The 288,358-nt window shown below is 40.3% G+C and overlaps 7 protein-coding genes across 12 annotated transcripts; 4 read left to right on the forward strand and 3 right to left on the reverse strand.

Moving 5' to 3' along the window:
* Positions 1 to 41,506: 41,506 nt before the first annotated feature.
* Positions 41,507 to 48,128, reverse strand: barhl1b (BarH-like homeobox 1b). Its single transcript, XM_074689648.1, has 3 exons — positions 46,880 to 48,128; positions 44,327 to 44,549; positions 41,507 to 43,258 (listed from the first exon to the last, which is right to left on the reverse strand). The coding sequence occupies exons 1-3, from the start codon at positions 47,328 to 47,330 to the stop codon at positions 42,958 to 42,960; spliced, it is 975 nt and encodes a 324-aa protein (XP_074545749.1). The 5' UTR covers positions 47,331 to 48,128; the 3' UTR covers positions 41,507 to 42,957.
* Positions 48,129 to 95,430: 47,302 nt separating this feature from the next.
* On the forward strand, positions 95,431 to 109,216 carry stom (stomatin). Of its 3 annotated transcripts, XM_074691056.1 has the most exons (8): positions 95,431 to 95,623; positions 99,352 to 99,375; positions 99,734 to 99,843; positions 100,100 to 100,172; positions 103,333 to 103,415; positions 103,606 to 103,809; positions 107,561 to 107,695; positions 107,790 to 109,216. In XM_074691056.1, exons 1-8 carry the CDS (start codon positions 95,563 to 95,565, stop codon positions 107,976 to 107,978), a joined length of 879 nt encoding a protein of 292 aa, XP_074547157.1. In that variant the 5' UTR covers positions 95,431 to 95,562; the 3' UTR covers positions 107,979 to 109,216. The 3 variants fall into 3 exon arrangements, with proteins under 3 accessions (XP_074547157.1, XP_074547158.1, XP_074547160.1); XM_074691057.1 differs by lacking the exon at positions 99,352 to 99,375 and having other exon boundaries at positions 95,432 to 95,623; positions 107,790 to 109,213; XM_074691059.1 differs by lacking the exons at positions 95,431 to 95,623; positions 99,352 to 99,375 and adding an exon at positions 95,923 to 96,303.
* Positions 109,217 to 113,672: 4,456 nt separating this feature from the next.
* On the reverse strand, positions 113,673 to 140,696 carry gsna (gelsolin a). 2 transcript variants are annotated; one of them, XM_074690641.1, is made up of 17 exons: positions 140,504 to 140,696; positions 128,756 to 128,956; positions 128,273 to 128,427; positions 126,457 to 126,618; positions 126,218 to 126,367; positions 126,053 to 126,142; positions 125,761 to 125,893; positions 125,365 to 125,669; positions 125,124 to 125,257; positions 122,442 to 122,532; positions 122,179 to 122,205; positions 119,616 to 119,786; positions 119,260 to 119,434; positions 116,234 to 116,355; positions 116,075 to 116,152; positions 115,936 to 115,996; positions 113,673 to 114,032 (listed from the first exon to the last, which is right to left on the reverse strand). In XM_074690641.1, the coding sequence occupies exons 2-17, from the start codon at positions 128,949 to 128,951 to the stop codon at positions 113,863 to 113,865; spliced, it is 2,220 nt and encodes a 739-aa protein (XP_074546742.1). In that variant the 5' UTR covers positions 128,952 to 128,956; positions 140,504 to 140,696; the 3' UTR covers positions 113,673 to 113,862. The 2 variants fall into 2 exon arrangements, with proteins under 2 accessions (XP_074546742.1, XP_074546743.1); XM_074690642.1 differs by lacking the exon at positions 122,179 to 122,205 and having other exon boundaries at positions 140,504 to 140,695.
* A 3,696-nt stretch (positions 140,697 to 144,392) lies between these two features.
* Positions 144,393 to 158,792, forward strand: ppp2r2ab (protein phosphatase 2, regulatory subunit B, alpha b). Its single transcript, XM_074690650.1, has 10 exons — positions 144,393 to 144,828; positions 146,984 to 147,052; positions 150,947 to 151,044; positions 153,304 to 153,469; positions 153,784 to 153,896; positions 154,195 to 154,372; positions 154,568 to 154,732; positions 156,375 to 156,544; positions 156,927 to 157,018; positions 157,133 to 158,792. Exons 1-10 carry the CDS (start codon positions 144,822 to 144,824, stop codon positions 157,410 to 157,412), a joined length of 1,338 nt encoding a protein of 445 aa, XP_074546751.1. The 5' UTR covers positions 144,393 to 144,821; the 3' UTR covers positions 157,413 to 158,792.
* A 1,516-nt stretch (positions 158,793 to 160,308) lies between these two features.
* bnip3lb (BCL2 interacting protein 3 like b) lies at positions 160,309 to 175,849 on the forward strand. The gene is made up of 6 exons (XM_074690748.1): positions 160,309 to 160,728; positions 166,807 to 167,038; positions 168,708 to 168,786; positions 170,598 to 170,701; positions 171,036 to 171,185; positions 173,635 to 175,849. The coding sequence occupies exons 1-6, from the start codon at positions 160,671 to 160,673 to the stop codon at positions 173,681 to 173,683; spliced, it is 672 nt and encodes a 223-aa protein (XP_074546849.1). The 5' UTR covers positions 160,309 to 160,670; the 3' UTR covers positions 173,684 to 175,849.
* Positions 175,850 to 185,770: 9,921 nt separating this feature from the next.
* On the forward strand, positions 185,771 to 233,260 carry dpysl2b (dihydropyrimidinase like 2b). 3 transcript variants are annotated; one of them, XM_074690070.1, is made up of 15 exons: positions 185,771 to 185,917; positions 186,219 to 186,622; positions 207,630 to 207,718; positions 208,105 to 208,289; positions 210,676 to 210,840; positions 210,923 to 210,984; positions 213,406 to 213,486; positions 215,249 to 215,317; positions 218,316 to 218,436; positions 218,770 to 218,926; positions 219,020 to 219,161; positions 220,334 to 220,504; positions 225,468 to 225,647; positions 225,740 to 225,905; positions 228,060 to 233,260. In XM_074690070.1, exons 2-15 carry the CDS (start codon positions 186,356 to 186,358, stop codon positions 228,149 to 228,151), a joined length of 1,947 nt encoding a protein of 648 aa, XP_074546171.1. In that variant the 5' UTR covers positions 185,771 to 185,917; positions 186,219 to 186,355; the 3' UTR covers positions 228,152 to 233,260. The 3 variants fall into 3 exon arrangements, with proteins under 3 accessions (XP_074546171.1, XP_074546170.1, XP_074546173.1); XM_074690069.1 differs by lacking the exon at positions 185,771 to 185,917 and having other exon boundaries at positions 185,920 to 186,622; XM_074690072.1 differs by lacking the exons at positions 185,771 to 185,917; positions 186,219 to 186,622 and adding an exon at positions 191,897 to 192,205.
* A 21,358-nt stretch (positions 233,261 to 254,618) lies between these two features.
* On the reverse strand, positions 254,619 to 269,260 carry adra1ab (adrenoceptor alpha 1Ab). Its single transcript, XM_074690714.1, has 2 exons — positions 268,345 to 269,260; positions 254,619 to 255,094 (listed from the first exon to the last, which is right to left on the reverse strand). The coding sequence occupies exons 1-2, from the start codon at positions 269,258 to 269,260 to the stop codon at positions 254,619 to 254,621; spliced, it is 1,392 nt and encodes a 463-aa protein (XP_074546815.1).
* Positions 269,261 to 288,358: the final 19,098 nt, after the last annotated feature.

The following is a 288,358-nucleotide window of genomic DNA, read 5'->3' on the forward strand; positions in this document are numbered from 1 at the left end:
CCTTCCTTTAAATCTCCTTCAACTTTAACAAGCTCTAACTTCAGCTTACTTCCACTTACAGACTTCAATTAAACTTTAAAATGTTCATCTATCTTTCCACTCTTCAGGTTTTTATCTGCTCTTCAACAGCTTTTACTGTTTTTGAGATTTCACTCTTCAAGCAACATAAACTTTTCCCACTTTGCCCTAAATTTGAAGCTGCTAGACTGCGGAATGTTTTCAAATAGAGTGAGAGAGGCTGCTGCAGTAAGGTTGTGCGAATCTCGATCGAATTGTCATAACTTCCAAAATCTTCACAGCAGAAAAATAAAAAGTACATTAAATGGTTCACTGAAGGCTCCTGCTTCTTACAAAGGGAGTATTTTAGCAAAAAAATGTACAATTTTGCCAAAAAACGCCTCAGTGTGAGAGAAACCGTCACATCCCTGTAATCTGAAGTAATGTTAAAATCTGACCAATATTTCTCATCAACTTCATTCCTAACTACTTTTATACATCACCCTCCTGCGGTCAGTTTTAATCCTATCATCTTGTAAAGCATATCATCTTGTTCATCAGAGTCTCCAGATTCTCACAATGTTTTTGTTTTTCTTCTAGCCCTTAGGGTTTCAGCATAAATGCAGTTTGTTCGGACCTATGTCTAGCCCAAAAATCCAGCTTAAGATCAGTGGATACAAAGGAGTTCCAAAGTTCAACTGCCATTTCACACTCATTATGACATCATGATGATCACCATGGTAACCACACAGCTGTGGATAATCACTGATTAGGTCTTTGAAGGACAGAGAAACACATATGTTTCTTTATAATGCCTAAACAGCCAACCCAAACTGTCTTACACGAACACATACAGCCAACCCAAACACACACAGACCAACACACACAGACCAACACACACACACACACACACACACACACACACACACACACACACACACACACACACACACACACACACAAACATTTTACCATCCAAAACAGTGAAAAGGCAGCAGAAGATTCAAACATGACAACCTTTCATCACACACAGCTGTTTATACTAAATAATCAAAACATCCAGGAACAAAGACACACATGTACTTCAGTTACTTATAATACCATACCTCCCCCTTTGACTTAATCTACATGCTCCACTATTTATGCAGCTTTTTCCCACAACTTATAATTGACAAACTGCTACTTTTTCTTCTTCTTCCTTCCTTTCTTCTTACTAGTGCTGCATTAATCTCTGTACTGTTTTTCCCCTATTTCTTCTACTTCTTCTCTCCATTCCACATTTTCAGCTCTGGTTCACATCATAACCCCTTTTTTTAACTTTTAAATGATTAAACTTTATTTAAAACATTTAACCATCAAAAACAGAGACTGAAATAATCTTCTGATCCCCTGCAACTCCTTCAACTTCAACTGCTTCTACCTTTTGCAGACTTTGACTAGAGACTCTGTTCACACATTAAACTGGTTCTATTCTCTTCATCCCATTAACACATTAGTCATAGATTTCTGCTTTCTTCTACATTTTTAAGATTTCACTGTTTGGTTTCTGTCTCTTTATCTATATATTTTAACTTTTATAGGCTGATTTAAATTTCCACTGTATCCACTTTCTTTATCCACTCATTGTCTGTGCCTCATTTCCCTTACCATTTTTTCTTTCCTTTATTTTACATTTTCAGCTTTTTCCACATTTATTCAAACTTTTCCAGCTTCAGCATTTCAACGCATTTGCTGCAAGGAAATGCAACTTCTCTAGTTCAGTCTGAAATATCATCCACTGAGACCACAAAAAATTGGCAGATAATATCTTCTAGCATGCTAATCTTTCTTAAAATAGTTGTGTTGAATTAAAAATGAAAACTAAACACATACATTTTCATCTATTTAATCCATTACCCATCTTGATTTTGGAAAGCCGTGATGTCTCAAACAAAAACAGCACATGCAGCCTTGGACAGCGTGTCAGGACGTTCACATCCCTGTTTTAATTAGAATAGATTAGATGAAACTTTAATGATCTCCATGGGGAAATTCTGTAATCTGTGTGACACGTTCACTCAGAGACGGTTGGTCTGTGTTTAAATGACTGTGACACTCAGCAGTGACATATTCACCACTCCGAGAGAAAAAAGAAGCAGCCGACACTGACAGAGCCGACATCAGTCATTTCATCCTCACAAAGACGGATCATTAATTGTAATTTTTCACGGTTAATTAATTGAAATATGAAATCTGTCCTTCCACAGTTGATGGCTCACATATTTATCAGCATGCTTCATGGGATGAGTCACTGAACGCTCCTGGACAGGTCAAAGGTCAAACTGCTGCAGTGGGGTGCAGAGCTGGAGGTTCCCCAGCAGTCGGTGATTTGTCACAGCCCTCTCGTGAAAGCTCCTCTCGCAGTAGCTGCCTGACTCTCAGCAAGATGACAGCGGGATTTCAACAGGCAGAGTTATTTGTCACAAAACAAATCGTTACAAATCTGCGAGACAAATATAGAATAGCTCGCCCACCATGTTTTAATCTCCCATTTTTCTGTCTTTTGTTTCAATAATCGGGATGAATAAATGAACGGGGACCACGGTACGTTTCATTCTTAATGAAGCGTGTAGCGAATGAATATTTCACACACCTGCTGTGTGTCTTTGGTGGGTTTTGACTGGGGACCCAATCCCAGACCGGGATGTATGAATGTTGGATTAAACATTCATCAAATGCTGTCACAAAAACTTTATCCTCTCCTGTCAGGCGCACATGGAGATGGAAACAGGCCCCTCCACAGGCCAGAGTAGCCCGGCCATGTTTGAACCTCAGCCTCTGGTTTACTCAGAGTGCGGTGGAGGAATTATTTAGGCTGCGCTGCAGTCATGTCTGAGGGTGTGTAGGTTATGTTGTGTGGGTTTATGGATATAGATGGGGTCAGTCCGGGTCAATCCCCTGCATCTGTAATATCCTCCTGTATTGTTATTGCCTGCAGCTTCCTCCTCAGCCTTTCAACCCTCAGTAGACCACATCCTGCGCTGTTTGCTCTCTCAGAGTGTCACTGGAGCCGCTTACATGTTTCTTGTGAGGAAGCCCGCAGGGACGTTTTGATGCATGGTTCATCATACATGTTTTAATCATTCAGTCTCTCAGACACCTCCCAGGAGGGAGCTGCTGCAGCACATTACCGAGTACACACAATTAGTGATATAATCATGATGATGATAATGAAATGTATTTAGAGCATATCAGCGTGGTTCATTCTGTTCAGGGAGACATTAGCAGGACTGCAGCTCCAGGAAAAGCCAGGATGCTCGGCTCCTGGTGCGTCCTCTCAGGAGGCCGACAGAGCCCGGCAGGTTGCCACGTCAGAGATTAGCAGTCATAGCAGTCGACTTGGTGCTCCTTCTGCGCCATCAAGTGCGAAAGCTTTACCTGACAGGTGTTGCTCTCAATCAGTGCTCCTCTGCCCCCCTCCCTTCCCTTTCTCCCAGTGCTGTCCTTGGAGGGGACAACAAGCCTTCCCTTCCCCTTTTACACATCCTGACAGCTTCTCGCAGCAATGTGCTCTGCTTCATGCAGCAGAAAAGCAACAGAAAATTCCCCTTTCAACAAAAATAACTATCAATACCACATCTGTGACACCAGGAGATATCACAGCCCTGGCCTTTTACTCAGCTTGCCTCAGGGATGTTCAGTCACCAGTTAAAGGTCAAGATGATAGGATGTCAGGATCAGAAGGAGGACTTCAGTGCTGAAATAACAGTACAGCCTCTTTTAACACACTTACAGAATCCAGTGATCCGCTGATCACTGGTTAGACGTAATAAAGGAGGGCTAAAGGTTGGCTTGGAAGTGACAGAATACATGTATCGGCATTACGTAATTAGGATACAAAAAAATGTAACTGTAATCTGTTAGAGTACAGGAAGAAATAAAACTACTACTACGGTGGCTGATAGGTGTCAGCTAATTTGCAAAAGCAACAACACAAATATATAAAAGCCACCACAGAAAAAAATGTGAAGGTAAGTTAATGATTGTTTTCCTCTAATTTATCTATGATAAACATAGCTCTAATGCTAACGTATAAAGAGATATAAGTACTATGAAGGATATCACAAGGTGACACCCCTACCACGCTAGATTTATCATAGATGAAGTTAAGTTACTTTTACAACTTTTCTGTGTCCGTTTGGATGAGTAAGCTCTTTTAACTTGTGGCAGTACTTCCGTTGTGTTGTAGCTTTTGCAAATCGGCTGGCACCCACCAGCCACCATAGATTATTAGTCTATCCAATAGAATCAGAGATTATTTAGCAGGATTACATTTTTAAATCAAACTACAATGCAGCTGACAAATGCACAGTGAGCACGCATGCAACATTTTAAGTTGGTTTGTTTTGAAATTGCTTTAAAATTTTCTGTCAACTTTGTAAACAACACTGATTTGAAGGCAAATACTTGAATAATTTGGAATCAGTAGGTGCACTGCCTGAATTTTCTTTAAAGTGTAATTTAATTTAATTTAAATCAATTCAAAGGAGACTTGATTGTCTTATATTTCTCTAGAAAACAAACACTGAGCAAATGATGCATCTTTAATGTTGCCTTATCTTTGAGTACATGTTTGGTATTGAAGTAAAACAAAAGTAATTAAAAGTAATCAGGTACCTTACTTTAATATTGTGATACTTCAGTTACTGATTACATTTTTAACAGGTAACTTGTAATTGTACTGGATTACATTTTTAAAGTAACCCTCCCAACCCTGGCCATAGACGTACAGTACTGGTATAATCTGAGGACGTCTGACAATTTGTAATAACATGAGGAAAAGCCTGTGTTTTTAATCTCAGGAGAGATTAAGTACAAGAGACTACATAAGAATGAATTGGAAATGTACATAAAAAAGAATTGTGTCAAGAAAAGTCAAGATGTCATTAGGTTTATGCAAGCAACCTCAACTTTTTATAAGAAAAAAAAATGTGAAAAACCTTAATGTGTTCATCTATGTGTATGAAAAATCAAATATTCAACAATAAAAATAACGAAAACATAATTTGTAAAGTAAAACTCCAGGGCAAATCAAGTTGTTGGACACATTCAACCCTAACTCAAAATCTTCACTGACTCTAAAGGTGTTACTGCCATCAATACTAAATAGGTAGTGCTCACATCCAACCACCACTGTGCGTAGGGCTGTAACGCAGGGACAGAGCCAGGGCTTCAGTTCTGGGTGGGCCTTAAGTTACAAAAGTTGGTAGATTGTTAATTTAAAGATGACCCTTTTCTACATCAGATGGATCTATGCACCACTCTCCATGGTACTGACCAAAAAGTGGCGCTTTAATGCACCAGTAGGCTACACCGCTACGGTGCTCTGTTAATTATAAGCTGCAAGAGCAAGGACATTAACCAGGGTTATATAAAATAAAATAAATAAAAGTCCATAGACTTTCCCAAAATAGTTTTCTGATCCCGCCTACATGAAGCTGAATGTGTCATAATTTAAATAAAAAAAGTTTAGGGTGGGCCTGGAAACTTCAGGCCCACCCATAACACAGCCCCACAGAAACATTGTGGTGTAAACAGCAACCCTCATGGTTGGAGCCATGCTCTTATGTAGATATTAAAGACTCATTTAAAGTTATATTTAGGTGATTATTACACTAATAAAAACGAACTTACCAATACATTTCTTTGCTGCCAGATCTGTTCTGCTTAATACTGCTAATTACCTTTCACTTTTAGCCATGCTGCTTTTAAATTAGACTTAAAATCGTATGATTAATTAAATTATTATTTTATAAAAGTAGAGGCTGAAATTTCTGAGAAAACTTGTCTTTTAATCTAGATTATAGGCTGATGCAAGTTCTGTTAAATGGAAGACACAAACCAACTAGACATTCAAGCTGCTGCGTCTTGTCCCCACATTCTTTAAGCTTGCACATGTCCTTATTATCTTATCTTATTGACATGAGAAATTAACCCTGGGGAGGCAATTAACATCTCTACCCACTCTCTTTTTGTAACGTTTTGTTATGGTCATGAAATGTGACGTATTGTAACGTACTAAAGGTACAAATAATTTTAGGAACTGCTGAATCAAGGGACCTTTTGTTAAGTTTACAGAATCCTGCCACTGTCTGTTTGCGTGTCGGTATTTTACCTGGGGCAGGCCCTCATGTGTACCTGTGTTATTAAGGGAAACATGGAAACTGATTGGGTGGGACTCGGGAGTAAAACCAGCCCTTCTATTTATTCTTGGAGGTAATGGCTGAATTATTCATCCTGTGTGATGATTAATTAAAATAGGCCCCGGGTCCTGTGGCAGGTACAGCCTGCCGAGGAGCACGCTGACGTTCCCATGTGATGTGCTGGATGTCTCGGCCTCTTTCTGCTCCCCTCTGCATTTCTTTAGGGACGGTGCCCTCACACACGCTACAACACTTTAACCTAATTCACAAATACATGGGGTGAAGACTCAGGACGTGGTAATTACAAGAACATGTACATGTACATCACTTCTTCTGTCCTGTTTGGTGTCTATAGTGTTTTAACGGTATAGAATTTAAAAAGTGAAGCCAAAATTAGCCTAGCTGGTTGTTATCATAACACATTGTAGGGTTCCCAAGTGGAAGTGTATTACTGTGCTTTGGTTGGTCTTTCCTCCACATTGACGCCTGGTGTCCCAGTACAACCAGCGGCTGGTTACTGCCAGGCTCAGATAGCGGCTGTCTTATCCTCTGACCCAGTGTGGGCAGCTGGCAGTGGGCAGGACATGCCCTGTGGCAGTGCCAGGGGAAGGCCAGGAGGGCTGGGGTCCAGACCTGCTCTTGCCTCTGCTCCGGTCTCGCTAATGGAATGGGGCTGGGCTGCCCATATGGCACTTGTGAGAAGAACTGGGGGCTCTAGAGTTGGGTACGTAGGATCACCAGGCAGTCTCCCGTTAGAAATTAAACAGGACACAGGCAGACCTTCGTGATCAGCCCGCGACCACCAAGTGTTCTAGATGTGCTCACTGATGGGGATGGAGACACACCTGCACCAGAGGCTTCCATCTGCCACTACAAGAAACCACAATCTACAGACAATAACCTTCAATGTGATTCAGGGCTTTATGCACATAACTTAAGCAGGTATAGGCAAAGAAAATATGTCTCAATCTTAACTCCTTTTTCAAATTTATGTTAACACTTTTTTGATGATTTTCTCACAATCAGGCCAAGTAAGTTTTTATGACAATAGCAAAGTTTAGTCCATGACCTGATCAAAGTCATTGGCTATCTTCACATGCAGTCAGTAACCCTTTAATATTTGGAATATTAGCAATAACCTGGTTGCGCAAGGGCCGTGTGAACACCAACAACCCCTTTTAAAAATAGGAATATACTCATATTCCATTTTTTAAAATAAAAACAGAATCACTCCTGGGTTACTCATTTTCTTACCCAAATATTTGGTAATGTTTACGCCTATCCAGATATCCCCATCGAAAGGAACATTAGTTTGTGCTCTGGGCATGTTCTGTTTGCAAGGAAACTGAGGCTGTGTCCGAAATGGCATACTAACGTACTACTCATACTAAGTGTGACGTCAAAAATAGTATGTAGTGCGTCCACATTAAATAGTACGAAAAGATTGTGTGCGCGAGAATTACCCGGATGTATACTATATTGTTAAAAATTGTAAGTATGGGAGGTGGGCATACTAGTTGCACTGACACGCCCCACAATGCATTGCGAGCCCGAGAAGCAACTAAAATGGACTTACCTCTACAGGGACACATAAACGTAAGTACATAGAAATAAAGTGCCTGAGGCGACGGACGGATCGTCTTTGGTGTCTGCGAGCAGTAAACATTTTTTAATTTTTTGAAGAGTGATGAATTCGTCTTTAAACCGGTGTTAGCTAAAAATCAGCCATTAGCAAACTTTCCATTTTCAAAATAAAAGCATCTTTTGTTATCTCCTTTGAGTTCTTTAACCCTTTTGTAAATTGGGCTCTTGTTTTGGAGCCGACCGGAAGTTTCTTCGATAGCATATTGTCGCTCTTAACAGAGTGTCCGAAATGTCGAAATTAAATTTGTATCCGTGCGTTTTGTGGCCCAAATGACCACATTTTGGTTTTCTACGTGATGACTTCCTCGCCTAAAATGTTCTTAAAACTTTCAAATGTGGCGAATCAACAGAGATATTTGATAGCCTGGTGTGCTTCCATAGACTTATGTGTGCTTCCAATTTTTTTCGTCGGAGGTTTTGAAATGCATCATGGGAAACCGAGTAGTATACTACAGTGTAAACGGTTGGCACTCTTATCATACTTATAGTATGTAGTATACAGTATATACACAACGACCATGTAGTATGTAGTACGTTAGTATGCCATTTCGGACACAGCCTTAGTATTTTGAGTACAGGAAGTCTGCCATGCTGCTGCTATAGATACAGTAAGAAGAAGTGGAGATGAGGCACATTGCGTTGAGATGTTTTCTGTTTTTCGAGATGTTGTCCGCGTGTCACTGTGTTGATAGGGATACCATGGAAAAGGGGATAACCCTGTTTGCTTATGCATGTAACCTGGTAATTCCGAATGTTTCAGAAACCGGAATATTGACTGTTGTCAATGTCATGCCGCTAATTAGGTGTTGAACCCTGTGTTGGTAACACCTACAGGCCATGTATTGGTAACTACTCCACATAAGAAAGGTGATCATAATGAGAGAAGAACTTATTGACACTCTGGATTGCTTGTTTTTCTTTTTCTATTTTTTATTGGATAGATGGTATTTGGGGGTCTTTTTTACGATAATGGGCAAAAACAGCCTTAAGTGTGGAGAGAAGAGTTGAGTAGAGATGCACCAAAGGGCTGCAGCCGGCTGAGCCAGTGGCCTTTGTTTAAGGATTATGGCCTCTGTGTGAGGTGCCTGTTCTACCAACCAAGCTAAACCAGCACCACACACAAGTAGTGTTTGAACAGGAGTAGCCTCACTTTAAATATCAACTCTAAATACCTTTCATAAATTCAATGAGCTGAATGTCAAGACCCGGGATGGAAATTGATAAGTTTATAATTAAACCGATACCAAAACCAATTCTGCTGATTGATCCAGTTCTTGATTGGTTCCCAGTTGATTTGTGTGGTTTTTCCACATCCAGTTTTCTTTATATTAATGTGAACAAAGGTTAGGACTTGCATACCTTCACTGCTCTACTGGGACGAGGGAGCAGTTTTTTAACTGGGGTTTGGTTTGAATAGTAATCCTGTTAACAAGTGCCTTCAGGCTTTTTTATTCAAAAGGTATTTTGAGTATGTTTTATCATTATATTGAAATCACGAAGTAGGTTGCATTTCCAAAGGACCTTTTTCATGTTGCATTTACAGATGTTGTAATTGACTACCACCAATTCAATTGGCTGAAGGTCACCAGTTCACAAAGTTACTCTTCAAACTGAAACACCTGAACCATCTCAAGGTACCCCTAAGATTTAATGCATACTTTGTCAAGCTACATCCATAGATGTTTTATAATTTTGCCAGTGTTTTCATCCTTGCTTAGAGCCACAGGCAGTGCTTGTTTTGCTTTTGCTGCCATTCGGCCTCAAATTAAGTCATACTTTTGGCCACTTCGCTCTGAATCTTGGTTGTCATTTATGCCGAGTGCCTCTGGCAATGAATCCATTGTTTTGCATGGAAATAACTTTAATTAAATTATGATCAGGTCTATATCTGGAAAGGAGACTTCTTCTAGATCATTTAGAAAGTCCTAACAGTCCCTTTAAGGGGACCGTTCAGCACAAAGGCTCATGATGTGGATGCAGCAACGTTAGAAGCATGTAGAAGTAGTTCTTGATTCTGATAGAAACAGATTGTAAAAAGGTTTGAAGAGAAACACCAATTTTACGGTCATATGGGATAAGTAAAGGTCAAATTTACTGTACAAAAGGAGGGATCTATGCTTGTGTGGTCAGCTGTTCAACCCAGAGAGGAAAACACTACAAACCGCTGAAAAAATAATCAAAATTAGAAAATACGACCTGGACCTACACGGTAATTTGAGTAGTTAGCCAGTTGAAGTGCCGAAGGATCCTAAAGCATTGGCCTAGCCTCCACAACTTAAAGATGCTATGAGGAGGATCTGTTTCGCCTCCTTCTGGCTCGGAGCCTAACTTACACTGTCATAAAGACGTGACTTTTGGTCAGCTGTGTGTTTGTTTAGGAACAAATTTTCTTTGCTCAACTCAACTTTTTACGGGATAGCCGGCTACATGTAGCGCTAGAAGCCTGGAGCTCTGACGTATCCATATGCTAACGTGACAACAAGCAAACTGTCAGTTAGTACAGTAGTTTAGTAGCTGTCCATACATAGCGCTACAGATAGCCTGATGTATAAATCCTTGTCATGTCCTGCCAGTCATCTACCAATCAGAGCTAACATAACCACACTCTTCATTTTATTGATAGACTCTCAAGTTTGAACAGACCACTGCAGAATAACTGCTGACTGTGGGTTGGAATTAACATTAGCACAAACAGTTTAGCCCTTTTAGCCTTTAGCTCGTGCTTTATCCCTCTCCTGTTTAGCTTTCTTCTGCTCTTCTGTCCTTTTTCTGTCTGACAGCAAGGCTTCAGTGTCCACCATCACTACAAAATTAGTCACAGAAATTGTTTTTAGCGGAGAAAAACACAGATCTCTGTGTTTTATCTCTTCTCTCTATTAAGCTTCATCAGCTGGCGTGGTGTTGTCTTAGAGACTGGGATGTGCCGTAAATCAATCCGGTCCTGCTTGATCCGATTGGGCAGCTAAGAAGTAGCAATTTAAGATGATATGTAACCAGCAATATTGGCGCTGATAATCTCATTTTAAAGTGTGGATTGCAATCGTGCAAGTATCTAGAAGGGAGACTTTTTCAAGATCACTTTCAAACCCCTCACAGCCCCTTTAACTTATAAATTACCACAACTGGTGTCCCACTGAACTATTGGTAGTCGGGTCGATACTCCCTGCTGCTGAGGGTGTCCCTTATTTTTCTGCCTCAAAGGCGACGTGCTAACACTTTCAGTCTGACTTTCTGCTCTATTCTCGGTAACCACCTTTAAGGAGGCTTCACTCTTGTTTCTGTGGAGTGGGTCAAAAAATACAGTCCAGGCTGATGAGCCAACAACTTTAAGAACGTCCTCTATTTGGAGGTCAAGGAAGATCAGTTTGCCAGGATGTACGCGGTGTTAGCCTCGTGTTCAGGTGCTGGCCAGAGATGCTGTGTGTAGCCAATGAGGAGGACAGGGGGAGAGCTAGTAGCCCACCAGCCCTCTCTGGCACAGGACCGACCTGGCTCCTCTCTGAGCTGCGTGGGACCAGGAGAAAGAGCGCCACATGGGATGGGAGGAGAGATAGCAGTGTGTTGGAGCGTTGTACGGCACTGCAGTGTTAACAAATGTGCTCACATACTGTACTGAGATAATGCTTACCCTCTAGAATTACTCTGTGCTCTCTGCTGACTGTACCACACAGGCGAATGCAAACGGAACTAAAATTACCACTTCAGGATGACACCGGTAATTTGTACTGTGGACCTAAAAAGGAGAAAGAGTGAGGGTAATTACAGTCTGCAGAGGCGTACAGTTTGACGTCGCCTTGCCCTGGTTTTCTTTTAATACTCCATTAGAAAGTGAGGGCAGACTTTTAAAACAGGTCACTCCTGTTTGCCCTCCCTCCCATCTCCATTTCTTCCACCTCTCTTCCCTCCTTCACCGCGTCTTCATCCTCCTCCACCTCCTCCTTCTTCCACCACCCACCTCTCCTGGATCTGGAACAAAAGCCACCTCCGCCGCCACCACCTCCCCTCCCTGTCTCCTGCTTTTCCATTTTATTGGTGACAGCTGCCGTGAAACAAACTCGCGGAGTGAGAGAAATGATGTGTCAGTGGAAGGTCCTTTAGCCCGCGCTGCTAATCTGTCACATGCCGTTTGTTGTTTACTGTTTCCTCCTGCTCGCCGACTGGCCGGCGGCGTGCACCGCACAGTAATGGCGACAGATGCTGACCCGCAGAAGTGTGAATCTTGCCGATTTCTCCCCGCTGTCAACCTGTAAATTACAGCTATCGGGAGTAATTAGACCCGATAAAACCCTTCCAAGCCTCACCCCCCTTGACACACATGCAGACACTCACACACAGATCTGGCCTGTCAGTGACCTGAGCATGTGCCAGTTTTTAAAAAGAAGGTTCAAGGCCCTAAATCGTTCTAATATTTTCCCCCTTGCTTGTTATTTGTGCAGAAGCTTCTGTGAAATGTTGTGCCTCTTCACTGGCTCGTGCATTTCATCTCTCTTTTAGGTCAAAGTCTGACATCCAAACACTTCATGACTTTGAGGACTCTGAGATCGATGTTGGCAGCTCCTCTGAAGCTGCAGAGGTGAGTCGGTCTACAGCAAACTATCTTGGATGAGTCTGCAGACGCTGCCAGTCGTCCTCTACTTATCCTCACCGAGGTTTCGCAGTGACGGCAGAGAGCTGCCACTGCGGCCATCGAAGTCAGCATCTGGGGCCACCTCTTCTTGCCCTGGCATCCTTGTTCAGCCTACAACCACCACGGTGGCCACCACTGCCAAGCATGCTCTTATAAGCAAGGCATGTGCCCCTTTAAGTAACTTGCGCGATACCAAAGGTCACACAGCCAGGTCTTGTCATCCTCTCCCTGACTCTCTGCCCTCCGCCTCCACCTCCTTCTCCAGCCCTCAGTGCCCACTTCCTGGCCATCAGAGCCAATCACTTTCCACCCCTTGCCTCCTCCGCCGCCAATGCCGAGCGGCAATCTGTCACCCGGGCACTAGGAGATGCCACCCTGCCGGCCGCCTTCCGTACACTGCGGTAATGGCTTCTGGCAGCCCTAGAAAGATAAGTAACAGGCAAAAAGGCAGGAGAGCGGGATGAGCAGGGAGGGAGGGCTGAGGGCCAGAGAGCAGAGGACCCTCCCTCACATCCAAGCTGCCCCTTCTCGCCGCTGCCCGACCCTCCTCTACCCCTTTCGCCTCACCCCACTTTGGCCCGGTCGCTTTGCACGATACTTCAGTGAATAAATGAGTCGTTTTAATCCGACTGACAAGCTGGCATTGCCCAGCCCTGCCCTCCATCTGTACTGGCGGCCAGCGCAGCAGCAGGCCCCAGGCAGCCCGATGTGCCAATCCAACACACAGCTTATCCTGGCTGTAGCTTCAGGGACAGAAGGGTTAGAGCTCTATGCGGCAGCTACCCTCTCCACCAAAAGAGCTATTTATATAAGAAAGGGATTAGCCGGTGGAGGCTTTGATGAAGCGGAAAAAAATTATGATTTTGCTTCCATCTTGCTCCAGTGCACTTTTGAGATCCTTGCCTATTTAAACAGAACCTTCACTTCACTTCCTGGTTCTCCATGAGCTCAAATTATCACATTACGGCACTTTTTTAAAGTCATTTTCGAATTCCTTGTCTCTTTTCTACGAAGTGCAGTTTGTTTTGCATTTACCCCTGCAACAGATGAGTGCCTTCCCTCTGCCATAAACACAAAACTGAAAGTGAAACTAGCCTCATTTCCATCTGTCCCCACCACCGAGGGGTTAATTTTGCCCTGTCATCTTTGGCGCAGCGAGAGGCCAAATGCACTATCACTCACACAGTCCGCCGTCCTGACCGTATAAACCCAGAGGGAGAGAAAAAACTTGGCCGCAGGAGGTGCTAAACCCTCTGCTCCATTTCCTTTCTCCACAAGCCTCCTCTCCGCTCCCACACTTGGCCATGTGTCACCTCCAAGTCGTTTGGGAAGGGACCTGGTAACATTTGAGTGCCCAATTAAGCGCAGGGGCTCAGTCCGGGCCCCCCTCTGGGTTCCGTTCAGGCACGTCACTGATGAGCGGGCTGCCATCTTCGCTGCGAACCACACATATGCACAACTCTCCCACCCGCTTATTCTTTTCATGCCTACTTCCCCCGTCTGTTGTGCCTCTTTTTCGCACAAACACGCTCTCCTCTCCGGCTAAAGATCCCCTGCGGATGTGATTGCAGCTTACCTTTGGAACAGGAGGTTATAACTGTTTGATCCATGGCTGCCAGACCCTTTGCCAGTTATACACCCAGGCCTGGATGCGGCTTATTAACGGGGAGGGGTCCTCCCACTGTGCTGCAGAGGATCCAAGGGATGGGTGTTTTGCTGCTTTGGTGAAAGATTAAGCACTGTTTTCTTAAATTAGCCTGGAAAACATGAAGCATCAACATAAAAGGAAATATTCCTTATCTGCAAGGTCAAGTATGCGCTCATTATCATCCAGATTGAATAATTACTGAACTTAAGATGTGCAGAAAAAATAAAACAACACAGAGTTAGCGCAGTGGAGCCTTTTGAAGTGGTAAAGGAGTGCTTATTCCCTTAACTGGAGTGAAAGAGCATTGCTGGATAATTTAGGTTACAGACTCGGCGGTGACAGCTGGGCAGCATTGAACGCCAACCAAATCGACATAAATCACAGACTTTTTTTTCAATAAGTAGGTTAATATCTCGGAATGGTGTTTAATGTTTTATTTAGCGGCAAAGCAGGGACAGTGTTAAGGGACGGCGAGTGTTTTGACGGGAGGTGGAGGGCTGGGCAGGGTTTGGCATCTCCCGGCAGTCGCCTCCGAGCACGCCGGCCCTGTTAAAGGAGCGTTGAAACAATCGTCGCCCCTCTCGAGTCCTCTCCGTCTTAAACAAGTGCTTTGTAAGTGTGCCGTCATTACTATTCATCACAAATAAATACTTAAGCACTGAGAGCTTAGCACCCCACTGCTTTACAGTTATCCATTATTTCTGTCACCTGCTTGTCCTTTTTCTGTCTCCTCCCCTCGCCGCCACTCGTGACTGAATGTTGCAGTGCCCTTCAACTCAGTAGTGTGCTAGGAGTGAGCTAGTGGCTAGTGCCTGTGTGCCAAGCCTCCTGCTTTGTGTCCCATATTCTCTGCCCTCACCTGAGGCCTTGCACCAATAGGACAGCAGGGCCAGACTTCCCAGGATGACGCCCTTCCACAGTTTTTCAGAGCTCCCCCTTAGCACAAAAACGACCTCACGAGCACCTCCAAGTTCAACCACACCAGCTCCATTCCTGCCCCAGACACAGGGGCAAAAGTCCACCGCAACCCCGTCCTCTACGGCTGGTTTTTGGAAGGTGATCCCATCTCTTTTTCCTCTGCCACGGTGCTCTTGGCGGGCTGGCTGGCTCCGGTGCAACGCGGTGTGTGCTGGCGTTGGACTGAGGCCGGGCCAGTGTGCTCGGGAGCTGATGAATTGCGAGCGAGATGCGGGGCGGCAGCCGGTGAGGAGCTCCGTTGAGCGGCCGTCACGCGCTATCACCGTCTGCTGGTGTGATGAGGGAAATCGGAGAGACAGCGCTGACAACTTAATTTAACACCAGATCTGGAGGAAGCCAGAGTGCCACAGCGCTCTGGATAATTGATAACTCTGCCACTCCACCACACCTCGCCTCACCTCGTGCCCACCATGCTTCAGCTTTGCATCAACCCAGATCAGTGGTGGACACATTACTGTACAGGTTTTAAAGCTTGACAGGTTGTTCTGCTCTGCTTAAATGCCTTTTTAACTCCAGGTGTGGAATCTGAAAAACTACATTTCAGCCCACTCTCTCTGGTTGATCTAAGAGTGCACTGCCAAAAACTGTTTTCGTCTTATATGAAGTAAAAACTGTCTTATTACTAGAGCCCGACCGATATGGGATTTTTGGGGCCGATACCGATACTGGGGGCAAAAAAAAGCCGATATCCAATATATCGGCTGATATATATAATAAATTCATTGATATACACAGGATATATACTGTATATGAACACAAATTATTATAATACCCATATGATTCAAGACACAGACAGAACACTATTAAATTAAAACAAGGAACTTTTATTATAAAACTGTCAACATAAGAACTGTAGTGTAAACCAGTGATAACTAAGAACAAGCTGTCAACACAATAATAAATGAAGCAGTCAAACTTTAAACACAGTAAGTAGAAAAAAAAGTCAAACTGTAAACACACAATGAGCAATTTACGCAACATTAAAACACAGTATTATAGTCTTACATTAGATAATGGTGGACAGAGGGGGCGGGCAATCGGGCAGTGTGCAGCCAAACACACAGACACACAGGAGCAGGAGTGACAGAATCTCTGTAGAGCAAAAATTTTTATAATCGGCTACATTTTGGCCAATGTTGATTAATCGGTGACAGACATAATCGGCCCGACCGATTATGCTCTACTTATTACACTTGATATGAGCCACATTCAACTGACCAGTCCAGAAAAATGTCGTTTCAAGTTGTTTAAAGACAAAAATGAGGTCTGAATTGCTTGTAACAATTAAAAAAAATCTGCCAATGCTACAAGAAAAAATTGCTAAAACTAGATTAATGTCTGAATACAAGTAACTTTTCCATTTGCGGAATATCTTAAAATGATTGCAAAAGTGAGCTTTATCACTGAAAAAGCATATCAACAAACTTGGATCTCTTGCACCAAAAAATATCAGCCATAATTTCCAATAATTCTGCCCAATTTAGTTTTGTCCAATGGGATCAATTCACATATGATCGTGACATTTTTATTACCTTATAGTAAAAAAAAATCTCAAAATAATAAAAAAAAAATACCTTGGTACAGACTTTTTAAAGATCTGGGGCAAAAAGAAGAAAAAAACACACTTAAAATGGGTTTTTGTCAGCCAATAGGGCACTTTATTGAGTTTTGCCAACCATGAGGGCACCTTAGCGCATGTTTTGGCTTTAACAATTGGACCATGAGGGGCCTGACCACCCTTCCTGCCCCCCTTTGTGCACACCACTGCCTCAGAGGTAACATTTTCTCAAAGTTTATAAAATGAATTACTTTAAAAGAAGAAATTTAGCCTAATTCTATGGTTGCAAAATTATAAAGTCGTAAATCTACTATGCTTTTAATTGTTATGATGATGAGGGGGTCTTTGGGAAAATGCCTAACCTGATAGGGGTCTTCGGTCTAAGAAAGTTTGAGAACTCCACCTTTAAATAACTTGAAAAAAGACATGCTTCAAGACTAGTCAGGTGAATGTGGCTCATATTTAGTTTAAAAACACATTTTCAACTGAAAATAAGACAAAAACATTTGATAAGATTTTATTTTTTCCAGTGTGGTTGTCACTTTTGACACTGGAACAACATCAGTACAGTTTGGTACCGATGCTATGTCATTAAAACTCATTAAAACTAATTCAGAATTTTCAAAACCTTCAGTCTGAATAATGTAGACCTGAATCAAAATAACATAACTGTCAAAAAATAGGCAAGATGATCAAAGAATAAGGAATCAACTCTGGGTTAAATGTAATGACGTACATGTCATAGTTGTGTGAAAGGCAGAAGACCTTAAAAAGTAATGAGGTTAAATAACAAGTCCCAACTTTCTGTCTGTTTCAGAAACCTTGTAACTGCAGCCAGGCACAGAAGAGACACAGAGTGACTGTGATGCAGAAATTTCTCCTTGGGCCACAGCACTGCGGCGCTGCAGGGGGACAACGCTGCCTGGATCTCCTTCACAGGCTGCTGGAGGCTGCAGGGCACGAGCCTGGTTGACTGGTAATGCCTATTAATTACTAATACAAACTGCTAATTAGTAGACCAAACACTGGCATCTGTACAGTTTGTTTTCCCTGCAGCGATGATATTGAGATCTAACACAAAGAGGCAGTAAAACCTGAGCTGCCTGATGCACATCACAATCAAAGGGGACTTGCTGCTAAGCGCGCTTTAAGCCAGGATCAGACACCGGAGAGGTCAAGCCAAGTTTCATTATGATGTGGTGTAACTATTGCTAAAGTAGTGCTACAGTAATGAGCTTTTGTCACAAGCTTGAATATTTTAGCTTGGCACTGTCTGAAATATTTTGAAAACAGAAAGAAGTCAGAGAAATTTTTACTTCCTGTTCAGAATCAGGTAACAACGCTGCAAAAAAATGAAATCTTACCTAGTGTTTCTGACTTATTTCAGTAAAAAACGTCTTTTTAGACTTAATATGAGCCACATTATCTTGACCAGTTGAGAAAAGTGTCTTATTTTAATTTATTTAAAGAAAAATGACACTTGAATTTCTTGTAACCAGTAAAAAAAATCTGCCAGTGGGATAAGAGAAATGTAGATAATTTTTATTTGATAATAATAATAATAATAATAATAATATTAATAATAATAATAATAATAATAATAATAATAATAATAATAATTATTATTATTATTATTATTATTATTATTATTATTATTATTATTTATTTTATTTATTTATTTATTTTTTTAAGTTTATTTTTTTAAGGGTTTTTAAATTTTTTCAACTTACTGCTAAAAATACAGCTTTATTTCCTTTATGCATCAGAATTTTAAAGCACCTCAATGTGGATTAAAAACTGATGTTAACTGGATTATAATATCAAATTTGAAAGTTTGTTTCCTTTAAAAAGAAAAAAAACTCCTCCCTATCGCATTTAATTTTTAATATTTAAAGGGGCATTTAAAGTTTTATTGTTGAGTGTTTAGTAAAATTTAAATGGGAGGTAAATATTTAATTTTGTTAATTAGAATTTTTAAAATGTTTATGCAATTTTTCAAGCAGGTTGCATAAATAACAACCTAAGGAGAAATCATCTCCGAGGATGACAAACTTAATTATAATTTTTTCTTATTAGTGTATACATTTTTTTTCTGCTATTATTCTTCAGCCGCAAAGATTTCTGAGGCTACTGAATAATTTCAGACTGAACAAACTGGAAGTAGGGGAAAGAAAGTGAATATATTTTAAACAATTTTCGCCTCACACACTGTTTAAGATGCTAAAGTCTCTGTGTTTTAGCTCAACCAGCTAGCACCTCACCCCCAAGCCCCACCCAGCTCTCCCCAGCCAAGACGAGATGCCACCCCACCCCACCCCACCCCACCCTGCCACCCTACGCTTCTCACACACAAAAAATAAATGAGTGATCGGCCACAAAGTGTCAGCCAGCCCTAATCCCCTTTTAATTTCCTTGTGGGGCCTGCGCCAGCGCTCTGGCTGCAGCGTGGAGCTGGCCGCTGATGGCAGGATGGCCGCGGTGACAGGCAGGCAGGCAGCGCAGGCCTGGGGGTGTTTACTGGGATCCCAGCAAAGAAAATACAATAACCACACACTGCCACCACTGTTTGCCTTACACTTGAGTGGGATTTTGGTTTCCCCAGCACTCTGTCGCAAGTATGTGTGTGCTCACGTGCCCACACACACACACACACAGGATTGTCATGCAACCAGATTGTACTATGGACATATGCATGCTCTTTTTCTCCCTCATGAGAGCGCACATACACACTAACACACACCTATATGCATATATTAAGCATGTGCTGGAGCACTCAAGCACACCCCTGGTAATACTGCTCTAGATGAGGCTATTTATATCTTAATTTATACAGGTTGGTCTCAGCGTAGGGGTCGCCAACACACAGCTGCCCAATCCCGGGCAATCCCACAATGCCAAGAGTATTATCTCCTTTTGAACAGCAATTTATTTTCCTTCCTGCGCACTGTTATTCAAAAGTAAAGGTCCCGTCATTAAAATGTATGCTCTCTTTATGCACAGGCGCCGATAAAGGGCATCCAAACTGCATTCGCTCCCCGTTCACGTAATGAAGGGCGCAGAAGAAACGAGGCGCCGGCTGTGGAGACGGAGCGCGTCTTTGTAACACATTTGCCCGAGAGGTGGGTTCAGTGGAACAAAATGGAGAAGGTTAATGTTAGTCTGGCAGATGAAGGAATTTTTTATGACATTTACACACAGCAGAGCTTTTCTCTCCCTGGGAGCGCTCTCATAACACTTGACTATGCTGCGTATGAGCAGTGGCATATGGATTAAGTGTACAAAATATAAAAAGTGCCTCCTTCTCTTAGGAAACATGTCCTCTGAGGAACACACACACACACACACACACACACACACACACACACACACACACACACACACACACACACACACACACACACACACACACACACACACACACACACACTCACTCTCTTAATGACTTACTCTGCCACATAGGCACCAATCATTGTGTAGAGATGTGTGTAAAAACACGGATATCATGACCTTTTATTGTTTTACAACAGTTCAGACTTAAACAGAAATTTAGAACAGTTATTTTTAACAGTTACTCTTTCAAATATGCTAAAAACAAAAAGTAAGTAATATCAAACATATTTGATTTGATTTATTTATGTATCTCAAACATTTGCAGATTGCAAGTAGAAAAACAGACCATACATTTTGTTACCTAATAGCAGCGATGTCACATCAATCCAAATACCCATACACAACAAGAGCAACAAAACCATAAAAGAAACATAAATAAATAAATAAATACATTAATATGTAAAATATAAGATATAAGGCAGTACAAAATGGAAGCATATGCCAAATATATACTTAAATGCAGACCAGTTACGTGTCACACATAGGGATGGGTACAGAATCAAAAGTACCCGGGACTGATTCATGTAAAATCATCAATTTTCCATGCTGAACATGAACACAGTATTACAATATTATATATTGAAGAATGAATATGTTAAATTGAAAAAATAACATTTTTTTATTTTAAAAAATTGATATTTTTTACCACATAAACACAAAAAAAGTACCAAAATTTGGTACCATTGAGCACCAAAACCGATGGCCAGGTACCAGGTATTGTTTCATATGTGAAAGGTACCCATTCCTAGTCACACATCACACTAAAGGTATGACAAAATGTTGATACGGCAATATATCGCGATACTTTAACCTGTGATAAAATATCAGTATTTTAACTCTTAATATCTATATTTTTGTTAAAATAAATATTCACATTTTCAGTGAGTTGGAAGTACAAATTGTCTTCTGTACCTCCACTGCAGTAGATGGCGCCAAAGAGTGACCCTGCTGTGTGTTGCGCATAAACTGTATAATATAAAAATAATCTCAAAGTACATTCAAATCTTTTATTCCTAACTAAACATAATCTTAAGTTAATTTTTTACAGTGTAGTAGACTGATAAAATAATAATCAGTCATGTTTTGAACAGTATTATATTTTTATGAGTAACATTGGTTACACTTAGTGACATGTATCACTCATTTGTAAAATATCACAGTAGCTTAAACGACAAACTTGACACACTTTATGTTTTTAAGTTAAGTGTATGAAACATAAAAAATAAGAAAAATGGTTTCAATCAAATAGTTAACTAAGTAGAATATCACATCACACACTGACTAATTTTCTAATTAGTGAAACACATCTTTGTCAATTTGCCGAAACTTAATTTAAGTGTTAAGAGATTTGTCTGCTGCCAGAAGTTGCACAAACAACACATCAGTTGCCAATTATGACAAAATATTAGGGCTGTGTTAACTCAATTTATCAACCAGTTTTGGACGGAAAATGGTTTGTTTACCGTCTTGGTAATCAGTGTTTTACTTCTAAAAAAAAAAGGCTTCTCAGGGGTGAGACTTTGCCAAACTCTGCTTTTGTTTTAGGGGTATTATTCTGAGTATATGTGTTTTTTGATGTTTAATTTATAAGTAAGAATCATCATCAAACTTTCATGTTGGTATATTAATCTTAAGATGCAAATAGTTGTTAAAGTCAAACCATACCTTCAATCCGAGTCTACATCGTGAGGTTTGAGGTCTATTAAAAAACAACCGAGAGATCTAACGAGAGTAAAGCATCTCCTCTTCAACCTCATAAGCTGATATAAAAGAATCTGCCACGTTGTTTGATTATAAACGAAGCCCCTCCGAGCGGGAGGCGAATATTCATCCCTGCTTTCTGTCTGTAAGGCTTTTTCTCACAGCAAAGGTCTTTACGGCAACATAAGGGGTTAGCCTAGATTTCCAGTCCAGTCTCATTTAAGGCTAATTCCTGTGTGGGTCTGGATGTTTGATCCCATTGCCCATCTGAAGTAATTAAAGGGTTATTAGTAAACAGATATTCACGCTCGCCCGCTCTTGCCAACTGTTTCATGCCATCTGCTGCCGGCGCACGTGCTTTGACATTGGAAATATGCTGCTGAACCGACACGGGTGTTTCAACGCATAGGGAATGAACCGAGCTTTCATCAAGTCTAAACACAGTCAAACAGTGTCATCTTTGTGTCTGTGTGTCAGCGGGACCATGTGTGTGTGTATGTGTGTGTGTGAGAATAAATTAGGAGGAAGAACAGGAAATGATAAACTCACTTGTGCTATTTTAAAACCTTCTGGTTCATTTAAATCTCTTTTAACAGGCTCTACTTCTGATAGCAGCCGACCACTTCCTGTTCTTATATTTCATCTCACACCCCCCCTCCTCCAAATACTGTCTCCCTCCGTCTCTCTGCTGCAGCTCTGCCCTCCTGTCTGTTTTTATCCTTTTTTTATTTTCAGTAATATAGAAGGGATTAACCCTGCTGGCCCCTCGGTGGTTTCTGTTTCATTTTATTCTTATTAAAATCTTAAGAACCTGCTTTATTATTCCTGTTTGATACTACCTCAATAATCCTCCGCCTGCCTGCCTGTGCCTGTGTGTGTGTGTGTGTGTGACAGTGTGGGTGTGTGTGGCATGCAGCCACAGACCCATAGGTGTGCAGTGTGATGGATGTGTGTGCCCGTGTTTGGGGCTAGCAGGAAGTCCAGAGCACATTACGCACATTTTAATCACATGGAAGCAACATACAGATGCACAAACACAACCTGCTCCTTCCTGTGAAATCCCAAAGTTCATCTTTTTGCACATCGCATACTTTCATACATCGAAGGAGGCGTCATAAAAACGGTGCGTTTCAACTCATTGTCTGGCGTGTTCTTGGTCTAATTCTCCACTTCTGACAAACATCCTTTATTTCCCCCCTGTTCGTGTCGTGATGGCGATCACTGCTGATGGGTCTCAAGTGTTTGCTGTGATCTTCCTTACAGCTAGCTGCATTGATTTTGTGAAAACCTCTGATAAATCTCAGACAGAAACTAGACAGGAGTGTTGTCACAGCAAAGCTTTCCTGGATCACGCAGTGATTTCAGCTGCAGCTCCGCTGACCCGAGGAGGTTTATTTAGAGAAGCAGAGCAGAGAGGCACTGTATGGTGTCAGCTGTTACTGTTTTAATCTCATCTCAAGCTAAATATTCTACATTTAACTCCCACTTGATGTCTCTGAGAGATATGAGTGGGTGTTTAACAGTCTGATTAGATTTTTCCAAGCTTTTGGGTGCTTGTGAAAAAGCCCAAAATGAGGTAAAAACTCCTCCTGGTGCACCTTGAAAGGCGTTTGTTTGCCTCAGGTGAGCAGCCAAATTTGGGGGTAAAATTTAAGGCTGTGAGAGGAACAGCTGATGTGATGTTAACCTATCATTTAGTATGCTTTTTGGAGAGCATCTGTCCAAGAGCAGCTGTAAGCTCCTCAACCTGGAGACCAATCATCTCTTCATTAAAAGTGTGATACTGTTCAAGTGTCTCCGCAGGCAGCCCGCAGCGCTGAGGATTACACCATCGACTCAGAGAAAGGTCAACATTATTTGATTTTCTCAAAGGTTACTGTTTATACGTACTTATCGACTGCCGTTTCTTCATATCGTACTCGGGTTGCAGAAACATCACAGATTTATTCATCTTCTTTTCTTTGTCCTTCCATTTGAGAGCCATCTCTGAGTGGGTGCATGCTAATTTTTCATTTATGATGCATTAAATTCAGATGAGAGGAGGATTGTTGGGGACAAAGCTGATCACGCTGTGCACGATGAGTCAGATATTGAACCAAAGTGTTTCATTAAGAGCCGTTGGCGGGTGGTGTAATCCCCGCCTTACTTCCCTTTAATTTTTTCCACTCTTTTCCTACAGGTGCGTTTTGTCTTTACAGCCCCTCACCGCTGCGAAAGCTGCCTTTTCCTCTGTTTTTTCTTTTCTGTTCACTTTCTATAAGGCCTGTGAGAGCACCTCCTCCTTGCAAACAGAGACATAACCAAATCCCTCCTCCCCCCACCTCCCCTCCCTCCCTCCATCCTCCCGCCTGTGCACCGGGGTCACGCCGTCAAAATGACTCTTTTTATTACAGTTCATAAACAGCGACTCCCCCGGCGGCCCCTGGAAATTTCACATAAACTTTGATCAAACAGACGTTAGCCTCCCTGGTCTTCCACCACCTCTCTCCATGCGTGAAAATAGCTCTGCTCAATCACAGGCAGAGAAAACACGCCGAAAACAGTGCAAATAGCAAGGCAGTCACTGATATATCAAGTCATTATTGACCAGAACACCAGGGGAATAGATCTCATATAAAAACAATAAGTTACTCTTTGCCTGTTTTTTCTCCTCCTCCTCCTCTTCCTCTTCCACCCTCCTCTCTTTTAGTGGAGGCGGAAATGTAAGGCGCTCTTCTGGCAGTAAACTTCGTGGCTTAAAATTAATAGCTTCGCGGGGAGCTCAGGTGAGCGATCCAAAGTGATAAAAGCATCCAAAATAAAAAGCAGCGGTTGATTTAACTGTGTGTACGTAGATGCTGGGAGCTGTACGATACTTCTTTGCGGCTTCCTCTTCCTCTCCATCTCGCTTAGCGGAGCTGTCAGAGCCTTTTTCCTCAGCGCACGGGGCTCGCAGTGCTCCCTTGTCGGTAATCGTGGTCGAGGCTTGGTGTAATGGAGATGAGCAGCAGGAAAGCAGTGCGGTGTTTTGTTGTTCTGATGGGCTTTCTGGGAAGAGGTGCCACTGCTTTTTACGAGTGTGGCTCAAAGGCCCAAACACAGAGCAAAGCTAATCCTAATCCTTCAAATTAGCCGATGCTTCACCATTCGAAATCAAGCTTTTATTTGTTGTAGAATTAGTAGTTGTGTCTCTTTACTCTCTAGGGCTTAAGGCATGATTCTGCCATTAATAAGGTCAAATTTATGATATGAAATCACTGAAACCACTTGTAAACCTGAATCCTAAATGAGGTGTCGAGTGTATTTTTCTGTGGTGTGGAAGAGAAAGTCAAAAAAAGGAATCCTTACCTCACCTTGTGAGAGCTGCCGTGCTGAACATTTCATTGTATGAACACAAATGTATTTATTAGGGTGGTCAGATGATTATCTTTTTGAAAACAAGGATTACTTTCTGAACAACAAACCTTTATTGCAATGAAACTCTGAATAATATAACATAATTGTAATTAATTGCATTTTAATCATAATTTTAATCGCATTTTTAATCGCAATTTTAATCACAATTTTTAATCACAATTTTTAATCACAATTTTTAATCGCATGATTAAAATTCAGTCTTTTTTTTTTTCTTTTTCTTTTTTTTGCTCTCCTGGTCAAGCAGTAATCTTCAAATTTGGCAATATACATGAAAAAAAATATTTATATATATTCCAAAACACTCATAAAGAGAATCATTTTAAAACTCAAGGGGAGCCTTATACACAAATGTGTTCTGCACTATACGACAGCCAGACCATATTTCTGTTCAGGACAAGTTATTAGAAAAAAAAAAAAAATCAGGCTTTTTTACATTTTATAATACTGTCCATATTGGCAGTGTTAAGCCATCCTTACCAGTGTCTTGCTTTGGTAATCAAAGAAACGCCTTGTGATCGTGACCTTTTGATTTGAAAGTGATCTGAAACCAGAGCGTAAAGGAAGCAGACAAAAAACAAAACAAAAAAACATCTTATTAATGAGGACTGGCAAGGAAGACCCACATACACAACTCTTTTCATTTACAAAAAGCAAACAGGCAAAGGGAATCCAAAACAAAATCACAGCTCCAGCGCTGGAAGCAAAATAAAAAGAAGTGCTACCAAAAAATATCTCAGCAACACTGGCAAAACTGGAAAACTTAGAAACACAGAATCACAGCTCATGCTGGAAACAAAATAAGTTAACATGCTAGGACTAGGATTTCAAGGCACATGAACTAGCAATCTGGCACAAGACAAGCGGAAGACGCTGACTTTAATACTAGGTAATGGGACACAGGTGGGAACAATGAGGAGCAGGGATGACAGTCACAAAGACAGGAAAACACTGGGGCAGAAAGTGAAGTGACACAGTAAAACCAGATACAAAAAGGTGTAACTTAACATAACTGACAAGAAATTTAACTCATAGCTCTGGTGACCTGTTGTATTACTGACAACAATACCAACCACTTATTCAAGAAGTGTTGTAGATAACTTCATCCACACTCTCCAAAAGTGATGTTACCCACTGACATCAGTCTGACCACCTGCACCTGTATGCTTAGTTCAAAGGTTACTTTTTTGTAAACACAGCTTCAAACTGGGCTCCTCCTCCTCCTTGGCTCAGTGCCAGCGGCAGCCCACACCTACAGCCTCCGATCGAAGCTATGTGATCACACTCACTAGCCTGGCAACCACCTGTAGCATCGCGTTTCTACGTGGGAGAGACTGGAGAGTCATGCGCCAGACTTAGCATGTTAGCACAAGCTAATCATGGGTATCTGAGGCATACCTGGTTAGCAGAAAGCTAACTTTTATTACCCTTCATCCCCTCCCAAGTGAAAGTGAAAGTCACCCCTTATTAGTACAAAGCTTTATCTTTTTTTTTCACTTTGGTTGTATTTTTCTGTCTCCGTGCTATGTATGCTATTGTAGCCTTTCAGGATAGCTTCCTCCACTCGCTAATAGCATACAAAGTTACTCATGCACTGGGTGTGCTGTGATTGTCTGAGGTAATTACGCTTATTCTCCACCCAGAAACATCTTGACGCAATCAAAACATCAACATACAGGCTAAGGAGGGGGCGTCAGGGCAGACACCGACACTGACACACAGGTATACAGGCCTGTAGGAGACGATTAAACAGGATTATTCCTGCAGACTCTTACACCCAAATATTTTACTCATGCTCTTCAACACTGACACGTCAATCAAAAAGAAACAATAAAAAATAATTTTAGAAAGAAATCAAAATTATTTATTACTGAGAACAGTCACTTAAACAATATTTCCACTAATAAACACTTTGATGCTTATGGCTCAAATCCTCATCTTTTGCCTATATTTGTCATATGTTTTAGCAGATGCTGCTGAAAGTTTCATCTTTCCGTGATGAACTGCCAAATTTTGAAAGTTTGGGACATAGACCCGCCTTCCACTGCTGCACACTCAGCCTATCCTTCAGTCCGACGGGGACGGGGACGGGTGTGTGTCACTTTTCTATAGGCTCCACATCAGAACACGAGGCAGCCAGGCTACAGTTACTTCACTGTGTTGTTGTTGTGTTCGTGCCGTACCCACTTCGCCTGGGTCCCTCACATCTTTGCCAGTCTGTCTTCGCCCACCCCCCCCTCAGACTCCTCGCCTTTCCCTTCGCGGCATCTTATGACTCGACCTCTCCTTTCTTTAATACTCCATTATCTACGCCGGTAACTCTCTGAGGCATCTCCCCCCTGCTTCTTTGTCTCTGGTTCCTCTTGCTTCTAATCCTCTCCCAGTCCTAATTGAAGGGGACAGGAACCCCGCAGGGTCCCACGGTGGCACGGCGTTCAAATGGAGAGCAGTGGTGACAGAGTGACACGTCCCTCCATTCTGATCAGCCTCCATATATAGATACATACATATATATAAACCCAGACACTGTTATTGTCTGAGCCTCTTTTCCATTCCTCCACCTCAGGGTCAGGATGCAACCCAGAGAAGCTTCTACAAATTGTCAGAGAGAAGCCCAGGAGAAGAATTGGAGGCATGGTTTCTTTAGTTCATTATGACTTAGTGTGTGAGTTAGACAGCAGTGTGTGTTGACATTGTCATAGATATCACTGGAACATCTGTGTACGGCCTGTCAGAGGTGTTTGTGTGTTTGTGTGTGGGAGTGTGCTCAAAGCCAAGGCAGACATGTTTGTGTGCCTGCATGCATATACATCCAGCACACACATGTGCTCTCTGTGCATTTTTTTTCCCTTCCTCTGTTTGTTTTTCATGTGTCCATGTGGAGGCTGATGGTTCCAGGTTTGGATGGCGGTGTCTTGGCACCCTCGGGGTCTACTGAGACCTGCCTCTGCGTAGGATCAAGGGGGCGCAGGGGGGCTGCAGCCAGCCTGACTGCACACCAGCTGCAATCCCTAATGCCTCCACCACATCCTTGGCAGGCTGCGCCCCTCGCCCTCTTCCTCCCAGCTCTGCGTCTTGGCAAAAATCAGAGCTCCTTATGAATTTATTCCTTGTCTTCATACCTCTGAAAGTGTGACATACATTCACGCCCTTTGATGATCAGCGGACACCTGATCAGACATCATCCCCTTTCAGCCTTTAATTCTGCTAAAACAGTGTGTTTATGGATAATTACACTAGAAGTAATGGTAGAGTGTACAAAAATGACAAGCAAGATGGAGCTGGAGATTACAAATCATGCTGCCGCGCTGTGTAGAAAAATGTTTGATGTGCTGGATTTTTATAGGGAGCCTGTTTGTCTTTGTACTCGTGTCAATGTTTACAAATATGTTAGAATTATTTTGTATGGCTCCCGGTGTTTGTCCTTTACTGTGTGTAAGAGGATGTTGATATTCTTAGGAAAAAGTGTTATGAGAGCAGTCAGGAAAAGTTGATTCCCATAAACAGGCTAACTTGAGACATCTGTTGTGAGAGGCACTTGAATCACTATTTACTGTTTTGCAAATTTCCACTGCACATCACAACCTGTGTTTTTCTTTTTTTCTTTTTTTTTTTTATTATTATTATTATTCAGCGGCAAGTGGGAGAATTTGTTGTGTTTTCTTGGGGTGTTATTACGGTGGAGTTTGGGGACTGTCAAAGGGACGCGGCGCCGCACAGTTAAACTGGGACTCTCAGTACCCATCAGGCCCCTGTGAGTGTTTGTGAAGACGACACCACAGAAGGCGCCTTCCAGAGAAAGCGTCACATCCAGTTAGCAGACATCCGGCGTGCTAAAGAGGTTAAACTGCTGCGCCTGGCACAGCCAATTGTATTGATAACCGTTTGAAGATGCTTTTCTCTCCTACCTGGCATCACGCTTCACACGCTTTATTCAGCTTGCCACTCCAGACAAACTTCAAACCTAGGAGAGTGTGTTTTCCTCAGCACAGGTGTATATAGGCGTGGGTGTCTGTGGGCGTCTGTGTTTATAAGTGTGTGTGTGTGTGTGTGTGCAGAGCCAGGGGCCTTTGCTGTTGTTTGTTTGTGCTGACTCCATTCTATAAACCAGGCCTCTGATCTCCTAGGCAACATGCCTCCAAATTCCTCCGCCGTTCCCTCGCCATGTAAATATATCGGTGTCAGTTTGTCTGATGATGAAATGAGCATTAGGATCCACAGCAAGGCAGGGAAACCACACCGCTTCTTTTGCGATTAAAGCCATCCTCTCGGCAGTGTGAGATCTCCAACGTCTGCGTGTTAGAGAATAAAGTTTCTGCGAGCAGAAAAGTGTCTGAGCACATCTGTGTTTCCTCTTCACTTCCCGGTCTATTCCGACTTTTGCTCTACCGCTCCGCGCTGTCTCCTCCTCTCACACTCCACCAGTCTTTCCTTATCGGCTTGTTAGCCCGAGGTCCTCGCCTTGGCCTGGAGTTATAGCTCTGTCGGGCAGCTGCTCGGCCAGCCCTGGGGGTCCTCAGAGGCAAATGGCATGTCAAGGAGTGGTCACTGAGGTAGATTGTCTCCCCCACAGTCATCCTCACCGACACCAGTCTCGCTTGTCCAATTAGGGGCTTTTTGGCCCCCCTTTAAGGCCCCAGCCCGTCCACTCTTGACTTATTCTCCAGCATCTCTGGCCCCAAGATGAACACACCTGACACCCTGCAGGAGAGCAGGAGCACAGAAAGACTGCGTGGGGGAAAAAAATCAGACACACAGAAAAAAGGCAGCAGACCTCTCTCTACATACATGTAGGTAACACAGCGGTTTACACCTGCTTAGTTTTTCTGTTTTGTCAGCTATGCTTCATTTTAATATTTCAAAGGTCTTAAACAGAAATAGAAAACTTATGCCATCACATTTGACTGTAATGCATTATTTTTTTCAGTATTTTACATCATTTCTCTTCATGAAGTTAACAAGCGGTTAAACACGTGTCAGTGACCTCGGGGTGGTTTGTTTCAGTTCACTTTAGCACATTTGGGTCTTGTTTTTTGAACGTCTAGCATGTCGCTCAGTAGGAACAGGCTACAGCTGCAGGGCTAATTAGTAGTAATTAGCTTCTAAACCCTTGTTGATGGACTTGGTGACCTACAAGAGAAAGTCCTCTCTCTCTCTTTTTTTTACATAGGAAAGACAAATGACAACAAAAATTTCAATAATGTTACATTTTTGTAACATTTGTCTGGGTACCAAATTAGGTACCAAAAAGTACCATGTTTAGGTACCTAAACGCATCCTTGTGACTGTGAGGAAGTGGGAGAGTAGGTGATTTTCAATGCTGGACATGAACACAGCATTGCAAGGTTGTATATTGAAGAATAAATATGTTAAATTGAAAAAATATATACATTTCATTATCAAGCAGAGTGATATTTTTCACCACATAAACACAAAAAAGTACCAAAAATTGGTACCATTGGGTACTGGTACTGATTGCCAGGTACTGGGCATTGTTACTGTATCGATTCAAATGTGAAAGGTACCCATCCCTTATCCATAAAAAGACTTAAAAGACTTAAAAGGGGTTAAAGTCATGAATCTAAAGACAAGGCTTCAGATGGGCTTAAAATGTCTTAAATTAATCTTTAAATGTCTTAAAAAAATGTCAACACATGTTAGTATGATTGGAAAAACTTTGGATGTCACGATCTGATACACTGATTGGTATCAGCACCAGTTACGGCTACTTTTGTAAGATCGGATAGCATCAGAGTTTGTTGCGTGATCGGGGCCGATAAAGTTTTCATTTGTTTTCAGCACTGTCACACTTTACAGCTGCTGTAAATCTCCCTGTACTCTCTTTCTCTACTTTCTTGGTCAGTATTTTTTGTGTTTTCTTCTTAATGTATTGACTATTTTTTTTTATCTCTTTTGTAAAACTGAGTTGTATTATGGCTTTTGATTTTGAACTATTCAGGATTTATGTTATTTATTTATTTATTTATTATTATTGTTGTTATTTAGTTCTTTATCTTCTCAAGACCCAGCATCCACATTACATTTCTGCCTCTTCATTTCTTTAAAACTTTGACCAATTAGCCAAATTTATGGACACTGCCCACATCAACTTTTGGTAAAATCACAACATTACACCCATTTTAGTGAAAAAACAACATATTTAGGTATAATAACACTACTAACAAACAACTAATTGAGAACTTATAACATAAATAATCAAACTGCCCCACCACAAAAACCAAGTTTAGTTATTATACTTAAACAGCAAGGTGAATTAAAAAATGCACACCAGATAAAAGCCCAGGTCTTAAGAAGTTATTATGACAAGAGCAAGTTTGTTACAATAAGGTTAATAGTATAAAACAAAATAAAAAAGGATATGTACATAACACTGATTGCATTATTTTTAAGGGTCTAAAAATGTAGGTATTGAGTCGGTATCGGCAAAACATCATGAAAAAATCATATCAAATCAGAAGTTGAAAATTTTGTATCGAGACAGCCCCAGTAAATAGTCCCAAATCTCAAAATAAATGCTAACATCATACAGTCATGATGGAGGAACCAACAAACCTTGATGTTGTTGCAGCTGGGACTCTATTAACTGTCCCTAACCCTATATAATTAATATGGTGTTTTTTCCATTTGTGTTTATTGTGAAGTTGGTCTTAAATTTAATTTCAGATGGTATTTAAAAGTCTTGAATTTAACTTGCTTTACTCTGTAGGAACCCTGTAACAAGTTTTGATTATTCAGAAACAGTTAGCTGTTAGCGATAGCTGACCCAACTTGAGTCGTCCACTCACAGAGCTCGGTGTATGGTGGAGTAATTCCCAGTGCGGTTGTAGCTTGATACTGAAACACTCAGCTGTGATGTATCACTGATTAACTCACATGAACATTAAATTTTCAGAAAGCTTAGCACTTGAAGCGCTCTGTTGGTGGAGACACAGTCTACCACTCTAACGCCTGCCCGTACTTTGATAACCACGATAATTCAGTGAAATCCTGCTCATGTAAATCAAACCGGGGCCGTGTTGTTATTCCTGCCTGCCATCGCTGATTGAATCGATTGTCGTGTGCTTGCTCGCTCCCCTGGAGGCTACAAGCAACATCAATCATCCTCCTTCTTGCCAGAAAGCTCTCTGCCGCTCCCTCGGTATCTCTGCAACTTTCCCATAATTTATCCAGCGCTCAGACATCAATGCTTGATATAGCAATTGTTAAAAAAAAGAGAGAAATCAACAGTTTGTGTTTGGGTTTCTTTTCTTTTGGCAGCTACAAGTGTTGACAGGTTGACTTCTGCAAAACAGACCTATGATAAAAATATGCTTTTTGTTAATACACCTCCATGACAGGAGCTTCATGCTGATACAGTAGTTGCATTGCAATACAATATGAGGGATTGATCAATTATTAAATGTGTTATCCAGTTTGAGCTCCAACTTTGCAAGATTGAATATTTTTTCTGATTTGATTTCTTCTTTAAATTAATTGCTTTTGTAGATTTTTTAAAATCAATTTCCATGTTTGACAATGATTCTTGTTTTTTATCACCCAGCTGTGAGGTCATACAAATATCTTTCTCCTGGTTTGCTTAATTCCCATCAACACCGGCTCAGTGGTTTCAAACCCGCAGGTGCACCAAATGACCATGATAAGTTTATTTACTGCCAGATTAGCCCACAATCTGCTTTACATTGTGGCATTGTCTTCCTGTAATCCCGTTCACGATCTGCACTCAGACTGCTCCGTGCTTTGTTACGCTCGTATGCACACCCACAAACCTCAGTGACCCTGCTGGCTAAAGCAGGAACCTGTTCGCCATCGACATTATTTTCCTTTCACAAAGACCAGCTGCCCCCGCTGCCCGCCGCCTCAAACCCTCTAACCCCTCCTCTTCCTCACCCCGACCAACACACAGACAAGGAGGGAAGACGGCCTGATTCAAAAATGCGTGGTCCTCCTGTGCTCTCTGGCCTCCACCAGGAGACAGAGCGCCAGCGAGCTGCCAGACATCACACAGAGGCACGGTTAAAAATACATGTATACCACTCCTCATCATTTATTGATGGTCTCTTCCCCCCTTTATGTTTATGAGGTTAGAGGCCTCCCCATGGCCCCGGACACTGACCCCCAAGGGTCCAGCAGGGTGTCCGAGAAAGTGCCTGTTCCCTTTAATTTAGAGTGCTTTCAGATGAGACCCGATCACGGACCTTCTCCTCCTCCTCATGTATAAGCTGCAAGCTGGGATCACACATTAATAGTCAAAAGCTGCAGGGTGGAAAACTGGGAGTAGTTTTTGCTTTTTCAGGGTGTGATGAGTCAGTTTCATCAGGAGATAAATTAATGTAGCCAGAAATTTCAACAAAATCCAATCATGAAATGACTCGTTTATTCTATCACATGCATTTGATTTCACTGTGAAAAAAGCCTTGTTCGTTTATTTTTGTCAAGTGGTTGTTTTATTCTCTGCAGTCTTCTCTTTATTTACTTGATTTTTTCTACACTGCAAAAACTAAAATCTTACCAATTGTTTTTGTCTTATTTTAAGTAGAAAACGTTTTTTTAGACTTAATATGAGCCACATTTACCCAACCAGTCCAGGAAAATGTCTAATTTTAAGTCATTTAAAAACAAAATTGAGATATGAATTGTTTGTAACAAGTCAAAAATTGCTAAAAAAATTTGCATGAAACTGGAATAATGTCTTAATACAAGTACTTTTCTCTTGATTCATTGGCAGATTCAGGGATGGGTACCTTTCACATTTGAAACGATATGGTACTGGTGCCTGGTACTTGGCAATCGGTACCATACTGTTTATGAAAATGGCGAAAAATATCAATTTGTGTAATAATAAAATATATAATCATCAATTCAACATACTTATTCTTAAGTATATAACCTTGCAATGCTGTGTTCATGTCCAGCATGGAAAATTGCCTTCTCTTCCACCCTCATAGTCACAAAGAAGCATTTAGGTACCTAAACATGGCACCTTTTGATGTTATGTGAATCTGTACCCGGTACTTTTGACAGAATTGGGTTGGTACCTACAAAAGTACCTATATCGGTACCCACCCTGAGGCAGAATTGTTAGTCGAGGCAGATTTCTGTCTAACATGAGTCTGGTTCTGTCCGAGGTTTCTGCCTGTCAAAGGGAAGTTTTACTTTGCCATCATAACTTGCTGATTGCTGCAAAGTCCTGTACTCATGGTGGATTAAGATGAGATAAGACTCCTTATCTTGTCTTAATTGTGGGTTTCTGCTAATAAAATTTTATTAACACTAACGGGTGTAGACCATAGACTGTATATAGATAGGACAGTGTGGCTCCGCCATTTATCATTGTACGGTTTAGAAGCCAAAATTCCTCCATCACAGACGCAGCCATTGTAGCAGTTGTGCAGCCAGAGTCTGCACAGTAAAGACTGTGAGGGATTCTGGGAGAATCTGAGTGGAGCCGGGTGACAAAATTTTTTTTTTTTTTTCTTTCGAGAGTCTAATCACTTCTTGTCTCTACCTCCATACATATTTACAACCCCCGAAAGAAATACAAGAGAACAGCAGCTGTCAATCATCCTTAAACATTACGTAAAGTCTCATTTTTGACCTCTAATAACTCATGAAAACAAAACTTTTCAGAAAAAAGAGGACTGGAATATGAGACAGCCAAATGATATCTTAAAATCATCACAACAATCGGACGTGAGAAACATTTCTACGAGGTGTATTAATTTTTTAAAGTTTGACCACAGCCCATCTGGAATGACTGGAAAGACAGATTTTATAGCCTATATAGCGGCCAGCCACCAGGGGGAGCAGTTTTTGTAGAGACCTCACTTCGAGCCGAGCAAGATGACGTCCATTTTTTCACAGTCTATGGTCTAGACCTGTGTATGTTTTTGTAAAGTGTCTTGAGATAACGTTTGCTATGATTTGGCGCTATACAAATAAAGCCTTGTTACAAGCAATTCAGACCTCATTTTTATCTTTAAATAACTTAAAACAAGGCATTTTCCTGGACTCATTGTTTGCAGTGTAGAAAAAAAATAAGTAACAAATAAAAAGGTTTTCGTGGTTATTTACTAAACCGTCTTCCTCTTGAAGGCAGATCCTCAGATCAGTGTGAGATTTACTCATCGCTTCATGTTGTCGTCTGCTCCCAGAGGCATTTCCAGGGCCGCTTGGCTTGTGGGGGTCAGGGCCTCAGGGTGTGTGTGTGTGTGTGTGTGTGTGTGTGTGTGTTTTCTGCTGTGTTGTCTGGTAGAGGTGGCTGCTCAGTGTGGCAGACGGGGAAGCCTGCCGTTACACAACAAGTTATTGATTGAATAATCTCTGTGTCATCTGATAGTAATGTGGCTTACACAGGACCCCCGCTGCGAGCGACACAGCCTTTTATCGCTGCCTGGGAAAAGACGGGAAGTCGTACCAAGGAGAAATCAAGAGGTTGTCACTGGAGGGGCTGTTGTATGCTAAACGTCTGCTCTTAATTTCTCTTCAGAAGTATAATTTCCAATCCAATAATATTTCCTACATCAGGATAACTTATAAACATTTGGTAGTTTGGAGAAAGGTGTATGGATGCTGTGGCTCAGATACTTACCAGCCACCACCAGAAATCTTACCAAGTGTTTTTGTCTTATTTTCAGTAGAAAATGTCTTTTTAGGCTTAATATGAGCCACATTCACCTGACCAGTCCAGAAAAATGTCTTGTTTATGGAAAACAGCCCTCATTTTTGTCTTTAAACAACTTGAAACAAGACATTTTTCTGAACTGACAAGCTCAATGTAGCACATATTGAGTGTAATGTGACATTTTTTACTTAAAACAAGACAAAACACTTGATAAGGTTTCCATTTTTTGCAGTGCGGGTGGCGCTTGATGCTTCATGCAGCTTGTTTTGTAGCAGCTTGCTAAGCTACGATTGGAGCAGAGACATAAATGATGACTTCATGAATCAACAACTTGATTTTTTTCATAGATCAAATAACCATTAAAATCTACTCTATGATCTAGTTGTTCTACATCTAAAACCTTTACTCAGTGGTAGAACACAACTTGAGTGCTAACACACTTTTGTGATGCGGCTGCACCTGGATGCTTAGCTTGTGTGTAGTGGCTAAAACTTGAGGTAGTTTTGTGATTCTTCTGACACATAATGGCTGTTTTCCAATCCGCCTACCACACACGACATGTGAATGTAGTATGTAGTAGGCACTACATACTACCTACTGCTTTTGCTTGTAGTATGTCGTATGACTTTTCTGTTGGGTCTGTTTTGTAGTATACTACTCTGGCTTCCAGTCTCGGAAGGTGGGGGTACAGCTTAAGTTGTTTTTTGTCTTTAATAATATAGATATACAAAAAAAGCTACGGGCAGATCTTGGCATTTTGCTATTTTGTTGATCATATCACACAGAATCATAATTCTTGATTTCTAATCTTACACCAAAAGTTATATCTGTACTGAAAATAAATCTGAATGGGATTTTATTTTTTACAGCTGATGTAAAAAACACTTCTATATAATCCACATATGGTTACAAAAGGGCTAATTAGTCTTTTATATGGGCTTATGAATTTGTAGAAGTAAACATCTCTTTTAGGACTGGAAGCAACAAGATTTACCTATGTTTCTTTGCATCAATTCACCTCTCAGACTATCTAACATTAGTGTTGTTGTATTGTAGTTATAATGCTGACTCATTCCAGTAGATGCCAGTAATTCACCAAAACCTGCCACCGCATAGACAAACAGCTTTAGCACAGTGCATTGTGGGAAACAGTATGCCAGGTAGACTGGTCTGTAGCATACTGAGAAATTATCCTTGATCAGTAGGTTATCCGGGGATTTTGAGTATACTGCAGATTTTGCAAGTTTTCGCATACTGACCACTACATACTGAATTTCAGCCAAAATAGTAGGCACTGCTAATGTAGTAGGCGGTTTTGAAAAAAGTTTTTGTTTTTCAAACTAAAGGAGGTTCATCTTCTATGGTGTCCTAGGAAGGACAAAACAGCATACATAATAGGTTAATTTTAGACCTTAGTTGCAGCACATTAACCCTTTATCAGTAAAGTATCATACAGGCCACCTGGGTGCACTGCTATTATTACTAGTGTGAGTGCGCTGTTTGTGAGTGCGAGAGTGAACACACTGCAAGCAAATTTGAGAAACTTAATGCACGGGTTCATCTGCCGATTGAATGATTTTGTGGATCAAATTGTTAGGGCACTGTAAATATTAAGTATAGTGACATATGTTGCACATCCCAGTTTTGGGGGAATTGGTATAAGTGCCTTTTAAAATGAATTGATGGTCTTTGTTTTTGTTTTTGTTTTTTAATTGTTGCCTTGTTGGTTTTGGGGTATTTTTATTCTTTTTGTTTTCGTTTGTTTTTGTTTTCCTTTTTTTTTTTTTTTTTTTTTTTAAATTTACATATGGACCCTAAGTCTGACAAAAAAAAAAGCCTATCTAACTGTTCTACTTTTTAGTCTTTATTTTGTTATTTTGTCCCTCTGGTGCCCCTGTACTATTATTACTTAGTTTTACTTAGTTTACAGCTAAAAACAAACAAATAAAGAAATCTAGGGAAGACTGGAATGGAAAGTTGTTAGGGTGCGTTCTTTCAGCGCATGCTCAGATATGACGTAAGACGCAACTAGAGACGTTCCTCAATTTGTTTACGTTCCTTAACGGTTGTGTGCGCGCGCTCCATTGACTATTCTGTTATAGATTATAGCAGCGCAAGTAAACGAGAGATCGGAATATTCCTTTCCATGTATACTACTATTGTTTTCAGAAAAGTCATTCATGAATATTCCATTAGGAAAGACGAAAAACTCCTCATGTAACCGTTGCTAATAGCGTGAATGCACTGTAATAAGCCTGTCTGGAACTTACGTAGCACAACTTTAGCCTTGCTAGCAATTAGCAATGGCACGAAAAAGACAAACAGCTCTGATATGACAGTTTGGGATTTCATTCTCAAAAGATAAAACCAAATAAGAGTTAAAATGATGCTCACCAGTATTTAATTTTTCAGACAGTTATATGCACTGACCGATAAATGAGAGTGTGAGCAGCTTCATGGGCTGACTGTGTGTGGTTTTAAGGCAGCAGCCCCACCTCTCCCTACCCGGCGTCTATCCCCCTTCTCCTGCTCTCCTCTCCTGTCTCCCTCTCCTAAACCCTCCTTCTGATCCACCAGGAAAGCTTTCATTATTTGCTGAGATTGGGATGTCAATCCCTGCACCCCTGACCCAAGTTTGTAGTTCCTTCCCGTCATATTGGGGAAATGATTAGTGGGGTTATCTCCCTCCACTCCGAGGCTTTCATTCCTCCTCCCGGCCCCCCGTACCTCCAGGCAAGGATCGGATCTCTAACCGGGAGGCTGCATGCTCTCCTTTCACTCCTCCACACTCATCTCCTCTTTTTCACACTTGCTGATACTTCATCATGTTCTTCATCTCTGTAAATGTCTGTGTTCATCGCTGAGTCAGATTCGTTTTAAAACCAAGCTCTCTACCACCATTTCTCTCCTTTTCCTGTGAGCTGGAGAATTTTTCTCTGAGTTTGAGTTTTATTTGAATATAAAGAATTTTCCATATTTTCCTCTTTTTTTTTTAACACAGCAAAACCAACTTCAGCCTTATTTACGTTTTTACCTCAAAGACTCATTCACTTACAGTCTTTTTCAGTGAGAAACACTGCGTTTTTCTTTATCTAACACGTCTATAAAGACAGACAGAAAATCTATAAGTCTGTCTAACTCTTATATCCTCATTACACCAGAGGGTTATATGTGTAATAATGTAGTTTCTCACTGTTTTGTTCCACGTCTGTTCGCTTGTGATGGCTTCAAAGATGAGTTCAAAATGCCCTAAATACATTTTTTTACATTAAGACTTTAAGCATGTGGGAATAAGTTCATGTAATTTATTCTCTGGCTAACTGCAGATATTACAGCCCACATGAAGGCGCATTTGTGCGCATGAAACTATCAAATTAGTGCGTCTCATTCATGGCTATTGTTGGAGAAGAGGGAGAAAAAAAGTGCAAAATAGGCCATGCGATTTCTTGAACATTTTAATTGATCTATTTTTCATCTTCCCTGGCGGATTTTTTTCAACAAAACGCTGGCAGTGTGTTGAAACCGTCTTAATGCCAACAGCTGATTTGCCTCATTGGTTCATTAAAAGGAAGGAAAGCTGGAAGAGAAGCTCTCACATCAGAAGCACAATGCAAATTTACATTTTATTTACTCTTAATTTCATCAAAAGGATTTTTTGTTTTTATAATTTCATTATTTTTCTGTATGTTTTTGTGTTTTGAATTATCATTAATATTATTAGGAGACCATGGGATTAAGCAGAGTCAGTGATCCTCTGGGTGTAAGCCTTTTTTTGTCTGTCGGGAGCTCAACAAGACTCCATCCGCACTTCATTAACCCTGAGCCGGGGACAATCCGTGGTAAGAGCCGGGGGATTTACCGGCAGCCTTTCACATGCAAAGAAAAGAGGGTGAAAAAAATCTTCGAGTCATCCAACAAGACACACGGGGGCAGTTGCTTATATAATCAGCTGTGCACTTTGCAAGTATAACCCCCTTTTCATTAAAAAGGGGTCGTCGTTATCTGAATCGGTCACGGCTCCTCATGATGGGACTATAATGATCTTTTGGCAAGTTGGGAGGTGTTTGATTTTTCTCCCCCTTCCTCTTCTCCTCCCTCGCTTCACTTTCCCAGTCGGCCAAACTCGGCTCACTGTATTTTTAATGCAATTTTACGCATCATAAACGCGCCAGTTATCAGGCCGTCAGTCTGATATTTCACGGCGTGGTCAGCCTCTGAGTGGAGGCCCTAGATAACAGGTGCCATGCGTGGATGACAGCAGGGGGAGCTGGCTATCAAACCCATTATCGACTTTCAATTAAAACCTATTAAAGTCTTTTGTCTAATCGTTAACATCCTACACGCCAAGTCGTGTCCGTCAGCCTGAACTCCTTTAACCCCCAACGCGCCGGATAACTTAGGTCCTCATGGACTCGGAGGGGGGAGAGACGGTTAGGGTTGGTGGTTGGGTGAAATTTGTATGGAGGGTGGGAGGGGTGGTGGCGGAGCCGCTGACCAGCTGTCCCCACGCTGATCCCCGGTCTGCAGTCAGCTCCAGCCCGGTCACCAGCTGTTGGAGCCGTTTGGCACAGGAGCGCACATCCAGCACCCTCAAGGAAGAGAAGGATGGAAACAATCAATTTCCAAATGGGATCATTTAGGGCACTTAAACAATTGCGCACATAACATTAATATTTCATCTCCTGCATTGTTTATGGAAAACGAATTGGAGTCGCTGCTGTTAATTTAGGAAAGTGGGAATCGTGAGGGAGGGTGGGAATGGGGGGTGAGGAGCACAGGGGCTCCATTTTGGACAGAACACCATGAATCATTGGCGGGTTTGGAGACACTGGCTGGAATTGATCTTTGATTTCACTTTTGATCGTGTGTTTGAATAAATGAGGGGGGCGGACTTGTAGTGCGCATGTGCGCGCATTCTTTTTCCGCATCGAATTTTAAGACAAACTTTTACGCTTCTCTTCATTTAAATCTGAAAATTATGGATTTTTTTTAATCCAATAAACTTTTTTCCCCCTTAGATATATTAAAAATAAAAATATGTTTTATTATTGCTGCACTGGTGAGACCCCAATCAACTTTTCTTTTCTTGCTTTACACGCAGTCATTCCAGCATTGAACAAATTAAACCAACCACACTAACCAAACACTGGAAGGAGAAGTGGCAGACATGTTTAAATTCACTCCAACACGTTTTCCTCTAATAGAAACTCGCAAGCTCCTTAAAATTCTGTTTATTTTCAGGCTGCTTCTGGAAAGGTGGAGATGTTTAATTAACACTCCTCCAACCATCTTTTCAACCTTTGCTCATTGGCACTGAGATGTGTTCGTATCAATCCGAGGGAGGCCCACTTCAGACCAGCTCCTCACTGTGCGTAAAGACTTTTTTTTTTTTGCTAACCAACAAATCTTCATGTTAAGACCAAAAACTTGTACTTTTTAATTCAAAGTCTGACAGTTTGAGACTGATATAGGCTAATTAAATATGACGCTTTAAGGGTTTACTGCGGGGTGGATTGACACCTGCGTCAGCGTGACGCACAGCAGCTTCAGACACCATTAAAACACAGGCAAACAGCCCCGGAAGCCCAATAAAATGACACATTTCAAGTCTGATACTCTGCTGATTTTTCTGTCCACATGTAATATTGTATCTGACTAAGAGAGTGTCTGAAATCCACGTGTTGCTTCCGTGAGAAAAGCCCCCGTAGCGTCTCCGTTTCACACATTCAAGCAGCAGCCGCGTGAGTAAATGAAAGACTTTTATTTTTCACATTTATAAAAGTAATTCTCTTTTTACATCAAATCCCCCCCTTGTTTTTTTCTTGTCAAACTTCTGCTGTGAATGTTAACCCCAAAAATTCGCCACATGAGGAGAGGAGACAGAGAAAGTCTGGGTAAGCTAGAGAGAAAGAGGGAGGAAATGAATCCAAATAAAATTAAAATTAAAAAAAACGATCCAGGAAATATACGAGAACCACTCCACAAGTTTGATATCTGCAATATACATTTTTTCACCAAAGGAGAGCAGAACAATTAAGGGTTATCACGGCTTCATATGAAGTAACATAAGTAATGCACAACGTCTGTTTCAAATACATTTAGAGCAAATCAACAGGCAGGTTCACCTGCGCATGTGGACCCGAGTCCAACCGGTTTGTTTATCGAAAAATGAGAATAAAAATAAACTGTACTGAGGTGTTTGCGTCCCCCATTCTCCCTCTGCAGTGATAAAACTGTTCTTTTATAAATGACTCGACATTTGACTCCGCTAAAAGCTCAACTAAGAACAAGAAAAAGACTTTATATAGACTTCTTTCTGTACGCAGCTCCGCTATCAGTGCCTCTTCATGGGTCCACTCAAAAAGTCCTTCCTTATCAAATATGTTTCGTTTGATTTTTTTTATACATCATTTTAATTCGAGTCACTCATGTATAGTTTCTGATGGCTAATCTAGCCCATTATGTTCAAGTGGATGAGCGTGCTCTGAAAAAGACGCACTCGAGGATCAATTAAACACAACAAAAAGTTTCTTAATCAGTCTTTTTCGGAAAAAATAAAGTAAAATAAAATAAAATAAAATAAGAAAAAAAAAAATCTTATGTACAGGTTTATGACCGCCTAATATTATCGTGTTTCTCACCTGTAGGGGGAAAAAAAAAAGAAAGAAAGAAAGAAAGAAAAAGGTTTCTTTTGGACCGGAAATGGCCCTTTGGATCTATTTGCTACGTTTAACCCAAATTAAATGAAGGTAATTTCCAAAGAATTAATAATAATAATAATAATAATAATAGTAATAATAATAATAATAATAATAATAATAATCTAATTGGCATTGAGATGGAGGTCTGGGTGCCACCAATAATCTGTTGTTTTCGGGGAGAAACGTTGGAAATACTGAAACTGGAAACAAATAAATACATAACTTAGATTCTTTGATTTATATTGACAAATAAATAAATTATAAATAAAGCTGATGTCCCAAAAAGAGGGAGAGAAAATTCCTTCCACAGTCACACAGCTCTGTCCTCAGAGTCCAGTCTGTCCGTCGTTTTGCTCCATAAAAAAGGCCTTGATCAGTTTCTTTCTTCCTGCGCGTCTGTCACGTCTTCTGCGTGTCTCTGTCTTTGATTTCTTCTACAAGAGTCCAAAGCTGCCTTGGTCAGCGTGGGGAGAAAATAAAATCAGCAGGGGCCGGCTCACCGCTGCTGACCTGGCCGGGGTAGCACGCCAGACATCGGGGGGAGAGGAGGCGGAGGCGGCGGCTCGCTGCCCCCCTGCAGGCCGTGCAGCAGGATCCGCGGGACGAGGGGTCTCTGCAGGGCCGGCGGGGGCGCTGAGGGGCCTCTGTACAGGTAGAGAGCCGCCCCAGGGTCCAGATTGGACACCAGGCTCTGTGGGTAGAAGTACGGGGACGGGAACATCCTCTGCAGGGCGGAATAGTTTCCTGCTTCCGCCAGCAGCTCCAGTCCCACCGCCGTCTGCCTCTTCCACTTTGTCCTGCAGGAGAAGAAAGACGCAGATTTAGCCAAACCATGTGACACCAGGAGTCTGTTTAAACCTGACGCCCTAAAACAGCCCCCATCTGTTTACCTGGAGTCCAATTAGAAGTCAGGGATGCATCTGTTTTGTTTTTATGTGTCTTCTTTAAATCACCAAAATCTCCACCTGCCTCTGCTATTCACACCCAAGGACGTCTGCTCGACTGCCAGTGTGCACTCCATGCAGGTGAATAATTCATAATAAAGATAATTGAGTAGATATAGTGGTTTGTTTGAATTATTGATATGCACACATGCAACGATGCATTATTCATTCCTCAAAGTGTTGTGTTTTTACATTTATTTCTGTCATTTAGCTGCTTGAGAGTCCAAACTGCAGACAAATAAATGCGCGAGTGTATTCATGCGAAAAGTGCAGAAAACAAGTTTTCACGATGAGGGAGATGGTTTCTCTTTCTGGGGGAGCCTGTTGGGTTTGTTGGGAAAAGTTGACACCTTGATAACACAGTATTTGGTGCTACTGTTGCGTCAGGACGCAGAGACATAAAAGAATCAGGGCTAAAAACGTCCTCAAAGAATTAAAAGATCGAATTATAAAATTTTAAATAATCACTGGATGAAAAGAAGAAATCAAATTAATTTAAATGCTTGATGTTGGAGGCATTTCCGGTCCTTATCAGCGTGTTGTAAACAGCTGACAAAACCTGGATTATTTCACTTGAAATATTTCAAGCTTAGTTAAGTTTAATTTATCTAAAAAAAAAAAAGCCCCAGACATTATTTTTATTCCCTGTTATTGCTGACGTGCGTAAAACTGTTTGTCACTCCACTCCTGATAGGATGCGTGTTTTAATATCAAGTCAATAATTTATAAATTATGGAGATAATTGAAGGTTTAGGGGTCATTTTTTTAAAGGAAGTGCCAGGGACAGGGAGAGTAAAGTAGAGTGAACTCGTCTCCCCAACAGAAAACATGGCGTCCCTGGGTCAATCCATGAGCCAGCCGTGAGAAACCAGATTATCGCCCCCTCATCCCTTCCCTCAGCTGTGTGTTTCACGTCCTTACCTCCGGTTCTGGTACCAGGTCTTGACCTGTGTGTCGGTGAGGTTAAGGGAAGCCGCCAGCTCCATTCGGTCCTGGACGCTCAGGTACTTCTGACGCTCGAAGCTGCGCTCCAGCTGTGCCAGCTGGTGGTCCGTAAAGGCCGTCCGGGCCTTCCTGGGCTTCTTCAGCCGGACTTGAGGGCTGTCTCTGCTGCTGGAGATCTCCCTGTCACCCTCTTCTTTCACTAAACACACGATGACATGGAGAGATGAGGAAAGGGTGAAAACAAAGGTAGAGGCCTCCTGATGATACCTCTACACATATGTGGACGTGAGGCTCGATACAAGGAGACTAAACAGAAATGAATCTGTGCAGCTGCATCAGATGATACGGACACACGTTGGCTGATGAAATGCAAGTTAATAGGGGTTCAGTTTAAACTCTGGGAGAAGCTGCTTGCTTTAATAGGGGTTTGCTTCAGGGCATGAAGTAAAAAAAAGTGACTACAGTTAAAAAAGGAAAACCAAAGTCAGGTTTCAGTTTCAGTTTAAAGCACAACTAAGACTTATTATGATCTGATTCACCATAATTAACAACAAAATCAGCTGACTGATTATTTAATGTTGGCTGGCTTATAGCAAAATACATTTTAAAGCATGAAATCTTTTTTTTTTTTTTTTTTTTCAGATTTTTAATTTTCTTGCAAATTAATGTTAAGTGTTATCGTTTATTTTGTGCTTATTTCATCTTAAAGACAGAAGCTAGCCTTTGGATTGTCTGTTAGTTTTTTTTAAATAATATTTTTTAGTCTCTTTTTATTTTTTTCCTCTATTCTTAGGAACTATTTCAGTGTTGAATGTAAAATCGCGGTGACAGAAACTGCCTATTGGCGATGTGGATCTATTTGATTTGCTTTTAATTTGTTATGAGAAGCTTTTCCAATATTAACATTTCCAATCTGATCCTCCTGCCGTCAGTGCAGTCGCAGTCTTTGTTCTTCTGCTGCGTGGTGTCATGTAAGGGCGAGCAATGAAACACACTCCATATCATCAATTCTCTGAAAGGAAACAAAAAAGGACAGAACAAGAGGGGGAGAAGCGAGCGAGGAGAGGAGAGAGGCGAGAGATCTTTGGTCGTTGAATAGTTGAGTCGTCTCAAGAAGCACAATAATCCGCCTAATTGAGCCACAAGGGAAGGGCGAGCCTTTCAACCGCGACCGGAGGAACTTCACAGGACCGTGGAAATGAGTGGAAATCAAGAGCCGGGCGGCCTCGCGCGCTTACAAATCTGATTAGCGTCGAGGACAAATTGCATCAAATCCCTGCAATATCATAGGAGGCGGATTGAGGGGAATCAAAGCTGCCGTACAGGCGCTCAGAGGGCCCCGCGGCTTCTTCAATCAATCAGCGCGAGGATGAGCTGCTCCGTCCACGGAGTGGCACGCGCATGCACGCACTGTGAACGTCACGTTTTTATGTATAGTGTATTTAAAAAATTGAAGAAAATATTAATTCTTTGAGGGAAAAAAAACAAATAAAACAAATTTTGTTAAAAATAAATCGATACTGTACTTAATGTCAACACGTTTAAAATGTAAGTGGGATATTTCTCCTGCAGCCTGCAGCAGTCGTCCCCTTCCAGGCGCTGCTTCATTAAACTGTCAATGGAGGTGACATGTCTGTTATGGCTGACATGATTGGAAACAGAGAGGCCCTTGATGGCATTTATCTGGAGGCGACCCTGTCATCTCCCCGGCTCTTCCTCGCTGACATCAACAGATGCTTTTTGGATATTCTGATAACGCAAAGTTTGAAATGAGCCTCGAGTTCACACACATATATATTTTATTTTATTTATTTATTTTTCCTTTTTTATTTTTTATTTTTTATTGGCTTCAACGTTAAAAACAATCAGTTCAAAAGAAGTAACTGGCGCGCTAGATATGTCCACCGGTTAAATATATATATTTTATTTATTTTACATTGAAACCCCATTATGACATTTTAAATTATTATTATTATTATTATTATTATTATTATTATTATTATTATTATTATTATTATTATTGTTATTATTATTATTATTATTATTATTATTATTGTTCCTAAAATTAATATTTGGCTAATAACTAATAAAAAAATGCTTAAGTCACTGTCAGAGTTAATAATTTTAATTGAGAAAAAAGTCTATTATCTTGAATATTTGTATATACAATTTTATTTTTTAGATATAACTATATAATATTTTTTGTAGGAGTTTTGATTTCTTAACTTACTTAATTTCCTCATTCCACTTCCGGATTGCAATTTAAACGTCAGACCTGTCCATAATATTTAAAAGAGTTTAATTTAGTTTAATCAAATTAGAAATTAAAATCATACAAAAATAAGCAGGAGTTAAAAGTAGACATAAAAAACTACAAACAAAAGGTCAGACAGTTTTTAAGATAGAACTAAAAGTATTTTTGGACAGCAGCCAAAGGTCCAGAGGGCACATGAGTGTGCCTTCAATCGCTCCCCAGAGTAGACCTGCCCCCCCTCCCTGAGTCTACAGACTTCTGGTTTCTTGTCTTACCTTTATACTCGCTGTCTGACGACGAGTTGCTGTGGATTTTCTCCATAAAGTCGTCCGCTATCTTGGACACCAGCCTCCCTGCCTCCTGAGTCGGCTGTCCATTGCTGGAGTACGGTGCGCACGCGGCCAGAGGTTTACAGTCCGCGAGAATGTCTCTGATAAGGAACGAGGAGGTCACGGTCCGCTGCTGTGACCCTGCCGAGATCTGCGCGTGCTGCAGGTGCGGCGGAAGGCCGACGCCGTGACCTTGCCTCTGAGCCACCTCTTCCACGCACTCTCTCCGCGGTGATGGAGGCGACGAGCAGCCAGACTCCACGTCCGATCTCGGGCTGAACTCAAGAGGCGAGCGGCACTCTCCTACGAGACTATCCACTTTGGACACCGGACTTCCCGGCCTGTGGGACAGCAGCGAGTCGATGCCAAAACTGGACCCGTTGGCGGACGCCTCCATTGTCTCGATCGGGGCCTCCTCAAACGACCATTTGGTAAGAAGGACAAGTTTTATTTTGGGGAGGAGGGAAGGTCTTTTAGTCTTAGCTGAGCCAGAAGAGGATCACAAAACCCAATTTCCTCGCTCCAAGGAAATTTTTATGGATGCGCAACACAAAAGAAGATTCGTCCGATGTTTCCACTTCCTTAAATATCTCCAGGCTGAGTTGCGATGCTACAACCGTCCATGCATCCGAGTTTTTTTTTTGTTTTCTTTCAGATAAAAGCCGAGTCCTCCTGATATCGATGCCGTCAGTGTGGTTTGTTTTGGAAGCAGTCGGTTGGAAAAACTCCTCCTGCAGATGCCTCAGTCTGAATATGAACCTGTTATTGGTGAACTATCTCACCTGAAAGACGCCGAAGTGTGGACAAGCCTCTGTCAGGATTTTTGGAGAAGAAGTAGCAGCGCACCGGTGTCTTCGTGAAAAAGCTGCCTTTCAGCACCATGGACAGGTACGGAGGCGCGGAGGAAACGCGGAGGGCAGCTCCTCGCGTAACCACTCAGACGAAAACTGTTCAAATTCTCCGAAGTAGAGCAACAAAACCTAGAAAAAAAAAACTGGAAGCAAACAGAGGGAGGGAGAGAAAGTGAGAGCAGAGTCCGAGAGCTGCAGCAGCTGAAAGAGGAGGAAGCGGAAGACGCGGGACGAAAGCGATGCGCAAGCGAGGAAAAGCAGAGGTAAACTGGGTTAAATAGTCACAACTGGCAAGTAAAAGGACGAGATGTGATGGGGTGGGAGGGAATCCCAAAAAATTGAACTTGAGGAAAAGTCAGGAGCTAGGTTTTAAGAGCGCCTCGTCCACGTGAGTCCCCTGTGACAAGCCTTCATTGGCTGAGGAGAGCTGGAAGTGGACCTCCCTACACGCCCACTCCCCCTCCCTCCCTCCTTCCTCTCCTTTCCTCTCTGGCTCATCCTCACTTTGATAAAAGAGACACTGAATTCATCAGGAGACTCAGATCCAACTGTTTACAGGCAATTTTCACACTGTTTGCTTTCATTACATCATTGATGAGGCTTATAATGGGGTTATTATGTGGAGCGGCTCGCTGCGTTTTTCTCCTCCACTCCCTGTCTCCAACTGGATTTTTCCCCACCTCCACACTTCCTTTATGAACAGATTTTCTTTTTTTATACTCAGTTTCCACTATTTTCCAACAATAAAAACAAATATTTTAACGCGTTTTATTTTGAAATATTCTTAAAACCGGAACATTGTGTCGTGAGGATAAAAAGTAAAAATGCATTTATTGATTTTTTTTTCTTTCACTGACAAAAATACATTATTATTATTATTATTATTATTATTATTATTATTATTATTATTATTATTATTATTATTATTTCAAACCGGAAATGGGGGTTTAGTTGATTTTATTTGCGCAGCTATCGCTTGCTTCCTTTTATTTTCCAGTCCCTTAAAAAAATACTAGTTTTGTTTTAGCAATTTAATAATTTCAGATTTTTAAAATGTTGCAATTTGAACACCTTAAAGAAAATAATTAATCTTTGCCACTGATGCAGAATATTTCTGACGTTTTCTTTTTCAGAGTTTTTGTTTTAGAACAAAACGAATAAGAAATGTAGGAAAAGAGAGTATTGTTGAGAGTCATCACATAACCCTTATAACTATTTAATAGTCCCGGGTAATTGTGCACAATAGCCCGAGCAGCGTGACGCAAAACTTCCCGGCGCGTGAGCTGCCTTTGTGCGCACTTTTCCCCTTAACATGCGTGAAATACCATTGTGCGCACTTTGAGCCACAGTTTGCCCTGCGTAACGGCCCCGACAGCCCCTAATAATCTAACTAACCCCTCTCTCATCATCATCATCATGTGCACCCCCCTCCTCCTACGCCACCTCCACCTCCTCCTTCTCCCCTCATCCACCCCATGTGACCACCAGATTGGAGGCGCGCGCCGGTCTCAGACACCGGCAGGTTAGTGAATCCGCTCCCCGCTCCCATGGGGTCCCATCACGGCTGCAAGCTGTCACATGTTAGGCGGGGACAACACAGATATAAGGCGACACACACACACACACACACACACACACACACACACACACACACACACACACACACACACACACACACACACACACACACACACACACTCTGACTTAGCTGTTTCTTTCTCCTCTGCTGGTGCATGAAAAGCAGCAGTGGTTTGATGCTTTCTCTGCTTTCTTTTGTCTTTATTCGTGGAGGGCCGTGTGTCCACTGTCTGCAGTGGTGTCGGAGACCACAACAAATAAAGGCCCGTTAAACTGGATTCTTCCTCTTCTTACAGCCATCTGGCCTGCAAAACTTTAAAGACATTTTTAAAATTAAGTTTGTGAAAGACCCTTAAAGCGCTTTATCATTTTATCAGATTTAACTCTTTGCTACCCTTACTACTTTTTATTTTGTAAAAAAAACAAACAAACAAAAAAAAAAACGATGTTATAGATTTTAATATCAATTTCCAGATTACACACTAGTGTATTATTAAAACTGTTTTTCATTTTATAGATTATTTAAGAAAAAAAAATATTTTAAAAACTAAAAACTTTGCCTGAAACTAAAAGGAATTTCAAGTTTTTGGTTCCTTTTTTTTTTTCAATTTTTGTGAAAATGATACCTGAATCTTCAACTCTCGGAAAAGAGAAACAAAAGTAAAACTAATTATTTTTTGTTTTTAAATTAGTATTTACAAAAGAGCAAGTCCTCACGTAAAAACACTCAAATTTATCAATGTGATGTGTTTAATATTTTCTAACCAGAACCAGTTTTCATCCACAAGCAGCACATTTTAATTTTACAACACCAAGACTGACTTAAATTTTGAATAAAACTATTTGCATCCTGAGCTTTACACCAGTTTATATATAAATCTTCAAATAAATTTTTAAGACAATCTTTTCAAATCAAATCAAATCAAATTTTATTCATAGAGCACTTTTCATATAAAGAAATTAAGCACAAAGTGCTTTACATGTCTAAAAACATCCCTTACCCATTCCCACACCATCTAGATCCCCGCCGAGCACATACAAAAGAAAGAAGATTGAAGAAAAATTGTTTTTGGTTACGTTTATAATCAGATTATGCAATGTGCAAAAATTAAGTATGGTGCAAAAACTCCTTTTTGTGCAGTATTTATGGTGGAATAACTTTTGATGTGATCAATATTCCAGTATGTTACAGTGAAACACAGGAGAGTGACAAACTTTTTTCACATCTCAAAAAAATACAAAACATTTTATTGTACAATAAACCAAGACAAAACAAGACGGATTTTATTTTCCATCATCGAAAAATCTGATTTGTTTTTCTTTGTAGAAGAGTGAACGTGGACAGTAGCTACAGTGTGTGTGAGTGTGTGATACTTTTCAGTTGATGATGATGATTTTGGATGAAATCTCTCTGGTCAAGTGAAGCTAAAAATTTGTATCCACCTGTTTTTCCAGGAAGAAGCATCCCTACTGCAACAGTTTCCCCTACACACACACACAGACACACACACAGATGGACACACTCTGTAGGAGAAGGTTATTGATCCATGTTAAAGAGAGGAAACAGGAATGTTTCCTGGGAGCAGTCAGTGAGCAGTGAGGCGCTGTCTGTTTTTATCAAGTGTGGGAATGAAACTATGTTATTGATCTGCTTTAAACACACACACACACACACACTCTCACACACTTCATAACCAAAATAAAGTTGACACCATAGAGCTCTACTGTTCATTCAACTCTTTAATGTTAATATTTTAATCTAGTTTGTCCAGAAAACTTTAAATTATTCCAAAACAATCAATTATCTTTAACCTGGGATTAAATCTGATAAAGTGTGAGCTCAGAATAACACACACACTGACATGTCAGGCCTAATAATGTTTCTGCTGACATTTTATTTTGTTTCTATTCATTGTTTCTGCATTATTGAACCCAGGCCATAAGCTTTGCTGCTAATAGTGCCTGTTGGGCCTCCTCAGCTTCCAGGATTTTTATGGAGGAGGGAAAAAAAGGGGGGGAAACATTTTATTTACTTGAGTTAAATATATATCTGGATTTGTTTTGTAAAAACGTGTGTCGCCTTTGAATAAACTTTGGCATCTCTGTCGTTTTGGAACATCGAGGAAAGCATGTCTTTGGAGGGGGCTGTATGTAAAAAGATGACTCCTCTCAACAAACAAACAGCATTAAAAAAAAAAAGAAAGCAGAGGCAGAAGAGAGGAGGGAAGAAGGCGCTTGCTCTGGAGCTGGTGCTGCACCCTGGACCAGTCAGGGATGCAAATGATGCACCTTAACGCCATCAGGTAGTGGAGTTGACAGAAAATAATGAGAACCCGCTGAATCTTTTATAAGGTTAACACTCACATTTCCCAGTCAGCTGTCACACAAGAAAGAATTTAGCACATGCATGCGGGCGAAATAAACCTTCATCGTCTCATTAATGCTGACAGGGCCCTGGACCGGCAGCTCCCTGCGCCAGCGCCGCCACCACCTTCGTTTTGTGTCGGTAATTTGCAGCGGAGACAGACCCCTTCTCCTGGAGAGAGGAGGGAGGAAGAAGAAGAAGGAGAAGAGGGAGGAGGAGGAGGGAGGGAGGTATTACGGAGGAGAGAAAAAGTGAGAGTGCAGAGGAAGAAAAGGAAGGGAAGGTGGGCCTGGGGGGGAGGGTGGAAAGATGGCTAGCGCGCCAGGAGTCTGATTCTCCCCTAATTGGAAGCATTGGGCATTGTCAACGGAGGATTTTCAGCTGCTCACTGACAGGTAGAGCCGTCAGAATGATAGCCCACTTGTCAGCGCAAAAGACCAATAAAAACAAACCACTTTTGATTTAATTGGAGGCCTAACCATGCTGTGTGTGTGAGACGGAGAAGGAGAAGGAGAAAGTGTGTGTGTGTGTTGCCTGCAGGGCCAAGGGGAGGTGGGAGGAAGTGTGAGGATGAGTGGGGGCATTTGTGTCTGAGTGTGAGTGTGTGTGTGAAGGAAATCATCACTCCAGCCATCAACGCGCTGCTCTGCCTCCATCTTTTGCCATCACTCCTCTTCTCCGCTCTCATGTGGCGGCTCTTTGGGGGGCGAGTGGTCACCCGTCGCCCCCACAGAGAGGAGGGGGATTCAGGAGAGGCAGGTTTTGATTCTGTCCCAGGAGATCTGCTTGAGCAGCAACATCAGAGCCCAAACCAGTTTCTGCCTCTTCTTCATCTTTCCCCCCTTTTCTTCATCTTCCATCAGCCGAGCTGGGCTCTTCCTGCAGAAGTCTGCCCTTTTAAAACAGAATGAGCAGGGTTTGACATTTCTTTTGCACTTTTTGTCAGCTGAGACTCGGTGACCAGAGGAAACAGTGCATCGTAAACTTCTCTCCTTTCCAGCTTGTGTCACAGTGAGGTGAATGTGGAGTCTGGCTTTTCTGCAAATCTAAAGATAATCACAAAACTATAAAACAATGACACAGAAACAAATCAGGTTTGGGTTTGGGGAGAGTATTGAATCTGAATCTGACAGTTTAGGCCTCTCTAGAAAGGCCTGGGGATCTTTTTCCTGTTATTGTTCAAGGACATCCTCACCACAGGAGTCTTTTGTATCCTGGGGGCCCAGAAAATTGTTTTTTCTAAGATTGGTAGGAAGGACTTTACTCGCTGGCACAGAGTTCTGACCAACTCCATCCAACACCCTTTGAATGAACTGAAAACCGACTGTGAGCCAGGCCGAGGCCTCCAGTTGTGGTCCCAAAGGAGTGGCAGATTTTACAATTTTTAAAAAAAGATCACCTGGTTGTTTTTAACATTCCTCTTTGATAATGAACAAATTAAACCATACAGGATCAGGGAAATGAAAGGCTCTTTAAAGAGTTTCCTGTCACATTTGTTGAAATTAGGGATGTCCTGATCTCAGAATGATCACAGACAAAACTGGAAAAATGAAATAATGCTTCAATCAAACTAAATTCACCTCCAACTTTATTACACTTCACATACACCAGCATCACCAGCAGGTGGAAAATGTTCAATGGAGAACAAGTTGCTCTCTTAAGTTTCTGAGATACTGCCCAACAAACAATCAGGAGAGAAAAAAACTACTGTCAAATTTAATATAATCAGAACTTAACTTTAACCATACAATAAATAACCTAAGACCTTTAATGTTGTGTTTTCTTTTAAGTCAATGGCCACATGGCTAACTGACTCACTTGCTTTCTCCGTCCTGATGAAAACTGCAGGATGATGGAGGCATCTACATTTCCTGCAAACATGAATGTCCACTAACTCCCCATCTTTTTTTGCGGTAAACCGAAAATTTTGGACGAGAAAACTTTTTTGGGGATCTGGGTAGAGAACCTTGCCCTCATCTGTCGTCTCCTCAGATATGTTTTGTGCTGTAGCAACAGCAAAAGCATGGCGGGAGACAACTACGTAAATGACCACTACTGCCTCCCCCTTATCAAACCAGTAAACAACCAAATGCTTGACTCTATAAATGGTTTATCATCATTACCAGTGTATTGAGACAGCCTTGGTTAAAACTATTTTAAAATTTCCAAAAAATAAAAAAGGCACCAAGGACAACCCGACCTCATGTCACATTATCAAATCAATCCACAGAAGCTACAGCACATATCGTGTACTGTTTGTGATTTCACAACATGCTGGGTATTTTGAAGATTCCTTCTGAGATTTTGGGTGATAACAAGACGTTAAGTTAAAGGTGATTTGGTGACCAGTCAACAGCAATGAGAAGAAGACACAAAAGCCCTGTTTCCACCAATCAGTACGGTTTGGTACGGGTTTGCTTGGTTAAGCCTGGTCCTGTTCGTGTTTCCACAGCCAACTGTGCACCCTCGTGGTAGGCGGCGTGTAAGCCGGATACCGATAGCAGCATCAGTTAAATGATAGCGTGATGCCATAGCAGGGTGACACAGTGTATCCCGTTATTAAATCCAACGAAGAAGTAAAATCTGACACAGTAGACAAAGAGCAATATGAGAGACATCCAGCAATTCGTCCTCTCTGTAATTGGCATGTAGCTCTTTGATACAAATAACAATCAAAGTTTGTTTCAGAGAAGGCTGTGTGCCGCGGAGAGAAGTACTGTTGTGACAAAGTGACAATTCTTTCGACCAATCAACGGTCTGCAGTGTTGTAGCTCCACCTTCCAGGATCGGATCAGTTTAGTCTGGTACCCCTATGGAAGGGTCCAAAAAAGTGGGACTGCTCATCTTGGTTATTTGGGGATCTGTCCCGAGATTAGTCAGTGGAAACCCTGACCTGGAGCTAAAGATGGAAAACAGGGCGGAAGCTGGTGAAGACACAGAAGAAGTTGAACCAAATCGAAGAAAACAGACCTGAAAGACAAGAGCTCATTGGACAGGCTTCTCGTCTCACCCTGTCAGGATTCTAATCTGCATAACTACCAAATACCCATACACTATCCCTTATATATCCAGCAATATATCTGCTTACCTGCAAGAACATTGAACTTGTTCGTTACTACACACTAAGTAGTGAGATGATGATAGTTGGGGATAGTTTGATGACATCACTCCTCTTCCGAACACTGATGATCTTATCCAGCACCAGTTGCGAGAAGGTGTATATTCTTTATAGAAACATAGAGGCATTTGCGTTGCAACCCGACGACTGTCACATGGAAAGATGCTTTGTGTTCATTGGGCGATGCTTTATGTACGCAAAACAACAGTTGGAATTTTGAGTGTCTTGAAAGTTAAGCATGCTCTCTAGAAGTCCCTCAGCAACAGTGTGGTGAGGCCATTCGCTTTCATCAGTCAACGTTAAAGATTGTCATTAATCTCTAACATGACAGATTTGAATACTTACTCGAGACATCCTGCTTTAACTGCAGCATCATTCTCATGTTTTTGGCTCATACTTTGCCTCAGATTTGTAGATAAGACATGACATCAGTTATCGTCTGTTGTTGTCTGCTGGCTTCATCTGAAGCACATCTTTGTTTTTACCCAAGAGGCTGAATCAGCCTGTGACAGAAACACTATTTACACCACAGAGATCACTTAATTCATAGTCATAATATTAACGATGCCCAAATTGGTTCGCTTATCTAATACATGTGTGTGCCTGTGTGTGTGAGGACAGGTGCATATGATATGAACCCACCCTCCTCCTTCGCTGTCGGCCCTGCATGCCCCTTGCAGCCAGTGTTTTATTATTCTTGACAGAGTTCATTGAACACATCTGGTCAGGGGATGAGAGGGGATGGAGGGATGGTGCCAAGAGGCAGAGAGGTGAGTGAGGAGCCAATGGAGAGGGTTGCAAGCAGGCGGAGGACGAGGATCTACAACCATCCATCATAACCGGCCCTCATGAGGAATGCCAGCTCCTTCCAACAAGGGCCAACAGTACTTTTGCTGACCTCTGACCCGTTGGGCCGTGACCAGGATGATTAGAGCCATCAGATGTGAGGCAGAGGTCAGGTTTGTTTGTGGGTGTTTTAATAGGCAGAAAAGCATTGAACTAAAATTTAATCACAGATGTGGTACCTCTCTGTGACTGAAACAATGTTTGATGTACAAAAGTGATCTCCTGAGCTGGCAGTGAGCCACAGCTAGCTTTGCCTTCAATTAGTTTGTTAACCTTCAGTTAAAATACATGTGAAGTCCAAAAGTGGGGCTAAGCTAACGCTCACTATCTCACATCTTAGTGGTTGAATTGGTCACATTTTGGGGTCTGAGCTTTAAAGTGTCTTAAGAAAAAAACGCTGAACGTAGATCAGCTCTTAGGTCATGGTCACACTGGCCACCCACACTGTACTGTATTCAAGCACGGTTGCATCATATCGTATGTTTACATGAAATGGGATCTCTTCAGAGTCAGCACTGCTATGACTTCAGTGACTTTTTGGCTTATGTTGAGTTGTTTTGTCCAACACAGCCCTCCAACACCCCACTATTGTTCAAAATTATTGCTAAGAGGAACGGTCGCAGCGTGAATCGCGATACAGCCCACGTCTCTGAAGCATGGTAAAGCAGAGAAGTGAATTGTGCTCAAGCACGGCACACTTTCGGTCACACTGGCCAAACAAACTGGACTTTAGGGCTGAAGTACGGTACATTTTGCCTGTGTGACCACACCCTAAGTGGCACAGCCAGAGTGAAAGGAAGTATTTCTAAAGTGATAGTCGCATTTGCTAACAGTATATGAATGAAGAGGTGGACAAAAGATGGAATGGAAAACTTGACAATCTCTGGACTCCAGAAGTGCTATATGAATGTAGTCCTGTCACTAATTGGTGTGTACCTTGACTAACCAGCTGACAAAAACCACTGGTTGCTAATTCTAGGTTAATACACAATTGGTCATATTGTTGACAGACTTGCCGAACTCTGATGATCAGCTGGGCTCTGACAAAGTGAGAATATTAAACGCACCAGAACATAGAGTTTGTATAAAATGCAGTCTGGTTTTGAGGATCTCTCTGGGAAAAGATTTAAGCAGATTTTCTGAGTGACAACTTCTTCCTGTAGAGTTAAACATCCTGTTAGCTGCTGCTACAGTAGCTCAGCTCAACAAAAGGTCGAGTTTATAGTTATGATGGACTTTAAACCTCACACAATTTTCTGTGACACATTGATTATTTTTGTGGGTCACTTGTCTTTCACTTTGGGATTTTTCATTTCAAACCAGCCCTCCAAAAGGATTGTTTTCTCAAAAGTAAACTAATATTTTCTGCAAAATCATTGGTGTGAACTCATGAAGGGGTGTTGTAAAAGTTAAGTTCTGTTTTGCCGTTTTTCAGCACAAGTTGAAATGAAACAGGACAACAGATGTCTGCTTTTGTACAAAGAAGTGACATGTCTCTCTCAATGTAAAATGTAAACAAAGACACATCAATAAAACAAACGTGAAGGTGAATAAATAAAATTTTCTGAACATAAAGTAACTCTCAAGAGTATAAAAGGACTTCATCGTAAATGTTCAGCTTTGTCCTTGATTAGTGTTGCTGACACAAATTTAGTGGTTCCCGAATTGTCGTCAAAGAATTCATCTCGTCACTCAAACACCGCTCACTCTTCTTCTCCATTTCATTTGACTTCCCACTCAATAAATATCTACAGAATAGGTCACGCCCACCGATTTTTTTATTTTCCAGTCTGAACATGCTGGCCAGTTCAAAACTAGATTCAGGAACTGGAGCCATGCTGGTGTGAAAGCCCTTTTTATGAAGCAAGCAAAACTCTGTTTTCATGTACAAAAAGAGAAAAAGATGAAAAATAAACAAATCCAAGTCTCACAAGTATCAATTTTATATTTCGTTTGGGTAGTATCTTCATAGAAATAAGATTTGCCAACTAATTCTAAAGGGTAACTATGTTAAAAAAAAAAAAAAAAGTTTTGATAATGTTAGCAATTAATAAATGACTGAATGAATGCTTTATTTTGAACATGTATGTGCATAATCCAAGAAGTAAAGTGAAAAAAAAATCCTAAACAATAACAGATAAACCAATGAGAATAATCAAAACAACAATAACAGAATGCACCGTGTCTGAAAAGGATACTGGGACAAGAAAAAGAAGTCATTTCAACACAGCAGGTGTCAGAGTTCAATGTGAACCCTTTATTTAGACTCCTCTGACTTCTGGAGGATTTGTAGACTCACATTGGCTGGGGGGTTATTCTACAGCTGCCGCAGGGAGACACCCACAGTCTGGTGGGCAGAGTGGGGGGTGGGTTTGGGAGCACAGGGTCCAAGTTTGCCCCCTACCCTCCACTCTGCAAGGGGAGACCAGAGCAGGCCGAGCCCTTGGTCTTTTCCCTCTGCGTGGAGAGGTGGGGGCATCGGAGAGGCTGCTCTGAGGATCATAAATCACATCATGAGAGACGTTTGGGACACGTGTGTGCCCATAGACATGGAGGTGTAGCTCCTTCAAAACCAATGTTGGAGTCAGGGTGATGCATGTTGTGCTCTCTTTAGTTTTTATCTTGCATTAAAAATATGTAAGCCTTAGGTTGTTTATAATATGTAAGTGTAAGAAACAATTTGTGGCCTTTTTTTTGGCTAAACGTCAGTTTTAAATTCATCTTCCTACCCTCAAAGTCAAACTGTTTCTGGTTGCATGTTTAAGATCACCTATTTGTTTTGCGCCTTCTCATAATTAAGCAGTTGTTAGTACAAAAAAGACATCAGGCCTTTGAGTGACACACACACACACACACACACTCACACACTGTGGATCATGGCAGGGGGTCACCATTCTTCCGTTCCGGCCTTAAACTCGCTGCTTCCTAATTTGGCCAATATGCAGGTAATATGTGGGGTCGCAACATCTCAATTATCACACCTCCTGTCAGCAGCTCCCTCGCCTCTCCTCTCGCCTCTCCCTTCCCCTCCAACATGCCTTCACCCCCCACCCTCACCCCCTCCCGCCGTGACTTTTATTGCTTCATTAGTAGTCTCCACATGCTGCGGCGCACACCCACGCTCCACGAGCCTTCAAACCTTAACAAGTTTTGGCAGATCAGTGCGTGATGAGGGGATGATGAGGGACTCTTTCGACTAAAAGCCCACCTACGAGGCACTGTGGCCCATTTTTGTCCAAGTGTGCTCCAAATCTGGTGATGCAGGAAGTGGTTAAAACGACTGGATGAGCTGGGGAAAACTGGGGAAACGTACACCATAGATGACCTCCATATTTTTTATTTCATGATCAACAGCACAACTGAAATTTGTTGCCTAAACAAAGACAATGCTTTTGTTTTAGGAATACTCTTTATTAACAAATTCTTTAGAGGCCAACTTTTAAGAAACATGGCAAAGTTCAAAAACATAAAATGTGTCACAATGCATTTTTATACACATGTCTAAAATAGTAAATACACAGGAGTAACATTTTAAGGCACTGATTACATTTCCCAAAATAACCTCTAACCTAAAGCTACATTTTGCAAAAGTCGTAATATTTTGCGATATCTCGCGGTCAGATTCCAGATAAAAATGCTCCAGTGATGCATGATGGGTATTATCCTTTAAACCTTACATCAATAGAAGATGTAAACAAACCGCTTTCCTGCTCTTATTTGTCTCTCATTTGACCCAGCCTCTAACTAAATACATAAACATGTCTTTTATATGTCTGCAATATTTTCCTATAAAGTAAAATATCAACTTTTACAGGAATAATCCTGCTCAATCATCACTTCTGGGCCTCTACACATGTTTGTCAGTGTCTGTGTCTGCCTCAAACCCCCTCCTCTGCCTGTATGTTGATGTTATAGTTGTATTGGGATGTTTCTGGGTGGAGATTAAGTGTGGTTACATCAGCCAATCACAGCACACACAGTGTGCAAGTAACTTTGTGTGTCGATTAGCGAGTGGAAGAAGCTATGCCAAGTGGCTATGATAGCAGACGTAGCACGGAGCAAGAAAAACAACCCAAGTGAAACGAAACATCAAACAGATAAAGATTTTTACTAAACAAGGGTGAAGCTTGGCTCGTCTTTCACTCACTTTCAGGAACTTGGAGAGCAGCAACAATGAAGAGAGACGCAAATTATATTTCTGCTAACCAGATATGTGTCAAATACAAGTGATTAGCTTGTGCTAACATGCCAAGTCAGGTGCACGGCTCTCGAGTCTCCCCCACGTAGAAACGCACAATGCTATAGGTGGTTGCTGGGCTAGTGAATCAAATATCAATTTCTTCTCTGTTTTATTCTTCTTTGAGCTGCCAGTACTTCCACACCATGTGTAATAATCATTTACCAGATGTTGAGAAAATTTCAGGAATCTTGACACTTGATGAAAGAGACTCAGGAGACTCAGATGACTTAAGTTGAAATAGTTTATATGGCTTAATCCAGGAGAAAATGACAGACAGTATACATGGGTGTCCAGTGTAATGCAGAGTCAATTCTAACAGACCAGTTCGTGTGCCCAGTGTTTATCATTCTTGAGATTTGAGATTGCTATGTCTATCTATGAGCCAATGGGTTCAGACTAGCTCTCAATGTGTGAAACAGTGGTTCAAGGAGCCAACTTGGACTAGAAGCACCCTGTCTTGGTGTGCCAGTGGCGGCTGCTGGTCAGTCAAGTAAGGGAACCTCTTTTTTTTCCAGCCTACATCATAAATTTGTTTATTTATTCAAATGTAAATTCTACCCTCCGTTACTTTTCAAGAAAACGACCTGTGACCCTGTCGTACCAACCAGGTTTTTTTTTTTCAGGGATTTTAGCAGTGTTCTCTCAACAAAAAGGTAAACTCATTGGCTCACTGGCTCATTTCACTGTCAATCAAAAAGGGATTCGGCCTCAGACAGATCATCCAATCATCATGCAGAAGCCCAGCGTCCAGGCCAGCCCACTGCCTCATAGACTCCCAGAGACGCTGAGCGTCCGATGGGCGGGACAAAGCCCAGCGTTTATCCAATGACCGTCCAGTTTCCACAGTGGAACAACCCACTCTACGCTTCCCCGCTGAAGTCAGAAGACGCTCAGCGTCCGACTGTGTTAAAGCGCTGAGACGCTGCGGGGATGAATGAGAAGGAGGTGGAGCCAGTTACCTGTGATAGGAGCTGATTCTGAACAAAAGATGAAGGAATTCTAGCACAGATTTTGTCAATAAAATGTAAACACAGCAGAACATATCAACACTTTTTTGGGGACATTTTAGGGGAAGCTGAGCTTCCCTTGCAGTCTTAGAGCAATCGCTACTGATTGAGACACATTTAGAGTGAATTACAGAATCAATGAAAGAAAGTCATAAAGCAATAAGAAAATTCCACCACAGATCCAGCACTTACTACCAAATTAGCTAATACATCTAATAAGACCATCTGGAAAGGTCTGGAGAATTGAAATGCATACACCTAACATGACATGATGACGTTACAGTCATCTTGCAGTTATGATGCAAATCATAATACATGGAAATTAATTATGTAGATATTTATCTCCTTACTTATCAAATTAACCACACCAACAACATCCCCCTGTTTCAGTGATGAGGAATGGAGCCACAAGAGCTCCTAATGCCTCCTGCTTTAAAGTATGAAAATTCCACCTCACCAGATGTTTAAGTTTAAAAAAGGGGTCAAAGCACTCAGACACGGGATTTTCAGACCATTTTACAGCCGTAATAACAAAATATTTCCATAACGTTTTTTCATTTTTCATTTCATTAGACTTTTTTTTTAATTTCATTGCATACAGAAAGGAATCAGTTTTAATAATCTAGTATCTTTGGAAAAAATGTAAGAACAACACAGAGAACGTGACCAGTCATGCAGTATCTGATACTTGATGCGATGCTCAGAAAATATTATGGTTGGACACTTGTATCCCCACGTGGCTCAGCTCACACCTGACACAAATCACTCACCTTGTCCTGCTTTCTCAGGAACCGGCTCTCCTGCAGAGCTGTCTGGGTAAAATACCTGTTGGGATGCATGCGAGCATGTTATATCTCCTGTCACAAGCATCCATCCTACAGCTAAGCAGGTACGTCCAAGGTGTGTTTAGAGAGCGCGTGTAAGCTTGTGCAGGTGTGTGTGAGTACGTGTGTGTGTGTGTATTGGTGGGGGTGTTCAGCGTGGAGAATAAGACCCCAAGAAAATGCTCATTAGAGTTGACCTTGGCACTTGGAGCCGGCGTTTGATGGATCGGGTACAGGGCCAAACAAGCCCCTGGGGAGCCATGATCTTATCTCTTATTGTACACACACACCTCCTCCCCCGTTGACCCTGCCCCCCCCTCCTCACACTCCTCTGCTCTACACACATCACAGGCAGAATAAATCTGTGTCTGACACTACAGGAAAATAGAGGAAGGGAGGAGGGGGGAGGCCTGAGGGAGTAAAGGAGAAGGGAGGCAGCGCTTGAAGAGAAGGGGAGGAGAAAAAAAACACACAGAGGGCCGAGGAAAACCGATAGCTCACTGAGGTGTCATTACTGACACAAATCAGTGTTTAAAAAAAGGAAACTATGTGCAAAGGAGTGTGAAAGTGGAAATTGAGGGAGGAAGGAAGGAAGGAAGGAAGGAAAAGGGGTGAGGATCAGTGGCTGATGAGGCCGGGATGAAAGGTTAGACGTTCACAGCTTGTTCTCTTCCTCTTACCTGTCCTTTCCCTCCATGACACACACACACAGCACTGCCTGCGCCACCCACCCACATGCCTCCCCCCTCTGCTCCCAACCAGGGGACACACCATACACACAAAGAGACATGAGGCAACATCCACCTCCAGGATGGTAAAGTTTCTCCCCCACCACCCAGCATCCGCGGCATATTCACTGGGGTGGCATCACAGGCTTGTGGGCTCTTTGTGTTCGCGTCTTCTGCTGCTGCGCTACAGGGAGAAAGTGACACTCTGAAGTCTTAATTGAGGTTTACCTGGTGTTTTTTCCTCACTGTTGTCGAGCGTTAAAGTGTGCTTAAACTTTATAATCAAGCCTACAGGGTTTACAGTCTGAAGCGGGGAAAGCGGGGCGCGTGTGATGACATTACAAACACGCTTGTTTACCGGGCTGCTAGCAGAAGCAGCAGCAGCAGCAGCGGCGGCGGCAGCTAGCTCGCTACCTGTAACAACAACAACAAAACCCTGCCACCTTCTCGCTGTCAGTCAACAGCCCTCTAAACAAAGTGCCCCCAGAAAAGGAGTTTAAGCAGAATGCAACTATTTACTGAATCGTCAGGCCTGTTTGAATGGCTCCCTCCATCTTCTCTTTGCACTCTGTCCCCCCCACCTCCTGTCTGTCAGTCTGTCTTTGCAGAGATCTGGGAGGGACCCAGAGACTGATGTCTCAGCTCCTCCAGGATCCCACCAGGAACGCCTTTTGACAGTTGCAGGAGCAGCAGGATACAGCGCAAAGATGTTGCTGTAATTGCACCTGGTTGCGTCATGAAAAAGTAATAATTTGCTGTCAAGGACGTCAAGGTGTCAGCGTTCGGCAGGAGTTGATAAGGTATTGACTGCCTCCAGAGTGCTCACTCACTCACACTCACTCAGACTCCTTTATAAAGTTGACTCCCAGAGAAAGAGGGAGACAGCAGAGGTTGGGGAACAGGGGAGAGGAAGAGGGAAGCGAAGGAGATAAAAAAGACGAAAGTGGAGAAATGAGCAACGAGAAATAGGCTAAAGACAGTCGATCTGCATGCTCTGAGCTTCAAGACGTTAATTGCACTCTATTTGGCTCTTTGCAAACCCAGTTCATTTATAATACATGCACAGATTGGCTTAAATTATACATAAGCGATCAACAGGCTAAAGCAGCGAGGCGTGCTCCCCTTAAGTTGAATAATACACAATTACCACCTGGCTCACTCCTCCAGTCACTTTGATTACTGTCACACGGGTCGTGACTCGCCGCTGACTGACACTCGGAAAAAGAGACAGACTTCTTGTTGCAGGGTGGACCCTGTCGCTCCCACTGTACCTGGATCTTTGCGCGAACACGAGGCCTCAAGGGACGTTGACTTCCTCGCAGGTGTCTGGTGAACTGTTGCGTGTCCTCGTGTGGTTCTGCGTCGGGGTTGAGGCCTCGTAATCAAAGAGAGGAGTGTTTAATGTATGACGAGGGCACCAATGAACGCTGGTACACATAGGATTAACCTCCTTTGCATTTTAGTGTGCTCTTATCTAGAAAGACGGGGAGCAGGTCTAGGTAGTGTTGAAAGATTTTCTGTAGTTTTTCTTTCTTTACCAAAGGAATCTGTGTTATTACACTTGAGTTTGAGGAATAAAAAAGGAACAAAGGTAACAATTCTCTGAAATATTATCTAAACAGAAACAGCTTTAAGAGAAGTTTCACCTTGAAAATAGAAATTTGCTAAATTAGGATCTAGATCCAGAGCTGTTAGATTTCAAGAGCCGACACAAAAATATATGGAGCGTTTGATGCTTACAAACACATTTCCATCAGTAGCAGAAGCCATCGAGAGGTGATAACTTAACTCCCTCTCTAAAAAAAACATGACAAAGAAGTCAACACAACAACCTCAACAACAAAAAGATGCTCAGAATACAAATTAGATTAAAGCTTTCTCTGGCGGGTTAAAGTTTTCCTGAACTCAACTCACTCGATATAAGCCTGGGGTCTTCAACTCATGGAGGAGGAAGAAAAAAAAGAAAAAGCTACATGTGAAAGTCACAGATTAACTTCTGCTCGTAGTATGAAGGTGTTCGCGAGGGAAATGAATTAAAATTAAACTTAAATTGCTGCTGGAAATATTTCCTGATTTCTTTTTTGTACGGTTTCACCGGTTGCATGTTTTGTGAATGTGCAGATGAGATTACTTCACTTTCAAACCAGGTCTTCAATTCCTCTTGTAGTTCATAACTCAAATGACTCTTATATCAAATCAATTTGCTCCATTTAAATTAATTGAAATTCCATTAATCATTTCTGGACCCCGAAAATCCTCACATTTTTTTTGTTTTTTTGTTACCTATTTTCAAATAAGAAAAATGTAATTATAAATAAAGTATATTGCATAAAAACAGAAAACAATAAAATGTACTGCAAACTTTCTTCACTTGAATGAAGAAAAGGCTGAAGTCAGAATGTTTGGATGTGGTCCAGCAGATTTTCCAGCAGGTTTTCTGGAGCCCCCTCACCGTCATCTTCAGACTGAAATGTGATTGCCAGGTTAGCTCAGTCATCAAAAACAGTTTTTATCTTTTGAGGATTTTATTGAAAGTAAAGGGGTACCTCCCATACAGGGACTTTGAGACTGCAATCCATATCTGTTATACTGGATACCAGTGGTGATTGCTCTAAGACTGCAAGGGAGGCTCAGCTTCCCTTAAAATGTCCCCATAAAAAGTGGTGTTATGTTCTGCTGTGTTAACCTTTCATTGACAAAATCTGAGCTAGAATTCCTTCATCTTTTGTTTAGAATCAGCTCCTATCACAGGTAACTGGCTCCAGCTCCTTCTCATTCATCCCCGCAGCGTCTCAGCGCTTTGACACAGCTGGATGCTGAGCGTCTTCTGACTTCAGCGGGGAAGCGTAGAGTGGGTTGTTCCACTGCGGAAACTGGACGGTCATTGGATAAACGCTGGGCTTTATCCCACCCATCGGACGCTCAGCATCTCTGGGGGTCTATGAGGCAGTGGACTGGCCTGGACGCCAAACTGGGCTTCCATCGCCTGAAACTGGTTCAAAATGCAGCTGCTCTTCTCCTCACTGGTAAACGCAAGTCTTAGCTTCGTTTCACTGGCTCCCAGATGCTTTTAGAACAGATTTAAAAATGTTATTGTTTTTAAGCTCTTAATGGCCCAGCCTCTCAGTACCTGACCAAACCTCGTCATCATGACCCTGCCTGGACACTGAAATCAACCGGTCAGCTGTGTCTGGACACCCCCAAAACCAGATACAAAGAGATCAGACTTGACTTGAAGATGCTGATGGAGGTGGAGGAGAAAGGCTGAACTGAATAACAGAATCTTGTTGCTTGATTTTTGCCCTTTTCATCACTCTGTCTTCACTTTCACCTGCAGGTGTTTCCCTTAAAAACCTGCCCAATAAGATCTGTCTCATCCTCCCTTTCAATGTTTCTAAAGTCAGTTGGGTACATGTCTTTAAGTAGTGCTTTTGTGCATCTACTTTCAACTTTTTCTTGGTGAATAAAGTCTGAAAGTTTTGCAAAATATCTTTAAAAAACTAATGTGAGCACAATGCTAATGCTTCCACCATGAGTTAGCTGCTTAAAGTATATGAGTGAGATGCAGGATGTTGGTGCAGATGTTGCGGCATTTACTGTGACGCACACTGCACCAACCATGGGATGTCTGAGACTGGCATGTAACACGATAGACTCTTTGGTTTGGACACTCCAAAGTTTAGGTACGGCTGCACTTTTATCTGCCATTTTTTCTGAAATCTAATAAATGAGAAAGTGAATTCCCTTCACCCATGCTTCTCTCCATTCATCCAGTATCTCATCCTCATATTCATCAATCCATTTTTCTTTTACACACTGTTAGATGAAGTTTAGTCACTAACTGAGGTCACATGTTGCTCATGGAAGGATTGCTTCAAAAACTCAATCATGCCATGTTTTAATCAGAGAATTACTTCGTAAAAATGAAAAAAAAAAAAAAACAGTATGCATGTTCAGTTTTTTTTGTTCTGTTATGAAACAGTCCATTTGGTTCAGCGTTAGCCGCATGCACAACTGCAAACAGTGGCGGACTGGGACTGAAAAACAGCCTGGGACTTTGACTTGGCCTGTCCAACAACGGGACACATCAGTAGACCGGCAGCACAGGCCGTTCTGGTATTCTCCAGAACGTCAAGTTGACCAGTCCGCCCCTGACGTCATTAATTTAAAAAAAAAAACAAAAGAAATGCTCTGACCACCCCCCCTGACAGCAAATAATTGGCCATAGAAGCGACACAGGTGCAGATTACCTCACAATCAAGGTGAACCTCCTGGAAAACCCCATCAAACAAAGTCAAACTGCACATGACTAACACATAAACAGCGATAAACTTGGCAAACGGTAACAGTGTGACTGAGAGAAGATCAAGAAAAGTTTTTTTTAGCTGAAGAAATTGACATTTTGTTACAAGAATACACAAACAGCTGTTATCAGTGAGTCAATCAGGTAAACAAAGAGAAAGAGAAAGTTTGGTGATCTTGAACAGAGTAAATGCTTGTGGTGTTTCCGAGCTTACAGTAGCAGACCTTGAAATTAAATGGGCAATATGAAAGCTGGTTTGCTTCGATGAATAACTCTTAAAGAAGTTTATGAACTCCAACATTTCACCGCATACATCTTGGAATGACCCAGACGCATTAAAGCAAAGAGCGAATTAAAGTTGTGAAACTGACGGCAGTGAGCCTCGCTGGTTTGAAACTTCGATTGTCTCCTTATCTCATCTGTTCACTGAAAAAGTGTCTTGTCTCTTAAATCTAAAGTTGCTGTATGGCTTTACATCACCACCTTTCCAAAGGATTGTGTATTGTCTGTGCTGACACAACCGAACAGGTTGTTACCAATGGTCAGTTTTCCTCGCTAACGGCAGGTCATGGATACTGGATGCTGGAAACATCACCACAGCTTCAGCAACAGTTGGCAGTGGAGAGCAGTTCCCACCAAAGCAAGTCAAGGATGGTCTTGAAAACGGCCTACACCCTTCATATTCAGGCCAAACCTTACACTCAGCTGCTCCGCGGGGTCTCTGACCTGCTGCTCCACCTTTGATCAGGGAAAAGGCCTCAGGCTCCAACTTTAACATCCAAGCTCCCTCTTCCTCTCTTTGCTTGATGCCGTACAATCATTTCACTGTCATATGGAGATTAAAAAAGGATCAATGACGGCATATTTGACAGTTCCACATGTGTTAGAAGAACACCTGCTCCAGCCTCCGCCTCTTGAATGCACCATCTAAGCTTCACGTGAAGGGCCTGCGCTTCAAAGATGGGGTGACGTAAGCTAAAGTCTGGTTTCTCTGCGTCGTTCAAAAGCCACCAATTCACCAATGCAGCGGTTATCTGTCCTCATTGTTGCTTAATGAACCGTCAATGGAGCAGCTTGGAGCAGATTATAGACTTCTCATTGTTGCACAGGGGCTCCCAGGGTTCATAGATTCAGTTGTTGAGGGTCAGGATTTGTGGAGCTTGAGGCGCAATCCTTGGGATATTTCCCAGAGATCTAAAAGCCGGTTAATCAGCTCTCCCTTCATGATCTCCCTGGCTGTTCATCTTCCCATGGACGTATTCTATCAGTCTTTTTATCACCGGCCTACTCGTGCTTTCTCTGCCTTTCTTCTGCCGTGTTTGTGTTTGGGATTTGCCCAAGTGGCCCCCAGATCAGTTGACCTGACCCCCGGCTTGGAGAATGGTTTTGCGGTCTTAGCTGCAGCCTCTCTTACATTTTAATCACAGCTCTGAGGTTTCTGCCGCTGCCACACACACACGGGGGAAAACATGCTGGATGCTTTTTTTTTTTCGTTTCACTTTGAGGAAAACTGCACAGTAGATTTTACGATGCTTCTCTTTAACCTGTGCTTTAAAACCGCGGAGAAGATAAACTCATCTCTGGCGGTGCCACCTTGTAATGAAGCCGGCTGTCTTTATTTCCTTTGGATCACCTTGCATTAAAAATCTCCCTCTGGATACCTCCCCCCCTCTTCTCTCCCCTCCCTGCCTCCTTCCTGTGCAGTTTGTCAGCTGAAGTGATTGCCTCCGTCTCCCGCCCCCTCAATGGCATTTAGCTATTCTCATTTGCATCTACATGCCCTCGCTGTGCGGCCCATGGGCTGGCGAGATTGATCAACAATGCCACGTTTTACACGCCAGTCCAAAGGCTGGGTTGAGCGTGCATTGGTGTGTGGAAACTGTTGTGCTAACAAAACCAACACCGAGCTCGTCGCGTCTATTCCTGATTCTGACACTTTGCAAACAGACGTGCAGGCGTGCACACTTGAGACCTGGTTAAAAGGTATTGAAAACACACATTTCATCTCGGACTCTGCACCCCGCGGGAGTTGGCAGGCTGAACATGTATATTCTTGCTCAGTGAAGCCTGTGTTTACGGTGGTATTTTAGCGTAGCCTAAGCCTTCATCTCCTCATATTACACGCTGAGCTGACAGATATTAATATGCAAAATAGGAGGATGCTGAACAAAATGCTGATAATTAAGCGAAGATGTTCTGGGTAGAATCGCGCTTAAGAGTGTGCACGTGGGACCGAGCACATGGTAAGCCATATGCCTCCGCGCAGTTAGCACTATCCTTTGGGGTAGGGGGGTTGGGGCCTGTTTCAACACAGACACTGTGCAAATGGAGCCTGGGAGACTTGATCCGTGTCCTTATCACACTTTTATAGAGTCATCAGAAGAGGAGGAGGCTGCTAACGCTCTGATTAAGGTGGCGCTCTTCATGCAGAGGTCAAAGGTCAGAGGGAGCTGCCCTCAGACATGACAGCGTGGAAACTGCGCGCTCACAAAGAAGTATCTCCTCTCTACTCTCTACTCTCTACCAGGTTGGCTGCGTTACCCACCACTCCTTTTTCCTCCCTTCCCCTCCCCTGGCTGATCTCTCCCTCCATCCCCAGAGGGGGTGAGAGAAGTGGGGAGGATTTTCGTGCTGCCGGGGGCGACAGGCTCTCTGTGCCATCCACTTACACAAACGGCAGGATCAGCGCTCCACACAAGAATAATTAGAAGATAATGGGTAGTAATGCGGCCCGATCTGTCCCGATTATCTCCTGGCACCGACCGGCACAGCGCCATCTGGTGCCAGATCTCGGGGCAGCGGCTGCTCTGCCACATGAAAAGAAGGTGGGCTTAGGCTTAATCTCACACCCCATTCTGTTATTGACTGTCTGTGTGGTGCTGTACTCAAAAGTGAGGAGTGTGTGTGTTTGTGCATGTGTGTGAGCGTCTCTGTCTGCCCCTCTGAGATGGTCGATATATATATCAGAGAAAAAGTGTGATTGCATTTATTTTACATGTGCGGCTGACAGCCGGTGTTGCCGAGCGTCTTGGTGATCGACAGTAAAGCAGAGTGTTGTTGAGAGCCTGGTGTGAGTTTCTGCAGAGCTGTTACATGGACAAGTGTCTGTCACGCTGGGCCCTTTCTCAGCTTAACTCCCACCCTGCGTCGTCTTAAACAGCCTCCTTCCCACCGCTCTGGGCCAATTCAATATGACAGTCCATTGTACGGCCGGTGTGGCCCGAGGTTTAGTGCGTTAAGGCTCTTTGTGCGTCGTGTTTACAGACGCTTTACGTTCCCGACAGGATTCAAAAAGCCTGTGCTCACCCTGCACCTTTGGGTAAACCGAATGGCCTAGTTCTTCTAATGCCCCGGCTATTGTCTGCTGGACTGAACACAGGCGCTCTGCTTTATCAAATTATCCCATCATTTCACAGAAGTCATGGATTGACCCAAGACTCAAAGAGCTGCACACTGAGAAGCTTCAAAAAAAAGTCAGACGTCTGATAGGCAACAGGAGTGAATCAATTTAAAGCCATACATTTCAAAATATGATGACTGAATTGACTCCTCTTAAATAAGAGACTTGTATCGTTGAGATGTGCCCTCAGTTAACCTCAGATTATTCAGTATTATTTTCTTCAATCACAAATACTTAAAAAACACTGAATTTTTGTGTTTTCAGTTTGACTCGCTGAACAAATTTACATCAGAATGAACAAAAGTTATATTTGAGTTACTTTATTTCATTTAATATTTATCTAATTTTCATTTAAGGCTTTTAAAATCTATTTATGAAAATTAGTAGAGGTGGGAGAAAAGTCGAAAAAATGTATGTATCAGGATTTTTTTGTTTGAAATATCAAAATTGGTATTCTTAAAAAAAAAAATTGGACAAATACAAATTCTTTCGGTCTTTATTTATAAACTGGATTGGAAAACAGTTCCCACTTTTCTCCAGCAGAGGGCCGAATGTTTCCCTCGGACTCACCTAGTGAGCATTTTATGGGAAAATATGGCTCCTTTAATAAAGTCTGTAGACATCATCATCGTTTGACTTTTTCATATGATCTGCTGTAAAAAAAAGAAAATTGTAGATATCGAAGAATCGCAATTTAAATCAAATCGGCACCACAAAAATTGTAATAGAATCAAATCACAAAAAATTAGCAGTCATGAAATAAATTCTGGTTACACGGTTTTCATCAGGGATGCATGATACTGGATTTTTTGCAGATATCTGATGTATTAGAACTCAGCTAATAGCCAAAATCATCAACTTTCTCCTATATTGAAAGTAGCGTACAGCATACCTTTATTACATTCTTTTTGTAGTATTCATTTCTTGTACAAAATAAGAAAAATACACTTAATGTTAGAGCTGTCACTTTAACATGTTAATTAGATTAATTAATTAAACTGCAAATTAATGCTTATAAAATGAAAGCAGATTAACTCGTTGGCAGCCAGCCATTTCCAGAGCATCCTGAACGAACTTGAGACCCAAGAAATCTTGTTTTCTCTGACTATATAAACACCAAAACTACCTAAGAAGAGTGGACTCTCTTCTTTTATGTTTCTCTTCCTGTTTTTGATCCAAAAAAAAAGACAAAATGACCTTTTTTACTGCGTTCATCTCAGGTGCTTCATCTTTTGATCTTCTCCATGATCTCTGTCTTTTCTGCCAATGGCGCCGCTCTTTCTCTCTGAACTACCCCTACACATCCTCAGTTGGAGGGTGAGCTGCCTGAACTTTTCTGACTTACAGCGTCTCTCTTTGCCTCTGTCATCTCACATCTTCTCCTCATATCCATGCTGAGCTCTCATCCAAAGAGCACAATGCTCTCACCCACAGAAGTTTGCGAGCAGGATTTTGATTGACAAGTTCTGCCAGACCCCACCGCTATAGACATCAATGGCAGCAAATACGGAAATTATAATAATGGCCACTTGAAAAAATGTAGATTTACAAATCTTCTCTTCTTGGTGTATTCATTTTATTAGTCATGCTCAATAATTTTGTAAGGTCCTAAAATTCAGATTCTGTATTTGAGGACCTTAAGCAGATATGAGATTTAAATGTGATTAATTGGATTAATTAATTGAAATCCTGTAATTAATTAGATTAATTTTCTGATTGATTGACAGCACTAATTTATACTACATATTTGTTCATGACAGTCACTTTCAAACAAAATAAAACAAAAAGGTGCATCCTACTTAAAACTTGGATGATGCTCTCTCTGGGACAATTATAACAATACCCTCAATCAGGAAAATTTGGCCAATTTCACAACTGACAGAGTTGGTCAACATTCAAAGAAACATGTGAGAAGTGCAACTGTACAGAATTTAAACCCATATTTAGTAAAATGGTTTGCTTTTTGATGGTAAATGTAACTAAATGAGTCAGCTGTATGTACCGTAAAGACTGATGCTTAAACCAGGGGCGCCATCATGGGAAGGTCCAACGGTCCCAGGCCTACCTCAAACTTTTCTTTGAAAAAGATACAATTTTTTCTTGATTTTTTTAATTTTATTTCTTATTTTTACATCAGTTTTAAAGAGGAATATTATAAAATTTTGTCACTTTAAGCTCAGTTTGCTATTGTAAGTTACCCTGACTTCAAAAAACCAGCCAAGTTTGGCAATCTTTTAGCCTGTTGGTAAAAAAAAATTATGACTCATTCAGCCTCATGTTACACCGGTAGAACTAGAAAATGATTTTGGCAAATACTGTAAATTTTTGTCTTTTATTTACTGTGGTTAATGTTGCTGCTCTTACAGCCTATGATATGTGGAAAGTTGACGTTAGAGCGACACTCTTTGGCTGATACCATTGAGAGCTATTGCTGTCTGATGCACTAAAATTTTACCAAATATCAAAGGATCAAAAAGCAACTAGGTCTGCTTTAAAACATGCATGATAACATTAATATATCTTTATCTATATAGTCATAGTTGTTTATTATAGCGACTTCAGCTACTTTTTTCCCAACCAGACTGGAGATATTTTCTCTGCCCTCTAATGTCGTAGCATCAATTTTTGCACCTCTGTGTTTTTAATGAAGTATGTGCTTATCTATCTCTGTGAGCTCACTTTCAATTTAAAAAATACTTCAATGAATTAGTTTAGTTAATCAAAATTGAATAAAACTTTGAGAACAGACCAGAAACATTGAATTTCACAACATTAATTTCACCAAAAGATCCACAGAGCCCCCGATTTTTTTCTCAGGCTGTTGTTGTCACATGGTCTCCATCAGCAGATGGACTCGGTCAGCTGTCGGTGAATTTCACCTGTTCAAATATGAGCTGTTTCTGGGGACTTCAAACAATTCTTCTCAAATCCATTCAAAGATGGAGAATCTCACAGTTAGAGATGAAATAGATCTGATGAGACGGTGAGATTTTAGCGTGATGCGGTTTTGACCTCAGAGTCCATCCCTGACCAAACCGCCTCCTCACAGTGTCATCTTCTTTTCATATTTCCTCCTCCACCCTCCTACTGTCCCTCTAATTTGCTCTCTGTACACCACCTTTGCTGTTTATTGAGATGCTAACTCTCTTTATGAGCACCTAATCCCAAGGCAGGGGGGATAATTTATGAAGCATTTACATGAAGAAGCCCGGCTAATTGGAAGCATGTGTCTGAGTAAGCCTCGCCAATGCAGGCCGGGATTCTCGCTGCTATCAGAACATAACATCATTATCGTCACTTCATCAGAAAAAAAGAGGTTTTCTGCAGCACCAGCTAGATCCTGAAGTGAGCTGTAGAGGTGCCATATGTCAAAGAGGCCAGGCGAAGAGCGCTGGGAGAGTGGAAAGCTGTCTTTTGTTTGCCTGGACACGTATGGAGGAGCATTCGTCTCCGGCTAACCGCCCCATCAGCAGAGAAGTGAGCGGTCCAAGAGGCACTCAGTGATGGCTCTCAAGACTTGACCCCAAGTCTGGCGTGTCTTGGAGGAGGTCAGAGGTTGCCAGCTGAGCCAAGAGGGCACTGGCCATTTTAACGTCAGGTGACACCGCCTGATGATCCTGTGTTTTCTGTTTCCGTGGCCCTGTTCCCTCCAAAGCCGGGCGCTCTCCAAACACCCCCATCCTCATTTACATCAGGTCGTTTGTTATGACTTTATGATTATATATGGGGCTTTGTCTGGCTGTGCATGTACCTTCACCACTCCCAGCTGGTCCCCATTAATAACAGGGCCCCGGTGTAGACAGAGCTGGAGAGACGGAGGAGCTTGTTAGCGTCATAGCCGAGCGCAGGGGCTCAGCATGTGAGAGTGGTAGGGCCGACAGGACAGGAGGGAGATGTACAGTACACACACTCACACACACTCACACACACACGCTCGCAACACATACACAGAGTCACCTGGAGTATCCTTTTACACTCCAACCACAAATTTGAAGTACATGACATGATGTCCGGCATTTGTCCTAACAATTGCACAAAGCCATCCCGGTGTATTTGAGAGAAACTCCATGTGTAAAGGTGTCAGTCTGCTGCTGTGTGTGTTTGTGGGCCGTTGGGCATGTGTTGGGGTGAAAGCATAATGAGCCTAACTGGACGGAATGGGCCGCCATGCAGACGGGCTCCATTGTGGGTCCCAAACGGCGGCAGAAGCCCCTAAATCTGCGTCCCTGATCTACGCTCCAGGAGTCGGTGGGGAATAAAGGCGTGGAAATAGGATTTATTTAGCACGCCTCATCAAAAGGGAATTAGCAGGGTTTGGGGAGGGAAGACGGGGCTCTGTTCAGAGCTAGGATGAATGGCAGGATCAGCTCTGTAATCCCAGGCCCCCCTCCCTCCTCCGCGACTGCACCCAAGAAAAAGAAGAGAATCACCCACATTAGCTCCTAAGGTGCCTTCTGGAGCCCCGCTCGGCACCTCAAACCAAAGATCCTAAAAGGAAAACCAGTTTCTAAGATCTCGCAGGTTAAGTTCAAGCACAGCACCTGGATCCTTTCTTCCTCTCCAGCACCTATCTCTTTCTTTTTTTTTTTAATTCTTCCTCTCCCTTCAAAACATGGCCGCTGAGCTGTCAGACTCGATGATAGCGAGGCTGACGGCGGAGAGCTGGCGCGCCAACAAGCAACAAACAACGAGCGAGCGTGTAAACTAAAGCAAACAAAGCCCCTCTCCGCTCCTCCAAAGGCAGGATCCCTCCCACCTGCCACCCTGCGCCGCTGATGAAACATACAGTAACAGAGAACAACCATTAAATAGGCGAGCGGTAAAACCGACTTGTACATTGCGAGGGGGGCTTGTTGTGGAACATCCCGCTCTCAGTCACACACATACACAAGCTTGTTCATTATCATCTCTGCTCGTGTTTGTGTTCTCCGACTCCTCAGCCCAAGACATGGCGGCTGGGTGCATTGTGGGGGATTTGTTACCTGAGAAAAGGTGACAGGCTAAAGGGTGCTTGACTGGCAAATCTCTCTCAATGAGGCATTAAACCCAAGTTTGGGACAAATCTCATCACTATTCCTCCCAGTATTTATATAATCAGAGTTGGAGGGGGAATCAATAATTGACAGGGAGCTCAATTTCCAGGAGTTGGGAGAAATAAGGTGTAACTATGCATTTTTGAAATGTCACCGTACAAAAACAGCACCTGGAGTTTTCTCCCGTTGAGCCAATCTTTTAATTTCTCTGCAGCCACCGAGGCTTAAATGAGGCTAAAGTCCACACATTTAGACAAATGAAGTTTTAATTGTAAGATATGCAACAGTATTAATCTACATTTTCTCCTCCCATGGGCTCATCTTGCTCCGTCTCTGCCTCCCCCTCCTCCTCCTCCTCTTCCTCCTCTCAGGAGCAGAGTGGATATAATGGGCTCGGCCAGAATAAGCAATGCTGCTGTGCCTGTATATATCTCAGCGCCTGGGTAATTCCTGCTCAGTTTATGTGTCCTCGAGGCTGCGTCGGGCCCCGGCAGACCCATAGCTCCTTTATGTAACACCCTGGAGAATCTGCCCCCTGCACAGGTACAGGCCTGGGAGAAACAAACACCATCAGTAACCTGTCTGCCGTACACGAGGCTGCCGGGCCCTCCTCCTCCTCCTCCAATCCATCCGTCCCTTCTTCTCTCTTCTTCTTCTTTCTCTGCACGCTGCAACCTAATCATCGTCGGCCCCCATTCCCATGATTTATCGCCCCGTGCGTTGCTGGAAACCAATAGATCAGGCTGCGGCGGGGGGCCCGGGAGGCGAGTGGGACAGGGGATGGGGAAGGTGTTAGCGGGGCAGGATGAGAAGGGAGGGGACCTGGAGAAAAACCCACCTATGATGAAGTGCTCTGTGACGAAGAGCAGAAAGCAACAGAAACATTAGGGTTCGCAGTCGGTGTCCTGCCGTCCCTCTGTGCACATCCCTCTTTCTTTCTTCGCTTCATCTCTGCAGCCCTCTCTCCTGTGTCCTCCACTGCGTCTCTGCTTTTCTCCTCTTCTTCTTCTACGAATCTTTTCTTGTTAGAGCTCTTCCCTGTGTCATTGTTAGAGCTGAACCTAAACATTTGGGGGTGGTTTCAGGATTACTTTAGACCGGTCTTCTTGGCTCAAATGTTGCTGAAACTGAAGTGAGGAAAGTCTGGTATCGCGTGACATTGTTTCAGACTCCACAGATGGAAGAAAGTGGTTGGAAGTGACAACTTTAACTTTTTTATCAAATTTTGGGTATCTATACTTGAGTAATTGATTTTTTTTAGCCGACTTTTTACTCCTACTCCTCACATTTTCAGGCAAATATCTATACTTTCTGCTCTGCACGTTTTAAAAATAGCTGTGTTACTCCTGTTTCATTCCAGCTTGTCATTGTTTAAAATTCACACACCAAAAAATGTAAAAACCTATCCTAAAACCGCTGAAATCTCTCCATCTGAAAAAAGTGAATTTGATTGTGGATGAATGAGATGTATAAATGTAAAACCATTCCAACACCCTATTGCAGGGTTCTCCAATTCCCACCCTGGAGGGCCAAGAGGCTGCAGGTTTTCTTTCCAGCCTAAAACTCCACCAGCTGATTTCACTGATTACCTCACCTTCATATAGAGAGCAGGGACTAATCAGTGAAATCAGCTGGTGGAGTTTTTAGTTGGAAGGAAAACCTGCAGCCTCTGGGCCCTCCAGGGTAGGAGTCGAAGATCCCAGCCCTACCGGTTTGTATGCGATTCATCACACCTGCAAAACACAAATCCCGCCACACTTCAGCAAGACGATAACAGACATATGTAGCATAGTATGAAGCACACACTAAGCTTTTGACCTTTATGGCATTTTTTCCCCTTTAAGTAACTTTCACTTTTATACTTTAAGTAGTTTAGAGACCAGTACCTTTACACTCAAGGTAAAAAGCTTGAGCTGATACTTCAACTTCTACAAAAGTCTCTTTAAACCCTAGTATTTAAACTTCTACTTGAGTCATTCATTCACTTTCTGTACAGCTTATCCTGTTCAGGGTCGCAGGTGGCTGGAGCCTATCCCAGCTGTCATTGGGCGAGAGGCGGGGTAAAACCGGTGACCTTCTTGCCATGAGGCTGCGGCACTAACTGTTGCACCACCATGCATGCGCAACCCCACTCTTTATTTCACTGGCACATATTTAGTTGTGAATTATGAACAGGAATGTTTTAAAAAGGAGAGTACACTCTAAAACAGGGGTGGCCAACCATTCAGAGACTAACAGCCACAAAAATGACCATGGTACTACTAAGAGCCACATCACACATGAGGTCTCACAAACGCACTTCCTTTCACACACAAATGGAATGACATTAAAAGAAAATCAATACGTTTTCGATTTTCAAATCCAGATTTACTCTTTTAGTGTGTTTAAATTCATACTTGGAGCTCTGTTAAAAACAAATCTCTGTTTTTACAGCAGAAAATGTATGTATGTATCTAGCTATCTAGATAGACGGCTATAAGCACATGAGTGATTGAGAGGAGCACATGTAGAGAAGAGAAACTGAAACTTAAGTATCAATCTCGTCACATTATTTTAGATTGATCAGCACAGCACTAGTCATAACAATACATTTATTTTTTTATTTTTATTTTTTTGTATGAATGGATTGAAGAACCGCACTCGGAAAGGCAAAGAGCCACATGGGGCTCGCTACCCACAGGTTGGCCACCCCTGCTCTAAGAACTTGCCGTAAATTAACAAGAAAACTGTGTTTAAATACAGGACAATCACGTACAATAATGACTTAAAACATAATTTACCATATCACTGTTTCAAGGAAAGAAAAAAGTTATTTCTTGTATTTTTTTGGATTGCATTTTGGGAACAAGAAGGAGAGCACATGCTTAGAAGAAAAGTAGAGTTAGATGCCTCGTTGTCATCCAACTTAATCCTAACAAACAGGTGAGTACCTTACAGCTAGGCTTAAAAAATTAAAGACTTAATAAATTTTAATTCATTTGTAAGATCAGGATTACCTAGAGTTGAACGTGACACGGACGCAGGTACACAGTGAGTAAAGTCTTTGCATGCTAGCATTATAGTTTGATGTCGGGAAACAAATATTTCTAGGGTGCATTTCTGCTTCCTTGACTGTGCAGTTGTACACAAGTTAACATGACAATGTTTTGTCCAAAAACGCTAAAACCCAGTGGAAAAAATCTGCATTTACACAGAAATGCTGTAGTAAGCATGCCAGGCCTGTAGTTGGCGCTGTAACTGTCTTGTCTAGAAGCAGCTTTTGGTAAATCTCCACTGAAGTAGAGTTTGGCTGATCATTTGGTGTATTGGTAAATGCTTAGAGCAGAAGTGGAGCTGTTGTATGCACTTGTGTGAAGTGGAGCATGATTCAGCATTTTCACAGAAAACGCCAGCTTCCTGTTTACACGGCAACGGTGGCAGCGTTTCATAAAAAATCTACTGTGGAGGCTGTTTCCAAAAGTTTGCGTTTTTGGTCAGCTAAAATGTTGTTTTAGGCTGAAAGGCAACAATACTTTTACGTTCCACCCTAAAAATGTTGTTGTGTAGACTTGTAATGTCCCCAATGGGGGCCTTTAAAGCAGTGACCCCCACTGAGGAATCACAGATTTGTGGCACTTGTATTCCCAGCATCTTTTAACAAACTGAAAGGAAAAAAAAAGTTGCTTTTTAGGTTTTCTTTCAATTTATTTTAGAGGTAGACCAATATATTAGCCGGCCGATATATCGGGCCGATATTTGGACATTTGTCTCTATCGGCCATCGGCTGTATTTTCTTTTAAAAAGCTGTTTTGATCCGTTGTTTAAAATGACGCAATTTTTGATTAGGCACAAAAAAGATTAACACCTCAAACTTGTGGAACCACTTGGATACATTACATACTTTTGTTCAAAGTATATTAATAAGTTTAAATTTCTTTTTTGACATTTTAAGAAGAGTGTGAATGTTTGAAAGCTGAATAAATGTTCAGAGGACTGGACACGACTTGTTGTAATAGATTTCTTTTAGTTGCTCAGAAATTGCTGCGTTTCACAAAAATGTGATAAATATATATTTATTTAACAATCGGCCTGAATATCAAATTGGAAAAATCGGCTATGCATATCGGCATCGGCTGCCCAAATTTGGAAAACATCGGCATTGGCCCCCAAAAAACCCATATCGGTCGACCTCTAATTTATTTTTCTTGGCATATCTATTTCCTGACAGACTCAGCTAAAGAGGCAGGAAAGGCAGGGTGGAAAGCGTGAGGGGGAAAAAAATGCACTAAAGGTCCCTGATAGGAATCCAATCCCATGTCTGCTGCACGGCTCCATGTTCAGCCCTGATCCATGAGGTGTGCGCACTACCAGGTGAGCTACCGGGGTGCTCCAGGCAGGTGTAATAAATGTTGAGGATGATCAGTGTATTTTCAAAGATGAAAAAGGGGAAAACATCACGAACCTCTTCCTAACCTGAGAGTTGACGGCACATTTCAGCTGAAACTTCCCGTCCTGATACGGACTCATTAGACGACAGAATGAACCGTGGAAAGCTTTGACTCACGCAGGTATGACCAAACACTTGATCCTGTTGCCACCTGGCCTTCACGTTGGAGGGAACACATGGCGTCAGTCCTGAGAGGGTACACTTCATTAAAAACATAGATTGGATTATGTCTCCTCAAACAGACTGACCGTGTCCAATCACTCCACTGCAGCTTTGAATCAAGAATATTCACCTTATGTCTGGGCTGGTGGGTCAGTAACGCTGATGCTGACACTCACACACACACTCTTACACACACACAGAGTGACTAGCCCTCCTGGGGACTGGTACATGGGGCTGACAGGGGAACAGAGTAGCATGAAAGGAACAGAGGGGGGAGCGAAAAAGAAAGCGAAATGTCTTTTAAATGACATCCCCATTGTGAGCCGGAGCAGGACGATGGCACTTTGCAAAACTGCTAACAATGAGCACAGGAGAAATCCCTTATCCTACAGGGGCCCGGCAGCATGCTCGCCATTACCATAGTCATTTAAATACAGTAATCTCATTTTCTGCCTCAGCCGAGGGGGCATGCTAAATTTCGCAGAGTGAAAGGAGGAGGGGGGTGAGCATGGCGTCCAGGGTATGCAGGATTAGTGACTTCTCCCAATCTGTGTTCACGTCTGAGTTTGCAGGGTTGTTTTGGTGGCATGCTGCAAAATAAAATCAACTTCATCAACACATTTTGTAAGCTAGTGACTCTTTAAAATCTGATCTTGGTTTAGTTTGACTTTGGCCATATTTTTATGCAATAAAAACTGGACATTCTTTCAGAAAACTTCAAGTAGTTGGATCTTTTCTTCTGATGTGTAGTAGAATAATGTCCTGCCTTACATTTACAAGTTGGTAGCTGTTAAAGATGGAAGTTATTACTACAAAACAACTGACAGTTAATGTTGAAGTCGAACCACTTAATTATGACGAATGAAATGCCAAATAGATGCAAAATACTCCACCAGCACCCAAAAACAGTCGCCTCATTGCAGTTTGGCAGATTTTTAGATCTCGTAAATAAGATCAGGTGTTTGAGGACTCTCTACTATGTGAAAAACATTGCACAACAAAGACCACAAAAATGGTAAAAACCACCAACCTACACCTCCATCATTCTCTAGATTTCAAAGGGTAAGGTGTAGTCAAGTTTATTTTCCCTTGGGAGAGATTAACAACAAGGCTGATGGTTCTTCCAAACTTTTTAGATAGTATCGCTATGTTGCATTTTTTTTTGGCCGTGATAACTGTTATAAGTGAAAACTATGACAGCCACAGTTGCCTTTCAAGTCGTAGGTTAAAATTCTAACAGGGTGACCAGATGTTCATCCAGTAACTGAGAGAGGGCTATCACCATCACCTGTGTCCATTGGCAGTCAATCAGCGTGGGGTCAAGAGTTCATCAACCTGTCACCTGTGTTCTTCTCACCTTCTCCCACTGATACAAAGAAAAAAACAAAAGGCAACAAAGCCTCGAACACCAGGATTTTGGTGGAAAAACAGAAATTACATCGTGCAAAAGAAGTATGGGATCATGTCGATTCATGGGTAAAACCTGTTATTTCTCCATCGTGCATTGGGGCTTATGTGTGGCACACAAATCAGTTAATCTTTAAAGGTAGGCTCTGTAGGAATTTTCGTCACTTGTTAGTAATAAACACAACCTTCAAAATTGGGCTCCTCCTTCTTGGTTCAGTGCCAGCGGCAGCGCACACCTGCAGCCTCAAACCATGACTCCGTGAAGACACCCACCCTCATCGCTCTTCTCCCCATGCTGCTCTCCAAGTTCCTGAAACTGAGTGAAAGTTGTGCCAAGTTTCACCCTTGTTTAGTAAAAAGCTTTATCTGTTTCTTTTTACTTCAGTTGTGTTTTTCTTTTTTCGTGCTACGTCCACTATCATAGCTGCTCTGATTAGCTTCTTCCATTCACGATTAACAACACACAAAGTCACTTGAGCACTTGGCATGCTGTGTTTGGCTGAGGTAACCACGCGTACTCTCCGCCCAAAAACATCCTGACACAACCAAAACATCCACATACAGGCTGAGGAGAGGGTTTGATGCAGACACAGACACTGACACATGCAAAGAATGTTTACAATCACAATATTTTACAAGCTCTGTGAAACTTCAGGTCTCTTTTTTGAATTCTTACAAGTAGATTTTTTTTGTTTTTATTTTTTATTTTTTTCACAAGTATCATATTCCTGTGACAAATGCATTTATATATAAAACCGCAGTTTCATGTGGATGACAGGGCATAAATGTAAAAAAATTATATGCAGTTTCCCAAATACCTGGTTAGATGTGGACATGGTCTAAATCTTTTAGCCTCCCTGCTATTGTTAACAGTTAGGGTGACGAGATACAAGCTGCGTTGGGACAAGGAGTGTGTCCTAAACCTGTCATCTAACTCTAAGATATAAACTTATAAATAACTATTACGCTTATTATATGAAAATCAACATTTAGATTTGGGTGCAAATAGTAAACACATTTGTGCATTATTTTGTTTACTTTTTTTAAAACTTTTTTTTTTTCTTTAAGGTTTTCTTTTCTCACTTCATTAGAGAAATAAACGATGTTTACTGAAAACTCCGGCCAAAGTGAAGATTTTGGAAAACTTGCATTTTCCGTTTTCAAATGCCACCGCTAAATGACGAGGGCTCATTTTAATTGGCTGGCACAGGTTTTCCGTCTGGAAAACTGCCCAGTATGGGTTCGGCATGCCTTGAGCTGCACTTAGCGAGTTTTCCCGCTGCATGGGGACAAAAGTATTTTTAAAAACTAACGATGAGGGGATATTCGTTTTTGAAAATAACTGTCTACATGTGGACATACATAACCCAGGTGCCTGAAACTGGTTATGTAGACTTTAACTTGTTAATTCACATCCAGCCCAGCATCTTTGCCCCACAGTATCCTATTTGTTCTGATTGTATTGTTTTAACATGAGCTTGTGAAATATTTTGATTGTAAACATTCTATACTTGTGTGTCAGTGTCTGTGTCGGCCTCAAACCCTCTCCTCATTCACAATACAAGGGAAGTTTGATTTTGTTTTGTAACTCGCTAAATGCTGCAAAGTGCTGAACTCATATTGGGTTAAGATAAAAAAAAGACTGAAATGATTTGCTGCTTTATAAATAAATATCGATCATGAAATTAGTAAAATTCTTATCTTAACTGTCAGACATGTAAAGGAGCGTTTTTCTTTTTACTTTTACTTTTTTACCCTTAAATTTTAGGACTACTGACAGTTTACTTGGTAAGGGTTGAGGTTGGACAGTGAAATATATAATGTAGAATGTGTGTGCATGTGTGCATGTGTGTGTGTGTGTGTGTGTGTGTGTGTGGGCGTTGGTCTGGGTTCCTGCTGCAGCTTCGGGGAATATCATATCAGATCGAAGAACAAAAGAGGAGCGGGGGAGAGAAAGCTGTTTCCACATAAGCTGTTTTCATTCTTCTCTGCTTCCGGTCCAGTGGAACAGTTGATGAAGTTTAAATGAAGCAGAATTAGGAGATCAAGCAGACACAGGAGCTGGTGCTGATGCTATCTCTGAGGCCCCCTATCCCCCTCCTGGCACCAGGGGAATCGAACCGGGGGACAGCTGACCTGGATGAAATCGAGAGAAGGAGAACCGCACAGGGAGGGGGGGAGGAGAGGGTGAGGGCGAGAGGGAGGAGGGGAAAGGAGGGAAGGAGGAGGGAGATGAAGTATCTCCTAAACGTGATAATCTCCAATCACCTCTAACATCAATTCTGCCAAGGCCCGGGTTAATGAGCTCACAGCCGATCAAGCGTTATGCCCCGCCACCCCCATCTCCCCCCTGACTCCCCCCTTTTCTCCTCCTTGCATCGCTCTCATCATCACTGTTGTTCTTTTGATTTAATCCCTCTTACTTCAGCTGATTTGAGCAAAAGGGGAGAGAGGGATGGAGGAGCGGGAAAAGCCTATTACCCAAGCTCCTCTGCTCTCAACTATCTAAATGCTAACGATGTGAGGGGGCGCGAGAGGAGAGGAGAGGAGGGGAGGGGAGGAGGGAAATGATGATGGGAGAAAGACACGGAGGGGAAATAGGAACGGGAGCGTGTTGGCAGGAGAGGACACAGCAGAGGGGGGCTAATCTGTTGCTGCTCGGGGTCTCGGGGAGCAGTTTGGTTATTTTGAAAGCAGGTTAGGTGAGGAGACAGCTCCGGCCTCCTGCGAGCCGACCCTTCGTCCCCAGAGGTCAACACACCTGATCTCTTCTCTTTACTTTCACTCGAGCAGTCCGAACGCCCCGACACCTCTGCTGTAATTTCTCCTGCTTTCTTCCTCCTATTGATTAAAACAGACGAGGAGCGTGTCTACCAGGGAAGCCCGCGTTGTGGGTGTGTGATTCTCTTTGGCTGGTGCATTTGGTCGGAAAAGTCTGGGGTAAAAGCTGAGGGTCACCTTGAACTGAGAGTAATGCCTGTTTCGATCGTGTTCTTGGCACCCAGGGACCCGGAGGCGTTCTCGGATAGTTTGGTTATGAGTTTCTCACTCTGCCTCCTGAACAATTGTTTTCTTAGTTAGGCTTCTTGATACAGTACCCAGAGGCCTTAAAAACAACTGAGTAAATATTTGGCAATTGCTCGAGCTGAAATGATGATTATGAGCCAAGGTTTGGCACCAGCGTGTGCGCCACCACAATTCAAACCCAGCGAGCTGTAATTGGACTACAAATTCTCCAAAGAGCCCACATGCAAGCCACTGTTTGCCTTGTTTAATTTCGCTTTTTGTGAACTTTGCAATTACTCGGCGGTAGGTAGCGTCGCACCTGTGTGCCACAAATTAATTGCCTCGCAAGTTCACAAGTTGGCTGGGCTAATTTACACGGTGATATGAGGGAGGGAAACATGGGTGCAGCGTGCCACTCTTTCAGCTGTAACAATCATTTTGATTTGTTTTCGCTGCCTGGCGCTCAGCATTTCAATTCATCTGGAATACACAGGAACAATGGGAGGACTTTGCTGGAAATGCATGTGCACACTGGGCTCCTTCACGTCTGCCTGAGAAGCTCAGTCACTTATTCTGTGCATAACAAGTCTACTCCTCAGATTCTCCTCTTTCAAGAAAGCCATTTGATTTCATATTGGCCAATGAAACAGCGCAGGGTGAGAGGCAAGTGAACAATCAATCTTTGTAATGTGATCCACGGATTGAGCGCAGTGAGTAAATGTTTGCTCAGGCAGCCATCCAAGCCTGCAGTCAAACGAATTCTGCAGAAAAGGAATCTATCCAGGGCAGGCCTCTGTCTTTATCCCTCGCCTGCCCGACAGCAGCAGGGTATCAAGCACATTATATTCCAGCGCTCTGTGCATTTTTCATATAGGCTCGCCTTTTATGTTTTATGTACGCCAGCTCAGGGGAGAACAGCTGTGTGGGCGCCGCATCCTCTGCAAGTTTTCGAAGGAGAGATAGGGAGAACTCATTTCAGGGGGAGAAGTGGAGCAGAATGCCAAACGCAGCGAGCGCGGTACCTGCGAACAAACAGGAGCTGCAGACCAAGGCCTGCCTCTGCTATTACATTACCATAATACACAGAAACAACACCTCGCATGCTGTTACTGCAGTAATTTGAAAACAGATTGACAGGATTTACAAGTTCTCAGCTTATCTTCGCTCTGACCTCTGTGACCTCAATCTTCACTGTCAACTTTTGGAGTAAAATCATACGTCGCTGGCTTATTCGCAGACTTTTCCAGGATAATCTGGTATTATATAAAATAATGGAAATTGTTTTCTTGTTCCATGTTGTGTTTTGTTTCAGAAAGAATAAAAAAACACACACAGTGTGATTTTATAATTGACCCTACTTGCTCCGCAATGTCGAGTTGATAAATCCCTCAGGCCTGTTCTGCATGTGACTTCCTGCCTGACGGGATTACGCTCAGCTGTCTGAGGCTGCACTGTGGATCACTTCAGGTGATGCTTGTTCAAAGTTTGATAGCTTTTCTGGGTGCACAGGTGTAACAGAAATTAAACAAAACTGTGAATTTAAAACAAAATCTGAAAGACATACTTATTTAATGCACTTTGATTATTTTTGATATTGATAATTATTTTTGACAGTTTTATTTGTGAAGTAAATCACCTCTAGTCTACATAACGTTTTATTTGTGCATATGAAAATATTTTTAAAGCCATTTTTTCCTGCAACATAATGGTATTTTATTCCCACATCCTTAGTACATAATCTGTATATTTTTTAATTATTTTAATTTATTATTCTTTTTTAATTTAATTTAATTTAATTTAATTTAATTTTTATTTAATTTAATGTAATTTTATTTTATTGTTTTATTTTATTATCTTTATTTTTTAATTTGATTTAATTTAATTTAATGCAATTTAGTTCAGTTTAGTTTAATTTAATTTAATTTAATCTAATTTTTATTTAATTTAATGTAATTTTATTTTATTGTTTTATTTTATTATCTTTACAATTTAATTCAATTTAATTCAATTTAATTCAATTTAGTTTAGTTTAATTTAATTTTTTTTTTAATTATTATTATTATTGTTATAATTATATTTCATATTTTTTTATTGATTACAAAATAGTGTTAAAACTATTGTTTCCAGCGGGATTAAATTTTTAAAGCCTTTCTTGAAAGGATATTACAGAGAAAAAAAATGAGTTTATTATATGCATCATATACCTATAACTTCAGAATCTCAATGAAATCAAGCAAAGAAAGTTAAATTTGAAGTATTTTAAATTTTTGTCCTATATTTTAATTTTAGTGTTTGTTGAAGATGGACATATTTGTTTGTGTGTTCAGTGCAACCCTTCGTCCAGCTGCTCATTAAGTGGAAATTGTTATGACAACCAATAAAAAAACAACACGATAAATTTAATTCACCTTCCTCCTTAATAGATAGAACTGAATCCAACTCTTTTCAAAGATGGAGCACCACAAACGGATCAAACCCAGTTAATTTTTTGAAGTAATCTCAGAGACACGTCTCCCAGACTGAGCTCCTCTGCTGGAGACAGGAGGTGAAATCCTTTTGTTTAGAGGGACACACTGCCACCCAGTGTTACAGGTCCTGAGGCAGGAAGAGACATTCACCCAGACAGTCACTAAGTTTGTCCATTTCTGGAAGCAACCACTCCACATTCTTCTTTTTTTACAGCAGCCCTGATCCTGAACCTGTCTGCAGAGGGAGGAAAAACAGGCTGGTGCTGCTGACTACTGGTGAAACATTTACAGCCTGCTGAACAGGATGTTTCCTCACACAGAGATTTAGTCTCTCTGCTTAGAATAGATGGTGATTCAGCAGAAGGATTGTGAGGGTATTCATCTTCAGGCATGTGCCCTTTAATCTCTGAGCTGTGCATTGCTCCAAACAAGACAGTGTTAATCATTTTATTTCGTCAAATCTTTTTTCTTCTTGTTTGATCAGTTTGGTAATGAGAGGCTACAGTCGCTCATGGTCTGGATTTTCTGTCAAGTCATTTTTCTTTGTCAGGAACTGTTACTCTATCTGAGGACACAGCGTTTAGAGCTCCCCCTGGTGGCTGCAGTACATGTCCTAAAGCCTAACTCATACATTTGACTGATGCTATCACACTGGTTAAGGTGCAAGAGTTAATTTTTCTGACAATGAATGATTTGAGAAAACTTAACAAACACCAACACAAGTGTCGTTAAACTTTCCTTAACTGTGAATGCCTGCTTCAGATCTCCTCTGCTGCAGGCTTGACTGACCTGAGGGGTCTTTAACATTTTATTGGTAAGTCCAACTGCTCTGACCAGTCAGGTTACATCTTAAAACAGAGGCGACAGAGGCGTTAAGCCCTAAGTCAATGTCACAATTCGTGGCACTTTTTGGCATTTTAGTTTGTTTTCAGTGTTTAACACGTCCTTTTCAAGAATTACCTCCTGCCTATTGACAGATCTACTAATTAAAAGGATACACTTCACCTGTGGAAAATGTAAATTTCTCATTGCAGGGTACAATTATGTTTTTTGAAAGTGATTTTGAACCAATGCGGTGACTTCCACTACAGAGCCACATGTGTTTTTTGATGTAATAGTCCCTGAAGCTTAAAGATTACTGCCTTTGACCTTTTTTTTCTTCCAAGATCTATTCAAGTACACTGATTTTTTTTTTTTTAATAGAATGACATTTTATTGATTGTTGAACTGTGTGCTCACTAGGGATGGGTACTTTTTATATTTGAAACAATATGGTACCAATACCCAGTACCAAGTAATTGGTATAGCTACTCAACAGAACCAATTTTTGCTACTTTTGTGTGTGTTTATGTGGTAATAAATATGAATTTAATAAATAATGAAATCTCAAAGTTTTTCCAATTGAACATATTTTTTTCCCAATATATAAAATTGCAATGCTGTGTTCAGGTCCGGCATGGAATATTGCCTACTCTTCCACTTCCTCACAGTCACAAGGATGTGTTTAGGTACCTAAATATAGTACAGTTTGATTTTCAGTGAATTGCTAGTTGATTCTACAGACAGATTTAGGTGGGTACCAATAAAAGTGGTAAGTCTCTTCTCCGACTCTTTCCTTTTTGATACCAAGTCTTTTTACCCATTTGTCACAAAATAAACTAGTTACAGATGATCTTAAAGGTGTTTTTTTTTTTCTTTAAACATCATACTAGGTTCCTTTTTTGGTGTTTCATTGTCAAATTTTGCTGGTATCCAATTTTAGGGGGAAACCTATATTTTGAATGATTTGTACCTTTAAAAGTTGTTTTAACAGTATTTTATGTTATGTATCAACTTTTTGGTTTTGGGGTTGTGATTTAATAATTTTTTTGTTGTTGTTTTATATACACTATTGAACATAAAGTTCGAGAATAAAAGTTCAATTCAAATTAAACAGAAAAGGTAGAAAATGTTTTGTCCAACTTTAATGGGCAACAGTGTATTTTGATATTATTTTTCCTGTTCTAGATGAGTAACAACATTATTAACCATACTTATCAAAGGTCAAAGGTCAAAGGTTTCTTTATTTATACCTTGCGGTAAATTTGGTTCGCAGGCAGGAACTCAGTAGTCCAGACAAGACACACAGATAAACAACAATACACAATCAAATACAGTATAAGAAATGCCAGTCGTTAAGAGCCATAAAGTCACAAGTCACAAGTCCAGATCCGAAGGTTCAATTCGACTCCCTCATCTTTTTGCCTCGCTGTTGAGCTTTGTAATAGCTGCTGGGACAAAGGATGTTCTGTATCGCTTGGTCCTGGCCTTGGGGACCACGAAGCGACAGCAAGAAGGAAGGAGCTGGAACTCACTAAGGACTCCGAGAAACCCCCCGCCGGTCGCAGCGTGTGCATGCGCCCAAGAATGAGCAAAATGGCTTTTACAGTATTGGATACTAAGCCTACTTTTGTCCAATCAGTAATTTTATTTTAAAGTTTCAGTGGAAGAATCAGGATGAAATCTGAGAAGAAGAATCATTCTCACTTTTACGTCCATGAACAGCATCTGTCCTGTTAGCTGACTGTGTGTCTTAGTGTCAGTCTCATACGTTTGAATCTGTAAAAACCACCAGCCCACAGACTTTATCGTCAGTCAGTAAAATGTCTGCCACCTTTTACAGGTTTTCACCCCGCTGATCTCCAGGGAAACCTTTGTAGTTTAGCACACATGTGTCACAGATGCCAGAGGTCTTCCGTGAAGCCTGATAGGCTCAGGTACAACCTCCCGACAGCTACGATTCCTCAAAGTATATCATGACAAATCCTGGGGTGTCACAGCTTGATACGAGCATTTTCATATTTTCATCAGCCTCAGCATCTGAGTTGTCAAGATTTTTGTCAATTTTCAGAGTTGTAAATCCTAGAGGAGTTGCATTCCTGAGATTGAACAGAATGTCCAACGAGAAACGCAGGAAGAGACACATTCCTTCATCAGTGTCACAACAACAAGTCAAAGTCTTTATCACACAAGTCCAAAAGTCTCCTCAACACGCCAAACTGGTGATGTACTTTTATTGTGTCATCGTAGATCGATGGAGGAATGATGATTTCATGTACAGTCATGTTGTCAACTCACAAACTTTTTGCTGAGTCAACTGAAGAAATGATGCACCTGGCAGAATCTGTTTCAACAGAGTTTTCATTTAAAATTGATCATTATTGGGATCAAAATGGAGTGATGAAAAGAAAACAGTTGGATTATAATAGAGCCTTTAAGATTGTGTGTGTTTTATGGAGTTACCACAAAACATTTCATGCCAAGGGGCATATTTCTATAGTTACGTTCGTTTTTCAGTTGCCTGCTTTCAGGAAAGTCAAGGTCTGGAAATTGCCCCAAAATTATAATATATGTATCAAACCAACAACTGTTAAGACCACAAATGAACAGTTGTTGACACTTGGCACCAATGAATTGCTTTTGTGTGTGTAATACTACCTTTAATAGCTTATCACTGCTTGTACACTCAAAAACGAAAATCTTATCAAGTGTTTTTGTCTTATTATCAGTAGAAAATGTCTTTTTAGACTCAATAGGAGCCACATTCACCTGACCATTTCAGAAACATGTCCTATTTCAAGTTATTTAAAGACAAAAATAGGGTCTGGAATGCTTGTTAAAAGCAAAAAACTGCCAATGATTAAGAGAAAAGAGAAAAGTTACTTATAGTAAGACGTTATTCTAGTTTCAAGCAAATTTCTCTTGTTCCATTGGCAGATTATTTTTACTAGCAACAAGCAATTCAGAGCTCATTATTGTCTTTAATCAACTTAAAGCAAGACATTTTTGGACTGGTCAGTTGAGTGTGGCTCATATCAAGTGTAATAAGACATTTTTTATTTAAAATAAGACAAAAACACTTGATTAGATTTCTTTCTTTTTTTTTGCAGTGTATGTATAAAAGTATCACTGCTCTATCATAAGTCTATCTCTTCTCTCTTCTGCCTCTGATTTTAAAACCTTTTTTTTTATTAGTTTAGTTCAGCCTAGTGCAGATTAAGCTGCAAAGACCCCCTTCCTGCACACATCACTCACTGCTGTTGATTACTTTGCTCCATGAGGAACTCCACTGAACCACCTCAGTGACCCCCAGTGGTCACTTGGCACTTCACAAACATTTATTTAATCTACTCATCAGATATTTTCACACAACACAAAACCAAAAGTGATGCTTATTGAATTTTAAGACTTGTTTTTACACAAGCAGTGTTTTTTTTTTCTTAACATTTTTTTTAAACATTTTTTTTACATGCACTTCTTTGAGAAAGTCTGAAAGCCCAAAATCGTCACCCTATTAAAATAATGGCCAACCAGTGAGAGACGACGACCCACAAAAATGACCATAGTACTACAGAGAGCCATGTTACGCATGGGGTCTTACAAACACACTTCCTCTCACACAAAAACGAAATGATAAAATGAAAATCAATACATTTCCAACTTTTAAAGCAAGATTTATTGTGTTTTTTAGTGTGTTTAATGTCGTACTGGAGAAGAGAAACTGAAACTTAACTGTCAGTCCCATCACCCAAGTATTGATCAACACTGATCCCAACCTTGGCATCAGTATATCAATATGTTAGATTGATCAGCACACCACTACTCTTAACTATATATTTATTTTTATGAATGGATCGAAGAGCCGCACACTGAAAGACAAAGTCCCAAATGCGGCTCCCGAGCCGCAGGTTGGCGACCTGGTCTAAGTCATTTTTTGAAGTTTTGGGGTAAACACAAAAAAGTTCACCAAATACAGAGCGTATGATATTTATTAATCATTTCAAGCAAAAAGACCCTCACAGTGGAAGATTGTTGACATGCAGAGGAGTGTCAATCATGTAACATTGAAGAATAAAGTGACTTAGACAACTTTAAACCTGGCTTAAACTGCCCTTTCATTCCATAGTGCAAACTCAAAACTGAAATAACCCTGAGTTAAATTAAACAAATGTCAGGAGGCAGTCCCTTCCCTCACCTCTCCAGGTCTTTTTTGCTGTTTTTTTATTTAACTTAACCCATTTCCAACATCCAGTTTTGACAACTTTTTGAGCCCTGACCATTAACTGTTCTTTAATTCCATAAAGCAAACTCAAAACTTAAATAACTCCAACCTATATTGAACAAATGTCAGGTCAACCCTACGTTGAGTGAGTAGGCAGACTGATACATCTCCTACCAAAAAGCAAAAACATTTCTTTGATTTTAAAACTTTGAGGGGTAATTTTGCCTTGTGCTCATTTATGTTTGGTTACAGGAATAAGTGGGCTAGCCAGGAATAGGTAGCTAGCTAAAAGGAGCTATAATTGTAGTTGAACTATAACTTGTGAAATTTGAACTAAAATGCTACACAAAATTATCCCCTAGCCTTTATGATAGTGAACCTAATCACTCACCAGCAGAAACTGTTTCAAGAAGCATGTTTTCAGTTTCGTCTGCACTTAAGTTTCAGTTTCTTCTTGAAGCAGCCGCCATCATGAAAGCTTTTTAAAATGCCCAAGTCACACATTTTATCCTTAATAATCCAAAATTTTGACTTAAGCTAGAAATAAAATGGCTTAAATCACCCTCTTGACATAGGCCATTGTCCTATAGGTTATAAAGAATGTGATCCTTTTAGCTAAAGCTTTAAGCGATTTTACCAGTGATGGCCAGCATTGTTCAAAAATGACTTAAGCCATTATTTTACCTCCGAACCTGATAACAAAATATTAAAAACAACAAAAGTTTATTTTAAACGTGTGACACCCTTTCAGATTTTTCTGCGTGTACGTGAAGCACTCTAGCAACAAGTAATCCTTTCTTGATCTATTAAATCTTTGTTCTGTGATATCAGCGACTGGCCTGTGTCGGCCTTATCTGTACATGTTCAAAGATCTAAGTGAGCAGCTCAGACTATTTGTCTCCTGATTGATTCTTTTGTTCATCTCAGTTCCCATCAGCAGGAGGCTCAACCTCCATTAGTGGCCAAGAAAAGAAAGAGGAATGAAGAAATAGATGCACAGACCATGGAGAGGGATAGTTAGGGATGGGCTGAGATAATGAGGATGGCAAAGTACCCTGTAGGATTAGCAAAAAGGGTGGATAATAGGGAGCAAGTGTGACCGCAGAAACAGTAGCCCATCAAGTGAGAGTGAAAAATGGGCAAAGGATTGGAAATGAGCGAATCATATGCTGTAACTTATCCTCCTGGTTCACCAGAGACCCAAGACACTTTGGTGCATGGAAGCAGAAAGACCTAACTTCAGGTAGCCGCAGGGAGATGGGAGCATGTTTCTCCACGCTTGGAAGGGTTCTTGCTGTACCTAACTGGCCAACAGTCCTGTACACTGGTCCCAGCTTGGTGCTTTGTCAATTTGCTGTGACTAATCCAGGAGGGGTCTCGCATCTTCTCTCACCCTAATTAAAAGAGGATTAGTTGGGATGGAGCACTGGGCCACTCCAGCATGCATAGCCACCGTCCCTTCACTTTCACGGGATAATCGCACTTACTGAAACTGCTCGGATTTTCTGTGCAGGCTACCACCTGAACTCAGCTGAGAAGTCTGTCACTAAAATGTTTGGAAAGATAGGTCCAAAAAAACCCAAAACAAAACAGCAATTTCCTACTGTTGGAGTTTGCTTTATTTTTAGCACTTTATCTCATGAACTAATTCTAATAAAAGAACAGATTTTTTAGGACAGGATCATTTTCCTCTTCTATTACTATGTATGTGACTGCTGCAAAAGCTTCTGGATGAGTTGAATTTCAAATAAATGTTTTACATCTGAAAATATCCACTTTTTAACATTTGCAGATGTAATAACGCTAGAAATGATGACAGAACACAGCAAAGTTATGCTTTTATGCCAAGACTTTCCTAAGACTATAATGTCCCTCATAGAATTAGGCTGTTCCCCTTCCTATAAGACCATTGGGAGCAGAATGAGGTAATCTACACACATAATTTGAGTATTAACTGAACAAAACCCAAATGCCACTCATCACATGACTTGTTTGAGGGCAAGCACCTTGACTTGCAGGCAGCTACATGACCTGTCGAGATGTCAAACATGGGATGTATTTGATAGAAATGCCTCTTACTGTCCTCTTCTAAATGAGATTTAGGTTTCATATCAATTATGGCAGTAAGATACAAAGTAAAGGGTTTAATCACTGACTCCAGGAAGTCTCCCACACTTTATTTCTTGAATAACTTAATTACAGACTCAGTGTGAGTATACTGTTTATCCAGAGCGAGCCAGAACGTGTCCTAACAATTAACCGGTGGGAAGCTGCCTTAAGTTGATCACATGTCCTGCACTGTGTGAACTATAAATTTCTAGCTGAGATTAGCCTGTTAAAAGCACAGACTAGTTTAGATGCCAGCTGCCACAGCTGAGGCAGCTCTGTGCTGTTGGAATCTTGGGTAGCCATAAAAATCTCTAGGGCCCTGACCAGAGGCGTATTTAGTGGTTTGGGGGCCCAAGGCAAACCCAGTCAATGGGGCCCTCCATGTCCTTGTAACTCATCTTCCTCAGAGCTAGACTGGCCTTCCCTGGGTCTACTGTCTCTTTCCGAGAATCAAGGCACGAGACAGTGCTAATCTTGTACATGGTAACTTAACGCAACTAAATGTATTTCCTTAAGTTGTGTACTTTAGTTTGATTTTGAAAAAAGTGAATACATAATTCAGTTCACTTTGATGATATTGCAAAAAATAATTTATTAGAGAATAAATATGTAAATATCAAGCACAACATAAAACTGGAAAAAAATCTACTGAAAGAGGTGATTTTTACAGTTACCATACTTTTTGGAACTATTATTTTGAAGTTAATGTATTTTTATTTGACCCCCTGTCCAGTGAGTTATGTATCCAAAAAAAGAGATTTTGTATAATAATGTTTATCATTGACTCAAGAAGTTTGATTTTGAGAAAATAACCCTGTAAAAGTCTTATATGTTTATCTCAGATCTCAGAGCAACATTGTTTTCATTTCTGACTTGGTTGAAAAATAAGAAAAAATTGGGAAAAAAAGTTTGTTTTACCACTTTCTTCCTGAATTAAATTTTCAGATGTGTTGTAACATGGAATAGCCCATTGAATAAGAAGGGGGGGGAGTACCCAAAACGATAATTAAAGATTAAGCCTTTTGATGTATTTTGAAGCATGTGAAGTAAGATTTAGAAAAAAAGATATGCTTTCATTGAAGAGAACTTCATAAATCAGTTTTTAAGAGATGCTTTGGGGGCCCCAGGCAACTGCCCGTGTTTGCCTAATTGTAGCTACACCCCTGGCCCTGACCTCAGTATACATCTCACCATATCTAGTGTGTCTTCTTTGCAATTAGACATAAATGAATTGCAGATGTTAGTTATCATCACACAGGTTTAAAGCACTGGCTTATACTATTGTTTTTTTATTCAATCTATGGTTTGGTTTTCAAAACACCACCAGACTTTACACTGTAAACATCAGAGGGAGGCAACTGTTGCTCTTTGGTCATGCAGTGACTGAACAACTCAAGGAAATGCTTGGAATTTAAGGATATTTAAAACTAGCCTGACTAGCTGGTGGTGAAAAGAGTGCAAAATTGCGTTTTTTGTCGTCAAAAGGGTAAAAAAAAAAAAAAAAACAGTAGTGCATTTGTTGTAACAATTTGAAAGCTGGACCACGCCCGTTTTACCGTGCCTTGGCGGACCGTTCACTGGGTTATAAAACTACAAGACAAGATTTAGGGCGAAACTCGCCTGCTCCAGGGCTGCGGTGCACATGAGGACACAGCGAGCCTAGTAAACACAGGTCGACCGTTTCCGCCTGCAACTGAGATTTTTATCGGTCCTAAAAATGGGAAGCGAAGATGAAACACTTGCAATGAAAGAAACCCGTAGACGGGAACGTCAAGCTGGTAAGAATGATCTTTTGATTATCGTGTTTTGCCTGTGAGATGGTATATTTTTTACGATACTAAAGCTTGTATGGACGATGATGCATTTATTTATCGAACTTTTCTGCAAACGACTGAAAACTTAGCAGTGAGAGTTCACTGTGGTTCAAATATCTCCAAAACAACACCAAAAGTAGCGTTAGTAATAAACGTTAGCATATGATAGCAGCTAACGTGCACCATCCTAAAGCTAACGTATATTAGCATTACAAGCTCGCGTGCTGATATAGGCTGCAACTTGTTTGGTCACGCGCTAATGCTGCCTGGGGGAAGCGACTTGTATTCGGCAGAAAAGCAACCATAGATAAGATATGAGTAACGGTTTCTTTTGGGTCATTCAGGTAGCGAACAATTCAAGCTGAAAAAAACGAGGGGCGTTGATTTGGTTTACCAATTTGAACGCTGAACCACGCCCGTTTTTCCATTCCTTACCGCACTATAATTCCCTGCGTAATAAAAACCTACTAGCCAAGACTCAGGGGGGGAAACGCCTCCAGCAGTAGAGCACACGGACACCGTGATAAGTAAACACAGGGCGGTAGTTTCTCTCTACTGACCGAGATATTTCGCTGCATATATAATGGAAAACGATGATGAAACCGTTGCTTTGAAAAAAGCCCAAAGACGCGAACGTCAAGCAGGTAAAACTTGATATTTACAATATTGTATTTTCCAACAAGAAGCGTTGAATGGAGAAGTCATGACCAATAATGCCAAGTTGGATCAAACTTTTCTGGATATGATAGGAAACTTAACACTCTGAGTTCACAGCGGTGCAAATTTCTCCAAGTATTACCAGAAGTTGCGTTAGCAGTGAACGTTAGCTCATAATAGCAGCTTACATGTACCATTCTGAAGCTAACGCATGTTAGCATGTTAGGCTAACGAGCTGTTTTCGTGACCTCCATGTGTTTGGTATTGCTGCCCTAGTTTTAGCTCTTAAATCTATCCTGCAATGTATGAAATAAAACATCAGTAACACCGTTTAGTTAAAATCTGGCTCCTTGAATTTGCATATTTCAACTCTTCCTGTCACTGGGATTAAGATTAAAATTATTGAACAGATTAACCTCATTACATTCATGTGATTATTGCCATTTGTGTTTCTTTCATGGATAAAAACGTGCTTTTTTTCCTGACAGTCATGGGTTGGTATCAGTTTGTGAGGCCATGTAGTAACTAGAAAGTCAGGATAAGATAGGTGGTATTCTGTATTGATCCCCTGCTGTCATTAAGACAGTTAGAAAATCAGCCTGCTGTCACTTCAAGAATGTGTCAAGGATTAAAGAACTAATATATGTCAGCAGGACCTTGAAAAGCAGGTCCATGTGTTTATCTTTGGTAGACTTGATTATTGTGGCAGCGTCTTTACAGGTCTCCCTAAAAAACCTGTTGACTGCATGGCTGCAAAACCCAGACAGCTGCAGTACGAGACCTTACTAAGACCAGAGAAGTGGATCACATAATTCCATTGCTGAGGTCTTAACATGTACTCCCTGTCTGCCAGAGAATACTTCTGCTGGTTTATTAAGTAATGTGTGGTTTTTAGAGGCCATATATCAGTCATCTTCTAATTCAGAAAACCATCAAGACCACTCAGGCCATGTGGAAGAAGGTCTGCCTTCAGTCCCTGTATAGAATGGACAGGGTGGCTGCGTCTTTTACCATAGCACAGTTTTTAAGGCCGCCATTGTGCCATTTTCCCTTTCCCTTTGGGGGTTAAAGTACATTCTATTCTATTCTATTCCTGAAAAAAAAAGTACATAAGAACAGCAGCTGTCAATTAGTGGAGCTTTCTGCAGAGCTTCAGGAGCAGAACCACACCTCAACCTCACCCTTTCTGGTATTTAAACTCTCCTAACCCACTACATCCTGTTTGCTCTCATTTTGTACACCCCTCCTCCCCCTTTCTCTTGGTTCCTACTGCTTTTAGTCCCTTGTTTACGTCTAAACCATTTAAATGCTATGTTAATGTGTGGTTCCTACTAGTAAATTATTAAATGTGATGTAAAACCCAAGCGGCAATCTCTGGTGTACAAATATGAGACAAGTGCTAAAACCTGCTGTTTCTCGAGTGTCTGCTCAAAGTGATACTCGGGGATGGAACAAGTTGGGTCCTATCACAAGGTTTAGGGCAGAAATGACCCCTACAGCAGTGTTTTTGTGCAGCAGAAGCCCAGAGCGCACGCACCAAAGACCCCCTCCCTGCTCCTCTGCCGGTTTCCTCTGCACTCAGATGGGGCCATATTTTACTTGACCAAAAACACAAATTAACAGACTCCCACCAAAAAAATGTGTTATCGGTCTGCAATCTCGCTTTATTTAGAGAATTTTCAGCGTGATACTTTCACACAAAAACACCGCTAAATAAGGCTCTAGTTCTCATCGTGTCTCTTCATCCTGGCAGACTACCTGCGTTTGTTTATATCTGGCACGCCACGTGCGCGGACTGATACACTAAGTGGCGAGCGTCTCGTAGCCAGCTGTGGCTCTGCCGCAGAGGTAGCGCCGTTTTACAACACGATGAGAACTAGAGCCTTATTTAGCGGTGTTTTTGTGTGAAAGTAACGGGCTGATAATTCTCTAAATAAAGCGTGAATGCAGACCGATATCAGATTTTTTCGGTGGGAGTCCGTTTATTTGTGTTTTTGGTCAAGTAAAATATGGCGCTATCTGAGTGCAGAGGAAACCAGCAGACGAGCTATCTGTATACACTGTACAGTGCTGACAAGCTCACATGACTGACATGCGCCCTATAGCTGTACTCGCGGCCCCCCACCACATCCAATATGGCCATGATAGCCAATATGCTTCAAAAATCTGTTTCAGAAACAGACGGGTGATGTCAGGGAGACTGCACCCATTAATTATACAGTCTATGGTGAAATCTTGTTTTTAACCTCTAATAACTAATGAAGAAGACACTTTTTAGACAGAAAGAGGACTTCCACACAACACGGCCCAATAGTATCTTCATATCGCCACAGCATACGGATGTGAGAAACATTTTTATGCTGTGTTTAATTTTGATAGTTTGACCACAGCACATCTGGAATAACTGGGGAGATGGATTTTTTTACCTATACCGCAACCAGCCACCAGGAGGAGCAAGATGATATCCATTTTATATATTTTTTTTCAGTCTGTGGTCAGATACAATCATGGAAAAGCAGAATTCAGCTTTTGTGCTCCAAATATCAGGAATAAACTCCAAGTCTGCTGAAACTCCCAGCTCTTTTGAACCAAAGTTGACGACTCACCTTTATACAGCTGCTTTTTATCAAAAGGTTTCAACTAAGTCTAATTCTCCAAGTCTGAATAATTTCATTATCTTCCTAATTGCACAACTCTGCGGTGAGACTTTTTGGCTCATATTTTAAAATCTGTTTCAATGTTTTTCTCTGACTTTTTAATGATGATTTGTGTGTCTATATGTACCACTGTGAAGTATCTTTTTGTTGATATGTGCTTAAAGAATTCTTCTTGTTATAAACTCCCTAAACATTGTTAATTGAGGAATAGACTAAGAAAAGTAAAGCACATAGACAAAACCCAAACAACAGTTAAGTTAGAGAAGCAGTATTCCACTGAGTGTTATTGCAACTTTGATTTAACTTTGAAAGCTCTGTGTCTCTACAACTTCATTGCAAGTTGTTCAACAGAGTTTTGACATCTAACTCTGTCTGTAGGTTCAAGCAGAAAAGAATTTGAAGGTATGTTTATCGGACAGTTGCATGCCAAAATCAGATTTGGCTGAAATAAATGTTGCTTACAGGGGAGGTGATGCGGCTGCAAAACAAACGCCTGTGTGCATCTTGTGTGTTTGTGTGTACATGTGGACAAAGGTGACAAGACAACTAACTCAAGTTTTTCCACAGATGTGTTACAGCTGTTCAGGTGTTTGACTGGATTTGGTCTTAAGTCACAGCAGAGTAGACTACATATGAAAGAACATGCTTTTCATCATCTGTTGGAGAAGTTTCCCAGAGTTCAGCATCTCTCTCCTGTTCATGACTTAAAAGAATGTATCTTATTTATCTTAATGTTCATGTGTTTGTCTGCTCCCCTCAGCTTTGGAGGCTTCAGATGCTGAGATTGGCGCGTGCGGCTGGCTGCTGATTGGGCTTTCTCTTCTGTTCGTTCTGGTGACACTGCCCATCTCGATATGGATGTGCATTAAGGTCAGCTGCTTGTTAGACAAAGCCTCAACTCCCCAGTGCGCTTGTAGAGCAGGCTTGTATTGTGGATGTTATTACTGAAGATGCCCTCCTCTGATAAGTGCTTGGACAATGCTTTATACTTGCAGACTTATTCAGTTAGGATGTATGTAAATGTATCTATCACCCTTTAGAGGCCAGTTAATCTACATGTAGCATTTACTTTACTAAACTGATCCCTTTGAGCACAATTTACTGATGTTTTTTTTTTTCTACACAGATTGTGAAAGAGTATGAGAGAGCAATTATCTTCCGCCTGGGGCGCATTGTGCGAGGTGGAGCCAAAGGCCCAGGTGAGAACTTGATACATGCACCACCCTGCAGTTTTATGGTCCTTCAAACATGGCCTCTGATCGTCCTCTCCTTCATTTTTTAAAAACATGTTAATTGTCTTTGTTTATTTAAGTCTAATGTCCAAGGTAGGTATCGACAAGTCATAGCACAGTTACTTTTAAGATCCTGGATTAACGATGAGCCAAAACTTACATCAGCAGCTAGTGACATTATGCTCTTCCACTCCCATCATTACTGAGACCATTATTTACTCCAGAAAGAAAACTCTGCTCTGGGAAGTGGCACTTAAAAAAAGTAAAAGAACTCTAGTTCAACTTTAAGTCTGTTTAGCACCTGGGAGTTTTTTAATGGACAGGCATCCATAGCATGTATGAACATTAGAATGCTGGTTCTGTTTTGTTCATCACATTTTGCCAAGTCAGTGCAGTTTCAGAGAAAATGCTAGAAGGACTAGCAAAGATCAGCCACAATTCAGCTTTTGATACAGAGGATGAAATCGAGCTAGAACAGTCAGTGCTTTTATATTTTAGGTTTTATTTTGCCATCTCATTTTTCTTTTTTTTTCTTTTAAATCGTTTTTTTGGACGGCTGTGAAAAAGCAGAAAACAAGTTGAAGGAATTTTCATCACAAGCAGTTTCTTCGTTTTAATTTTAGGGTTTCTATTTTGGCCTTCAGGCTTTTAATTGGACAGGAGAGAGGACCGTGGGTAGAAAACAGGGTGAGATTAGAGAGTGACATGCAGGAAAGAGGCCACACTTCAAAAAAATGAAATTTTATCAAGTGTTTTGTCTTATTTTTCAGAGGAAAATGTCTTTTGGGACTTAATATGAGTCACATTCACCTGACCAGTCCAGAAACATGTCTTATTTCAAGTCATTTAAAGGCAAAAATGAGGTCTGAATTGCTTGTAACAAGTAAAAAAAATCTGCTAATAAGACATTATTCCAGTTTCAAGCAAATTTTCGAGCAACTTTTTCTTATTTCCTTGGCAGATTATTTTTGTACTTGTTACAAGCAATTCATACCTAATTTTTTGTCTTTAAATAACTTGAAACAAGACATTTTTCTGGACTGATAAGTTTTAAGTTGCTGATGTTGGGTTTAACAAGACAAATTTTACTTAAAATAAGACAGAAACACTTAATAAGATTTCAGTTTTTTGCAATGCACAGTTTGGATTTAAAACTGGGCCACCCACATGAGGGCGCGACCTGAACCGCTTGGCCATCTGCGGCCATCTTGGTATGAACTTAAAGCGAGTCATGTACGGCATGTTTACATGTGCAGTAATATAGTGGTGACGATCAGTTTATTCAGTGTTTTGTAGAAACACCAGTTCCTGTTAGAGGAGGAACTTGATTATTACCTCCACAAAGGAGGTTATGTTTTGGGAAGTTTGTTTGACTGTGAACAACATAACTCAAAAAGTTTACGAACGGATCTTGATTAAAATTTCAGGAAACAACATGGAAAATGTACTGGGTCATCATAATTTGCAACACTGTCAGGTAACAAATTATTGTGCAAACTGCAACTAACACCAAATTGTAGCAGACAGTCTGCTGAAAGGGAGTATAACATTAAAGTAAGACTAAAGTGTTGGTGACAATCACGATATGCTTGGAGGAGGTCTGCGCTCTCTGAGTGCTTTTCTAGTTTTATTCTGTTTCTATGAAACCTGATTTGATCTCTGTGGTTTTCCTGTGGAAACAAAGCACTACTGCATGCAAAACCTCCACACAGTATGCGATACTTGTTGTTGGTCTGAGTGGTGATTGGACTGGTCAGAAGAGCACAAACAGCAGAAGCCTGGATACTGTTATGATCGTGGAAACAGGAATATAAATAGGCTCCATGTATCTCCCCACCCAGTCTGCCCCTCAGGGATGCACATTAGATACAGGCTTAATATTAAAAATATTTTGGCCCAAGAAGAATCCCCCTCTCACACACACACACACACTTCACAGTAGATTAGCAGCAGTGTATCCAAGTTCACTGAGGCCTTATTTATCAGGGTCCACAGAGCCATATGTCTGGTGACGCCTCTGCATTTCTTTTTTTACATCTGAATACCCTCATCACTCGCTCCTCAGTGATGTGTCCTCTGGTTTGAAGCCGGTTTATTTGTTTAAGTAAAAAAACAAAATACGGCCTCCCATGAGCAAATAATTTGCATACATCTCATAACTCACTGCCTCTGCGTCTTTGATTTCTTGTTTAACGGGATCTAAAAACCAAGCAGTGTCTTCTCAAAATGCTGAAATGTGACTCCTCTCAGCGCCGAGGGACTCCTGTTTATGACAGAGTCGGGTAATAATAGCTCTCCGCCAGCAAACTTCGCATTCATCAGAAGCCAATGCCAAAGTTGAATTCAGCATTTGGTTTCCCATAATGCCCCTTACCCTCACGCTCACAGTCTGGCTCGAGCTGCATCTCTAACAGCTGTTATATAATGGTGCCTGAGAACATTTCTTTGTATATTTAGTTGGGAAAAGGCTTGTGGGGATAGATTGTTATAAAATGATTGTGTTTGTGGAGCATTTTCCATCTGTAGACGCTTGTCTTCTGCCATCAGCAGAGAGTTTTATTGATGAACAAAGGTTTTTGTTTTTTTCCAGAGTGGAATTTTCCACTGCACCATATGATGGTTTACAGCCTCTGTGAGAGCAACCAAGGCCCTGCTTCTTGTCTAACAGGAAATGTGATTGTTCCTGGAAATGTCATAATAAAAGTGGCACAGGGAGACTGCTGTTATCTTCCTTTCCCTCCCAAACAGATGGCTGTGATCTCACCGTTTAAATACACAATATCCTGACAGCAAAGGCAGCCCACTCATCTCTAACTGGTGTGGCAGCATTAATGTTTGCTAAATGATTGCACACCTAGCACATGTCTGTTTCACTCAGGCACATGCCTCGTATTGTTTAATGCACTAATCATTGTGACTTGAAAGAGGCTTATGAAAGCTGCAAATATCCGCAGCTTTGCCTCGCTGTCAGCACAGCTGCAGACTTATAAAGAGAGCTTGACTTGGCCCCGTGCCCGACTTTCATTCATCCCGGTGTTTTCAAACATTTGTGTAGAAGCTTCCTCATTATTGTGTGTACAGCAGCTTTAGTCTTTGTTAAACTATTTGCATTCTTGTGATTCCACAGGGCTGTTCTTCATCGTGCCGTGCACTGACAGCTTTATTAACGTGGACTTGCGCACCATCACCTTCGACATCCCGCCACAAGAGGTACGACACGCACACTTCCAATTAGATTAAACAAATACTTTGTCACATTCAGGAGGATTCAAAGGGCGTCAAAATAATTGTGCAGATTCCAGATAAAGCTCATCACTGATTCATGCTTTGACAGAATAATACATCTTTCTACAGCATCACTTAACAATTTCCTCCGCTGTTTGATTTATTCTGCTCTCAGGTTTTGACCAAGGACTCTGTGACAGTGAGTGTTGATGGTGTGGTCTACTACCGGGTCCAGAATGCTACTCTGGCTGTGGCTAACATCACTAATGCAGATGCGGCTACCCGGCTGCTGGCCCAGACCACCCTCAGGAATGTCCTGGGCACCAAGAACCTGGCAGAGATCCTGTCTGACCGCGAGGAGATCGCACACAGCATGCAGGTACAGTGAAGTCGCTTTTATTTCATACGAAATGATGAGCAAGACTTTGAGAGTCCTCCCTCATAACATAAAAACTGACACCTCAGGGCTCCAGAGTGTGACCTAAAATTTTAATAGTATAATACCTGATCAACTATGAGTAAATATGATTGTGTAGATACTAAATTCAACAATGATTATAATGTAAAAATGTTTTAAACATCAATATGCATCAGACAGTTTAATAAACTTAAAGCAGTTTTTAAGCCCGGATTAAAAAGTTAAACCTTTCAATCACACAAAAACAGGTGGGGCCAAAGGAAAACACTAATATTGTAATCAAAAAAGCCAAAGAGGAGTTGTCGTTCACCAAATGGAAATAAGAAATTCTCCTCATGAAGAAAAATGGATAAATGTCAATCCAGTTCAGTGAATTGTCTCAGGAATGTTTTATTTTTCTTCGTTTTTGGGTTTAAAATGTTTAGTTTCAGCTCAGCAAAGCACTTTAAACACTTGAAGTGATACTCTGGGATGGAACAAGTTAGGTCCTATCACAAGGTTTAGGGCAGAAATTACCCCTACAGCAGTGATTTTGTGCAGCAGAAGCCCAGAGCGCTCGCACCAAACACCCCCTCCCTGCTCCTCTGCCGGTTTCCTCTGCACTCAGACGGGGCCATATTTTACTTGACCAAAAACACAAATAAATGGACTCCCACCGAAAAAATCAGATATCAGTCTGCATAGTTCTTATCGTGCCGTAAAACGGCGCTACCTCTGCTGCAGAGCCACAGCTGGCTACGAGGCGCTCGCCGCTTAGTGTATCAGTCCGCGTGCGCGGCATGCCAGATATAAACAAACGCAGGTAGTCTGCCAGGACGAAGAGACACGATGAGAACTAGAGCCTTATTTAGCGGTGTTTTGTGTGAAAGTAACGCGCTGAAAAATCTCTAAATAAAGCGTGAATGCAGACAGATATCAGATTTTTTTGGTGGGAGTCCATTTATTTGTGTTTTTGGTCAAGTAAAAAATGGCCCCGTCTGAGTGCAGAGGAAACCGGCAGACGAGCAGGGAGGGGGTGTTTGGTGCGAGCGCTCTGGGCTTCTGCTGCACAAAAACACTGCTGTAGGGGTAATTTCTGCCCTAAACCTTGTGACAGGACCCAACTTTTTCTCCATCCCGGAATATCACTTAAAAACATTTTTTTTAAATATTTAGTTGTGTTTCAGATAAAGACAGACATTTCTCAACACCCTATTCTTGTTTAAAAATTATTAACTAAATGTCCATGATGGAAAGCAATGAAAAGGTGGCCTGATGGAATTTAAGGTGGTGCAATTTAAAAATTTGGGTGCACCTTAAAAAAAAAAAAAAAAGTTAGGCGCACTGATGCAGCCAATGCAGAATGTGAGTCTGGGGCCCTGCAGCTGAAATACACCAGATATGTCTGCGGTACGTTTGTGTGGCTGCTCTGCCATGTCTCAGGTAATGCACAGCCATCCTGTTTTGATGGAGCTGTGACGCATGAACTCAGCGTAAGGAAGCTTGAGCAGGACAGGAAGTGGTGACCGGAAACTATCCAAAAACACCCAGTGACTTGCACAATAAAACAAACTGTGTCAAAATCAGTTCGTATTTAGTTTGACTGCAATGACAAACAGATAAGATGAGTGGAGCCAGACCAGGAGTCAACAGGTTTGAGGTTTTACAGCCCAACATGAATGAAAAGAGACTTATCAATGGAGCGGGAAGTGTGGGGACTCCTCGGTCTGTGACTCCAGTTGATAAATACAGTCATGACCCAGTGCAATGGAGTAGGACTGTAGAGGTAACGGGTGTATTTGAGTCATTAGATTGACATAATCACAGAGCAGGGTGAGTCCACCGTGTATCAAGCTTCAGTCTTTCATAGAGATGAAAAATAATAGGAGTAGGAGAAAAAATAATTGTATTTTAGTATCAGGATTTTTTTTTTGTTAAAAAAGAATCAATTTTATTTTTTTCAAATTTAAGTCCTTCATCTCAATCTTTCTTTTTACGATGGGTTAGAGAAAAGTTGAGATGTCAGATACCCTGAATAAATCCTTCAGTCTGATTAGGGACGGGTACCTTTCACATTTGAAACAAAATGGTACTGATGTCCAGTGCCTACTTTTTGTGTTTATGTGGTAAAAAAATACCAATTTGTTTTCATAGTTAAGGATAACATTTTTTTAATTTAACATATTTATTCCTCGGCATATAAACTAGCAATGCTGTGTTCATGTCCAGCATGGAAAATCACCTACTCTTCCACTTCCTCACACTCACAAGGATGCATTCAGGTACCTAAACATGGCACGTTTTGATTCTACGTGAATCGGTACTCCATTAGTTAGGTAGTTTTAACAGAATTCGGCCAGTACCTATAAAAGTACCCAATTTGGTACCCATCCCTTAGTCTGACTAATGTGATATTCATTTTTTGAGAAAATATGGCTCCAGATATCTGCAGACATCATCATCATCATTCAAATTTTTTACTTGGTGTAAGTTAACTAAAAATCGCAAAATCCGGAATATCGAAAAAACGCAATTTAAATCAAATCAGAGAAACACATTTCATCCCAGCCCTAAAAAATAATGCCTTTTATCACACAAATGTATAAAACCTTTCAATTCAACAGCAATTCTACAGTTTCATTTAGTGGACGCTTTTATCCAAAGCGACATTGCAACATTGTTGAATCACTTTCCAACAATTTATGAATCTTTTGGCTTACAAGTTCACATTTTTAAACTCTCTGGCAAAGCACCAGGTTTTATTTAAAAGAAGATGGCCCCTCAAGTGCTGCAGGGGAAAAAAATGCTATGATGAAGACAGTCAACATAAATGCAGCCAGTAATAAGGAGCTGCAATAAGACACAGACTGGCTGGAAGAAGAAACAGAATGCAGGATTACGCCGCCACCTTGCCTGCTCAGAGCCAGGTTTGCCTGAACTCAGAGTGAAACTAACAAACTGTCATTTAAATGTGTACAATCTGTATATTTAGAAAACCTTAGGTAATCCTGTGTAAGATGTAAAGCTCAGCTGTTCACTCGAGTTCGATCAGTTATTTATTTAATCATCAACTCTTACCTCCAGTTTAGCCTCCTTAAAGCATCACGTATTGATCTTTACTTGGCAGCTATCAATCACTTCTTTGTTTGATTAGACAACATGTGTTCAGATTTATGATACACAGTTGTCTTAAAGAGCATTTACAGTTTATTCTCTCAGAAAAGGCTCAAACGTTTCCTTTCTTTCTCTTTCTTTTCCTTCCTTTCTCACGGTGCGATGGGGTTTTAAAGGGGCTTGGCTTCACTTTGAACTTACTCACATTAACAGTGTTTAACGTCATTTGATTTATTTGTTTATATCTTGGCTGACATCGAATGGATTGTGCCGTCATGACTCCTTAAAGCAGTGGATTTGAATAGCAGTGACTGATTTCCTGCCACTGGGTTATAAATGTGAAAAGAGCAGCAGCACTCTGCATGTGAGGCTGTGGTTACATTAATGCAGTGTCTGGATCCATTTTTATTGTGTGAGGAAGCTTTACTACCATTATCCATATGTCATTAGTTGTTTTCCCTTGAGATCAGCTCTTTCACATGAGAAAACTAGCCTTTTAGCTCCACCTGCTGGACAGTTTTGGAAGAAAATGTAAGGTGGTTTATTTGCATGGAGCCATTAAAGGGAATAGTGGTGTAAAAAGGACTCATATTGAAGCCTCTTCTCTTCGTCTCCTCAGTCCAGCCTCGATGTTGCCACTGACGACTGGGGCATCAAGGTGGAGCGAGTGGAGATCAAAGACGTCAAGCTGCCCCTTCAGCTCCAGAGAGCCATGGCTGCTGAGGCAGAGGCCACCCGTGAAGCCAGAGCCAAGGTACGCACCCTGTTCACCCCTTCAGATTTTTTTTTTACAACACTGCTCAGTGCTCCTTTGCTCATCACCTCCTCTCCTCTCTTCTCCTCTCCAGGTGATCGCAGCAGAAGGAGAGATGAACGCTTCCCGCGCGTTGAAGGAGGCGTCTTTGGTGATCGCTGAGTCTCCGTCTGCCCTGCAGCTGCGCTACCTTCAGACCCTTAACACCATCGCTGCTGAGAAAAACTCAACCATCATCTTCCCGCTGCCTCTGGAGATGATGCAAGGCTTAATCAAACACTGAGGGGAGTTTCAGAAACTCTCTAACACTCACACACATTTTTTTGGGTTCTGTGTCTGTGGAGCGACTTTTAAAAATAGCTGATTGGCATTTTAACACACCGTTAAGACTCCGTCAGCCTGCTTTTGCATTTGAGTTGAGCAGAAATCTGTGTTTGTAAGCTAAAGAAAGAAGACGACAACACAAATTGAGCAAAGTTACTTCTTTCCAAATTGATATTTTCTTTTAGATGAATTAGTCGGCTTAGGATTCTGTCGAAAAATGAAATGAAATTAAGTGCATTATGACATTGCACAGATGGGCCTAAAATCCAACCACACCTTGTGTAATTGGGAGTACATAGTTAAATGGCTGCAGAGGTGGGAGTCAGCATCCTCTGAGAAATTTCAGATATTTTATGAGATTTAACAAAAAAAAAGCCACAGTGCAGCCGACGGTTTAGCTTTTATCCAGCAGTTTGATTTTGAAACTTTTTTAAGCTTTAGATGTGCCAAAGTGGGAGAAGAAGCCTGGAAATAATCCCTTTCTTTCAGTTTTAGAAGCATTTAAGCAAAGTGCCTGTTGGGTATGAGGCCTTACCTTACACACACACACGCACTGCCTCACATGGATGCGTTCATATGAAGAAACACACATTTCTTTGCATTTGTATTTCAAGTTATCTTCAGCTATAACCACTGCCACGTCATCATCATCATCATCATCAAATGCTGCAACCATTTGATAACTAAAGCTATAGCAAGTTACCTGTAAATATAACCTAATATACTGAAGAGGATTAGGGACACTGAAAAAAAAAATACATCACAATTTTTTTTACTGTTTTTTTTTTCTGAACAGTTCTGACTCTTTTCTCAGAATTCTAAGATTAAGATCATAATGCTAAGAAAAAAATAACTCAGGATTCCAACTATAATCTCAGAGTTCTAAGAAAAGCGTCAATTTTTGGACTTTTTTCCTAGAGCTCTAAGGTTTAAGTCAGAATTCCAAGATAAGAGTCAGAATTCTGATTTTTTATTTCTCAAATTCTGACTTTTTACTCAGAATTATGAGATTAAGGTCAGATTTCTGAAAAAAATAATCAGAATTCTAACTTTAATCTAAGAATTTCATCAATATTCAGACTTTTTTTTTCCCAGAACCTGAAAGTTTAAGTATGAATTCCAAGATTAGAGTCAGAATTCTGATGTTTGATTTTTCAGAATTTTGACTTTTTTTCTCAGAATTTTGAGACGAAGGTCATTATTCTAAATTTAATCCAGAAATTAATTTAAAAAAAAAGAAAAACAGAGTTCTGACTTTTTTTTTTCAAAAATTCTGATATTTTTTTCATAATTCTCTCTTTTTGCAATTCTAGGAAAAATATTAGATTTTTGACTTGAATATGAGAATTCTGGCATTAAAGTAAGAAGTCCAAGATAAGGGTCGGAATTCTGATTTTTATTTCTCGAAATTCTGACTTTTTTTTCTCAAATTTATGAGATTATGGTTAGAATTCTAACTCTAATCTTTAAATTCTAAAAAAAAGAATCAGAATTCTGACTTTTTTCCAAGAATTCTGATTATTATTTTTTTTTATTAATTCTGACTTTTTGGAATTGAAAAAAAAAAATCTGTTTCTTACTTTAATCTCAAGATTCCGAGATTAGAGTCGGAATTCTGCAAGAAGTTGGAATACTGACCTCAATTTTTGAAATCTAAGAAAAAAATCAGAGTTCTGACTTTAATCTCAGAATTTTGATATAAAAGTCGGAATTCTGAGATTAAAGTCAGACTTTTGAGTTAAGAGTCAGAATTCTGAGAGAAAAGTTAGAATTCTGACTTCTATCTTGGAATTCTAAGAAAACAATCAGAGTTCTGACTTTTCCCAGAATTCTGTTTTATTTTTTAATCAAAAATCTGATTATTTTCCTTAAAATTCTAAGGAAAAAAAGAAAGAAAAAAAACTGATTTTAATCTCAGAATTCTTAGAAAAAAAGTCAGAGATCTGACTTTAATCTCAGAAATGATGTAGTAATAATGAAAACAGTGGATGTTTTTTTTTCAGTGGCTCTAATCCTCTTCGATATATACAGCTGTATTCCCCCTCCCCAAATTTAACCACACCCATGTCAGATGGGCTATTGCATGCTTTTATTGATTTATTGTGAAGATATTCTGCTGGTTTTGTCGCCTCAAAGATCCTAACACATCAGGACTGAACGTACATCATACTGTACTTCAGCCCTCACACTTTTAACTGTTGGAGATACAAAGCATCAACAGACAGATCTGTTAACATCTTTGGTGCCATGAGATAGTTTGATGCAGAAGCTGGGATGGTGAAGCCTTGGTGGATTGTGTTTGGTTTGCTTTTTTTTTTACAATCTAAACTAGCAGAAGAGGTAGATACAGATCTTTCAAATAATCGCATATTTTAGATTCACGCACACTTTCATTTGTCTACACTGTTGTCTCAGATCTCATGCTATAATCGACGAAAAGCTTTACAGTCTGACTGACTGACAGGCTGGATGTCACTTGTTTACAGTATCCTCTCTATCAAACACTATGCTATATTGGGAGGCTGGGCAAATGATGAGGCTCATCACGGATTACCGCAGAGCTGGACGCCTGTCTGTAACATAATCGGCTGCACAGGCGGTAGGTGCTGTGCGTATTCTCGTGATGCGCCAATGATTTGTTCCCCTTCACTGCCGAAATGCAGACAGTTGGAATGTAACTGATTGCAAATCTATCAGCCAGAAGCCTTAACTTACAGCCACGAGTCATTTGACCACTACTGCATTTGTATGCACTTTCAAAAGGAAAATGTCTTGGTTTTTATTTTTCTGGAACAACAGTATTCTAATTCATGCTTTCTTAATATAAAAAAAACAAGCCAAATATTTAAACATCCTTGTATCCATCGAATTCCTGACATGGTATAGTATATTTCTTTATATTAACGTTCATAGACAGGATTATAAGCCAATGTATGTTACACTGTCTGCTGTGTCCAAGTAGTATTAACAGATACGCATATTAATACATGTATATCTATATAACATATCTGCATTCATGTGTGGTAAACTGTAGTTTTTCTGTTACTCTTTTTCTTTTTTTTTAACTCGTCTGTTTTGTGATACTACTGCTGTTACATTCGTGAATTTATGAATCAGTTATTTTGTTTGTATCAAGCTCATTTTGTGAGCTGCCATTGTTAAGAAAAGAGCCTGAAGTCACAGGCTAACTCTGTGACAGTTATTTTTGATGGCTGCATCCTTTCTGAGAAATCTGCTCAGTTTGGTGCAAGAAAAGAAAAGAAGTTTGTTCAATCAACACCTGTAGCTGTAAAAGATGTTACACAATGTTTAATATTCTTTCAGTCTGTTTCGGATTTGCTGAATTAGTTTAGTGTTTTTCACTTATCAGTGACTGTTTTTATATTTTGCCCTGCTTCCATAAAGTATTGTCTTGAAATAACCTACACTTTAAAGACTATGAATAAACAATGTTAGAACAACTTTTGTCTTCTCAGCTCTTTTTGTACAGTGGGACAAAAAAGTGTTGAGTCAGCCAATGATTTTGCAAGTTCTCCTACTCAGACAAAATTAGAAAAAAATCTGGGAAATCCCATTGTAGGATTGCATTTTGTGATTGTGATACAACACTTTAGTCCTACTTTAATGTTATACTCCCTTTCAGCAGACTGTCTGCTACAATTTGGTGTTAGTTGCAGGTTTGTATGATAATTTGTTTCCTGACAGTGTTGAAAATGATGATGACCCAGTACATATTTCATATTCCAGATCTTAGAATCCAGAATATTGTCAGGATCTGGATCGTACTTTAACATCTGACAGAAATTATGGTGACCTTGTCTTGTTTTGTTTTGCAAAGCAATCCGACCATTTATGGTGGAGTTGAATACACATATGGTGAAAACAGCCCTATCTCACAGTGACAAAGAATCCTTAAAAAAAAAGCTGGATCCAGACAGTGATCCAGATCACCACCAAAATTTAATCAGTCCTTCCTTATCCTATTTTGAACATTTCCTGAAAATTTCATCAAGATCCATTTGTTACTTTTTGAGTTATGTTGTTCACAGACAAACAAACTCACCCAAAAACTTAACCTCCCTGGTGGTATATAAAAGGTGGAAAATAAGGATTTGGTCAGTTCCTTTCTTCACTTCTCCAGGTCTTCTTTGCTGGATTTTTTATTGAACTTAACCCATTTCCAACATCTAGTTTTTACAACTTTTTGAGCCCTGACCATTAACTGTTCTTTAATTCCACAAAGCAAACTCAAAACATAAATAACTCCAACCTAAACTGAACAAATGTCAGGTTAATCAGACGCTGAGTAGGCATACTCACACATCTCCTACCAAAAAGCAAAAACATTACTTTAATTTGAAAACTTTGAGGGGTGTTATCACCTTGTGCTCATTTATGTTTAGTTGCAGAAATAATTGGGTTAGCCAGGAATAAGTAGCTAGCTAGAAGTAGCTAAATTTGTAGTTAAACTATAACTTGTGAAATTTAGACTAAACTACTACACAACATTATACCCTAGCCTTAATGATAGTGACCCTAATCACTCACCAGTAGAAACTGATTGAAGAATCATGTTTACAGCTTCTTCTGCACTTAAGTTTCGGTTTCTTCTTGAAGCAGCTTCCATCATGAAAGCTTGTTGTTGCCGTGGATTTAAAGTCACAGCTTTATCATGGTTTTCTTTCTATCACTTGTGTAGGAAAATGAGATAAAAGTAAGTGTTTTTGATTTATTCAACATTGTGACTACATCATTCAGATATTAGCCTATCGCGTGCATCACTTTTAAGTGTCCTCTGAAAACACTTCTGTTCTGTTGTGGTGCATTTCCAGCGTGTTTGTCAAATTGATGATGTTTTCTCAATTTCCTTGTTTTGTGTCATTTTGAATTTGTTTTCTTAAGTTGCAACGCTGTGAGCTCTCAGGGCCACCGTAGTCATTACCAACAAAGGTCATGTTACAGAGTACGTTTGTTACCGACCAAAATGTTTTCTCTCTCATAGTTGAAGTGTACCTCTGATGAAAATTACAGTCCTCCCTCATCTTTCTAAGTAGGAGAACTTGAAAGCTTTTTTTCCACACTGTATGTCAGTGTTTGCAAAGAGACAAAAATCACTTCATGTGTTTTATTTGTTTTTATTGAAGGCATCACGCAAACCTCTACAACAAAGTGCCAAAGGAGACACAGAACCAGTTTGAGAAGGTTTGATTGGAAAAGCAGCAAAGCGATGGTTTCCAAAATATAGTTGGCTGGACCAGCATCACACAAGCTTCCTGGGCAAGAACCTGTGGTGTTAATAACAAATAAATATAAAAAAGGTATCTAAACTAAAGGTGCATTAACAACCCGCCTTTAACGCATCCTTAAACTGGAGCAGTACCTCAAATAAAATCAGGATGGTGTGAACTCATTTTTAGAAGCTTTGTTTTCCTGGCAGTGATTTTTCTGACCCTTCACTACGCAGAGCCCTGACAGTTATAACCGGTAAGTGTGTTTTTGCTACTTCATTTCACTAGTTAACAGGTCTTACTGTGAAAGTATGAAACAATAATTGTCTAATAAAACTCCTAAAAGCAGATTCTATATAGTGCAAATCCCTACAGGAAGCTTGCGTGTCTTGCGCTGCAACTCTCTTTCTATTGGCTGTTTAAAAAAAAAAAGATATAAAAGCAACAACGCTGGATTAAAACTCTCCTTCACCAGCCTCTATCCCTTAAAGTAAAAACAGAAACCTCTTATTTTCAGGGTGTATTGCAGTTAAAAAAGTCTGATGATAGAGCTCAGTGCTTGCAGGAGCTAAAGAGGGTGGGGAGGGGTCAAAGGTCAAGGGGCCAGGTGAGCCCTCACACAGAAAGCTCAGCCATGGCGCGCTCCAGGGGGTCGGTGGTCCAGTAATCGTGGTCCCAGCCCAGGAACCAGCCGGTGAAGGTCGGCGGCTCGAAGCCCTGTTTGATCTTGACGATGGGTGTTCGGCGGTCTCTGTTAGCCGGATCCGTCTCGATGTATCGGACCGCTGAGGAAGATCAGGAGAGGTCAGAATTAGAGTTTGACAGAGAATAAAATACTTAAACAATGTGTGATGAGAAATATTGTAAGGGTTAATTTCCAAACTCTGTATGGTAAACAAAGTGATGCCAATTAGACAAAAAATGTTTTGAGTGTTTTTTTGTCTTAAAATAGATCCAATAACATAACCTAAAAGGTTTTCAAAAAAACATATTTGATAGATATTTTGGTTGCCTTGAGGCAACACTGTACCATATTGGTCAGTAATAAAAAAAGAGCCATTTATCTATATTTCAACTAGTGCTGTCAGGTGATTAAAAAAATTAATCAAATTAATTACAGAATTTGTAATTAATTAATCTAATTAATCTCATTTAATCTCATATCTGCTAAAGGTACTCAAATAACGAATTTGAATTCTAGGACATTACAAAATTTTAGTGCATGACTAATCAAATGAATACACGAAAAAGAGAAGATTTGTAAATCCACATTTTTTTTCAACTCCCCAATATTATAATGTCTGTGTTCGCTGCCATTGACATCTATTGTGGTGGAGCTTGTCAATCAAAATCCTGCTCGTAAACTACTGTGGGTGAGAGCGGTGTGCTCTTTGGATGAGAGCTCAGCAGGGATATGAGGAGAAGATGTGAGATGACAGAGACATAGTGAAACGCTGCAAGTTAGAAAAGTTCAGGCAGCTCACGCCCCAACAGAGGATGTGTCGCAGTAGTTTAGAGAAAAAGAGCGGCGCCATCGTGAGAAAAGACGATGGAGATCATGGACAGGATCAAAGGATGAAGCGCCCAAGATGAACGAGATCAAAAAAAGTATGTTTTGTCTGTTTTTTGGATCAAGAACAGGAACAGAGCCATAAAAGAAGAGAGAACACTCTTCTTAGGTAGTTTGGGGTCTTGGAAAGATTGTTCAAGATGCGCTGAGTTAATAGCGTTATTTTTTCGAACGCATTCATTTTTAATGCATTAATTTGCGGTGTAACTAATTGATTAATGTAATTGAAATGTTAAAGTGACAGCCCTAGTTTCAACACATTTTATTTCAACAACACATGGATAATACTTGATAGCCACTAAAGGGGGAAAAACTTTAAAAAATAACTCCTTTTATCAGATTTCATGTCTATACGTTTCCTGCAGGCAACACTGTACCATTAAGGAACGTCCCATTGAAATGAATGGGTTAAGGAGTCTCAACATATTTTATCTAACTTTACATGCACATCCTCTGTTTTCTCATAATTATTTTTATCAATATTATTTCATTTTTCTATGAATATTCTTTATTTTTATTTTATTCTATTTTTTATATACTTTTATATTCTATATCTTAACTTTCTCTATGTTCCATTTCACAGAATGTACAGCATGAAATTTTGTATTATCTTCTTGTTAATTACTAGCACCAACACACCAAGTAAAATTCCATGTATGTGCAAATGTACTTGGCAATAAAACTCGATTCTGATTCTGATGAACAACTAAAGACTTCCCTTCTGAGGCTTTCAGGGGATGGACTTTTCATTATTGGAAAAATGTGTGGAGGATAAAGTTCAACCTACCGTTTAAATCTGAACTTTACTAAAACTAACATCAAATTTATCCAGGTGAAAACTTTAGAGGTCCAAAAAGAATTAATGCCCAGTTTGCTTTTGAACAGTTAGTAAACCCAAAGACAGTTTAACCAAAATGTTTCATGGTGAATCCGTAATGAGACAGTGTTGCCTCAGGGCGAAATTTGCATTTTTACACGTTTCCTTAAATTAATTAGCAAATAAAGTAAATTGAAACTTGTTGTGGGGTTTTTGAGTTACCGTGTATATAAATCAGGGCTAACATTAGGAGGATTGTACCACCTAACTTCACGTGATGTTATCTTATTTCTGTCCTTACCAGATGCCATCGATTCAGTCTTCTCCTCCTCTTGGGCCTCGTTTCCAATCCAGACAAACACCTAAAACAGAAAAGTTTTAACCACAACTCTTTCTGTCATTACTGTGTCTGAGCTTCCTGATCTCTAAAGTCTCCTCACCTGCTCCCATGTGTCCAGGATCATAACGTCATCAGTAGCGAGGTCATCCTGGGTCATCTCTCCAGGCACCTCCTCGATCTGAGGGAAGAGAGGAATGACTTAGGGGACATGTTTGGTGCCGTGTGTCACCTTTAGAGAAAGCTTGAACCGCAGACTTACGATGAAGTTGCCGGTCTTGTTGGAGCAGGCGAAGAGTCTGGGAGGATGAGCGTCCATCTTGTCCTTGAGTCTGGTTGAAGTGCGATATTCTGATTTTCCTCCCAGAGCTTCCCAGAACTGATCTGTGAGGAGAAAAGACACTTCACGCTCATTCACTGTAATCTGCCAAAATGAAATCACAGCAAGAGACATATTAAGCTTCACTGGATAAACTGAAGCTCTGTCAGAAGTTCAAACCATGTTGGAGCATTCAGACAAAACCAAACACTTTAACAGCCTGCTCACTGGTTGAATTGGGTTGACTTTGATAATCTCCAAATAGCTCCAAATTGGTTGATTCTCAGCAAGAAAACCAACGGGTGTGTTCCAGACAAAAGCCAAAGAGAGGAAATGATGATTAATTTCAGGGAAAATGGGATAAACTGAGTGGAGTGCGCAAACTTTATAAAGGGTTGTGGTGAAAAGAAAAATAGCCACATACAGTTTTTTGTCACTGTAAAGGGCAGTTTATCATGTTAAAACCAGCCAAGGAGCCAGTTCAGTAAGTTAAGAGTGCACTATAGCACATGTCTTGGCTCCCAAGGCAAAACTTAAGCGTGTTTTGACTCCCAAGAGGACACTTTAGCTACATTTTGGCCCTGAATAAGGCACTTTGGCACATGGTTAGCTCCTAAGAGGGCACTTCAGTGTGTGTTTTAGCTACTAAGAGAACACTTTGGCTATATTTTGACTCCCAAGGGGTAACTTAAGTGCATTTTGACTCCCAGCACATGTATTGCTCCTAGTAGGGCATTCTAGCACACATTTGGCGCCTGAGAGCACGTTTGGCTCCTAATGGGGCACCTTAGCACACCTATAGCGCATAAGGGGGCATGTTAGCACACATTCAGCTCCCAAGAGGAGACTTATGCACGTGTTTAGCACCTAAGAGGGGACTTTAGCATACGTAAGGCTCCCAAGATGACACTTTAACACATGTTTAGCCATCCAGAGGGAAAACTTTTGGCTCCTTAAGAGGGCACTCTAGCACAACTGTAGCACCTAAACAGGCACTTTATTTCACGTTAAGCTCCTAAGAGACGTCTTTAGCCATGTTAAGCTCTTGAGAGGGCACTTTAGCACATTTTTAACTCCTAAGAGGAGACTTAAGCACACGTTTAGATCGTAAGAGGGCACTTCAGCACACGTTTGGCTCCTTAGAGGGCACTTTGGCACAAGTTTAGGTCCTGAGAGGGCACTTTAGCACAGTTTTAGCTCCTGAGAGGGCACCTTAGCACATGTTAAGCTCCTGAGAGGGCACTTTAGCACAGTTTAAGCTCCTGAGAGGGCACCTTAGCACATGTTAAGCTCCTGAGAGGGCACTTTAGCACAGTTTTAGCTCCAGAGAGGGCATTTTAGCTCAAGTTTGGGTCCTAAGAGGGCACCTTAGCACATGTTAAGCTCCCAAGAGGGCACTATATCACACATTTCGCTCCTAAGAGGGCACTAAAGCACAACTTTAGGTCCTAAGAGGGCACTCAAGCACCTTTCTTGCTCCTAAGAGGGCACTATAGCACATGTTTTGCTCCTCGTAGGGCAATTTTACACGTTTAGCTTCTTAAAGGGCACACTTTCACATTTTTAGTCTCTAAGAGGGCACTTTAGCACAGGTCTAGCACCTAAAAGCGCACTTAAGCATATGTTTTGGCTACTAAGAGGACACTATAGCACATGTTTTTGCTTTTTTAGGCTGGCAATTTTGCAATTGCTTTAAGTGCTAAGTTGGCTCTTGAGCTACGCTTTTGGCACCCAGAGTGCAGTTTTGCTGGCTGTCACTCAGTGGTAGAGTAGTTGTCTCCAAATCAGTAGGCTGAGAGTTTGATTACAGCTCCTGCAGTTACCTGCTGAAGTGTCCTTGAGCAATACACTGAACCCTAAACTGCTCCCACTGTTGGTCAGTGGTGCGTGGATGGGTGTAGGTTAACATCAATGTGGTGTTGAGGGTGAAAGAGGTCACAAATGTAAAGCACTTTGAGTGGTTAGAGAGACTAGATAAGTGCTTTGGAAGTACTGGTTCATGTACCATTTTTCATTTGCTTTTGCATTTGATTTTCACACCCTTAAGGACAGTTCAGTGTGTTTTTTCCACCCAAAAGGGCAGCTAAGTGAGTTTTGCCAATAAGGAGGGCACTATAGTGCATGTTTTGGCTCCCAAGCAGCCACTTTAGTGTGTTTTTCAACAATTGGGAAACCGTCCACGCTTTAAAACTCACCTTAACTCAGATGCCTAAAGCTCACACAGAGCAACTTTGACACTGATTGGGCTTCTTTAACACCTGAGGAAAATATCTGGCTGTCTTCCTGCTCAGTGTTGAAATAAGTATTTACTCAGTCGTCACTAACTCTACATATCTGTATAAGAAAAATAATGTGACTAAAGAACAGCTCGGCTGCTACTCCAACCTTCACATTACACCTTTGATTAAATGTTGATGTAACATACCAGTTACTGTGGTTTGAAAGGCGAACAAAACACATACAAATATAACGCTTTTCAACTTTTATAAATTTTGAATCGCATGTGAAAAAGTTTCACCGGGACCATCTTTGAAATCTTTCTACACATCACAGCAGTTAACGCTTTGAACTTTGAAAAACAAAGGCCATAAACTCTGAGCTTAGGCTCCCAGTAATACAAATGTAAAACTCGTCTTTTGTCTCTGGCAGCCTGAGGCTAGCCCTTAAAAGCAGAGTGTTTATAAAAAATTGAGTCGTTTTTTTTCCGAGTTGCCAGAGGTTTTATGTTTGAAACTGCTGACAGAGAATCCAGTTTCTCCTCGAGCTTTGCCAGCAAATTGCAAGTTACTGAAAACATCTGAGGAATGATGCAATCAAGCCTCCTTTGTTTTAATATAGATGAACACAAGCACTCCTTTTAGCTGGAATACAAAAAGCTGGATAAAGACTTCTCTTAAAGTGCTATTTGAGCTTCTCCACCACATCAGACAGGGAAGTGAATTATTCTGTATTCATCGTTCGTTTCCTACCAGCCTCTCCACCCTCAGAAAGCTCAGAGGTCGACACTCCCAGGATGGCACACAGCTGCTGGGCTCCCTGCTTCTCTGTGTCACTGGCACCCACTCCCACCCAAGTGAAAGAGTCACCAGGGGTCACCAGGACGAAGGCGTCGTTGGAGTTGAGGTTGCTGGACACAGCATCGAGCTGCATTAAGAGGAGACAGGTGAGAAGTCAACCGTTACTGTGACGGGATGGTTGGTCACAGGAAAACATATAAGAGACTTGAGACAACACATGCTGAGTGTGTGTGTGTGTGTGTGTGTGTGTGTGTGTGTGTGTGTGTGTGTGTGTGTGTGTGTGTGTGTGTGTGTGTGTGTCCTCTTACCTCCACAGCTCTGGTGTGTCCTGCTGAGTTGGAGCGCACCTGGAAGAGTCGAGTCTCTGCAGGAGCAGACTGACCCCCCTCCCTGGACGTTCCTCCCTTGTAGACCACCATGGGCTGTCCCCCAAAGAGGCTCATGAGGTGAGCTGGCTCCTTACCCTGCACCACCCTCACCTGGAGCACAGATTGGGGAAAAAAAACAGTTGCAGAGTTTTCCAGTTTAAGATATAGACCAAGCTTCACTTAATTTTGGTGCACATAGCGTGTAGTGATGCACACAACATGTGAAAAATCTCTGCTGCAGTACCAGCTACAGACACAGGGTGGCAGCGTTGGGCTGAGTGATGTGGATGTCCAGGTTTAAAAACAAGGACAGTGTGACGTTGCTCTCTGTGTCTTAAAAAGTATAATTAACATGTTTTGTTTGCAGCTTCAGTCATAAATATTTATAGCAGAACCAAACCTGTCATCACAGTGAATTATACTAATCCTGAGTTTACAGAGGAGAACAGAGGCGAGCACACAGTTGTTCACTCTTTATGATGCTGCGAGGTTGTTTACTCCTTGTTTCTGATGCTACTTACCCAAAATGTTTTGAAATATGACAAATTTTAAGCATTAAAGGAAAAAAAAATGCTTGTGTTGTTAGTTTTGTTTCAGTATTTCTAAAAACTATTGGATGAAAATCTTTGCTCGAAGATTAATTCCGGCATTTTTCTCCTTTTCATTTATTCATAAAAACATGTTTTTATAAAATACTTAATCTTTTGTTTGATAAGGTTAGTGACTATTCAGGGAAAGTGAGTAATATTTGAAAAAAACGTTGCCAGAATTTTATGAAAGAGGATAAGGGTCACTGAAAAAAAAAAAAAATCATTTTTTTAATCACCATTTTTTCTGAGAAAAAAAACATTTTTTTTCCTCAGAATTTCTTTTTTTTAATTAAAATTTTGAAATATTTTTTTTTATATTTTTTTCAGTGGCCCTGATCATCTCCTGAAGATTTTTGTGAGGTACTAGTTTGGGAATTTTACGGAAGAGGATAAGGGTCACTAAAAAAAAAAAAGAAAAATTTATACTTCCTTTTTTAATTACTATTATTTCTGAGGGAAAAAATCTGTTTTTTTTCTTTTAAATATTTACTTTATATTTATTAATTTTTTTTTCTGTCCAGTTGCCCTGATCCTTATCTGAAGATTTTTGTGACGTACTAGTTTGGGAATTTTACGGAAAAGGATAAGGGTCACTGAAAAAAAAACTTTTTTGATTATTCTTTTTTCTGAGAAAAAAATCAGAATTATTTTCCTTAGTATTCTCTCTCTTTTTTAAAAAATAATTCTAAAAAAAAAAGTTTTTTTTTCCGTTTTATTTCTCAGTGGCCCTGATCCTCTTCTGAGGATTTTTGTGAGGTACTAGGTACTAGTTTGGGAATTTTATGGCTGAGGATAAGGGTCACTGAAAAAAAAAAAATCCTTTTTTTAATTACTATTTTTTCTGAGAAAGAAAATCTGATTTTTTTTTCCTCTGCATTTTTTTTAATTTTATTTTCAATAATTCTAAAAAAGTTTTCTGTTCTTTTTTTTCCCAGTAGACCTAATCCTCATCTGAAGATTTTTGTGAGGAACTAATTTGAGGGAAAAATAAATAATGACATGTGCAGCTGTTTAAAACAGTTGATAATAAAATATGCATCCAAATGTTTTTCAGTTTGACTTTGGGCAATATTCAGATGCAACAGCTGTCACTGCTGAAATGTTCCTGTAATCACACTGGACATTTAGACGTGCATTTATATGTGAAGTCCAACACTCGTGACAGAAAATACAATCCAGAAACGGACAAATCAAGTGAGTTTTTTTCATGCAAAACTCCTGTGTTTAACACGGACACAGAAATGTTCCACAACAGAGCTCAACTTGGATATGAACATGCAAAATGAGGACACTTCAAAAAGTGGAGTGAAACACAGAAATGAATAAATTAATGACTAAAATCCATATGTACAGAGCCAGGACTGATCTGACCTGACTGAGTGCGGCAGATTTTTGGAAACAGGATGTTTATTTATGTGGAGCAGAGAGATTAAACATCCCAAACTCTAATCTCCTATTTGTTTGATTGTGATTTAAATAATTATCCTGATCATTGAGTCCTAAAGTTAAAGAAAACACAACTTTCACAATTAAGATTTTATCTTAGAAGCTTTTTGTCCCTGGCTCTGGACAAAACTCGCTGCAAAAACTGAAATCTTATCAAGTGTTTTTGTCTTATTTTCAGTAGAAAATGTCTTTTTAGACTTAATATGAGCCACATTCACCTGAACAGTCCAGAAAAATGTCTTATTTCAAGTTATTTAAAGACAAAAATGAGGTCCAAATTGCTTGAAACAAGTAAAAAGTTCCACTAATGGAACGAGAGAAATCAGCTTGAAACTAGAATAGTGTCTTAATACATGAAACTTTGCTCTAAAAATAAGGGACAAAATAAGACAAAATCACTTGATAAGATTTCCGGTTTTTGCAGTGTGACTCATTTTGGAGATGGGAAGCGCAGGCAGGGGGAATACCTGAGTGGTGATAGGAGCACCAACAACCTGAAGACAAAGGAAAGGAAGGAAACGGAGGAGGACAGAAGCAGCAGCAGCAGGGAAACAATTAGGGAGAGGAGACAGAGTAAAAGGATTTAAAGGTCAGGAAGGAGGTGAGAGCGCCGAGTAAGCCAGAGGACAGTAAAGACTTAAAGAAAATTAATGGTGAGATGAAAATAGATTCATGAAATGAACTGGATCAACAAGTGATGGAGGAGTGATGGAGGAGTGGTGAGTTTCACCTGCACAGGACCACCGCCAAGCTCTTCATCCAGCTGGGCGCCGAGGATCGCTGAGGCTCCGATCTCATCCTGACTGGAGTCCATTCCCTGCCTGGGAGTTACATGGATAATTTGATCATTTTAACATAGATACAGAGTTTCTATCTGTCTGATCATGATGGGACAGACTGTAGCTCAAAAAGCACCACCTTTCCTTTTTACTACTTTTCAGGCTAGGATCAAGCTTGGTTAAATATTTATCTCTGCTGCGTTGTTGAGGGATTGATGCATGTTAATGAGCTTTAAAAAGTCAACACAAACACCAAAATAAACCATCATGGTGCACATCTAACCACTTTAACACTTTTCCTGCTCCTTATCGTGGATTGTTTACCTCTAAACTGCACTCTTTAACATTTTTTGCAGAGATGCACGTCACTGTTTTTTATTGGCCGATATTCAATATGCCAATATTTAACAACTCATTTAGCTGATATCGATACCAATAGCGATATTTTTTCTGTGCACATAGTTGCAGAGATTATCAACTCTCTTCTATATTGGAAGTAGCATACTGTATTATAGTGCATACTCTTATCACATTCTTTATTTAAATCTTCATTTTTTGTGCAAAATAAAAATATATATATACTTGAAACTGTAGATTTATTTATGAATATTGCTTTCAAACCAAAAAATTCCAAAAGATTAATAATACTTAAAAGCTGGATGATCCTCTTTCTGAGAAAATCACAACATTACCCACAACCAGGGCAAATTTGGCCGATTTCCTAATTGACAGCCAGTTAAGATAGCCTCTGTTCAAAAGGAACATATGAGAAGTGCAACCATAACAAAATCACAAAAAGTGCAAAAAATATATGCAGTTTATTATTTTATTGGTTTATTGGTTAATTTCGGTGGAATTTGATGTGTCGTTCAATAACCGATATTTGATTTTCAAGGCAATATCAGCAGATAACGTGCCGATAATACCATTATATCACCATTATTGCCATTATTTATTATTGAAAAAATGTGAATTTTTCTTATAACCTTCACTGAACAAGGCTCAAGTGTCCAAGGAACAGGTACCCAAAAGGAAAATTCCCAAACCTCCAACCTGTTGCCTCCTGGTCTGGCTTTGTTCATTATGTCAGTTTGCTGTCGTAGTCAAGTGAAATATGATCTGGTTTGGACATGGTTTATTTTAGGCCCCGTTTACATGACAACGTTTCATCTGAAAACGCTAAAACGCAGTGAAAAAGATCTGCGTTTACACAGAAAGGCTGATGGACTGAAAATGCTGTAGCAAGCATGCCAGGCCTGTAGGTGGTGCTATAACTGTCTTGTCCAGAAGCCGCTTTTGGGAGATCTCCGCCGAAGTAGAGTTGAGCCGGTCATCTGGTGTATTCGGGAATACTAAGTTAAAAGGGTGGAGCAACAGATGCATATTTTGTTGAATGACAGTCAGCAGATTCAGCAGCACAAGCACAACATGGTAGTTCGCAACAATAGTAGCAACGGTACTGTTGTCCTGTTGTATGCGTGCTTGAGGCGGAGTGTGATGTCAGCGTTTCCACTGAAAACGCCGGCTTACTGTTTACACGGCAACGGTGTCGGCAGTGTTTCAGAAAAATCCCACTCTGGAGGCCGTTTTCAAAAGTTTGCATTTTAGGTTGGTTGAAACGCCGTTTCCGTGCAAACGCGAGGCTGAAACGCAACGAAACTTTTGCGTTCCACCCTAAAACCGTTGCTTTTAAAAGTCACTGGGTTCAAAATTCCCCGGTCAGATTAACTTCTGAGGCTTTAGTCGTGTCTTTATTGAGAGAGCAGAGGTGGATAGGGTGGGACACTGTGATGAAAGTGGCCACAGGTTTGAACCATGGCTGCCAGCTTTAAAAAAAAAACTCTAGCCTTTGTGCATGGGGCGTACAGCTTTTGTTATTTTTTCTTTAAAATCTGATACATTTCATTCATATCAAACCTAATTATTCGTGATATCCCTTTGTCTTAAAAATCTAGGCCTGCCTGAAAGTCTATCAGGACACCAGCAGATCAACGGATGGTTAATTGTTTTCTTTGTAGTGCTGCACGGACCAAATTCCACATTACATCTTCAAGGTACAAGTATGACTATGTTCCAATTCCTTGATCTGATATTCAAATTGTAACAAGATGTTAAGCTAAAGCCACTAGCTGATGTGGTTTATGTGGTTTGTATTTAGCTCTTTAAAGTTACATAAGGATACGGAAATGGACAGAGCCTTTTGTCCATGCTCTGCGTTCATTTTGTCTGTATTTCTGCATGTTTTCATAAACCTTACGGAATACGACCACTGCCTTCTACAACGCTGCCTTTATATTTGTCTTTTACGCAAGCAAACATTATTGATACCTCCTTCCCAGTCGCCATGTTTGTTTTTGAGTTTCATTGCCATTAACCTTTGACTCTAGGCTAACCCCCCCTGGTGGACGTATTGGTTAACTGCAGTGCCAACATAAAGGACGTATGGAAGTATGTGAGCAGTGACGATAACATCGTTTGAAACAGACAGAAACATTTTCGTACGTAAAGGGAGGAGATAAGGGAATGATACTGAACATCCTGACTCCAATATTCCAAGGCAGGAATATTTTTGACATCTAAACCTGTCTGCTTCGTCTTCATCATCCATCTGACAGCAAACCTGGAGTCCTCACCACATATAGATGATGTGTCCCTGACGTCCTCCGTGACGGTAGTTGTAAAGGATGATGTAACTGTCTCCTCCATAGAACTGTCCGTAAGTGGACGGATCCACCGCCACTTTGTCCGAACCTTCAATTCGCCAGATCTGTGAAAAACAAAAACTCACTCACTAATGCACAGATTTTCTAGACCCTTAAAAGCATATTTCTCTCAAGACAGTTGAATACCGTGCAAAGGTCTCCTTCCTCTCACCTGTTTCTCTCCACTGCCGTCATCCACCATGCCGTGCTGGGCGGCCATGGCTGCAGAATCGTGCAGGCTCGCTGCGTCGAACGGCACCTTCTCGATCTTGGCGATGCTGTTAGCGATGTAGGCCACGCCCAGGCCCTCGGTCTGATCTTTGTCGCGCCAGTTTTTGAAGAACTGTTTGAAGAGCGGCGTCTCGCCCATCTCTGGCAGGATCTCCACCTGGGTGTGTTTGGGGTAACCCATCTTCTTGATGAACTCATCCGCTGCTTTCAGCGCCGCCTTGCGCTCGTCCATGTTGGCGTCTTTGCCTGTGGGCACGAGTAAAGACAGCTGAGCAGGACTAGTTGTTTTCATACCTTGAATCATTCAGCATCTACTCTCTGCACTGTATGCACTGACCTTTCCAGACGAAGATCTTGCCATCGCTGCCGTGGTCCAGGATAAAGCAGTCTCCGGACTCCAGGGCACTCTGCGCGAACGGGTTCTCTGATGCCACCAGTGCCATGGTCATGTCTCCACTTGCATCGGAAATCTGAAGGATGGGAGGGAAATGAGAGAAAGACAAGAGTTGATAGAGATACATACAACCTAAGAGCTCTGCTTCATCCTTCTCGAAGGTTTAACCCTCAACTTTATGTGAAACTAAAGTTTTTATTTTAGAGACAACAACTCCCTGCTCTTCTACTCTCACCTTGTAAAGTTTGGCTCTCTTCCTGTTTGAAGCATCGGCTTTGGTGTCATCTGAGGATCCCGGAGGCAGATCTGGTTTGGGACCCAAAACCTGAAAACAGAAGCAGAGTTTTAATACAGAAGTCCATTTGAGATTTGGTTTGGTTTCGCTGATCAGTGGCCTCACCTCCAACATCTTCTCCCGCTCCACACCCTCCTCGCAGACGTACACTCGGGCCCTCCCGCTGCGCTCATTGTCACGGATCCCCTTGGCGACCTGAGTGGCCTTCAGCTTCTCGAAGCGGTTACTCTGAGAGCCACACCACTGATAAATCTCCTGAAAGAGCAGATTGAGAAGAAGGTGAGCAATGCTGAAATTGAAAGATGAGTCCGTTCTAGCTTCATGATTCACTCAGTGGGACTCACATTTCCCAGGTCCAGGATGAAACAGTCACCCTGGTTGAAGCTGTCCCAGCTGACAGCCACCTCTGTTGCCCTGACGACCCGGCGACCTTTGACCTGGAGTACCCGCTGCACAGACACTTCGTTTGTAACCACATGCTTGAACCCAGATGCAACGCCTCCTTTCTGTAAGACACAAAATGTATTTAAAAAAACATCTGTTTGAATTTTAAAATATTAAAATCCTCACAGATTAAATGTCGTCACAAATACTGGTCGGAATTTTGTAAGTACCTTTTTTTAAATATCAAAATGTGAGAGGGGATGTAAAGTTAAACACAAAAAAACAGTATTTTATTGAGCCAACAAAGAGTTTACAAGGACAAAGAAATTGAAATTGGTCAATAAATCCGGATATCTCTGTACATAATTAAATAAAGTATAAGTAAAAAAAAAGCATGTCACTGGACGTGGATTTCATTGTTTTGTTATATGTTATTGACTGAAGTAGGCCATCTAGTGTCTCGAAGTGGTAATAGCAATAATTTGAGCCATAGCCTGCATGTAAGTGTTATTTTATTTTCCTGTTTCAAACATTTGTCTGATAGTATTTTGACATTAAGAGTTTTGAGTAATGAGACTAAGGGTCTTTGGACACTGAGTCTATTTATTTTTTTCGGATGCATTTTTTGGATCTGTAATCCCCCCAAAATAAAAACCCTCACGCACAGACACCTTGCACACTGACTCTGATGCGTTTATTTTGTAATAATTAAAAAATTTTGCAGAAAAAAATTGAATCATCAAGCAATTGATCCAGAGCAGTGGCCTTCAGTATGTTTGAGGTATGCTTGCGGGGGCACACACACACACACACACACACACACACACACACATAAAGACACGCTGTCACACACATGTACACAAGTCTTCATTCATCATCTAAACATCACCCAAAATGTGTAGAGAAAATATGCTAAAAAATGCAAAAATAGGATGTTGCAAATAGCCTACGGTGTCTGTGAAGAGTCAAACTACCCAGGAAATGAGCTGGGCAGATGCAAATAAATGCAAAACTGTTCTGAAAAAAAGTGACGGACAAAAGTTTCAGAGCGAGTGTGCAAACATGATTGACATAACATGGGATTGAATAAATTTTTTAACATGCAAAAATTTCAGACGAAAAAAAATGATCTCAATGTGCAAAGGCCTAAACTTTGATATGGTTCTGTGAAGAAAGTTGAAATTCTGGCTAAAAACCAAAGTTACATCAATATATGCTAACCGCTAGCATATAAAAGCGAATTCCCATATACGTTAGCATCAAGCTAACGCTATTTTTTTTCCCATGTTGCTTTTGGTTTTTAAGAAGCGGTATAACATGTTTAATTTATGATTAGGAATCTGGTTGACATGTATTTTATACATTATCTTTTCTTAATGTAACATTACTGAGGAATCAGGTTAACCAAGATAATTTAACATAGAAAAAAGTAAGACGCAACTTTGAAAGCGACTTTTGTTTGAAATTTCTACTTCATTTCCTTCATATGTGAAGACAACTTTTTTGTTTGTTATGAATACATTGATGTATTAAGTTAAAAATGCCAAATTTTGATAGATGATATATTTTTAAAAAAATTGGTGTTTCTTTTTTTTTTAAAATAATTCTCATCAACTTTACCCCAAAGATATGACAAACTCTCAGTTATCACATGCCTTAGGTAAAATAACAGACATTTGGTCTGTGGTTTAAAATACGCCAAAAGAAAACCTCCTTTAAAAACTGTTTTTGTTGCTCTTAGCAGAGTAAATATTGCAGATTAAGTTGATTCCCTACCATGTACTTGATTCCAGTCTTGAAGTAGCCAAGAAAGGTTTTGGACTCGTGTCCTTGCACCTCTCTGTACTGGATGGGTTTCCCTCCCAGGAAGTCGTCCATTTGTACCGTAAAGATGGCCGCCGAGCCGCTCTCATCCTGGCTGCAGAAATCACCTGCCAAATCGAACACGTCAACATGCTTCACATCAGTCATGCTCTTCTTTTATTGTTGCATGCAAACTGTACCCGGAGTGTTACACAGACTGTGTTTGAGGGATTCCCTCTGTGTGGACTCGGTGGGTCAGGAGATCAATATGTGGGAGCAGCAGGGGTCCAATCCCAGCAGAGACACACAGTCATGAGACGGTATTTGACTTTCTGACCCACAGAGGAGGGTTATGTAATACCTGCTGTTTCCATTATCAATCAGGCTGACCTGCTTCATATACATAACAATAACAGAAACATAATAGATTTCTGACTGCAGACCCCCTGTACTCACCCAGCCAGAAATGAAGGTCGTACTGCAGGTTCCCTGAGCGCTGCTTGATGGTGTTGAGGACGAGGTAGGCGTCTCCGGTGTAAAACCCCCCGTACAGTTTCTCTGGGACGGGCACCAGGTCGAAGTTCTCCACCCTCCATATCTGGAGGCCTGGATTCTGCCCGGCCCGCTCAAACTCTGGGTGGTGAGCCGTCATCCTGCCTGCAGGAAGAACCAAACCCTGAGATTAGATGATTTTCTACTTCACAAACAAGTGGTTCAAACTGCAGATTCAGAAAACTGCGTAATAACCTTTTCAAAGTGAGACTGGGACTGTGTGTTTTTGATGGATGTTAACTCTCAAAATAAAAGCCACTCCCCTTCAGGCTGTGGTAAGTTTCCATGGATACAAAGATAAAGTTTAGGATTATAGTTGGGTATGAATACTCAGCAGAGTGAGTCAACGATGCCCTGCACTCGGGGTGTTTCCCCTGAAACAGGAAAAGGAAGTGCCGGCTGTGGTGGTGATGAATCAGACGTTGCCATAACTGCCAGCGACAGAATAAAACACCCTTGTACTGTATGAAATTATAAAAGGACCACTTCCTGGTTTCACACAGCACAGCTTTGTTTCACAGGTGGGTAAATTCACCAACTCTCAGCTGAACATTCATACAAACACATACCATACACTTGAGCAGTATCTGGGAGCATAAAGACATGTGGCGCCAATGAAGGGTTTCAAGTGGGTGTCTGTGCCTCGGTGGATTATGAGCAGCTGGTTTCTGCAGCATGTGGACATGTTTAAGATGTTTCAGAGGGGAGTTGGGCATCCTGTTATAAGCTCTTTAACGAGAGTCTGGGTAGTCTTTGTGCACCAGAATTTACAACAATAAGGTCAGATGTTCTGTTTTTCAGGGGTGGAAGAAAAAATCGATTAGGATTTTTTTTTGTTTTACAATATTAAAATCAAGATTCTTAGGTGATTTTAATTTTATTTATTTATTTATTTTCAAATTTAAATCCTTCATTTCAGTTCATGTTTATGAGATAGATTGAAAAAAAAGTTACCATACTTCTCCAGCAGGGGGCGATGTTCTGCTTTTTAGGGGTGGGAGAAAAAATCGATTGGGATTTTTTTGTTTTACGATATTATAATCAAGATTGTTAGGTAATTTTTATTTATTTTTATTATCATTATATATTTTTTTTTAATTTAAATCCTTCATTTCAGTCTTTGTTTATAAGCTTGATTGGGAAAAAAAATACCATATTTCTCCAGCAGAGGGCACAATATTTTTCTCTAACTCAGTGATGTGCATTTTATCAGGAAAGTATGGCTTCTTGTATAATCTGTAGACACTATCTTCATGATTAAACTTTTTTACATGGTCTGGTGTTAAAAAAGCGAACAAAAAATCACAAGAAACAGAAAAGATTAAAGAATCGCAAATTGAATTGACACCCCAAAAAATCTTAATACAATCAACACCCTTATCCAGATAAGGATAGAAACAGTGAGTTATTGGTATTATACTTTCGTAACATTTTACTTAGTAGGGCCCATTTTACACACTGCTTCCTATTCCTGCCAGCAGTGACACTTTATTACTCTACTTTACAGTTTGTATTTAATGCAAACATAGCTTTGTTTGTTAATCAACCTCTGGGTCTGTTTTTTATCAAACCAACTAAATCGGTCCATTGAGCTCTGACCCTAACTGACTTCACACCACCGGTTCACCTCTCCTTAGTCAACACTGCAAAGACAGAGCAAACAGTTTCTCTAGAGTGAGGCAGTGTTCCCAAAGTAGCCTGGACTCTCTTTAATAAACAGCAAACTTTTCATGATTCTTCATTTTATTTCTCCAATGGTGTTTAATTATTGTGTGAAGGAGGATGTACTGTGAGCAGGTTATTAAAGCAGAAACCTGGCATGGAGCAGCTGGGTGTTGTTTTCATCATATTTGAGGTCTTCCACTAACCAGGGATGGGTAAATCTGAAACAATACTGTACCAATGCCTGGTACCTGGCAGTTGGTACCAATTTTCTGTACTTTTGTGTGTTCATAGGGTAAAAAAGTATTAATTTGTTTAATAATAAAATCAAAGTTTTTCAATTTCATATACACTAAATGCATAAACTCGCAATGTTTTGTTCATGTCCAGCATGGAAAATTGCCTACTCTTCCACTCTCTCAGCACTACAATTGGTACTAGAGATAGACCGATATTGATTTTTCCAGGCCGATACCGATTATTTATAGTCAAGGAGGCCGATAACCGATATTTAGGGCTTATATTAAATTTTAGTCAAAGTGCAAATATTGGTGTCAAGATTTTGAATACTACAAACTCAAACACTTAACTTCATTCAAATACCTTTAAGCATGAGTTTATCAAACAGCTTCCAGGCTCAGCAGCACGTTTTCTAAAGTTAAATGAAAGCTTAAAAAAATAAATAGCTTAAGTTTTCTTCAGTAAATAAAGTTTTCCAAAATTTCAATGCAACTGCAATAAATGTAATGGCTGCACTGCTGATTGGCTGTTTCCCAAGCCATGGCTCTGCTTGTAACTGATCAGATGGTACTGTGGGTAGGACAGTGCCGGAGACTGAGTAGTGACTGCAGACAGTGGAGCGGTTGCATCAGAGTCGCAACAACACAGTTTTAAATTTGTTATCGGCCATCAGATCAAAAAAAGGCTGATGCCAAAATGCCTCAAAATGCCAAATACCGACCCTGATAATCAGCTCCGCCGATAATCAGTCTACCCCTAATTGGTACCAATAAAAGTACCTAATTCTGTACCCATCCCTACCACTAATGCACACAGCAGAGCTGACCCAAACTAAGCGCCTGCTTAGGGATCCACTGCAAACTAGGGGCCCCTAAGAGCAATTAACAAAATAAAGTAATTTCTTGGATGGATGAGTGATCATTTCCCTACAATTGATGATATATTGTTGTACAAAAATACAGTGTTGTATCAACACAGTGCTGCTGCTGCTGATGTAGGCCTAGTGATTCTTGTCTGTCTCTAAAATGTCAACGTTCCACTGCATCTGTAATATGAGCCTCCTGCCGTGCAGTGCGCACTGTGGATCCAAAATACATGTACATAAAAAACAAAACAATGCAAAAAGGGACTTATCCTTCAGGGGCAGAGAAAGGAAAGAGGAAGAAAGATGAAGAAAGAAGAAAGATAGCTGACTTGATGTTGTCTTGTCTCAGAGTCTGATTTGTCAGATTTTCATGAGAAAAGAGGAAGATAATCATCAATTCTACAACCAGTGCACCAAGGACTGTCACCTCTGTACATGGGGCGCCTTCACTTCTACCAGAGCAGCACTGACACCATAAACTGACTGACCTGTGTCTGCGATTAAAGTTGCATCCCCAGCTACAACAACACTCTGCTTTTGCTATATTAAACACATTCTAACTCTACACATCTAGAAGAAACTCCTAACAAACATCAAGCTGTTGTGAATCAAATCCTCTAAAAACAGAAGGTCATGCAGTTCAGCATCAACAGATTCCAGTTTTCCACAGGAATGCCGCTCCATCCAGTTGCGTTTTAATTTTCTCGACAACACGTCCCCACTGAAGCGAGCTACATCCATTCTTCTCGGCAGCCGTCTGTCCACAAACACGGAAGGAATCTGCTCCCGACCCTGACTGAGGGAGGAGGCTCAGGATTCATGTAACCAGGCAGACAAATGTGGGGTTCCTGTTTTCCCCTATTTCTGCTCTCTTATGCAACAGTTTGATTGACTGAGCAGTAACGCCAAGGAATGTCTCAGGGGGGTGAATTTGGCAACGTATATTTAAAACCTCAGAAATCTATGAATGGGAGGTTTGTCAGCAACTAAGACTGAAATCTTTTGACTTTAAAACACAGGGATAAAAATCTGACACCATGCTAAAAAAGATCTGATTGGGTGCAGCTGTAAAGATCTTATATTAGCTTCATTAGAAGTCACAATAAATGCATTGTATAGAGTGAGTGAAAAGGCAAATATGCCAAACAGCTGGGCACCCTTAAGTCACTCCAGGTCATGCACTGTCTGAACTTCACTGCTTCCATGTTTGGCCAAAAAACGGGGAAAATGGAGCTGACACACAATCCCATTGTGGTCTTTAAAACGTGGAGAATGTGGAAAGCTTCAATTTTCCTACAGTGGCTCTGAAGTTGCCTGGTGGAGTTTCCAGTCTTGAAAAGCTTGAATGCTGTAAAGTCAGACACCAGATCTGCAACGTCTGTGGCCACCCAAGGAAAAAGAGCCAAAGCTTAGAAACGTGGGGTGAGAATTTGAAATGTTGACGGAAAACAATGGCAGCGACAGAAATCAGTTTATTGATTCACAAGTAGAGGGAGAAATGCATTAAATGCAGCATTGCAAGGTAATATACTGAGGAATAAATGCTATGTCTCATTGATTTAGTTAAATTTGCACTTTTTACTTTACATTTTCATATTTGTCATGTCTGGTTTTATTTTGTAGTGACTCTCTCTTCTAGTTTCAGATGACTTCACTTCCTGCCTTGGTGATTGTGGTCCCAGCCCCTGATCGTTTCCATCTGTGTTCCATTACCTCCCTTTGTCCAGTGTCAGACTGTTGGGTCATTTTCTTTCTGTTTCGTGATCTTCCCAGCTTTTCTAGAGCTTTTTGGCAGTTTAGATTTAGATTTTGTTGTTACCTCTTTATCCCAGTTTTGCTGTAACTTTCAGTTCCTTTTTGTGTTCCTTGTTCCAGCCTAGCTGTGAATTTTTGTTGAATCTTTTTGCTGACTAGGGGCGGGTACCTTACACATTTGAAACGATACGGTTCTGATGCACGGTACATGGCAATCGGTACTGGTACCCAACGCTACCAATTTTTGGTACTTTTTTGTGTTTGTGTGGTAAAAAATATCTATTTGTTTACTAATAAAACATAAAAATTGTTCAACTTAGCATATTTATTCTTCAATATATAACCTTGCAATGCTGTGTTTATGTCCAGCACGGAAAATCACCTACCCTCCAACTCTCTCACAGTCACAAGGATGCATTAAGGTACCTAAACATGGTACCTTTTGGTTATATGTGAATTGGTTTGCAGTACTTTTGACAGAATTCGGTAGGTACAGATAAAAGTACTTAATTCGGTACCCATCCCTATTGCTGACTGAATTTAATAGTTTTCAATTCTGGAAGTCATGCGTTTGAGTTCTTCCTGCTAATCTTGTCAAGAAATTTGTAAAATTGGAAAACTTTGAGATTTATAATTAAAAAAAAAAAATTTTATCACCACATAAAAACACACAGAAGTACCAAAAAAACTGGTACCGTTGAGTGCTGATATCGATTGCCAGGTACTAGACGGTTTTATGGTATCATTTCAAATGTGAAAGGAACCCATTTCCTATAAGGAAGTGAGGAAGAGGTAAAGAAGAATTAGTCAAAGTTGAAGTAGAAATAGTAGAAGTAGAAGTGAAAGAGGGCTGCACAGTGGTGCAACGGTTGGTGCTGCAGCCTCACAGTAAAAACGTCACTGGTTCAATTCCCAGCTTGGCTGACGGGAGTTTGCATGTTCTGTACTAGTAAAAAGTAGCAAGTGTAGCAGTAGTAGAACTATTAGGCCAGGCATTTTCAAAAACAAATATCCCCCTCATTTGTTTTTCAAAATACTTCCATCCTCACACAGCAGGCAAATCTGTCAATAAGTGTGGCTTGAGGCATGCCAAACCTATTTTGGGCAGTGTTTTTCAGACATCATTCAGCTAAGAAGTTTTAGAACCAAAAAACTCTGTTTCCTGATGTCTACCCAAAACCATGACACCAGAATTTTCCAAAATCTTCACTTTGGCCGAAGTTTTCAGAAAACATTGATTTTAGTGACGTAAAACTGTGGTTTTGTGTGGATGACAGGCGTAAACATATAAAAATATATGCAGTATCCCAAATACCTGGCTACGTGTGAACATGGCCTTAGTTGCAAAGGTAGGAGAAGAAGACAATATGCTATTCTCACGATTTGATTCTATAACAATTTTTGGGGTGCTGATTCAGTTGTGATTCTTTGATATTTACGATTTTCGCGATTTTTAGTTTTCTTTCTTAACACCAGACCATGTGAAAAGTTAAATGATGATGGTAATGTCTACAGACTATATCAGGAGCCATATTTCCCCATAAAATGCACATAACATGAGTCAGAGAATAATACTTCGCCCTCTGCTGGAGAAAAGTGGTAACTCTTTTCCAATCCAGTTTATAAACAAAGACTCCTAGCAAAGCATGTGCTATTTTATAAAATGACTAAAACCAGAACATAACATGGACAATGAACTTATACCTGACATAATTTAACTAAAACAGCAATACTTTCATATAAACTATATTATTAGGCCGTTTCTATGAGATGCCAGTGTTTTAGCTCGGCTGTTTGAACAGTTGTTTCTCAGGATGTGGTTTCAATCCATTATTATGTGTTTTTACCGACTGTACTTAGTCTCTTTTTGTTTCTTGTCTATAACTTTGTGTTTTTGTGGCTGCCTGTCTTGGCCAGGTCTCCCTTGAAAAAGAGGTTTTTGAAATAAAATAAAAAATTCAAAACACTCCTAAAGGTAAATACTGATGCTGAACCATCCCTTTGAGAAATGTCAATTAAATCGATGACAGTGATGAGTTGGGTTGAACAAATCTACTTCCTTTGAGCTTTATTTGTACAACACAAATATGAGGGAAGCATCTCAAACTACTGCAGAGGGAGTACAATAACTTCGTTTTCCAAGAAACTGATGATAAATCAGTAACTTCAGCTTGACTTGATATACAGCCATTCATTAACTTAAACTGACACACCCAGCAGTAAGACGGCAGCTTGCACGAGCACAGGAGCCCTCGTTAACACTGAGACTGATTCACAGCACAGGAAGTTTAATTTGAGTCTGAGGCAACAGAAGACGTATTAGCAACTAAAACTGTGCAGACAAACTTTGTGACAGTATTGAGAGCAAACGGAGAGGCTGTTACTTCAGTTTGCACTTCACTTGAAGTGAAGTTTGACATCATTGCCTCTTGTGCGAGTTTCCCAACAGAATGTAAAATGTAACCGGTTCAATCCCCATGTATAATGTTCAAAAACACACTGCACATGTACCCCTGTCTGCCTGATATAGAGCTGCTATTGAAAAGCAGATCCTGAAAAGTTGACTTGTTCAAGAAATCTTCTCATCCAACAGCAGCTGAATACCTTTCCTCTCAAGCACTCCTCAAAAATATCACATCTGAGCTGCTTCATAGTCTGAAGATTTTTGTTTCTGTGGCACTAAATAAATATGACTTCTTTGACTGTGATCTTCCCCTCTGATGGAGAGGAATACTGTGTCTGTGTCTGCACTTCAAAGCTGTTTTATCCCACTGTTAGCTTCTTCTTCTTCCGTCTCTAACTTCATAACGGAAACAGATGAGAGGGGAAACACTGCATCTGAATCAGCTCGCGCTTTGAAAAAATCAAAGCCGGCATTATAAAACGTATTATCAACTGCGGGGAAGGCAGAGAGGGGAGAGTTTCAGGTTCAGTTTTGTACAAATAGGAATATTTTTGTGCAAAGTTTTCTTGAATGAAAGGCAACAGCTGACTTAAATAATGTTAACTGTTTCTGGAAGCTCAAACTTGGATGAAGTGACTCATGGAGTGTCAGTGTTTGACTCAACGACTCAAGTAAACACAGCTATGATTTTAAATAGAACAGGTCACATGATTTTTTGCTTCTTCAGGGGCATGCTGGGAAAAGCAGATGGTGTCTGGAGCACACCTCTGCAGACTGGAGCTAACTGTGGACTCTTTGTACCCCCTTTGCCCCAAGCAAACATGGCTGGACTCTGTCATTCCAGCCACAGCTATCCGATCCCCCTCCCCCACTTTTTGCGAGCTTCTCTTTTGTGCATGTCACCGCTTTGGGGGATGTGTGAAAACTTGATCCCCTGTGCTGATACAAAAGTGGATTCATATGATTATCTGGCCTTGTGATGTGTCTGCTGGTCTCCCACCTCAAAAACAAGTCCTTGATCGTTTATTCTGTGAAATCTTGTGATCTGAAATCCTTTGCTGAGTTTCTCCCAGATAAGTGATTCCTCCTCCAGGACGGAGATTCTTGATGACTCATTCTGCCCAGGCATGCAGCTCTCAGTCTCTCGGGGCCTTTCAGCTGCCCCTCTGCTCACTCAGGACTGATAACGCTCTGCACAGACTGAGCACTTTTCAGTAGGAGCTCAGCTTCCCTGTCATTTGTTTACACGGTGTAGACAAAAGCAATCAGAATAGCTGTTTATGACTTGGAAATAACCTGTATAGATGGTTATTAAAGGATATGAGAGGGTTGTTACAGGTGCAATCTACCTGAGTCTACACAACCTTATGGTGGTGTGTTTTCATCATGTCACCACCTTTTTCCTTGACTCAGACAGCGCAGTAAAAACACCCATAATTCATCTGATAAAACGTCACTGTAGAAAAGTCATAAACACAATGAAGCTTTGAACGGGTGGGTCTTTTTCACTCTGGACTGCAATAACACAGATTATTTAAAAATAATGGAAAACCCTCAACTTTCCCCTTAAATACATTGTGTGTACATATTTTCCAACAGAGACTAATGGTCTAGGTTTCTGACGTCATCAGCTGGGAATTTTGGAAAAAATATTCAGTCGCCGGCTCATGCAAAACATATTAGAGCTTAAAAGAGTTTTTTTAAGGTTTTGTTTCAACGCCAAACCCAACCACATGGCTGTGCACATGAAAAATGACACATAAAGCATTTTTGATGGTTGTGGTTGTGGTGTGGTTTAGTTTCAGCAACTCAGTGTACTTCAACGTTGTTAGGGATGTTCGATACCACTTTTTTCAGACCGATACCAGTACGAGTACTCACCGATACCCTCAGTCCAAAATAAAACACAAACAAATCTCTGAGTTTACGATTTGTTTTTAATAGATTAATAAAAGTGCAAAATAAAACTAACGACTTTTAGAGTTTTAGATTTTTTTTTAATAAACTAAAACTGAAAATAAAACAGTTTAACTTAACCCTCCCTGATTCATTCATATTGTCTGAATGGGACCTTACGTACATCAGCTGTAGTGTCAAGTGGCGCCAACTACTGGTAAGGAGGACTTACCACATGTAAGATTTTTTTTTCTTGAGTATCAGCTGCTTGTATCGGCCTGATACCGGATACCTAATTATTTTCAAAATCAATACTGTCAAATTGACTTGATGCTTTAAAGAATTGGGGGTTCACATTGATAACATGCTTAAATGGCAGACACATGTATCAAACGTATGCTCGAGGATTCATCAGCGTCCTGATGACGTCTTGTGCTTTGGGGTAACCAATTGGTTTGGGAAACTGACAGTTAAACATAAAGCTCAAATATCCGATATGGTTAAGGCAGCAGAGAAGGTTATAGGGCAGCCCCCACCCCCTGCCCCCCAGGACGTATATGACCAGTCTGTTATTCAACAGGTCACCAACATCACAGATCATCCATTTCATGTGCTGCACTCCCAATTTGAGCTCCTAAACTCAGGAAGGAGGTATAGGACCTCTTTGTGTGCACTGGACTGTTACAAAAATTAATTTATCCCACATGTTATAGGCTTAATTAACAAGCAACTAGAGGGACGCAGACAGACAAGCCGGAGGACTTGAGGGCCCACACTACGGAAACCATGTAATGTCCAGGGATGGGCAGTGTGGGGTGTGCATGTGCCTGTAAGTTTTTGTGGTTTTTGGGTGGGTGTTGTGTTTGTCTGCACTGTATCTTGTTTACACTGTGTTGTCTATTGTATGTAGCAAGACATTTTACTGGTTCCTAAGCATGCTTGACTCAGTAGGTTATATTTTACAACAGCAAGGATCTGGTAAACAGTGAAGGGCTGCACAATAAACCATTATTACATTGTTATGCCAATAATTACACACCCCAGCACTACTGGTCTCTAACCAGCCCAAAACAGCATGTCACCTCGCTGTTAATCCCTCTTCACTGGCTTCCAGTGGCAGCTCCAATCAAATTCAAAGCTCTTCTTCTGGCTTACAAAACAGTAACCGGGACAGCTCCTGCCTACCTGGGGTCCCTCATTCAGGTCCACACTCCTTCTCGCCCACTACGCTCTGCTTGTGAAAGACACCTGATGCTCCAAGCCCAGTGTGGCTCCGAATCTCTAGCCAGACTCTTCTCCTCTGTTGTTCCCAAAAGGTGGAATGAATTACCTAACTCTATACGATCCACAGAGTCCCTTTCTACTTTAAGAGATGTCAGAAAACTCATCTGTTCAGGAGACACTTAGGCCCTTAATCTGATCCTTCCCCTCTTTGTCCTCAGGGGTGTGTCTGCTTAATGAAACTGTAGAGCTGTAGAACTGCAGAAAACTATCTCCTGCACCCAGTATGGGTTATAAGATGTGTTAAAGGCTGGGGGCGCTGCCAGAAGAGGCTCAGACTAGTTTTAATTTGGCCTCAGATTAATTGCTGTGGATTTAAAGGTGGAAGAAAAAACAACACTGGATTTAAGTGAGGGACACTGAAAATTTGAGTATTTCATAAAACGTCGAGAACAGCAGACACAAACACTTTGTTATAGTTAATGTCCAGCTCTTAATACTTGTTTATGCATCATTATATCAACATGGAACCATGTAAAAATGTCTTGTACACCGATGTATCATTGATTCCATCATCAGTGTGAAGTCTGAGCTCAAAACAATCAATAAAATATCAGTGGGACACTGTCTAAGACTGTTCACACACTCAGCCATGATGTCACACTGATAATCACAATAAATAAAAACAGATAGAGATAAAATCATGTTCAAAGGTTAAAGACCCACTGTTGTTTTATTTTACGTAAGGACAGACTCCAGATTTGGATTGGACACATGGAAAGACAGCACACACACGATTGTTTGAGGATTAAATCTGAAGAGAGGGTTAGCACAGTCAGGGGCCTCGACTGTGCTAACCTTTAATCTAATCTCTGTCTGCCTGAACCACCGAGAGTGGACCCGACAAAGCGCGTCCTGATTGGCTGGCAAACATTTTCCTTCACCTCTTGCTCATACAGTGTGGTGTCTGACACACTCACATCACAGCTGCTGCAACTTACAGCCACACACAGGATGTTGAGACCAACTTCCTTATTGTGGGGCCCTATTATTTGATTGTCTGTTGCTATAGCGACCAAAGATGTCTCTAAATAGAGTAAATGGCTGCTGAGGTTATTTACAGCTTTTCGATGAGACGTTCAATTATTTTGCCCTGACTTTTCAGTGTGTTTTAGTGATTCACAACCAAACCCTCAATGTTTTTTTGTTTTTTGTTTTTTTGCACATAGTGGCAGCCTGGTGGAAATCTAGTCTAGTCAAAGAGGCAGCTGGCAGCATTTTACTCATCATCCAGGGTTTCCACTTCTTCTCCATATATGGCAGCAGAATGGTGCACTTTTGACTATAAACGCTTAGTTTACTCTTCCCAGTCTGAGCTACTCAGAAAAGCACTTACATCAGAGTAAAGCACTCTAACGTGAAGAAAACACCAAAGTACTTCCCCCTCTGCCCACTGTGTCCCCCAACTCCACAAGCCTTTGTTTCAATCTGCGTGGAAAATAACGGTTCATTCCTGTGCAGCTTTAATTAAGGTATCAAATTACCAGGCTGTAATCTGTGCTACATGCTGTGCTGATTCACGGGGAGGAAAGTAGTTTTTTTGACTTACCTTTGATTTGTATTAGGGGACGGATGAAGGGGACGGACTGGTCTGGACCGAAGAGAGCCGCGGTGAGCGCTTCAAGCTGCAGCGGGGCAGAGAGGCGTCGAGTCGGTGGGGCGGCGCAGCACACAACCGCTGTTTATGCTAGTGGACCGGGACACTCCCCGTTATGACACACCCCTGGTCCGGCTGCTGCACCGCCTGCAGTGGCATGACACATGACACATGGCTGCGCACATGAATCTCTCATCTCTGTATAAATCTGTGTCACTACCCCTTTAACGAGCTAGAACAACTGCTAAAACTACCTTTAAGATTCTTTTGATGTCTTTTTATTCTAAACATTTAAGGTGTGTCTTAAAAAGTTGGCTTCAAAGGCCTTCATTTAATTATTAATTATTCAATTAATTGAAAAAAAAAAAAAAAGGATAAACCCAAAGTGTAAAATAAAAAGAGGCAGAGATTGGATGTGGAATTATAGCTACAGTGTTGCACTTTCATAAGTGGGCGTTTTTTCCAAGCAGGGGGTAGTTTTCAGCTCTGCCAGGGTTTAGAGTCTTGCACTTCCGGTTTCCACCTCCATACTGTACATCTTGTGCAACACTGCCCCTGCATGGTCCTGCTGTACCACCAGATTCAGTGAAAAACTTTTACTGATTTTTCATGCATGTTGAGAATAGTCTGCACTGGAGGACCAAAGACTGTAAAAGACTCTCATTATTATTATTATTATTATTATTATTATTATTATTATTATTATTATTATTATTATTATTTGTTGATACACTAATTGCTGTTTTACTGTTTAATTGGTCATGTTCAAAGCTTTTTGGAGTCATCAAAGACTTTCTTTACTTGATGTAGTCCAAAATAAAGGCCTGTGAATTGAAACTTTTTTTAAGGAAAAGTTACACTTGTCCACATTTATCGGGTCATGCCATACTGCTTTGGACGTCACATAACCAAAGGTATGATAAAAAGTTAGATAAGCTAGTTCACAATTTGTTTCTAGATCTGATACATGTCTATTCTAAGAAAATGGCCCTCAAAATCAGAAAATTAAATGCTCAGGCCAGACATGATACAGGTGTTACACAATTATGTGGACTTTACACTGTACCATCTTAATTTTGTTTGCAAAGGAAAAACTCTATTCTTGCAAAAAAAAAAAAAAACTTTTGAACTTTCAGTTACAGACTTCTGTCCTTCAAGTTTAACTCGTGCAAGATTATGATTGTTTAAAAATAAAATTAAATAGTTGCTTCATTACAGTTCTATTAATGAATAAAATTGCGACAAAAATATTACAACTCTGACTTCTGGAATGACAACAATGGACATAAACAAGAAGATAAATAAATAATAATAAAAAACACGACCTATAATGTCTCTTATGATTAGCGCTTGATGACAATAAATGTGCTCCACAACAGCTCAAGGATGTGTACTACTAGTATGAGGCCTACATCGGCAATCTACTATCATGAGAGGTGGTAAGAGGATACACATGATAAACTATTGTGAATCTAAGGTCTCCCCATTTCCTTAACTTGTAAAAGTGACTACTGAGTACTGTCTATAAATAACTAAGAGAAAGGGAGAGAAGTTATTTGATCCCATAATACTTAACTTCCTGGCTTCACTTTCCTGGTATTCAAAACTTAAAACTCTGATCTTGGTGGCCCTCTAGTGGACAAATAACATATTAGAGTATTGTAGTAACAGTATACTCAGCAGGTAAAAATGGGACAGTGGCAAAATGGTAGTGTGTGTGTGAACTGGTGGCTGGACCGAAACAGTTATTTGATCTAGATGTTGTAAAATATAAACAGTAGTTACAAAAGTCACCATATGTACTTTTTTTCTGTAATACTATATGTTGTGTATTACTTATTGCATATTACAAAATGTATGCTGTGTTTATTGTTGTTGTTGGAACAGCTATAGCAATTCTTTTTGTCTTTGTTTTTCTACCATGTTATTATGGCAACGACATGCAGCATGAGGACATAGGAAAATATTTTATAACTCCTCAGGGAAAAGATGTTTTAAAGACATTATTGGTTCACATGGTAGATCTGCTTTGAGAAACTCACTGATTGATGTCCATGTGAATCAGTTCTTCAGACAAGAAACTTTTCTTTGTAAACTCGTTAATAAGCGTTCATACTTGACAAAAGAATTAGACTTGTTTTTGCATTTTGTTGTATCAGACAGAATATGAAGCTTCTGTCAGGCTGACAGGAAGTCCAGTAAACCCCAACAGACCAAGCTGTATACTTGAGAATAGGCCAATGAACTTTAAGTGTTTTAGTCTCCCAAATGACAAATAACATAATAACATCATCATGGTGCAGCTGATACTTTAAGAAGCAATGAGCAAGCACTGGGTAGTTTCCTTTTTAGTTAGCTGTCCATTTCCATGCACTTCTCAGCTAGCTGTAGTTGTTTCTTGTTTGACATTGGGTTTGTCTGCAGACATAAAGCATCTGAAGTGTTCCTGTGGATGGCTGAAACTAGTACTTACATATCTGTAGGCTCTTTGTGTGTAGGTTAGATGTATTTCACATTCTTCAATCCCCTCCAGAGTCCACCAGCAGGCCATGGTTTCACCACAGTGTATATGATGAACTGAAAATCATGCAAGAAGAGAAAATTTTAGAAATCTGCCAGCTGATCCATGGTAGTGGTGCGTACGCAACAACAAATCACATTAGTATTTACAGCAGAAGTCAGCAGCTTCAAGTCTACCTTGTTTCTCTTCTTGCAGTGTATTACTCAAACTCACAGACTCCAAAATGTTTTTAATTGCTGTGGTTGTCTTGAAAATATTTTTGCAACACAAAGGGTTTGTGTTGCAAAATTTCAACTTAAAAAAAGTCTGAAGTTGATGCTAAAACTGATGCAGAGAAGTATTTTGAACGTCATCTTTGCAGCATATTATTCATGTTTATCACATTATATGCTGTTTTGTTGAATATGAGCTCAACAGCCTCCATGTCAGGAACACTATCTCAAATAGAGAGCTGTGTTTTCTGTGCCTGATTCATATGGAAACCTGCAAAACTCGGGTGTTTATAATTTGTGTACTTCAGTGTCACAGCCTGAACTAGGAAGATGATGGCTGGACTTCTATTTGTTCCTTTGCAAGGATCAAAATTACACTTAATTGACTGCTAATCGATGCTAGCTCTTCTACGTACATTTAGTGGGAAGCTATAGCTTCCAGTTCCTTTTTAAGTATTTAAATAAAAGTTTGTTTTTTTGTTCTTTAACACTTTTTTGAGAGTTATGAATAATTGAAGACAAGAGCCTGTGAAAGGAAGATCTTTTTTAACATTGTTTTGTACCTGTGTATTTTAACTTTAGTACAGTGTCCTAGGGTGTCCTGAAAGGCAGAATTCAAATGAAATTTATTCTTATTCTTATTCTTCTTCTTCTTATTATTATTATTATGAAACAGAACCAACTTTGTCGGAAGAACAGTTTTTTAAAGGCATGCAATTACAGAAACTTGCAAGAATACATGCATGTGTTAGGAAAACAGTACCTGCATAGTCATCTTATCATATTACACTGGACACAGTTGTAGAAGGCTAACTGGAAGTTAAAAAAAAATTGTATGTGTGTATTGGTTACTGTATTTACACATGGGGGTTATTTGCATGATGGTAGAGACAGTTGTTTTTCCCATAAAATGTCTGCTTTGTTAACATAGAGGGCTCAATTATGGAGCTTGACATCACAAAATCTAAAATGAATCTTTTCAATACATTACAATTTCTAAACAAACTGATAAATACATAAGATTGACTATTTTTCTGGTGAGTTTTCGGTGACAAAAATATTAAAAGGTCTAAAAGTTTGTATCAAGAGGAAGTGTCCTCTCAACACCCATGATGCCTCTGTCTCCAGATCAGCTTTTGATGTATGTGTATGCGCGTGCCTGTACAAAGGCCGTCCACGGTTGAATTATGATGCGCCCACATTAAAAAAAAAAAAAGACCGTGGTTACATTTGGTTCACGTGCGGAAAGAGACAAGAGAGGGGTGGGGAAGAAGTGACTTGTGGGATGCGGCAGGAGAGACAGAGGGGTAGAGTGGGTGACATACAGAGGGAAACAACAGCGACCAACGCGTGAAAGGAAAGGAGGGGAGCGATAAAATCATCTGGGTTACCGATCGTTCAGTGCCTGAAACTCAGGTTTGCGCAGACGGACGGCGGAGATTCAGCGGAAGGAAAAGTTGAGATCCCACGAACCAGTGCGTGGGAGTGGGAAGCAGGATCGTGACTGACTGAGACAAGCTCCACTGTCTGTCTCGTCATGGCAGGTAATTTAATTTAACCATTACACACTTTAGCAACACGACAGACTTGTGTCGTTAATGCGCGACTCTACCCCACTGAGCTCCCTACTCCGTGGATTGGAGATTTGTGTTAACCCAGTGACAGTTAGCCCCACGGTGGCTAGCTAACAAAACTTAGCTAATGCTAACAGTAGCTAGCCAGCAAACTCAAGTGTCATCGCCCATCTGGCCTGTCTGCTGGTGTTATATCGAGTTGTGCTACTTTGCTGGACTACGCTACCGGAGCACTCACCAGAGGCATAGCTGTTATTATTTTTTTGATGGAAAACATGGATGAGTACATAGTAAGAATAAGGCTAGCATGTTTTTGTACAATGCTAAAATGAGAAAATCTCGTTCTAACGCTTTTAGCCCATTTCACATGATGCTTCCAGCACATATATCTATGTATTTCACCACTTCTTACTCTGTTAGTACCGTCTACGCGAGATTTTATACCGCAGCAAAATATAATTTGTCAGATTTCAGGAAAGGCATATTTGTTATCATTAATATTTAGTTTGAAAGAATTCTCCTAGTTGTGTCTCTGCGCATGCGCCGACCCGCTAAGTAACAACTTTGAGGGATGCAGTATTCAATAGAACACCAGCTAAAGCTAGTTAGCCAGCTGCAGCTAGCAAATGAAAGCTGTTTACCATTATCACCGGCCCAGGACCAGCATGCTAACCACAGCAATCCGCTACTCCATCCTAACGCTAACTTGTCATAAATAAACGCTGTTCCTAATCAAGTGCACGAGAATTTCAACATGCATATTAATATATTTTTACAAGCGGTTAATATTAAATAAATGGAAGGACGTTAAACAGGCGGTTTCCGCTTCACTGCACATATTTCTCAAACATGCCATGACTGGCTTGACAAGGCTGGCTAGCTAACGTTAGCACAAACTTTGACATTGCCTACATGCAAGCTAGTACTTAAGGCCTGCTGCAGACTGACCAAGCTGTCATTTAGCATCTTCTTTGCGCTTTCAACATAAAGGTGGGGAAGGCGAAGAGAGCCAACACTGCTGGGTTCAGAGTCATACCACAGGGAAAAATCCCATCCCTCAAAGAAGACCCAGAAAGTGGATGACTTGTGTAGCCTAACGTAGCATTTCACCTTCCATTCAAAGGCTGGTACTCTTGCAGCTCATGTAAAAATGTTAGAATAATATTCAAATGTAGTTTCTCCACCGATATACTTTGATTGTTATTTTATTTCTTCGACAAAAAAGGTCACTACTAACAAACAGTGCGTGGGTTCAGACGGTTTGGGCGGGGAAATAACGTTGGTCTTTAAGCAGACGTATTGCACATCACTCTCTTTTTAACAGAGACCACTGTAACCAGTAATAAACCTCATATAAGTCTGTGCATTTCTACAGCAAATAATGCATATGACCAATGAAAATGTTACATTTGTATCTGTCCACTGCTGGCCAAGCCTGTCCTAGTGTTTTTTTTTCGTTTTTGTTTTATACCATGATTCACTTCAGAATCCAGTGTGTATGATGAATCCTTGGTGACTCATAACTGTCCTTGATTGTTCTGCAGAGCTGTTCCACAAGGTGTTGGACATTTTTATCACAAATCAGACCAGTTTTTTTATTGGGCAATAACGGAAATAGTCACGTGTAAAAATGTGTGGAATTTATGTAGATGTATTGTGCAATGCGTAATGATGATTGAGAACCTGTTGAGACCGGTGATGGAGTTCATTATCAACCGAGGCAGCGTGTAAGTTCTTGTTGATGTATTTTTAACACTGGAGCTTGGCGGTATAGCATCTCCTGCAGGTTTGACAGCTGCTCAGGCTTAAAATTAAGGATGTTCAGATTCTCAATTCACCTGCTGCAATAGTGATCCAAAGCAGAGTCTGTATTTTCAGGCTTCACTGAATGTTTTATTCTCAAAATGAACAAAAAGTGCAACCAAAGCTTGACCTGACTTTAAATTTTGCAGCAATAGAAGGAACTTATTGATTTCAAATGTTATTTTGGCACTTTAATGTCCCTTTTGCATAACTGGTTTTCAGATTGTGTAGGATATATGTGTCTATTCTGTTCTGTTCTATTCTATGTGCTGCTCTAAATCTTTGAAGTATGAATCAATGTTGTTTGCTTTAATCTCTGCAGGACCTGGAGGTGACATGCAGTGGTGCTTTTCTCAGGTGAAAGGAGCCATTGATGACGACGTAGCTGAAGGTATGAAATCTGCAAAAAGTGATTTTTTTTTTTTAAGCACGGGGGGAAATATCGAAGCTCAGAGGTAATACACAGCAGTGATTAGATAGCAGATCAACAGCTGAAATAAATAGCATTGCCTCATTTATTCTGGCAATGACATTTATTTCCACTCTGGGTCTCCCTGACTCAGGATATTGATAGGTGACTTGCCGGGTATAGCTGATCAACCAGCTGATGACTATAGAGAAAGTTGTACCTCTGGCGCACTCACCTTGTTTAACATGTCACTCCCATGACAGATTACCTTTTGTTTTCTGAGGCTATAAATGTAAATGTATTTGTGTCAGACCCTTCTGCTGCTGAAGCTTCACATTAAAATCGTATGCCTGGCCAGTCATTTCAGTTCTCTTACTGCAGCAGGACACTGAGGTTGGTTACTGACCACTGAGCTCTTGTATAGATCAATACCAAACCCAACAGAAACACAGGGACTAAAACTTTGATCAGCCACAAGGATCTGGATGGATAGAGAGCTGCAGATGAGAGGCGCCATCCTGGGCACAGGTGCAGGGACAATAAATTAACCTGTATTAGGCCAGATGTTGGGCAACAGACAGGATGTTTGAGAGTCATGTCTTTTTCGACTCTACAATATTTGAGATATTTTAATAAATATTGGTTGTTTACTTCAGATAGCCTGGGTTTTTTGATGTCATTAAAGCAGCTAAAATTTTAACACCTTGGTACATTAATTTGGGTGGCCAGAACTAAACTTGGCTTACTCAATTAGTTACTATATAAAGTGAAATAACGAAAAGTTTTTACTTAAATAATTTTTACTAACAGGTCCAGACTGTATTCTGTTAACCCATATTAACCCTATAAAAAAGTTTTTATTTTGTTGAAACAATGTAGAAAGTAGGGGTCGTCTTATAATTGGGGTCATTGACACATGCTGATAGTTGTCAAGGGTCACGACAAGACTGCAAAAAACAGAAGGTGCCAGCTTTTTGTAAAGCCAGAGACCTCACAGTGGCTGTGGTCATCTGTCAGTCACAGCAGAGACACAGCAGGGATGAGTACTACAATACTCAACTACTGAACAAATTCAGTCAAAAGTACCGGATACCGATTTACGTAAAATCAAAAGGTACCATGTTTAGGTACCCAATTGCATCCTTTGACTGTGTTCATGTCAATGCCGGTCATGAACACAGCATTGCAAGGTTATATATTGGAGGATAAATGTGTTATTTTGAAAAAAAAAAAAAAAGATTTTATCATTAAACAAAATTATGTTTTTTTACCACATAAACACAAAAAAAGTATCGAAGTTGGTACCGACACCAATGGCCAGGTACCGAGCATTGGTACCACATTGTTTCAAATGTGAAAGTTACCCATCCCTAAGACGCAGTGACAGAAGATGAGACAATTAATGATAATTAAGAACTTTGAGATAATGATGGTCAGTGCAGAAAAGATCTTGAACAGCTGCCAGGCAGTCAAAATGATTGAGTTACGGAGAGTAATGTCTGAAGATAGTGCATCCAAGACCATCTGAGTAATGCGAACAGTAAAAGAAAATGTTATTGTAGTATCGTTGCATTTGGAACATTATCTTAGCTGAGTGTATTTGGACCCAAAAATTAAAATTAAAACAGTCTCAATTATTATTTCAATGGTTGTCTCAGAATATTAAATAAAACAATAGTTAGAAAGTAAAATTTGGTTACAAGTCTTTTTCTAAAGATTGGGCTTGAAAAGATGGAAGTCGTCTTACAATCAGGGACATCCTATATTCAGGTCAGTACGGTATTATATTAACGGAATAATGTTGATGAGTTCTGAAAACCTGTTGCTAATTTGTTAAAGCTGTCTGAACTCCCTCCATAAAGATTGCATTGATTTAACTAAGCAGCCTAGGGCTGTCACTTTATTGTGTAAATTAGCAAATTAATGCTTTATAAAAATTAACGCAATTAACTCATTGACTGCCAGCGCATCTTTAAACAATCTTTCAAGACCCAAATAATATTGTTTTCTATGACTATGTAAACACTAAAACCACCAAAGTAGAGTGGACTCTCTTACTGTTTTTGATTCAAAAACAGATAAAACGTAATTTTTTTGATCCAGTTCATCTCGGGCGCTCCATCCTTTGATCCTCCATGATCTCTGTTGTCTTTTCTCACGATGGCGACGCTCTTTCTCTCTGAACTACCGCGACACATCCTCAGTTGGAGCGTAAGCTGCTTGAACTTTTCTGACTTGCAGCGTCTCCTTATGCTTCTGTCATCTCGCATCTTCTCCTCATATCCATGCTGAGCTCTCATCCAAAGAGCGCACCACTCTCACCCACAGTAGTTTACGAGCAGGATTTTGATTGACAAGCTCCACCATACCCCCACTTCCCCCTGCTGAAAAACATAATTTACTTCTATAGACGCAGTGCTTTGTTGTTAATCCGCACCATAAATGTCATTTAACTACATGGTGGTAAATCTACACCTCTCAGTTTTTCTTACCAGAAGTCTTTACCTGGTTTCACTTCTTCAAAGCACTCAAGGTATTTTTCGTTGTCTGGCATATAGAGCAACTGTATAGCAAGCGAGTAAAAGAAATGCTCCCCTGTGCATAGCATCTCCCGTTAATGTTCTGCTTTTGGGAGGCGATGTGTTGTCCACTGTGTGATCCTGAAGCCATCATTTCTATAAAGCTGGTGAGATGTCATTCAGTGCTGTTAGAATGATGGTAGTTTATTTTTGACACCCCGTGTCATTAAAAAGCCTCCTCCACATGCTGCTCAATCGCTGTTTTATACTTGGTCTGAAAAATGAGATCCAGCGAGCAGGTGTGTTAGGAACCAGGGGTGTAGGTGTGTGTGTGTGGGAGACATTTACTCTGTCATTCTATGGAAAACACTGAGTCATGCTTCATCTGCCTTTTGAAAGAATATTAAAAAACATTGGCCTCTTCTTTATTTTGTCATATTCTGTTTCACTAAGCCAGAAAGTTATTGAGTCATGGTGATTTTGGTTCTCAAAGAGGCAAAAAAAAAACCTCTTTTCACTTCTTGGGCTGTGTGTTTAGTGTCTCGTTGAGGAACACACTAATGATAGTCATTTAGCTGAAATGAAAAGAATGGTAACCAAGCTTTGGTGAATGAATATCATGACCCCTGGTCTTTATTTCTACCCTCACTGTTGTTGATTTATGCATTTATGCATCATGTTAATCTTAAAAAAAGACATCCATTAGCTTATAATAATCAGAGCTGCTATAGAAAGCAGGTAGTGTTCACCCGTATTAGAGCCATTTTTTATTTTGTTATTGAATTTGATAAAGAAATGCATGAAAACTGGTGGATAATGACAGAAATGTCACTGCCCGTACGGAAGCCTATGTTATTTTGAGTACGTCTTGTAAGGAAGCCATGCATGTGCTTCCATTGTATCACCCTGTACATCGAGCCCCAGGGAGCACGATGTACACAATGACCTCCTACTACAACCTCCAGCGGCATTGTCCTTCTGCCCCACTGGCCAACAAAGGGTTAAGTTAGTGTGTATTTGTGTGAGGAACATATTCAGTTTATAAAGCATCATACTGCTCCTGGGTGAAACTATAGCGCTGTCTGAATAAGCGAGGAGGGAGAAACTAGGTTACTGATCATTTTTCATCTGCTCTACATGCTCTGACATCTTTCTGCTTCTCCGGCCTACGCGCTCACTTCTTCTTCAGATCTCTTTGATTCCTGTTGATATTTCCAGGGTTAGATGGGATGGACTGAGTGGTACCCAATACGCTCAAGTATTGGAGACATTTCTTTTTCCTAATTGAAAAAAAAAACTTTGATGTATGTTTGTACATTTCTGTAATGTTTTCTTGTGTTTTTGTCTTCTTTTGCAGCGGATATCATTTCCACGGTTGAGTTTAACCACACAGGGGAGCTGCTAGCCACAGGAGACAAGGGTGGGCGCGTAGTCATTTTCCAGCAGGAAATAGAGGTACAGCTGCAAGTTTGTCTTCCTTGGGTTTATTCCCTCGTATTATCCATCTCATGAAAGGTCACCATCTGTGCACAGCTCTGTTACTAATACGGATGTGGATCACAGCGTGACTCACAATATGATCTGTTGCTCACAGCGATGCTGCGATAATCAATATATTACAAGTTAGTCGCATTCTGCTCCATGATTAACCGAAGAGTACAAAATATCCTCCACCAGGCAAAGTTCAGGGTTTGTGTTAAGTCACTGCACTTTGGTTTTAGTGGCATCAAACAACCACTGTTAAGCCTGTAAAACATATTTATAAAAAAGTCTTAAAAACATCTATTTGATACCTTAAATATGAAAAATAACAACTCCTCTTTGTTAACCTGTGACTGTAGATGTCACAGCTGCTCTATTACCTCTGTAACATCCGTAACAGCTGTGTCTTTTCCAAGCTTTCATTCCTTCATAGCCTTCAGCAAAACTTCTGTCATATGAGCACCAGTCACCCATCGTACTAGTTTGTAGCCTGTAGGATTTTTTTTTCCTCTGTCAGTAGAGTTGGTAGTTATTGTAATGTAGGACTCTGTGGCTTCAAAGTCCTAGGTTCAGTTCTCAGATTTGATTGCATCCTTTACCTTTCCTCTTGCCCAAGTTCAGACAGCTGAAATAGCTTTTTTCTTCCTTTGTGCTCATTGGCTCTGAAAGTAGCTGGTACACTTCTTCACATCTTTGATATTCGGTTCTCGTCTACTGGCAAAAAAACATAAAACCTATCGATTATACCTTCACCCCTTGATTTCAGTTTATGCAGGATTGTTCCACTCTCAACTCAGTTTAAATATTTGTATAATTTTTGCATAATTTTTACACAAGTAACTAGGGCTTAGATGATATGCTTTTCTCCCGATTCGATTCTTTAATGATTTGGGGGTGCCAATTCGATCCAAATTGCGATTTTTGTGATTTTTCGTTTGCTTTTTCAACACCAGACCATGTGGAAAATTTGAATGATGATGATGATGTTTCCAGGCTATATCAGGAGCCATATTTTCTCTCAAAAAATGCACATCATGTGAGTCAGTTTTTAGGATTTCCTCAAGGGATCAGACATCTCAGCTTTTCCCAATCTAAATTATAAACAGAGACTTAGAAGTAGCATTTAAATTTGAAAAAATAAAAAACAAATAATAAAGATTTTTGAAAAAAAAATCACGATTTTATATTGTTAAACAAAACATCACAATACTTTCTCTCGCCCCTACAAGTAACTGAAATTAACATTCACAGATGCACAATGAAGAGTTACTTATTTAAAAAATTGAATTAGAAACATAAATTAGCTTTAATGGAAATTTTCTGTGGAAAAAAGATTACTAAAAAAGAAGAAAGTAAAAGATGTTTTTCTTGCAAACAAAGTAAATATTTTTTTTATTCTGTGGTGTTAATGTAGCGTATACTATCTACCATATCTAAAAGGTACTTCACTGCTTTTTGGTCAACGCCAAAGTGCGCCCAAACAGCTGCTCGCGTTGTTCTGTTCGCTTGGTGTTGGAGTATTCATCCATGAAGCTTTCGTTCCAAGACATTCTCAAGTTCTGCTGAATCCAGCACTCCAATAGCAATCTCATTATCTGCATGTGTCTATCGAGCTATGCATAGTCTGTGCTCGATCTAACTAAGCTGTTTAAATGCACTACAATAGTCTGATCTTGTGCTGACTAAGCTCATAGTCCGGTTTTTAATGTGCATGTAAACGTGCTGTATGTAGTGGACTGGATGGAACAGTGTCATGTGGCTTCTTCTTCTGCTGCTGGTTTTCTGGCAGCCTTCACACATTGGGACACCTATAACTGCACAACCTGTAATGTATTTTAAGTGGGGAGAAAAACTGACACAGTAGTTCTACTCCGGTTAGAAGCTCTTTTTGGGTTTTGATTATTTTTCAATGAATCACTCAGCCCTTGGTCCGAACATCCTCGACCGATAAACTGATAACACTTGAATTGGTGAGAAAATATGTTTAGAGCAGCAGATTTTAATTACACGTCAGGACCATGATAGATATGTGAAATAACAAAAGTTTTCTTAAAACTGCTCTTTGAGAGGGTTACAATAACATTAACATTATGTATTGTCTCTCACTTTAAAAAGCTGATAACTCTTCTGTAAAAGTAGACATGTTGTTTTGAAATAAAATGTGGTTACTTGGGGCTATTCCTCATCTGATGTCTTCTATTTCTGTCTTTATCTGATACATTTTTCCAACAGAATAAGAGCCAGCCCCAGTTCAGGAGTGAATATAATGTTTACAGCACTTTCCAGAGCCATGAGCCCGAATTTGACTACTTGAAGAGTTTGGAAATTGAGGAGAAGATCAACAAAATTCGCTGGCTTCCTCAGAAAAATGCTGCCCAATTCCTGTTGTCAACTAATGGTAAGCTAGTCACGTTCATAAGCCAGGACTTTGTTTCTGAAAAGCTTAAGTAAATTTTCAGTACTAATTGTTCTCATTAATGAGGATCATTACACCCCACTTGCCTCAAATAAATATTACTTCTGTCTGTGTGTGTAACTGTGCGCCATTGACTCGATCGACTGATTAATTGTGCTCTTGGTCCCTTATCTTTTCAGTATCCCTTTAACTGTGTAGTGCTAATTCTTAATATTATAGAGTTGTATTCAGTGCATGCATGCTTTTACATGTAATTGTTATTTGTGTTTTTTACATTTTTTATCTGTTTCTGACAGATAAGACAATCAAGTTGTGGAAAATCAGTGAACGAGACAAAAGACCAGAGGGCTACAACCTGAAGGAGGAGGATGGACGTTACAAAGACCCAAACACTATCACGTCACTGCGGGTCAGTTCAAAACAATGACGGCAACTGGCAGCCTAATTTTTTTGTCGTACAAGACAGGTCAAATTATGGGATTAAAGAGGTAGTTCTTTTTTGTTTTTATTAGTAGTATGACCAAAAGAAGTAGTTAAAATCCATCCAGTTCAGAGAGCAGATAGTACTTCCTAAGTAGCTTGTTAAATATAAAACAGCATCATAGTCTGGATAAAAGTTAGGGTTGTCAAGTATATTAAGCTTCTAAAAAGAGAATTTTCAAGCAGATTTCAATCTCCTTTAAATTTCTGTTGTGTTCTGTTTTCAGGTACCAGTTCTGATACCCATGGACCTCATGGTGGAGGCCAGTCCACGGAGGGTGTTTGCCAACGCTCACACCTACCATATCAACTCTATCTCTGTCAACAGTGATAATGAGACCTACCTGTCTGCAGACGACCTCCGCATCAACCTCTGGCACCTCGAGATCACCGACCGCAGCTTCAGTATCCTTAATACACACAGGCCATTTATGACCGTCAGCATTAGCCAAAAATGTAGATAACACTGCCATCACTCAACCCTTGAGTATGACTCTCAGTGACTTAAACTCAGATATTCGAAGCATCTGGATTTATGTGTACCTTTACATTGTTGAGCCATTTGAAGGCTTTATTCTCCTGAACTCCTTTGTTCTTCAGATATTGTTGACATCAAACCGGCCAACATGGAGGAGCTGACAGAGGTGATCACAGCAGCCGAGTTCCATCCTCATCAGTGTAACACGTTTGTGTACAGCAGCAGCAAAGGGACCATCCGTCTCTGTGACATGCGGGCCTCAGCGCTGTGTGATAAACACTCTAAATGTGAGTTCACATGTTCATGTGTATTTCTTTCACACATTTCCAGTGTTGAGAAAAAATTATTACAATTTTTTCAGAGATAGAGCTGTTTCTTGTAGACATGGTAGCTTTGGCTGGCTAATCTGACGAGTGAAGCTTTTAGCAGCAACTGTTTAACCATAGACTGTATCTGAGTGGAGCCAGGAAACAAATAATGTTTTTTTTCTTTTTAGAGTCTAATTTCTTCTTGGCTCAGCCCTCTGACATATTTTACAATCCCTGAAAAAATATACTAAGACTGCAACTGTTAAACGAAGCCTAATTTTTAACCTCTTATAACGAATGAAAACAAAACTTTTCTGAAAAAAGGGGACTTGAATACAAGGCAGCCAAAAGATATCTTCAAATCACCACAAAAATTGGACGTGAGAAACATTCCTACGAGGTGTATTAATTTTTTAAAGTTTGACCACAGCCCATCTGGAATGACTGGAGAGATAGATTTTTCGAACTATACTGCAGCCAGCCACCAGGGGGAGCAGTTTTTGTGGCAATCGCACTTTGAGTCCGTTTTTTTTTTTTCAGTCTACGGGTTTAACTGAACCATTGCTGTCTAAAGTGAATGCTTTGTGTCAGGTGTTGCTAGATCAGTCTTACGAAGGTTTCTAATTTAGTGTTTTTAGTACGCGTCTTATGTTTCTTTTCAAAAAACAGTGAAAATCAGAAGCACACCAAGCAGTTGTTGGCTATCAGTCCACAATCATGCCTGCAAGGACTAGATTTTGATGTGGCCTCTTTAGCCCTGAGCTAAAATAGACCAGACCCAGCCAGACCACTGGACTTATAAATAAACAGAGCATCAACTTCTCATTAAAGACGGATATTCACTCTGTTGCCATTGTGTGCATGTTTACACCAGTGTTTTAGTCTCACAGGGGAGTCACAATCAAATAATAAATAAAACAGCATCAGTTTTTTTTTGCATGTTAGATAACTTCACATCAATAGGGTAAATTCCCTACTCGCTTGATCATTGGATGATGATAAAATAAAAAGGCAGTTTGACCTCTTCTTTAAAAGTATCAGGACTGAAACGCTTTGATCTTTGTTCTCTTCTGACCTTTGCCATTTACAATACATTTGTAGCACAGGAACTGAGGCTTTCAGACCTTTCTCTGTTAACCTCAGAGGAAGCTGTGTGGATAAATCCCTGTGGATTATACTCATCCAAATCCAAAAACCAACTTGTTTAAATGTGGCACGGCTAAGACCCTACAGTCATCGCCCTCTTCTGTTAATGTTTTACACGTAGGCTATGTGCATCTTCCCAAAGTCATGTTTTTACTTGAGTTTGCAGTAATGCATGATAAAAAAGTCTGCTGAACAAAGTCATTTAGTGAGTGCAGAAATACCAATTAGACTGCAGTGTAAACAGGCAAAGCTTTGCTCCAAACACTGTAAATAAAAGCACCAACTTTGACTAAAAAGCAAACCAGGTTAAGGAGTAAGACCACACCTTTTCTTCTATAGTATCAAGTTTCATTATGTAGTGCTTTGTCTTATTCAAAACTATCAGATTACACTTTCCTCATTTAAGATATCTCAATAAAAAAATATTCTACTACTAAGAAACTAACTAAAACTTTTAAACTCTTTTCTTTTCCAGTGTTTGAGGAGCCAGAAGATCCCAGTAATCGATCTTTTTTCTCTGAGATCATATCATCGATCTCGGATGTCAAGTTTAGCCACAACGGGCGCTATATGATGACCAGAGACTACTTGTCCGTGAAGATCTGGGATCTAAACATGGAGAACAGGCCAGTGGAGACTTATCAGGTGAGAACAGGTGGCTACAGAAGAGTGGAGAAGCCGATTCGGTCAAATGAAAGACCCACAGTCTATAAACTAGACTTTGCATTTGGTTTCTATTTCTTTTTTTCTTGGTAAAGTTTATTATTATTTTGGTATTTGTTGTTACGTTTTGGAAATAAATTTCTGAAGCTAAAACAGAAAAACTATGACTAACTGTCTGACCACACCTTTATCAACTTATGTCTTGCAGTTGCATGTTTCAGCCACTAGAGGGTGCCATAAAGTTTTGATTTGCATCAGCTTCCCTGTACAGAAAAGTTGCTTTAAAGCTGCTGGATAACATAATGAGCATGTTGGTAAATTATAAGTTTGATCACATTAATACATTTTAATCTTTTAATTACAGGTTCATGAGTATCTGAGGAGCAAGCTGTGCTCGCTCTATGAAAACGACTGCATCTTTGACAAGTTTGAATGCTGCTGGAATGGTAACGATAGGTGAGTTCGAGGTCGGACTTTGTAAAATGGCAGCACAGTTTCTTTTGATCTTGAACATACTTTAAGATGATGTGAGCTTCAAATTTCATCACTCCTCTAATCTTCCATCCTCAGTGTGGTGATGACGGGCTCATATAATAACTTCTTCCGGATGTTTGACCGCGGCCAGAGAAGGGATGTGACCCTGGAGGCGTCCCGTGAAAACAGCAAGCCCATGCAGGTCCTAAAGCCTCGCAAAGTGTGTGCCGGAGGGAAGCGCAAGAAGGATGAAATCAGCGTTGATAGTTTGGACTTCAACAAGAAGATCCTTCACACTGCCTGGCATCCCCAGGACAACATCATCGCAGTGGCAACGACCAACAACCTCTACATATTCCAGGATAAAGTGAACTAAGTACAGGGCGAGCTGATGTGAGATCTGGCATGGGTGACTTCATGTGTACCATCTGCAGCCTCTCAGGCTCATCCAGGGTGATCTGTGGTAACCACGACAACCAGCATCCCTGTCTGTTGCTACCAGGTGACCGGACTTTGCCACTTTGTTCGAGATGTGGACAGAGAAAGCCTCGCTCTTGCCCATCATTGGCCTGTCTGTGGCAGAGAAACACCCGCCTTGTCGTTTAAGTGATGTTGTGCCAATTTTTTTTCCCTTCACCATTTTGTTTTAGTTTGTTTTGCTTTGCAAGGCCACCCACCCTTTCCTTCCCCCAGGGTAACATGGGTAAAGCGGTTTAATTTCCTTCAAATTCTGAATACAGACACTTATTTTTATAACTTTCCCCCCAATGGCTCTGTGGTAGAAAACAAAAAACACTTATTTAGTTTGTCCCCTTATTGTCCTGTGCCATTCTAGTGTTTATTTTTCTAAGAAAAACTTTTTTTTGTGTACACCTTATTAATTCATCTGTCATACTGTCATGGTATTCTTTGAGTCTCTTCACATGTCTCCGCTCTTTAATTAAACCACGCAGACTCAGCAGTCACAAATGTATTCTCACAGTTTTCTCTACACACCCGTGGCTCAATCTGGATGGTGACTCTTTAGCAGTGACCTCCAGGAGTTTGAGAATCAAAGTGTCATCTCACAGATTAAAAGCCTGGCCCTCTGAGGAGTTGTCTGACTCACTGTCACTGTGCCTCAGGCTCTGGGTGCTCAAAAGGTCCTACAGATAGATTTTTTTTTATTACTATTATTTGATTGGCTCTGTCTTTACTTCTTTTGTGCATTGGTTCCTCTTTTTCCTTTTCTTTGTGTTGAACAATAGTCAGGTATAAGAGATAGCCTATTCAAAGAGAATTATTATGATTGTCATATTTATATTAAAAAAAGATAAAAATGTCACCAGATTTGTTCCGTCCTATTTTGTGAAATGAAGCTGGACCTTGGACATAACTTATTCTGTGTCATCTTAAGTATTGTCTTCCCATGGTGTACCACAGTTCTGAAGAAGCACTTCACAACAGGGAAAAAACCTTTGATTTGACACTGGACTCTTGATGCACCAACAAAAGTACTTGGATGTGTTGAAAGACTGCAGCTTAAAACAAAACATTATTTGAGGCATTAATCACTTAAAGTGTTTGTTGAAACTACTGCAGACATTATAAATGCTACTGTATGTGATGGTACAATAAACTGCAACATGATGTGCAGCAGTTGATGTTCCCACACCGTATTTAAAATGTGGTCCGTTAAGACTCTATTGATGCCTCTAGTAATGTATAACTACAATTTTAATCTATGACAGTGAAGATAATAAAGGAACTACTTTTTGCATCCTCGTTATTGCCTGATTGTTGATGGAGCTGTTGTGCAGAATGATGTGTTGATACTTCTACAGTAGCAATACTAATCTATAACCATCATGGTTGTAAAGCTGCTGCTAAGTGAATCACAACATATTTAAGATGCATGTAAAGCAACAGTAATCGTTTTTACATATATCTGTCCTAACTGTGGCAGAGGTCTGTTGAGCCAGCAGTGCATGGATCTTTATAATAATAATAATGCTTGTGAAGTCAGGGGCGTATTTAGTTGTTTGGGGGCCCAAGGCAAACCCAGTCAATGGGGCCCTCCATGTCCTTGTAACTCATCTTCCTCAGAGCTAGACTGGCCTTCCCTGGGTCCACTGTCTCTTTCCGAGAATCAAGGCATGGGACAGTGCTAATCTTGCACATGGTAACTTAACACAACTAAATGCATTTCGTCAAGTTCTGTACTTTAGTTTGATTTTGAAAAAGTGAATACATAATTTAGACCACTTTGTCCTGGATTTGAAATCTTTTATGGTCAATTGACAGCTTATTTATCCCACGGTGGGGAATTTACAGAGTAACAGTAAGAAACAAGAAAGTATGAAGTGAAAAACATTACAATAGGTAAATATTGAAAAAAATAATTTAGTAAAGAAAAAATTCGTAAATATCAAGCACAACATAAAATGGGGGAAAAAATCTACTGAAAGAGGTGATTTTTACAGTTACCATACTTTTTGGTACAATTATTTTTAAGTTAATTTTTATTTGACCCCCTGTCCAGTGAGTTATGTATCAAAAAAAGAGATTTTGTACAATAATGTTTATCAACAACTCAAAAAGTTTGATTTTGAGAACATTATCCTATTTCCTGGGCTAGATAAAGTCCTTAAAATCATAAAAGTCTGAAATGTTTATCTCAGATCTCAGAGCAACATTGTTTTTATTTCCCACTTGGTTGTAAATAAGAAAAAAAATGGGGGAAAAAAGTGTTTTTTACCACTTTCTTCCTGAATCAAATTTTCAGATGTGTTGTAACATGGAATAGCCCATTGAATAAGAAGTGAGGGAGTACCCAAAACGTCATTGGAGATTAAGCCGTTTGATGTATTTTGAAGCATGTGAAGTAAGATTTAGAAAAAAAGAAATGCTTTCAATTGAAGAGGACTTCATAAATCAGTTTTTAAGAGATGCTTTGGGGGCCCTGGGAATCTTGGGGGCCCAGGCAACTGCCTGTGTTTGCCTAATTGTAGCTACGCCCCTGTGTGAAGTGTGCCTATGTGCAGTGTGAAAATCTGCGAATCTGACCCCGATTTGGTCATGTTCGTGTGTTAAAAAAATATGTGCGGGGCAAGGCAGTGGCTGGCCGTTTGATGAAATCAGATGATGTGGTGTGTGGCAAATGTGAGCTAGACTTTAGCACACATCTTCCTCGTGTCTGCACTGGCATGTGCTGTGTACGTGGTTGCAGTCACGCCTCCCCTTGCATGGGGAACTGGGTTAACCCGCACTGACATGTCACATAATATGGGTGAATATTCCCAAAAGAAGAAGTAATTCGTGTTAGTAATGGCCTGTGCTTGTTTATTTCTCTATCACTCGTTATGTAATTCGCCGTCCTCTCCGTCTTTTGTTATCAACGGGACAGTGTGACGTCAGCACCCAGCTGCAAGGAGGGGGGTTTGAGCGGCTCGCGGCTCCTGCCTTCAGACTAGCTAACAGACGGAAAAACAAACGGCAGCGGGGCTTTAGCTGAGCTCGCCGCTCGCTGAAAACCAGAGCAGAGGGCCGTCGGAGTCAGTCGTACTAACACACGTCTGAATGTGTGAAAAGGCAGTACGCGTTTTGCACTGACTTGAGCTTTTTATGCAACCCGCCCTGCTCACCAGGCACCACCATGTCCGACGCTGCTAACGCTACTTCAACAGACAACAACGGAGACTCTGGGCTAAACGGTGAGCTAAACGTTTCTAAATTGCCGGAATGGGGCTTTCTTTCACAATAATGAGTACGTAAGTGATTATTTTCAAGTTCATGTAGGGTGTTTCTGTTTTAAGTAGTTTATTCACATGTTTTTTGTCTCCTGTTCGTCGCCGTGAAGCTACATTGAAGAGGAACGCTATGTTCCGTGTGTTTATTGACAGTAGGGTGACCAATGGGATTTCGCCATTTTTGAATGACAGACGAATTAGCCAATCAGCAGTCTAGGCACAGGGGTGGAGGTGGGTTAAAGAATTGTCAACAAGGCGAGATGGAAGAAGGCAGAAGTAACAAAAATGGAGCAGGGAAATTGACTATTTCAACTGTGATGTTTATCCTATCTATTTAGGTTACTGTAACCAAAGCAGATAACCGTCGTTTGAACACGCCCTTATCTTTTTTTATCTTTTACAGTATCAGTCTGTGGTTATAAGTGTCAAATGATTTCATTTTAAGAAATATGTGTCAATATTTTACTAATACTATCAATATTTTTCAGATATCAGACTTGTTAAATGCGTTTATTTCATAAAATGAGCTATGTAGGAAAATCAGACACATTTTCAGTTGTTGAAATGGGAGAGGCTCCATAAAACTCCTCGGCTTGCATAAGCTGTAAGAGACGTAAACAAAGGCATGTTTATTACACTGCTCGGATGACTTGGGGGGCCTGCACGTAGAGCCGCTATGGTTAGCGCACCATGAGGCCGTGACTTGGCATGCTATTTATGGCAGCGGTGATAAGGGGACAGACGTTATGGACGTGAGTAAAGGGGGGAAAGTGTTACAGCTCACTGTTAGTGGTGTACTACTGTGGCAAGGGTTGGAGGCTGGGGGTGCACTCATGGATATCTCGAATAATAAATAAAATGGTATTATATGCCCTCTCTTGTACCCTGTCAGTGAAAAACATCAGGAAAAACTCCAATGTTAGTGTCAATTTAGTTGTTAAAACATGACAAAGATCCCTCTTAATGCCTTTCTTGGTAACTTGTGTTAATGTTGGGTTGTTTTGAAATGTTTGAGTCTATTTTCATAGACTCAATTTGTCATCCTTGATTAGTCCAAGGACATACTCAGTTTTAACCTTGTGGAAACCAGCATTGTGCAGAAAATAGCACTCATATTGGAATGTATTTATTAATAACTTTGCTTTCCTTTATCCTCACAATATTTCCATCACAGCTGCTTTAAAAAATCCCCAGGTGTAACCTGGGTGTTACGTGCACAAATTGCCCCAGGGGAGAGTCCCAGTCCCCCTCTAATCACTTGCGCCTCACCATGCGAAAATGAACCCTGCTCTGTGGATAACATGAGTTTGAAAGCAAAAATTACAATTCTGTAGCCTCCAGGCTACTGTTTGCCTGTTTTTCCCAACTCAGGAGTCACTCACCAAGCTGCTCCAAGATGCAGATCCACATTAGTCACAATGTTCTGTGCCCACGGCGCCTTGGCATACAGCAGCTGCCCTTAGCACAGTATTACTTTCACCCCTGCCCCTCAGTCAGCTTGAGTATGCCACTGCTCACAGCAGCAGTAGAAACATGTGAGCAGGCTGTGCCATCCAATAAAGTGGGGAAGTTCAAGCTTACTTTTGCATTTAGAAAGAATCAAGAGATCCACTGATGGATAATACCTTCAAAATTAACCCAGTTTCCAGCACTTAGCTTCAGGGTTGTAATTGGGTATATATTTTTTTATGTTTCATTTTTTTTTTCTAGAGATAAACCAATATGTCTTTTTCAGGGTAGATACCGATTATCAGAAGTCAAGGAAGTGAAAGTGAAAATATTGTCAAAATTTGTGATAATACGAACCCCAACACTTGACTTTATTAAAACTTCTTATGTTTACAAAACAGCTCCCAGGTTCAGCAGCTGTCTTGTAAAGTTAAATGAAAACTTAAGAGGGTAAATAGCTCCCTAAAGGTTTCTACAGTAAGACAGGTTTTTTTTAAACCTATCAGATAGTACTGTGGGTGGGACAATGGTAGAGACAGAGTAGCGACTGCAGACAGAGAGGAGCAGCCACTGTAAATGACACAGTCTCAAATCTTACCGGCTGCTGGATTTTTATTTATTTATTTTTTTTAAATTTATTAAAGATTTTCTAGATGCATAACATAATATAATAAAAATATGTTGAAAGTAAATAAATAATAAAATAAATAAATTAAATTATTAAAAAAATAATAGTAATAATAATAGTAACAATAAATTATTAATAATGAATAAAAGTATACATTCTACACATAACCAATAACAAGTCAACCCAATTCTGAGGAAAAACAAAAAAACTGTAAAGCATATCCGTGCCGATAACCACCTTGGCCAATAATCAGTCGATCCCTATTCTTTAACAAAATACTTTGTATATTTGTTTTTTTTGCCCTTAAAGTGATTCTCCGGGATAGAACAAGTTGGGTCCTATCACAAGGTTTAGGGCAGAAATTACCCCTACAGCAGTGTTTTTGTGCAGCAGAAGCCCAGAGCGCACACACCGAACACCCCCTCCCTGCTCCTCTGCCAGTTTCCTCTGCACTCAAACGGGGCCATATTTTACTTGACCAAAAACACAAATAAACGGACTCCCACCGAAAAAATCTGATATTAGTCTGCATTCAGGCTTTATTCAGAGAATTTTCAGCGTGTTACTTTCACACAAAAACACCGCTAAATAAGGCTCTAGTTCTCATCGTGTCGTAAAACGGTGCTACCTCTGCTGCAGAGCCACAGCTGGCTACGAGACGCTCCCTGCTTAGTTTATCACTCGGGCGTGCCAGATATAAACAAACGGAGGTAGTCTGCCAGGACGAAGAGACACGATATCAGGTTTTTTCTGTGGGAGTCTGTTTATTTGTGTTTTTGGTCAAGTAAAAATTGGCCCCGTCTGAGTGCAGAGGAAACCGGCAGACGAGCAGGGAGGGGGTGTTTGGTGCGTGCGCTCTGGGCTTCTGCTGCACAAAAAACACTGCTGTAGGGGTAATTTCTGCCCTAAATCTCGTGATAGGACCCAACTTGTTCCATCCCGAAGTATCACTTTAAGAGGACAAGAAGTTCAGGAAGACTTTAGACAAGAGCCCCATAATCTATTGCGACCACTACATTAACTCAGCACCTTTTATCAAACAGTATGTTTGTACTTGTTTGATATAAAAAGGCCGCAGCAACTTCAGGAAGTATAAACATTCAGAGCAGATTTTATAGTGCTGGAGTTATTAGACTGTAAATGACATGCTGAGATACAGCTGGGGGGACAGAAAGACCTTGTACAGATCAGATGAAGAAGCCAGCAGTGTGGTCTGTTATCTGAGTCCATGTTATTTCTGGCGTTTCCTGGAGCCCACACTCTTCTGTCATAAATGTTTTTTCTAATACCTCAGATCTTCAGGGAAGACACATCCCCAGCCCTCCTGTCTGAACCTCAGCATCGGTGGATCAGATAGGTCACATAACGTCTGTGTTCTCTAAACCCCTCCAACAGCTGATGACCACTCTGTGCCCAGAATGTTCGGGAGCGTCAGAGCCGTAGTGGTTTTAGCCTATGAAGTGAAGACAATGGGCTGTGGACAGAGGTTTGGCCCACAGACAGACGTGTAATCTGCAGGATGAGTGCGAGCGCTGAGTCGAGGCCCATTTGGGAGGGGGTGCATGGGTTAGGTGGAGGGTATTACAAGCCTGGTGCCTGTGAAACTCAGTCTTCCATGTGTACACAGTGTTTACTCACTGTTATTAGGTCATTTGACCTTTTTGGCATGACTCTCTTTTTATTATGACGAGTTCAGAACATGTTTTACGAAGCTGCAACAAGGAAAGTGTTGCTCTTTATGATTGTCCAACATACTGCCCAAACAGCTTGTTCTTTTTCTTTATTTTCAACCTGAGCTCTGTCATGTTGTGCCTTCTCAGCTGCTGGTCCATGCCCGGGCTGCATCATATATCACTGTCAAGGTCCACAAGAAACCACACACACACAGACTGGCATTTACAGCCCTTTCACCACACAGCAGTAAATAGAGCTGTACGGGTGAACTTCCTTGACTTTAAAGCTCCGCCTGTCCGCCTCGTCTCATCGCAGCTTTGGAATCGAGGAAACATTGTGACATTTCCTCCTCCTCTTGTTGTGTATTTTTTTTAACCTCTTCCTGGGATGATACACCAAAATGACTCAATGTTGAAGTAGAGAAGTTGGTCTTTTGCAGAAGACAATTTCAAGAAACACAGCTGAAGTTCTAAAAGTGTGTTTGCCGACTTGCTTTCTGTACTTAGACATTTTAACATTCCAGTTTCAATTTATGGTGTTAGTTTCACATCTGCTTTTTCCTTCCATGACAGAACAAAGGGTCTTTTATGAGAAAACCTTATCGGATGTTCCTCAATCACAACTAGCTAAAACGGATGCACTAATACCAATCCCGGTATTGGATATCGGTGTATTGGTGTCTCTCAAAGCTGGATTGGTGATTTGAATATTACCTCTGATATACTTTCTTTATTTTGCTGCATTACCAGTCTACAGTCTAATAAAGTTTACATTTAAATGACATTTCTGTACAGTTAAAACATTGTTTTTTATAGTTTAATTAGATATAAGCTTCAGTAATTCCTTCTACTAATTCTTTTTTTATTTTTACCCAAAACATTTCCAGTCTAATCCCACAGTAAGGCATAGGGATGCACAATTTTAGAGTTTTTGCCAATATCCAAAATGCAGATATTTAACAACTCATTCAGCCAATATTGATACCGATATTTTTTCTGTGCACATAATTGAAAAGATGATCAACTCTCTTCTTTGTTGGAAGTCACATTTTGTATTATGGTGCAATCTCTTATCACATTTGTTTTGTAATCTTCATTTCTTGTGCAGAATAAGAAAAAGATATACTTAAAACTGTATATTTAATTTGGGAGCGCACGATCCGATCCTGGTGTCTGGTATCAGTGCTCATCCAACCCCTCAAAGCTGGATTGGAAATGGGTGAGAAAGTCTCAGTCCAAACTTGACACTAAGGCTAAACTATGATTTAGTCTACAAGGTATGAAATTTATGATCAAATAGTCATTTCTGTAAATTCTGAGGCAGTTATTAAACCAAACTGCTGTTTAACATTTAAAAACTTATAGTTTAATTAAATATTAACTTTAGTAAATCATATGTGCTCATTTTTGTCTTTTACTCAAAACATTCCCAGTCTTATCCCACAGTAGAGCATGCAGGTTATTATCTAACACTGGTATCGGATCAGGATCAGTATCACTCGATACCTAAAGCCCAGGTATCCGTATCAGTATCAGGACCAGAAAAGCTGGATCAGCGCATCCTTAATTTAGTTTTGACAATTGCTTTCATACAAAGAAAAGATCCAAAAGATTAGTAATACTTGAAAGCCAGATGATGCTGTTCCTGAAAAAAAAACACAACAATACACACAACCAGGGCAAATTTGGCCAATTTCATAATTAACAGTCAGTAATTATAACCACTGTTTACAGGGAACACGTGGGAAGGGATTAAACCTATTAAATCAAATAAAATGGTTTACTTCTACCTTACTGATTGCTTCTTAAGTTTAACTTAAAACAGGAACCAAATATGGGACTACAAAATCTGAACTGTGCAAACAAAATCACAAGAAGTGCAAAAAAATATATGCAGCTTTAGCCTGTTATTTTTTCGTTTGATTTTATCAGCAAAATTGGTGCGTTGGTCGATATCTGATATGTATTTTTCACGCCAATATCAGCCGATACCAGTAAGGTGCCAATACCCAAAGCCCAGTTATTGGTATCGACATCGAAACCAGAAAAGTTAGATCGGTGCATCCCTACAAGCTAATGTGTTTTACTGCTGTTTGGTGCATTTAGAACCTGAACTGAGAGAGATAATGACTTTTATGTTTAATGAACCTGTCTAATTAAGGGATAATGCTCTTTGTATCAGACTGTGCCGGAATAGAAAAAATAACAAAAACAAGGATACATTTTGAGTGATTATAATATTTACGTTGTAACTTAGTGTGAAATTGAACGTGTGTTTGTTTCTTCCCTCAGGGTCCTGGGTGGAGTTAGGGATGAACAGAAGTGCAGGTGGTGCGACCCATCCATCCCCCACAGACGGCACCACCTCGGCCCTGCTGCCCCTCCCTCAGGTGGAGGAAGAGGAGGCCATAGTGGGGGGACTGGAGCATGTCCCATCTTCATCCTCCATCCACAATGGAGACATGGAGAAGATTTTGCTGGATGCCCAGCACGAGTCGAGCCGCAGCAACTCCTCCTGTGACAGGTAGTGTGCTGTGTTGTAGTTAAGAGGGGGCTGCATGACATCTAACTGATTGTCACCTGTCTGCACTTGTTTCCTGCAGTTTGAGGCCTCATTATCATGTCACAGCAGATTTTCCTGCAGATATGTCTATGTATATGTCCTGGTTTTAACACGATAGTTACATGTCTTGCTGCGCTGGTTAAGATATTTTTTTTCCCCATCCAGCAGTCATTCATAAATCTAAGAGTTAAATTTTTTACCATCAAGTTCTCATTAAAAAAGCCCTCTTTATAATTTCTCACCTTGAATTTCTGCTGTAACTCAAAGCTTAGCAGTTTATTTTGCACCCATACTTAAAAAGAATTACAAACATTTGTCCAGGAATGTAGTGAACCACACATATCGAAGTTATCTTTGTTAACTTTGCCACTGGTTTGGATGAAAAGACTATACGCTAATCTGCTTAACATTACATACAGATGAGGGGACAAGAATTTCTCCAACAACATGAAAGCTCAAACTCATGTGGGTGAATTCTTGTGGAAGATTGAGGCAGAGAAGTGGGGTTGGTTTGGTGTCTTGTATCTTGTTGTAGCTGATGTTAAGTAATGAGTAGTCTTGAGGTTGTTTGGGAACAAACTATCTGAGCTGATTTTTCTGTTCCACACACTTTTGGTTCCTGTAATCTTTTTTTTTTTTGCTTAAATGTCCCATAACTTTATCTCCTAAAAACTCACTACCTTCCTCAGAATTTCATTGGTTAGCAAAATCCACCCATCAACCAGGGTGGCCTCTTGTTCATCATTACAACATGTTGAGTCAGCATTGACACTGACTTGACTGTTGCTCAGGACCTTAAATAGCTCCTAAAAACAGAACAATGTCTTCCTGCTGCTCTTTTTATCAAGCATGTTAGAAAATCCTGACCCCGTATCTCTGGGTCACATGAGCGTGTGCGTAACGTTTTAGACTGTGATAAAACCGAGCTTATCAGCAAGCGAGGGAGTCATCTGAGGATGTTTATAAGCATTCAGGCCAAAAACTCTGTGTCAACAAGCTGCTCTGGTATAAGAAGAAACACAAATAGTAACACAATGACTCTGTGTTTACACTTTGAGAGCAGTCAAGGTGTCCTATTGCTGCTCACACTACTTAACTTGGCCTTACACAACTTAGTCCACATTTCATAACAGAGACCAAACATCTGCAGAACAGGAGATTTCCAGCTCAGTGGAAACATTGAAACAGAGCTGCTAGTTTTATGATATTAATGGATCAAGAACAATAATTTTTTTCTTCAAGTACCAAAAAAACTGACTACTGTTAGTGTCAGAAACAAATGCAGCTGCAGTTTTCTTCTTTAAAAGTTAAACTAGAAATCCTGCATGTTGTAAGTCAGCAAGAAGGAAAGGAAACATCTTCCTTTAATAAAAAAGTTTATATCAAATAGAGGCTTACTGCGTCTTCATTGGTATTGGGTTTATTAATGAGAAAAAAAGAAGCTCTTAGGATTATTCAACCCCAAAGTTCAGTTTTTAAGCTGTTCATCACATGACAGTGTGAACATTAACCAGTCAATCAGGAAAAACTTCCCATGAAAGACCGAGGATTCAGGATCATATGAGGCTCCTCAGGAGTCACGAGTTCATGGAAAGGCCTCTGATTTGTCATTTTTTGACTTTTCCCACAGCCCTCCACGGCCCCACAGCCCCCAGGATGAAGGCCAGATCATCTTTGACGTGGACCTGACCAGTAGAAGAGACAGCCAAGTAAGAGCTCAAATACCCCCAGGTCTATCCATTAGTCTGTCACCATGACAACCTCAACTCCTGGCACTACAGGGGACGTACACCCGCTCCCTGTCTCTAGTTTCCATGGGGATGGTTGCCACACCCAGAGTAGATAACGGTGCTTAGCTGTACACATGCTACCACCTTTTGGCTTCTCAGACTTTTTTTTTCAATTTTTTTTTTAAATTCCCACCTAGTCTCTTTTTCTTTCTGTATTTTTATAACAACTTTTTAATTAGAACATCACATTTTACTGACATAGTGAATAAGCTCTATGACAAACAGTCTGTTTTTAACTTTTTTTTTAAAGTCTTCAAACACATACAATTTAAATCTTTAAGCATTTCCACAGACTTTGAAAAAGGTTTGTCAAAAAATAATTTCAGATTTCTGGAATATTAACAGAAGTTTTTATATTTCCAATGTAAAATAAATTTGCATAGATTAAATCTTGTATTCATTGACTTGTTTGACGTTTAACGAGTCTAATTAAAATCTCTCATTGCTCACTTTACATGAGTTTCCGGGGAATTTATTCCTTTGGTTGTTTAAAATATGTCACCATTATGTCAGGGTCTTTCAAGGCACAATAACTGCATAATCTTTGATTGTTTTTAAGACATGTAGATATTTTATTGTATTGGCTCTTTGGCTTTTACTGATTTCTATGTCTGAAGAAAAACTGGAAATTTGAGAAGTAGAGAACATGGAAATGTTCAGCAAAGGATCATGTCCCGAAAACAAGCCAATGACTGTATATCCTCCTGAGACCGGGAATAAAAAAATGTCACAATTTCTGGGTTTTTTTTGCATTATATAATTGTTTTGGTTAAAAGTAGCATGCTAATTTTTTTAAATAAACTTTTAATATTTTTTTTTTTATTAAATGTCCTTTTCGGGAGACAGCGGGACTTCCTTATACTGAAAAATTGTCTTTCTCCTGTCATCTTTTCTACAGTTTTATAGGGGGAACCAGAAGTTTTTTTGTTGTTTAAACCAAAAATAAATCATTTACTATCTTAAAGCTAGCTTGTAATAGTTGTAGCTTGTTTGCTTTCCCTTTTCCAGGTGTTTAAATGTCATCAAATCTGGAAAAAAACACTGAAAACTTTACCTCGATTGAGCTATGTTGCTGTGTATATATGTGTATATATATGTGTGGGTATTGATGGGTGATATAAGGTCAGTTTGTCTGTATGTCAATCATCTGTCACCTGGACTTCCCTGCATTTCACATGAAAAAAATTGATCTAGCAAGTTCCCCATGTCCACCATAGAAGACATGATGAAAAAATGTTTTAAGTAAAAAAGCAAAAACAAAGAATGACTTCAAAATTCCTTGATATATAGCTTAAACAAAATTTGCATAAACCTGACAACTTTCTTTTCTTACAGTCATAAAACTCACGGGTCAGTCGGATGGCCATTTGAGAAAGACAAATCTTTTGTTTCATTGGATAAACTCCAACAAATCAGATATTAAAAGTCCCTGATGAAAATTCTTCTTACCTGTAATTAAAATGCAAAATGTTTTTTTAGTGAATTTATGACTTCTAACATAATTAATCAAAAGAAAGAGATGTTTTTTTCTATTTGCTGTCCTTCATTTACTCTGAGCCAGTTTTTCTGGTTTGTTACGTCTTTCAAACTTGTCAAAAAACTGGTTTCAGACAACAAGATGAGTCTCTGTAAACACATATTCTACATTATACAGTTTAGCCATCTTTAACGTCAAACCTCAGGCCTGCTGACTTACTGCTGACTTACTGTGCTTTTGTTTCTGTCTCCAGTCAGAAGAGGATGCCTTGGAGAAAGAGAGGGATATGGACATCCTGATGAAGGACGCAGACTGGGTTGCTGACTGGTCCAGTCGACCGGAAAACATTCCCCCCAAGTAAGTCTCACCTCAGTAAACATTGAGCTTATTTCCCCATGGCAACCAAACACATAAAGCTGCTTGTGTGTTTTTTTCCTGAGTCAATGGTTAGTCATTATGGAAATGAGGGTGGTCCAGAGCACAAATATAAATCCAGGTGCCTGAAACTGGAGCTGTTAGCTGCAAACTGTGGAAACTGATGTCAGGATCTTTGATTTTTCATGACGTATCAGCATAAATTTTAAACAAACAGTGATTTCCTTTCAAAATCCCCTCTCATATATCTTCAGATGAAGTTGTTATTTGTATGTTGTTGTATTTGCCATGCTTGACCTGTCGTTTGTTTGTGCAGGGAGTTTCATTTCCGTCACCCTCGACGTTCAGTAACACTTAGCATGAGGAAGACTGGAGCGATGAAGAAAGGAGGCATCTTCTCTGCTGAGTTCCTCAAAGTCTTCATCCCCTCGCTGCTACTATCACACATCCTCGCCCTGGGGCTGGGGTAAGGAAGAAACACCACACTCACTGAAGCTGGAGCTCGTAACGTCCAGTAGAGGGAGCCATTTGCTCCTGTCAGCTTTTTCCTTCACTTCATATCAGTCTGACAAACATGTGGAGCAGCTGCTGACTGAGGGGCTGCACACCTGCTGTCTCACAGCCAGCTCAGACCCTCAGAGGAGCACTTTTATGTGATGATACCTCATGTTTACATAATCCCTGCTCCTCAGTCAGATTACATCCTGCTGTTGATACCTCCGACACCTCTCATTTTTGACGCGGTATGAAATTAGTGTTGTTAACAAATCACAACATCTCCATTGGCCTCTTGGGAGTTTTCTTTGTTCAACAATAATTACTGTGGTGTTTTCACTGAACCAAAAGTGTTGTTTCACAAGGAGCTTAATTAGAAAAGCAGCGGTGTGTCGCCTTGTTTATGTCTCAATACCTCATATTGTCACTCCTGTACCAGGATAAGTATTGTATCACTTTCAGGGAAAACAGGTGTTTCCATTGTCAGATCATTTTTTGCACATGTGGCTGTGTTGATTTTGGTTTGAATTAGTTTTTTAGCTCCATATTTTTTTAACATTAGTCCTCCTTAGACATAGAGGGATATGTTTCTCAGGGCCGATAACCGATTATCAGTAGTCAAGGAAGCCGATAACTGATATTTGGGGTCGATAATCATTTACAGTAAAAGTGGAAATATCAGCGTCAAAATTTGGGATAATACAAACTCCAACACTTAACTTTATTTTAACGTCTATAAGCACATGATTATTTCACAGCTCCCAGGCTCAGCATCGTGTCTTATATAAATCAATTAATCAAACTTTATTTATAAAGCACTTTTCATACACAACAGTGGTAACACAAAGTGCTGAACAAAAGGAAACAAGAAGTAAATAAAAAAAGTGACCTGATATACCCCACAAAGATCAGTGTACAATCCTCCACCTCCAATCCACCAACCCACAACCCTATTGCACAAGATGAGCACGATTCAGATAAAATCTGTGCTGATAATCTGAGCAACTGTGGAACCATGCAAACGCTATTTGGAGACCTTAATGAGGAAACACTGAAGGTAAGTTAAAATGCTAAACTCAAATTAAGAAAATAAAACAACCAAATTAAAAGAAACAGGGGTCCCCCCCTGGGGGGCAGTGCCCTTGGGGTGGCCCGCCTGAGTTAGGTCCCTGGTGGGCACTGGGCCGGTGGTTCTGGTGCTGCAGTCTACTGGTGGGGGGGTGTTCGTGCTGAGCGCGCCTGCTCACTGGGGCTGGATTGTTGCTTGTGGGTCTTGGGTCCTTCTGTTCAGGGAGCCGTTCGGTGCTACTCCCGCGCCTTTGCGCTGTTTTGGGTGGTTTGGCCCGGCCCTTACTAGCCCTGCCTCTTAATTGCACTTCAATCAGGAGAGACTTACACCAGAAAGGATTATGAACAGGTTTAATGATATAATGTATAATAACACATTTGGCGGTTAGACCCCATCAACCATTTGAATGATAAATGTACAGGGGAGCAGAACTCGTGACAAATTATGAATATCCCCCCATGGGGCCTAGACACTGGTGGTGGTACAAAGTCTTGAGGAAATGGGACTTGGAGAGCCGATGAAGACTGTAGAGCTGTGAGCTGACAGGTGAGGAAGATCCTGAAGGTGCGTCGGAAGGAGGAGGGATGAGACCTGGAGGTGCATGGGGAGGAGGTGGGACGCGCACAGAGCCTGAAAGACAACTGACAGCAGACGAGGCAAAATTTAAAATTTGACAGCTTCGTGATGATTGGCTAACCAATGAAGCAGGGAAGTTGTGATTGGATAGAAAGAACTGGCACGCCTCCCTCCTAGACAGCTGTTAAGAGAGTGAATGAATGAAAGGAACACCCAGACAGTCTTCCTGACTGAACTTACGTTATAGCTTCATTTCGCCACTCACACATTGCACCTTTGTTTATATTATCACTTTCGGGCACATTCATAACACTTGGGTTCTGGGGGTTGGGGGTAACAGGGGGAGCGACCAGCTCGACCCCTCTGTCTCTCCCGTCCTCCTGTTTTAAAGTGTCTTATCTTATCAAGCTTGACATATTGCAAAATCTCTTGAATCCAATGAGAATATTCAGGAGGAAGAGGGTCTTCCCACCGAAACAGCATAAGGCACCTGGCTATCAAAGTACAAAAAAATCTTAAACCTGTTGACTCCTGGCCTGTCTACTCTCAATATAGTCAAGTAAAATATGATCTGGTTTTGACATGGTTTGTTTTATTTGAAAGTCAATGGCTGTTTTGAGGTAGTCTCATGCATGATTTCCTTTCCTTTTACTGGCAGAGTAGTATTTTGCCATGTTGCCCAGAGTAGACTTTCTTCAAGCTGTACCTGTTGGGTTCTGAGATCTGATGACGGGTGTTTATTTGACTTTTTGTCTGTCTACCTTCTCGTCCACAGAGTCTACATTGGAAAGAGGTTGACCACGCCCCCTGCCAGCTCTTTCTGAACCTGAAACTGAAGAAAAGTGCCTGGGAAGTGGCCTAGAGTCGATGGAGAAAGTTTTGCTCTTGCAAGAAGAACGCCCGTCTCTCCTCCCTGTACCCGCCTGCCCCCTGCTCCCCTCCTGAGATATGACATGTTCTCAGGAGAAAATATCCGCCTCCTCCTTCCTCTGCCCTGTTCTTCTTGATCTCTGTTCTCTGACTGTCTGTAGATATCTGCCCCTCCCCTCCCTTAAACCCTTCACTCATTTTTAAAAAGCTTTTCAAAGAACGAATAAGGTCCCCGTTCCCTCTGAGATTGGGTTCAAACATTTGTAAGTGGCTGGTTTTCAGGTGAAGTCACAGCATTAAACCAAACTCTTCTTCTCTACATATGCTGTCCCAGTTCCCTTCTCATGATGTGACGACTTGGGGGACTGCCCAGTTTTAGAGCTGACCACAGATTGTGCCACTTTCATGGGTTGCCCAACACTCGATGTCAAAAAGGGTGTGGGACTGAATTAAAAATTTCAGCATGCCTTTTTGAAAATACCCGTTCTGTCAAATCTCTTTAGCCTATCTTGTTTTTTTTTTATTTATTTCCAAACAGTGGTGGTTTATCGAGAAGTTGTAATGATGGAAAAAGTTACCGTAGTGGCCATCCTGAACCGCAAGCGCTCATGACTCACCCTGTGGAAGTTCTGCCAGACGAGAAATTTGCGTGACATTTTCACCTTTTACAAACTAACCTCTTCAGAAACTGGAAACCTGGGCATAGGTGTGAGTTGTGCACACAGGCACAAACAGTATTTCGTGGTTTGGTCTTGGGTAACGGCGCTGTATGGTCCGAAAAGGTTCAGTCATCTGTCTGGTCGGTGTCTGTGTTGTCTGTTCAGCGAGCTTCCTGTTTGACTGCGACATATCAAAGAGACTCCTCAGTTCTCGCTTCTGTTAACTCCAGATTGGGCTGGATACATCGTGTTTTTTAAATGATAATTGATTTTTTTTTTTATAGATCGAAAGACATCTGTACCAAAAAGTGTACAAAGGTTGGAGACTGTAGATTTTAATTTACAGGAAAAAGCAGGGAGGGTTGTCTGATTCAAAGAGTAGAATGAAGAAAGCTTCCCGTTTTGATTTTAATTAAACATTTCTTTTTGGAATTGGAAGATTGTATTAATTTTTTAGTTTTTATTTAATGGAAAATTGTCCAGTGGTGGCCAGCCCTTCGTTTTACACTCCATACAAAACAACCAGGATAAACTCATCAAGCTGCAGATGGAGAAAACTGACAACAAGCGCGCTAAGCTAACGTTCAGTAAAGTCTGAAGCTGGTGGGAAAGCTTGTCATATGATTGTAGATTCAAACTTAAGCGGTGATACCAGGGTCAGATAATATTTGCCTGAGATGATCTTTCAAAAATCTGTTCCCCAAAAGATGCGTTTTTGATTTAGCTGGACACAAAATGATGTTAATTTATCACTCCGTTTATTTTGGAGTAAATCAGATCTTGACGACGGAAGTTCCCATAAAATGAATCCTAGTAAGCGCTCCTAAAACTTTAGAAAATATTATGTGATATTTGCACGCCAATAAAATAAAAGAAAAAAACTACCTGTCAGAAAAATTGCTGGGGACACTTAAATAAATAAACTTCTCTATAGAAATGATAAATCTTTGGCCCAGCATCTCCACCTGTTTTGTTTCTCTTCCCTCAAAGGCTCGGGTGCGATAAGAAGTGCTTGTGTCGTCTCAGCTGCAGCTGCAGAGGTACCTCTCTGTTGTTTTGTGCCACACTCACGTCTCTACCTGTCTCTGAACACGCAGCGTTTGACAGCAATGTTTTGGATTGTTCTTTCATGTTCGGCTCGTTTTTAGTCGTCTTTCTTGTGTTTTGTTTTGTTTTTTCCTGAAGTTGAAAGATTGTGAATGCACAGAGCGGAAGTTGAATTTGACGCAGAGGGTGTTTCATAGTGTTAAAAGTACAACCCCCTTGTTGACGATGACGATGATGATGATGATGGCAGGGCCTAATGTGAATAGGAGAAGAAGATGTGGACAGAGATTTCCCTCAGACTGAGACAGTCCAACAGTAGTTATTGTAATTCTACATTTGCTTTGATTTTTCTTTTCCCCACTACATTGGAAAAGTTAATGAACATTTTGTCATTAAAGATTACCTGAATTAAGATATTGACTGCGTGGGCTTTTCTGTGACCTCTTCTTTTTATTCTGAATATGCTATCCACAAAACCTAAACCCAGTTCAGCTGTTTCTTCACCCATGATGTTGCAAAGCCATGTTTCATCTGGTTTCATTTGGTTTCATTTGGTTCATATTTGGTGTACAGAAAGTGCAAAAAGATCCATAACAAAATAGATGGTGACAGCTTGTCCATCATTGTCCAGTCAGCCAGTCTCCACCTCCACGGGGTCCAGGACTGAGCTTCTTCAGCAGTCTGTTCAGTCTCTGTCTCCTGGATCCTGTCTGCTCACAGCAGGTGAAGCTCTTCCAATGTGGCGTTGGTGTCTGGTGTTAGCTCTGTTAGCCATGTCTGTGAATAGCATGATGCTACTCTGCCTTCTGGTATTCCCTCTGTTGCTGGGTTAGCATGGCTAGCTCGTCCATCTTATTGAAGATAGATCTTACGTTCCCAATAATGATGAATGGAAGGACAGGTCCATGAGAACCATCGTGTCATTCTCACCTCCTTCTCCTCATTTGTGGGGAAACATCAGGCCTTGCACCAGTTAGCATTGACATGCTACAGGCTGCTAACAGCTGATTTCACATTTAAACAATGTGGCCATGGTTACATGTAGGATCTCCAGACAAACACAGGAGCAAAAATCCTAAAAATATCACTGAAGACAAAACCAGTTTGGTGTCCATGACCAACAAATGAGCCATACAAAGTAATGTTTCACTCCAAATACAAAGGTGACCATTAAATGATGTAAAAATCACAAGAAACAGACAGAAAAAAAGACAGAGTTGCTGCAACAGGCAGATACAACCAACAGGTTGGCGCCTTGCAAAAATTGTCCTATTACACTTGATATGAGCCACATTCACATGACCAGTCTTGTTCCATTTGCAGATTGTTTTACGTGTTAAAAACAATTCAGACCTCATTTTTGTCTTTAAATAACTTGAGCAAAAACACATTTTTGATCTGGTCAGGTGAATATGGCTCATATCAAGTCTAATAAGACAAATTTTACTTAAAATAAGACAAAAACACTTGATAAGATTTCAGATTTTTGCAGTGCATGACGTGTAAACTTCGTCTGAAGATTTCACTTTAAACATGCATCACTGGATGTTTTAACTACCACGTCTGTGCCAGAACCTTCATTGTTTTGTTGTTGATATTCACTCAAGTTTTTGGCTGAAATCTTTTTCTGTCCTCTTTTCTCCCCTTTATTTCTACACTGCAGAAAACTGAAATCTAAGTGTTTTGTCTCATTTTCAGTAGAAAATGTCATTTTAGACTTAAATTGAACCACATTCAACTTACAAGTCCAGAAAAATGTCTTATTTCAAGTTATATAAAGATGAAAATTAGGTCTGAATCGCTTGGAACAAGTAAAAAAAATCTGCTAATTGAACAAGAGAAAAGTTTCTTGTATAAAGAAATTATTCTAGTTTCAAACAAATGTCTCTTGTTCCATTGGCAGATTTTTTTTACTTGTTACAAGCAATTCAGACCTAATTTTTGTCTTTAAATAACTTCAAACATGACATTTTTCAGGACATGTCAGTTGAATGAGGCTCATATTAAGTCAAAAAAGACATTTTCTACTGAAAATAAGACAAAATCACTTGATAAGATTTCAGTTTCTGCTGGGTCCCTATGCTGTTGTCACAAACAACATTTTTCTTGGACAAGTTTCAGGTCCAGCATCAGCAGAAGCTTTGTGTTTGCCGTGTCAGCACACATAGCTGAGGAATATTCCTCTGAGCGCTTGTTGACAGCTTCAGTCTGATCCTTCAGACTCGGATCATTTTGGAGAGAAATAGCAGCCGAGGTGAGCAGAAACTGGACTTATCTTTAATTGAATGTGTTTATTAGCTGACAGGCTCATAGCAGCTCACACAAACAGACCAGTGATGTAAAGCAGAGCATGTGTAGGCTGAGATTGTTTACCATCTCTGCCGCTCTTCCAATCCTCAGCTGCTCTACTGTAACAAACCCGTTTGTTTGTCTGCTGTTTATAGCCCACCTGTCAAATCTAGCATTTCAAAGGTGTTAAGTTCCTCTTCCCAGAAGCCTTACCAAACAGACTTTCCCCCACCGTGACCCGGATGTGTAAGCAACTTGAAACCAGAGAAGAAGGACCTGAAAGTGCTGTCTGTGGCGAGGTGTCAGTCACATGGATCAACAGTTATTCTGCTGTGAGAGTCTGACTGGAGGAGCACTGCACTCCAGTGGTGAACACCCTGCAGTGCTGATGGCGACCGTCTACTCCTGATTGGTCCTGGTAAAAGATTTTCTATGATTAAACTGTCAAAAACTGTGAAGCCAGAGTTTCTATTAAGAGACACCCTTTTTATTGCTATGCTTCATATCTATTTAAAAGTTCAGATGCATAAATGGATAAAACAAGGAACCGAATGCAGGAAACAGATGTGAAGATACAGATTCTTAGCCAGGAAGTGAAGATGCAGTCCTTCAGCAGTTCGATACACTCTGCAAAAATAGATAGATCAATCATTTTTTTGTAAATAAAATCTGAGGAGTTACACTAAAATTTCACACATTTAACGTGTTTAAAAGCATTTTTTTGTTTCAGTGATGGGTTTGTAGAAATACACAGTAAAGCTCACATAGCAGAAAACGTTTAGAGGAGACCACAGGTGTTTGCAGCACTTCCTTCTTTGAAAAAACAAAAACAAGCCAAAAAAAAAACAAACAAAAAAATGTCATCATGTTGTGAATTTGAAGTTATTTGTGTTTCTCTGTTATGAAGTTTGGTACAAATTGTTTTATTATTATTATTATTATTTTTATTATTATTATTATTATTATTATTATTATTATTATTATTATTATTATTATTATTATTATTATTATTTTCCAAATGAACTTTTTTATGGATGACTAATTTAATATCACTTTTGTAAATAGTATGTTTAGATGTTGGTGTCATCTCATTGCACTCTTGTTAATTAATTAATTAATTGATTAATTAATTAATTTATTTATTTATGGATTTAATTTATCAATATATTTATTCATGGATATATTAATGAATCAATTTATTTATCTATCGATATATTTATGTATCTATCGATATATGAATTATTAATTTATCTGTATGTTTTTAATTATTTATCTATATATGTATTTATCTATTCATGGATTAATTAATTTATTTATTTATTTCAATCCATATATTTGGTTATTTATTGATTGATTTATTTGTTTATTTTTTCATTTAGAATTAATATCAATAATATTATCAATAATATTTTTTTTTACTATGTTATTCAAAGACTCCAAAAAAAATTCCTCCAGTTTCAGGAGAAACATCGTTTTTACATTACAAGTTTTAGCGATACAGCTGTGCAACTTTTTTTTTTTTTTTAAATATATGTGATTATTCTTTTTTCAGGTTTATCACAATTCTATTTTATTTACTGTAGAAATTTAGGCATAAGCCAATACTTATTGTTAAAACTTGGGATATATAGGTTGTATTTATGTGAATTTAAAGATGAAAATACTTTTAAAATTACTACAGTGGTGGGTCTTAGAAGGCTAAAGGTTATTAGTTCATATATTGGCTAAATGTTTCTTAAATACAACTCTGAACACTTATAAGGGCCCTTGTTTTTCTTATATGGAGACAGTTGGATCTGGAGAAAGTTGATATAATTTGATGTTACTGGCAGCACATATAGTTATTAACAGAAAAATATATATATATATTAGACAAAAAGCCCTACTCAATGTCCATGTGAGATTCTTTCAGAATCAGCACAGTAAATAAAGATAGAAAGAGCAGATATAATCCTGATCTGAGGGTGAAACAACAGATGATGTCACTGTGTTAATCAGTTTAACAATAACTGATCTGAACCCCCCTCCTCCTCTTCCTCCTCCTTGTCAATAAAGCCTCCTCCAGTCCTGCTCCATCCTCCCTGTGTGAAACCTCAGCACACCTGTTCCTGTCCAATCCAGACACAGTAGACATGTAGCTCCTCCCACTGCAGCTGATGGCGTTACCATGGGTTACAGGGTGGTGGCCAGCTTCATTCTTCTGGTGAAGAGACTCTCCTCCTCATCCTCATCTCAGGACTCACTGCAGCAGATTTCTCTGCCAGATAAAGACAAGGAGTGATGAAATGTGAAATCCTGACAGCTCAGGTCAATAATAAGAAATAAATCAGAAAATCAAAGTGATCATGGTTTTTAAATGAGGAGCATCAGCTCTGCTCAAACAGCTGACACAGACTGCAGACACACAATATTAGAAATATAGAAACATCTAGAAATTGATATTTATCCATCAAAAAGAAAAGGACATGCAGGGTGTGACACTTTCTTGTTGTTTCTCCCATCTTCAAGATCCAAATTATTATATGATTTTTTTTTCTCTCAAGAATTTGAAATGTACATTAAAACTACCCATCCTTACAAGTGCACCTTGAAACTCTGTGAAGAATTATTTTGCAGTAGCTGTCACCAGATGGATTTCTGAGAGGAGAGTGCATACTTCAAATGATCATTTACAACCTTCCCACATTAGTTTTGCCTCTGGAACAAAGTGACAGGGAGATCAGCTGGGTTAGCATGGCTAGCTCGTCCATCTTACTGGAGATAGATGTTACGTTCCCAATAACGATGAATGGAAGGACAGGTCGATGTCGTCACTTCTTAGCTCACACCTGAGAACCAGCACGCCATCCTCACCGCCTTCTCCTCACCTTGTGGGAAAACATCAGGCCTTGCACCAGTTAGCACTGACATGCTAAAGGCTGCTAACAGCTGATTTTACATGTAAACAATGCAGACATGGTCACATGTAGGATCTCCAGACAAACACAGGAACAAAAAGTAAAAATATCACTGAAAACACAAAACGTTTGGTGTCCATGACCAACAAATGAGCCATACAAAGTAATGACCCACTCCAAATGCAAAGATGATGAAAAAAAGTGACAAATAAATCACAAGAAACAGACAAAAAAGAGAGAGCTGCCAAAACAGGATGTCAGAATTAAAACTTTCTTCCACCTTTCACTGTTCCATGTTTGGTGCTCTTTTGCAAAGTCTGAACAGGTAATTTTGTGGCGTTGAAGGAGACAAGACCTTTGTTGTTTTTTTTTCTTATTCTTAAAGTCCTGGCAGTGCTGTCAGATGACATCTGATGGTTATTGGGCCGCAGTCTACTACTTGACTTTTTTGATCTGTAACCTTCAGGATCTTCTCAGAAATTCAAAACGACTGTCTTAATGGGTCCAGCTTCAGCTGTGATGACACGTTGCAGGAGGCCTTATGCCTATGCAGCTCAACAATCCAACTAACCATGCCTTCACCCAACCATCCCACCAGGGGCGGGGTGGCCATCGGGAAAGCGGGACTTTTCCTGAACGACCGGTCTTTTCCAGACCCTAACCGGCCGGTGGTCTGAGCGTTTTTATCTTTTCAGTCCCAGTCCGCCACTGCATCCAACCATCTGATTGACCCCTCTTCTAGCCTGGTTGTTGTAAAATGCCCTCTTGGAAGCTTAAACACACTAAACTGCCCTTTTGGCTGGTTAAACATGATAGACTGCTCTCTTGAGTGGCAAAAATATGCACTAAAGTGCTCTCAGAAACAAACCTCTCGCTGTATTTGCCTTTTTTAAATTTTCGCCCCTACCCTTCAAAAATGTGTGGATACCACTGATGCTGGCTGTGTTTTGTCCACCAATTGGTACCGTGGCCTGTGAGTGTCAGACAATTTGTAAAAGCGACAACACAAATGCAAACGTCACATCACAACAGAAGTTAAAAGAGGTTAGTCATCCAAAACGACACAGAAAAGTTGTAAAAGTAAGTAAATGAGTAGTTATAGTAGTTATATTTCTCTATGTACATTAGCATTAGAGCTATATTTATCATAGCTTATCAAGGCTTAAGGAAAATTGTCCTCTTAACTTCCATTGTGGCTGTACTTCAGTTATGTTGTTGGTTTTGCATTTCTGTTGTTGGTTTTGCAAATCCACTGACACCTACACTGCAAAAACTGAAATCTTGTCAAGTGTTTTTGTCTTATTTTAAGTAAAAATTGTTATATTCGATATGAGCCACATTCAACTACCCAGTCCAGAAAAAAGTATTTTTTTAAAAGTTATTTAGAGACAAAAATGAGATCTGAATTGCTTGTAACAAGTGAAAAAAATGTAGACCTCATTTTTGTCTTCATGTAAATTAAAATAAGACATTTTTCTGGACTGGTCAGGTGAATGTGGCTCATATTAAGTCTAAAAACAACGCATTCCACTGAAATCAAGACAAAAACGCTTGGAAAGATTTCAGTTTTTTTTGCAGTGTAGCTTCTCCAGTAGCCATATCCTTTGTAAAAACACAATAGTATTGAACAAACATTGCAGTAGTGCGCCTGTTTCCTTCATATTTCATTGCATGTCAATATTTTAAGATTTTTATAAAACAAGCACATATTTGTCAAATAAGAAATCAGGGAGCCTATACTTCAAAAACCTGATGTGATAGAGAAAAAAACGAGATCAGTTTTGGGTTTTGCACCCAAAAATTGGTCAAGAAGTCAGTCCTGAGTCAACAAAAATTGTGCTCCCCAGTCTAATGTCATGGACACATTAATATTTGAAAGAACAAACAAGAGTGATCGCCAACAAGGAGTTTATCTTCATCTTTACGGTCTATAAAACATAGAAGCGAAGCTTTTTAGTAGCTTGAAATTCCCTAAAAATGTGGTGTGACAGGTTGTTTGTCTCTTCCTGCCACCCTGTGATGGACTGCCACATATCCAGGGTGCACCCCACTGACTGCCCACTAACAGCTCTGACACTCTCACTTCTCTTGATGAGGTTTTGCCAAAGCCTGAGCCACTAAATAACACAAACAGACAAATTTCACTGAGATTTCCTCTGGACCTGCTTTCTCTTTTAGCTCAGGGTTTATTTACGTGACCTTAATCGGATTGACAAACTGCCGTGTAAAATCAATCTAGTGGAACTAACATTGTTATCTCCAGAGAAGTTCCAGTACTTTCTCTCTGAGAGCAGCAGATTACAGCGTCTTCTCATTCTGCTGATCTCACAACTTGTCCTACATCTGTTCCTGGATGCCAGGACCATGCCCTTCCTGCACAGAGACCCGACTCCCCCCTCCCTGCTCCTGCAACTGTTTACCAGGCATGATGCCAACTTTCCCTCCTATTATCCCACCCCCCCTCATCGCTCCATCTCTGCCCGGCTGGGGAGTTTTTTTTTTTTTTTTTGCTTTTGATTCGATGGACAACAGATCAACTGGGAGGGTGTCAATGCAGTGTCTGGGCCTTGGGGCGTGGCGACACCTCTGACATTTTTATCTTTGACATTCAGACATTAGACTCAGTAACCCTTTCCTGCAGAGATGAAGAGAATGACCACCCACACACTCTCATACACACCATCACACACACACATCAGCCCCTGGGAGAGGAAACAGAAGCAGCAAAGCCATTTGCTGCCCACCACGTTGTTATGGAAACTGGGCTGACATGGGCTCTGTGTTAAAATGTTTTCCATGGCCACTCTTCGGGGAGGGTTCAGTCTGGTAAAATCTGAGTCAGGAATTAAAAGTGTGTGTTAGGCTAAGCTGCTCCATCACTGTATTGATCACCATGCAGCACTGTGGTATTTATACCGTACAGCCCAACGTCCTCTGCTGGGCCTCAGTAAATAAAGACGTCCATCGTAAACCACACACACATTATTCTCTGACTTTACATTGTCACTTCATTCATTATTTAGTTACTTAGTGTGTGAAGCTTAGTAGGAATTTTTTGAATGTGCACACATGTTGTTTTATGTATTGTTATAAACTGATCCAACTAGTGTTACACAGGATCACAAGAACTATTGATTAAACCTCACCTTTGTATGAAAGACTTTGGATCCCTATTTCTAAGAGTATGGACCAAACAAAAAAGTCTCACACATAAAGAATACAAGAGATATCATTATTATTATTATTATTATTATTATTATTATTTTTACATCCCTGGATATGGAAGTACACTAGTCCAAAGGGTACCACATATTGTTTGAGCACTTTGATTTGTGAACCGCACACACTGAAAGAGTAAAGTTATATCAAAAGCTAGAGAGGTGAAATGGAAGCTATATAATATCAGAGACTTATTAGAAAATGATAGTCATGCGGGAAAAACAAACAAAGAAAATAGATGAAGAAATAAAAAAAAAAAAAGAAAAATAAAAACAAAAACACAAAAAACACACAAAGATATAAACAATACCAATTAAACATTACAAAAACTGACAAAAACAAAAAAAAACCAAAAACTAAAACTAACAAAAACAAATAAAACAAGCAAAATACTACCAAAAAACTAACAAAAAACAAAATACAACAAAAATAAAAAAACAAGAACAAACAAATGAAAACAAACAGAAACAAACATCACTAAAAAACTAACAAAACCAAAACAAAACAAAACAACAAAAAAAAAAAACAAACGAAAACACACAAAGAAACAAATATCACCAAAAAACTAACCAAAACCAAAACAAAACAAATAAAAAAAGCAAAACAAAAAAACAAAACAAAAACAAAACAAAACAAAATAAATATAAAAACAAAACAAACAAGAAAACTAATTAAAAAAAACCCAAAAACAACCCAAATAAAAACAAAAACAAAACAAACAAACAAATACAAAAACAAAACCAAACAGGAAGAAAAAAACAACAACAAAAAAAAAAAAAAAAAAAAAAAAAGCACACAACAAAAACAAACAAAAAAACAAAGAAAACATTAAAAAAATCCTTTTGGAAAGTATCAGCAAATGTTTCCAGGGATGAGGAAACACTTTTCTCAGATTGATATTCCTTGTTTGTAGAGCATAGTTTCCACTTCCGAGATGGTTCTCAGGCTCACTAAAAAAAAGCTGGGACTTGTTTTTTAAGAACAGCAGCTTCAAGTTGTACAGTTTTACAGACCCTATCTAGATCAGCCAAACATAGTACACTGATCATTGGAGCAGACACCTGGCCCTGTATGGGAATATGATTGATAAGGATCTTGAGCCCATTAGCTACTCCAACTCCAACTCCTTGGTTTGCATTTTGTGTCAGCCATCTATAACAGCAGTTTACTATGTCTACATACAATCTGTAGAAGAATTCACATATGAAATATCAAATCCTCACTACATATGGGTCCTTCAACATCTGAATGTGTTGGGGATCAATGAAGTATTATCATATCCCATGGTGAAACAATCTAACACACTGCGTGAATAATGTGTTAAAATGACAGCTCTCCTCTAACAAACAACAAGATGAATCTCCTTGTTTTACTTATAAAACTGTCATTTCTACTCATATTCAAGCATTAAAAACTACAGCTTACAACAGATGAGTCTGGTTGAAGAGAGGAGAAGCTTTTATTCTCCACCATAACTTTTAGTTTAACAATGAAGGAATGAGTCAGGAGGAGTTACAGTCGCCAAAATCACCCACATTTTTCTCTAACAAGCAGTTAGAGTGAGGAAAAAAATCATCGTGAATCTTAAATTATGGCTTTCCACACATATTGACATAAACCACTCAGCAGCACATGACTTAAAGTACATTTTTACATAGAGCTGAACTGTGTGTGTGTGTGTGTGTGTGTGTGTGTGTGTGTGTGTGTGTGTGTGTGTGTGTGTGTGTGTGTGTCCAAGTCAAACAGCTGAGACTCCATCAAATATTTAAAATGTGTGAGTGTGTGAGTGTGTCTGCAGGGTGTGGTGCTGAAGGGACAGCGCCCCTCATTGTTGTACTGGGTGTGACAGTTGTGGGAGCTCTCCAAGGTGCTGATCCCCTCCTGACCTCCAACTTTGATCAGACACGCCCCTCAAAAACCACAGCTCTGTGTCATCTACTTGTCAAATTACTCAACTCTCACACTCACAGACTCAGAGGCAGATCTGTAGTTTGGACCAGGCAGGAGCGACAATTTCCGGACTGATCGCATCTGACGCGCTCCAGTCCGTCTCTGCGCGGGTTCCCACGGGCTTCAGGTAATCCCTCCTCGGGGAGCATCCACCTTCTGTTGCCTATTGGATATTTATAGTGGCAAAGCTTCACTGTGGCTCTCATATGCTGACTTTTAACTCAGGATTGGCTGCAGGCTAGAAGCTGGTGTTGACTCATGAGTAAGCAAATCAAAACTGTTTGCAGATCTGTAGGAGGATCATAGACAAGGGGAAACAACGGATTGGTGTCATTACGCAGATTTACCGCGCCTTTCTCCTCACTGTGGGAGAAATTTCATGCACCATTAGTCTAAGAGATTCATTTGCGTTTTTTTTTTTGTCACAGAGCGACCACCTGCGTTTGAAAGCAGAAAAGGCGGTGGCTCCAGGAGGGAAAAAATAAATAAATAACAGAAGCTGAGTCTGAGCATCTGTGCATCCTCTCCCCGGGAACCTCAGCCTCCAGCCTCCAGCCACACAGGCATGTCGACCGCCGGGGAAGTACCATCCTTTTTCCGGAGCATGGGCTCTGACAGCCCTGCCAGGCCGAGGCAGCAGTTCTGTGGCATGTTCTGCCCAGTGGAAGGCTCCTCGGACAGCAAGACGCTGGACTTTGATGCGCTCTCGGCGTGCAGGGGTAAGAGTGACGGCCGAGTCATTGACCGGCAGACCGACATCTCTACACCGAAGAAGGTGGAGATCCGGCTGAGCACAGGGAAAGAAGCTCTGCAGAATCTAGACGATAAAAAGGTAATTTCCTCTCAACTCTTATTGCTTCTCATATCTTACATTTGGCCATTTTTTCATCCAGCTTTTCACACCTACGCCATCTTTTATTAAAACTGTTTTAATATTCTTGTTATTGCAAACCCTGCCACCCACACACATGAGTTTATTTTGTGCAGCCAACGCACAGGAGACCAGACAACTTGCTCGGACTACATTTCCCAGAAAGCCTTGTCATGTAGCAGAGTTGATAAAGGGCCCACCATGCAGAGCTGCTGCCAGAGGGAGTGGCTCCTGTTAGCTGGTTTGATTTGATCCCCTCTTTTAACCAAACACAGCACAGTGTGAATCAACCAACCTGTGCATTTCTGATGTGCAAACACCTGCAGGGCTAACCAGTCAAAACAAGCACAGACCTGGTTTCAAAGGGACCTATACATGTGCATGGGCAGGGTTGCAGCATCATGGTGCTTGTGCATTTAGGACCTGATGTCAGGGTGTGGACCCAGTGAAGATGTAGCAGCATGACTTGCAGGAACTTCTCCACTGCTTCAAACTCATCATCCATTTTTTTTTTTTTAAAGCAGGGGTAGGTTAACCGTGGCACCAGATGTACAAGTGTTTCCTTTACTCATTATTTCTGCACTCAGGATGTTAAAAGCTTTGTGGAGAGTTTTGAGCCCTGGTATCATGTAACATTATTGATTAGGAACCACATGATCCACCCTTTACCTCCCCTCTTTTATCTCTCTTATATATTTAAGTCTAACATGCACAGTTTGATCTACTGTACTCTGACAGAAGAATGAGCATTTGATATGATTTGACAAGAGATGCAGCTAAACTGATAGCATCCTCCTTAGAATAATGTTTTAAAGGGTGGTTAAAGAAAACTGCAGTGATGATATACCTTTATTGCTCGACAAGTTAGTTTGAATACCTAGTTAACCCCTTACAGCCTGAATTAATTTACAATTGTACAACACATGTTTAAATGTGTTTTTGCATTCTTACAGAATGCTAAATTGAGCGGTATATGAGCTTTTTTACTTGGCTCGTTTTTTTTTTTTTTTTTTTTTGGTCACTTACACAATCACCACTGGGGGCACTTTAGGGTGGACCACACGGTTTTTACTGCTACACCTCTCGTTTCTAACTCATTAATGGAGTAAGTTGTCTATTTGTGTGTCCTGTGGATAAAAAAACTAAAGAAACGAGGCAACCACAATTCTGAATTGGACAATCTTTAAGAAGCGCATCAAAAACAACTCCCTCCCATACCCCAGTGACTAAAATCCAGACAGAATAGTCTCTACAAGTGAAGAATATAAATGTAAATATAGCACATACAGCGGTTATTGATATGACATAAATGGATATGATTAATTCACCCTCTGGCCAATGTTTTGAGACATAGTGCATTTGATACGACCCTTGGTTTGTGTAGAATATGATTCAATACAAATTAGTGGGGCTTTGAGTCTCCACACTAACAGCTGTAGGTCACCTGCCTGTCAATCAGCTGAGCTGTGCCTCTGATTGGACAAACTCGTGTTCTTAATATCCTCTAAACTGCTGAGTTAGAAAAAATTCAGCCCCTCGCAGAGTGTATGCTGTCAGAGACACAGACTTTTCAGACTACCAGGCTGTAAATATGTTTATTTCTGCTGTGAAAATGGCTTTTTTTGGGTGGGTGTGTATGTAGTATCTGGTGCTTCCAGAGCCAGCCTCTAGTGGACACTTGATGAACTGCAGATTAAAGCATTTCTTCATTGCCTCATATTTTTAGACCAGAGGTTTGGTAAAGACAGAAAACACGTCCTCAGAGGAAAGAAAAAACTAGACATCCACTCATACCCATACAGACTGAATACAAAGAAACACATCTACCTGCATTTGCAAAAATCTTTTTGTGGCTTGTTGGCATGTAACTAAGTCTGCTGGTAATATTAGCTTCCTTTTACTCTGTTTGTGACATATTTGGGAAAGTCTTCTGACTTTTTGAACCATTTGCCGCTGTAAAACACAGGTTGAACAAAGTAGTTTAAGGGGCCGTTTGCACGAAAATGGTTTAAGGGTAAAACGCAAAAGTATCATTGCATTTCGGCCTCATGTTTACATGTAAACAGTGTTTTAGCTGATCTGAAATGCAAACTTTTGAAAATGGCCTCCTGCTTACATCATTGCCATGTAAACAGTCACGCTGTAGTTTCTATCTTTGCGGGCTAACATGTCGTGCTTGTGTTGTTCAATCTGCTGACTGTCTTTCCACATAATGAGCATCTGCTCCTCCACTTCTGTTCTTGGCGTTCCCCAATACACCAGATGATCGGCCCAACTCTACTTCAGTGGAGATCTACCAAAAGCTGCTCCTAAGCTAGACAGTTATAGCGCCAACCACAGGCCTGGCATGCTTACTACAGCGTTTTCAGTCTGTCTGTGTTTTTGTGTAAACACAGATTTTTTTTTCACTGTGTTTGAGTGTTTCTGGTTGAAACGTTGTCGTGTTAACGGGCCCTAAAGCTCCTGTGATAATTTTCTCTTTGAGTCATTTTTGGCGCCCCCTGTGGCTAAAGCAGTACCTCTTACACCTTTGTTCGTTTCGATCCTGTACAGGAGCTAAAAGTGTTTTCTAAAAATAAAGTAGGGGGTAGGATGGCGTTAAGAATTATAAATACACCCCATAGCTATGATAAAAATACTTACCTGAGGTGAGCCCAATGATTCTAGTGTTATGACCCAGTCTAGGGGTGCTGGGAAATAACATAAAGTGACCTCTCCTGTCTCACCACCAGAGCGTCTCAACACAGAAACGAAGAAATAGAATCAAGTTTGCAGTCTTAACCCGATATTTTATTCTTTCAAAAGGTTGTTTTTTTCCTTTAGGTTACCTCAGGGAGGAACAGCAAACGAACAAAGAAACAAACAAAAATCACTCTGGTAAATCAAAATAACTTACCTAACACTAGAGTTTAAAAAAAAACATACAAACCCTGGGACTGACTCCCTGAACATAAAACAGGAGAAAAATCCCCCTTCCCACGCTGTTCTCCCCTACTACCGCGACTGCAATCGTAGTCTTCAAAATCTGACAAAGTCAGATTTATACTGACTGCACACACACACAGATTGGCAACGTTCTATTACAGCTCAGACGAATGGCGGTGGTGAGGCAGAAGGGCCAGCGTCCGAACTACCGGAACCCCCTTTGAAAACCCCGTCATTCGAGTCCGGCCAATCGCTGCCCGCCATGTGACGTCCTCCTCCAACCAGAAGCCGGTGCGTCCCCACACCCCTCAGCCAATCATAGGTCACACCTGCAGGAGAGCGGCAAGTAGAACTAGAGAGAGACAGAGGACAGAGAGAGAAACAAACAAAACAGCGCTTCTCCATCCGCGCTACAAACATATGACTGACAGTCATAACACTAGATAAATTCAAAAAGAAGACACAGAAATAATGTAAAGAAAATACAAGTGAGGGGTAACCACTGGTAGAGATAGAAAGGAAATATGACAATTATAACTCAGGCTTCCATGTCAGCAATGACAGACGATCTAATGTCAGCAATGACACTAAATCTAGGTCTGATAGCAATAAATGTCAGTAATGATAGTTTACCCAAGTACAACAACAAAAAATGTCAGCAATGACACTAAACCTAGGTCTGAAGACTGCTAATGTCAGCAATGAAACTAAACCTAGGTAGTACGACAATAAATGTCAGCAATGACACTAAACCTAGGTCTGAAGACTGCTAATTTTAGCAATGACACTAAACCTAGGTTGTTTGACAATAAATGTCAGCAATGACACTAAACCTAGGTCTGAAGACTGTTAATTTTAGCAATGAAACTAAACCTAGGTAGTACGACAATAAATGTCAGCAATGACACTAAACCTAGGTCTGAAGACTGCTAATTTTAGCAATGACACTAACCTAGGTCGTATGACAATAAATGTCAGCAATGACACTAAACCTAGGTCTGAAGACTGCTAATTTTAGCAATGAAACTAAACCTAGGTAGTACGACAATAAATGTCAGCAATGACACTAAACCTAGGTCTGAAGACTGCTAATTTTAGCAATGACACTAAACCTAGGTTTGAAATAATAAATGTCAGCAATGACACTAAACCTAGGTCCTCTGACAATAAATGTCAGCAATGACACTAAACCTAGGTCCTACGACAATAAATGTCAGCAATGACACTAAACCTAGGTTTGATAACAATAAATGTCAGCAATGACACTAAACCTAGGTTTGATAACAATAAATGTCAGCAATGACACTAAACCCAGGTCCTACGACAATAAATGTCAGCAATGACACTAAACCTAGGTTTGATAACAATAAATGTCAGCAAATACAGTAAACCTAGGTCGTATGACAATAAATGTCAGCAATGACACAAAACCTAGGTCTGAAGACTGATAATTTTAGCAATGACACTAAACCTAGGTTTGATAACAATTAATGTCAGCAATGACACTAAACCTAGTTCCGACAACAAAAAATGTCAGTAATAATACTGAACCGAGGTTCGACAACAATAAATGTAGGCAAATACACTAAACCTAAGTCTGACAACAAAAAATGTCAACAATGACACTAAACCCAGGTCAGATAACATATTCTGAGCAATGACACTAAACCAAGATCTGATGACAACAGAAAATGTCAGCAATGACACTAAACCTAGATCTGACAACAATAAATATCAGCAATGGCATTAAACTTTGGTCCGACAACAATAAATGTCAGTAACGACACTAAACCTAGGATCTTAAATGGACTTTTCTGTGTCTGGAAGTAAATAGCATCAGTGCAAAGTTTTTTCTTTAGTTTTTGGTCTCTATTTCTTACTGTACATCTCATTTTACTATGTAATCACATGAAAGACCATTATTTTCCATGTTCAAGGCCCAAATATATCACAACAAAGTCAGGGTTTTGTTTTCAGTCAAATCTACAAAGTAAGTTGAGATTGAGGGAAGCCAAACTGTCTGACAAACTTTATTCACAATCTAGAAAACCTGCACTGGGCATGACCACACCCTGTGCTGATTCTGATATTTAACAGTTTTATTGATAGTTAATTATTCAAACAGGAACTGAAGGAGTGAGAGGAGTTAAGATGGCTGCTGGCTGTTCCTCTGTTCACTTGCTGCACTCTGCCTCAACTAATCCAGGGAGAGCAATTGATGGCATTAGTGGCTCTCTCCTGTCAATGGAGCAGGGCGAGGCTCTGCGCATGCTCCGTAGGGTTCTTTTATGGGAAGAGGCTCGCGAGTGGTCTTTCCCTCCCCTCTTGTCTGACTCCGTCTGGGAAGGAAGGCTGTTGGTGCATCGGCGGGGACCGGGAGGCTGCTAGGACGCGATCCGGAGCTGAAACTGAGTTTGATTCTTTACGTTTGTGGATCAGCTGCAAGCTTCCCGGCTTTTTCTTCACATTCTTCATCATCATCCTCCTCCTTTTGACCCGGCGAGCGGCAGTAATCCGCACATCCCGTTACACAGATTGCGGTTCCAGGGCGCAGCGCAGGACGAAGCACCGGTGAAGATGTCTGGCTATCAGGGCAAGAAGAACATCCCCCGCATCACAGTGAGTGTTGGGCTGCTTTTAGATAGGAAGTGGCTGAGATTGGACCGGGTCTGGTGTCCGGTGTCTGGTCGCGTGGGCCTGCGGGTGTGGGTGCAGGATGTCACCGGGGCGGCATGCGTCGCTGCGCCTCTCCGTTTATCTAAGCAGGAGAAAATCACTCAGTTTGTAGATGCATGTCTGCAGATGCGACTTTATTTTATTCTAACTTCCGGGAGACAACACCCCCCTTAGGATCGATAAATCAGCGCGGCTACAGAGGCTATAAAACGTGATTTTGCAGCATCTTTGCGCCAAGTGCTCCTCTCTGAGTTGGACTGAGCTGACCTAAAACTGCTCCTTTCTGTTGCAGGCTCACTCAGTCCTCTCGTCTTTGTCTTGGTATGCTTGCATGACAGTTGAGATTTCACGCCGGTGGTCTTTGTTAGGCGGTGTGTCTGGTGGCCGGGTATCACTGCACAGCGACAGCTGGGGCAAATGCTTCCCTGCATCCGCTCTAACGCTCACTTCCCGGCTGGATTTCCTCCTCCCAAGCTTTCCTTTCACTTTAGAAAAAACAGCCTTTAACTCCGATTGAGTTTTACGCATTTAAGGAAACAGTTAAGGTGACACTGGGTCAGGGATAGATTGTTTCCCTGGATTCATAGCGGAGCTGCAGGGATGGTGTTGGTGGTTGTAGTTCAATGGAAAGTAGAGAATAGGGAGGGGAAGGGAGGGGGCCAAGGGAAGGGAGGGGACATTGGGTCCTATTTCCTTCCACGCTGCCCTCTCAGCTGTGCAGGGAAGATGCATTGAGCTACAGAGGCAGAGAGGATCAGAAAGAAGTCTAATTGATGTGAAATCACAGGATCAAATGTTTCAAATTGTCTCATTACAAAGCAGATGGAGCTGTGTCTCATGACTCAGGCCTCTTTGTAAAGTTAAGAGCAAAAGGACGCATGACTGAAAAGCTAATCTGACTCCAAAGTGAGTGCATGACAGTGCTGAAAAAATCTGATTTCATTTGGATTCTTATTTTTTTTTACTGTAAGAAAGAAGTTTGTCACCAGATTGTCCATGCAGGGACAGATAAGAGTCAATCTGCAAAGTTAAATTAGTGTCCCAGTACATCTCTGCAGAGAGAGGCGTTCAGGGTGGGTGGCTGACACTCCCAGGGGTCCTTTCTCCACGCCTCCTATGTCTGAGCGCTGTGTGCTGCAGCTCTGCACATCAAACACTCTCGCTTAATATTCAAATGTTCAAGGACAAATCTGGTGGAGGTTTTTATTTATGTTTGATTTCAGCAGATCACTCAGTTGATTAACTTTTTCATATGATTACGAATGGAATACATTTATCAAATACAGTTCATGAATAATTTATTGTGAAAGGAAGTCAGAACCTAAAGAAAAAAAATCATGACATGAAAAATCTAGGGATGGGCGAGTCCAATACCAGGGACCAGTCTCCGGCCGATACCAGCGTATTTTCAGGGTACCAGTACTCTTGAATGCTGCCGATACCAGCAGCCGATACTCAACGCAAGAAAATCTTACATGGAGTAAGTCCTTCTCGCCAGCAGTTGCCACTACTTGCTTACACCAGGTCAGGTCCTGTTCAGGGATGGGCCCCTTTGACATTTGAAATGATACAGTACTGATGCCCGGTACCTGGCAATCAGTATTGGTACTCAACAGCACCAAATTTTGGTGCTTTAGTGTGTGTTTATGTGAAAATGAATACTAATTTGTTTAATAATAAAATCTGAAAGCTTTTTAATTTATTCTTCAGTTTATAAACCTGCAATGCTGTGTTCATGTCCAGCATGGAAAATTGCCCAATATTCTACTCCCTCACAGTCACAAGGATGCATTTAGGTACCAAAACAGGTACCTTTTGATTTTACGTGAATCGTGCTTGGTACTATATAGGGATATGTACCTTTTCCTAGTCCTGTTCAGACAACATGAATCAACCAGGGAGAGTTAACAGTTGAACTGTTTTATGCTGCACTTCAGTTTGCTTTGCTTTGACAGTTGTAAGTTTGTTAGTGTTTTATTTTGGACTTAATGGCCGAGTGAATGTGTTTTCTTTAATCAAAATAATCTGTCACTGTTAGGGGTGGGTACCAAATTAGGTACTTTTATAGATACCAACTGAATTTAGTCAAAAGTACTGGATACCAATTCACATAAAATCAAAAGGTACCATGTTTAGGTACCTAAACGCATCCTTGTGACTTTGAGGGAGTGAAAGAGTAGGCGATTTTCCATGCTGGACATGAACACAGCATTGCAAGGTTATATATTGAAGACTAAATATGTTAAATTGTGAAAAAAAAGAGATTTGATTATTTAAAAAAAGATATTTTTTTACCACATAAACACAAACATTTTGAAAATTGGTACTGTTGAGTACCGATAATGATTGCCAGGTACCGAGCATCGGTGTCGTATCGTTTCAAATGTGAAAGGGACCTATCCCTAGTACCAACCAAATTTAGTCAAAAGTACCGCATATTGATTCATGTAGAGTCAAAAGATACCATGTTTAGGTACCTAAATGCATCTTTGTGACTGTGAGGGAGTGGACGAGTAGGCGATTTTCCATGCTGGACATGAACACAGCATTTCAAGGTTATATATTGAAGAATAAATTTGTTAAATTGTAAAAAAATATATTTTATTATTAAATAAATTGCTATTTCTTACCACATAAACACAAAAAAGTACCAAAAATTGGTACCTTTGAGTACCGGTACCAATTGCCAGATACCGGGCATCATTGCTGCTGTGAAACATGGGTTCATCATTTCAAAAGTGGAAGGTACCCATCCCTTGTCACTGTTAATTTAAAATTTATGTATCAAAAAAACTAGCGGTATCAGTACTCTGTATTGGTGAGTACTCGAGGGAGTACTTGTACTGGTATCGGTCTGAAAAAAGTGGTTCCAAACATTCCTAGTAAAATCCTTGATGATAAAATTAAAAATAAAAAAAACTTGGGTTATATGTAAACAGTTTTCAAATGAAGCAAATTCAAGGAGAAGATGTAAAAACACCAGCTCTGATTTGTTTGATGTTTGTTGTGGTTTGCTAGGACAAAAGTAACAATAAGGTGAAAAGTCCCGTCTCTCTGTTTCAAAAGCTCATATTCAGTGTCTGGCACTGTTGCATACTTAGATGACTTCACTCTGTGGTTTGGACTGTGGCGATGGTTTGATTGGTGTCTGGTGAAAGCAGAAATCCTCTTAGGTGAATCACTCTCCTCTCAGCTCCCTGGAGAGTGCAGGAGGAGGGATCAGAGGATTAGAAGGAGGGTTGTAGTCCCTGCAGTGATTAAGTAAGACCTAAATAGATGGAGGATTCTCAAACAGCGTGTTGAAGAAAAAGGGGGTCAGAGCCAGGAATGGCCTCCAAAAAGTTTTTTTTTTCACGCTCGTCTTGGTTACATCATGCCGTGATTCCAGCTAGTTCCACTTCTGTGCTTCATCACAGGACAGACTTCAGAGTGAGGAGAGGATGAGCCGTGGAGGCTGCAGAGGATATGAGCTTAAATTGAATAAAATCTGAGCAGGAAAGGCGGCAGCAGGGACAAAGAAACTCTCTGTGTTCTAATCCTTTCTGAGTAAGCCAATCAAATTAAGACTTTAGATCCTCGTAATGCTGAAATTCATCGTTCCATCCATCTATCTTCATCATCATCATCATCATCATGGGTGGGGTTCTTGTGCAGCACACTGTGTTTTCTGGAGCAGATGGAGTCAGGTCAGCTGCACAGGCAGGGACTTACTTACAGCAGCTCTTATCAAATATGAATGAAGGACCATGAGTTGACCACCTGCTTTGACTCAGCACTGTTTTATATTGTGAGCAAACGTCCAGTCAAAGCTCTAGTAAAATACAAAGTAAGAAAGACAGAAAGAAGCCGATCAAAAAACGCCTAGAACTTTTGTTTTCAGAAAAATTCTGATATTTACAGTATGTAAAACTTGATTCAATTTTCTTTGGACGGAAAGCCCCTGACACCCTGAGGTGGGTACAGCCCCCAGCTTAACAGATCCTTGTGTTGGTTTGACTCAGAGTCATGCAAAGTTTATTTTTTTTCTGATCTGAGTCTGTGTCTTTTCCTCTTCTGCTACTCATAGATCATGTTAAAATAAGGTCTGCAGGAATTTTCATTATTGTTATTAAACACAAATTCAAACTGGGCTCCTCCTCCTTGGCTCAGTGCCAGCGGCAGCCCGCACCCACAGCCTCGGACTGTGACTACATGAACACACACTAGTCCAGCAACCATCTGTAGCATCCCATTTCTTCGTGGTAGAGACTCGAGAGCCATGCACCTGACTTGGCATGTTAGCACAAGCTAATCCTGGCTATTTGACACATACCTGGTTAGAAAGCCTTCACAGGCTGCTCTTCATCATGTGCTGCTCTCTAAGTTCCTGAAAGTTCCTGAAAGTCAAGCCAAAGCTTCACCATCACGTCCACTAATAAACACTATTGGTGGAAAAAAAAAAGAAAATCAGTATATTTTTTGTCAATTTTTTTTCCCATTTCAAAATCTTGATTTCAGTCTTTGTTTATACACTGGATTGGAAGAAACTTCCACTTTTCTCCAGCAGAGGGCAAAATATTTCTCTCTGACTCACGTGATGTGCAATTTATGGGAGAATATGGCTCCTGATGTAGTCTGTAGACATCATCATCATCATTTAACCTTTTTCCCATGGTCTGGTGTTGAAAAGCAAACTAAAAAAAGCAAAAATCATAAATATCAAAGGATCCAAATTTAAATCAAATCGGCATGCCAAAAATTGTAATTGAATCGCATTTTGTGCGCAAAGTTACTTGCACACTGGACGCTCTGTGATTGGCTGAGGTAACCATGCTTACTTTTCACCCAGAAACTTCCTGACACAACCAAAACATCAACATCCAGGCTGAGGAGAGGGTACCAGGCAGACACAGATACTGACACACATATGTATAGAGGCTCGTAGGAGACGATTGAGCAGGATTGTTCCTGTAAAAGTTGACATTTTAATTTATATGGAAAATCCTGCAGACTTTCTTTGGATCATCATTAAAGATATATTATTGAATATTATGAAAAAATTCTCTGGTAAATTGTTGATAATGTTAGTTTGAAAGTCACTTCTAACATATTAAGCTCCAAGTAAGAGTTTGAGCTCCTGTGTGGAACACTGATAGATAAAAGAAAGTCTATAAATAACTGAATGAAGACATTAAAAGTAAAAAATCAGGCAGTAAAAACATCTCGTATGTCCACAGTAAGTGAAGGTAAAAATAGACTGTAGCTATAAAAAGACGGTCCTGGATTAAAGTCTGTGTGACTACAATCCCCAGAGGATGAGGGATCAGTGGACGCTCTGCTCGTGAACCTGTAGTACAGTAGTTTTCCCCCGGGACTGCTCCATGTGTTTGTACTTACTGTCAAAGCGGCCTCAGTGTGCTCCTGCTGTTATCTCACAGTGTGCAGCACCTCGGGGCGATGCCTGTTCACGCATCAAACACAAACCACGGCGCTCTCCAAATCACCCACCCAGCGGCCCTGCCTCATTCTTTCACGCTCAATATCTCCCAAATCGCTCCATTTAGAGCAAATAATCAGTGTGTGTTTTAGCCCTGTGTGTACAGTGAGTGAACTTTTTTATCAATCAGCGCTTGGACAAAGAGAATTACTGTTGGATAAAATCAGTAACAGGACCGCCATGCCTCCAGCTGCACAGACACAGAACGAGGTCAGTGAGCGTTGATTCATCGGGAAAGAGAGAATTTATGAGGGATTCTCCAACAGAGAGACAGTTAGAGAGTAAAAGTTTAAGATTGGTGCTTTTAAGTAGCATTAGTGATTTTTTCTTTTCACAATTTCGTTACTGGCAGCAGTTGTGCCTTAAAAAAAGGAGTAGGTACGTTTTTGTAAAGCCAGAAACACAAGGGTTAGTATTAATTTATGTATTTCTTTCTTTTTTTCCCTGTTTAATTATGCTTTTTTTCACTTTTCTACTTTTCTTTTCTCCCTTTCTTTGTTTATTTGTTTATTCTAGTTTAATTTAACCCTTTCCCCCATTTTCTTTTCTTTCAATATTTTTTTCATGTATTTTTTATTACTTTCTTATTTCACTTTAACCATTTTTATAATTTTATTTTTTGTCCTTACTTTTCTTTCTTTTTTCTTTGTTTTTATATTTTTTTTAATTTTCCTTTTCCTTTTTTAGTTTATTTTTTTTCACTTTTCTCCTTTTCTTTTCTTTTCTTTTCTTTTCTTTTCTTTTCTTTTCTTTTCTTTCTCGCTTTCTTTCTTTCTTTCTTTATTTGTACTATTTTTTTTCTACTTTTTAGAGTTAACCTTAACCCATCTTGGTTTCTTTTCTTTTCTTTTCTTTGATCTTGTTTTTCTCTGTTTTTTGTTCCTTTTTTTAAGTATTGGTTTTTAATAAATGTAGCTTTTTCCAAGTTTTTTTCTTTGATTACTTTTTCTTGTTTTCTTTCTTTTTCTTTTTTAATTAACCTATTTTTTCACTTTTCCCCTCTGCTTTCCTGTGTTTATTTGTTTTATTTTGTTATTTTTTTACTCTTCAATTTTACCCTTTTCTCCTTTTCTTTCGAGCTTTGTTTTTGTATTACTGTTTCAAATTTAACTGTTATTTTATTATTATTTTATTTTTTTTCTTTTCTTTTCTTTCTTAATTTTTCCTTTTTTATTTTATTTTATTTTATTTTTTTTACCAGAAACTTCCCATGAAGATAACATAAGTATTTTGTAAGAGAGTCCTGTACAAGACAACATAAGAATACCAGCTACAGACAGTAAAATGTAACCATCAGATTGGTCAATGGATAGTTAGCGTACAGCAGGAGGTCATCTGCGTACACTGGTCAAAAATTCCTTTTATAATCCCCCAAACTTGTAAAATATCCAGTTTAAGGATTTAAGGTTTTAGGACTTTGTAGCTGACCATATTGAATGCAGCAAAAACACTTTTACCAAGGACAGATTGAGGAATGATAAACACAATATGTCCATGAAACCGAAGGTTGCAGCAAGCTGAAGTTTAGAGCTCAGTAAAAAGAAAAATGATGAATCAGGTCACGTAACATAGCGAGAAATCAAGACATGTTTACCAATGATCAGAACCTACTTCCTTATAAATGACACAGTGATGTGGGTAAAACCCCAAAACAGAGTCAAAGCTCAATGTTCCTTAACAGTGAAGAGGAGATAACATGCATGTGAAGAATATCACTGAGGTTAAATATAGTGGAGGGAAACTTTAAATTAGTAAAGGATTAAAAAATAACTTTAAAGTCAATGTCAGAGGCTTTTCCATTGGGAGTTTTTATATAATTTTCGGAGTGGTGCAGAAAATTCCCAGTGAGGTAAAGTGCATGGAAAAGTGGTGCTATTTTCCCATCCAAATCCATCAACATCTGCAGAATACACATCCACGAGATCATCAATTTTAAAGTTTATTTTTTTATCTGAAGTTGTCCAGATCTCATCATTTTCTGAGCCAAAGATTCAAACTTCACTTTTATGCTCCAGGGAAATTAGTTTTGTTGATGCTCGGCCATTTGTCTCTCAGCGAGTGTTCTGTTTTAGCGCTGAAAACACAATAAATACGGTGTGTGAACATGTACTGAAGTGATTTTGGTTGAAGTCTGGTTTCTCAATAATCCAGGACACACATAAATCACGGTGCTGAATGCCTGACCTGGCAGCGTTTTACACCTGACTTCATGACTTTTTCCCAGTATACTGTATTTTCCATTTAGACCACAACAACAACATGACGTTGCTGAGTTACGTCGAACTCTGGCCAAAGTTTTCATCGCACCCACTCCAAGTTTGCCCTGGATTTCTGAAAGTTTGTTTATACAATCACTGGGTGTCTCTTTTCTTCTGTTCAGAGGGAAAAAATGCTTCAAGCTGCCGCAGACACCTTTTTCTTTGTAAATAGGATTTTTTTAAGCTCCCAGTTTTTATGTGAAGGTCACATGACCATGCATGACAAAGTGTCACTCATGTCAATAGCCCCACAAAAAAACTTTGACTCAACCTGCTTCTGCCTTTGTGGAGGACATTTTATCACCCTGGAGATTTTTTGTATGTTTAACAGAAGAGGAGTTCAAATGAATGTATATGTGTCTTCTGTATATATGCCAGTGTTGCCAACATGTTAATCCTAGATCATTATAAGTCAACACAAGCTTAAAGGTTTGTAAGGTTGCTCCAAAGTTCGCCAAAATTTCAGGGATGAAATCAACAAAAAAAAAAAAAAGAAAAAAAAAACAACAAGAAAAAAACATACTGTGGTTGTATTTTAGATTAGTAGTTTTCAAAGTTGGGGCCACGGCTTCTTGGGGGGCCACCAGGGGCACCAATCCAATCTACTTCAGTTTCCCAAAGTGTTGCATAATAAAAATCCAATAAGAAGATAAATAAAACAAATAAAATGAATTAAAAGAAAACATAGAAACCAACAAGAGCCATAAAAACGAAGGAGTTAAGACCAAAAAAGACACAATTTAGAAGCCAATGGAGGGATGCCAGGATCAGGACTGTGGGTGCTCGGAAAATTCGAGGGAAGGGAAAAGTAGGATCTTTTTATTCTATTATTTGATTTGATTTGATTTTGTTTTGGTTAATTCTTTTATTTTAATTTAATCTATTTTATTTTATTTTAGTTAATTTTTTTATTGTATTTTTTATTTTATTTTCTATTACTTTTTAATTTATATATTATTTTTCATAATGTTTTTTATATTTTGTTTTATTTTATTTATTTTATTTTATTATATTTCATTTTTTATTTATTTTATTTTATGTTTGTTTTCTTAATTTATCTTTATTAATTTTTTTCATATATTATTTTTTATATAATTTTTTTTATATTCTGTTCTATTTTATTTTATTTTATTTTATCTTATTATATTTCATGTTTTTATTTTTATAACTATTTGTCCTGAACACACAACACGTAAAGTACCGTAAAGTAACATTGAGGCTCTTCCCTTGTCTAACTACTGGCTACATGTAAGGAAGCAGTATCCCACCTTGGATAACAGAGCCCTGAAATGCCTTCTTCATTTTGCAACAACCTACTTGTGTGGGTCTGGGTTTTGTTTAAAAATTTCCTGTTCAAAACAAATGTAATAATTTTTGAAAAGTGAATAAAAGTGAGTAAATACATTCTTTAAGTCAACATTTCTTTACATATTTTGAAATGTTGTCTGTTTCCAAAGGGGGTCCCTGGCCAGAAGCAAATGATTGCATTGACATTGTAAAGTTTAGATACTTAACTATCTGGCCAAGCTGCTGTGTTGGTGATGAACAACTAAATTCTGATTGCAGTACCAGCATCATATTTCTTATTGGTAGCCTGTTAATCAAATCCATTTGAGTATGATCCATCATTAGACCGGGGGTGTGGGGGTTTGAAAACACTACCAGCTTTGGAGTTTACAGCAGCAGGTTCAGCTACTCTGGAATGAAAACACATCTGTTTATCTGAAGTGAACCTACTGAGATTTGTCCACATCCTGTTTGAGAGGCAGGATAAGTTCCCATGAGGGAAAGGTCACTGTCCTGTTTGGCTGTGATCCAGAACAACCAGATACTCTCTCCAACCCCTGCAAGCTCCAAAACAATTACATGATTATACAGCAAGAGGGCATTCAGGGCGAGTAATCGGTCGGCTAATTTCCTGCAGCTGACTCTGAAAAACTGAACCAGACAAGACCAGATCCCCTCAGAAACATCAAGCAGTAACTTAAACTCAGCTCTTCTTAAAAGATCAAAATGATGGATCCTGAAAAGCTCATTTTGTCCCCCAGTTTTGGCTCTCACAGGCTTTGGTGTGTGTGGAAAAGTGTTGACTTATGAACTGACGTGTGTTGGCGTACTGCAGATAGTAATGCGATAATGACAGTCACGATGAGTCACGTGATGTAACAACATATTTCACAGCAGTTGCTGGGTTGAGAGGAGGCCAGCGTTGGGCTGGAGAGCAGCCAGCAGCTCCACAGAGCGGCCTGCTGCTCGCAGATCGAAGATTACCACATCATCTGTTTGTATCAGATCTATCAGAGCTGTCAGAGCGCTGCCACACCTTCAGTCCACGACCACAATGCTTTTCCCAGATCTGCTGCAGTCAGATGAAGTTTTTATGAGCTGTGTGAGTGAGTGTGTGAGAGTGTATACCTTCCCCCCTTCATTGAAAAACCATGAGCTTGTGGTTTTTATTTGAGAGCTCAGAGGATGTGACTCTGTGAAACATCATCCATGTGTTTGTCTGGTTGCTGCACAGTTGAAGGGAAACAAAAAGATGAGATAAGGTGCATTTTGTTACAGAACTTCAGATTTCTCTGCAAATTTCAGCCCATGGTTTATGGTGATACAAGTTTGATTAATCTGTTCCTCCTCCAGAGGAGCTGTAAATCAGACAGGTTCAATGCGGTAGGCTTACAGATTATCTGCAATAAATCTGGTAGTGCTTCCAAACAGAGGCTGAGGGTTACATTAGCTGTTACCTGTATTACACCCAAACCTCCAGTTAAAAGTTTAACCTCTAAGTAATATGATATCCTGATTTTGCTGCTCTCAAGGATCAGGATCAGTTGTGTGCAGTTAAAGGTCCCATATTCTGCTCCTTTTCTGCAGTTTAATATGGATCATTGATGTCTTCATGAAATGTTAGTGACATGTTTTGGTCCAAAAAGCCAATAAATCAAGCACAGCAGCATTGTTTCCAGGCTCTCATAGCCCCTCTGTTCAGAACGCTCTGATTTAGTGGGCGTGGCCTTCGTATGTAAATGAGCCACTGCTGATACCGCCCCACTCTTCCACGTCACTGAGTGCGGCGCCACGAGCTCTGAGAGCACAATTTTTAGAAAACAGCAAAGCTGGTTTACTGTAACATTACAGGATAAAACAACAGGCGAACCGCAGCTAAAGTTAGCATCGTGAAGCTAACACAGAGACAGGGGGGAAACTGAAGAAAAGCTCTTCCATCTGCTCCACAGCACACAGCATTTAAAATACTCACATTTCCAGGGTCCCAGGTAGGGCTGAACAATTTATCGTTTTCAGATCGAAATCGCAATTTTAGACAATGCAATTTTGAGATCGCCAAAGGAGCAATTTTTTGCAGTGCTCCTGACTGACTCAGGATCTGTTGTGTCAAGTATTATACACATTCTGTTTTCCAAATTTGTAGACAATCTATATGTTTAAAGTGCTGGTAAGCAGGTCAACAACACAAAGCCTCTGTTTAGGAGTAGAAGTTGATAAAAAAACAGATTATTTATCATCACTATTGATGATTAAAAAATCGTGAATTGCAATATCTGCCAGAAAAATTCGATCTTTTCCTAAAATTGTTCAGCCTTACATGTGAATATCCCAAAGCTTGATTAGAAGAAAATTGTGAATCGAATGGAAATCACAATATCTGCCAGAAAAATCGCAATTCAATCTTTTCTTAAAATCGTTCAGCCCTTTCACTAAAAGACTTAATGAAATGATTTTTGCATAATATATAATATGGGACCTTTAAAAGCCCAACCAATATGGGTGACTTAATTGAGGTAAAAAGCCAGGAAGCTAAGTCTCTGTAAAACCCGACACATGAAATCTGTTTTTTTTTAAGATTTCAGACCTGAAACACTTTCATGGGCCGCTGGATCTATTTTTTTTTGACCACTCTACTTATCATAAATTGTTTAAATCATGGACAAAGTCTCCTTGGTCATCACTCCCTGAGTTTTGAAGCTTTTTGATAGTGTTTGCCATATTGCAAACCACAACCTAACTTTCAGTTGTGACAAAGTTGAGATAGATCTACCCCTGATTATGCAAAAAGTATAGCCTAAATATCTTCAAAGTAAAGAAGTTATAAAAAATGAATTTACCCCATACAATGTGTGTTAAAAGTACGATTATAGAGACATGAAGCCAGTGTGAAAGTTTTAAAAACTGCAGATCTATTAGCATCCACCTGAGGCTGGCTCCAGATGTGAAAGAAGTTATACACACCCATACTTAAAAAACCCAATCATACAGCAAAGGTATTTTAAAAATAAGCATCCCTAGACTGAAAAGCTGGTTTTAAAATCAGTCAGTTTTTCCCACAACAGATGTGGGCATCTCCAGATCGTTTTTCTGTCTAAACACCCATGCAAAACACAAACATACTCAATGTGCAAGAAAAGTCCACCTGCTCCAGACTGATGAAAAAATCTGAGTCTGATCGCCCTGAGAAGGACGAGTCCTGGGGTATAAAGCAATAAATAAATAAATAAATAAAAACTACTATCAGAAAGGTCAGAGTTGTGCTGTGCAGGCTCAGGGCAGGGCCGTGACTGGACGCGTTTGCAGAGCAGCAGTTGTGTACAGGCCCAGAGCTCCTGGCCCCAGCAGCAGCAGCAGGAGCAGCAGCAAACAGAGCGGCTCAAACAGAGCAGCCTTTGTTAGCCGGGATGCTGGAGTCCTTGTGACCAGAGCTGCCACTCCCTTTTTGGACACAGAGCGGAGCTGCTGGGGTGAGACACAGGGGGTGAGGGCCCCATGGAGGGAGACTGGAGGTGGCAGACCCCCCACCTCCTTTCTTTTTCACAGGGACAAGTGTCCCAGCAGCAGGCGTGGATGATTGATTACATCGCCTGTGCTCTGATTGGCTGATGTCGTTACCCTGACAGCACAAACCCATGAGGAGGACGGGGGCGGGCTTCTGTTTTCATTGTTGGGGCTGTGAATAAGACCCCAAATGTTTTTGGTTAGGCCGTGCAGGAATTCAGCCGCAGAGAGAGGAGGAGAGATGAGTATTTTGAAACTCCTCTGCTGTAAAAATGACATACGTTTGTTTTTTGACTCAGGGATGAATGTCGAAATAAACATATTTTGAGGTAAAGGAGTCAAGATGAACTAGTTTTGTTTCTCATGCACAGAGAAAACTCCTCTTTTAGTTTCCTTCATATCTATTGATGTTGGATTGATTACTCAATGTTCCCCCAAAGACAGGAAAACAATCCAATACTCCTCCCACAACACTCTTTAAATTTAAGCTACAGCATATGAAAGTGATAGTGAAAATATGAAAACAAAACATTTTGTTGAGACTCATAAAACTCCTGTGAAGAACTTTTGACCCCTCTGTGGACAAAGCTACACATCTTATCTTTTCTTTTCCTGTACATATATTTTATTACAGATCAAAAAGTTTGCTCTGATGTCTTAACTGTTAAAGGTATCCCTAACTTTGCAGTTCCACTGTAGAAATGTAAAATAAACTGGTTTCACAAAGTATTGACCTCTTCATCTTACACAGACTCTGCAGCATTGATATATTGATACTCAAAAGCTACTTATTTGATAATAGATTACTTCAATATAATGAAAATCAATTGACTAATGTAAAATAAAAGTGCTCATGTCACTTCTGAATCTTATAGATTAACTTATTCCAAGGTTTTGCACCGACACACCCCCTTTGGAAGCACAAAATTGAGCCAGTCCATCAATGTCATGTGACCGGAAGTGCATGAAAGAGGAGCATGGTGTGGGTGTAGTTTCTGCCTTTGATAAAAGTCTGGCAAAAGTGCAGTCTGTGTAGTAAAAATGTGCACAACTACAGCACCAATCAACCCTTTTAAACACCTTAACACCTGATTTATTTCTGTATTTTTTTAAAATATCAAAAAAAAAAAAAAAAAAAAAAAATTCTTGTTTTATTTTGACATTTTTATTTGATTGATTTATATATTCATTATTTTTTTTTATTATTTTATATTTTTATTACATTTACATATTATTATTATTATTTTTCTTTTTAATTATTCCACGTTTTTCTTTCATTTATTTATTCATTTTTTTTTAAAAGGCCACCAAAAGTTATGTGCATTGAAGCTGTTAAATGAACGCTCTTTGTCATGTAAGTTGTGTTTTAAGTCTATTGTTTAATTAAAAGCAAAGAAAACAAAAAGACATCACTGAAAGTATCGGTAACAGTATCGAAACAAATGTGCCAAAAGAATAACCGATATCGTTCTGATTCATCAAAATATTTAGCTTAGCACTACCCTGAAGCTGCAGCTTTAGAAGTTAAAAATCTGTGTGTAAATTATAAATTCCTTTTTTTTTTTCTGGTGGACTCATTAGCTTTGGTCAGTCATACTGTAGAATCAGTTTTATCATGTATCCTTTTATCTTTCTTCCTTTTTCAGACAGTTAAGAGAGATTTCACAAATCTCCGGCAAAAACAAAAAACTGGCATCGTTATCAGTATATGTTCATACATTCAATACAGTGTCAAAATGAAAAATGAAAAATTTGACCATATAGAAATATATATTCTGTAGGACATGGTTTGGGTTATGTTGGGTTAACCTGTAAGGAAGTAGCTTTCCACCCATGATGAGTGGTCAGGTCTCAATAGGGTGCATTTGTGGAAAACCTTCATCCACTTACCCTCTGCTCTGTTGTCTCTGTATTAGAGTATATTTTCAGTTTTTAATGGGCTTTAATGCCTTTATTGTGAGAGAAGACTGAGGATGGGATAGGAAGAAGAAAGAGGTGACATGTAGCAAAGGACTGCAAGCAGATCTGAGCTAAGGCATGAAATGAAAACCAATACATTTCCAATTTTCAAAGCGAGATTTATTGTGTTTGTATGTTCAAATTTTTACTTGGAGCTGTGTCAAAGACAAATTTCTGCTTTTACTGCAGAAGAGACAAAGATCTATCTATCTATCTATCTATCTATCTATCTATCTATCTATCTATCTATCTATCTATCTATCTATCTATCTATCTATCTATCTATCTATCTATCTATCTATCTTTCTATCTATCTATCTATCGTGATTGAGAGGAGCACATGTAGAGAAGAGAAACTGAAACTTAAGTATCAATCTCATCACCCAAGCATTTATCAATACTGATCCCAACGTTGGCATCAATATATCAATATTTTAGACTGATCGGCACACCACTACTCATAACAATATATACACGTCTTTTTTTTATTTTTTATTGATGGGTCAAAGAGCTGCACACTGAAAAGCAAAGAGCCATCTGTGGCTTTTTGAAACCATGATGAATTGAAGGACATTGCTGAGTAAACATGTGTTTCTTGTCAGAATGCATCTTGAAAAGGCTGAGCCTGAGCGGCTGCATAAACTCAGCAGGTCTGAAATGTTTATTTCTGTAGCGTGTGCCAATCGGTTCGTTTTACACTACAACATGTTTTTCATCAAATGAACTTAATCCTGCGTCTAATTGAGCTAGATCCTTGTAGAAGTGAATTTTTACAGGCGACTCTAAAAGCCCGTCTTCACCTGCTCAGATGTCTGGATTCCCTCAGGATGAAATGTTTCACGTGTTTAATGTGGATTAGATAACTGACTCTCCTTTTCTTCCTCAGAGCGACCGTCTCCTGATCAAAGGGGGGAAGATTGTGAACGATGACCAGTCCTTCTGTGCTGACATCTATATGGAGGATGGAGTCATCAAGTAAGTTTGAAAAAAAACAAAACAACACAGCTCTTTTAAGTTATTGTTGATCCAGCTCTGTGGACTGTGGTCTGTTTGTTAATTACACTTTTAATTAGAGAGAAACAAAGAAAATCTGTTGTTGTTGAGGTGAGATCTGTGTTGAATCAGAAACAGCTGTTAGCTGTAACTCTGTCTGAAAAGATACCAAGCTCCGCTGAGAGTTATTTTGCACAACACCAGGCAGCTGCTCTAATGCTGCCCAATAAATCAGCCTCAAACCAATTACACACCAGAGCAACAAGTACACAACAGCAGAAATCATCTCCAGCCTCCGTTATTAAAACAGATGTGAGGCGAGATTGATGCGTCCTAATTTTTCCCTCTGTTTAATTTTTTCTGCTAAGACAAATCGGGGAAAACCTCATCGTTCCTGGCGGGGTGAAAACCATCGATGCCCACGGCCGCATGCTGTTGCCAGGTGGCATCGATGTGCACACGCGTTTCCAGATGCCCGATCGAGGCATGACGTCTGCAGACGACTTCTACCAGGGCACCAAAGCAGCGCTGGCTGGAGGGACCACCATGATCAGTGAGTCATCTGCAGGACAATACGACCGTTTCTCCAGGAGCTCATTCCTTTTTAGGCCTTTCTAATGCTGCAGTCTGTTCACTGTGTCTCTCCCCTGTAGCAGTTGTTTAACTCACTGATTGGCTTTAATTGAAAATATCCAAATATGAACAGGCCGGGTGCCAGACTGCTTCATAACGCAGCCAAAATATGAAACCATCCATCTGCTGCGAGGGCTCCTGAGCCAGAAAGTCAATTAACTTTCCCTTTGGACAAACAGAGACTGCAGAAATGACTGCTCTGTCTTGTCCCTTTAGTTTCTCAGCTATTCTCCAAGCACAGTTTGAGTAAAGGTGCACTGATGTCAAACTTTTAGTTTTTAATTGTTCTCTGTGTGACCACCTAATCTCCAAAAGATAGAAGACTTTTAAAAGGGTCATTAAGCTAAAATGAGCTCCTCTCCTCTCTGCTGACTCAGCAGCTTAGCTCTCATCTCCTTCACTGTACACTGCAAAAAAAAAAAGAACTCTTATCAAGTGTTTTTGTCTTATTTTAAGTAAAAATTGTCTTTTTTTACTTGATATGAGCCACTTTCAACTGGTCAGACCAGAAAATGTCTTGTTTCAAGTTGTTTAAAGACAAAAATGAGGTCTGAATTGCTTGTATTGTATAAAACTGCCAATGGAATAAGAAAAATTTGCTCGAAACTAGAAAAGTACTCAGAGAGAGCAGACCTCCACCAAGCATATTGTGATTGTGACGCATCACTTTAGTTGGACTTTAATGTTATACTACCATTCAGCAGACTGTCTGCTACAATCTGGTGTTAGTTGCAGGTTTGTACAATCATTTTTTACCTGACAGTGTCAAAATCAGGAGGAGGAGGATCTGGATCGTACTTTTACATCTGTCAGAAATGATGGTGACCTTGTCTTGTATTGTTTTGCAAAGCAATGCGACCGTTTCTGGTGGAGTTACATACACATATGGTGAAAATGGCCCTATCGCACAATGATAAAGAATCCTTTAAAAATGTCCTGGATCCAGACGGTGATCTGGATCACCTCCAAAATTTGATCACCTCTTTCTTATCACATTTTGAACATTTCCCGAACATTTCATCAAGATCCGTTAGTTGGTTTTTGAGTTATTTTGCTCGAGGACAAACTCCCAAAAACATAACCTCCTTGGTGGAGGTAAAAAGTCTTGATACAAGTAACTTTTCCCTTGTTCCATTGGCAGATTTTTTTTAAAGTGTTACAAACAATTCAGACCTAATTTTTGTCTTTAAATAACTTGAAATAAGACATTTTTCTGGTCTGGTCAGTTGAATGAGGCTCAAATTAAGTAAAAAAAAACATTTTCTTCTGAAAATAAGACAAAGCACTTTAAATGGTTTCAGGTTTTTTAGTATACAACCAACACTCTTAGAAGACTCGCGTTGTCGTCGTCACCTCGAGTATAGTCCTGACAGCTGCAGAGTCAGACACGCCAGTAGCTTATAATAATGTGTTGCAGAGATTGAGATCCCAAACAAACTAAGTAATTCACAGGTGACAGTGTGTCTGCCATGGAATGGGATGATGTGCTTTTCCCCCGATTCAATTTTCTCACAATTTTTGGGGTGACATTTTTATTGAAATTGCAATTCTTTGACAGTTCATGTTTTTTTAGAATTTTATTTTGCTAGTTTGATTGATTGGAAATGTTTTTTTTGAAAAATGTAGAAGAAAATAATAAGCAAAAAAGAAAAAAAAAAACTTGTCAAACAGAAGTTGGAACATTGAAACTTTGCCGTTTTGCAAACAGTGTCAGATGTAAACAAAAACAAATTGTTAAATCACTGATCTAACTTTTAATTGATGAGTTAAAAAGAAAATAAATAAAAAAAAAGAAAAGAAGAAAAAAAAAGGCCAAGTGAAAAAGTTGAATAATAACGATTATGTCCACAGACTAAATCAGGAGCCATATTTTTCCAAAAAGTGCACATCACATGTGAGTCACTTTTCAAGATTTATTCAGGGGATCTGACATCTCAACTTTTTTCTGACCCAGCTTATAAACAAAGACTGAAATGAAGGACTTCAATGTTTAACAACAAAAAAAAAGAATAATTAATCTGAATTTAAAATCTTGGAAGAAAAAATCCCGTAACTATGATACATCATTTTTTTAATATTTTGACTCAGTGAGGTGAAAACCTGGAGCTGGTGATAGATGATAAAGAGTGAGGTGTCATGTTTCTGCTGACTTTGAAAGATCAATCGATGGCGTCCAGGTGTGAACTACAATCTGTCTCAGTTAGGACAGGAGATGACATCATCAGTCTGTGTTATAAACAGTATCACAGCATGATTCAGGTCACTGTGGCAGTGTTTGATGTACATGTGTGTGTTTGTGTGTTTAGTCGACCATGTCATCCCTGAGCCTGGCGTCAGCCTCATCTCGGCCTTCGAGCAGTGGCGTGAATGGGCCGACAGCAAGTCCTGCTGTGACTACTCTCTGCACGTGGACATCACCGAGTGGCACAAAGGCATCCAGGAGGAGATGGAGGCGCTGGTGAAGGATCACGGTACGACCACAGCAGAAATAAAACTGGATTATTGATCTTCTTTTTACATCTTCTGACTCTTTCCCATCTCTTGTGTCATTAGGTGTGAACTCTTTCCTGGTCTACCTGGCTTATAAGGACGTTTTCCAGCTTACTGATGCTCAGGTTTGGGATTCTGCTTCTTGTAGTTATATAAAAGAAACACAAATGAACAAACACTGTGAAAGAAAAGTAGAAAGAGGGAACACTCACACTAAGCTAAAATCCAAGAAATGAACATGTTTAGTGGCAGGATTTAAAAACAGGAAGTGTGCAGGGAAAAATCCCCCTGCAGGGTTTGGAGAAATCCCTGAAGTATCATTAGCGTTAGCAAACAGACTGATCGGCCTCATTTAGATACAGAATCAGCTACTCAACATCAAATTAAAGTGGGATTATTCTAGGTTCGGGTGTGGGGGATTTGTTCAGTTCGTGTTTTTCTTTTTTCTTCTTTTTTTCTACTCAGATTGAAGCGAGTATGTAGCTCCCATCATGCGCATGTGCAAAAGAGTACAGCGGGACACTTTGCAAGGAAGCATGTGTGTTGTTTACCTTGGTGTGGCGCGTGGTTCTGCTGTCTGGGAGCTCTTTAGATTCAGTGTGAGCGCTGATGACGGCAGTAAGAAAGTGGAGGATAAAACCACGACTGAGCGTTGCCAACTTCAAGACTTAATTGCTACATTTAATGACTTTTCAGACCCCTCTGGTGAGTTTTTCCAAAGACAACAATTCTTGCGACTTTTCTGGAGTTTGGAGAATCTGATGTTAAAGCACCCCTATCCCCTAACCCAAACACAGACAGTCATGGTCACTTCTGCTGGTCCCCAGCCCAGATAAAGGAGGAGGATTGATATTTAGACATGAATAAAACAAGAATGGACAGAAGAAAGTTAATTTGTAGTTCTAAACATATTCATGATGTTGTGTTTTTGCTGCTTTCTGTCTCTCCCACGTTATTTCTCTCTCCTACAGAGTCCATGACAATTACATGCAAATGGGACAGACAATAGTGACTTTCCTTACTGAGGAGTTGGCATGTTGAAACCATTGACTGTAAAAAAAAAATGGATGTCATCTTGCTCGCCTAGAAGTGAGGTCGCCACAATAACTGCTCCCCCTGGTGGCTGGCTGCAGTATAGGTCAAAAAATCCAGCTCCCCAGTCATTCCAGATGGGCTGTGGTCAAACTTTAAGAAGTGAATACACCTCATAGAAATGTTTCTCACGTCCGATTGTTGTGATGATTTGAAGATATCACTTGGCTGCACTGTATTCAGGTCGTCTTTTTTTCTAAAGTTTCATTTTCATTAGTTATGGGAGGTTAGAAAACAAAGTTTTACGTCACATCCTAGATGGTTGACAGCTGCCGTTCTTGAGTATTTTTTTCGGGTATTGTAAAATATCTCGGGAGGTAGAGTCAAGAAGTGATTAGACTCTTGAAAGAAAAAAAAAAATTTTTGTACCCCGGCTCCACTTAGATTCTCCCAGAATCCCTCACAGTCTCTACGCCTGTGATGGGGGTATTTTGGCTTCAAAAATGGTGGAGCCACGCTGCCCACCCTATTTACAGTCTATGGTTGAAACTAGCAATGTTTCATTCAGCTTTAATGATGTTTGAAATGGGAAACAGCCTCATTCTTTCAGGTTTTTCATGACAGAATTGATTAAAAATAATCTGTTAATAGTGGATTATTAGGGAATGTGGTAATCTGGGGTGTTAAAAACAACAACGTATACTGAACAGAACCGAAAACTGTGACCACAAAACGGTGATAAGAGCCGAACTGTAGCTTTAGTGAACCGCTCCATCCCTAATCTGTACTGATCCTAGTTAGCCAGGTGATCATCAATGAGTAATGAGTTGTTTGTTGTAGAAGCAAACAGCTTAAGTCGTCCAAATCAGGATTTGTAAACTTTTTCTCTCATGTGAAAGTACCAAAGCTAAATCAAGAGTGTTAAAGAAATGTATCCGCGGTGCATTTTGTTTGTTGATCTGGCAGCACCACATTCGGTAGATGTGAGATCACAGCTGTGGTTTTGGCTCCTGCTCTCAGTGAGAGAAACACCGTAAGCATTTGTCTGGGTGAGACCTCGTTTGACACTCATTGTCTGTGTGTTACTGCTTGGAAAGTGACTGAATAATGGAGCCACATCTCCATCCAAGCCTCCGTCTGACTCATGGCTAAAATGATTTAATCCCACATGACAGCTGTGTCAAACAGACCTGTGCCGGTCTTTGCACCTGTGTGGGGAATGCTCGCCGACAAGTGGCTCACAGTTCATTTTCCCCATGTGTCAGACGGTGACAGCGCTTTGTTGTTGCTTGTTTGGCAGCTAGGAGGAGATGACTCATTTAATAGATCAGTTTTTTCTTCTGAGTATGAGGTTATCTCAGCCTGAGAAACAATCAGAGGGTGGGAGATGCTCTGGAAAACCATGGTCAAAGTTTTATTTTAAAATCATTAGAGCTAGCAGCTGAGGCTGTTGGTTCACTTCAGTTGATGATAGCTGATATTCCTCATCAGTATTGATAATTTTTTTTCTACAGGTGTACGAGGTGTTCAGCGTGATCCGGGATCTTGGAGCCATCGCCCAGGTGCACGCTGAGAATGGAGACATCGTAGCCGAGGTAAAAGGTCTTACAGGGCACTTCGACGGCTGGATGGCCAAAGTCATTTTCTTTAACAAATATGAGTTTCTGGCTTAAATCATCATTTGATCATGCTAGCCATCTCTGGTAAAATCGCTTTAATCTTTAGCTAAAAGGATCATGCGTTTTATACCCTACAGGTACCCTACACAATGGCCTATGTCAAGAGGGTAACTCAGGCCATTTTATTTCTAGCTTAAGTCAAAATGTTGGATTATTTAGGATAAAATGTGTGATTTGGGCGCTTTAATGAGCTTTCATGATGGCGGCTGCTTCAAGAAGAAACCGAAACTTAAGTGCAGAAGAAGCTCTAAACATGATTCTTGAATCAGCTTCTACTGGACAGTGATTAGGTTCACTATCTTGAGCCACGTTCCCACCAAGCAGACCGGTTTGGTTCGTCTCAGTACGGCGCACATTTTGTGGCGTTTCCACTGATTTATCCCGGGACAGATCCCCAAATAACCAAGACGAGCTGTCCCACTTTTTGGGACCCTTCCGTATGGGTGCCAGAGTGAACCGATCCGCTCTCGGAAGGTGGAGCTACAACACTGCAGACTGTTGATTGGTCAAAAGAATCGTCACTTACCATGCGACAGTAGCTGTATTTCTCCTGGCGGCACACAGACTTCTCTGGAACAAAGCTTGTTTGCACTTTGTATGAAAGAGCTACATGCCAATCACAGAGAGGACGAAATGCTGTGTGTCTTCCATCTATGCTCTTTGTTTACTGTGTCGTGTTTTTCTTCTTCGTTGGATTTATTAGCGGGGTAAACTGTGTCGCTACGGCTGCTATTGTTTAACAGCTGCAGCTTTCAGCATCTGACTTACACGCTGCCTACCACAAGAGGGCACAGTTTCGCTGTGGAAACGCAAATGGGATCAGGCTTAACTGTACCAAACCGTACTGATCCAAACTGGACTGCTAGGTGGAAACGCGGCTATAAAGGCTAGGGTATAATGTTGTGTGGCAATTTAGTCTAAATTTCACAAGTTATAGTTTAACTACAAATTTAGCTACTTCTAGCTAGCTACATATTCCTGGCTAGCCTGCTTATTTCTGCAACCAAACATAAATGAGCAAAAGACAATAATACCTCTCAAATATTTCAAGCTAAAGAAATGTCTTTGCTTTTTGGGAGGAGACGTATGAGTATGCCTACTCAGCGTTTAGGTTGGAGTTATTTACGTTTTGAGTTTGCTTTATGGAATTACTGGACAGTTATTGGTCAGGTTTCAAAAAGTTGTCAAAACTGGATGTTGGAAATGCGTTATGTTCATAAAAACCCAGCAAAGAAGACCTGGAGAAGAGAGGAAAGGGACTGCCTCCTGACATTTTTTTAATCTAACTCAGGGTAACTTCAGTTTGGAGTTTGCACCATGGAATGAAAGGGCAGTTTAAGCCAGGTTTAAAGTTGGCCTAAGTCACTTTATTCTTCACAGTTACATGATTGACACACAATCATAGACTGTATAAAACACGAACGTAGCTACAATGTCACCCATCTGTTCCTGAAACTGTGAAATGAAGCCAATCCACAGGTGCCTCTGATTGGACAATCAAACAATCCTAATAACTTCTAAACCGCTGAAACTGCGAAATCAGCGTTTTGGACCCAAGACGTTTTTTGAACCAGGCTGTAAATATGCTTTTAATGCCGCAAAAGTCTGTTTTGAAACTTGAAAAAATGACTTAAGCCATTATTTTAATTGAGTGACGTTATCTGTTGTTTGTGTTTAGGAGCAGCACAGGATCCTGGAGCAGGGGATCACCGGGCCTGAGGGACACGTGTTGAGCCGTCCTGAGGAGGTGAGACAGACTTGTATCTCCATGAGGACTCACTGACTAAAAGTTTGTTTAAACTTCAGGAAGTGAAAACAGATGGCTGAATAAATTCCTAGCCGTAGTAGCTGTGGCTATTGTGTTGTTGGATAGTTCGGTAGCTGGTGACTCACTGTCATTTGTTTACGTGGATATTCCATCAGGAAACAACAGAACCATTAGAGAGCCTTTGATAAATCACTGCTGTTACTCACCAGCGTCCAGATCTGGAAACAGAGTAGTCAATGAAACCAGAAGAATGTCTACGGCGGTGTTGTGACTTCGACTGACAAGTGTTTAAGAGAAGAAAAATAAGTTGACTACAAATGATTTGTAGTCAAGTTGAAAGTGTTTTCTTTTCCTCCTGGAGGATTTTCTTTCTGCTTGTCATCAAAATATCACAACTCTTCCATCTCCTTCTTTGAAATAAGTTGCCAAAAACTACTTCAGTGCTTTACCTTGTTACTCGTTGCTATGAAAGGAAAACAACAGGAAAATAAACGCTCTGATATTGTGGGAACTGTGGGAGCTGTTCTTCTCTGATTACTTGCCAAGATTGAAATGAACATGATCGACCGTCTGCACCAGAAACGTTGAGGGCTTCAGCCAGGGTCTGGTTACATTGGCTCAGCCCATTGACTGATGTTGTGGGTAAATCGCTCAGCTCCAACCGAACTGACAGATACACTCACTGATAGCATCTAAAGTGTTATGTATTTTTCTTATTGAACAGCGCCAAATCAAACTTTCATGATCACATCACATCATTATCCAAACTTGATTTATTGCAAATGAGTTACATGAATCTTTGACCTGAATTTCTAAGTGGTGTGGAATAGAGACAAGGGGTGAGTGTTGGTGAGACCCTGACAATACAATAAGCATCACGATACAACAATATCACGATATTGTGATAATTTGCCATATTCTACACAGTTAATCAGGCTTAGAAATGAAATATTTTACATATACTTTGAGACTAAGGGCCAATCCCAATTGTCTTTCTTACCCCTTCCCCTTCGTCTTGTCCCTCTCTCCTTGGCCCCTCTGTTTTAAGGGCCAAAGGGAAGGGTAAGAAAAACATCTCTTACAAACAAGACGCTACTCGATCCCCGTCATGTTATCACCCTTAGACACTTGCTGGGTGTCGTAGGCAGAGCGACTGTTTATTCACTTCCAAACAAAACACATTTTCATAAACTGATGATAAACTGATGTCAGATTAGGGTGGCAGACTCACAGCAAAGAGACACCACCAGGATGCACCACATCATGAGTAACGAGACAGCTAGACCATGAAACGCAAATGCTAAACCAATGTTATGGTATTCAAAAGCTATATTATGTAGCTGTTGAATACCATAACGCTCACTTTTCATAGCTTATGTTACTGATGCAGCTCCTGAATGCAGCTTATCTGTCCATCAGTGTAGCTATTATTAGCCATAGCTGTAGCTGTCACGATAGAGATGTTAGGTAATGAATGATTTTAAAATGAAACCAAAAGTTTAAAACATGGCTAATATTTACAGGAAGTAGCAAACAATTGGATACCTCATAAAAAATGTCAATATCATGGAAAATGTGTCATACTGCTTGGTTTCAAGTGAGGTCTTGGTTTGTCTTCATTTCAAGGGCTGTGTAGCTTTTCCTCTTGATTTAGCAAAGACTTGGGACACCCCTCCACTACATGTGCACGCTCAAAAAGAAAGGGCGTTTTTTTGAACACTGAATTCAACCTGTTATCAGCATCAAAATGTACGGTTGTTCTGTGGTCAGTTTTTAGAAACATTACTATACAACAGAGACAACGTCTATCAAGTTTTGACCGTCACAGAGAAACCGGTGTTTTGGAGATAATAGCGACCATGCTAACTTGTGACTCTCAGCTGACAGTATCAGTGATTATTGACCAAGAGTCACCACCCTCACGAAAGAAAAATATATTGCAGCATAATGGGAAATATCATGTTATATATTAGGTAATATATTCCCATATATGAGATTTATTTTTATATTTTCCAATATATTGCAATATATGGAAAGCGGCTATCATTTGTACATTTTGCAATATATTGCAATATATTTCATGAATATATAATATATTGTATATATGCCCTCAATATATTATTCAATGTATATCATAATATATCAATAATATATTACAATACATTTAAAAAAATATATTGGTACATATATTTTTCTTTCGTAAGGGCAGTTAGAGTCACACTTTACACTGAAACACCAGCGATGTCTGTGGGTAAATAATTAACTCTGGACGTAGTTTTCTGGTTCTTTTATCATGAACCAGGTCTCAGACTCAGCAGTCCGTGTGCTTTTTTGGTTTGGGAGGGTTTGTGATTTATTGACTCATGTTTACGTCCTGGTCTGTCACAGTCTAGTAAGTGTCCACAGATAATACAGTCATGAGCATCGAGTGACAGTTGTGTGTTTCAATTGCTGATATTTGTCCACTTGCTGATCTCTTCTGTCCACTCACTGCTATTTCACAAACCTTTGAGCCATTAACCATCTGTAAAAGTGCTGATATTTAGTTTCAAAAGCGTTTTTTGGTGGTTAACTCCTCTATGTCAGTTGACAAACCATTATACTCTGCGGTGCTTCTGCACCCAAGTTGCGTGCACATCCGGCGTTGTTGACAGACAAATAATCCCTCTATACTTATCATGCAGTGTATTGGCAACATACAGCAGGGTAGCTCTTTGGCGCCATCTACTGTAGTGGAGGAACAGAAGCTGTATTTTATTTCCAACTTGGCTCTAATATGAAATTTTATTTTTTCCCAAAAAATTGATATTAAGAGTTAAAACATTGAGATTTTATCTGAGGTCAAAGTGTCATGATATATATTTTTCACACCTCTAATGCAGACACAATGTAAAGTTAAACAAGAGCCTTTCAACTCATGTTGAGGAGGAACAGTCTGATTGTAACGCCTTGTTCCATCATGAAAACCTTTCCCCAGGTCGAAGCAGAGGCTGTAAACCGCTCCGTGACTGTGGCCAATCAGACCAACTGCCCCCTCTACGTTACCAAGGTGATGAGCAAGAGCGCTGCTGATGTCATCGCCCAGGCAAGGAAGAAAGGTGAGACTCAGATACTGAAGATTTTTCAGATCCGACTTTAATTAAATCAACATTTTCTGCTCAATTTGACGCCAATTTACAGTCCGTTTCCCCCCAAACTGGAAACCACAGGAACCAGACTTTAAAGAAAACCTCAGACTACTCCACTAACAATGACATCATTGGCAAATTTGTGGTTTTCCAAACTTGTATTTACGGTTTGGACTGAAACACACCTCCTGCTTTTAAAGCTGAGTTTCCAGCCGGCGCATTCACACAATGGATCTGACAGGAAGCAGCGCTGACAGCAAACACCCCATGTGATATAACTTCATACTCGTATTTGATTTTCAGGAACTGTGGTCTATGGAGAGCCAATCACTGCAAGCCTTGGAACAGACGGTTCTCACTACTGGAGCAAGAACTGGGCTAAGGCCGCTGCCTACGTCACATCCCCTCCTCTGAGCCCTGACCCGACCACGCCAGACTATCTCAACTCTCTACTGTCCTGGTGAGCACACCTAAAGATTCAGGGAGTCAGAGCATCTTATTTCACTATGCGTTACGATGAACACATCCTTTTTGTCTCTGAATCGCCATGCAGCGGTGACCTGCAGGTGACAGGAAGTGCTCACTGTCCCTTCAACACGGCTCAGCGAGCTGTTGGCAAAGATGACTTCAGCTTGATTCCTGAAGGAGTCAACGGCACTGAGGAGAGGATGTCCATTATTTGGGACAAATGTGTGGTATGTGTGATCAAATTTTAGTCTTCATCTGGGTAATTGGTGGCTGTGGATCATTGATCCTGAAAAGTAAAGTCTCTATCGATCTTTTTACCTCCCCCAAGGAGGTTATGGTTTTGAGAGAGTCTGTCTGTTTGTCTTTGAACAACATAACTCAAAAAGTAACAAACAGATTTTCATGAAATTTTCTGGAGATGTTCAAAATTGGATTAGAAAGAAGTGATTCAATTTTGGTGGTGATCAGGATCACCGTCTGGATCCAGGATTTCTTTAAAGGGTTCTTTATCATTGTGAGATAGGGCCGTTTTCACCATATGTGTATATAACTCCACCATATATGGTTGGATTACTTTGCAAAACAATACAAGACAAGATCACCATAATTTCTGACGGATGTAAAAGTATGATCCAGATCCTGGCAATATTCTGGATACTAAGATGCGGAATATAAAAAATGTACTGGGTCATCATCAGCAGACAGCCTGCTGAAAGGAAGTATAACATTAAAGTAGGACTTAAGTGTTCCGTCACAGTCACAACATGCCGAGTGCTTTTCTAGTTCATAACTTTTTTTTACCAACAGGCTAAAAGATTGCCAAACTTGGCTCATTTTATAAAGACAGGCCATGTAACAATAACAAAACATGCATTAAGTGACAGAATTTTATTATATTAATCTTTAAAACTGATTTAAGAAAATAAAATAAAGAAAAAATGTTTTTTTTTTTTCAAAGAAAAGTTTGAGGTGGGCATGGGGCTGCTGGGCCCACCCATGATGCCATCCCTGTTCTACTGTAGCATAGAATGGACAAACTGGTAAGGTTTGTGTTTTGATATTTAGTGGGTGATATAGAATTTACCATTAGGTTGACAGAGACAAAAAGAGGATCATACTGTTCACTTAGGAGGGACTTAAAGGCCAAAGGAGGGGTGAAGAAGTGTATGAATTCGAATCTGATCGCTAGATTCATTCCCTTTTCTACGCACTGTTCCACTTAACAGCAACATAATGTGAAAGCTCTGAGGCTGGACTGGTTCACAGTCCAGACGCCACGTTTACACAGTGACCGTGACTAACTTCATAGCTGTAGATTTTCTGTATACTTTCAACCAAACATGCAATATAAAACACGTCAACGAACAGCCTCCTCACTCTCTGCTCTGACTCTTTTAAGGTGACGGGAAAAATGGATGAAAACCAGTTTGTGGCAGTGACCAGCACTAACGCTGCAAAGATATTCAACCTGTACCCTCGTAAGGGTCGTATTGCTGTGGGTTCAGATGCTGACCTGGTGCTGTGGGACCCTGACATCACGAAGATCATCTCTGCTAAGAGCCACAACTCGGTAGGAACTTTATTTGATTACATGTGTGATTGCTGTCTATCTGACCAACCATCCTTCAGGTTCTTTACTGGTACTGACTCAAAGCATTGGGGTTACCTTTATCTGGGCTTAGAAATCTAATGAAACTCTTTATTCAGAAATATTAATTGGGGAAACTTCTCAGGGAATGAAGGGGCCATTTACTTGACAATGGTTTTAGGGTGAAACGCAGGAGTGTTGTTGCATTCTGGCCTCACGTTTACATGGAAAAAGAGTGGAATTCTTCTGAAACGCTGCCGACACCATTGCTGACACGTGTAAACAGTAAGCCGGCGTTTTCAGTGGAAATGCTGACGTCACGCTCTGCTTCGCACAAGCACATACAACAGTGCTCAATCTACTGAATCTGCTGACTGTCTTTCAACAAAAAATAGCATCTGCTGCTCCACTTCTGCTCTTAGCATTCACTAATACACCAGATGATCAGCCCAACTCTACTTCAGTGGAGGTCTACCGAAAGCTGCTTCTGGACAAGACAGTTATAGCGCCAACTACAGGCCTGGCATGCTTACTAAAGCATTTTCAATCCCTCAACGTTTCTGTCTAAACACAGATTTATTTTTTCACTGCATTTTAGTATTTGTGGATGAAACCTTGTTGTAGAAATGGGCAGAAGATGAAAGAAATAATTTAAACCTTGAACAAAAATGTCCATAGTAGGACCAGAATTAGCTTGAATTTTTGCAATATTTGGCGTGCTAGCTTTCTCTAAATCTACTCCTCCTTAGCTATGGACCTATTTTAAAGGTAGGGTCTGCAGGAATTTTGTTGCTTGTTAGTAAACACAAAATTCAAACTGGCTCCTCCTTCTTGGCTCAGTGCAAGTGGCCGTGCACCTGACTTAGCATGTTAGCACAAGCTAATCACGGGTATCTGACACATACCTGGTTAGCGGAAAGCCAACTCATGATGCTCTTTATCTAGAGCTGCTCTCCAGGTGCCTGAAAGGGAGTGAAAGTCCAGCCAAGCTTCACCCTGGTTTAGAAAAAAGCTTCATCTGCCTGGCGTTTCACTTTGGTTGTGTTTTTCTTCCTCCATGCTACGTCCACTATCAAAGCCACTTCAGATTGCTTCTTCCACTCACTAATCAGTCACTTGGGCACTGGGCATGCTGTGATTGACAGATGTAACCACACTTACTCTGGTCAGAAACGTTCTGACACAACCAAAACATCCACATACAGGCTGAGGAGAGGGTTCAAGGCAAACACAGACACTGACACACAGGTATCGTCCCATAGGAGATGATTGAGCAGCGTTCTTGTTAAAGTTGGCTTTCCTGTTAAAAAAGAAAAAGGGCTTTTCTTGAAAGTGTTTCCAAAAAGTCTGAAACATTTTAACACTTTGTTTGAAACGAGCAGTTAAGTGAGTGAAACTTTAGAATAAAACAAACACAAAGTATTCACAAAAATGAAGATTACCAAAAAATTGGATTAGATGTGAAAGAGTATCAGGTTTATTTTTCCACTTTTTGTTGTAAAGTCGTCTGACTCTTGAAGGGCGTGGGCCTCATACAGCGTCAGGGGAGTGATGTCACCCTGATAATCTTTCAGGGAACTGGAACACATAGATTCTGATTGTTAACAGGCAGATCACCATGCATCTGTATCCGTGTGTGTGTGTGTGTGTGTGTGTGAGACTGCGTGAGAGACAGACCTCTGCCTGTGTGTAGGTTCCTGGCATGCGTTCGCTTAAGCCCGTTGTGTTCTTCGGTTTCCTTTTATTCCGCTTAGTCAGAAAATGACGGATTTATGTTCATGGGGGAAACTGCTCATTTGGAGTGTGTATGCATGAATAGTTGTGTGTTTCTGTGTGAGTGTGTGTGTTTCTGCATGTGTGTGTTACAGGGAAGTCTGGCCGAGTGGTGATCTCATTTCAGGCATTTTGAGTCCACCAGATTGCCATGACCTCAGCTTTAGCTTCAGTAGCTCTTAAGAGAGGGTAGTCATCCAGGTTCCAAGTTTGTCACATGGCAACTGCTGAACACTAACTGTCCACACACTCACACACACACACACACCCAAAACACATACACACCCAGCCGCCCAGACCACAAACGCAACCTGCTGGAGAACTGTGTGTTTCTGTTTCATCCAGTGATGAGCTTTTCTTTCTTCATTCAGTCTGAGCACAAGCTGCAGCGTGACTCAAAGTGTCCCTCTTCAGATCTACACTCGTGTATTAACAGATGCTAAGTATAAGTTCAGTATTGGAGGAAAAGAGGACAAACTTAACATGGGGATAAAACACTAAATGCTAAAAGTTTGCTAGCTTTTGCTCATATAATGATCCTTGATAGCACTCTAATGTTTTTATTATTGTTTCATAAAAAACAGAAGTTATAGAAGTTGACTTTTTAAAGTGCTATTTTGTTGTGATAACAGTATAATGCCAAAGAAGCATACTGACCAAAAACCAAAACCACTCTTTGGTTTTTTACAAGACCACTATGAGGTTTTTTTCTTTTTTTTTTGCAAATGAGGAACACCAATAAAGAACATATTCTTCAATTTGGCACGAACATTCGCTTCAAATTAAGGCTTTGATAAGTGATTTGACCCCAAAAAAGCAGAATTTAACTTTGTCTTCAAACCATTTTATCTTTAAAGAATAAGCTCCATGAACCCCTTGATTTAATACCCCCAATTACAAATTGATTTGTACTGAGCATGGACTGTATATAGAGTGGACAGCGTGGCTCCGCCTTTTGCCCATTGTATGGTTTTGAAGCCACGCCGTTATTGTGCAACCAGAGTCTGTGCAAAAGAGGCTATAAGGGACTCAGAGAGAATCTGATTGGAGCCAGGTGACAGAAATAATAATTTATTTTTTATTTCATGAGTCTAATCTTTTCTTGGCTCTCTTACTCGACATATTTTACAATCTCCGACAAAAATGCACAAGAACGTCAGATGTCGTTCATCGTTACACTTGACGTAAGGCCTTGTTTTTAACCTGTAACAACTAATTAAAGTGAAACTTGAACACAAGGCAGCCAAATGATATCTTCAAATCAACACAACACTCAGTTGTGAGAAACATTTCTACAAGGTCCATCTTTTACCATCTTTTAATGTATTTTATCTCTATCTTATTTTGTTTTATTGTTTGTTTTTCTTTACCTTCTTTCACTCCTTTTTGTTAATTTATTAATACCATTATGTGTTTTTATAATTTTATTTATTCATTTATTTATTTTTATTTAATTACGTTTCCTATTCTTGCTGATTTTATGTTTTTTATGTTTGGTCCTCATGGTCTCTTTTTAGGCTGCATGGTTCTTGTATTGTCTGGGTTTCTATTAGGTACTATAAATTATGGAAAGGACCTTTTCAACCAATGTCCTTTTACACGGTCTCTCACTGTTAGTCTTATTTCAAACTGTGCTTTTTATTTGTGTTTTATTTGTGCTGAATGCTTGTAAAGCACTTTGTAAACTTTGTTTTAAAAATGCTATACAAATAATAAAATTATTATTATTATTATTATTATTATTATTATTATTATTATTATTATTATTATTAATTATTAAGGTGTATTGATATTTTAAAGTTTGACTACAGCCCATCTGGAGTGACTGGAGAGATGGATTTTTGACCTATACTGCAGCCAGCCACCAGGGGGAGCATTTTTTTACAGCTGCTTTATTTTGAGCCGAGCAAGATGATGTCCATTTTTTTTTTATTTTTTTTTGCAGTCTATGGTCCTGACTAGGGATAGGTAACGAACTCGGTACTTTTATGACTATACTGACCAAATTCTGTGTGTAGTATCGAATCATGTAAAATCAAAAAACTTTGAGAATTTATTGTAAAATATTATTTATTAACACACAAACAAAATTACCAAAAATTGGTTCCATTGAATACTGATACCAGTTGCCAAGTACCAGGCATCAGCACTGTATTGTTTCAAATGTGAAAGAAAGGTACCCATCCCTAGTCCTTACACGTCAGCTTTTATATTGTGGCAGTCAAAGATCAAGGTCACAGTGAACTCATATCTGCCTGTTTCTCTTTAGAATAAGATATTTGTAGGGAATTTAATCACATCCAGGTTGTGTTTTGTATCAGCCCAAAAGTCAAACAGCATCTGTGAGTGGTTACTCAACAATCCCGTCCTCTCTGCCTCATGTATTTGTTATTCTGTTGTCACGAGACGCTCGTCTGACAGTCACATGCTCTGCTCGGGAATACACATTGTTCTGTCTTCATCCTGTGGGAAACATACATACACTATAACTCGAACTGTTCTCAGAGACGTACAGCTCCATGAGGCTGAAAACCACATAGAGCAGCGTGGTGAATCAGTCACGCTCCTTTCTTAGATGCTCTCTAATCCATAAATGTTCTGGTAATTTCATACAGCGGCATCATGTGTGAACACACACTGAAGGTCCGTCAGTTCCCAGATAAATACAGAGTGAGAGTTTTATGAAACCTCCGTGACCTGAAGCAGCCAGCAGCATGTGGTTCTGGGAGATTACATCATGCAAAGGATGGAGGAACCAGTCTGAAGAGATGAATTCATGTATCTCCACTTTGAAAGATTTTCTTCGACCATTTTATCTACTGGCTTTGGTGAAATGAGATAAAAGCAGCTGTTATAAAGTACTACAGCTGGCTGTCAGAGAACAGTAAAACATTTCTCACATCTCAGACTATTTTACCTCAGTTTTATGTCAAGAGTCATGGATTAAACTGAATAATTTACACTTATGTCATTATCCAAGAATAGTCGATTACATCCATCACAGAACTGGGTTTTAGCTGTTGGGATCTGAAGTCTGTAGCTAAATGCTCGCTAACTGAAAGTGAGTCTTTGGTGACAACAGTCCAAGTTATGCACAGAACTTTGAACTGTGTTTTTCCTATATGTATCTGTTTGGTGTTGTACGTTTGATTGTTACTGCTTTCCTCTACAGACCGTGGAGTACAACATCTTCGAAGGCACAGAGGTGCGCGGCGGGCCTCTGGTGGTGATAAGCCAGGGTAAGATCGTCCTAGAGGAAGGGACTCTCCATGCCACTGAGGGTTCAGGACGCTATGTGATCCGAAAACCTTTCCCCGACTACGTGTACAAGAGGATAAAGGCTCGCAGCAGGGTACAGCCCGGCTCTTTTTTTTCCTGTCATCCAAATTGTTCATGAATCTGTTTCTCTGACTTGACTGTTGCATCTTGTGTCCTCAAACCCAGCTGGCTGAGTTGAGGGGTGTACCTAGAGGACTCTACGACGGGCCGGTCTGTGAGGTATCGGTTACCCCAAAAACAATGACTCCCGCCTCCTCTGCCAAGACCTCACCTGCCAAGCAGCCCAACCAGCCCGTCCGTAACCTGCATCAGTCTGGATTCAGTCTATCTGGTCAGTTCCTACTAAAGTTTGTCTCCAATGAGTTAAGTGGTTTAGAACAAGGTTCAGAGCTTAGAGGCATGAACTCTCCTGCTCTGGAGATGGTGCATTCCTCTCCTCCAGAGCAGGACGCTTACTTCACTCCACAGACATCCATGAATCAAGCTAAGGTATGCTAAGGTCACCGCTACCTTCACTCTGCACGCAGCTGCATAAAGAGCAGCATTCAGGACATTTTGTCAGGGCATTGGACAAATACCAGCATAAACTCTATTATTGAGAATTTGACAAATTAAATTCCTATGAACTTACCTCCTGGGGAAAAAATAAATAAAACTCATCAGTGAGGAGTTCATTTAGGGTTAGGGTTTAAGATTTGACTTCACAGTTGTGAACAACTCCCAGCATGCAGGTTGTATGTTTGGCTGTTTTCACTCTTTTTAACTGCTGTTTTAGTTTAACAAATTGAGGAGAATTTTTTACTTTTTTAAAGACTTTAAGGTGATGTTCCCTTTGATAAAGCTGGATTGTTCAGCGTTTTATAAGAAATTTGTTCAACCTAGTTTTAGTAGACCTGCCTTCTCTTTGGCACAAGAGTCTTTTTTATCTATTTATTCATTTTATGTTTTTGTTTGGACAATCACATCTACATTAAAGGCAGTTTCAACACTGTTAAGAGGTAGATAAGCTTTGCTGCTCAGTTACATTCACAAGCTGTTGAGGACTCTGAAAATCTATTCATGTTTAGATTTTATAATATTCTTTTACACGTCACTGCTGCAAGATGTAGGGATGCACCATTACTGATTGGTAGTATCCTTTGGTGGCGTATCCGTGCCCCTCACAGCTGAATCTGTATCAGTGAGAATTTTTTTTTTTCCATTGCTCTTTGCTACTCGATTTGCAATGTTGCCTCTGATGCACTTGCTTTGTTTTTTGCTGCATTACCAGTCAACATAATTATTTTGCTCGTAAACATGTAATTATTTTGTAGTTTAAATAAATATTAACTTCAGTAAATCCATATACTTATTTTTTGCCTTTTACTCAAAACATTACCAGTCTTATCCCACAGTAGAGCATGCAGGTTGATACCAAATCCCAGGTATTGGTATCGTAACCACAAAAGTTAGAATTGGTGCACCCCCATTAAGATGATTTGATCAACTTTGTTTTAGGCGCAGACAAACTAGCATCTGTCAAGACTCTAGCTAAAACAAAAAAAGTTTTCACATGTAACTCAGGAGTTTTTTTTCTTTTCTAAATTGCCTCTGTTACAGATTCTTTTAAAAAGTGAAAACAAAAGAGTCGTCAACTGTCACACTGTAAAAAATGAAATCTTCACAAGTGCTTTTGTCTTATTTTACATCAAAATTGTCTTCTTATACTTGATATGAACCACATTCAACTGTTCAGTCCATAAAATGTCCTATTTCAAGTTATTTAAGGACAAAAATGAGTTCTGAATGCTTATAATTTAAAAAGTGTTTTAAACTAGAATGTCTTAAAACAAGTAACTTTTCTCTTGTTCCATTGGAAAAGTTTTTTTTTTACTTGTTCCAAGCAATTCAGACCTCATTTTTGTCTTTAAATGACTGGAACAAGACATTTTTCTGGACAGGTCAGGTGAATGTGGCTCATTTTAAGTTTAAAAAGACATTTTCTACTGAAAATGAGACAAAAACACTTGGTAAGATTTCATTTTTTTTGCAGTGCAGCTAAATGGCCAGTGAAACTGACATGACGTGTAGGTGAGAGACAAACGTGTCGATGCTGAAATCACTAAAGGAGAGACTTGGGTAGATTTTCAAGGATTCGACAGCAAAATCTGCTTTTATAAAACAGACCCCTCTTTCCAACCTTCGAATCTGAACCACACACTGACCTCTGAACACAGCAGTTCATGACTCAAGTGAAGGTTGACGATCAGCAAAGAGCTACTCTGAAAAAGTGAGTTCTCAGGAGATGTTGTTGTCGGCTCAGAGGTTAAAGCATGGACCTGGATACAGAGGCTGAGGACTTCATAGCAGTGGTTTGCTGCATCTCTTCCCTGGCTTCTATAGTTATATTATTTTATCAGTCTCTTTTGCTTTAGTAGAATATTTCAGCACTCCCTAGCCCTGAAGAAAAAAAACCTAAGTGGTCGTCTTTCCTTTGTTCCCACAGGCGCTCAGATTGATGACAACATTCCCCGTCGAAACACCCAGCGCATCGTGGCTCCACCCGGCGGCAAAGCAAACATCACCAGCCTGGGTTAGAGATCCACCACCCACCACCACCAGCCGCTGAGGAGGAAACAAGGATTTGAGGGAGGAAGTCCACAAGGAGCTGAGAGGAGCCGAACCTTTCTGAGCGCCCGGCCTGGACGTCCATCGGCCTCGAACTTTCACCTCCTCCTTTGCAGCTAGTCCATGCACCCACTCTCCTCCTCCTCCTCCTCCTCCCTGAAACCTGCTCCCAGAGGACACAGTTAGAAACAAAAACATAAAAAGGTCTGCCTCATACGATGGAAAAAGAGAAAAAAAAACACTTCTTATTTGAGCACTTTTGATTGCATTATTTACAATAGTTTTTTTTATACTGTATTTTTCCCTGCCATGTATCATTTTGATGTTTAACTGTTGTTTTAATAGAGGGCTTGAGTGAGACTGAACTGAATTACTTACAGTTAAGGAGAGTGATTATTTTCCTCCATTGTTTTCCTTTCTCCCTTTTTACTCTGAGGGTAATTTAAACGGAGCGTGGGTACAAAACCAGTTTTTGTTTTTCTTGCTTTCTGAAATTGGCTGAACAGTCTTACAGCTCATTCATTTCGCAAATACCTCTTCTAGCTGTTTACTAGCTAAGTTGCTTGCAATTGCTTCACTTTCCAGTGCATTGTTATCTGTCGTACACTGTTGGAAATGATAACCAAATGATTATTAGAAGTTAGGACGGCCTTTGGATATAAAAAATGAAATGAAACTTTTTTTTTTTTTATGAGGGTTATAAACCCTTTTTGCACTGGCTCTCACTTAATAATTTCCCACCTGTGGGTGACCAAAGGTACATAAGTAAAAATCCATCCTCCATATTTGGCAGCTGCCTTGGAGCTTAGAGTCTTTTAGCACAGAAGAGGCTTTGGCGGGAAGTGGATTGAGCTTTATGCCTCATTTCTAAGCGTCAGGGTAGAGTTAAGTGAAAGAATTGGATGAAGGATTGAGGGAGGAAAGAGGAAATAGCATTTGGTGTCATTTCAAACTCAATCTTTCCTTGCCTTATGATCTTTTAAAGAAAACTTTAAGGAGTGTGAGGAGTACGCCGCTCATTTGAACCATTTCCAGCTTGCTTGCATTCCTCATTGTCATCCAAAAGTTTGATTGACACCTGCTGAAGCACCCGTCCATCACCGAGCAGTGCATTTACGTCCAGAATGTCTCTCCTCCCTCTTAAATGCGACTGTTTTTTACTCATCACGATCCCTCTTTCCTTTCTACTCTTTATGTGCCTGAAACCCGCAGAAGTTGTATTGATAGTTTGTTTTGTTTTATTATTCTTTTTGAGCTAAGTGAAGGATGTAAGATAAGATGTAAAATAGCCAGGATTAACCGATTCAAAGGTGCCAGATTTTGCGCTTTCATAGGGCCTGTTCTGTCAGTAGAGCCCCCTATAAAGACGAAAAACGCCCGATATCTTGAAATGTTTTAATGTTTTAGAGTTTTTAACTTGTTGTCAAACTGCTTTTTAGTGTTATTCTGTAACTAGGTGCCTAAGGGCTGAGCACTATTGATTTACGCTTGAAAGTAGACATGAGCTAATGTACTTTTGACTAGTGTGCAGTGTTGATGTGTGAGGGATGGGACACACACGGCCGGCTCCCGTACGGCGCTCTGGATGTGGAGCGCTCATAAGCTCCGGTTCCCTTTTTTTTTTTTGAATGTTCTGGTTTTCATTAAGCTGAGCAACTGATTTCCTCTGTTAGTTCTTATGTCAACAACTTCTTGGCCACCATTCTCTGTATTTCTGCAGCCCCACTTTTCTCCGTATGACTCAACACGGCTCAACAAGCTCACGCAGACTAAGCCAGGGGTCAGTTACATAAAAGTACATTAGGAAAAGGTAGTTTTCAGACTGGCTTTGCACTCTTTAGGCTTATATGATGAGAAACAGCTCCTGCTTAAACATTAGCGTACATGTTTTTAATTGAATTGTCTAAAAACCTACTTGTTGCTGTAGCATCACAATGAAGCTAGCTCTGTATCTGACCCCTGACTGACTCACGCCTACAGTATGTAGACATGTAATTTCACACCACCTTCTTGTTCTTAAGAGGCCCTGAGATGGTGAAGTCTGTCAGTGTATGAAATTGTACATGTATCTGAAGAATTCAAAGCAGAGGAGCGTCTGTGTCTGATCCTCTGAAGCGTTCAAAGATGAAACACGATAGGAATGGGAACCTGAAATTTGATCTCCACCTCGAGCTTTTTGTGAACCAGATGAGAGGACTCTAAGCTCCTCTGTGTGAATGTTTTATATTCCCACACCAACACTTCCTGTATTGTACACATACTAATGCTTACACTTTCTCCGTCTGACCACAAATCACTCCACTACACCCTGCTGTGTCTCTAACTTTAGGCCAGAGCGTAAGCGGTTGGTTCCTCGAACACTCTGGCCTTCATGAGAGTAATAGCATGTTTGTATTTTCCGCGTCACTCCTTCCTTTCACTTTCCTTCTTTCCCTCCCTCCATATGCCCCTTCTGTCTTTTATTCCCCCTCCTTCCTCTGGCGTTTTTCGTTGTTGCTGCCTGTTGCCAAGGAGACAGACCCCACCACTCTTGCAGGGTTTTTTGCTTTTTGTTTGTCATGGCAACACTTGTCAGATTGGAGGTTGCCATTAGCAACCCATTCTGACCTGGTGCTATTAGTACAGCTTAGCGCCTGCACACACACACACACACACACTCACATACACACACATTTTTATAATTATTCTGTGACAGTGCTGCACCGTTCCTGTTTAATCCTAAACTGAGTTCCTTGAATTCAGAATCCACTGCTGCTGGAAAACACACACACTTTTTCAGATACACACTCTTATATCTGTGCACCAAACAACCTAAGAATTGACCACAATCACATAGTGACTATTTTCCTTCGACATCATGCTCAGAATGGAAAGCTAACATCCTGTTATGGTGGAGTACTTCATTGTCTCAGTGTTGAGTTGTTTAAATTTAGAGTTTCCTATGGTGCTATCAGGTCACCATCCTCAGATTTACACACAAATGAACAGACAATGAACAGATAAAGTTCTCCATGATGGTAACTGAGTTTCAAAGTTGAAACAATAGACTTTTAACCCATTAACTTCAGTTTAACCAACCTTCTTAGCTTATGTAGCATTAGCTTGTTACATACTGCTAATGAGCATGCTAGCTTCTAGCTTTTGTAATCTTAAATTGCAAGTGGCTGGAAGCTGATAACAGTTAAGTTGTTTGTTCTATAAAACAGCTAACAGGAATTTGACTTGTGAAAACTGTTTAACCATACTAGCTAGCTAGCTAGTTTGAGCTGGCAAGTAGATGAAAGCTAATACCTGGGTTGATAAATATACAAACTGTTTGGGGGAAGGCTTAAATTTGAGCTGTTGACTTGAAACAACAGACTTGTCCCCTAAAAAAACATGCTAACACATTTCTAGCTCTCATTATGCTATCTCAGGATGGCTTAAGTACTAGTGTCAGCTGTTGTTTAAGGATGTATTGGGTTAAAAAAATTATATTTAAGCTTTAAAATGAATCCAGATTTCCCTGAATTTATTAACTGTTCTACCACTTTGCTACTGAGAAACTGAGAAGACAATATGTAGTTGAAACAATATTTTTACCACATTAAATTCATACTAACCTTCTTAGCTAATTTATCGTTAGCTTGTTACATATTGCTAATGATCATGCTAGCGTTTAGCTTTTGGAATCTAAAATTGCCAGTAGCTGGAAACTGATGCCACAGCTTAGCAGTTATATAGAATAAAGCTAACATGACAACGGACTAATCATACTAGCTAGCTAGCTAGTTTGAGCTCGCAAGCAAATGGAAGCTAATACCCAAGAAGACTAAAATTTGAACTGTTTGACTTGAAACAACAGACTTGTTACCTGAACACGGGCTAACATATTTCTAGCTCTCATTATGCTATCTCAGAATAGCTTGAGTGCTAGAATCAGATGTTTAACGTCGCATTGGGTTATAAAATGTATATTTTAGCTTCAAAATGAAGCCAGATTTCTCTCAAGTTATCAACTGTCGTCTCAGTTCCTCATTGGCAAAGAAGTAGTGGAACAATGTGTACATGAAACAATATTTTCTAACACACTTCAGTCATACTAACCTTCTTAGCTAATGTATCATTAGCTTGTTACATGTTGCCAATGATCATGCTTGCTTTTAGCTTTCATAATCTTAAATAACTAGTGGCTGGAAGCTGATAGCACAGTTTAGTGGTTTTATGAAACACAGCTAACGTGACTTTAGCTTGTGAAGACTGACTAATTATATTAGCTAGTTTGAAATGGCAAGCAGATAGAAGCTAATATCTGGGCTAATAAATTGACATTCTTTTTTGGGGAAGGCTTAAATTTGAACTGTTGACTTCAAACAGACAGGCTGACGTATTTCTTGCTTTTAGACTATCTCAGGATGGCTTCAGTGCTAGCATCAGCTGCTGTTCAAGGTTGTATTGGGTTATAAAATGTATATTTTAGCTTCAAAATGCACTCAGATTTCCCTGAATTTATTAACTGGCTTCTCAGTTCCTCATTAGCGAAGAAATGGAGGAACAGTGTGTATCAGCTGTGCTAACTCTTACAACCTGTAACACAGCATTTTGCGCCTGAGCAATGATATTAAAAGAAAATTGCTGCTATGTGAATATGGTCAATCAACTTGGGTTTAAAAAAAAAAAAAAAAAAAAAAAAAAAAGGATTTCTAGATCCCTTGCTGTGTCCCATGCCTCCCTGCTCACACACACTCAAACACACACTTATACTCCTTTAATGCTCTGTCAGCTTGGATGCTTTTCTATGCCATATTATGCTAATGATATACGAGTGATATGTATGTACGCAACGTGCTGCAGACTGAGAGGAGCTTCCTTCTGTTATGAGGCTGCTGATGCTGATGTTGAACTCCTCCTAACCCCTCTAAGCCCCCCCTCTGTAAGCCTCTTTCCCTTCCTTTGTGAAAGTGAAACTGTGTGATGGTATTTGTCTTGGTGGCTATGGGGTTTCTGGGATGCTTGTTCACTGTGGAAAAAGTGTCAAATCCCATGGATGGTGATGTAAAAAACCAACAAGAACTTCAAAGAATAAAAAAAGAGAAAAAAAGGGAAGATATCTGTGATTCTTTTGTTGCTGACTTTGATGTTTCCTGCGAGAAGCTGCCAGTAAGTCATTAAATATGAAGGCGAAATGAAACAAACACTCAGACAAAACAGAGAAACATGACGGCTTTACTAGCAAGAGGATTTGCTGTGAAGTATCTAAAGCAAATTTCTTACAATATTCAAGATGAAGTGGTTTAGTGTGGTCTGTAGAGGAACATTCAGATGAAATTCATTCAAAAGCCAAAGAAGTTATAAAAATATGATTCTTTTACTGCCCTGATCAGTTGTTTTACACAAGTCCTCCTCCTCTCTGAGTTGGTCTTCTAAGACGTCAGAGTGTAGTTCAGTTTTAATTAACTCATTACACCAGTTTGGGCTAAATAACTTGTTGCCAGCTGAAAGGTAATCACCCATGCAGTAATTATCCAATACAGGCTTGTACCTATTTGCAAGTTAAATCCAGGTGGCGACTTTTTTTTTTTTTTTTTCCAGGCAGTGTATGTCTCAAATTGTTATTGGTTTAGTAATGTGCTTCCCTTTATTTCTTCATCCCTTCTCTTTTCGTCTCCTCAGCCCACACAAACCAATCACCCATCTTCATGTGAAACTGTCGAGCTGATTAAAGCCCGTCTTGAAGCACAGACTTTGAACAGTCAAGCAACATTTTGTCTTTGATACAATCTCTGACACTTCGGACTTAAGCAGGGTTCACTCGAGTAACTCAAGCTCAAGGGCTTCGGTGTTATACATACATCTCTATCACACATGAAAAGTTATCAGACGTATTTCTGGTTGTCCTTTTTTTCCCCCCTACTATTGTATCTCACATTGAAACATCAGGATTATTTTCGCCTTGCAAACCTCAGAGTAGATCTTTTTTTGCATCTTCACAAATCTTTGCCCTTTGCTTAACGAGAAATCTATAAAGGGCTCTAGAGTAAGGAACAAAAAACACTTTGTTACAGTGAACTGAAGCCTTATTTTACAGAGTGTTTTATGTTTTCTGAGAACCAATGACATTACATCATTGTGCTATGAATGAAGACGCCAAATGAGAAAAAAGTCTAGAAATTAGTATCCTTTGATCTGAACCTTATAATCTTGCATTCTTGGTTTAAAGTGTCATGTCTCGAACCCAAAGAGGCAAATTGAGTCTTTTTTTTTTACTTCTACTTCAGTCGAACACAAGTCAGGTGACCATTTATTTCTAAGGATTGATTTGTTGGGTGTTAAGTTTCAACAAGCCTGGTGACGTGAAGGACAGGGGTCACAGGCAGGGAAACTAACAAAAGAAAATCTGCACTTTAATACAAAACCAAAGCTTTTGGGGTGTAAAAAGGTGGAGTGGAGGTTTCACTCCTCACAGCCACCCACTAAATCTACTAAGGACTTAAACAAAAGTGAAGTCACTTGAAGGGAAGATAACACTGCAAAAAGAAAATCTCCTTAGAGATCAACTCTCTTAGACCCCCTTTCCCCCCAACACATTCACGCACACACACCTCAAGACACACATCCCACAAACCAAGCGAAACCAACTGAAGGTGTTGGCTCTTTGGTGTCACTCACCTAACTGAGGGAAAGATCCTCCTTTTATAGACTCCACAGGCTGATGAGCAGCAGCTGGGTGCACTGAGGACAGGTGAGCTGAGTGAGAGCTCGTTAGGAGAGCTGGAGGTCACAAACCACCATCTGTAACACTGGTTGTTTAAATATTATATCAAGGACATATATTTTCAGGCATATATGTGTATATAAAAAGAGTTCTTTTCCAAAATGCTATAAATCCATTTCATTTTCTGAATGGGTTAGACTGGACAAAACAGGATTGGTGCTTGTTGGGGTTTGAAGAAAAACTACATCTTACAGAATTTAAACAAGGAAAATAAGCTAATTAACATAAAATAATGATAGAGCAGTGAGTAGGTTCACTACACAGCAAAATGACTTTATGAACTCTTCTTTTTTTTAAATTGGCATTTATAGCATTTTGGAAAAGAACTCTTCAAATATTTAGTCTATACATATAAAGTAAAACAGCTACTGAATTTATAAAATGACACTGACTAATTTATAATTATATAGTACCAATAGAGGATGACAGTGAGAAAAGATAATTCAAAGGTTAGCTGAATTGATTTTTAAAACAGTTTCAAAGGACTGAAAATTAATTAAAGTTTTACATCTTTCCTCTTTTTCTTTTTTTTTTTTTTTTTTTTTTTTTTTTTAAATGTTAAAAGTTAAATTTTTGGTTTTGTTTGAAATTTGTTTTTGGATTGTTTTAAAAATTGCAAAGTTTTACTTTCTCTTTGTCTACAGATTTTTTATTATTATTATTATTATTATTTTATTTATTTATTTTTACATTTTTGAAATAAACATTTTAATCCATTTATTCATTCACAAATACTCAAATTGACTATTTTACAAAAAAAAAAAGAGAAAAAAAAAAGTTGTTTAATTCTGTTCCTAAACAGAAAAATGTGTTTAAGTGTTTGTGTTATTTGTTAATTTTGATAAATTTCTGACTACTCAGAAAACTCTATGATCATGTAATCAATTAAAAAACTCCTTACTTCTATTAAAAATGCAGAAGCAAAGGAAAATCTCTGAAAAACAAAGAGTCACAGTCAAAGAACTATATGATTCTACTGTATTTCTAATTTTCTTGATAGGTGGTTTGTTCCATTTGTTAAGCTCTGTATGTGTGAATAAAATGACTCTCCGAGTGTTATTTCATCGGCCAGGGCAGGTTACAAACCCACACACTCAGTAGAATTCACTGTAACTACTTCAGTCCCTCTGTGTGGTTCAGCTCTTCAGTATGTAAGGCACACAATATGTAGTTAACTTTGCTGCACACAGCAAGCAACAAATCACTTTGAAGATGCATAACACGTTTCTACACTAGGTGGCAGTGCTGCTATCTGGATCACTCACCCATCTCTGCTTCCTTCCTTCCTCCATGCTGGAGTTTCTCATTAATTCAGTTCTGTTATGGTCTGTGGCACATGTTGTCTTTGAGAATAAACTGCTACTTTCAGTATTCAGACTTAGAAAATAAAAACACCAAGTGCAGTGAAAAAGTCTGATTAAAATGCACATTCTAGGCAGTCATTTACAAACCTGACATCAGAGCTATTAAGAAAAAGAACTTCATGATCAAATAGATATAGATATAGATGATATAGATATATCTGTATGTGTCATCTAAACAACATCACAAGCCCCTGCTCTGTTGGGGCCCCTTGCTTTCCAACTTTTGTCAACAACCAAATAAATAAACACGGGGCCCCCTTAACTTGTGGGGGTGGGCAGGCCCTAAGCAACTGCCCATACTGCCCATGCGTTAAGATGGCTCTGACACGTACAAATGTTATAGGATGCAAATTCTCTGAAGTACAGGCCCAAAAAATAATGAAGACTATCAACTAAATCCAAACTAACCTCCTGACTAACAGGCCTTCTGGCAGGCAGTCCTCCTGATTTTCTGACTAACAGGCTTCTTACTGAAGGAGCCCTCTGATTTTCTGACAAATGGTCCTTCTGACAGGTGGACTTTCTAATTTATTGGCCTTCTGACCAACAGGCTTTCTGATTTTCTGACTAATGGGCCTTCTGATTTTCTGATAAAAAAGCCCTCTGAATACAAGGCCTTCTGACTAATGGGCCCTGTTATGAGAGGTTTCTCTGCCATTGTGTGGGTAGGTGTGGTTTAGGGTGGGTGACAGGGCCAAACGCACATGCAAGCGTGAGGGGGGGGGCGTGGTGTGCAAACTCAAGGACTAATTATCAAGGGGTTGCACCTAAGGAGGGGGACTCGGACTTTTGAGGTTATTGGCTCTGTCTGGAGAGGAGACGCGATGGCAGAAGAAACAAACTGGAGATAGAAGCACAGTTGGTCACCCCACAGAACGAAAACTGTAAATACATCTTTTAAAATCTGAAGAACACAAGAGAGCGGGCTGGCCGATAAAAGGACCGACGTAGCCGAGAAGACGACGGACGGATCGAGGACGGGCTGGTCCGGGTGAGAGGATGGTCGACCAGGGTGAGTGACCACACACACAAACCCCCTCCAGACCAGGGACATGCTGCATACATGCAGGGTAAGGCAGCCAACACGTACAGGTTCACGACAACATGCAGGGGAAAACCCAGGAGCCGGTGGGGTTACCCGCTAGGCTAGGTGTGGGCCCGCGTAGCATGGTGGCGTAACAGGCTCTCTGACTAATGAGCCTTCTGACTAGTGGGCTGTGTAACCTATTGGCCTTCTGACTAACAGGCCTTCTGTTTTTCTGACTAACGGACCTTCTGATCCTTTGACCAGTAGGCTTTCTGACTAATGGGCTTTCAAATTTCCGCCTAACAGGCTTTCTGTCAATAGGGTGGAAGTGCGATCCCAGCAGTGCCTGGGGCTGTATGCTTCCATTTTTCTGACTAATGGGCCGTCTTATTTTCTCATTAAAAAAGCTTTCTGAATACAAGGCCTTCTGACTAATGAACCTTCTAACTAGTGGGCTGTGTAACTTATTGGCCTTCTGACTAACAGGACTTCTGAATGGTAGACCTTCTGACTAATTGGCCTTCTGACCAGAGGGTCATCTAACCTATTGGCCTTCTGATTTTCTGACTGATGGGCCTTCTGATTGGCTGACAAACAGGCCTTCTAAATAGTAGGCCGTCTGACCAGAGGGCCTTCTAACTCTTTGGGCTTCTAAGAGCGTATTCAGGCCTGGACTGTTTGGTCCACTTTAAACGGACTTTTCATGCAGGTGTGAATAAACACAAACGAACCCTGGTGCGGACCAAACAACCGGACCGAGACCCACTTTTTGAGGTGGTCTTGGTCCGCTTCCAAACGAACTCTGGTGCGGTTCGTGGTTCTCCGGTGCAGGTCTGAATACAAACCAAGGTCCATCCGAACTAACTACAGGATACATGCGCCTTTTTGGCCTGTAAAGCCCCCGTAACCTAACCGTCTTTGGTTCATACCTGTATTCTGTTTAGCCACGCTGTTGCTAGCATGTTGTGGGTCAGGACACGCAGAGCATAGCGTCTCCTAGCTGCGCGCATTCGTCTTCACTGTTCCAAAATTGTAAACGGTGTTGTTAAGCTGCTTTGAAGGAGCTGATCTCGAAACTGAAAATGATTTTGCAGCTCTAATAAGAGCACAAACACACGTTTACCTCCATTTCCGGGTTTGTATTCTGTGTGCCGCCCTTTGTCAGTGCTGTCCAATGAGAGCACTGATCGTCACACACGTGGATGTGTTTACAGAATATAGTCCACTCGCAAAAAGTACAATCTGAATACGAACCGCACCAACCGAAAAAAATAAAGTCCGCTTTTGGTCCGGACCAAACAAGTGGACCAAAGGACTTTTCTGGTCTGAATACAGCCTAACTAATGGGCCTTCTAATTTTCTGACTAACGGGCTTTCTGGCAATAGGGTGGCAGCGCAATCCCAGCAGTGCCTGGGGCTATATGCCTCCATGCCGCACTACAGAGATCGAAAAAAAAAAAGATTAAGGAGCACCAATAAAGTATTTAGTGAACAAATGATCAGAATTTTCGGAAACTGGACAATTCTGGATTTTAAATTAATATATGTATTTTTTACTGAGCTTTAAAAATATACCAATAACTTTTTATACTGGGTTTCTATTGTATCAGCTTTAAGCTCAGTCACCTATCATTAAAAACAGAGGTAGGAATATATCAGTTTATATGAAATAATAAAGTTCATTATAAAAAAAAGCCTGGTAAACCAATCCTTTTTTGCACCTTGGTGATGGTCTGACCTGTGCCTCTTATGCTGTAATGCTACACAGAGCTCTCCAGTGGCCACCTCAGGACAAGACAGTAATCATCTTGACACAGCAAGCTTTAAGTTGTGAACTGTTTTCTACAAAGACTCTTTCAATCATTTGATCCTCATCCGTCATTCAGCTCGTGTGGGATCATGTAGGAGCTGGAGCTTATCTACACACTCACTGTGGTGAGCCTTAGGTTTCTCAGACTCAGTCAGACAGGACTGATCCATCACAGGGCTGACGTGCACCGGCAGCCAGCCACTAATAAACAATTCCAAAACTTCAAAACCCTAACAGGATGATTTGTCACCCTACACTCATTATGCTAGAAACACTCCTCAGTTTGTACAGAATTACATCCATTCCTGCTCAAATCAAGTCACTGCTCTTGCTGCACTAAAAAGTCTTCTCCTCAACAACAAACAAAGAGTGAGAGTGAGTTTAAAAAACAGCTTACAGCATGAGAAGAAAGAGTTTTATTGAAGGATTTTCTGATTTTAAGTAAATTATTAAATAAATCTCACAGTTAAGCTCTTAAACGCCTGCAGACCTGATAACAGGTGTGCCTGAGCAAAGTTTCCTCAGTTTTATCAAAGCCTTACACCTTGGTCTTGAGGATTTAGTGGGTGCTCAACAAATTTTGTTTCAGTCAAGTATTTCTCTATGCGCTTAGAGGCTTGTGCAGAAATGTTTTCTTTCTTTTCTTTGATTTTCTGATTTTTCAAGCAAAGAAAAGAAATGTGCTAAGTATCATTTATATCAGCACAATGTCGAGGTTGGACTTCTTTCAGGAAACAGCCACCACACTGTTAGCTCACTTTTATTTAAGTGGCACACTTAAGCTGTCCTGATGTGGCCACTGAAGTTTGGACAAGTGTACTGACCTTTTCAATTTCAGTACAGCTTTTTGGAAATAAGTGGAAACAGTTTATTCTGGTCTATGGCCTGAAATTTAATAGCAGATGTCATCACTTCTACTTCCTGTTTTGATGGAAACATCACTTCACTGCTGAAGGAGCCACAGACTTTTAGAGAGCACAGAAATAAAGTAGGCAGGCAGTTGTGTTATAAAAGACGACTGGGTAGAGTCAGAAACACCTGAAATGGACAAGGCTGCATCCTGAAGACTGAAAGTCTCTGCTCTAAGTTTTAGTTAATATGTATTCATGACTATCATCTTCGGAAAGGTAATTTCCAGTATAAACACAACCACAGGTGTAGTAATTCCCAATGCAAACTCTGTGGGAAGAGATTAGTTTTTGAATAATTTATACAGTGGGTGTTCTGAGTCATCCAAAAATGTCTATGTGACAGTTTTTTGAGCCTTAATTTGAAGCAATCAAAAAAGCAACAGGTTAATTTCCTGCTGCAATAAAAAGAAAACTTTATTTCACCCCAGCTCTAAAATAATTTCCATCTACTGCAGATACTTATTTGTATTCCTGTTTAGTTACCATTTGCTCCTGGCTCTGAGCCTGCAGATTTGCATAGAGCCTGCTTCTCTTTCAGTGGAACAGCTGCCAGATTTGTTCTCCTTTCAGAGACTTCAGGGCCTGCTGAACCTCACAGGTGTTAGATTTCTACTCGCTGATAAAGACTCTACTTGGATTCATCTTTGAAGGAGATTGGTCTTACTGGGAAAAATGGCAGTGAACTCAACTAGCTGGGAGATAAAGACTCAAGTTAACTTTGAGCACAAGAGGTCTAACAGGAAAATAAGTGGAAACACTTGTGACACCTGATGTCTTACTGTGCTTCAAAATAAGCTTTTAATGTTTAAACTGGCCTGATGGATGTGATTCCCAGCGTTGGATTAGATTTTTTTCTTATCTGATTTGGGAACACTGAGTTCCAACTGACACTGGATGTACCTTGCTAAACATGTAGCATATATAGGCAACTTAAATATGCTATGTAGATGATCTCTTTTATTTGGACTGACTCACCTTCTGGCCCAGAGTCTCAGACAGCTTACACCACTCCTTTTCCTCACCTTGTGGGGAAACATCAGGCCTTGCACCAGTTAGCATCGGCATGCTACAGGCTGCTAACAGCTGTTTTCATATGTAAGTGAAATGGTTTGAACCATAGACTGTAAAAAAAAATGGACGTCCACTTGCTCGGCTCCAAGTGAGTTCTCCGCAAAAACTGCTCCCCCTGGTGGCTGGCTGCAGTATAGGTTAAGAAATCCAGCTTTCCAGCCATTCCAGATGGGCTGTGTTCAAACATCAATTTTTTTTTTTTACACCTAGTAGAAATGTTTCTCCCGTCCGATTGTTGTGGTGATTTGAAGACATCATTTGGCTGTCTTGTATCCAAGTCCTCTTTTTTCTGATAAGTTTCATTTTTATTAGTTATTCAAGGTTAAAAACGAGGTTTTACGTCACGTTTAACGATGAGTGACAGCTGCTGTTCTTGTGTATTTTTTTCAGGGATTGTAAAATATGTCGGGAGGTAGAGTCAGGAAGTGATTAGACTCTCGAAAGAAATAAAAAAAATATTTTTGTCACCCAGCTCCACTCAGATTCTCCCAGAATCCCTCATCGTCTCTACTGCGCAGAATCTGGCTCCAAACTGCTACAATGGTGGCGCCTGAGGCGGCGGTATTTTGGCTTCAAAACCATACAATGATAAATGGCAGAGCCACACTGTCTACTCTTTATACAGTATATGGTTTGAACGCTGAGAGGAACTCCTTTTTGCTATTAGTTTGTCATTAGTTGATAAAACTGATCAGGACAATATGTCTCCACTCACAGGTTTCCATATTTTCAGCAATAGATTGGAGCACAGCAATATGGATTCACAGGGCCTAATAATTAATACTCACCCTGTGGCAAATCAAAGGAAACAGCAGCACCATGCACATGAATTCAGCAGCAGATTTGGTTTAACAGTGGAAGCACGCACCTCTTTCACAGAGGTTATAGTCCTCGTCTGAGTGGCCGGGGGTTAAATCCAAACCTTGTATGCTCAGAGCAGCATCTGCTTCTCCACTCTGTATTTCCAACCTATGAGGTGTCCATAAAATCTCTTTACAGTTTAAACATTTCACTGCAAAAGCAAACGAACAAACAAATGTGTGGAAGTTGTTAGGAAATAAGGATCAGATACTGAAGATTGTTTTAACACCTAGACGATACACTGTATTTCTTGACCTGAGTAGCCTTTTTTTCAGGGTTCAGTCAACAGTAGCTCTTTAATCAACAGGATACCTGGAACACAAAAATGCAACGTGATTACAAACATTGGTAACTACTGGGTACATGAACAAATCTGATGATGACACCTCATCAGTTGCCCTTGTAAAACATTTGCTTGATCCTGAAGAGACTTTTTGAACACCCTGTATTTTGTCTCTCTTCCACTATTTTGTCATATAAAGGCAAAACGTCCCAGTAAATAACTCTGTAAAATGCATTTGAGTCCCTAATTACACCTGGGATCCTGTCCAATCCAACTGTTTTAAGCACAGTTTAAAAAAAAACATTTTGGCCCTTACCAAAAAGCCATCAGCACTGATTTGAATTATTTGTAGATCACATTTAAACTTCTCTTGGCTCCCAAAAAGCACCAGTCCCTGTTGCAGCATAACAACTAACTCTTCAATGAGACCAAGAGTAATAGAAGCTAACTACAGAGTGGGGATTTCAGCAAACATTTACATAAACAATAATACCAGGAGTTGCGTTGTGGGCTCATTGAACACATTCAAACAAACCTCATCAGGGCTCTCAAGTGTCACGCATTGCTGCTCAGTAACAGTCACTCTTTTGGGTCTTCTGTCACGCACTTTCGCCACACATTGTATTTCTCATGCTGAAAAAATGTTGGCGTAGCCAATCAGAAACAGAAGCACTACTGTATCTTGGTAAGTCTTACCGCAACAACCAATGAAAATAGCACTTCTGCTACAACCGGTGGCATTCCCTGGTAATTTTTCTTTGGAAATTACGACTGGATCATAAGAGACGAGCATCACATGGACCACCAGAGTATGCGAACAGCGTGAGTCATAAATACTCACACACATCAGCTAACCATCTTAGGTTGTTTGATTTACGGACATCAATAGGCTAAATATAAATGGTTTTACTGTGACAAAAAGCGGGTTTGTTATGCTAACGGCTGACCAACGGTAACTAGCTCCTTGTTAAACAGCTGAAATAGAGCTAGCATACCTGCTGCTGAAATAGTGTTTACAGAGTCGCACGTAAGTCGCACACAGAAAGATTTCAGACTTGACTTGGACTCGTGAACAATCATTATGATTTCTCTTTTCCTGTTGTATAAACAGTAGGGGAACTCTGAAAATGTCGGACAAGCTATGACGCATCATAGATATGGGCTACAGGCTTGATATCTTCCATTTAAAGTGTGGCTGTTACCGTTGTTGTCTGTCAGTAATGTCACTTTACAGTGCAGCCGATGTACATGTGAATATCTGACCTAAATTCCTCCCAAAACTCAGAAAACTCCATCTTCGAGCTGCTGTTTTTAGTCACTCACTGAAATGATAAATTCAACCTGAGGTATCTTGCATCATGATTTGTTTATAACAGAGTGAAGACAGTTTCATATTTAACGTTCCCCTTTTTTCAGTGAAAGTTGTGAGAGGACGTCTAGGACACATTAGAGGTGATTTCTTGTCTATAAATTAAAAAAAATGGCAAAGCTACAAAAATTACAAGTTGGAATAAAGCCTATTTTCATCGATTGGCCCTTGATTAAGGTCACAGTGGGTTTTTTTATGACCTTTTATAAACTAACTAAAGCCTCGTTTCCACCAAACAGACCAGTACAGTTCAGTACGGTTTGGCACGGTTTAGTTCGGTTAAGCCTGATCCCGTTTGCGTTTCCACAACAAACGGTGCCCTCTAGTGGCAGGCGGTGTCTAAGTTGGATGCCGAAAGCCGCAGCTGTTAAATAATAGTGTGACGCCGTAGCAGTGGGACACAGTTTACCCCGCTAATAAATCCAGCAAAAAAGAAAAACACAACACAGTCAACAAAGCACAGATGGAAGACATACACCTGCTGTCGAGAGGTCAGTGACGATTCTTTTGACCAATCAACGGTCTGCAGTGTTGTAGCTCCACCTTCCGAGAGCGGATCGGTTCACCCTGGCACCTATATGAAAGGGTCCCAAAAAGTGGGACGGCGTGTCTCGATTATTTGGGGATCTGTCCTGAGGTAAGTCAGTGGAAACGCCACAAAATGCGTGCCGTACCGAGACGAGCCCAACCGGTCTGCTTGGTGGAAATGCAGCTTAAGAGATGTGAAAGTTGTGCGAGGATGTCCAGGACATATGAGAGATGATTTAGTCACTAGTCTACATTTGAAGCTTTAGAGCCCTGCAACATTGCATTACAATGTTCCACCTAAGAAACATTTACATATGAGATTTTCACTAACTACCACAGCAGTGGGTGAACCAAGCTTTTCCTTTATATGCATGTACAAGAAATCAATATAGGCAACGCTCCAGAGAATCAATACGGCTTCATATTTATGTGCAGACGCTTGGAAAAATCAACTCTAGATTGGGTGATTCACCCAAGACATTCAGAGGGAGTCTTCTCTGCCTCAGCACAACAAAAGTATGGCAAATGATGAAGTCTGTCTTTCTGTAAGAGTTACAATCCTCACCATCTGCTTGACTGAACATCGTTATTAATCATGATCTCCATTTGGAATGAAATATCACTTTGCTAAGTCGACTGATTTGGTTAAACAGCACATGCTCGTCCTTCTCGTGATGGGAGTTTGGATCAATTTATCACAGCAGTGTTTGCCTTCATATGACAGCTGCTGCATGCTGATTGAATCCTGTGCTGATTTTAGAATTGAGGGCTACTAGTTTAATGGAATCAGATGCGTCTGTTTCCATAAATAATACTGGAAGCAGACTCCACCTCTGGACGACTCGCCGCGTCTTCTACACACACATTCATGCATTAAAAAACAACCCAAGCTATTCAAGCAAGCACAGGTGTATACACAGAGGGATGGAGTCATTTTCATGTTGGCATGGATGTGCACACACACTGAAAACAAGCTGTGGTTTGATGATTTTTCTCTCTGACAGTGTTCCTCCCTCTGGCATGGATAATTTGTTATGAATCATTAGTTTTCAGGGTTCTGTTTTTCTTTTCTCTCTGGAAGCCAAAAGAAGGCTGTGCCTGCTCTGCAAAGCTGTGAATTTTGGCAAGGCAGGAAAATGCAAGGGTGGATTGTGTCTGCTGGTTTGACAGTGAAATATGACAAGCTGTCACACTGCAAAAAAGTCAGCTCTCAAAACAAGAAGTCAGAGAGGAAACTGCTGATAAATTATTTATAAAGGTAGTTTGGACTTTTTGAAGTGCATTTGTGTGAAGCACTTGTCAATAGTAAGTGTATTAGCCACAGGAGATGCCAGTAAGCTGGGCTCCTTTCCTTGCTCCGGAAAGACAACTGGCAAGAAACCGGCAAGGCAGCCAGGAGGACAAGAAGCAAGACAACCAGTAAGACAAACCCACACGAATACCTGCAAGACAACCTGCAGGACAACAAGCAAGGCAGCCAGCAAGGCAAACCAGCAAGGCAAACCAGCAAGGCAAACCAGCAAGGCAGCCAGCAAGGCAAACCAGCAAGACAAACCAGCAAGGCAGCCAGCAAGGCAAACCAGCAAGACAAACTGGCAGTACAACTGGCAAGACAACCAGCGACAACATTTGTAAGATAACGAACAGGACAACCAGTAGACCAACCAGCAGGAAAACCTGCAAGACAACTGGCCATCTGCAAGACAATCAGTATGACAAGCCAAAGGAAAACCTGTGAGACTTCTTGTCAACACCTGGCAAGACAAGTGACAGGACAACCAGCAAGACAAACTGGCTGACAAGCTAGCAAAACAATGACCAGCTAACAAGCAGCACAACCATAAGACAAAACAATAGCCAACCCTGCAAGAAAACCTGCAAGACCAACTGGCAAGAAAACCTGCAAGACCAACTGGCAAGACAACCTGCAGGAGAACCAGCAGGATAAACCTGCAAGAAAACTTGCTGGACAGCCACCAAAACAACAAGCAGAAAACAAGCAGGACAACCATTAAGACAGAACAGTGAGACAAACCCTCAAGAAAAACGGTAGGACAACTTGCGCAACAACCAGCAGGACTACCAACAAGGGAACCAGGAAAACAATTGGTAAGAAAACTTGTAAGACAACGGGCAAGGCAAACCAGCAGATAACCAGCAGTACAACCTGCAAGAACACCTGTAAGACAACAGCCAGCACAAAAACTGGCAGGACAACTGGCTGGACAACCAGTAAGAAAAATGGCAGGACAACCAACAAGACAAACTGTCAAGAAAACTTGATGGGCAGCCTGCAAAAAAACTAGCAGAAAACAAGCAGGACAACTAGCAAAACAGCCAGCAGGACATCCAACAAGAGAACCACTAAGACAAGCCAGGAAGACAGCCAGCAGGACAACTGGCAAGAAAATTGGTTTGACAACCTGTAAGGCAACAGGCAAGGCAAACCAGCAAGACAACCAGTAAGACAACAGCCAGCAAGAAAACAGGAAATACAACTGTCTGGACAACCAACAAGACAAACTAGCAAAAAAATACTTGCTGGGCATTCGGCAAAACAACTCGTAGATAACAAGCGGGACAACCATTAAGACAACCCCGCAAGAAAACCTGCAAGCAGGACTACTGGAGGGACAACTGGCAAGAAGATTGCCTGGACAACCAGCAACGCACCCATCAAGACAAACCAGCAAAACACCTGGCTAGGAAGTATGGCTATTAGCTGCTGCATATAAAGTGAACATGACCTTAAAAATTTAGCTTAGACGCAAACTCTAACGTAACTACATTTTGGTAACCACAAATGGTTTCAATAGGTTTTTTGTCTATCAATACAAACAAGTTTATTTCATTGTCAGTTTGCCAGTTTGTCAGAAAGTTGTCTTGAATGAAGAAAAATAGTGTCTAAAGCAAAAATCAGATCTTAGGTCACATTATAATCACAGCTTGCCCCTGCAAACCAGCCTAAGTATGAAGTGCACACCTGCTTTAACTGATAAAACATGACAGCATGTTTAAAAACTCAACTAAATTACACAGTTGAACTAGCCCTGTTTGAAGAGAACAGTAGCCTAGCTTGCACACTCTTGATCTCTGCAGCTTCTGATTAAAGGGGCTTCAACCATCCCCTCTGCAACTCAAACTGAAGGCTTCCCTCTGAATGTACTTAGACCCGTACAGTTTGATTTCCAACTCTACCAAACTTCCTGGCTGGGGTGGAGGTCTGGATTTGAGGGGGCAGTTCATCATTTTTAAAGCTTCTTTTCTGGAAGAATGAGCTTAATCTGTTTATGATGGCTCTATTCATTGGTATATAGCGCATCATGACATAATGACGACTTTGTGGATGTTTCATTTGATTTATACGAGTTCATTGGCTGATTCAACAAAAACATCTAAAACCTCTTAAATTTGCAAAGTTCTATCAATTTTGTCCACTACCGTGACTCATACAACCCCACAAAGCTAAATGTGTTCTTACCTTACCTGGCTATAAAATGACAAATCACGCGTCTTTGAGAACTTCCTTCAGTTCCCTGCTCTCCTACGATAAGCGCTCTCAGGTATTCGTCTCTGTTGAGATGTCTGCAGGGAGAAATAGTGTTAATCTAAGCACACCAGAGCAAAGCAAATCTGTTTGTACCAGAGGCGAGCAGAGGATTAAGAAGAAAAAACAACTTCTTTAGGAAAAAAAAAACACAAGACTGCCAGAGACGTGTTTGTTTAAGCTGCTGTATTAATCAATGCTCACAATGTGTTCTCCAGTGAAACAAACATTATAATACATAATGTTTCTTTATGTATCAGCTTGAGATGAGAGGCTGTGTTTTCTCATTAATGGATCACTTCATCTCAATGAAAACAGACAGGACTGGCACACAATAGACACACTTGTGAAATAATGGAGTCAAATGTAACCTCTTTGTAAAGCTTTAACAGTTCATTGTTGCAGGTAAGAGGGATTTGAATTCATTCATGACAATGGTCTCTGTATTATCGGTGATCCATACTCACATTACTTAAAAATAAAGTCATCTTTTAAACAGCTACATTCTTCATTTTTAACATCAAAAGATTTTCTCTTGGTAATGCCCATCCATCGCAAAGCAACACTTCATTTTCAGAAAAATTAAAGCTTCATGCGTCATCTTTCTAGTTCAAAATAAACAAATATGAACTGTGTCGAACAATTTATTAACGCTCGCATGCACAATTTGGAAACTGTAGCTTGATACAAGTCAGAAATAACATTTGGTTTGACTGTGCTCACATGTTCAGACCCCTCTAGATCTATTCATCTGTAATATTAAGCAGTTTGTCTCCACTCACACATGCAACAAGTTGGTTTTTGCAATAGAAAGTTCATCCATAAGCCTCACATATAACTTTGATGTCTTTGTTTGCCAACCAAATCCTTCCCTCCAGCTCTACCCTTTTATCTAAGTGTGGTTGTTTGTAGCGACAAAGGAAAATGCTGATGGTTATTGTACTAGTCCTGGCTGTAGAATAGTAAAAGAAAGACTCATCCATTAATGTCAAGTAAGATCAGGTCATGCTAACTGCTAACTGCTACTTATCACACATTAAAACTTGATTTAAAAACACCTTTGATCCACAGCCAGCAACTTAAACCATTTTATCCAGTTAAAGTGAATCAGGAGAAGCAACCACAGAAATATCTTAAGCCTGTTATTGCATCTTTCTTACTCATCACCTGACGGTGTTAAATACTTCATCATGGTTAAACCCCATAAAATCTGTCAGATTTGTAAATGAAAATAAGTTTGCACCCACAGGTAAATGTTCTTTTTCTTTTAAGGCAACACAAGGCAATACAACATTCAGTCTGGATGCAAAATACACACAAATTAATACATCAGGCTCCACCGCTAAGGTTAGACATGCATCAGGTTTTTTTTCTGCAGCATTTGCACATGGGAGTTGAACCTCAGTGGGACTGTAACAACAGGAAACCACTGAGTCTATGTAGTCCTTCACCTGGAACAGTTTTCATCAATTTAATGACACAAGAGGATACAACCCCTTAAAAACAAAGGTTGATTTAATGCAATGCTAGGCATTTTTCAAAGCTGTTTTGTTGCTTTTGTTTGTGCTTGTTGTTTTTACTGTGACAAGTAGGGGTGGGTACCGTGAAATGGTAATTTTTTCCACCAGTACATGATTTGTTGGCATCACAAGTATAGTTAAGCTAAAGGAAAAACAGTCTCTTTATTACATTATGCCAACAAAGATAAACTTAATGGTGCTATTATTGACTATCGTAAAATATTTCATAGTCAGCAAAGTGTAATGAGCTTTACCCTGCATGTTTTAGAGGCACTCATCTCTGCTTCAGATCAAGAAATATGCCGGATCATGTGACATCCTAGACAGTATCAGTCAGCTTAGAGTTCGACATTAACAAAATGGTTTATGACAAGAATATGCATTAACTTTGGCTGCAAGGAGATAAATTTTGGTCATAGAGACTGATTTGGAAAACAACAGAAAAATTGTGGCCGCAACTTAAGACTGCACCAAGGCACTTCCAAATACACCAAGCTGACAGTTATGAGCTGAATTGATTTATATCAGTCAATAAAGTGGCTCTTCCTCTACATATTCTATCATATCTGTCCAAGGCTCAAGCTATGTAACAAGGGGATGGTCATAACAGAATAATTACTTCCTGTATGTCTCTCAGAATACACCATTCTGATATTTGTCAGCTAGCATGTATGTATGAATTAAGAAAACCATCCAGCACCATACAGTGCTTTAACTCTGAGTGTTTAGGCTTTTTTTTTTTTTTTTTTAAAGAGGTTTCCCTTCCCTTCACCATTTTGACCAGGAGTGAGGAGTTTCGAATTGATTTTTTTGTTTTAGTACCCAAATTTGTGCCAGAAAACTGGAATTCTCTGAGAGGTCAGAAATTTATCAAAAATAACAAACAACCACTAAACACTTTTTTTCTTTTGTGGAACACAAGAAAATAATTAACTAAAAAAAAAAAAACAAACAAAAAAAACCTAACCCTGATTTTTTGCAAAAAAAAAAAAAAAAAAAAAAAATATATATATATATATATATATATATATATATATATATATATATATATATATATATATATATATTTAGATATACAATTTTGATTTAAGAGCTTGCTCATCCTGGTGGATCCAACATTACAGAAACACCAAAATGTGTTTTGGTAGCCAACTTATACCAGTTAGTGGCCTAAATGCACACATGTTGAAAGGACATCCCTCTGGAGGCCTTGGTGTTTGAGGTCCACCCCTCCATCCAGTTTGTCAAAAGCCAATTAGTAGATCCTTATGTGATGACCTCATTAGCTCAGCAAGTCTTGTGGAGGTCTCATGCTATTATTTGAACAGTGAGCTTTTTATTGACTGATTCAGGGATTTCAACATTTGAAAACACAGGGGTCAGAAAATTGCACGTTTGGTGTTTTGACATCCAGTATTACTTTGTATCTATATTAAAGATATGGGAAAGCCTATTACCCCCTTGTTAAAGAGGCACATCTCGATATATTAGACCGTCATAGAAAAAGCTAATTTATTTTCCTGGTTTAGTTTATAAAGTGAAACTCATTCGAAAGTTAACCAGGTAATGGTTGATACTTGTGGCGTTGTCGGCAGGTGCCATGAGTTGCTCGGAAATGAAATTAGTATCTCTATAAAGCTTGTCAGAAGAAGAAGACAAAGCAATGTTAAGTGCCGTAAAATTTTCTGTTAACATCTGCACTGACAATCATTTCAAATCTGCAGTTACTTCCTTTGTTTCCTTTGCATCTTTTTCTGCCACACATTTTCATTCCTCTCACCTGTCTGGTTATATTCTTAGACACATCACTCCGAAAAAAAAAAAAACGGCTTCTTTAGCAATTATCAGGAATACTTTATTAATCCCAGGAGGGAAATCTGGTAACCCTTAGAGGCTCATCCTCAATGTATCAATAACTGACTCCTGGACAACTGTGTCAAGTCAGCAGTCTTCCCAGTGATCGTTTTACCTACTGAAGCGTGCTAAATGAGCATTTAAAGACTCAGGAAACCTTTGCAAGTGTTTCCAATAAATCAGCTGATTAGCGTGTGACACCAGGAGTTTACAATGTGGAACTTTTTCCCTGAATTGTTGTTTTTCATTAACTCTGAGCCACGATCATCACAGTTCAATGAAAATAAACTCTTCCTTCTGTGTGTACTGCAACTTCACAGTAGATGAGTTTCACTTTCTGAATTGAACTAGTGAAATGAATAAACTTTTCCACTATATTCTAATTTATAAAGATGCACCTGTAGGCACTCTGTCACTGTCAGCTGAGGGATTCTCTTCATTTACTGCTGTAATGTACCCAGGAGCCTTAGCCCACAGATTTACATCAGGCTTCATTCTTAAGTGCTTTTTCATTTCAGGCCTTCACCTTCCAATGCTTACGTTTTCTTTGCTCCTTTCTCTGGGGGCAGAAGTGCTGTGTGATGCATCACAGAGCGTGTTATAGACTGCTTGATGATTAAAGGTTAACGCAGAGTACTACGCCCTGAGAGCTTGAATGCTACATCTAAATAATACAAGTTATTTGGGGAATCTGTTGAAAAAAAATGCACATTTCCAGAGTGTATCAACGTAAAGTAAAGTCATTTGGATTATAATTGTTTCTTTAACATAGAGTTCAAACCTTTTATGGTTAACTTTTTGGTTACATAATTTATAACTGTTTGAATGTTGACCAAACTATCAGTTATACTTTCTTTTTCTTAATGAAATTTTATGTCTTTTCCTCATCTAGGGTCATGAACTTCTGTGTAAAATCTGGAGACTTTAGTGTGTAGTGAAATGTCTGTGCAAAGTTTGTATAAAAAGATGATGTTGCAGGTCATTTTAATCCAGACACTTAAATACGGGCAGGTAGCTGTTCAGACCCAGAATAAGGACGTTTCCTGGCTCATTTATTTATATTTTGATATCCTCTGAATAGCAGTTCAGACCCAATATAAAATGGTAAACATCACTTGTGACATGCACTGACTTTTTCAGGAGAAGGGGCCGAAATTAGAGAATTAGCACGCAATTGTTTTTCCACCCAAGAGGGCAGTTTAGTTTGTTTTTCCAAGCTAAAGGGCAGTTAGTGTGTTTGCCAACCAGTGGGTCACTCTAGCACAGGTTTTGGCTCAGAAGAGAGCACTTTAAGTGTGTTTTGACAGGTCTGTCCTTTCCAAGAGGACAGTGAAACAACAATATCTTCTGCCAAATGAAAAAAATTACATCTGCAGAAAGAACACAGTTACATAAGCCCTGTCTCCACCAAACGGTTCAGTTCGGTTTGTGTCAACGGCACGGCACATGTTTTACGGCGTTTCCACTGACGAATCCTGGGACAGATCACCAAATAACCGAGACGAGCCCACTTTTTGGCACCCTTCTGTAGGGGTGCCAGACTAAGGGCGCGGCCACACTGGCAAACTGTACCATGATTAAGCAGGCTTCAGCCCTAAAGCACATTTGTTTGGCCAGTGTGGCTGCAACTGTGCCATACTTGAGCACGATTCACTTCTCTACTTTGGCATGCTTCAGAGAGGTGGGCTTCGGTGCAGTTTACTTCATGCACGAGCACTCGGACAGCGCGTGTGATCCATGAAGATTGATCACAGCGAGTGCATCGCTTGACAATCATTTTAAACAAAGCGGGGGTGTTAGAGGGCTGTGTCGAGCGAAAACGACTTGAAGTCTAAAAGTCCCTAAAAGTTGTAGCAGAGTTGTTTGTGTCCCATTGTGCTGACTCTGGTGAAGTCACACTTCATGTAAACAGATGCTTCACGATGACGTAGGCGGGTCATGCGGGTGGGTGATACCTGCTTAAGCCGGTGCTGCAGGGGAACAAATGTGCTTAAGCACAGCACGGTTTGGATGACTGCACCTTAAACTGATCTGATCCTGGATGGTGGAGCTACAACACTGCATTGGTCGAAAGAATCGTCACTTACTGTGCGACAGCAGCTGTACTTCTGGCTCTGAGACAAAGCTCGATAGCACTTTGTAGCAAAGAGGACGAAAGTTTGAATGTCTTACATTGTTGCTCTTTGTTTACTGTGTTGCGTTTTTCTTCTTCCTTGGATTTATAAGTGGGGTACACTGTACACTGTCACACTACCATGGCTTCACACTTTTATGTAACTGATTTGGCTGTCGACATCCAGCTTACACGCTGCCAGCTACAGTTGGCTGTGGAAATGCAAACAGGATCAGGCTTAACCAAGCCAACCCGTACCAAACCGTACTGATCTAAACCAGACTGCTTGGTGGGAATGGGGCTTAGGTTGTTATTGGTTTTACCTGTTAGGTTTTTTTTTGAGTGGACTTGCACAGTGTGGGTCAAAATGAGCAGCAACATAATCAGTGTATTTTTTTTTCCAATATAAAACAAGAGCTCATACTATGGAAAGTTTATATCTCTCTTAACCTGATTTACATGTAGGGCCCTATCTTTCACACTCAAAAAAGGAGAAGAGCATCAACAACTATCTGTTTGGATAAGCAGTATTGGTAATGATACCATCCTAATGATACCCACCCCCTGTCAGCAATGGTCTTTATTGGATTAGTCCCAGAGGGCACATACAAATGTTGGTTTGGGGAATTGCTTTTCCGTTGCTTTGCTCGGATATTTCTTCTTTAAATCCAGTCTATTCTTGCTATTTTCTCCAAATTTGAGAGTCTTAATAAAAAAAACAATGAAAACTGAAAAAAAAGGCCTGGATAATCTGTATGATCTTATTTGACATGTATGGCATTTCCTTTTCAAAGCCTGCCAGTGTGCCATCCCTTAACTCAGAGTTCACACATGTAGTACAGACAGCTCCACCAGCTTTCACTTTCTCAGAACTGGTTGTGAATGCTAATTACACCAGGATTTATGCGTCTCTCCCCCTCGGGACTTTGTGCAATCTGTAGAAATACCACCAGTGTTTCAGGAAATACCATCTCTGGAGTCTTCTTGCAGTGTCATTTCAGTAGGATGCTATTATCTCTTTTATCCCTTTTCCCAAAGCACTCGTGCCGGCTGCCATATGTCCGTACTTGCACTATGGATTTTTATGCAGCGCTTTAAATAAAGTGGTTTTTAAATTTCCCAAAAGCCCAACGCAGAGCATTCAGACCCAGCAGCCGTCTGCTAACGCATGCAGAGCTCTGTTCCCAAGCAGCTCTATGGGGCTGCACAGCACAGACGAAATGTTATTCATTTTATTTGACACTTGAGACATAAAGCCTAAGGGCAGCAGAGTCACCTCCCGTGTCCTCCGAGGCAAGTCACTTTCAGCTAACCCTGCCCCTGAGAAAAATAAATATGCATGGAACAGTTGCTGAGTTTCCCCGAGGCATCGCCGAAGCACATGTCTGGTGATGCTCAAACTTCCTCTTTCGTCTGACACGCCAATCAAACAGCCTCTCCTGTAACGCCTAGAGAAAGGCGTAAGACCTTGGCTGATCCATGACCGGAGGGGTTGTTTGGTAGTGATGTTCGACTTGCTGAGAAACACCAAGCCTTCAGGAGGCTCTTCTTCTGGATTTGTTCACTTTGAGCACGATCTGGACCGCTAACAGATGTTGAAGAGGTTGAAAGCGCTCTGCAACAACCGCACGGGGCGACAGATAAACGACTTTGGACTGGGAGAGCTGAGGTGGTAGATGAAGGGCCTGGACTGGATGAATAGGCGGCGATGTGTCCTTGTGGTTTTGTAATAAGCCCCCCAGTCCTCAGGCAGCGGCCCAGCAGCACGTTAAGGAAGGCTTTCTTAAACTCCTGGCTGGAGCAGGGATAGATAATGGGGTTGATGCAGCTGTTGAGATAACCCAGCCAGAAGGTTATCTTAAAGATGGTTTCAGAAGGCTTACATGATGGGAAGATTGATCCTAGAGAACACACAGACAGACACAGACTCAGTATAAATGAAAACAAACACAACTCCTCCAAAAACTCACGTCTCACTAAGAGCTCAGAAACACTAACTTCTCACCTGAGCATGTTTTCCCTGTTTTAACCTTCACACCTTACTCAGCTGTAATGGTTGTCTCTGAATTTGAATTTTTGCAGGAGGGATGGAGAGTTGGTTTAAGATGTCTGGGTTGATTATGCATTTTAATTTCATTCTTAATACTTCAACAGCACAAAGTGACGCCTATGCCTACAAATTACATGTTTAAGGCTCCGCACAGGCAATTTATTGAGCCTATCTGCATAAAGATTGGGTAATTATTTATGTTCCCCGACAAAGTGATTAAATGCACAAAGGCAGCAGGAAATGATTCACCCACAAATTATCTTTTCAGCTTTTCCCTTTTGGGGTTGGGGGGGCTGGGGCCTATCCTGGCTGGCCTGGGTCTGGTCCCCAGACATTTACACATGGAACAGCCTGTTTAACTGCAGCATTAGCCACATAAACGACTGAAAACAATTGGCCAGTTAACTAATTACACCATGAAAGAGACACAGGTGCAGATTACATCATAATTAAGGGGACCCTCCTGGAAAACCCCATCAAACAAACTCGCACTGCGCATGTCTGATAGACATAAACAGCAATAAACCTGGTGAATGGTAAAAGTGTGGCTGAGAGAAGATCAAGAAAAACATTTTTCAGCAGAAGAAATGGAGATTTTATTACAAGAATACACAAACAGCTGTTATCAGTGAGTCAGTCAGGTAAACAAAGAGAAAGAGAAAGTTTGGTGATCTTGAACAGAGTAAAATAAAATCAGTAATATGAAAGCTGCTTTGTGGAACCAGCGCCACAGCAATGCCCTAGTACCTCAATAAATAACTCTCAAAGCAGTTAATGAACGCCAACATTTCACCACACACATCCTGGAAGGACCCAGATGCAGAAAACCAGAGCGCATCAAACTTGTTAAACTGACCACAGTTAATACCCCCTCTTTTGTTGCTAGGTGCTGCCCAAGTAGCTGCCTGTTGCAGCAGCTCTCTCGTCTTTGTCCGTTTCTTGTAATTTTTTTGTCTCTTTTTCGTCATCTTTGTATTTGGAGTGGATCATCACTTTGTATGGTTCATTGTCGGTCACGGACACCAAACTTTTTGTGGCTTCGGTGATATTTTTTACTACTTTTCTCCAGTGTTTGTCTGGAGATCCAACATGTAACCATGGCTGCATTGTTTACATGTGAAATTAGCTGTTAGCAGCCTGTAGCATGTCAATGCTAACTAGTGTGTGGCTTGATGATTTCCCTCGAGGTGAAGAGGAGGTGAGGACGACGTGCTGGTTCTCGGATGTGAGCTGGGAGGTGACGACGTGGACCTGTCCTTCCATCCATCGTTGTTGGGAACGTGGGATCTCGCTCCGTGGGATGGACGAGCTAGCCGTGCTAATCCAGCGGCATCATGCTGTTCACGGACGTGGCTGACGGGGCTGACATCGGACGCCGTTGCTACATTGAAGGAGCTTCACCTGCTGTGGGCAGACAGGATCCAGGAGACAGAGACTGAACAGACTGCTGGGGAGGCTCAGTCCTGGACCCTGTGGAGGTGGAGACTGGCTGGGCTGGAGAGTGGTGGACGAGTGGTGGACGGGATGTCGTCATCTAATTTCTTATGGACTTTTTTGCACTTTCTATACTCTTTCTTACTTTTGTTTTCTTAAATGCTGCGGTGACTCCTGAATTTCCCCTCGGGGATAAATAAAGTATCTTCTATTCTATTCTATTCTATTCTATTCTATTCTATTCTATTCTATTAATGCTTTATATTTGTGTCCTCTTTGGTGCTCCCAGTGGACAAAAGCCATGTTTTCACCAAGCAGACCGGTTTGGTTCGTCTTGGTAAGGCACGCATTTTGTAGCATTTCCACTGACTAATCCCAGGATAGATCCCCATATAACCAAGACGATCCGTCCCACTTTTTTTGGGACCTTTTCGTATGGGTGCCAGACTGAACCAATCCACTCTCGGAAGGTTGAACTACAACACTGCAGACTGTTGATTGGTCAAAAGAATCGTCACTTACCTCGACAGCGGCTGCATTTCTCCTGGCGGCACACAGACTTCTCTGAAACAAAGTTTGATTGCACTTTGTATCAAAGAGCTACATGCTAATCACAGAGAGGACGAGATGCTGCATGTCTACCATCTGTGCTCTTTGTTTACTGTGTCGCATTTTTCTTCTTTGTTGGATTTATTAGCGGGATACACTGTGTCGGGCTGTTACGGAGTCACGCTAGTGTTTAACAGCTGTGGCTTTCGGCTTCTGGCTTACACGCCGCCAACCACGAGAGGTCACAGTTTGCTGTTGGAAAGCAAACGGGATCAGGCTTAACTGTACCAAACCGTGCCAAAAGGTACTGAACCGAACTGGACTGCTTGGTGGAAATGCGGCTTATGTAATACCTCATGTTGCATGTCTTTCAAAAATGATGTTCTGAGAAACAAACTTATCCTTTCCTTTCTGTCTTTCTTTCTTTCTTAAAATTTTGTAAAAGTCACTTTAAATATTTGCTTTGGAAAAGGTTAAAAAAAAAGTTTTTTTTTTTACTAAAGGCTTTAAGAACTTCACAGAAATAACCCCAGACTTGTTGCTGGTAGTCTTCTTTGTTTTTGTGACTTAAAAAAAGAGGCATTATATTTACATTGCCTAACTCTAGCGTCCTAAAAGTAGTCTAAAAAAGCAAGGAATAGTTGTGCATCTCCTGGCTACAGCGGAAGAAAAAAAATAAGACTGTATTACTGATAAGAAATAAAGAACAGGGCTTAAAATGAAACACACGTATCCATTGTAAACAGCTCAATTCATCTTTTTGTCCTGATACCAAGGTGAACCAATTCAAGTAAACTTGACTCTGACACATTCAACTTAGTTTAAATCGATGATCAAAAGGATGTTGACGCTCAGGCTGCTGTTCAAATCGTCTCCCTCCTTGTTGGAGAAAATAAAAGCTGTGCATTTCAAGTCCCCACAAATGAATTCACTGTATCTTACTTTACCCGGTGACGAGCGGCGCTCTCTTCATTTTGTGTTTTCATGTTATGATAATATTCTGTCTCGCAGGAGGAAGGAACAAAGTGCTGTTACTGTAGCACAACAGGCTTCCAATCTGAAGAGCTCGATAAAACACATCACACAGAAGAGAAAGGGGGGGTGTTCAAACCCTCATTTCAGATATCTCAGACTGTCTTTGCCTTTGAGCTAATATGATCGCTGTGCTATGAGCCATGAAGGTCTGTCTCAATTGAAATGCAGAGCTGTTCTCTGATGACTGGCTGCCTTGGGAGGCTACAGGGTGACTGAGGATGCCTCCTGGCATTACAGCCCATTAGGCCTCATGCTTGTTATCTATAATAGCTTTCTTCGGATGCTGCAATAGTTTGGTTTATTTCATTTCATATCACAGCATAAGCCCATTCTGCCGCAGTGGTGTTTTGGTCTATTTGGTTACTTGTAATTGAATTTTTTGATGTCCCCTCTGAGAGACCTTATGAGCAGAGTTGAAGCTCAGTGAAAGAGGGTCCTTCATGGTTTTCTGTTCAGACACGAAGCAACATTATACAACTGATTAATTCAGGCTTAAACAGCGTTGTATAATGATGGTGCTAAACCACAGGAAGGTTGCTGCTGGATCTCTCTGTGCAATGATCAGGGAATATAATATTGTTAGCCATGAATTCAGCTCAGCTGTGCCAGGTATGTGTACAGTTGGTTGCCGTTTTGTGCTATGACTATAAAATCTCTCAGGAACATGTATTTTTCTTTGTTTCAGGATAATTTTACAATTTATAGAGGGAAAGACTCAAGTCCTAAGTGCAATCTAATACATTTCTATCACCTCCGCCCAGAACGTTGTTTTTGGGAGAGTTTGTCTGTGAACAACATAAGTCAAAAACTAACGAACAGATCTGGATGAAATTCTCAGGAAATGTTCAAAATGGGATAAGGAAGAAGTGATTACATTTTGGAGGTGATCCAGATCACCGTCTGGAGCCAGGATTATTTGAAAGAATACTTTATCATTGTGCGATAGGGCCATTTTCACCATATGTGGTCACAAGGTCACCATAATTTCTAACAGATGTAAAAGTACGATCCAGATCCTGGCAATATTCTGGATACTTGGATCCAAAATATAAAATACGTTCTGGGTCATCATAATTTTTAATACTGTCAGGTAACAAATTATCATACAAATCTGCAACTAACACCAAATTGTAGCAGACAGTCTGCTAAAAGGGAGTATAACATTAAAGTCGGACAAAAGTGTTGGTGACAATCACAATATGCTTGGCAGAGTTGCGTTCTCTGAGTGCTTTTCTAGTTGATCTTTTGGTTTTATGACTACCCTGATATGTTTCTAAGTGATGATGAAAAAGTCTCTCGTCTTCGATGGCAGATCGTAATCCACACTTTAAAATGAGATTATCAGAGCCAATTAGGTCAGAGCCAATGCTTCTTCTTAGCCTTCCGATCAGGTCCAGCAAGAGTGGATTGATTTATGGCACATCTAGGTCTCTTTGACAACACAAGCTGATCTGTATTTTTCTCTGCTTGAAAATGATTTCTTGGGTTAATTTTCTAATGATGGTGGGCACTGGAGCCTAACTGTCAGAAAAAGGATTTTCATTTTTACCCCCATGGGTACGTCGTAGCACCAGGCTGCTAGTAGAGTCACATATAGCTGGCTACTGACACACGGTACAAACTAGAGTTTGCTAGTTGTCACGTTTCAAACAACAGCGGTACGCAACTGTACTAATAAATACCTTGGTTTGTGTTGTTTCTGGTAAAAAGTTGACTTGAACAAAGAAAATTTGTTCCAAAACAAACAACACCTGGTTAAAAGTCACATCTTTACAACAGTGTGTGTGAGACTCTGAGCCAGAAGGTGGCAGGCCAGTCCAATTAAAATAGATCCTCCACATAATGTCTTTAAGAATACTTTGAATAAAGTCAATTAGCAAGTGTCAGATTTCTAACAACTCACACTCTTCTTGAAGGACTGCAAAAAATCTGAAAACCAGCTTCAGGAAACGCAGAAGAAAGAATGAAATGAAATGCTATTGAAATGCTATTTCCAGGTTGGAATATTAAAACTCCCTTTTATCAGTCTGCTTCAATCAGTCTGTGAAAGTTATTGACAAAAAAAGCTCAAGTACCAACTGTAACTTGGAAATAGAGCACATTTCTTTATTAACTTCTCTACACTGACCACTGAATACAACTTCAAGACCTTTTTTAGACCAGAAATAGTCAGGCACCTTCATATATCTGAGCCCCTCTCTGTGTTTAAGAACAAGCCTCAGACTTTCCATCATGATAAAGCTTATTGTTAAGGCTGGCTCAGGCTTAGATCCTCTCATAGAGGCACTGCTGTAGGTTTAGAGTGCCAGGGGAACTGGCACACTGAGTTCCTGTCTCTCCTCCTTCTGTCTGCTTCCCCTAGCTTTAAATCTTCAAGTTCCATTAAAGTTATTAACTCTTTGTGTTTCTTGCCAGTTCTTGTCTCAGAGGTTTCCCCAGATCTCTGCTGCAGACAGCTTGCAACCATGAACCGTCTAAAACACCAGACTCATAATGCTCAGGGTAATCCTTGAACCGTTTGACTCCAGATGCTATAATTGATATCATCAGTCCTGCTTAGAGTTGCAGAGGGGTGGGAACTGACTGGTAAACTTAAGTTTCCTGAGGGAACACTTTGAGAATTTTCAGGGTTTTGTTGCCACAGACTTAAATGATTTTTTCAATATTCCTGGAAAATTTTGGCTTGGCAGCTTTTTGAGATTTTCATTTACTTTTTTCTTCCTGTTATAATCTTGATTTAGGTTTTCAAAAGCAATGAGGGTTGAGAAAACTGGTGGCAGCCCAGGCAAAACTTAGTCTTTTTGAGCCTGACTGAAAGCTATCCTCAACCGGACTGAGCAACACTGACACTGATCAGTCAAACTGAGACAGCAGCAATTGGAAACCATGAGGTCCAGTCCCTTGATGAATAGAAATCATGAACCAAACCATCATTTGACATTTTTAATGGGACTTTTTTGGGTGGTATGTCTAGCCTATTGTAAACTCCTGAATCTCCTGTTATTTTTCACTATTCATGGTTTTTGTTATTCTGTGAAAAAAACCATTAGGTGCTCTATAGCTCAAAAAACGAACGAGTGCTATTTATAAAAGTTGAATCGGGTATATTTGCATGTATGTGTGCTTGTGAAAAATATTTATGTCTTTATTTATGACAGCTAGACTGAGGGAAAATTCCCCCAAATTCCCTGAAAATCCATGTATAATGCCATTAAAAAGTATCACATTTGATGTTTGCATGCATGACTGCCTATAACAAGCCACAAAATTTAATATTTAAACATGTGTAAGACCAGATAGTACAGTTAATATAAATTCTTCTATAAAATTCTTCATTTCCAAAAGTTTCAATGGAAAGTTTCCAACTTTCAAAATTCCAAGAATTTTGCCAACCCCAGTCTTTCCTATTGTAATTGTCATGACTGAATGCTGCTACAAGACCTGGTAATTTTTTTTCAAATACAATGAACAGCCAATTATCTTCAGGGACTGTTTACAGGACAGTGGTTTTAGGATGAATGCTAAAGTAATGTTGTGTTTCGGCTTCTCACTTACACAGAAACAGGGTTTTAGCCGACCTAAAACTGAATCTTTTACAATCACCACGGCAACCTGGCTGGAGCTGGAGTTTCCAGTACAAAAGCTGACGCCACGCTGCTTTTCGCATAATACTTTCATCGCGGCAACTTAAACTGCCATGCACAAGCCGAACAACAACAACAACACTAACAATGCTAGACTACTGCGTTGTGCTTGTACTGCTGAATCTGCTGACTGCCTTTCAACAAAATGTGCATCTGTTGCTCCACTACTGCAGTCAGTGAAGACGAATTCAATATATAAACACCAGAGGAACAGCCCAACTCTTCCTCAGCAGGGGGCTACCAGAAGACTCTACAGTTATATCGCCAACTAAAGGCCTGGCAGTTAGGGCTGGGACCAAATGCTGTTCTCGTGATTTGATTCTATTGCGATTTTTGGGGTGTCGATTCAATTTAAATTGCAAGTCCTCAATAATTATAATTTTTGCGATTTTTAGTTTGTTTTTTAACCCCAGACCACAGAAAAAACTTAAATGATGATGATAATTTCTGTATTACCTCTATATCAAGAGCCATATTTTCCCATAAAATGGACATCACGTGAGTCAGAGAGAAACTTTTCACCCTCTGCTGGAGAAAAGTGGTAACTTTTTTCCAACCCAGTTTATAAACAAAGTTTTTGTAAAAAAAAAAAAAAAACAATATTAATATTGTCAAATGAAAAATCCTGATGAATCATATTTTGTTTTTTTTTGTCCTACCCCTACCTGGCATTTTCAGTCCCTCAGCTGTTCTGAGACAACAATATTTTTGTCACTACATTTTTTTGTGTTTGCAGATGAAACACTGTCATGTAATCAAGGCCTTAAGGCTGATTTATGCTTCACACGTTACCACAGGGTCTGCAAGGCTTCTTGTGGACGAATGATGTCATTTCCGCACCCATGCCCCCCACACAGTCCTTTTCAATCGGAAAATTTCTAATGCCTGACAAGATGGTGAAAGTGGTTGAACTGCAGAATTATAGGCATCTGTATGACTCTTCACACAGAGATCACCGTGATAACCGAGTGGTATATAATTCATGGCGTGAAATCGCAGCCACCTCCTCAGAGAAGAGGAACTGGTTGAAAGAACCTAGAAAAATCTCTGGGTAAGATATGTAAATGTATCGTAAACAAAGCTAGACTTCTTCGACTCTTGTTTAGTACCATGGTGGACATACGTTTGTGATACACCTCCCCCTGCAGTTTGGGAATGGCCACCAAGGGATGCTGCAAGGGATGTCAATTTAGACACATTTTTATATCATCACAAGTTTGGTACAGTTGGAGGTTTCAAGAAGGGTTTTACTCTCCACTGTTGGTTGTCTTTATTTATAAAAGAAGGACAAGGAACTACGTCTTGTAAAGAGTCTTAGGAAAGCATTTGTTTTGAATTGGTGCTATACAAGTACTTATACATTATTGACTGATGTGGTTTAAGTTGACATTTCTGTCATGGTCTTGTCAGATCGATACATTCAATACCAGGCTCCATAAGCCTGAGTAGAATACACAGTTCATTGAATTGAAACCAGCTTTGACTATTTCTTTATTTTCTCTTTATGATACGTCTAAATGCCTGTGCCTTTGACTGTTAAAGTAACCTGTTGGCCTTATGTTCCAGCAAGGAGAAAAAGAATACATAATGAGGCTTTGACTGTATATTCTCACTTTGTAAATAGATATTTTCACATCTAGTTATCCACTGCAAAGCTTTTACGATAGTAGAGAATGTGCTGCGAAGAGAGCCGTCTTCATGACAAAGAAGCAAACCTGTGAAAAATCTGAAAGTGCAGGAAAAGCTGCAAAGTTCAACTTCAGCGTTTATGTATTGATTTCAGAAGCAGTCACAGCTCAGATTAAGTGGAAGTGTTGTTTAGACTTTAAAAAGATGTTTTTTAAAAGCAGATGGTAGATCCCAGCTCCACAACAGCTTCCCTATTGTTATCAACTAGATTAAATATTTGGCTACAACAAAGCTAGTTATTCACACACACAGGCACATAAAAGAAAGAGACAGATAACACACAGCCTATTATTTGTTTGGATAATGTGTGTCATTCACAGACCCTCCATCCAGTATAATACACGGCTCCCTCCTTCAATAAGAGTACAGTGTGTGTGACTAAATACACGTCTCAGCAATAATCTCACTGTGGGTGCACTGGGAGAAAACTGCTGACACACTACTATCCTTTAAACACACACCGGTCCCCAATGACATCCTCTTATCTCCGTCAAGCAATAAGAGTTATTTAAGAAGCTATTAAGATTTCAGATAAGGCTTATAATGGGGGGTTTCTGCCCCTCTTTCACATCTTTGATAGCATCACTGTTATCAATTTTTCTTGTCAGACTCTTTGACTTTGTAGGTATTTTTTTGAAGATAGAATTCAGAAAATCTGGCTTAAAGGACATTTGCTTGGTTTAGCTCTGAGAGTGAATTAATCCTTAATTAGTCAATTTGCATTCAGTTTCTTTTCTCCAGGATTTCAATTAACATTTTAATACACTAGAACAGAGCTGATAAAAAATTATTATTATCAAATCCTTTCATGCCCTTCATTTAGAAACCGTTTTAGATCAATGAAAATTATTGTGAGAGTATAACTTTCTCAAACTTTTTTTAGAGGCTTGTTAAAGCTATGGTCTACGATTTGACGCAAGGTAATTATTATTAACACCGTTTTGAGGCCGTTATTGTCTGATGGTCCGATCTACGCAATATAAAAACCAAAAAGAACGAAAAAAATCCATTTAATACAGCAGCTGCAAAACGGCTTAATAATTGACCCATCTGAACCGCCATTTCCCTCATTTCAGATTTGTGCGTTAGTCCATTCAATCCCCTGTCTCCCCTGCTCTGCATCGTACTGCCCATGGTCCCACCTCATCCTTCCCCACAACTCCTCTCACGTCAGCTAGCTGCTCAGCTACTAAAGCGTCATAGAGCCAGAGAAGACCGAAACCAGGAAGCTGTTACTGTTACCCTCCACAGGGAAGGGAAGAAAACGAAAAAGTTTCACGGAAAGGGCTGAAGCAACAAAGAATTATGAGCGATGCAGGTGCCAACAGAGACTGAATATTGGATAAATGTACGACCGGTGGAAAAAGCTGCAGAGGGATTTGGGACTGAAGACTGACGCAGAGACAGCTGAGTTTCTGTTGAACAGGTAATGACTTTGTTTACCACAGTGGGAGATGTCAGCTGAATAACTCTGGTTAGTCTGTGCCTATACTGGCTAATGACTGAACGCTGCTGATCGGAATGGGTCGGCTCTGTTAATAGATTTTAGCACAACTTAGCCACACATCATTAGCATTGTAAACTAGACTAGGAGATGAAGAAGGGCGATACAAGCTGGGGGACGGGATCTTGGAAGATGGAGGGGAGGGGTGAGTAAGGCTGCGTTTTTCGAAAGTGTCTCATCAGCCAAACTGGGTTTCAGATCTTAGACCATAGCTTCGAGGTCTCTTTTAGTACAATAAAATCTGTTTCATCCTCTCTTTGAGCAAGTTTCCAAGGTGCTATTAAATAGCGCCGTTGAATGCCCAGCTAAAACTTTTCTGTATATTCTTTTTGAATAAAGTTTTGCAAAATAGCTGAAAGCAAAACACTGATGCTTCCACTGTGAGCTAACTGCTTAAACTGAACAAGTGAGACACGGGGTGCTGAGCGGAAGTTGCAGCATTAGCTACGCCATTGGTGGTGTATCTGAAAGGGCTCATCATCCAAATTTTAGCGCTCAACTCAAAGCCAAAAAAAACAAAAACAAAAACAAAAAACATCCAACAGACCGCTTGTATCTGGAAAAACTTGTGGAAAAAATGCTGCTGTTTCATCCGTCCATCTCCCATGAACCATCACACCAAGCGGGCTGTTAGCCTGATCCTCGTTAACCAAGTTTCCATTCTTACCCTGCTGCGTTTGTGTGTTATTTATTTTAAAGCTTTGTGCATCACATGTTGAAGCTGGAAAATATGCTAACAGATCTGAGTTCCTAGGCTTTGAGAAAACCACTAAACTTCACATTTTTGACAGAAAATGCTGGCTGCTCATCTGTACTTGCTTACTATGCCTAACAGGTGGAGTCCTCTGGGAATTTATGACCTTGTTGCTTGCCGTAGCAGTGGCCTAACAAAAGCTAGACAAGCAAATTCTTCAATAATGATGAACAAGGCTTACTGATGCACAGGAAATATTGATTTATCACTAACTCACTCTAACAACAGTGCTGTAACCCTGTTGTTTTGAAGACAAGCTAAAAAAAAAAAAAAAGCATTGAACAGTTTCACCATTGGTCAGGCCTGAATGAGCTTCTTGTTATGTGAAAAAGCAATAACTGTATTAAGATATTTCACTTGTAATGCCTTGAAAAAATCTGAGGTAATGGAAAATAAAGCCAATGCAGGAAGGTTAAAGGCTTCACTTCCTTACTTGACATGTAATGAACAGAAGCAATCATTACAACAGGGACAATTTTAAAATGGTGTGATGAAGAGATTCTTGCAAATGATGGAACCATCACTAAACCACTTATTTACTAAAATTTATCATTTATTTTCCTGATTATTAGGTTTTTATTAACTGAGAATTTGTTTTACAACACAAATGAAGGATATTTTTGCAAAGGTATCAAATTTGAGGGTATCTGCAAGTTTCAGCAAGTCAAATTCAAGACTTTTTAAGACTGAATTAGATTTAAGGCCAAAAATGCAATAAATGTGAGCAATGGTTAGGGGATCCTGCTGTATTACAATCCAAACAGACGTCATCCAGCCAACTCTCAATAACTTGCCCAAAGACCCAGACTGGCTAGTTAGCATGCTGATAATTTATATATCATAGGGATTAAAGCCAAAATCAACAGAGTTTAGACCAGAACCCTAACTAACAAAACTCTCCCTGAAAAGACTTGCTTGAATGCAGTGATAAATTGACTTATGAGGTCCCAGCTAATGCATTTCCTCCAGATATAAGCTGTTTTTTGAACATATTTTTGGCTTTGATTTGAAAACTAAAATTTGGGTGATGAGCCTGCTTCAGATACACTACAACCGGAACTTTCACCCATCAACCAGTATCTCACTCATTCAGTTAAAGCAGTAAGCTCACAGTAGAAGCATCAGTGTTCTCGCATTAATGCCTTTTTTTGAGAAACTTTTAGACTTGATTCAAAATAAACAACCAGAAAAAGCTGCAGCTGTGCTTTTGGCGGCGCTGTTTAATGGCATTGGCTGAACTCATCCTGGAAAAATTCTGCAATGGAAGATGAAACAGACCTCATCGGCCGGGTTTATATACAAAACACCTGCAGATGAAAGTGAAGGAAGCGTGACGAAAAGGGCAAAATCAGCCAGTAATATTCAGTTATTCAGTTCTGCCTGTAGGGGGTTTTTGGGGTCTGGAGCAGATCAACAGCATTTCAATTCATTTCAATGGGGAAAAACGATTCGTCACAAGAGTTATTTGACTTACGAGCTGCGTCGCGGGACAAATTAAACTTGAAAATCAAGGCACTACTGTATTAAGACTCAATCTTTTCATGTTCAAAAAGTTTTTTTCTGTTACGTTTATATAATCCCTGTCTCATGGTACCAAAGGGCCAGTCGTTAAAGGTAATCTGACTGGATTTCGGGTATCGGATTGGATTCAATTCTGAAAATGGGGTGTTTAAAAGGGAAAGAAGGATTCGGAAGATAGATAGAAGATCAGATAACATCACATAATCCAACCCTAGTTTTAATCTGTATCAAACCTTCAGTTTGTATTCTGAACTTTTCGGTAGTAATTAGATAAATTTGATTCAAAAAACAGGGTTATCCTGATCCCAACAGAGGGTAGGAGTTCAAGATGGACTTCAGGAAGAAAATGAAGCAAAGCTTAAAAATTGGTCAAGTATTAAAACATTCGTATCATTTAATGTAGATACTTTTGCTCATATTTTGCAGTTGACCTGTTGGCTACCAATGAAAACTTTCAGTGGAGTAGAAGTGGATTTTGATGTTGTTTTCGTTTTTTTGAATCAAAATCAGAAACTGAAAAAAGTGAGAAAAGTGAGTTCTGGCTCTTCTACCTGTTGGTCTTCACAGAGCTGGTAGCCCACATTGTGATACCTAGTCCAATTTGGAGCACTGGTAATCTGGATTTGGTAATCTTGAAAACTGTGTATCCAGGTCAGGGTGATCCAATCCAATGTTGCCTTGAAAAATTGGCATTGAACTAAAACGGATTACCTGATCCTGGATAGCAGAAAATGGGATTAAGTTCTCCCAAAACATCATAACTAGTTAAAAAAATCAATGATTTTCATTGTCTTTCATGGGGACAGAGTTTTTCTGTTTCAGGACAAAAGATTCCTTAAGATAAGACCTTACTGTACTTTTTAAGGACTGCTGTGAGTTTCCTTCTCAGAGAAACAAACTTCTGGCTTTTGAAATAACCCAAAGCATATTACATGAAAAGCTACAAACTAAAGAGGTCCAAAGGTACGTACCGATGGGTAAGACCAGGAAAAAAGGAAGCCAGCAAAGAATAAAGCAGCCGACAACGATGCTGAGAGTTTTAGCTGCTTTCTCTTCCCTGGAGACCTTCAGCATCCTCGACAGAGAAAATGTGCTGCGTTGGTGTCGCTTCTTAACCTGTTCCTCCTCCTGTTTCTCTGCATTCGCAGCGTTCCCTCTGTGTATCCTCAGCGTCACCCCTTCTGTTTCAACCCCATCTGCCTCACTGCCCTTCCTGAGGGTCCGTGTCTCCCTCTTAGCCACGGTGTACACACGGCAGTACATGGCCAGGATGATGGCCAGAGGAATGTAGAAAGATCCCAGAGCTGAGAACAAAGCATAGCCAGGCTCCTCGGTTATCCGGCACACCGTCTCATCCTCTGGTTCGGGCTCCTTCCACCCAAACAGAGGACCCACAGAAATCGCTGCTGAGAGCCCCCAGAGAGCAGCCACTGCAGTGAGGCCTCGCCGTCCTGTAGCCATGGCAGGGTACCGCAGAGGGAAGCTGACAGCCAGGTAGCGATCGATGGAGATCACACACAGACTGAGGATGGAGGCGGTGCAGCAGAGAACATCCAGAGCGGCCCAGACGCTGCAGAAGGAGCGGCCGAACACCCAGCTGCCAAGAGCCTCAGACGTGGCGGAGAAGGGCAGGACGGCGGAGCTGAGCAGCAGGTCGGCGGCAGCCAGGTTGGCGATGAAGTAGTGTGTCACAGAGCGCCAGTGGTGGTGAAACAACACAGATAGGATGACGAGGATGTTTCCCAGGACCCCAAACACGAGGAACACCACCAGCAGTAAGCCCAGCAACACCGCTTTGGCGACATTCATGGGTGGGTGGGCGGAGGAGCTGCAGTTCAGACAGGTCTCTGCTGCTGAGAAAACACTGACGTTCTCAGAAGGAACCATCGTGATCCGGAGGGCGCAGCTTCACCCTCGGCCTCTTCTTCTCCTTAATCAGAAGTTAATACATCCCCGGCCTCATAAGCTGCTCTTTGAGTTTATTCATAGCTGCAGCATATCTCTCCCAATGCTCATCGCTCCTTTGGCTTCTGTCGAGTTTCTTTGGCAGGATGTCACATTAGGAGGGCGAAGCGCCGCCATTATTTGTCATATTTCGTCCAGAATAACTTAATAGCTTTTATATTCATCTTTTATGTGGCAGTCATGTTCAGACATGCTGAAAGGCTTGATCGAAGGAAACCTGTCAAAACAAGAGAAGAGATAAAGTGTGATTAACAGCACAGGCAGGGAAGCGTTTACAGACACCCAAACAGGCCTATTACCTACTAAGTGCTGTTCTTACTTTCCACAATGAGAACAAATCGAAACCCCACACATAAAATAGAACAGATTAGGAGCTTGAATTGGTTGAGGGATAATAACACACGCTCTCTGTCATTAAAAAAGGAGGAAGGAACCACTTTTCCAGCAGAAACAGCCTCTGTTTGCAGATTGATCCTGGAGATACACGGAGGAAACAAAGGTAATGATTGATTGAAGTACTCGTAGGCGGTGTTCACAATTTCCTCGTCATCTCCAAGAAATTACAGCGTGATTGTCTTTTTACCTCTTTGAGGTTTATTGCCTATTAAACACACTTTCATTAATGTCATTTTAGTTTGCACCATCAGGAATATGTTCGTTTTAAGATCCTGTGAAGGCAACAGAGCTCTAAACAGAAGGAGTGGTGGGATTATATGGTAATGTATAGAGCGCTGATTGCAAAGTTGCACACACTGCAAGTAACATTTCTCCACATTAAGCTCTGTAGAGGGGTGGGTACCAAATTAGTAGGGCTGGGTAGTGCAAAGAACCTCGATTCGATTCTATTTTGTTTCTTTAGGTTGGGATTCGTTTCGATATCGATTCGATATTGATTTAAATGCTTCGATTATCGTTTTTCATGCCCCATGTGAACATATCCGGTATGTCACCTCACGTTTTGGAGCAATGAAACAACCCAAACGTCAAACTTTAAAGCTTAAAGATCTGGCGTTATGCTGCTTTGGCTGCCATTTTTTTGTTGTTTGGACTCTTGTGGCCCTCGTCCATACAACGGGAATAACATGCACACTCCCCCCATTTGCCAGGAGATTAACTGATTCAGAGGATTTGCTGAATCGATATTGAATTCGGTAAAGCAATATTGCGATGCATCGATTCATCAATGTTTTTACCCACCCCTACAAATTAGGTACTTTTTTGGGTGCCATTCATCTGTAGTACCAAGTACTGATTCATGTAAAATCAATTCAATGTTCAGTGTTCAATGTCAGTACCAAAACTCATCCTTGTGACTGTGATGAAGTAGAAGAGAAGGTGATGTTCCATGCTGGATATGATCACAGCATTGCAAGTTTATATAGTGAAGAATAAGTATGTAAAAATTGAAAAGTTAGAGATTTTATCCTTAAAAAAAAAGGATATTTATAACCACATAAACACACAAAAAAGTACCGAAAATTGGTACAGTTGAGTACCCATACTGTCTGATTCTAAATGTGAAAGGTACCCATTCCTAGCTCTAAATCATCACTTTTTTCATGCAGGTGAAGCAAAATATTTGTGAAATATATTTTTTAAATATCATGTATAAATGTTAAATGTTTCATCCAAATGTTAAATGTTATAAATATATGTCCTGATTCTAAATATTTAACTAAGGTTTCTAAATATTTTGTCTGAGTCTAAATTTTTCTCTAAGATTTCACAATCTTTATATTTAGAAATCTTTGTGAAAGATTTAAAAATCTTAGATAAATATTTAGAAATCTTAGCTAATTATTTAAAATGAAAACTAAATGTTTAGAAATGAAGCTAAATATTTAGAATCAGGACATTTATTTATAACATTTATATATAACATTTAACATTGAGCTTCAGCATTTAACAACATCAGGCTGTAAAATCTTAAACCTGCTGACTCCTATTCTGGCTCCGCTAGTATTGCCTGTTTGTTGTTGTAGTCAAACTAAATATGATCAGGTCGGACATGATTTGATTTACTTTGAAAGTCACAGCAAGTTTGTAGATAGTTTCTCTGCACTACTTCCTGTCTGGCTTGGTCTTTCTTATGGTGAATTAACACGTCACAACTCTGGCATCTGGCAAAAAACTCAAAATCCAAATATACAAATATACTTTTGTCCACACACAGATGTACAACTGCAGTTTCGTGTGGACATGTGTGGAATGTATAAAAATATATGCGGTTTCACAGATACCCGGCTACGTGTGGACATGGACTAAATAGACAGGCTAGCAATCAAACACAGGTGTGAAACAAGACACAGGTGAAACACATTAACACTTAAACATTTACATTTTGTCAACTTTTATATATACGTAATATTTGACAAATATATTTCACAAACATTCCTCTAAATCTGCCTAAAAAGTGATGTTTTACAGCTAAATGTGGAGCAATGTTGTTATTTGTAGATGTGCCCCAAAGGGAGGAAGATGTAATCAAACATAGGGGTAAAGACAAGGACATGCTGCAGTTAATCCTGAGGGCGAATTATCAGGGGTGTTATGGGAACACACGCCGTTCACTCCGGGGATACAGCGATAGATGGGAGCACTTGTTCAGACATTCAGTCTGTGAAGGTTTCGTGTCTTTAAGCCGCACTCTCACTCAACCTCCGGATGACAGGCCAGGAATTGGACCTTGAGGAGGGCACTTTATTACGAAGGCAAAGGCTTTGACCACTGATAGACCCGCTAAGTACCCCTCTCTGTGTACGCGTCTGGGATCTTAGATGTCACCAAGTGTGATAAACGGCGGCGGAGAGGAGTAGAAAATGAAAAAAAGCAGCAGCGATAAAGCCGCTGGAGATCACAGTCATGCTTGTCGCATGTTCGTGCATTGGATCAAAGGCTTTCGCTTCCTGCACATCCCATCACCAGGCAGAACGAAATCCCCCCCAAATAAACACGAGACGCTGGAGGGATGATGGAAGTGAAATAAGTGCTGAACAGATAGCTCTGATTTTTTTTTCTTCTGAAGCGTTAAAAGAGGCAATATTTCAAATACATTTTCACTTGTAATGACATTTCTCTTTGCAAAGAGATTGGCTGCATGTGAAAAGTTTGTCCTGTCAGCCCACCTGTGTTTTAAGACTTCACTGGAAAACATCTGCACAGGAAATACATTTATACGTCTGAAAAGCTATTTGAGAGAGCGAAACCGTGTTATCAAGAGTCTGTGAAATATCAGACATGATTTGGTTTCTGCAGCACCACTCAGGATTCAAAGGAAGATAACTGTTTCCTAAAGTCAAAACCCAGAGCAGTGTGTCTGAGAGAGGCAACAGCTGACTTGTAGGATAAACCTTTGTAACTTGGTCAGTGTCCCAACACCTGTAGACTGATTATTTGTCTCCAAGCTGGACCAGCTCTTAGTTATACTGATAAGACTTAGACTCCCTGAGCCCCCTCTCTCCTTTATCTGTCACTACCTCTAAATCCTATCGTCCCATTAAAGTTACCGACCATGGATCTTTCTGGGAGTCCCTGAGCTTCCTTGTTTGTGTGGTTCCTCTTGCTGTGGACCTGCCAGACTCTGGCTGCTATGGCTATTTGAGTCTAACCATCGTCAGTGGTGTGCACAGGGGGTTCTAGTGCCTCAAATACACCAGATACGTCAGCAGTCCAACTCGCGTTTGCCAACTTACACCAGCTGTGTAAGTCTTGCAAGCAGCATGCCTGACAGACAGCTGGAGTCACAGACCAAGAAGTTCCCACGCTTCCCACTCCATTGACAAGTCTCTACTCAGTCAGGTCAGGCTGTAAAACCTCAAACCTGTTGACTCCTGGTCTGGCTCCGCTCATTGTGTCCATTTGTTGTTGTAGTCATGCTAAATACGATTTTGTTGACTCATTCTCATCTATTTTGAAAGTCACCGCCTGTCTTTAGGTAGTGTCCGTGGGGATGGGTACCGAATTCTGCCAAAAGTACTGACTCGTGTAAAATCAAAGGGTACCATGTTCAGGTACCTAAATGCATCCTTTTGACTGTGAGGGAGTGGAAGAGTAGGTGATTTTCATTGCAAGGTTATATATTAAAGAATAAATATGCTAAATTGAAAAAAACATAAACTGCATTATTTACTAAATTGATATTTTTCACCACATAAACACAAAAAGTACAGAAAATGGGTTCTGTTGAGTACCAGTTCTGATTGCCAGGTATCAGGCATTGGTACCGTATCAGTTCAAATGTGAAAGCTACCCATCCCTTAGTGTCTGTGCACTGCTTCCTGTCATGCTTGGTCTTCTCTACGGTGAATTGACACGTCACAGCTGGGGTACTAGCTGTGAAACTGCTGGATCAGCCACACAGCAAGACCGCAACAGAGCAGATCCAGTGTAGGTTGACACATTGGCTTAAATGGAAAGCCAACTGATCTGGTGTCTCTATGGAGTGGAGACTGACTGAAGACGCATCTGGTGTATTTCAAAGCATCCTCTATGTTTGCAAAACACACTACTCTGCCCTCTTGGGTGGAAAAACACACTAAACTGGGGCAGGAAACAAGAGGTGGAGGACCCAATAGCAGATTTAAACAAAAAGGTTTATTCAACTAAACTCAAAATGCAAAAACAAAACTCAAAAACACTACGCAACTCTCACAAGGAGCACAGACGGAACCAGAAAACACCAAACACACAGGGACAGGCTACAATGAACTGACAAAGAACTCAAGAAACACAGGAACTATGGCCTTTGTTACGTATGGAGGTAGTTTCGGACCTCAAGCACTCCTAACGAGCCTCTCACTCAGCTCACCTGGTCTCACTGCACACAGCTGGTGCTCAATCAGCGGAGGTAGGTTTTAAAAGGAGGCTCTTTCCCTCATTTTGGTGTGTGACACCAAAGAGCCAACACCTTCAGTTGGTTTTCTTTTGGTTTGTGTGAGTTGAGTGATTGTGAGAGGGTGCGTGGTTGTGTATGTTTGAGGACAGTGTTTTTAGTACACGAGTTGGAATTATTTAATTTCTTAGGACAACTTTTTCATTTAATGTTAACCCCCCCACCAAGCAGACTCCACTATTTGTTAAAAGCCTAATTTAAGTTTGTCTACCCTTTTGGTAGAATCAGTGGGTGGTTGTGGGGAGTCATACCTCCACTCCACCTTTTAGAAACCCAAAGGCTTTATTTATGTTAGCTAAAGGTGCAGATTTTTCTTTTTGTTCGTTTCCTTGTCCGTAACCCCTGTCCTTCATGTTGCGTGACTCGCAGAAACGTAACAGCCTTGTACACACTTAGCTGGGTATTTTTAAAAACTTTGGCCAGAGTTTTCAGAAAACAGTTTTCAGTGTGGTTTCCCAAATACCTGGCTACCTGTGTGGACATGACATATATAGGCAGCTATCAATCACAGGTGTGAAACAAGACACAGGTGAAACACATGAGAAGCAATCAAACAGGAGGAAAAGAAAAGGAAAACTAAACCAAACACAAGGAAACTCAAAACGGAGACAAGATAAACTTAAAACACAGAAACACTTAAAACTAGAACACCACTCAGAGCGCATAGACCTCCATCAAGCATTTTGTAATTGTCACACAACACTTCAGTCCTACTTTAATGTTATACTCCCTTTTGGCAGACTGTCTGCAACAGTTTAGTGTTTGTTGAAACACAGTGTTGAAAATTATGATGACCCAGTACATATTTCATATCCTGGATCTTTGTATCCAGAATATAGCCAGGATCTGGATCGTACTTTTAGATCTGTCAGAAATTATGGTGACCTTGTCTTGTATTGTTTTGCAAAGCGATACAACCATTTATCGTGGAGTTATATACATTTAAGGTGAAAAAGGCTCTATCTCACAATGATAAAGAATTCTTAAAAAAAAAAAACCTGGATCCAGACGGTGATCCAGATCACCACTAAAATTCAATCACTTCTTCCTTATCTTAATTTCAACATTTCCTGAAAATTTCATCAAGATCCATTTGTCACTTTTTGAGTTATGTTGTTCACAGACAAACAGGAAGACAGAAAACTTGTCCCAAAAACATGACCTCCAAGGTGGAGGTAATAAACTCAAAGAAAGAAGAGTCAAACCAAAATCCATATCCTAACTCTAAACTGACCTTTTCAGAGATTAAAACATGGTAAAGTGCTCTCCTGAGTGGCAAAAAAAAAAAAAAAAAACACATGCTGAAGGTTACCCTTGGCCATCATTATCAATACAATGCTTTACTATGAACTCTGTCCATCTTTCTCTCCACCTTCTGCATCCATCTGTTAAAACGATTTTCCTCACCATTGTAATTTTCTAAACACTGCAAAGTGCTCAAATCATGGTGGATCAGATTGAGGTAAGACTCTTGATCTTGTCTTGATGCTGGGTCTTTCTTCATATCAATCATTACAAGATTCATTCAAGACCTGCTAAACTTTTGGAAAGCGTCTTGATGGATTGATTGAAGTAACTTATAAAATATGTTTTACACTCACATTACCCCTTAGGTATTGATTAAGTTTTTCTGAGTCTGATGAAAATCTGCATCAGGGAGAAATGTCCAACTTTTTGGAGACTCTTGGTGAAAACAGTCTGTAACAGTAAGAGCCTTATGGCAAACACCTCCACGTGTTCCCATAGAGCACAGCTTGAAGAGCAGCCTTTGATGTGAGAGTAGAGATGGTGTAGAGAGATGACATTTTACGGTTAATTGTTATCTGCACTTGCATGCAAATATCTGTTTGAAGGAACTGCAAGTAAAGATCCACACCAAACTGACAGTAAGGTCGAAGAGAGACAGTAAAGTCATTGAGCATTTCGAAGCTTTCAGCCCCTGATTGAGCTGATGTTATTGATGACTTTGGAAAAGGAGCACGTTGCAGACAAAAGGCTTACCCTCTACACATTAACACCACTAAACACCCGTACATGCCTCTGCTTCATGTTTCATTCATGTGTGTGCAAATATGGAAACATCAGGGTGAGGACGTTGCTGTGACAAGATGATGAATGGGCGGAAAATGTGTTAAATGACCTTTTCAATTTATTCCATTACTGCCTGCTTTCATGCCCTTGTGGCTCATCCAGTAAAGTATCACATTACATTTTCATCTTTAAAGATGACACTATGGAAAACGTGAAAGAAATAGCTGTTTATGCTCTGATGAAAAGGTATCGCATTAATGAGACAACATGATAAACAGAAAGAGTTGTACACTTCAAGTGTGTCTCTTGACTTAAACATGTTGAGAAAAACAAGTTTCCAGATGAAACAGTCGTGTCACTCAGTTATTGTCCAATAAGATTTTGTTCGTCTAAATGCCAGAGTATTTGATTAAGCTACCCTTTAAGTGTTGTGTAATCAATTCATTTTTAAGGTCATTTATCAATCAAAATGTCAAATATATGCTCGGTTCAAGCTTCTGAAATGTGACCATAGTATTTTTATTAAACTGATATTGTAACTAGTGTAATATCCAAAGGTTGTTTATTAAAAGAAAAAAAAAAGAATAACAAACAATAATAAATATAAAACTTTTTTTTTTTTTCAATATTTTCTTTTCTTAACAAAACATTTATGTCAAATAGTGGGAGGGACAACAAATCAAAAATAATGTATCATAAATGAACAGATGGTTATGCAGATTAGAATCTCAGTCTCAAACATTTTAGTAATTATCGCTTATTCTGATTGGAGTAATCTATTATGAAATTTTGCATACTCAGCAATCCTTTTCATGATACATGCTGTTAACATTACATTACATTAGCGTTTTAATCAAATGTCTCTGTTGTGGTTAAACTGTATAAATGCTTATCTTTTATTTCTGGGTTTTAAAAACAACTACTTTGAGTTAACTTTACTGGTTGATCTGTGGTAAATTTTTAAATCAAAATTATTCACTGGAATATAATATCCACATACAACACTTTACTGGTTGAGGCAGATTCAGATGTGGGAAAACCACCCATTCTCTACAGTAGTGCTTCTCAACTGTTCTGGCTTTAGGACCCAACATGACCCTTTAACGACAAGCTGTGACCCAAATCAAAGGAAAAAAAAAATCAACTTTTTAGATTTATTAAATTTATTAAATGAAAAGATGGTTTAGTTTGAACCATGTGGCACCATACCATCTGTTCTTGCTTTAAACACATAAAAGTGACACAATTTTGTGATGTCCTCCAGTCTCAGAGTTGTCTTTGAAAAGACTTGACATGTTTATCTTTGAGAGAAAGGTGTTTTGTTTCCAAATATTGCTGTTGCATTAGCATTTTACCAGGCTGATTTATCACAATACACAATCTATGTTGATGGTATTCTTTTAAACTGTGAATTGAAAGCTGTCTGTTAGCTAGTCAGCATTATCGCCACCTACAGTTCTGGAGTGGGATTAGATAGCACCGTACAATAAACAATAGATAAATAAATAAATAAATAAATAAATAAATAAATAAAAATCCCCTACAAAGTAAATGCATGGGAAATTGACGTGTTTTCTACTCTATATTTTTCTAATTTTATCCAGCTACCACTTTTAAGAAAACACAAAATTAGGTTTTAAATATAACTATAAAATTTGAACAAATGTGATGTCTTTTTTTGTAGTTTTAATGAATTTGAAAATACTGAAAAACGATCAAATAAAAAAAGCAAAACAAAAAAAATCCCATTCAAAAAAACTGCAAAAATGTCAAAATTATTGTAATCTTAAAAAATGCAAAACCTTCACAAGATTGAAATTCAATAAATTTGCAAAATGCAAAAAATGTTTGAAATTTCAAAAAATTGAAACAATTTAAAAAGTTGTTAACATTTTAAAAAATTTGGAAAAAAAAGAAAAATGTTAAAATAAAATTGAATCACAAAAAAGGCAAAAATATTTTGAAAAGTCTTAATTTCTATAATATTATTTTCTAAAGCTACAAGAAGCCACTGCAAAGGAGTCAAAGAGCGACATGAGGCGCTAAAGCCACAGGTTGAAGACCCTTGGTTTATGGCAACAAATACCTGGGGGACAAGTTATCACCAAACAGAAAATTTCAGTTAAAGGTTAAATGCAAACTAAACCAGCTTTTATGTTACAACTAACATTAAAATGAAAACTTCCAGGAAACATAAAACGGTAAGTGACTGTTTAAATATCCATTCCCTTATCTTCAGACCACCTGAAGTGCTTTACATTGTTTGTCACATTCGCTGACATTCACTGATGGCAGAGGTTGCAATGCAGATATCTCATCACCATTAACTAATTCCATTCACATATACCAGTGGCACAGCACTGCACACAGTTTAGGACTAAATGTTTTTGCCTGAGGGCACTTCAGTAGGTGGACAGGGGAACCCCAACCCTCCCAACTGGGAGACAATCAGAGTCACAGCCCTCCCACAGAGGAGGTGAAAGAATATTTATGTTGAAATTTCTTCCCCCATGCAGCTCTTCTTCCTCTCTGAGCTTTACTGTTGACACTAAGCATAAACAAAGCACAGCTTAATACTGTTGCTGCTTTCGCCTGTGGTTTGAGTTATTGTTTAAAAACAGGCGATGCAGCCATCGACTCACCAGCTCTCCTGCTGGTGCCTGGATTGCTGGACGTGATGTTAATCCACTTTTCCCTATCAGAGAAGGTTTGGACCCAGTGGCTCCTCACACTGCTCTCCCTTCTGCGCCTGATCTGTTATTTCTCCTCAACTCTCAAGACCAGCCTGAGATGAAAACGAACCTTTTCATCAGTGTTTACCAATTAAACATAATAAAGGAAATGAATGCTGTTGCTGTTTTTATTACCTCTGTGTCAACAGGCAGAGATAAATGTGTTGTGCTCCTTTTTGTGGTTTGATTTGATATGCTGATCACGTTTTCCCTGGTGTCACTTTGGCTTTTGAGAATAATTGCTGTTGTTTTGACCAATCAGAATCAACCACTTAACACATCTCTTGGTAATAAACATACATACCCGCATACTGCAGTTTAATATGCACTGTCAAGCATATATTGTCCTGGCTTTAAGCTACATCCGTAAACTCTGGAGACTCTAAAATCTATGCAACCCAGGCTGAGCTTCCCTGCAGCTGATTCTTTCTCCAATCTTGATTTCAATACCATCTGTTGTTGCATCCCTCAGAGCCTCACTCAGCTGATGAGCAGCATACGACATACAGTGACATTGCAGGCATCTCGCAGAGGAAAGCCTATTGGATTAAAAGCCACCAGCGGATACCATTACACTGCCATTTACATCAGAAATTCAAGGATACTGCTAATTGTGCTGCATTATGGGAGCTCATGTGGAGGTGGTGCATTGTCCTTTCAGACACTTGCCCGTTAGCCTCCCCAGTCTGGGTGGCCATCACAGAGGTGAGACGAGCCAGCCAAATAAATCTCTAATTAGACTCATAATTAGGATTTTGTTTTAGGAGAGAGGATATGAGCACGCTTATTAAATGGCTTAATGTAGCCTGACTATGGTGATATTTAATCAGAGCTGCAGTTCCTAAGCACAGGACAGCTTTACTGTCTCAGAGGTGCATAATATTAATGGCAACATTCTGTCAATGCAACAGATGAGATGGTCCTCTTCTTGTTGAAATTCCTACTTTACCACCAATTAATGAAACTCAGCAATCACTAATGTTTTCTTTGGATGTTGTCAGAATTTTTTTCAGATTGAGAATAAAAATGAAGTCTAAACACTTTTTCTACCTTCTTCACCTGTTATCATAGTGATTTATTCCTATTGCCTGAGAACACATACATTAACTGGCATTTTATCTTTTATTACTTGATCTGTTGATCATCTTAAGACCCCGCATCCACATATGTGGACTTACCATTTCTGCCTCTCAGACTCATGATGCTTCATTTTTTAAAACTTTGACCTAGCCTTATTTAGGGACACTATTCACATCATCTTTTGGTGAAATCACAACATTACACCCATTTTAGTGATTTTTTTTTTTAGGTACAATAACAATTAATAGAGAGCTTCTAACACAAATAATCAAACTTCCCGTACAAAGACCAAGTTTAGTTATTATACTTATTAGGTCTTACTTATCCCAAATAGCAAGGTGAATCAAAAATTGCACACCAGACAAAAGCTTGGCTCTTAAGAGGTTATTAACGTTGGTGGAAAAACAAGGACAAGTCTGTGTAGTCTATACAGTGGCTGGAAAACTGCTTAAAGATGCTATGAGGAGGATTTGCTTTAGTCGGACTGTCTTGCCACCTTCTGGCCCGGAGTCTCCGCACACTGTTGTAAATGTCTTTTAGTGAGGCGTGTGTTTGTTTTGAAATTAAATAATGATTAGATCAGAGTGAATTTTCTTTGTTCAAGACAACTTTTTAATAGATACAACGCGCCGAGGTAATGTTTTTATCAGTACAGTTAAGGCTGATTTATCTTTGATGCACCCCCGGGGTCTATGCGACTTAGTGCGGACAAATTACGTCATTTTTGCACCTACGTCCACTCGCACAGTCCCTTTTACAATGAAATTTCCACGTAGCGCACACTTGAAAATTTCTAACCTGCTGAACGGAGACGCCTAGACAAGACGGCGGAAGAATAGGATCTCCTTGTGTGCAGAATTACAGGCATCTGTATGACTCTTCACACAGAGATCACGGTGATAACCGAATGGTAAATAATCCATGGCGTGAAATTATGGCCACTCTCGGCAGTAAAAGAAAAATTGGTCAAAAGAAACTAGAAAAATCTCCTGAACAGACATGTTATGTTGTAAACAAAGGCAAACTTCTATGACTCTCATTTAGTACTCTGGTAGACATATGCTTGTGATACACTGCCCCCTGCAGTTTGGATTATTAAAAAGCAAAAAAGCCTCACACAGATCTTGTGTGTCTGATTTCTGTACGTCACGTTATTGCGCAAAGCATAACACAGCCTTTGCGTAGCGGTACAGTTTGAAACGTGACACCAAGCAAACGTAGTAGCAGGTCATATGTAGTGCTATTGGCAGCACAGTACTCCGACGTATCTGTAGGTTAATGTGACAACACGTAAACTAAACTTAGAAAGCAAGTAAACTTATTGGGTTGGAATGAACATTAGCACAAACAGTTTAGCTCCTGTGTTAGCCTTTAGCTCGTGCTCTATCACTCTCCAGTTTATCTTTCTTCTGCTCTTTTGTCCTTTTTCTATCCGACAGTTAGGCTCCAGTGTCAACCAGAAGTCGTAGAAACCTTGATGTGCCATAAATCAGTCCAGTTCTGCTCTAACCAGAAGGGAGACTTTTTCAAGATTACTTAGAAACTCCTCATAGCCCCTTTAGGTTGACCTCTTATATCTTTTAAGTCCTTGTAGAAAAGGAGTCATAATTTTGCAGGGCCATTAACTTCTACTCAGCAATCATGTAGAATTATGTGTTGTAAAATTGATGAAAGTATCAAATACTGATGTTTGAAAAGCCTGATCCAGAATTATGTAGATGTCTTAAGTCACGCCCTTCCACATACATCATCTCAGTGGCTGAATCTTCTCAACATTGTGATCTGATCTGCTGCCAGTTCCAGCCACATGGCAGTTTATGTATCATCTGTTTCCACACCACAGTGTAACTGTTTCTGTCAGATCCCCTGAGCTGTGCAGTACATCACTGTGAAAGACTGCATGTTTGTAGTCCATTTCAGAAATGCTGCTCTCGAGGGGGAAGAGTCATTGCAGGAAGTTCATAATTCAAACCTCCGTGACATAAATCATTATGTTTTATCAACCTTGAACACTAAAGCTGCAGAGTGCCCTTTGGAAGGAGCGTTTGAGCATTGTGTGCTCTCATCCAATGAAACAATTGTTATTGCAAGTGTTAACCTCCTAGTGTGATGTGTATTTCTCTTAAGACCCACGCCATGAGCTTGCAATCTTCTAAAACTTTAACCATTCACCGTCTTCTATGTCGCCATACCTTTTTACATACTTTTTAAATTTGTGTTTTTAGAGCGTAGCGTTCTACCTGTTGAGGGAAATGTTAATTTGAAGCAGCAAAGGGGAACAGCTTCATAATCTTTGTTCATTATGAATATGAAACAGTTTTCTTTATGCATCAAACACTGCATATCAGGCTGCATGATTCATTAGCATTTCCATTGATGATGGGGAAAAAAAGCAATTTTCACAATGTTCTCATCAGGCCTATTAAAAACAATCACAACAGCCTCCATTTGATTAGAATTAATCAAAAACAATCACAATTACCCGTTTGGGAATTTGAAGTCACTCAGCCTTTGAGGTTAGTTGTTTGATGATGAGGAGAAAAAAAGTGTCTTACCTCCATCTTTGCTCCTCTTTTGGGGAAAGAAGGGGATGAATTCAGAGCATTTTCTTTGAAGGCAATCAAGTGTGAGTCTGTCCTCCACGGACAGCGCGAGCGCGAGCCTCCCTCCCCGCGTGCTGCCGTCCTCCTCGTGCCTCCTCTGGTGAGAGAGAAAGTCAGAGTGGACCACCCGGCCTGATCCTCCCACGCCCCGCCCCCGGCACGAGCCGCTCAGAACTTTAATTAGCGTGTGTTCACGCGCCCTGCCCATTTATTTAGCTACTGTGTGACCTGATACGAGGCAACTGTCAAATCTGTTATCCCAGTCTCACTGCACATAAATAATCCTCAGTCAGCAGGGAAACACTGGTGGTTAAGATGTGTTTTCATCTACAAATAAATATGGTTGAACTTAACTCTCAGATTAAAAAAAGAACAGCTAAAGCAGACATACAAGTGTTTTCATAGCTACAGCTAATTAGTGAGTATTGTTCTTTCTTTTTTTTTATTCATGTTGTGAACATTTCTCAAAAAGAAAAAAAAATACACAAACAAATGAAAAACAAGACAAACAAAAAGCCTGTCAATGAGTCAGACTGTTGCACGGACAGGCACACGTTCAAGTTCGCTGTGGATATATATAAACAGATCACTCATCCAAAATCCTGCTGCTGGTAAACGTGTTAATCCGCAGTTAAATATAGTCCCCAAATTTCTCCTTGTGGTTTTCCATCCTAACTTCCCTGAAAGATCTGGGAAATTTCACTTTGTCAGACCCTGTTTTTGAAAATGACAACACATTTATATTTCGGACACCAGGGGCGTCAAGAGGGGGGTCAAAGGGTGGCAGAGGCCCCTACTGAAGTCCGATGCTTAAGGCTGGAACACATTACAAGATTCTCCAAAACTTCACACTTTTAGGGAGCACACACTTGACGATAACAAAAGACAGAAGAAATCACTCTTAACACGTCCCACACCACAGAAAAATCACACGTCATCAGACAATCGGGCCTTTTCTGGCTTTGATCATAAGGGGAAGATCGGAACAAAAATCAGCCCAATTATCCTGTAGTGTGAACCCGCCTTTAGCAAAATGTGAAACCAGTTTTGGCTATTTGCTTTATTAAATGTGGGGTTTTGGCTAAAGGTGCAGTTTGTTTTGATTTGCAGCTTTAGGCAAAACAAACTTGACAAAAATGCAACAATATAATGTATAAGGATTTTCACGTTAGTGCATGGGTTGGCAGAAGAGAAAGAAGTTGGGAAAATAAGGAGCTGTTTACATAATTTTAGGGCTAAACACACAAGTATTGTTGCATTGCCTTGCGTTTTAACCAGCTTGATACACAAACTTTTGAAAACAGCCTCCAGATTGGATTTTTTCTGAAATGCTACAGACACCATGGCCGTGTAAACAGGCGTAAACCGGCGTTTTCAGTATAAATGCTGACGTCATGCTTGGCTTCACACAAGCACTTACAGCAGTATAAAAGTAGTTTTTTTTACGATTGTTGTGGATCACTGTGTTCATTTTTTGCTGCTGAATCTGCTGACCGTCTTTCAACAAAATGTGTATCTGTTTCTCCATTTCTGCGCTTAGTATTTGCCAATGCATCAGATGATCAGCTCATCTCTACCTCAGTGAAGATCTACCAAAAGCAGCTAATGGACAAGACATTTATAGCGCCACCTACAGGTCTGACGTGCTTACTACAGCGTTTTCAGTCCCTCAGCGTTTCTGTGTAAACATTGATTTTTTTTCATTGCATTTTAGCATTTTCTGACCAAACGCCATGTAAACGGGGTCTGAAAATGTGATGAATGCAGGATCAGATTTGACATGCATAATGAGAGATTTTGGTCCTCCAAGGCCACCGTTACTTCATACAGGGTCATTGAGCAAAGGGGTGTTTCACTCTAGAATAGCCCCTGACTCTGATCTTATTTCTTTGCATTTAAATGTAGCACATCTTCTCGGTGGTACTTGTAATTCATTAGAAATCGCACATCTTCAAAAACAAGACACAAAAATCAAAAGATCAATATGATAAAACTGGGAAGTTGGTATGATTTGTAAAGAAAGAAAAAGGTTGATTAATAGTGTTTAATGAGAAAATGTGTGGGTGAGCACACACTTGGGCATATACTGCCCCCGTCTAGGCCACCCTGGGACAAAAAATCTGGACACGCCCCTGTGTGGCATGTGTAAAACTTTGAAAGAGAGTAAAACTGTCAGAATACTTTTAGTCCATAACTCTTACTGTTAGTAAATTAATATAAAGTGATTTGTTGGCTCAGACCTCTTGTCCTGCTTCACTGTTTTTCTGATGAGCAACACTGTGTCCCCTGATAAGGTGACACTGTCCTCGACAGAACTCCGGCCTTCATTGCTATTGCAAACACATGAAATGACTTCAGTTTCTCCACACACCTCTTCTGGCATAAAGAATGATTGTTGTTTATCTGGAGCAAAGGCAGTGGAAAAGTCTTCTTGTGGTGCAGTGCTGCAAAACCTGAAAGGAATGAGGTGAGTGCCTGAGTGTGACACAGGAGACTTCAGTCTGTGTCTCATCCCTGCAGCAGCGGGTGTTGATTTAACCTTCTACTGTGCCAACAATCTTTCTCTAACCTGAACAGAGAAGGTTCAGTTCTCTTAGAATAACTGGAGATTATCCTCAAAGGACAGTAAGCTGGAATAAGTCACACAGCTTCCTTTTATTTTCTTTATTTAGCACCAAATTAATCAAGAGTCACTTTCATAGATCATTTAAACACTTAACGGATACAACCTTTTTAAGATCACTGAAGTGCTAGCAGCTTTTTTTTTGTAATCCTGACTTTAATAAGGGGGTATGGTTGTAGAATTGTTTCCTTTCTAGAAAAGAAAAGTAGTTACTGAAGCCTTCCACCTATTTAAATGGAAACTAACTGACACTTTCCTTTCCTCCCAGCATCAGTGAATCATTCATTTTATGCTCTAAGCTTTTACAGTTGATGCAAGCATTATTTGTCGGTTCGTCTCGGTACCATAGGCTGTAAAAAAAAAAAAAAGAAAAAAGAAAAGAAAAGAGAAATGGACATCATCTTATTTAGCTTGAAGTGAGATCGCCACAAAAACTGCTCCCCCTGGTGGCTGGCTGCGGTAAAGGGCAAAAAAAATCTATCTCTCCAGTCATTCCAGATGGGCTGTGGTCAAACTTTAAAAAATTAATACACCTCCTAAAACTGTTTCTCACATCTGATTGTTGTGGTGATTTGAAGATATTATTTGTTTGCCTTGTATTCAAGTCCTCTTTTTCTCTTAAAAGTTTCATTTTCATTAGTTATAGGACGTTAAAAACAAGGTTTTATGTCACGTTTAACAATGATTGACAGCTGACATTCTTGTGTATTTTTTTCAAGGTTGGAAAAATATGTTGGAAAGGAGGAGCCAAGAAGAGATTGGACTCCCAAAAGGAAATAGGGGCACCTGTGGCGGGGGTATTTTGGCTTCAAAGCTATACAATGGTAAATGGCGGAGCCAAGCTGTCCACTCTATATACAGTCTATGGTCAAGGCAGATGCCCAAATAACTGAGACAAACCAACCCACTCATTGGGACACTTCCGTTGGGGTGCAGGACTCCCGATCCTAGAGGGTGGAGCTACAACACTGCAGACGGTTGATTGGTGGAAAGAATCATCATTTACCTTGTGCTTTTAAACAAATAGCCACATGAAAATCACAAAGAAGACAAATTAATGGATGTCTTTCATTGCTCATCTTTGTTTACTGTGTCATGCTTTTCTTCTTCATTGGATTTATTAAGCCCCGTTTCCACCAAGCAGACCGGTTCGGTTCGTCTCGTTACGGTGCGCATTTTGCGGCGTTTCCACTGACTTATCCCGGGACAGATCCCCCGAAACCGAGACGAGCTGGCCTTCTTTTTTGGAACCCTTCTGTATGGGTGCCAGACTGAACTGATCCACTCTTGGAAGGTGGAGCATCACACTGCAGACTGTTGATTGGTCAAAAGAATCGTCACTTATCCCGACAGCGGCTGCATTTCTCCTGGCGGCACACAGACTTCTCTGAAACAAAGCTTGATTGCACTTTGTATCAAAGAGCTACATGCTAATCACAGAGAGGACGAGATGCTGCATGTCTTCCATCTGTGCTCTTTGTTTACTATGTCGCATTTTTCTACTTCGTTGGATTTATTAGCGGGGTAAACTGTGTTGGGCTACTACAGCATCACACTAATGTTTATCAGCTGTGGCATTCAGCATCCAGCTTACACAGCACAGTTTGCTGTGGAAACGCAAACGGAATCAGGCTTAACTTTACCAAACCGTGCCAAACCATACTGAACCAACCCCGACTGCTTGGTGGAAACCCGGCTTTAGTGGAATACACTGTGTCGCACTATGGCGTCATGCTATTATGTAACTAACACAGCTATCAGCATCCAGCTTACACACTGCCTGCCAAAAAGGGCATAGTTGGATCAGGCTTTACCAATCCAACCCGTACTGATCCAAACCAGACTGCTTGATGGAAACAGGGCTGTAGAAAGGACAGGATATAGGATATTTAGAAGCAGCACTTCTGCACAGCCTGTCCACTTAAAGCACCAACTTTATGTGACTGTTGAACAAACCCTACAAAACCTGCAAACATTTATCTGCTGCCCAACCCAAACTGAGCCAACAAAGTTTGAGACAAACTATTTTGAGTGTTAAAGTCAGTGGATATATGGGAGACACACGCTGCTCCAGGGCCAACAAGAAAGGGTCCTGGTGTCCTGGTGTCCTGGTGGCGCCTGTTTTTACTCAAAAAAGGCTGCTCATACTGAGGCAGCCCAAACAAAGCAGCAGTTCAGTGCATAAAAACTACCTCCTGGGTGACAAATCAGCTATTTATACTGTCAGGTTATTGTTTCAGGGTTGACTTATCTCAGGCCTCTCTGACGGCTCTGCAACCTGACCGCAGGTGTCTTAGTAGACGGAGCTCAGGGCCTCGGCTGTGGTGTTTACTTTCAGATTTTCTTCCCCTCATCTGTCTCAAATTCCAGGTTTGATGCTTCATCTTCTAAACACAGAGTTGTCTCATAAGTCTGCTGCTGCAGGGTGTATTGATCTTGTGTATGGATTTTTCTGGTCTGGGCAGTAATATTGCAACTTTCAGAGTTCATCTGGGGGTGCCCTCACGGTGAATTGTTTTAAAACTTGCCATCTTCTGTCCCAGTGCTAGAAAAACAGTTACAGGTGCTTTACAATCAATACGCTTTGGATATTTTGAAGTGTTTTATTTTTTTTAATTCTTCTTCTTTGATATTTCATCTCAGGTTGAATTTCAAACAGAAGGATTTGTAAGTTCAAACACACAATGATGAGCTCATATTTTGTGACCTTCTGTTTATCCCTGAAAAGGGAACAGTGGCTGGAAATTGCCTATCTAAATTCATCTCATGGATACTGCACCTGTAGCAGCGCCCCGGCTCGTGATGGGGAACATAAGATGAATATTTAGGGATGCACCGAGTGTTTTCAGATATTTTCCGCGAGCACTGAGCTGTCTAATACTCTTTTGAGTTCTTCCTGACTGCATGGTGTGAGAGGACAGACTTTATTTTCCCCGAGACAGACTCTGCAGGGGCTTAAAAATTACATTCCTTTATTTCAGTGTACCCAGTGGAAGAATGTGCAGCTCCAAGTTCTTTAGCCGGGATATTGGTGTTGTTCCAAAGTTGGCCATGTCAGGA

This window comes from Halichoeres trimaculatus, unplaced genomic scaffold (genome assembly GCF_033239565.1).
Source record: "Halichoeres trimaculatus isolate MK-OKI-2021-1 unplaced genomic scaffold, fHalTri1.1 fHalTri1_scaffold_16, whole genome shotgun sequence".
Taxonomy (NCBI): Eukaryota; Metazoa; Chordata; class Actinopteri; order Labriformes; family Labridae; genus Halichoeres; species Halichoeres trimaculatus.

Excerpts from the sequence above, each read along its gene's own strand:
- barhl1b (XM_074689648.1), bottom strand. The coding sequence starts at position 47,330 with ATGGAGGCGTCCGCCAACGGGTCCAGTTTTGGCATCGACTCGCTGCTG. Across the intron at positions 44,550-46,879 it reads GTCAGACAGCGAGTATAAAG|TGAAAGAAGAGGGTGACAGG; the intron begins GTAAGACAAGAA and ends TCGTGTGTTTAG. Across the intron at positions 43,259-44,326 it reads ACCTGGTACCAGAACCGGAG|GACAAAGTGGAAGAGGCAGA; the intron begins GTAAGGACGTGA and ends CTTCTCCTGCAG.
- stom (XM_074691056.1), top strand. The coding sequence starts at position 95,563 with ATGGGAAGCGAAGATGAAACACTTGCAATGAAAGAAACCCGTAGACGG. Across the intron at positions 99,844-100,099 it reads CGATATGGATGTGCATTAAG|ATTGTGAAAGAGTATGAGAG; the intron begins GTCAGCTGCTTG and ends TTTTCTACACAG. Across the intron at positions 100,173-103,332 it reads AGGTGGAGCCAAAGGCCCAG|GGCTGTTCTTCATCGTGCCG; the intron begins GTGAGAACTTGA and ends GTGATTCCACAG.
- gsna (XM_074690641.1), bottom strand. The coding sequence starts at position 128,951 with ATGACGGCTCACCACCCAGAGTTTGAGCGGGCCGGGCAGAATCCAGGC. Across the intron at positions 125,894-126,052 it reads AGAGAGCCAAACTTTACAAG|ATTTCCGATGCAAGTGGAGA; the intron begins GTGAGAGTAGAA and ends CCCATCCTTCAG. Across the intron at positions 125,670-125,760 it reads CAAGATCTTCGTCTGGAAAG|GCAAAGACGCCAACATGGAC; the intron begins GTCAGTGCATAC and ends TCGTGCCCACAG.
- ppp2r2ab (XM_074690650.1), top strand. Across the intron at positions 147,053-150,946 it reads TGATGACGACGTAGCTGAAG|CGGATATCATTTCCACGGTT; the intron begins GTATGAAATCTG and ends CTTCTTTTGCAG. Across the intron at positions 153,470-153,783 it reads ATTCCTGTTGTCAACTAATG|ATAAGACAATCAAGTTGTGG; the intron begins GTAAGCTAGTCA and ends TGTTTCTGACAG.
- bnip3lb (XM_074690748.1), top strand. The coding sequence starts at position 160,671 with ATGTCCGACGCTGCTAACGCTACTTCAACAGACAACAACGGAGACTCT. Across the intron at positions 160,729-166,806 it reads CGGAGACTCTGGGCTAAACG|GGTCCTGGGTGGAGTTAGGG; the intron begins GTGAGCTAAACG and ends TTCTTCCCTCAG. Across the intron at positions 170,702-171,035 it reads CCGGAAAACATTCCCCCCAA|GGAGTTTCATTTCCGTCACC; the intron begins GTAAGTCTCACC and ends TTGTTTGTGCAG.
- dpysl2b (XM_074690070.1), top strand. The coding sequence starts at position 186,356 with ATGTCGACCGCCGGGGAAGTACCATCCTTTTTCCGGAGCATGGGCTCT. Across the intron at positions 207,719-208,104 it reads ATGGAGGATGGAGTCATCAA|ACAAATCGGGGAAAACCTCA; the intron begins GTAAGTTTGAAA and ends TTTTCTGCTAAG. Across the intron at positions 213,487-215,248 it reads ATGGAGACATCGTAGCCGAG|GAGCAGCACAGGATCCTGGA; the intron begins GTAAAAGGTCTT and ends GTTTGTGTTTAG.
- adra1ab (XM_074690714.1), bottom strand. The coding sequence starts at position 269,260 with ATGGTTCCTTCTGAGAACGTCAGTGTTTTCTCAGCAGCAGAGACCTGT. Across the intron at positions 255,095-268,344 it reads TTTCCTGGTCTTACCCATCG|GATCAATCTTCCCATCATGT; the intron begins GTACGTACCTTT and ends TGTGTTCTCTAG.